The sequence below is a fragment of the Miniopterus natalensis genome, chromosome 2 (assembly GCF_054644295.1).
Source record: "Miniopterus natalensis isolate mMinNat1 chromosome 2, mMinNat1.hap1, whole genome shotgun sequence".
Classification (NCBI taxonomy): Eukaryota; Metazoa; Chordata; class Mammalia; order Chiroptera; family Miniopteridae; genus Miniopterus; species Miniopterus natalensis.
In genome coordinates this window covers 109,080,070-109,368,427 of record NC_142082.1, presented here as the reverse complement: position 1 = coordinate 109,368,427, position 288,358 = coordinate 109,080,070, and the positions used below count along the sequence as shown (strand labels likewise).

Below are 288,358 nucleotides of genomic sequence, written 5' to 3'. Positions count from 1 at the left end.
CTACTGTCCTAGAACGTGATTTTCCTCAGCTCTTGTGAGAGGAAAGATGAAGGGCATGGCCATCTCCCATATTCCTGGGTCCCAAAAGTCTAGGGGAAAGCGATCTGCCCGGCTCCTCCATCCCTGCCCCAGAGCAGAGAAGCCAGGGCTTCGGCTCCCCTTCCTCCTTCTTTGTCCACTGGGAAGTGTCCTCCTTCATGGGGCTGGAGCAAGGACGTTGTGAAAGGGACTTGGTACAGGGAAGTACCAGAGGAAGAGCAGGAGATGTTCATTAAAGGAGAAGGAAGGTGTCTCTCTTCTTTGTCTTCTCAATTCTCTATTCCCCTCCATCCCACGGGTCCCTCCACATCCAACCCACTGCACCCCATGAGAGTGTCTCTGATCATAAATTAAAGAAATCCAAATCAAACCGGGGGGGACTCATTATCCCCCGCATCTGAGAAGCCTGTGGGTAACACAGCTCCAGGTATGTCGGATTCAGGTGCTCAGGAATCCCCCTTCTACCTTGAACTTCTGCTTTTTTCTCTTTTCTTCCTTCTTTGATGGGCCCTCTCCAAATGGTACAGGAGCTGGCTTACATGGTCATTACTACTCATCGTCTCAGAAGGGAAGGGATTGTTTCTCTTGCAGCGCTTACATCAAACCCTAGAAAAACTTTCTTGGGCTGTGCTACTGGACAGACCCCTGTGTCCATGGATCACATGCTCCCCAGAAGAGTGGGTCCTAGAATCACTGGGAGTCTGAGAATCGTACGTGTGTGTGTGTGTGTGTGTGTGTGTGTGTGTGTGTGGCAAACTCTAAAAGGAAGTGATGGTGGTCACTTAGGAGCACACCTTTTGCCCACAAGTGCTTCAGACACACAGCCAAGGGTCCTCCTATAGCTCCCTCATCCCCAAGACAAAAACAAACTCTTTCTGTAACTCGGCAGAAGCCCAGTGCGGAGTCCTTGTCAACCCCAGTATTAGAACATCTGCATTGCAAAGCCAAGAATGTCCAGTTCTGGTTTGGCACACAGAGGGGATTTTTAAGGCTCGGCAATTTCTCAATGCAGGCAACAGAAGAAACCCTCCAGCTCTGTAAAAGTCACTCTCCCTTCCCTCGTCACGCAGAGTGACAGTTCGCCACTGCAGCCATGCATGTGCTGACCCCTTGGACAGAACAGATATGTTTCTGAACATCTAGAAACAAATGGAATCACTTTTCAACCCTACAAATTTAAACCTGAAGACGAGTTCCAGGGAATGAACTACAAGAGGCTCTCAGGTAGTCTCGGGAGGGTGTCTCTTGGGCTTCATACAGACACATACATGATCATCCTACCTACAGGGAGAAAAGTCCAAACTCACTGAGAGTGAAAGGGCGATAGTTGAAATAACAGCTCATCTTTATTATTTGTTGAGTACCAAAGCATTTTTCATAGATTATCTCATTTAATTCTCACAACAGCTCTATAAGGTAATTTCCATTATTACCTATGTAAGAGGCTGAATTATTTGCCAAAGGTCAATATGTAGCAAGCAGTGGCAGAGTAGATTCATGTCTAGGCAGTTTAACTTTAAGCTATGCTGCTAAGACATCCATCCATCCATTCATTCATTCAACAATTATGTGGATTGCCTACTACATGCTGGGAACTATTCAAGGTGCTAAGACACAGCTGTGAGCAATGCAAAGACAAATACATGTTCCCATGAAGCCTACATTCTAGTGGAGGAGAAAGACAGAAAAACAGACCAATAAATAAAATATAAACTAGGTTAGATAGTGATCAGTGTTAAGGAAAACACTACACCAGGGAAGAGAGAGGAGTGTTTGTGGGAGGGTCGTTTCTGAATAGGGTGATCAGGCAAGGTCCCACTAAGAAGGTGACACTGATAAAGAAGCTGACGCAGCCAGGGAGTAAACCATGCAGATATCTGAACGGAAGAACATGATATGTAGAGGAAACAGCATAGATAAAGGCCCTGAGGAAGTTGAAAGAGCAGCATGTTCTAGGAATAGCAAGGAGTCCAGTGTGACCTGCCCAGAGTGATCAAAGAACAGAGCAGGAAGAGATGAGATCAGGGGCAAATGGGACTGGATCTTGTAGGTGGCTTTTAGGATTTGCTAGTGGCACTTAGGATTTTGTCTTTTACTCTGGTGTGATGCAGTCATTTGGGTCAGAGCAGAGGAGGGACATGACATGACTTAGTTTAAACAGGATCACTGTCACTGCTCTGTCAGGAGAGTCTGTGAGGGGTACATGGATGCCAGGAAGGCAGCTGCAGCAGTAAGTCAGGCAGAAATAGGGTGGCTTGGACTGGTGCGTAGTCATGTGGCAAGTGCTTCAATTCTGGGTATATCGTGAAGTTAGTCAAAAGATTGGCTGAGAGGCGAGGCATGTAACAAAGAGCCATCAAGGATGACTCTAAGGTTTTTAGCCTGAGCAACTGAAGACAGGAATGAACATTTTCAGAGATAGGGGTGATTGAAGGAGGAATGGTTTTTGTTTTTAAGGGGTGCTGTTTTAAGGGGTTATTAGGACTCAGTTTGGGGCATATTAAACTGGAGATGCCTATTCGACATTCAAAAGTGATGCTGAGTGGTGGGTCTGGAGTTCAGGACAGAGGTCCATCAGGACTGGAGTTATAAGCTCTACAAACTACACTCTGTTCCCTTAGAGTAAGTGAAGATGCTGGCCTAGGTGCAATTTTGGGAACATGATGACTATATCAAAAATACTAGAACAGTATTAAGAAAAATCAAAACTTAAAAATTCACCCATATCCTGCCACCCTAAAAAAAGCTGCTTTCATTTCTCCACATTTCCTTCTGGTTTTGCCCACATGCAAACATAATTTTATAATGTTGTAATAGCTTGAAATAGGTACAATTTCATATTTTAATTTTTTCACTTAATATGATCCCATAAACATTTTTGCTAAGAGGTTCCCATATGTGTTCCTTGTGGATTAAAAAGGCCAACAAAGTGCTGGGTTTTGCAGAGAAACATTTCAGAAACAAAAATCAAAAATCCTGCTTTGGTACAGTTTGGTGCTCCTATAGCTAGTGTTGTGTTTATTGTAAACTCTGTGTACAATGACTCTCTGTGGAGGTGACTTTGAACTGGGACCTGAATGATAAGAGCTGGCCATGTGCGCCATCTGGGGAAGGGCGCTCCAGGAAGACAGAACAGCATGTGGAAAAGAGGGGAAAGCATGCGTTAGGAGGCAACAGGAAAGCGCATTAAGAAGGGTTGCTGGCAGATTCATTTCAACTGGCAATTAAATATAAATTTATTTTACCTTAAAAAAATTTTAAATTACCTTTTAATTTAAACTACAGAAGAGTGAGTACACCCTGCCTCTGGGATTCTCTATCGAGGAAGAAGCCATATGGAATAATTTAGAACACAGTGAACCCTAGTAGATGCAGTGGTTCTTAAAGGTTCTGGGTCTGACTGCGCACAACTGCATGGAACCCGATTTGTTCCTTTACCCCAGTTCCTCGCAGGGGACTGAGTCCAGCCTCTTAATTTTATAGAGAAGGCTGAGGGTTTAAAGACAGAAAGCGACCCGTGCAAGTCTGCAGCTACTTTATTTTTAACCCTCACCGAGTTTTCCCATTGCTTTTCAGAGAGTGGAGAGGGGGAGAGGGAGAGATTGGTTGCCTCCTGCACGTACCCCGACTGGGCGGGCGTGGGAGCCGAGTGTGGAATCCAATCCGGGCCTCTTCGGGCGGAGGGCTGACGCTCTAACCGCTGAGCCACCGGGTCGGGCTCTGCCGCTGCTTCATAGGGGGTTTAGCTAGGGTCCAGTTAGCTCTGCCCTGCGCATCAAAGACCCTATAAGAAACAAAACCCGGCTCGGTGCGCACGACTCCATCTTGGAGAAAGCCCTTTGTTAGCTGGAATGCCCCACCCTCCCGGGCTCACCCGCCTACATTTGCATAGTCATTTACTCAAAAGCAGTAATAAACGAGAAAGCCGCCAACGCCGACTCCCGGCGGGGAAGGCGGGGAGCGGGTTCGCGCTTCCTCCCGGAGCCAGCAGGGGGGGCACCAGGCCAGGTTTGGGAGCCGCGCCTCCCCGCGCCTCCTCCCCCTTCCGCGCCCAACTTCACCGCTTCAACTCAAAGTGGTCATTGACCTTTCAAGCTTTTAAGCAGTGATGCAATACAATGGTATTTCAAAGAAAAATGGTTATCGAAATTTTGGATCCGGTTTTCCCGTGAATGTTAATGGTTTTGAAAAGTAGGTCACATTTTGGGGGCGGGCGTGCTGGCGAGGAGAGGAGTTCCAACTGAGGCCAGGTGACCTCCAACCGAGTGGGAGGAGGTGAAGGGTCCCGGAGCGGGGAAGAAGGGACGGGATCTTCCCGAATTCCCGGTCCCAGGGCGCCAGCCCCGCAGGAAATCGCAGAGACACGCGCTCTCCAGACCGCAGGCACCGAGGCCCATCGCCCAGCACCACCCAGGCGCCCGGGTCGGAGGGTCCCGTGGGCGGTCTGCTCAGGTGAGCGGAGGCTGCCAGGCAGCGGGAAAGAGACCGTGGAGCGGAGAGGAGGGGAGGAGCCGGGCGAGCCGGTGCCGCGAACGGCGAGTAGCACGGCGGGTGGGAGGGAACTGAGAGCGGCCAGCACCGCCCCGGGAGGCGCTCTCCGGCCGCTGGCTGCCTTCTAGGACCGGATCCGAGGGCACCGCCTCCGGCCCGCTCCCTCCGGCTGGCGGGCGTGGGCACCCCGGGTAGGGCTGGAAGGGGCCCTCCCCCGCTCTGTTCAAGCGTCTGCGAGCGGGAGGGGCCTTTTCGAGGACCTCGGGTCTCTCTCGGGCGCCGCTCCCAAAATGTGCGGCCTGGAGTGTCGCGTGAAGGGGCGGAGGGGATGGGAAAGAGGAGCCCCCGCCGTGGGCCGAGGATGTCGGTTATTCGCTCGACCCCGGCGCACCCCTGGCGCGGCTAGGGGACAGGCTTAGGTCGCGAAATGGGGACGATGGTGGCCCGGGTGTTTTCCTGCGCGTCTCCGAACAATCGGGAGTGTGGGGGTCAGAGGAGGGCGGGTTCCCAGGCAGCCACCCCGCCCGGCCCGGCCCCCGGGAGCTCAGAGCCCGCCTCCCATGAAGCCTGCGCAGTAGCGCTCCAGCCTTTTTAAAGCAGTAGCCTGGGCCGCGGTCACGTGGGGCGAATTCCTGGAAAGTTCCTGGAAAGCGGCCTCCGCTGCAGTCGGGCGGGGCGCTCTCGGAGCGCGGACCTGGGGGGAGGCGGGGAGCTTGGGAGGCGCGTCGGGCTGGGAAGTCGCTCGCACACTTCGCTCCGAGGACGGACGTTTAACTCTTGCCAAGTCTCGCCGCCGCAGCCGCCGCGGCTCGCGGGCCTTGGGCTTCACGTGAAGCATGAGCATCCTCGCCCGCCGCCACCGGCGCTGCGCGGGCCGCGGACTGTGCGCGCCGGGGCTCCGGGCGCGCCGCCTCAGCATCCTCTGTGCCCGCGGCCGGGGCGCCGGAGGAGCTCGGGCCGAGGCTAGCGGCAGGTACTGGTCCGGGGAGTGCGAAGGCTCCGCCCCAGGAGGGTCGCCGGGGAGGGCACCCGGGCGCCGCCGCGAGCGCGGGGCGGCCTTGGCTTCCGCAGCTTGGAGCCGCCAGGGGAAGAGTCCGAGCCGCGGTTCTGCCCCGCTGCCCGGTGCTGCTGCAGGCTTTCTCCGGTTCCTTCCCGGCGTCGGGAAGTCTCCAGAGTTTTTTTCTCCTAAACTGCCATCCAAATTAATAATCCTAATAACCTGATCTCCCGCTCCTCCCCGCCCTCCTGCCTCCCGCCCTGGCTCCTTACTCCTCCCTCTGTCCTTCCCACCTCCTTGGTCGCAGCCGGAGGGAAACCCAGCAGCTGCCCGGGGTGGGGGAGGGGGTGCGAGCCCCGAAGCGGGTGTTGGCGCCCGGGGGGTTCCAGGCGAATATCCCCCGGGCTTTTGTTTGCCCTCTGCGCTGAGAACTCCGGCCGCCGCGGCGGAGCGCCGGTCTCGTGGCACCCCCAGGCATCCCGTTCCCAAATTAAAAGTCAGCAGGGGAAACTAGGGCCGATACCCCTCCTTTCCGGGCCCCTCGGCTTCCCCGCCCCAGGTCCGCTGGGGCGGCTGCCGGGTGCGGAGACGGCGGTCGAGGCCGAGGTAAGGGCTCCGCTTTGGTTGTGTTGCAGGTCCCGCGGCTCCGCTGCCGCCGGCTCGGCCCCGGCTCGGGCCCGGGCTCCGAATCCCCGCGAAGGCTGCGCGCTCGGTCGATTCCTCGACAGCGCCCGTGGCGGCACCAGCAGCCGCCTGGCGCCAGGAGGGGCCGCCGCGGCTCCCGGCGGCGCCCCCCACCCCTGCCCGACGCTCGGGGAGGGGAGCGAGACCGCCTCCGGGCCGGGGAGACAGCTCTTCGCGCCCCTCGGCGCCCCGGGCTGGTGGCTCCAGCCCCAGGAGCTCCGCGGCGCCATGGGGTGGGGAACCGGGTTTGCGCCCGGCACTTTCTCCCGGGGCTCCCCGGGCTGTGCGGAGTGTGAGATAGGAGTTGCAATTTGGGGCGCTCTCCCTTTCTCGCCTTTAAACAGTTTTTCCACTTGCCCTTGACTAGGGCATATTTTACCACTGTGCCTGCAGCTTACTCTTTGCTCTTCCATTCTGCTAGCTGCGATTTCAGCGAGCTGCCCTGGGCGGGAAGACACCCGGCTCCCCACCCTCATCCTGTCTCTCCCGCCCCACCCCGCGCGCCCCCTCCCTTTCGCCAACTCTGGCGTCTCAGATCCCTGCTCTCTCTATGCTCCTGTCTTTGGAGCTGGGCCTGGGCAGTGACTGGATGCTTGGGGTTAAATGGTGCAGGAGCACAGACGCGCAGGAGTCCCCGGGATTTTCCACGTCGCTGTCTCCCCACCCACACCTCGGCCAGGGGTCTAGTTCGGACTGACCCAACCCCGCACTTTCTCTCTGCAGGCAAACTGTGGGTGACGGCGCCTGCGGGGGACTGTGCCATCTGTCCGCCAGGATCTGGGGAGGAAGAACCAGCAGCTCCCCACCCCCTCCCCCTCCACCACCATTTTGGATACTCCGCAGGGACGCGTTTTGGGGTTCCCACTGACTTCCAGGAAGGACGCGTGCCCCTCTCTGACCCCAGCTCCGGCGGCCACCTGTGTTCGCCGCGGTCACCCTTTGCCCATGACCCTGCGGTGCCTTGAGCCGTCCGGGAATGGCGCGGAAGGGACGCGGAGCCAGTGGGGGACGGCGGGGTCCTCGGAGGAGTCGTCCCCGGAGGCAGCGCGCCTGGCGAAGGCCTTGCGGGAGCTCAGTCAAACAGGTAGGGAGCGGAATGGCAGCCGCGCGCGAGGGGGCGCCTGCGCCAAGACGCAGCCGGGAGGTGGGGGCGGGCTAGGAGGCAGAGAATGAGATGGAAAAACGTCCCCTCACTTCCCATCCCCGCCTCAGAGCCGGGACGGCGGGGAGGATGCCCTCACCGGCCTGGATCCTTGGGAATGAGAAAGGAAAGTGGCTCTGGAGAGACTCCGGCCTGGAGGAGGGCCCGAGAAGGGCTCCTCGGAAATTGCCCCTTAGGGTGCTGGAACCTTTAACTGTTCTCCGCGCTCTCAGGGGTGGGCGCTCGGGCTCGAACCCTAGCTGGAGAAAGTGCCTGGTGCCTTACTCTCCGCGGGGTGCAAGGCGGCGAGTGGGCGCAGCGCTGCGGCAGCTTCTGCTGCATCCGGCTCCCGGGTGGAGCCGCCACCGCCGCCCGGGATCTTGGCGGCCAAGGCCAGGGACCGACAGATTGCCGCCCGGGCGGCTGCCGAGGAACCTGGAGGAGCGCGGTCCCCGAACCCGCGCCGCGCTCCACCTGCAGGGGGTCTTTCCAGCGCCGCCCTGCGCCTTGCGCGGCTGGCAGTTGTCTCTCGGCTTCTGGAGAAAGGAGTGAAAAACGATTCTGGCGAACCATGCAGGATTATCTCTCTGGATCCCAAAAGCTCACGTTTGGGGCAAAGTTTAAGTTTTGGTAGCTCTAGGAAGAGGGGACTGTTTCCTCACTTTAGGTTGTGGTCTTTACGTGCGGGCCATGGGCTTTTCCCCTCAGCTTGGAGAGACTGACTTAGGGGATCCGAGCAACTTTTTTAGGGGGCCATATTGTTCACACTTCTAAAATTCAGAATGTCTCTAGGTCATTTTTGCAAACGGGATGAGCCGGGGAGATGGTGCACAAGGCAGACCAAATCGAGAATGCTGGGAGACCCATGGACGGTTGGGATTGGATTTGAGTTAGGGCAAAGTCCAAAATATTGCAATCTTGAAGTACTAATTATTCATTGGGGTTTCCCTCATTTCTCAGTGACTGATAAGGTAGTTGTAATTGAGGAGGTAAACAGAAGCTATTGTACCTAGAACTGCGTTTTTAAAGCAAGTAAATAGCAGTGCTTTCTAGGGCTTTGAACAGAGATGCAGCCACTGACAGATTTGGGGGAGAGTAGGGGGACACCAACCATCCAAAAAGTTGCTTCTGTTTTTTCTCTATTGGAATTACTGGAGTTCAGTTTTACACATTTTTAAGGGCATGAATTTTATTTTTAACTTCTCATTTATTTCTAATTTACTTTAAATCTTGAGTGGTGCTGGAAGCACCGTGCTTTGTCAGCCAGCGTGTCATATTGTAAATATTCTTTTGTTTCATTAGGAGAAAATCTAGATACTTTAAAGAATAGCTACAGAAAATTACTTTTAAAAAAAACTGCCTCACACCTTGTGTTCATAAAATAACATGGACCTACATTTTCATTAAATTTCTATTGAAAGTATTTGTGGTAGTCTCTAGTAAACTTTCACTCACACAGTTCTTTTTAGAGCTAGAAAAAAAATGTTGTCAAGTACTTGCCCCATTTAAAAAATTCTTTATAATAACAATTTTACCCTCTTTTCTTTTTCTTTTTGAACAAAACCCCAGGTTGGTACTGGGGAAGTATGACTGTTAATGAAGCCAAAGAGAAATTAAAAGAGGCACCAGAAGGAACTTTCTTGATTAGAGATAGTTCGCATTCAGACTACCTACTAACAATATCTGTTAAAACATCAGCTGGACCAACTAATCTCCGAATCGAGTATCAAGATGGGAAATTCAGATTGGACTCTATCATATGTGTCAAGTCCAAGCTTAAACAGTTTGACAGTGTGGTTCATCTGATAGACTACTATGTTCAGATGTGCAAGGATAAGCGGACGGGCCCAGAAGCCCCCCGGAACGGCACTGTTCACCTTTATCTGACCAAACCGCTCTACACATCAGCACCACCTCTGCAGCATCTCTGCAGACTCACCATTAACAAACGCACCGGTGCCATCTGGGGACTGCCTTTGCCAACAAGACTAAAAGATTACTTGGAAGAATATAAATTCCAGGTATAAGTGTTTCTCTTTTTCTAAACATGCCTCATATAGAATATCTCCGAATGCAGCTATGTAAAAGAGAACCAAAACTTGAGTGACTGCTCTGGATAACTACACGGAATTCTAAGAACAGCTGAACCAATCTAACTTACATGTGTGATGAGGTAGCTAGGTCACAATATTTTCACCTGAGTAATGCTTCCCTTCCTAAGGCTAAGACCAGCTGATCCTTTTGAGTCAAAAAGTAAATGTCCCAAGTAAAGGCTGAAGTAACATTTTTGTCAGAGTGCGTTGCCTTTCTGAGGTTCCTTTCTTTTTGGTCGAAGGTCCAAGCACCAGTAGTAGAGAAAGAACTCCACGAAGGAGTCCTGAAGAAGGCGAAGGAAACTGAGACAGGCTTAACTTCCATTTTATATGCCTGGTGATCCGAGTCTATTTTGGACATGTTATATTTTGCATTCTAGTGTACCTAGAGATTTTGTTGGTCAGATATGCTTGTGAGTATTTATCCTTCATTTTATGCAATTAACCAAGTCAACCAAAAAAAGTGACCACGAAATCCTGCATTTGTCTTTTTACTACATGTATGAACTCTCATGTGAATGAGTACTGTAGTAATCCATTTTAAGGGAGCCTTACTTCAGAAATATTTCAAACTGGTGCAAATGGAAAAGACTTTGTCTTTTCCTTTAAGGCTAAAGACAAGAATGTCATGCTATATAGGTGCAACCCAGTCCTGGTTAATAAAACCATGTAGATACAGACATTTTACCCTTTGAAGTAGCTGTGTCCCAACCTGTTGCCATGGATTTTTTTGGAAATGGCTTTAGAAATTTCCAAGTTGTCCTTGAATTGTCTAACTATGGACATCAGCAGTTGTCTCCCTTCTACCATGTAGAAAACTTTGACTTAATTTTCTTCCAGATATAGGGGGATACCTGCCTGTTTTTCAAAGTGTTTATTTACTGCTGTTACTATTTGATTAGAATGTATTAAATAAAAAAAAACCCTGGCTTTTACAAGTTGCGCTTATATTACTTTGAATCATAGAAAACATACACTTTCTTGGTAATAGGAGGTTGCCATAAAAGTTTATGTCAAGTGGAATAAGCCAAATATTCAGCAAGAGGTAGAACATTGCTTGCCCTTCCCTGAAGCTATGGGTCATATTTGTCCTGTGTTTTGGAAAGCATGGTTTAGAAACTACAAGACTTGCCAAGTGGCCCTTTTACGAGTTGAACAGGCATAACACTAATGTCCTTTGTATTTTTGTATTTCCAAAAACATGGTTTAGAAACTACAAAAACTGATATTTCCTAGTTTTTAGAGGTTGAGTAGGCATAATACATAATAAAAAAAGTTTATGGCCATTTATTTTTTTGCTACATAGGCTCATGACTGTTGCAAATATACCATCTCTTGGTGTCCAGACATTATTCATTTGCCATCTTAAAAAAATTCTTCTGCATAGCTACATATAATGGTATTTTATTGGGAAAGCAAACCTAGTGTATCGTGTGTATCCCATCTGAATTATGCTAAGACAGAAACATATAATTTATGCTTATAAATTATAGCAAAAGGTGCTTAAATATTTTCATGAAGTTCTGCTTGTGTATTCAAACAGCAGAGCCAAACATGAAAGATTGCTAGGTGTCCCTTAGGAAGAATTAATTTGTAGCCTAAAAGTTAAAGAACAGCCATACTTTTAGGGTCTGGTCTATGATCGGGAGTTAACCTTTTCATTAAGATGTTCAGGTTCTGTGCATTACTTACCCTTTTTCTCCACCGAAAGCGGTTGTCCGGGATGGGATGTTTGACTTCTCTGGCAAAACTTCCACATGGCCACTGCCAAGGGGCTTTGTGGGATTTCTTTAAGGTCTTTCGCACTTCTGTTCTCATTGTTTCAGACACTCAGTTATTTCTCAGTTATTGAGAGTTGGACACAGTCGTGGGGTGTGAGTACCCGTGGAACTGTGGAAAGTTCTGTACTATTGCTAGCAAGTGACTAATGATGAGAAAACCAGAGGACAGCAAAACATCTTGAGTGTGCTGCGGAACCATTATTGCCTCACATTTCAATCTTCCCTATTTCAAGTACGTTGATAAACATTAGGAGACAATCGCTCTCTTTTTTGTTTTTTTGTTTTATTTTGTCTTGTTTTTTGTTTTTTTTTCCAATTACTAATATTTACTTCTGAGTTTATTGTGTGCCAGGTTCTTACTCAGCACTTGACATGCATTATCTCATTTAATCCTCACTCAGACTAGATGAGCAAAGTGCAGTGATCACAGGAGGTACACCTTCTGATTTGTGAGTGAGGAGGCATTCCAGGAATATCCTAGCCCTTTTTATTCCTGGAGAACTACGAAGAGCAAATTGCTGCTATTTCTACATTGATCCAGACAAACAAGTTAGAGCAGGCTATAAAAGGAACCCTCAGCATTTTTATTGCTGCTTCAACTGGAAAAGTATAGGTACCTTAATTAGTGTTGTGCTCTATGGGATTTCAGTCAGCTGGGCCCAGTGCTTTTCTCCTGGTGTGGGGGTGGGTCAGGAGGGGGTGTCACTGGTTTACTTGGTGGCGGGTACATGATGCTGGTTACGAGTTATTGGTAGCTCCATTTTATAGACCACTGAACAAAAACGTTAAGGTGTATACTTGCCTAAATTATCCTCAACAGAGCCAAGAAAAATACCCAGGGATCTCTTTGTGTGCAGGGCAGTTTCTGACATTAGTGAGGGTTTGTATTGTTGCTGCTATTGAAGAATGTAGGATGCGGGACTTAACATATCCTCTCAAATTTAAAATACTTTGAGTTTCCATTGGGAGCAGAGTTGAGGAAGTGGTTTTTCATTCTATCAAAGTGGGCACTGGGGACTGCTTTTTAGGGAGCTGGGGTTTTCTGTTTTGTTTTTAGGGCTTTGGACAGTGGAGAAAAGGCAGTTCAGCTTATGAGCTGAGAGTTCTTTTCTGGTGTGTCAGTAAAAAATCCTGACTTCATAGTAATTATGTAATCCAAATAGGTAAGAGAATGGTGCAGTTGTTTGGGAGTGTTTATTTTCTTGGGAAGGATTTTCTCTGCTTTTAGAAAATTGTACCCTGGTAGGAGGGTAAGAGACAGAGACGTCATCAAATAATCCACGGGATGGAATGTCCTGAGACCAGGCCGTGTTCTGCTCCGTGTGGGTAGGCACAGGGTGGTGGGGGTGAGTGGCTGTGGTTACATCTAACAGCTGGGCTCAGGCCTCTCTTGTCTCCCAGTGGTCATTTCTAGCTTCTGGAGCAAAAAAGGATTGTCATTCATTCTAGGCCTTTTGTTTACTAATGGGCCTTGTATTTTCCACTTTTCTAATGTAATTTAGTTTTGCATTTTACTGAAGACTGTCAGGCCCAGGGAAGTCAGGAAATTTGCATATATATATATACACACACAAACACACACACACCATACAGCAAATCCATGGTGGCGGTCAGTGAACGCATATTTTAACCGTTTAGTTGTAAGAACTGCACCCTTGTACTCTTTGTTTAAATTGTCAATACTGTATTTCTATACCCTGTAAGCCCTACAATTCTTTTAACATCTCATTTTTCTTCCTCTGAAACTAGACCGGAGGCCTTTGGAATACTATATGAGATAATTCCAATTCTTGGCTCCTTCCACCCCACTTCAAATAATCGGCTTCTGCTGGGTTTCATGATGTCTTGATCCACGTTAGAGTTTTGCATTCATTTTAACTCCTCAACGTTTCTAACCTATTTTCTGTTTTAGTATCTAAACCCTGCCATCCATGCTCTTTTATGATCTCATTTCTGCTTCTGCCAGATGTGACTCACACACAGTCGTGTCCGGGTGACTGCCCACCTCCTGTCCGCACCGGTGGAGTCCATTCTTTTGCCCGCTCATGGGCATAATGGCAGTTAATTCCTGCCTCACTTTCTCCCTTTTGTGTCATTAAGTTGACCTTTTAGCTCCTCTGACATAGCTCCGCTGGCCGTATTACAGTCCAGTGAAAGAGAGTCATTATGTTCTCGAGTTGGGTGATTGAATGATTTAGAATACTTTGAGATTAAATCTGTCTCTTAGTCTCTCTCTTTGATTCCTTTCAGGTTTTCAAACAAGTAGCTAGCCTCAAATACCACACATTTGTTATGTGCATGCTTTAATTTTTTTTTCAAGTATCAGAGTATCAGAGACTCCTTAAGTTGCATTTCATTTTATTGAAATGTAAATGCCCTCCATTCCTTCCTTCTGCTTGTCTATATGGAAGTGATTTTGTGATAGTCTTTTTTTTTTTTTTAAGAATTCAGTCATTTTATTTATTTTTATTTATTTTTTAATCCTCACCCGAGGATATTTTTTCCCCCATTGCTTTTCAGAAAGAGTGGAAGGGGGGAGAGAGAGGGAAACATCGATGTGAGAGAGACACATTGATTGGTTTCCTCCCGCAAGGCTTGAGCCTGCAACCGAGGTACATGCCCTTGGCCAGAATCAAACCTAGGACCCTTCAGTCCAGGCCGACACTCTAACCACTGGGCCAGACCAGCTAGGGCTGTGATAGTCTTGTTTCACTCCTACATAGGCATATACTTTTTTATTCCTGTATTCACATTTTTTCCCCCAGTTTTTTTTCTATGTGGCTTGAGTTCAGGTTACTTAACCTTCTTACCAAAGTAAAGCAACAGCTGTTGCTATGGTTGCTATGGTGGCCTTTAAAAGCCCTGGAGTCCCCAGTGCCTGGATAGTAAGTACGCTGAAATCATGGAGCACAGCTGGATATTCCTTTGTACCCCTCCAGGAGCTTTGTCAACAAGAGGCTGGATCAGACGAGTGCTGTCCCAGAGAATGGGGCTCACGTCAGTAAACATTCAGTGAGCTATAAAAATAAGACTGCTTTTACAGACAGTCTCACTTGGAACTGTATCCTTAACTTATAGGAACTCTGACTTGCCCTGGAGATCAGGCACACATTTTGTGAACTATTACTCATGTCGCACTGCCTCTGTTAGAAACGGGAGGGGAAGGCAAGCCAGGGTCCTAGAGAGAGGGAAGGACATATGGTCAGCTGCCTTCCTCTTCTATCTAAGCAAAAATACCACCCAAGGAGCCCTCCCCTTTCCATGGTGGAGAGAGTGAGACTTCACAGAACTCCATAAAATGTTTCTATATTTTCTTAACCGTGTTAGGAGAAAAATTTATATTTTGCTAAATGGTTTTCCCTTCTGTTAGTTTGGTATGTTTTTTCCTGTTTAGATTTTGGCCCAGAGGGCTGCTGTGATCTTTAACATTCAGAAAAATATTTTCCATGTTATTTCTACCCAGAGAAGTTGTTTGATTTCCCATTTGAACCTCCCCTCTGCCATCGTGATTGATCTTGACCCTTCTTGGGTTTCCAGCTTATTTCTCCTCTTTGCCATTTCCAGGTTGTGGTCATCAATACTATATTTGGTCAGAAAGTGTGTTTGCATTTTGCATATTTGATTAGGACATCTGCTTTTAGTTGTCTGCAGTAATAGGGGCAGAGAGAAGGGGGTAAGTGAAACTCACAAACACATCTAGCTAATACTGGTTTCAACTTTCTCCCCATTCAGTCTCCTTTACTAGAGCCACTGATAGACATTAGCTGCTTCTTTGTTCACTCACTTTATTTTCCTTGTCCATCAGGCAATGAGGATGTTAATAAACAACCAAATGACTAAAAAGATGGCAAGATGAGAAAATTGAGGCTGGAGAATCAGTGGTGTGCTGAGGACTCCTGAGAGGCAATTGTTAAATACAGTACTTAGAGATTATGAACTAAATCACTACGGGTAAAGCATTGGTAGACAGAAATCAGCTATGGTGAGAATATTTACACTACGGAAACTGGCAGGTGCTACAAATTAACGTCTTTAGACCCCTTGGTGAGGAAGGTCTTTCTGCGAAAGGTTGAAGAGGAGGGTAGAGGTGAGCAGGGGCATATCTTACAGGCCTTGCTGAAGAGCTTGGAATTTATCCAGAGTGCCATGGGGGAGTAACTGAACTAGGTTTATATTTTATATCCTCTGGAAGCCCTTTGGAAATGGCTTGGAAAAAAGCAAGTGTGGAATTTAGGAGACTGGTTAGGTGTGAGCTGATAGGTGTGAAGGGCTGGGAAGGGGGCAGTGGTTGGGGAGAAGATTGGGGAGGGGTGCAGACACTGACTCCCCTTGTCTGTAGGCTCATATTTGTGCTGGAGTTTGGAGCTTTGTGTTCCACAGATGCATGCTTCTCTTTGAAGGCCAGCTTCTACACTGTGTGAGTTTAGGTAGTTGGCAGATTCCATTCCCAGGAAAGTAGGAAGTTGTGGCCCAGTGGGCAGAACCTTGAACTAGGAATTGGAAAACTTGGGGTCTGCTTCTGGTTGTTTGACCATGGGCCAAACACTGAATCTCCTAGGGTCTCAGTTATGCCATCTGTAAAATGAGAAGCTTGGCGCCTTCATGCTTTTCAGTTGTTCCAGTGAAGTACCCTATGTGCCCGGATACAGAGCAGTCTCTCTCCCAGTGGGCTGGGAGTGGTCAAAGGAGAGGCAAGCTCTACATTTCTCTGGAGTCTAAGTTTCTACCTAAACTGTAGTGTGGATTTTGTCTCTATGCCTTAATATATTCTCATTTATTTTGAAAAAACAGTAACTTCCTTCTAACTCTGGACTTTTCCACAGCTGGAGTCAATTGACTCCATTGCTTTTCTGGTTAAAAGAATCTTGTGTTTTCTTCTGTCTATGGATCTTTGAGTGCTACCCTATAAGCAAAGAGTAGTTTGGACTTCGGTTTTTAGATCTTGGTTCTGATGGAGACGCAGGATCTGCTGTGTGTTGGTCATTATCACAATAACCCTTCGGGTGAATTTTCATTATCAAGGGACCTGGAGGGCTGTCTTTGCTCTGCTCCCTGAGCCAATATAACAGACGTGATCCCAGACAGTTGTGGGCAAGTGATACATTTTTGCAAGTCATTTATGTAGATCATTCTCATTTCTGATTGATCGAACTTCAATGGATAGGGATGACAGTGAGCTTAATTTTTCTTTTTCTCTGTCAAAGAAGTCAAAGAAAAAAAGAGGGAGGGAGGGAGGGAGAGAAGGAAGGAGAAAGGAAAGAAAAGAAAAGAAAAGAAAAAATTACAAAAAACCTAGAAAGTACTAAGGGAATTATTAGATTCACTTTGGTAAAGTGAAAAGAATCTTGGAGCATAAATGATCCTTCTCTAATCTATTCACCTTGCCTATTTGTATTTTCCTCATCTGTTTTAAAGTGGGGCACCTCTGATCTTGGGGCACACTCTAGGGGGGTGGGTGTATGCAGACCTCATTGGCAGAGGCAGAGGAACATCATTGAGCCTGGCAGTGGCTAAAAGTCCCAAGAGATCCAGGTGGCAGCTACCATGGGATTTATGATGTTCCAGGCACGGCAGTGAGGTGGCCATTCTATAACAAACCAACTCTTGGGCTTCCAGGGAACTGGAAAAAGCTAGAACATTTAGTAATGCCAGGCACTCCACTTGATGCTTTACAAGGATGACCTCACTCAGTGCTCCCAACAAACCTTCCAAATAGATTCTGCTTTTATCTCCACTTTAGAAGGAGATTGACAGGGAAAGATTTAGTGACTTAAAAGAGAGAGCTGAGATTTGAACTCGGGCCAGTCGGACTCCAAACCCATGCTTTTATTCACTCTACTATCCTTTTTCTCAATAAGCTTACACATGCTTTTAAGCTCTGAGGCCTGCAGCCAGCATGTGCCTCAACGATGTATGCTAGGCCATGTACCTTTTAGTCACATGCAGTTAGTAGAGGGCTCTGACTTTGTCTGCCCAATGTGTGATTGTGATATTATTAGGACTTTGATTTCAGAGGTAACACAAGATCTCTCAAAGCCCAGAGCATCCAGCTTGGAAGGATTCCTTCCATCTGAATTTATTCCTCTCCTTCCTCCCTCTAATCCCCTTTGAGGATCTATCTAGTGCAACTATAACCCACCATCTCTTCTCTATCACACCTTTCCTTTCTCTGCAGGTAAATTATATGAATAATGGGTCAGTCATAATAAGCTAGGTTATGCTGCAAAACAAACATCCCCAAACTCTTAGAGGCTTAAAATAACAACGGTTTAATCTTATAACAAAGATTTCTCTACCCATATATGTCTGTCATGTGTCATCAGGGAGGCTCTTTTCTTAGTCATTCAGGAACCCAGACTGACATAGCAGCCACCTCCTTGACCATGACTGGGTTGCTGAACCAGTGGGAAAGGAGAAATCCAGGGATCTCTGTTGGCATTTAAATGCCCTGTCACTTCTACTCCTAACTCATTGGACAGAACTCTGTAAAATGGTGCCACCCAACCACAAGGGGGCCAAGCAGTCCAGTCCTCCCCTGTGCACAAGAGGAGAAAATCAAGTATTTGGTGAGCAGCAGTAATAGCCACCACATATACCATGCCATATATACCTTCTTTCTTCTTTCTTCTCCCTAGTTGGGCTAATTCAACCTCAGGTAAACTTTATAGGATACACATAGCCTCTTTAATCCATTCCTCCTTTCTTTGTTGTCTTCCAAAACTTCTTCAAGTAGTGCAAAATAATATCTCTATTTCCTTTGTATGAGCCATTTGTGAGCCAGAAGGAAAGGTCCTAAGACTTGAAGTGAAATTATACATATTAAAGAGCTAGGGCTACTCACCTCAAAAGCTTCTGAAATAACTAGAGATTCCTTCTGATCTTCACAAATGTCTCCTGGGCTTCCTCACCCTGCTACATTTAAACCTATCTTTCCCCAGTTGTCAATGTTCAAGACGAATAAAGCTCACATTCACTTCTACTGCTTACTGTTTCACTTAATTAGCTGTATTGCAAGAGTATTGAATAGTATTATTTTCTAGCAATTTCAAATTAAACGTAGACCCATTTAGGCACATTATAAATTAGAAGGACTTTTGTGTGATAAGTTGGGTACCTTATCACCAATTTAAATTGGCTTCTGAGGGAAATTGTATTCTAAATTCCAGACAACTGGTTTGCATATCATGTTTTAGAATGCAACCTATTCCTAGGTTGGGGTCTTTTTCTACAGCATATTTATACCAGAATAAGCGCTGTGTTTTAATGGACAATTATCCTCTACTGTATCATGGGTTATTATCTTTGGAAAATTAGCATATGTAAAATTTACTTAATTCAAAATTTTATGAACACAATTTTCCCCTTCATTCTCCATTTCACTTTTTCTACATTAGCCCAGATCAGAAACTGAAGTGTTATTATTATTTTTTAAAATCCTCACCCGAGGATATGTTTATTGATTTTAGAGAAAGACGGGAGGGAGAGAGAGAGAGAGAGAGAGAAACATCAATCAGTTACCTCCCATACACACCCTGACTGGGGATTGAGCCCACAACCTAAGTGTGTTCCCTGACTGGGAATCGAACCCCAAACCTTTTGGTGTACAGGACAGTGCACCAACCAACTGAGCCACCCAGCCAGGGCTACTGTTATTTTTGACTTCTCTTTATATTTATCTCATTTATTTAGTTATTCACTCAATCATTCAACAACTACTTACTGAGTATTTACTTGTGCCATGCACAAGGCAAAGTCCTGGAGAAAGTTAAAAAATACAATCTCTGCCCTTAAGGAGATTCTGGGTAGTGGGGAGACACACATGCCAGCAATTATGGTATAGTTGACTCTTGAACAACATGGGTCTGAACTGTGTGGGTCCACTTATATGGGGATTTTTTTCAATAAATACCATAAATGTATTTTCTCAGTAACATTTTCTCCAGCTTATTTATTGTAAGGATACAGCATATAATATATATAACATACAAAATAGGTGTTAATCAACTGTTTTTGTTATCGGTAAGGTTTCCAGTCAACAATAGGCTGTTAGTAGTTAAGTTTTGGGGGAGTCAAAAGTTGTATGTGGCTTTTCAACTGTGTGGGGTGAGGGAGTCAGTGCCTGTAACCCCCATGTTGTTCAAGGGTGATCTATACAATGAGATAATCAATATAATGTGTGTACAAAGAATAGTGGAAGCAGAGATAAAACACCTGGGCTGCTTGAAGGTGTAGGTGTCAGGAAAGGCATCAGAGTGGAGGCGGCTTTTGACCAGAACTTAAAGAAAAGGAGTTGGCCTGCCAGGCTGGGTGGCTCAGTTGGTTGAGTATCGTCCTGTACACCAAAAAAGAAAAAAGGTTGTGGGTTCGATTCCCAGGTGGGGAGGCAACCTATCGATATTTCTCTCTCTCTCTGTCTCTCAAATCAATAGGAATTTAAATATATATTGGGAAGGAAGGTGAGGAGGAAGAATTTGTGGGAGGTTATAGGGACAGAGTGAACCTGTTGATAGATCTGGGACAGAAAGCAGAGGGAGGAATCCACATGCACCCTTCTTCGAGAGCAGAATTCTTCCTACTGCTTGTCATGCCTGTCCCTCCCTTTCCATTGCTATCGTGACTTAACTCTTAAACTTCTATCATAGTCATACATGTAAGTGTGGTTTAAAAAACCAAGTAGTGTGGAGAGACAATGCAAAACCCTTGCTCCTCGCCTCTCCATCTGCCAATCCTACACTTTTTTTGAACAGTTACAGTGTTATCTTTCTGGCGAGACTGGGAATTCTCTGCAGGAAATGCCTTGTAATCCTCCCTACGTTTTCGTTTTAGGTGTTGAATAAATGACTGATAGATTCCAAGGCACTTCCTGTTTCAAGGTCCTTACGTCCATCAATTGTACCATACTCTAGTTGCAGAATTTATACCAACTGTGACATTCTAGGACATGGTGCTTTTACCTAAAATCCTCAAGTTTTTTGTCATTTGTCTTCACCTAAAATAACACAGAATGTGCAAATAAAAATTCCCTTTACTTGGACTTTCTGGTTGTTTTCGTGTGAGTTTAGTGCGGTGGTGGGTTGAATAGCCCTATGTAATCTAAAACCAGAAATTGAGAAGGTGGATTTGAAATTTCTACCCATTACCTTTTTGGGGTGGGGGGTGCCTGCCCTGTCTCGGGAGCAGTAGTTAATTTTTGCATGGTTGCCCATGTTGAGTTGCAGATGGGGCTGCAGCTGAGACCTTTGATTGGCTGGCTGAAGTTCCCGGCCATGCTTCTTGGGAGGTCCAGGAATGTATAGTTTTGTGGTCTGATGTATTTTTGTGGTTGCCAGATAAAACTCGTGTCTGGCACTTTTTCTAGGAAATACACATTTAGATAGCTCCACGTTGATTTGTAGGAACTTAGTGTTATTACAATTTTGTGGCAGAACTTTTTCTCAAGTGGCAGAAGAAATAAAGGAACTTCAGTTTTGAGGGCTGTTAACAGCACCTTCCATTAGTGCCCAAGCTGAGAAGGTTGACAAAGTACTGGATTTTTAATATGGATTTTGGCAAAAATAAGCAAGTATCTGGACTTTTAAGAGTAACCGATACAGTAAAATACAGTTTTAGCTACCGACACTGGACTAGCCCCCAAACTTTTAGAAAAAGGCACCTTTCCCCTTATTTCCTAAATAACATGTCTCAGTCCAGTAACCAGGGGGACGACTCTGGGGTTAACCTGGGGATTTGATTACTGTTTTCTTGCTGTTTTTTGGAGGGAGGCAGAGCAGGGTTTGGGAGAAACGGACTCTGGAAAGGTTAGCTTCCCAATTTACACATGAAAATCACAGTCCTTTTCTTCATTAATATTATAAATATTTGAAAAGCACATTAGAGATAGTTACTGAAGAAATGAGAGACATTACCTGGTAATACGATGAGTTAACTTTTCTTTAAACTCACTGGCTTCTCCCTTAAAAGAACTGGCTGGGTAGCAAGTCCGGACTCGTTGGCACTGTAGGTAAGCCTCAGAATGCTACTCTTGGAGCAAAAGGACTATTTAAAAAATAAAAATAAAAAATGCTTTCTTGAAATATAATTTTTAGAGGAGAAAAATTTCAGATTTGGAAGAAATATTGAAGCTGCAGACCTTCAAGCCCAACTTCTTCAAAATCATTTAATGGGCAGGGTGACGAAGCACGGGAACAGAGAGCTTTCATGGCTAATAAAGGAGCTAAAACCCCAGACTCCGCGAGAGACAGGAAAGGAGTGACTTTGATTTACACATAAGACCAGGAAAGAAACGGCGGCAGATATTTCTAGGAACCAGTTAAGGGCGAAAGAAAAAGACGAGTCAGGAGAAGAAAGTGCCCGCCTGCGGTCTGCGGCAGGAGGCGCCTCGCGCAGTTTCTGTTCCTCCCGGAGCGTTTTCCAGCCGGGCGGCCACCGGGCGGCCACCGGGCTGCTCGCAGGTCGCAGGTCGCAGGTCGCAGGTCGCAGGTCTCGGACGTGCGGAGCTGCCACGGGGACGGGACGCTGATCGCGGCGCCCCGGGTGATGCAGAAAAAGTTGTTTGTGCGCCGCCCGCTCGCGTGGGGAGCCCGCTGGCCCGCCCGGGCAGCTCCTCCCAGCGCGGCCCAGCGCCCTGGGGCTCCCGGACCCCTGCGGTGCAGACTGGGAAGGAGGGATGTTTAGAAGCTGACCGATGTCGGGGTGTTTGGAATGGAAAGCACCCCAGGCGGGTAGGGGGCTGAGAGCGGACAGCTGCGCTTTCCGTCCTGCCGGGTGGGGACTGGGCTCGCAGCTGCTCCCCGAGCCTGTCACCCGCGTGGCTGGGCAAAGGGGCTTCCACCGACCGGCTCAAAAAAGAGCACCCGTTCTGTTTTTGTTAATGCACGTTTAATGTATCTTTATTATGAGCTGGTTTTCAATGCATCTAAAAGTAATAACATGGTTATTACCATGATTAGAAATCTAATCGGTTCGGAAGGCGATGAAGCAAAAAATAAAATTGCTAACCCCTCTGGTCCCACTCTCCAGAGGTGACTGTTGTTAAAAGTTTCTTTTTTTTTCTTCCAGAATTTTTAAATGCAAGATAGCATATATTTCAATTGATTTTAAAAAGCAGTATTATACATTCTGCTCTGCGATTTGCTTTTTTAATTTAACATTTGAGAATATATCTACCTAGCTTTACAAATCTTTCATGCTGACAGGAAGCTCTACCTCATTCATACACGTGTGCACCATATTCCATGGTATAAAATGCACCGCCGTTCATTGGATCAGTCCCCTACCAGTGGACATTGAGGTTGTCTCCAGCTTTCTGCTATTACAAACAACAATGCAGGAAACATGTCTGTGCTTACGTTGCTGTGTGCTTCTGGGGATATATATGTTGAGTAAATTTCTAGCAGTGAAATTTTAGGGTCAAAGGATATGCACATTAACATTTTTTAAAAATATTTTTTATTTATTAATTTGAGAGAGAGAGAAACATTGATTTCTTCCACTTATTTTTGCATTCATTGATTGATTCTTGTATGTGCCCTGACCTGGGATCGAACCCACAACCTTGGCATACCCAGACAATGCTCTTACTGACTGAGCTACCTGGCCAGGGCTGTGCATTAACATTTTAATAGGTATTTCTAAACCATATTCCAAAAAGGGTGCACCAATTAATATTTCAGTCTTAAATAAGTTACTGTCTTTTAAGTTGTAAGTATAATTGAGGGTTTTCCTTAAAATACTATTAGTTTTTAAATAGCATATTTAGTATTGAGACCAAATAAGCTTGCTCATTTGCTAATTAAGTGACCTGCAAGTTAAATCTCCATTCCAGGAAGAATGTCCCTGGAGTGCTAAGTGCTGGGCCAGCCTTTAGCACCAGCAAGAGGCTGAGCCCAGCAGCCTGGAGAGCCTTAGAGCCGGCACGACCAGAGACATCCAGAGCTAAGGGGCAGGCACATGGCTTCATGCTTTGCTGGTGGCTCCAAATAAAACAATTTACTGTCTTTAGAAATCCTGGGGCAGAATTGAAAAAAAAAAAAACAAACCCAAAATTTAATGTTTAATACTATCATCTTCAATTAGTTCTGTTGAAAAGACATTGATTGAGCACAACCGTGGTAAAAAGTTCCTCCTTCTCTGACTCCCTGTCATCCCCACTCTGACCCCCTCTCCTAGCTTTCTCTCCTCATTCCTTTTGTGCTTCTTTCTTTTCATACATACCAGCCACTCATGGTACCAGAGGGGTAGCCAGTTTTCGGGACAATGGAATTGATTTCCTGCAACTGAAAGGTGGTTCTGGAGAGGGAATTAACTATGCCAGTGGTTATTACCACAGGGAGCCAACTGTGTATCTAGACTCTCCCCTCCTCTGCTTATGACCCCAAATTCTTAGAGCAGTCTCCCTATACAGAAACATTTCATTTCTTATTTTTAAGTTTTTTAGTGTTAACACCTATTGCAGATGAAGCCAAGCTATACCCAGAGGCCAAGACATAAGTCACGTTGCAAAAAACCTGTAGTTCAAGTTGCTATGAAATTGCTTAATAAGCGATCATAGTAGCACTTATAATACCTTTTAAATTATAGCCAACTCTTCGGGAATTACAGAACTTTGACAAGTATTTTATTTCACAAATTACCTGCTTGTTTGGAAAATGGCCCTTTCAGAACTCAGCTCCCTCAGCCTCAAAAGTCCTCTTAAACAAAGACACAGCCACATCAGAATAGGATCTAGATGTCAGCACAAAGGAAACAAACAAACAAAACTCAAACTAAACTGAAATGAAATTTCCATTTAAGGTCTGGATCTCTGTGGCTTTCATACAAAGACTTATGCCTTAAAATAAAGGAACTAAACCAACAGGTATAGAAAGCCTGTTTAATCAAAACTCTTCATTTCAAGCTCCTAATTTCCCTGTAACACACTGGAAGCCAGCAGGAAGAAAGGAAGTGAAATGGCTCGTTCTATGTTGTCCCTAAATAGAACATTCTTTGCAACTGGCAGGAAGCACCTGGGGGATGCCATTAGAAATCTGAAAATAAATTGTTTTTGAAATAAGAAGGGGAACATAAATCGGTTTCTAACTTCAGCTGCTTTTAACATTTTTACATACATACATTTTTATACTCTGAATTCTGATGATCATGAATTCAAATTAAAAATGCATTTACATTTAGGAAAGGATGCAGATAACAAGATAGGAAATTTTAGCTTAACTCTGAATCTCCTTTTCTTTACTTTGACTAAAACTGATCTTCAATATTACAGTACTTTCATTTTTACAGCTCTTTACATATTCTGTAAAAAAGCTTAAAAGTGAAACAAAGATGTCTCTTGACTATTATGATCTCTGCTGCCTAACTCCTCTAACTTTTTAAGTCCATTAAGACTTTAGGAGATATTCTTCCCCAAATCTATCCTTTAATTGACAATTTACTAATGAAATTGATATGATTTTTCCATTTTTATTTTCCATAAGAGATATTCTGGTTCATTTTATTATTCTTATCTTATTTCTTTAGATGTAATTCTTTTCTTTTCTAAGTCATATGAAATTAATTCATTGTAGAGAATCTTGTTGTTCTGCCAGATGCTGATAGGAACACATCCTTACTCACATTGCTAGGAAGAATGTTATATAAGGGAGTTAATGGACGAATATCAGCTCTCGGACACTGAAGTTAAGGGAAAAATTTGTGCTAGTAGATCATTTATCATTTAAAACTTTGTGTTTTAAGTAAAACTTAAAAGAGAATTTCACCATTATATAACCAGCATTTTAAGCAAATTTTACTGCATTCTGTTAATATGTCAAATTGAGTAATCCAACCAGAAACACAGGGTATCGATTCTTTTTGTCAGCAAATACTTTAAAAGTAGGGATTTGTTAAGGGTTCTTTTATTACCTCGATTTCATTATTTTTGCAAAATATGTGATGGGTATTAAACTTGGGTTTACTGGTATACTTAATATCTTGTCAAAATGAAACAAGTACTTTTCGTCAAAAATATTACTGATTTGGGGGATGATTATGCTTTTGGAATCTCACTCATTACTGAAAATAAAATATGCTTTACCTTTTTTTTCTTTTCATAAGACAGATATTTTACTGATTCCAAGTATTTTAGGAATACTTCACATTTTAGCTAATTTTTGTGATTTAGTTTTACAAATAATTTTATTTTAGATTGTTTCCTCTTTTAGATACCTGGTTTATATATTTTGGAAGACATGTCTCACGTGCTGTTATTATAAATTCAATTGAAAGACCAATTCTTTCTACTTTCTTTGTTGTTCTGATTTTAGACTTTCAAATGGGTTTGTTGTCAACTTTAATGTACCTTTTGAGAATAAATTAAGTCTCCAATTTCTTGTATGTGTGTGTGCTTCTGGAGCTGGAATGCTTTTCTTCGGCCAACTGAAAGTGGAGCCTGGTCCTCCTCTCACAGATTAAATCTAGTTTCAGTAGTTTTAAATTTAGTTGGTTCATGACCAAAGAAAAGAAGTGCCCACATTTTTCTGTTCAATTTTAAACTACCACAATCTATAGTCTCTCTGTAGTCTTTGGGAACGTCAAGTATATAGCTAATTTTGGCTTTGTGTCTGGTTAATCTCGTTCTATATTGTTGGACATTGAATTTGTGATTATACCCTATGGTAGTCTACAGGGTTACACGCACAAAATGAGCCATTTTATTTTATATTCTTTTTCTGGTGGAGTATGGTTCTCCCAGCTACTTTCTCTCGCTCTCTTTTTTTAAAAAAAAATTTTTTTTAATTGATTTTAAGAGAGAGAGGAAGGGAGAGGGAGAGAGAAACATCAACGTGAGAGCGAAACATCCATCAGCTGCCTCCTGCACACCCCCTACCAGGGGTCGAACCTGCAACCTGGGCATGTGCCCTGGGGGGCATCAAACAGCAGCCTTTCAGTGCACAGGACGAGGCCCCACCAACTGAGCCACACCAGCCAGGGCGCCCAGCTACTTTCTCATAGCAAATAGAGGACATAGGCAACTGTGGTCATTTTATTTAGTTTGCCTTACCTCTGTCCTCACCCCTACCTCCACTTACCCACAATTTAATACTTCTCAGCAAGAACCTTCAGACTTCACTCAGCACAAAAACTTGGTTGTATCTTGGACAGTGTGATGCATAGTAGGATCCTCGGGACAAATAGATGTATTTGGATTTACTTTACTGGTAATAGGCTATGTTTCTTGACTTTTCATTGCATGCTTACTATGTGCCAAGTTTTATGCCAAGCATTTTACATGTATTATTTGATTTAAACACAAGGTGTGGCACATCATCCCCATTTTGCAGATGAGGAAACTGAGGCTCAAAGAGGTTGAAGTAGATCAATCCCTTACTAAGTGGCAGAGCTGGGATTTTAAGCCAGGTTATACAACTTAAATATCTGATTTAATATTTCATATCTGGGGTCTTCACCTATATCATGCATCCTGAGTTACTCACTGGAAAGTCACTGTGATATCAGAGCCTTAACAAAGGGCTACTAAGGGGTCTAGACCCATGGGTGTGTTCACTTGGTTGTTCAACGAAAACTGGAGGTTTTGCAGGCCTCCCTCCCTTGCCCCATACACCACCTTCTACAAAGTGCTTTCCTTCTTGGGGGCCTCACTTGTCTCATCTGTCAAATAGAAATAATGTTACTTTAGGTGGGCTATGTAGTTATCTTTTTATTTAAAAAAACCTTTTTTATTTTGAAATAATTATAGATTCAGAGGAAGTGACGAAGGTAGTACAGAGAGGGACAGAGAAGACCTGTGTACGCTTCCCCCAGTTTTTCCCAGGGGTTGCGTCTTATGTAACTGTAGCACAAACAGAACCACAAAACTGACATTGTCACAAAGTGTATGTACATATAATTCTGTGCTATTTTGTCATCTGTATATTAGTGTATCCACCACCAACATGAGGATATAGATAGAACTTTTTGTCCACCACTAAGATCTCCCTCCTGCTACCCTCTTATCGTCACCACCCCTCCCCCATTCCTAACAACTAATTTGTTCTCCATCTCTATAATTTTGTCATTTCAAGTCTTTTAAAAACAAAAAATTGTGTTTTTATTATGAAATATCTCAATCAGAAAATTATAAAAAATACTTTAGCAATACTTACATATAACCACCACCCAGATTTAACAAATAAGTACATTTAGTAAACGTTGTATTTCCTTCACAATTAAAAAAAATCACATATTGAGATTAAGGCCTCTTTGTCCTACTCTCTGATCCTGTTGACCATCTAAGGTCCCCAGAGATAAACTCTATCCCAAAGTGATTGTGTATCTTTCCCATTCATGTTTTTATCTTCTTCTACATCCCTAGGTGTCTATAACATTATACAGCATAGTTTTGTGTGTTTTTAAAATTTACATAAATAAATCAACCATATTTATTGAGTGTTTACTCTATGCTGGACACTACTCTAGACCCTGGGAGTATGGTGGAGAATAAAGACCCCTGTCCTAAATATGTAAACGAATGACCACATAGGGTAAGTGCAGGTTCCTGTAACTGCGTGAAGTGGTAAAGAAGATACGGAGGCCCCCTTATCAGAGGGGGATATGCTCTGAGACCTCCTGCGGATGCCTGAAATCGCAGATAGTACGAACCCTATATATAGAAGGTGTTCTCCTATGCATACATACCTATTGCAAAATTTAATTTATAAATCTGGCACAGTAAGAGATGAACGAAGTAACTAATAATAAAATAAAACAATTATAGCAATATACTATAATAAAAGATATGTGAACGTGGTCTCTCTCTCAAAATATTGTACAGTACTCAGCCTTCTTTTTGTCATGCGTTGGTGAAACCATTCCATAGACAAGAGAGCTGTCACCCACGCTCTCTAATTATGCTTCTAGAACACGGGTAGATAATTTTCGGTTTTGTGAGTGTGTGGGTTCTTCACTCTGTACGCTAAACTCAGCTTTGTCATAGGCCTGCAGCATTGCTACGTGGTACCACAGTTAATCTGTCCTGCCTTGCTTTAGGCCCTGGTGCCTCCTTTGTAGTTTTATGAGTATAGGTTCTATTGGGCATATTTTTCCAGGAGGGCCCAGTTTCACCATAATTGAAGACGGGGGGGCTCTGGACAGTATCCTTAATCAACTTTTCAATTCTGCCAGAAATATGGCGGCAGCAGCTTCTTCACTGGCAGATGCAACCTCTCAGTAATTTTCATGTTTTTCAGCCCAGACCTATTCCTGAATCTGCGTGACCATCCCTTACTTGCAGTAAACGGTGTGTCGTCACTCGTTTCAGGGGCTCCCTCGCTGAAGCCTTATAGGCTCAGTGCTTCCTGGTGCAACACGCTGCCTCCAATCAGAACACATTTTCTGTTCTTGTCTTCACCCACAGATTTTGTCTTTTCCATCCTAACTAAGCACTTGTGATGCACTGCGCCCATAATTTCTGCAGTTTGAGGTGCAATAATAAAACTAGCATGAATTTTTTTTTTTTTTCCTTCTCAATTGCACGGATAGAAGATTCGCTCTCAACAACCTCAGCATGATTTCTTTTCCATATTAAGTTGAGAACTTTCACCTTTTCACTTAAAGAAAACACTTAGAGGCTTCTCTTGGGCACATCCGAGCAGCCACACCACTACTCTTGCGCTTTGGGGCCATTATTAAGTAAAATAAGGGTGACTTGAACCCAAAGACTGCGGTCCTGCGACAATCCACCTGATAGCAGAGCCAGCTGCTGAGTAACTAAGGGGCGGAGAGTCTACAGCGGGGAAAGGCGGGCCAGGGGTGATTCTCGCGAGACTGCGTGAGATCTCATCACGCTGCTCGGAACAGCGCGCGAGTTAAAACTCATGAATTGTTTATTTCTGGGATTTTCCATTGAATATTTTCCGACCACGGTTGACTGTGGGTAACTAAAAGTGCGGAAAGCGAAACCCCGGATAAGTGGGAGCCATGTTCCTGTGGTCCAGGCTGGCAGAGAGCTGAGTGCCCGGGGTTGGCAGGGCACTGAGGAAAGGCCTTGCTCAGGACGCTGCCTGAAAACCCTGCCCGAGGTGGTAAGAAACGCGCCCGACAGAAGGAACGGGCGCGGGTGCTGATGCTGCGGCAGAGGGCCGGGCTGGTGCCCACGGGGAAGAACAGCTCATGCCCGGCCTGAGGCTGGAACCGCGGAAACACCGAAAACGCCGGGAGTGGAGCAGGTGAGGTGCGAGGGGGGGGGGAGGGGAGGGGAGGGGGGAGGGGAGGGGGGAGGGAAGGGGTGGGGGAGGATTGCCAAAGGCCAAGGGGACCTTGGTGAGAAGTCTGGACTTCATTAAGGCTTCCATGGGAAGCCATCGAAAGGTATAAGCACAGTTGCTTTGCGGGAGATGACATAAGAAAGGACAAGGGAAGAGATCAGCCGAGGGGCGGTGATGCCTTCTAATAAGATGAAAAGGCTTGGTATCGCCTTTGCCTCTAGGATTCAACATTGTGCTTCAAGATTCACTTATGTTGATAAAGTTAATTCACTTCATTTTAATTGCTGTGTATCTCCCATTCTATGAATATACCGAGTTTTCTTTATTCATTCTCTTATTAAGACTTTGGCCCTAGCCAGTTTGGTTCGGTGGTTAGAGCCTCGGCCCACAGACTGAAGGGTCCCAGGTTCGATTCTGGCCAAGGGCATGTACCTCGGTTGCAGGCTGGATCCTTGGCCTCGGTCAGGGTGCGTGCGGAAGGCAACCCATCGATGTGTCTCTCTCACATCGAAGTTTCTCTCTCTCCCTCTGTCTCTCTCCCCCTTCCACTCTCTCGGAAAAGCAATGGGAAAAATACCTTCTGGTGGGGATTAAAAAAAAAAAGACTTTAAAGATATATATTTTTCTTTTATACACAGTTCTGACCAAAGCATTGTTGTATGTGGATTCTTGTGGCTAGGGCATAATAAGTTTCTCCAAGATACACATCTAGAAATAGAATTGCTGGGGTCTTTAGATATGCTCATTGTCAACTTTGTCAGCTAGTTCAAAATTGTTCTCCAAAGTGGTTGTACCAGTTTATCGTCACTAGCTGAGTATGAGAATTTCCATTTCTCCACATCCTCAACATTTGGGATTGTGCTTTTAGCCCATCGTCAATCTTATGAATATGAAATAAAAGGTCATTGTTATAATTTGCATTTCCTGATTACTAGCTACTATGCTTTTTTTTCTTTATTGACCATATTCTGTATGCTATACTTCACATCCTCGTGACTATTTTGTGAAGACCAATTTGTACTTAATTCCTTCACATTTCTCACCCAGCCCCCAAACCCCTCCCCTCTGGCAACCATCAATCTGATCGCTTTATCTATGAGTCTGTTTCTATTTTAGCTACTATTTTTTTGGAGCTTTGGGTTTCTTTTCTGAAAAGTTTTTGTTCCTACCCTATGGCCACTTTCCTGTTGGGTTGTTGGTTTTTCTCTTATTGATTTGCAGGATTTCTTTATAGATCCTGGATAATAATCCATGATTGGATTTTATGCATTGAAAACATCTTTGTCGGTTTTTTGTTTTTTTAAAATATATCTTTATTGATTTCAGAGAGAGGAAGGGAGAGGGAGAGAGAGACAGAAACATCGATGATGAGAGAGAGTTGTTGATGGGCTGCCTCCTGCATACACCCCACTGGGGATTGAGCCCGAAACCTGGGCATGTGCCCTGACTGGGAACTGAACCGCGATCTCCTGGATCACAGGTCGATGCACAACCACGGAGCCACGCCGGCTGAGCTTTGTTGGGTTTTATACATTAAAATATTTTTTAGTTTTTTGTTTTTTCACTTTCTTAAATGATGGTTTACATTTTAAAATTGACCATGGTCAGATTTACCAGTCTTGTTCTTTATACTTTGTGTTTTCCAACCCTGACATCATAAAAATATTAAAGTTTTGCTTTCCACTTTAATTATTTAATTGACATGGAAATTAATTTGGTGAATGAGGAAAAGTATGGATTAAAAGAAAAATGTTTTCAAAATAGGAAACTAACTGATCGAGCACCATTTATTTAATAGTCTTACCCCTTCACTACTGATTTGTAATTTTATCTCTGTTATGTATCAAGTTTTCCCTTAAGCTTGGTCTATTTATGGGCTCTCTATTCTGTTCTGCTGTTCTATTTTTCTGTCTCTAAACTAATGCCATTCTTTTGAAGTTACTGCAGCTTCATAATAAGCCTTGCTATCTAGTGTGGTGAATTGTCTTTCTTTGTTCTTCTAAGTTATCTGGGACATTATTGGTTCTTTACTCTTATGTTAACTTATGGACCAACTTGTCAAATGCCTCAGGAAAAAGTACTAATTGATTTTAATTGTAATTGCAATAAATTTATAGATTAATTTGGAGAGAACTGCCATCTTTGAGTCTTCCCATCCCATACATGAATGTGGTACATTATTTCACTTATTTGGATATTTTATGTGCCTCAATAAAGCTTTGGAAAAGCTTGCATTGTTTATAAGTATCTCAAGTTTTTGTTGCTATTATTAATGAAATCTTTGTTTGTTTGTTTGCTTTTAAATTATACTTTCTATTAGTTTTCTGTTGGGAGATGAGATCACTATTAAATTTTTAATATTTACTTCTATCCAGCAACCTTTCTAATTCTAGTAGTTAGGAGAATCTTTTGATTTTTTTTTAATGTAGATAGTCATATTGTTTGCAAATAATTATTTTAATAGTTTTTTCAATTAACCAGAATTTAGCTAAATCTCCTTAAGTCCCTTCCAAACTCTAGGATCCATGATTCTATTCAGTGCTTTTGTATCTCTGTGTGGGTAAAAAGTAAGCATGGGCCTCTTTTTTGATATATGATATCTTGACACACTGTACAACAATTTTTCTTTATTCATACCTCCTATTCCCTTCTCTATTGGATTTACTAGGAAACTGTCACCAAAATTTTGATAATAAATAAATAAATATGTTTAAAATGTTTATGAGATTAAACCTCATTGATCACTTGCTGGTGACTATGATACCACTGTAGACTCAGACACATGATGCACATAGAGATTTCAGATGTGGCTGAAGAAGAAATGAGAAAAAGAAAAATATGTCAATCCTCAGTATTTGTGGAACACATACAGATTCTCACTCTCTGCCCCGCCCCACCCCCAAGCACCAAGGGCCCCTCTTTTGCTGTAACTTGTTTTCTGTACCCATTTCTTCTGACGCACACTTCTTCTACTTCTGTGACTTTCTAAATAAACTTTCTCTTATAATTTGAGTTTCGGTTTTGACTTCTCTTAGCCAGAATTCAAGAACTGAGGTTGCTGAACCAAGGTTAACGCCTGGTGCCATTAACACTAGGATCACAGTCAGGCTTGTCCCAGGGTGGGTTGTAGCATAACCTCCCTCCACTGCTCAGCTCCTAGGAAAGGAGAGAACTCTTTTCTGCCTCAGAGCCCTGCATTCGATAATTCACTAGGACATTGGCCCTGACATTACATGGTGTGACGGTGGTGAGATAAAGAACACTGGAGGTTAGTGAACTCATACAGGTTGCCCCCTGGGTCTTCTGCTATCTTTGCAGTGTCCTAGAGGGAACAGAAAGGCAACAGGCCCACTCCTCTTGGAAAGACTTGCAAAGGGCCTGGCCCATAGAAATTTGCTAGGCCTGCTTTTCTGGGTTATCCAAACCTCCCCGGAGTGAGGTCCAGTAAGGATGTGGTGTGAACTGAGAGGCATTTACCAGGACATTTATTCTACCACCGAATCTACTTGGTCAGAGACCAAGTCATAGCTGTTCGCCAGAGCCACTAGAGTAAACACTACCTCCTATTTTTAGTAGTTCAATGCTTGCAAAAATAGCTCAAAATCCAGACCTTTGAGTCTCAGCAGCCTTCAGCTTAACCGGCCATTCCATGATAACAACCACATCAACAACGACAGGAACAGTCACCACCAACAGTTACCCAGGGTTGCTATGCACAGGTGCCGTGCTAAGTGCTCCATATGCATTATCTTATTTCATCCTCATGTGGTGTAGTCATTGCCATCATCGCTGTTTTTCAGATGGGGAAACCGAGATTTAGAAAGGTTAGACCACCTGCCCCAAGTCAACATAGCCCTTCAGAAGCAGAGCCCAATCCTGAACCCAAGTCAGTTCCTCCGGATGCCACAGTCCATGTTTTTGACCACTTTTTATTCCTACCTTTCCACATTCCATACTGGTATCTGTGGTGGGATGTTGATTACATTGGATCTGGTCCAGGTTTCTCAAAGAATTTCAGTTGATAATTGAATTCAAGTTAAATAATCAAGAGATTATGTCCATTCATATGGGAGATATTAAATATCATTTTCTTATTGTTGCATTATTTTATTAAGCCATTGAATTTACAAATAATTACCTTGTTCTTCTCATTATGTTCTCTTTTCACAGAGAAACCCAAGGTAATTTTCCCGACACAGTGGTATTTGGGATGACTGCTTGACTATTTAAAGGGTGCCCAGCAGTTGTGTAGAATACAGTCTTAAAATGGCCAATAAAACCATCAAAGTATGAGCAAGCTCCGGGGTGGAACCAGAAATGTGGCTGCCGGCTCCCTGTTGATTGCTTTAGCAGAAAAATCAAGTTTAGGATCTTGTGTTTTCTGAGATGACTGGCATGATTGTCAGAGTAGCTGCACCTGGAAATTTTCTGACTTAAATCTGTTGATCTCATGTAAATGGCGTATGGGGAAACAATAAGTGATGGTTTGGTTGCCAAATAGAAGTCCAGGGAACACCCACATGGAGACAATATGCTCATTCCTAATTTGACAGCTCTCGGAGAGAAAACATTGTGGTGCGGGCCGTTTCCTGGTGAATCCTCATCGGGTATATGAGTGTATAAAAACTCCCCTAATTATGTGGTGAAGTGGGGCGGCGGGTAGTGACCTCATAGAATGCCTGCACTGGGAGTTAAGAGCCAAGACTCTTTCGTTTGCAAGTAACAGAAACCTACTTCGAACTAGCTTAAGCAAAAATAAATGAATAATAATATTTATATAAACTTGTTGACCCTTGAATAACATGGGTTTGAACTGTGTGGGTCCACTTATATGTGGATTTTTTTTCAGTAAATACATACAGTACTTTAAATGTATTTTCTTTTCCTTATTAATTTCTTAATAACATTTTCTTTTCTCTAGTTTACTTTAATAATATAGTATATAAGATATAGTATATAAGACATATAACATACCAAATATGTGTTAACTGGCTGTTTATATTATCGGTAAGACTTCTAGTCAACCACAGGCTACCAGTAGTTAAGTTTTGAGGGAGTCAAAACTTATACACGAATTTTGAATTTGACTTTTTGAGTAGAAGCTAGACATGCCCCGTCTTCCGCACATTTGTAATTAATAAAAAGGAATTACATGATTGATCATGGGTAGATGTCCTTTGCATGACTATTACAAGAGTCAGAGAATGGAGTAAACAGGGGAAAGGAAAATGTATTTCAAATTGTGTATCCTTAATTTTATTCTAGTTGTCTGATGCTCTTCTAAGGGGTAGTAGAGGTGGAATTCGTAACCATCAACATAATCACCATAGCTGACATTTGTTGCATGCTTTATGATACTTTACATGGAATATTAGTTAAGAAACAGGTTTACCTGCCATAGCAGAAGCCCAAAATAACAATGGCTTAAACAAGATAGAATTTTATTTGTCACTCACATAACCATCTGGACATATGCAGTCCATGGCTGATATGATGGCTTCATGGGGGTTGAGGATCCAAGCTTCTTTTATCTTGTTTCCCTTTCTTTCCTAGGGTTGCCCATATACTCATAGTCTAGGATGGCTCTCGGCTCTCCATCACTAGTTGTTGTTCATATTTCCTTGGCCAGAATTGAACCACCGGAGCACACCTGGCTTCAAGGGAAGCTGGGAAAATAGTCTTTATTCTGCACAGCCATGCAAAGCAGCTATAAAAGTTTGGGTTTTCAAGTCTGTAGAATAAGAGGAGATGGATATGGGGGAAGGGGTGCTGTAAGAAGTCTGTGTCACAAGTGAATAGTTTCTATTTAACTTTACAACAACACTAGGAGTCAAGCCCTAACTGGCCCATTCAATACTGAGAAAAAGAGAGATTAAGTTACTAGCTGAAGGTCACACAGCTAGTACCTTGTGGAGCTGGGCAGGGTTTATTTTTGTTTCTTTTGCATTTGCATCTAGTTTGCTGAGAAGCTCTAATACTAAGATCTGGGCTGGGACTGCCACACCTCAGCAGTGTTTTCTTGATTTCATCACACCATTTAACATAAGCATCCAGGAAGGTACTCTATTTAGTTTGAAAGCAAGCACACATTGACTTTTGTTCAAGGAATTCTATGACATTTATTGAGCAATGGGCAGTACATTTGGGTGTTGCCCAGTCAGAACTGGGAACCTAGACCAAGGAAATATTATTCTTTAGTTTGATTCAGATTATACCTGGATTCTGGTTAGGCTAGAAAATGTGCCTCTAAGACCTCTTTAATAAGAAGGAAATGCTTTAATAAAATATATGTTCTTACATCTTTTGTTTGAGCCCAATAATAAGACTGTGGACTATTTCCAAATTATTAAATAAAAAGTAGCAAATTTTCTAGAAATGATTTTATTTTAAGGGGAAAAAAGTAGCATTGAAACCAGATGTTACTTTTCTACAACGCATCCAACCACCAGCATGTTACATGCAACAAAATTTGGCAGGAGAGTGACCCCTCTCTTTCACCCAGATCACAATTTCTAAGAGTTGGCAAGTGCTGAAAACAAAATTGCAAAAGGGAAACCTGTTTCCTGAAAGTTCACATCTGACATTATTCAAGCTCTTGCTGAATCAAAAGGGTGCACCGTAGGAAAAGGCACACAATCATACCTGTTGTAGATCTTTGCCTTTGGAAATGTTACAAGCTGAAGTCATGGTTCAGGACCAGGGTCAGGATTAGGGTAAGGTGAGCGAGGCACTCACTTTTGGCAGTAAAATTCACAGGGCTGCCAAAAAATGTAGTAATCAAGATAAACATTTTAATGTAAAATTTAAAAAATGAAAATAATAATGAGCAAATATCAAATTTTAAAATAAAGACAGGCTGTTGTTGGTGTTGCCACATTGCATTGCTGAGTGATGGGGACAGCCATTTCCATTCAGCCCCAGATTCCTGCCCCTGCCCCCCAGGTCTTCAAATACCCTGCCAGGCAGATTGGGCAATAGGGGACTTTATATATTGTTATGTATTTACACGTGTCATTTGATTATAGAGCTTTTATTTATTTCTCTCACTTAGTTCAAAATATTGTGGGGATATTTTGATGAGCATTTACAAAAGTGCATATTTTCTGTTCGTCTCAGGCTCCAATCTGGCTCCACAGGGCACTGATTAGGACCTCAGGGAACCTGCTCTTCATGCTGAAGAAGCTTCAGACTCCTGGGAGACCTAAAAGTGATGGTTCCTTCTCTGAGACCATTGGGCTAAAGACATGACTGCTCACCCTTCAGTCACCATGCCCCAAATGCACTAACTCTTTTTGCAAAGATGCAAATCTTTGGGTTTGTCTATCTAGAGTTGCATTAATATTGTCAAACTAGAAACCCCTGGCTCCCTATCTCCCCAGCCTTGCCCTTCATAAATTAGTTTCCTCTTTCTTTTCTCCCTTTTAAAATCGTTATTCTCATTTATAAGTTTGCACACTCATGTTTATTTCACACCTGTCTCCCCTGCTAGCCTGCAGGCTCCATGAGTACAGGGAGCACATCTGGCTGGCTCAAAACAAAATTGCAAAAGGGAAACCTGTTTCCTGAAAGTTCACATCTGACATTATTCACCTGCCCCCAGGACCTAGCAGAGTGTCTACATAGTGTAGAGGGTTCATAGAGATTTTTTAATAAAGAAATTTATAAGTGGCTTATCTGCATTGTCCAATTCTAAGTAAAGCTTCAGGTGCTTAATGAATGTTATTGGTAATGATGCTACAGGATCTTTTAAAAAATGTTTTTATTGATTTTTTAGAGAGGAAGGGAGAGGGAGAGAGAGAAACATGAAAGAGAAACATCAATCAGCTGTTTCGTGCATGCCCCCTACTGGGTATTGAGCCTGTAACCCGGATTTGTGCCTGACCAGGAATCAAACCTGTGACCTCTTAGTGCATGGGGTGATGCTCAACCAACTGAGCCACACCAGCCAGGGCGCTCCAGGATTTTTTTAAAAAAATTAAGACTGCTTTCAAATGTCAAATTTCTTTCTTTTTCTCTTTTCTTAGCTAGGTATTGGTTAAGTAATACTTCTCCTACCCAACAACTTCTGTTACAGTTTAAATAATGTTTTGCAATATCTGGAAGGATAGTAATACAAAGGCAGCTTAGGTTAGTGGAAAGAGCATTGGACTGGAAGTCAGGAGGCCTGAGTGTGAATATAACTCAAACAAAACATGGGCTGCCCTAGGTAGTGTGGGCTGGTTTCCTCGTAACAGCTGAGTGAGCCTCATTCTCATTCTCTTATAGGACCTTGGCCATGGGCAAGTCCGTGAAGTCCAAAGTCCCCTTGGTGCTTTGAGGCCTGCCCTGCGCACCAGCTAAATCTGACCATGAATGCTTACAAGCACAGGCCTCCTCAGAGCTCACCCCATCCACTGCACACCACTCAGTGGCCGGCAAAGCCTCCATATTCAGTGTCTTCCCTATTTACTTTCTCTTTGGTGATTCTGGATATTATCAGGGGAGTCTAGGAGCTCCTTCCTTGAGAACCCAGTAAATGTTCAGCCAACTCAAGTCATGATTTTGCAGTAAGGCACCAGATCAGGTAAGGAGTTCCTGTCTTCCAGGCTGTCTTATCCGTTTGGGAGAGGCAGGAAGGAGACGGAAAGAGCCCCAGCTTTGGAATTAGACTGAGCATTCCCAGGATGGCATTCACTAGAAGACAGTCTCATTTTGAAACTGAGAAAGTACAAATAGAATAATGTTAATAGCCTATCCACACATGACAGATTCTAACTCAAATTAATTTCAATGGGTGTAAATTAACCAGAGGGCCTTATCTAGTTGACCTTCTCTAAGCCCAGGGGAGATGTATAGCTGGATTCTAGTGACACCTGGAACCAGGGTCTGCCACATTGTTAGGGCACTTCTTTCTGTTTTTGTTCTCTGCTTGTTTCTATGTGCATAGATTTTAGTTCCTAAGGATGGCTTCTTTCAGTGGTGGGAAACATAACCTCATATTTCACAGCTTCTCCACCTGCGATCCCATTTGAAAAATCCTAGGAAGGTTCTAATTGGCTTGACTTGGATCACATGCTGAACCTTGGACCAATCAGCTCTAGCAAGGGCAAGCGGTTTAGTGTGATTGAAACTCCAGTAGAAGCACCTATTGCAGTTGGTAGAGGGGTATTCCTTTAAAGAAGGTTGGTTGTTTTTTTTCCCCCAGAAAATGAAGAGATGCCAGGCAGATCAAACAATAGATGTTTACCACACATGTTTACCTTTCAGGGTTGTTTGTGAGAATTACAGATAAGGTATATGAAACACCAGTTGTGAAATAATGAAGATGATGATAACAGGTATTATCTCAGCATCTCTGGATACCTGGGCTCCACATATGGGGCCACTGTATCTTATAAACGGAAGTACACCCTCTCCTTTGTTATTCTCTTGACCTTGGTGCAATCATCATAACAGACTCCTGTGAAGCCCCTTAGTCACAAATGAAGAAAATAAGATTAAAAAGAGTATGTGACTTGCTCAAGGACATATAGCTAGGTAGTAGCACAGTGAGGCCTAGACCAACCCTCAAGGCTTCCAATCTACTTTGCCTTTGGTATACCATGTGTTGATTAAAAGTCCTAGCACAGCCTATCTGTCTTTATAGCTCAGCCTCTCTTACTGAGTAACCTTGTACAAGTATCTTCACCTCTCTCAGCCTCAGAGAGTCCCTTTGCAGGGCTGTTATGAGGATTAAATGAATTAATGTGGGTATATTAGCTATTATGATTATTCTACCCTCAGATATTTCCACTTGGGCCTTCTGCCCTAGAGCTGATCACCTCTTCCAAGTGTATCTGGGGACACGTGAGACATTGCAGTGGGGCCTCAGTGCCTGGCATATAGTAAGGGTTATATAAACATTGGCAATTTTTAGTATTTTTTTAAAAAATTATCTTTATTGTTGAAAGTATTGCAGATGTTCCCTTTTTCCCTCATTGACCCCCTTCACCCCTCACCCACAACCCTCCCCAGGCCTTCACCACACTATTGTCTATGTCCATGGGTTATGCATATATGCATATAAGTTCTTTCATTAATTTCTCCTCACCCACTACACCACCCCCGCCTTCCCTCTGAGGCTTGTCAGTCTGTTCTATGCTTCTACATCTCTGGATCTATTTTGTTCATCCGTTCATTTTGTTCATTAGATTCCGCATATGAGTGAGATCATGTAAAACTGAATCAGGGAGAATCAGAAAACCTGAACAGGCCAACAATAACTAATGAAATCAAAGCAGTAATCAAAAAGCTCCCACCAAACAAAAGCCCTGGTCTGGATAGCTTCACAGGGGAGCTTTACCAAGCATTCTACTTCTTATTACAGCAGACCCTTTAAGATTTCTTGCAATGCTGGTTTGGTGGTGATAAACTCCTTTAGCCTTTTATTGTCTGGGAAGCTCTTTATTTCACCATGTATTTGGAATAATAGCCTTGCTGGATAGAGTAGTCTTGGTTTCAGGTCCTTGTTTTGCATTACCTTGAATATTTCATGCCATTCCTTTCTGGCCTGTAGAGTTTCTGATGAGAAATCACCTGACAGCCTTATAGAGCTCCTTTGTAGGTAATAGATTGCTTTTCTCTTGCTGCCTTTAAGATTCTGTGTCTTGAATTTTGGGCATTTTAATTATGACGTGTCTGGGTGTGGGCCTCTTTAGGTTCTCCTTGCTTGGGACTCTCTGTGCCTCCCGAACTTGTGTGATTTATTCCTTCACCAGGGTAGGGAATTTTCTTCCATTATTTCTTCAAACAGGTTCTCTAACCCTTGCTTACTCTCTTCCCTTTCTGGCACTCCTATGATGCAAATATTGTTACATTTCATGTTGTCCCACAGTTCCCTTAAACTGTCTTCCTGTTTTTAATTGTTGTTTCTTTTTGATCTCTGAGTGATTTTTTTCTACCCTGTCTTCTAATTCAATGAACTGATCCTCAGCTTCCAAAAATCTGCTGTTTTTTCCTTCCAATGCATTCTTTATTTCTACTATGTCACTCTTTTTTTTTTTTTAATGTTTTTTTAAAAAAACATATCTTTATTGATTTCAGAGAGAGGAAAGGAGAGGGAGAGAGAGAGATAGAAACACCAATGATGAGAGAGTCATTGATCGAGCCCACAACCCAGGCATGTGACCTGACCGGGAATTGAACTCTGATCACCTGGATCCTAGGTCGATGCTCAACCACTGAGCCATGCCTGGCCGGGCTCTACTATGTCATTCTTAATTTCCTTCATAATTTCCATTTCTTTTCTCATGCTGTTGGGTATCCTTACAATCATTATTTTGAACTCTCTATCTGATTATTGCCATTTCATTTAGCTCTTCTTCTGGATAATTCTCTTGTTCTTTCATTTGGGGATTGTTTTTTTGTCTCCCCACTTTGGCTGTTTGTTTGGGTTTGCTTCTATGTATTAGGTAGATCTGCTAGGACTTCCAGTCTTTTTGGATGGTCTCTGGTGCAGGCCAATGTCAGATGCTCTTTGTGATCGGTCTTGGGTACCATGTTTGGAGCTATTAATGATCCACAGCTTGTGGCTCCCTCTGTTGAGGCTGGGTGCATTTGGAAAGGACCAAGATGTGCACCAAGGTCTGCTTTTCCAAGCCCTGTGTCCAGAAGCAGATCAGGCAAATACTGGAAGCACCCAAAGGTCAGCTCTGCCTGCAGGCTGATTGTTATTTTTCAGTCTTTTAATGAGCCTCAGGCAGTAGACCACAGCAAAGCAGTAAACTCCACAGGATGGGGCAAGTGGTTTTCCAACAGGTTGGGGCAATTGCTTCCCCCCCCCCCCAGTCAAAGGCTGCCTGGATGGTAAAGGTCTGACTGAGAAATATGTCCTCCTCAGTATGGGGGAATGACTCAGCATAGGAATCCAGATGGCCACCGTCTGAGCTCTATCTCCAGAGCCAGCATCCCCAGACTCTCCTCACACAGCTCTTGTCGACTGTGTTCTCTTTCCACTGGAGCCCAAGGTGAGTGGCAACACACAAAATTTTGCGTGTAGGTCCTCTAAGAGGATACCTGTATTACCAGCTGTTTCTCCCTGGCAGACAGAAATCCTGCTGCTTTTCACAGCCAGATGTTATGTGGGCACTGTTCTCAATTCTGGTGCTCTGGGATGGGGAGCCCAGCTTGGGGTTTAGACTCCAGAGTTCTCAGTGGGAACTCCCACAGCTGAGATCTCCCTCTGGACCTTCAGCTGCTGCCCGTGGGAGCCCAGCCAGCCCTCTCTTGCCTCTGCACTTCCTGCCAGTCTCATTATGGTCTCCACTTTACATCCTTGGTTATAAGGGTTCTCTCCAGCTAGTCTTCAGTTAATTATTCAGGATGGCTTTTCTATATTTTAGTTGTAATTCCAGTTTGGTTCTGGGAGGGTGTCAGTGTAGCTCTGGAAAGTGACATCCCTGAACCCCAAGCCCTTGGTGATCCTATAGGCCCATTTCTAACTTCTTTAAATCTCAGTTTTCTAGGTGAAGGTTAAAACTCCAACCTCCCAGAAAATGCTATAAGACCAAAGAGGTACAATAGAGAGCATATGTCCAAAAGTTTGACCTGTAAAGGATGCTCAGTAAATATTGGTTTATCTTAATGCAGTCATTCATAGATATCCCCTAGGGATTTGTGGAAACCCCTGGTGGAATCTTCAAACATGTTGCTTACTATGTTATATTAATTTAAAAGTATACACACACATGTTAAAGCAGTGGTTTTCAGACTTAAGTCACATAAGTATTACGTAGAGTTAGGGTAAGTAACTCATCTCAGATTACCCTGGACTTTCCAATTTTAGCACTGAAAGTCTTCATCCTGGATGCTCCTCAGTCCCAGACAAACCTTGGTCACTGTGCCTGGCCATCTGTTCAAACCCAGATTCCTGGGCTCCCAAAGCCAGACATTCTGATTCAACAGGTCTGGTCTCCAATGGGGCCTGACAACTTGCATTTCTTACAAAATTCCAGGTGTTGCAACTAGCCTGAGGACCATGGTTTGAGTAGCACTGTCTTCGAGGACTTTATTATACTAATGCCTGTACTTCACGTTTCATTTCTAGAAGTTGAGAGTCACTCAATTTTTGGAACTTCACAGGGGTTCTCGCAGGCCTGTGAGGTTGGTGTTGTTGCTCTATTTTTTAAATAAGAAAACTTAGCAGAGGTTTAGTAATTTGCTTGAAATCACTTCGCTAGAAAGTGATTCAAACCCAGGTCTGACACTAAAACAGGTTTTCTCTACCCTGCCTCCTTAAACAACAGACTTCTGAGGTCATCAGCTCCCTTAGTCTGGGATGAATTCTCTCCAGGGAGGTGCCCCAGTGCCCCAGAGAAATGGGCTTCTGACCAGTCATCACCATAGGTCTGCAGTGGACACAGCAGAGACTCCAGTGGGGACTTTTGCTGTGCAAATTTTGCTTATATTTATATACCTTTTCTTATTAAGAAATAAAGAAATTGTCAAGATGTAATTGTTGCTTTGCAAATTGCATTATTAAAACAAATTTTGTGCCATCAGTTACAGAAACCAGAGCTACATACTGCTTGCCAAAAAGTATTTTAATAATCCTCTTTCATTACAATGTTATTGGCTGCCTTGAGAGTTACTTTATTCTGATTCTGTTTCAGCACATCTTCCTTGGTTGCTGAAGTCCCCCAAATGCAGCATTGCTATATGAATGTAGGAATAAACCAAAATAATTGTAACAAATTTTATTGACTTTGGTTATAATGATCAATGCTATTATATGTAAATGTTACAGAGCTTGCTTTGGTATTCAGTTTACATGGATTGCTTTCCTTTTTCATTTTCCGCAAAGGAGTTCTAGTTTAGCTTGCTTCTCCACTTTCTTACAACTCCTCTCTCTGCTCACAGAATTGGCTAGTTTGACCTTGGCCCCCAATAACTGATCGTACTTTTGACTAAGTGCCCATCAGAGCTGTCATTTCTGGTTTCACACTGCTCTAGTGAATGTTGTTCTTTGATCTCAAGAGATACTGGAAGTTACCTTGGGAGTAATCCCTACCTCAGGGTTGTTGTGAAGTCAAACTAGAGGATGTATCTAAAACTTTGACACTGTACCTAACATGTGGTGAGTGCTCAATACCGTCAGCCCCTTTCATATTCACAGAAGCTCCAAGCTATTTTCCCTCCTGCTCCCTCCCAGCCCAGGGCTTTGCTTCCCCTGCCTGAAATCCATCCCCTACACACAATCTAGGTTGCACTTTCTTTAGGGTACCATGTACCTCTCCTTTGTCGCACCAATCACAGTGCCACTACATATTTTTTCTGTGATGGTTTTATGATTGCCTGCCCCCTATACCAGACTACATGTGCTGTAGGCTCTGATGAGCTCTCAGATCTGCCTTCAGTATTAAAGGCTGTTATTGCTTCAGCTGCCAGAAGTGTGGCCCTTGGCTGCTAGCACCCTTGGTCTTGAGCTGGCCCTATAAGGCCAAATCCCCTTCCAATGACTGATCTACATGGGGGGTATGAATGCCTGGCTTTCTCACTCACCTGGGGACAGCTTTGAAAGCTCAGCCCATCGTTAGGATCTCTCACAGCACTGGCCCAGTCTTCCCTTGAGCCTGTTTCATATTTTGCATCCTCTGCTTATTCCTGCTTACTTCCCTTCCTCCCTTGGGTGTTAATCTTGAGAGCACTCTCTAATAGAATTCATGCACTTTAACCCCTGTCTCAGGGTCAGCTTCCTGGGGAACAGAGCTTGTACTATGGTGCCATCAATAAAGGTACAGACTGTATTGTTTTGGCCAATTGTGAGTATTCTCAGAGCCTATTATAGTCCCTGGTACCAGTAGGATCTCAGTTAATGTTTGTAGAAAGAAAAAATAAATCAATGAATAAATGATAGCGGCATCACTGGTAATTCCTGGTCTATGTTTCACCCCCTCACCTTTATTCAAAGGGAATATAACTTTTACACAGGAGTTTCTTGTTTCTTCCTCCTCATTCCCTTTCCCAGTTCCTTTTCCTCCTACCGCCTTCCTTCCTTCCTTCCTTCCTTCCTTCCTTCCTTCCTTCCTTCCTTCCTTCCTTCCTTCCTTCCTTCCTTCCTTCCTTCCTTCCTTCCTTCTTTTAACATTTATTTATTTATATTTTTTATTTTAGAGAGAAAGAGAAAAATATCAATCAGATGGTCAGGGGTCCACCCTCCCGTCCTGACCTGGGATTGAACCTGCAACCAGGCATGTGCCCTGACTGGGAATCACACCTGTGCCCCTTTGGTGCATGGGGTGGCACTCCAACCAACTGAGCCACACTGGCCAGGGCTCCCTCCTCCCTTCCTAAACTCTCGGCCTATCAATCCCTCTTAGATGGAGCTTAGGAGGGAGGGGAGCCTTGGGAAGCAGCTAGATGAGTCTGGAGGCTGATTCAGTAGCTGTAGCTTCCTTTTTATCAGGAGCTCCTGTGGAGCCCTGTGAGCGAGGGCCATGCCAACACACAGAGGAAATCTATAGCTGAGGGTTCTGCTAATTGTGCGACTGTCAAAAGGTATTTCTCATTTTGAATGAGAAGAAAGGGCCTTTTAAAACAACAAAGCTCTTGTGTAAATAGAAAAAACTGAGAACTCACGTTATGAGTCCACGTGAAAAATGGCCTTTTTGTTAATAATTTCTCACCCTCCTGTAAGGCCAACATGGTCAATGCTTCATTTTCTGCAATCCAGTTGTTTTGTTTTGTTTTGTTTTGGGCTCCATCCACCCCCCCCCCCAGGAAAAAATACTGGATTCAAGTTAGAAGATTGGGTTTGAGACCCAGCTTTGCAGCTTCTGTCTCTGTGAAGTGTCTTGAGCCTCCCTGAATGTAAGGTGGACATTTGCTGAGCAACTCACAGACGTGAGTTTTGAGAAGCTCAAAGGCAACAATGGATAGGAACAAGCTTTGAACATTGCAACAGAGAAATTGTCATTGTCACTGTCATTCCTGCTTAATCTTCAGTGAAACAGCTTAAAGTTAATGCTGGTATATATATAAAAATTTTTTTTTATATTCAGCTTTTATATTCAAAGCTGAATATAAAAGTTTAAAAAAAATTATCCCTCATTTTGCATGATATTTGGCAAAGATCCCTTTTAGCCCACATGATTAAAAATTCACTATTCTTTAGGGAGGGGTCAGGGTTCAATGGGAAAAAAAGAGGGACATCTGTAATACTTTCAACAATAAAGATAATTTTTTAAAAAATGGACTGTCCTTGGAGTGGACTGAGAATGCCAAACTTCTTTGTAAACCAGGAATTTTTTCATTTATCCATTGGTTCATGACAGAGTTGGGAAGCCACCTGTTCTCTAGACCAGGGTTTCAGGTTGATCAGGTAGATGTGATTTTCACAGCTCAATGAGCGCATTTCCTTTTTTCTCTTCTGTTTAAGGCAGCCCTGGTGTTTAGATGCATCACTGCTCTGAGGATTTACGCCATTAGGAATAACCTCCTACCCTCAGGACTGGGTGTGCAGGGATCCATGACTTCCTTTGTGTAAATCAATTTTCTATAACATACAGGACTTTTTCCCTTCTGCAGAAGTCAGACTGATGAAGCTTCTGGAGCAGAGAGCAAAGGGTCCCAGGCCTGCCCACTTTAAAGCCAATGCACTGTTAAATCCTTGCCACATCAGGGGCTGCAGAGATTTTGAGTTGTTTTTTAATCAATTTGAGGTGTGGTCAAATTTTCAGCAGAGGCTCATAGACCACCTGTAAGCATATTTGGAACAGAGATGTGCTTTTTTTTTTTTTTTTTTTAAATATATCTTTATTGATTTCAGAGAGAGGAGAGGGAGAGAGAGAGAGAGAAACATCAATGATGAGAGAGTCATTGATCGGCTGCCTAGCCCACAACCCGAGCATGTGCCCTGACCAGGAATCGAACCCCGATCGCCTGGATCCTAGGTCGACACTCAACTGCTGAGCCACGCCCGGTGGGCAGGGATGTGCTTTTTAAAAATCTTTGTCCCAGAGACAGATTCCAAGATGGTGGTATACCAAGTGGAAGCTACACTGACACTCACCTAAACTGGAATTACAGCTAAATATAGACCCCCCGCCCCAGTAATCATCCGCAACTGAAGAGGAGCTTGAGAGCACGCTCATAACCAAGGAGGAAAAGTAGAGACTGCATAGAGACTGGTAGGAAGTGCAGAGATGCAGGAGGGCTGGCTGGGCTCCCACAGGCAGCAGCTGAAGGTCCAGAGGGATATCTCAGCTGTGGGGGGTTCCCACTGAGAACTCTGGGGTCTAAATCCCAAGCTGGGCTTATCAGCACAGAGCACCAGAACTGAGAAAGGTGCCCACATAACATCTGGCTGTGAAAAGCAGCAGGGTTTCTGTCTTCCAGGGATAAACAGCTGGACATACAGGCACCCTCTTAAAGAGCCAATGCACAAAGTTTAGTGTGCAGACACTCACCTTGGGCTCTGGCAGCTGGAAGACAGAGTGGGCTAGAGCAGTGTGAGGAGAATCCAGGATTTCTGGCAGGGGTAAGAGAGGTCAGAGAGCAGCCATCTACATCCCTGTGCTGTCATTACCCTATCCTGCAGAGGATTCTTGCTCAGGCAGACATTTACCTTCCTAGTAGGTTTGCTGGGGGCGGGGGGGGGGGAGGAGGGGAGGGGGGGAGGAAGCAATTGCCCCACCTTGTTGGAAAATCTCTCATCCCACCCTGTGGAGTTTCTACAGCCTGAGGCTTATTAAGAGACTGAATAACATTCAGCCTCTGGGTGCTTTGAGTCTTTGCCTGATCTGCTTCTGGACCCAGGGCTTGGAGAAGCAAGACCTTAGTGCACATCTTGGTCCTTTCCAAATGCACCCAGCCTCAGCAGAGGGAACCACAAGCTGTGGCCTTCAGAAAGCTTCAAACAGGGTACTCAAGGCCAGTCACAAACAGCATCTGACACTGGCCTGCACCAGAGACCATCCAAAAGACTGGGAATCCTAGCAGATCTACCTAATACATAGGAACAAGTCCAAACAGGCAGACAAAATGGGGAGACAAAAAACAAGCCCCAAATGAAAGAACAAAACAATTCTCCAGAAGGAGAGCTAAGTGAAATGGAGATAAGCAACCTATCAGATATAGAGTTCAGAATACTGATCATAAGGATGCCCAACAGCATGAGAAAAGAAATGGAAAATATGAAGGAAATTAAGAATGACATAGTAGAAATACTTTTTAAAAACATTGGAAGGGATAAACAGCAGATTAGGGGAAGCTGAGAATTGGATCAGCAGATTAGAAGACAGGGTAGGAAAAAATCACTCAGAGTTCAAAAAGAAACAATTAAAACAAAGGAGGACAGACAACAAGATGATGGTGTAGGTACCCAGGGAACCTGCCGCCTCCCACAACCACATCAAAATTACAACTAAAGTACAAAACAACCATCACTCAGAGCCTCCTGAAATCTAGCTGAACAGAAGTCCTACAATGAGGGAACTGAAGAAGCACCGAGACTGGTAGGAGGGGCGAAGATGCGGACAGATCAGGGCTGAATTGCGGAGCTGTTGCTGAGGTCCCACACCAGGTGCAGTGGTTTAAAACCAGGAGAGATATCTCAGTGGTGAAGGTTTCCTGGACGAGCGAGGGGTCCCAGCCCCACAACAGACCCCCTAGACCAGGGTTCCAGGGTCAGGAAGAGAAGTCCCCACAACTTCTGGCTATGAAAACCAGCTGGGACTGGCGCTGAGTGACACAGAGGCTGCGGGAGTCCCAGGCAGCTTCTCTTAAACGGCTGGAGCACAGACTTACTCAGGCACTCCCTCTGAGCTCCAGTGCTGGGCAGCAGCTTGAAAGGAACCTGGGACATTCAGGGAGGAACTAACTTGCCTGAAATCAGGGTGAGAAGTGGAGGGGCAGCTTCCTCCCAGACAGAAGAGCTGGCCGAGGCCATTGCTCTTTTGGCCAGCCCTCTCCCCACAGAGCCAGCAAGCAGGTGCTATAATTGAATCTTCAGCATCTGACTCACACCTTTGACCCCGCCCTGATGATCCCCAGAGACCCCGCCCCTCCCTACTTGCAAGCTCATTTGAAGTGGCTTTTCTATGTAAGTGTCTTTGCTAGCCTCATGCTTGAGACTTTCTTAAAATCTCTCAAACAAGCAGCAGCATGCCCCACACAGCTTGATAAGTGGCCCCAGGCCTGGCACTAGTGACAGCCTCCATTGGTTTATAGCTTGGCCTCTCCTGGACACCTCCAAGCCCAGCAGAAGTAGCAGCCAGCTACAGTTTGCTATGTAACTCATGTTAGGTGGCCCTGGGCAAGGCACAGGCAGAGGCTGACTTTGATCCTCCTGGGAGGCCCCAGAGACAGTGCACCTGGTGGTCATACTTGACCATGTTGGATTACAACCCTACCGCAACTATAAGTGACAAATTCAAGGGGTGCATTCAGTGAACACCAAAGCTCCAGTGAAGCAAGGCCTGCTCCATAGGAGTGTCTCCAGCACAGCAGCTCTTCACCTCTAGCTGCAGCTGATACAGCCTATTGGCCTGGGGGTCAATTCCTCCCAACAACAACAAGGCTCAACTACAACAAGACAGTGCACACAGCTCATACAAGGGAGCACCTAGAAGGCCCAGCTCAGGTGACTGGGGAGACTGAGCCACTGGACCCTACAGGACACCTACTACACAAAGCCACTCTACAATTCTAGGAGACATAGCAGCTCTACCTAATACATAGAAACAAACTCCTGGAAGCAGCCAAAATGTGGAGGCAAAGAAACATGTCACAAAGGGAAGAACAGAAGAAATCTCCAGAAAAAGAAATAAATGAAATAGAGCCAAGCAAGCTACTAGATACAGAGTTCAGAATAATGGTTATAAAGATGCACAAGCATATTAGTAAGGCTATTAAGAAAACTAGTGAGATCATCAATCACATAATAAAGTACCAATCAGAAATGAAGGCTACACAAACTGAAATGAAGAATAATTTACAGGGAATCAACAGTAGAGTAGAGGGTGCTGAGAATCAAATCAACAATTTGGAATATGAGGAAACAAAAAACAACTAACCAGAAAAGCAAAAAGAAAAAATAATCCAGAAATATGAAGATAGTGTAAGGAGTCTCTGGGACAACTTCAAGCAGCCCAATATTCGTATTATTGGGGTGCCAGAAGGTGAGGAAAGAAAGCAAGAAATTGAAAACCTATCTGAAAAAATGACAGAAAACTTCCCCTACCTGATGAAAAGAAATAGACTTACAAGTCCAGGAAGCACAGACGGTCCCAAACAAGAGGAACCCAAAGAGGCCCACACCAAGACACATCATAATTAAAATGTCAAAGGTTAAAGACAAAGAGAGAATCTTAAAAGCAGCTAGAGTAAGTTAGTTACCTACAAGGGAGCACCCATACGACTGTCAGCTGATTTCTCAACAGAAACTTTGCAGGCCAGAAGGGAGTGGCAAGAAATATTCAAAGTGATGAAAAGCAAGAACCTACAAGCAAGATTACTTTACCCAGCAAAGCTATCATTTGGAACTGACGGTCAGAAAAAGAGCTTCACAGATAAGGAAAAGCTAAAGGAGTTCATCACCACCAGACCAGTACTACATGAAATGTTGAAGGGTCTTTAAGAAGAAGTTAATGAACAAAAGAATCTGACACACTAAATATATCCAGAGACATTGATGCATGCAACAGACGGTCATATTTCAGAGGGAGAAGAGAGGAGGGATGGAGGGTGGGAAGACATTAGCCAAATAAGTTATATGCATATATGCATAACCCATAGACACAGACAATAATGGGGTGAAGGTCTGAGAAGGGGGTGGGAGCAAAGTGGAGGAGATCAATGAGGGAAAAAAATGGGACACCTGTAATACTTTCAACAATAAAGATAAATTTAAAAAAATAAAAAAATAAAATAAAAAACAGGAGGACAGTTCAAGGGAGCTGTGGGACAACATGAAATGTAGCAATATTTGCATCATAGAAGTGCCAGAAGGGGAAGAGAGTAACCAAGGGTTAGAGAACCTGTTTGAAGAAATAATGGCAGAAAACTTCCTTAACCTAGCAAAGGAATAAGTTACACAATTTCAGGAGGCACAGAAAGTCCCAAGCAAGAAGAACCTAAAGAAGCCCACACCAAGACATATCATAATTAAAATGCCCAAAATCCAAAGCAAAGAGAGAATCTTAAAGGCAGCAAGAGAAAAGCAATCTATTACCTACAGAGGAGCTCCCATGAGGCTGTCAGCTGATTTCTCATCAGAAGCTCTATAGGCCAGAAAGGAATGGCATGAAGTATTCAAGGTAATGAAAAGCAAGGATCTGAAACCAAGACTACTCTATCCAGTAAGGCTATCATTCAAATAGATGGTGAAATAAAGAGCTTCTCAGACAAAAAAAGGTTAAAGGAGTTTATCACCACCAAACCAGTATTGCAAGAAATGTTGAAGGGACTACTGTAATAAGAAGCTGAAATAGAGAAAGTGAGAAACATAGGCCTAAGTAAATAAAATGGCAATAGATAAGTACCTATCAATACAAATGGATTAAATGCTCCAATCAAAGTACATAGGGTAGCTGAATGGGTAAGAAAACAAGACCCAGGAGGGAAGATAGTGGCATTATGAGAAGCAGAGTGTCCCTGCTCCCAGCCACGGACTCTATTTACTCCTAAAATAGTACGTAACCAGCTTGGAAAAACCAGAGAAACATACCTGAGTGGATATATTGCGAGTAGGGAGCACTGAAGAAACATCATAGAGAGTGGAAAGAGAGGGGCCCATAGAAAGGGGGAGTCCCCCATGAGGCCTGTGCTGGGTTCTGAGCCCCGGGGCTTAGAGGCTGGAAAGCTCTCTCCCCTTGGGACTGTGGACTGGAATGCAAAAGTGGGGATCTCAAACCTGGAGCAGAGAAGAAGGGAAGGAGTGCCCCATGCAGAGGACAGAGGGACCCAGGGGAGCAGTGTGCCCATGAGGAGAGGGCAGTGCCTTCCTAGTGAAACAGTTTCTAATGGCGGCTGTGACGGCGTCCTATGCTCAGGGAGCTGACCATAGAAAAGGCAGTCCCGAAGTGTGTGGCACCCGAGTAGTAAAAGACAAGAGGTCTGCACTGAGCAGCCACGTACAGGAACCCTCTGCCTCCCTGTAAGACATTATGTTGAGCCCCAGAAAGCATTTAATCTGTGTGGTGCCTGTAAGGGGAAGAGAGCCCGCCTGCCCTGAGCTCCCAATGAAGAGTCTAGGATTTTTGACCAGCCCTGGGGGTGCCGTGGTGGCACGCATGGAGCCGCCCCAGCTTTACTGAGACCAGCAGTGCAGGGGTACTGCATGGAACTGACTTTGTGTCCCCTCCTGGGTGCCTTAGCATGGGCTTGGCAAGACCTTGCAGGGCAGATTCTCCGCTTATGTGTTGCTTTGTGTGTTTTTGAGTTTTTGATCACTGAACTGGCTGCCACCTTCCTGGCTTGCACTGGGTGGACAGACCAGCACAAGCTGTGATTTGGATATGCATAGTAGAGTGTTTGAGGTGCCCGCCTGGTGTGACCAGCCAACCAGATCTGGGAAGGAAGGGCCGGCGGAGCACGCCTGCCTCTCCTGCAGTCTATGAGCACCACCCCCAACAGGAAAGGAGCTGGTCCAGCTCACTGAAGCCCCAGACACCCCACAGGGCACAGTCCTGAGGAGGAAGGGAGAGCAGCTCACAGGAGGACATTACAAGAATAAGACTCAACGGGACTATTGTTTGGGAATTGGAGGAAACACTGAAAACCCCTGCTGGGGGCTGGGCAGGCAAAGGGCTCACTGGAGTGTTTTTTAATGGAACACACTGAGCCCAGGCTGCTGAAACTGCCTATACAGAAAAGGCAACAGGCTGAAATCAATCTGAAGCTGCAGCAGGCCAGTGTATGGAGAGCTAGAATCGGAGGATAGGGTAGAGACAGAGGAGCAGGCTGTGGAGCAGAAACTAACTCCCTCACAGTGAGTGCTTGACAGTGAAACCTCTAAGTAAGGGGAGTGACACCCTGAGCTACACTAGCCATCCTGCACCCTAAGGTTGCAAAATAGCTGACAAGAGGAGGTGGTCCACAGAGAGCCTCAGATCAACCAACTACCTAAGGACACCAGAGCCAAACCTAGACAGCTCCTCACATTGGCTGATACACAAGTACCTCCCGGGAGAACGGAAATCAGCACACAACACAGTGAGCCGCAGACAACATAAGCTGCCCAGAAGAAACTCACATGATTTACTTTCTTTTTTCTCCCCCACACACCAACTTAGGAAAGAAAGGAAAGAAAGTTTTTTTTCTCTTTTTAAATTTTATAATATATATATTTTTTAATTAAAAAATTTTTTTAATTTTTTTTTAAAAAATAATTTTGTTTTGCTTAGCTTGTTATTTGTTTTGTTTCTTTGTTTTTGTTTATTTGCTTTGTTTTGTTTTATCTTTGCTTCTACTATCAAGATTTTCTTGATATTCCCTGCTTAATTGCTGGGACTTTAATCATTATAACCAACAAGTTTACTGCTTTTCTCTATAGTTTCCCCCATATCTCTTATTGGATTCCCTCCCTGCCCTGCCTTTATCTCTCTCTTTCTTCTCTTGATCCATTGGCATAACTTTTTTTTCTTCCTTCTCTTCTTCTTCTTCTTCTTCTTCTTCTTCTTCTTCTTCTTCTTCTTCTTCTTCTTCTTCTTCTTCTTCTTCTTCTTCTTGCTTTAGAATTTGTGTTCTTGCTTCACTCTCCCAGTTCTATTTTCACTTGGGTTGTCTTCATTGTGACTGTCAACTTATTTTGTAAGATACCCCTTGTTCCTGGAAGTTTAGTTGTGTATTGTTCTGCCTTGCTAGCCCCCGTACAACAGCTTGCACGATGTGGTTGGGGCTGAGACACACAGTTAGCCAACCTGAGAGGAGAGTCCTCCCAAGGACTGGTCAACAACAATCTAGACCCAATCACAACAGGAGAGCCCAAGGAACCCACAAAAGGGACACCCACAAAAAGGACACGCCTAGAGGAAAGAGCTCAGAAGTATAAGGAAAACACACCTCTGGGCTTCACTGGACTCACACTACAAAATCCCTCCCCATAAGACTGGGAGACAGCAAATATATCTAATATATAGATACAAACACTAAGAGCCACCAAAATGGAGAGACAAAGAAACAACCCCCAAACTAAAGAAAAGGAAAAATCTCCAGAAAAAGACTTCGATGAGACTGAATTAAACAAGTGATCAGAACTAGAGTTCAGAGTAATGGTTATAAAGATGCTCAAAGAAATTAATGAGAACAACAAGGCACTTGATGGTAAGGTCGAGGAACTTAGTGAAAACGTGAAAAAAGAGATACATATAAACAAGAATCAGGCAAAAATAAAGAATACTATATCTGATATCAAGAATACACTGGAAGAAATTAAAAGCAGGCTCTATGAAGCAGAGGATAGAATAAGTGACTTAGAAGGTAAGATAGAAAAAAAATCCCTTAATCAGAGCAACAAAAAGAAAAAACACTTAAAAAGCATGAGGACAGTCTAAGGGAGCTTTGGAACAATATGAAGCAAAACAGCATTCACATTATAGGAATGCCAGAGGGGGAGGAAAGAGAGCAAGGGATAGAGAACTTGGTGGAGTAAATGATGACAGAAAACTTCCCTATGCTGGTGAAGGAGAAAGTTCAGGAAGCACAGAGGGTTCCAAACAAGAGGGACCCAAAGAGACCCACGGACACATCATAATTAAAATGGCAAATGTCAAGGACAGAGAGAATATTAAGGGCTGTAAGAGAGACACAAGTAGTGACCTACAAGGGAACCCCCATAAGGCTGACAGCTGATTTCTCAACAGAAACTCTTTAGGCCAGAAGGGAGTGGCATGAAGTTCTCAAAGTAATGAAAAGCAAGAACATGCAACCAAGATCGCTTTATCCAGCAAGGCTATCATTTAAAATTGTAGGTGAAATAAAGAGCTTCCCGGACAAAAAAAGGGCTAAAGGAGTTCAGTACCACCAAACCAGAATTGCAAGAAATGCTAAAAGGACTGCTCTAAGAAAAAGAAGCAATAGTGAGAGAAAGGTGTATCAGCATAAAGGGGGGAAATGACATTAAAAATATATATATATATCTAGAGTAACCTTAAATGTAAACAGAAACAAAGACAGATTACCTGAATGGATAAGAAAACAGGACCCAAATATATGCTATCTACAAGAGACCCACCTGAGAGCAAAAGATTCACACAGGCTAAAAATGAAGGGATGGAATAAAATATTCCATGCAAATGGAAAGGGAAAAAAAGCTGGAGTAGCAATACTTCTTTCTTTCTTTTTTTTTAAAAAAAACATATCTTTATTGATTTCAGAGAGAGGAATGGAGGGGAAGAGAGAGAGAGATAGAAACATCAATGATGAGAGAGTCATTGATCAACTGCCTAGCCCGAAACCCAGGCATGTGCCCTGACAGGGAATTGAACCCCTATCTCCTGGATCCTAGGTCGATGCTCAACCACTGAGCCATGCCCGACCGGGTGCAATACTCATTTCTGACAAAATAGAATTCAAAACAAAGACCATAACAAGAGACAAAGATGGTCACTACATAATACTAAAGGGATCAATCCAACAGGAGGAAATAACCCTTATAAACATTTATGCACCCAATATAGGAACACATAAATATATAAAAAATCTCTTGGGGGACTTTAAAGGGGAGATTGACAGCAACAAAATCATAGTGGGGGAACTTTAACACCCCACTGTCAGCCTTGGACAGATCATCAAGACAAAAAATCAACAGGGAAACACAGACCTTAAATGACTCACTAGATCTATCTAATGGATTTAATTGATATTTACAGAGTATTTCATCCCAAAGCAGCAGAATACACATTCTTCTCAAGTGCACATGGAACATTCTCAAAAATAGACCACATGTTAGGGCACAAGGCAAGTCTCTAAAATTCAGGAAGATCGAAATCATATCAAGCATCTTCTCGGATCACAGTGCCATGAAACTAGATATCAACCACTATAAAAAAACACAAAAATATTCAAACACATGGAGGTTAAATATCATGTTATTAAACAATGAATGGGTTACCAATGAAATCAAGGAAGAAAGCAAACACTTCATGGAAAAAATCGAAAATGAACAGACAATGACCCAAAAATCTATGGGACACAGCGAAAGCAGTCCTGAGAGGAAAGTTCATAGCATTACAGGCCTATCTCAAGAAACAAGAAAAAGCTCTAAGAACCATCTAACACAACAATTAAAAGAACTAGAACGAGAATAGCAAGAAAAGCCCTGAGGAAGTAGAAGGAAGGGAATAATAAAGATCAGAGCAGAAATTAATGACACAGAGACTAAAAAAACAATACAAAAGATCAATGAAACCAAGAGCTGGTTCCTTGAAAAGATAAAATCTGATGGATGCACCTTTAGCCAGACTCACTAAGAAACAAAGAGAGAGGACCCAAATAAATAAAATCAGAAATGAAAGAGGTGATATAACAACTGACCCAACAGAAATACAAAGGATCATAAGAAAATACTACGAGTGACTATATGCCAATAAACTGGATAACATGGGTGAAATGGACAAATTCCTAGAAGCATACAATCTTGCAAAGCTGAATCAAGAAGAGGCAGAAAACCTGAATAGGCCGATAACAACTAATGAAATTGAAGCACTAATAAAAAAAACTCCCAGCAAACAAAAGTCCTGGACCAGATGGATTTACAGGCGAATTTTACCAAACATTCAAAGAAGAATTAACACCTATTCTACTCAAACTACTCCAGAAAATTCAAGAGGAGGGAAAACTCCCAAACTCTTTTAATGAGGCCAGCATTATCCTAATCCCAAAACCAGATAAAGACACTACAAAGAAAGAAAATTACAGGCCAATATCCCTGATGAACATAGAGGCTAAAATCCTCAACAAAATACTAGCAAATTGGATCCAGCAATACATTAAAAAGATCATACACCACGACCAAGTGGGATTTATTCCGGGGATGCAGGGCTGATATAACACCCGCAAATCAATAAATGTGATACATCACATAAGCAAAATGAAGGACAAAAATCATATGATCATATCAATAGATATAGAAAAAGCATTGGACAAAATCCAGCACCCATTTCTGATAAAAACTCTCAGCAAAGTGGGAATAGAGGGATCATACCTCAATGTAATGAAGGCCATATATGACAAACCTACAGCCAACATCATTCTCAGTGGTGTAAAACTAAAAGCATTTCCCTTTAAAACAAGAACAAGACAGGGTTGTCCACTTTCACCACTCTTATTCAACATAGTACTGAAAGTCCTCGCCATAGCCATCAGACAGGAAGAAAACATAAAAGCTATCCACACTGGAAAGGAGGAAGAAAAACTGTCATTATTTGCAGATGACTTGATATTGTACATAGAAAACCCTAAAGACTCCATCAAAGTACTACTAGATTTGATAAACGAATTTGGCAAGGTAGCTGGATACAAAATCAACATCTGGAAATCAATGGCATTCTTATACACCAACAATGAACTTTCAGAAAGAGAAACTAAAAAAAAACACAAAAAAACCATTTACCATTGCAACTAAAAAAATGAGATACCTAGGAATAAACTTAACCAAGGGTGTAAAAGACCTGTACTTGGAAAACTATGGGACACTGGAAAAAGAAATAGAGAAAGATTTAAACAAGTGGAAGAATGTACCATGCTCATGGATTGGAAGAATTAATATCATTAAAATGTCCATGCTACCCAAAGCAATTCATAGATTCAATGCAATTCTTATTAAAAAACCAACAGCATATTTCATAGATCTAGAATAAACATTTAAAAAATTTTTACGGAACCAAAAAACCCCGAATAGCTCCAGCCATCTTGAGAAAAAAGAACAGAGTGCGAGGGATCACTTTACCAGATATCAAACTGTATGACAAAGCCATTGTAATCAAAACAGCCTGGTATTGGTACAACACCAGATATATAGACCAATGGAACAGAACATAGACCCAAGGCATTATGGTCAGTTAATATTTGACAAAGGAGGTAAGAGCATACAATGGAGAAAAGACAGCCTCTTCAATAAATGGTGCTGGGAAAATTGGACAGGTACATGCAAAAAAATGAAACGAGACCACCATACATCAACTTTGTGTAAGTTTCACCAACTTTGTGTAACTTACACCACCTTTGTGTAAGTTTCACCATACACAAAAATAAACTCAAAATGGATAAAAGACTTAAATGTAAGTCACAAAACTATAAAAATCCTGGAAGAAAACATAGGCAGTAAAGTCACAGACATCCCACGTAGTGGAATTTTCACTGATCCATCTCCTAGGGCAAGAGAAACAAAAGAAAAAATAAACATATGGGACTACATCAAACTAAAAAGTTTCTGCACAGCGAAAGAAAACAGCGTCAAAATACAAAGTAACCCCATGGTTTGGGAAAACATATTTGCCAAGGATGTATCTGATAAGGAGTTAATTTCCAAAGTGTAAAAAGAACTCATACTACTCAGCAAAAGGAAGACAAACAATCCAATTAAAAAATGGGCAAAGGACCTGAATAGACACTTCTCCAAAGAGGACATACAGGTGGCCAAGAGACATGAAAAAATGCTCAGCATTGCTAATCATCAGAGAGATGCAAATTAAAACCACAATGAGGTATCACTTCACACCTGTCATAATGGCTTCCATCAACAAATCAACAAACGACATGTGCTGGCGAGGGTGTAGAGAAAGGGGAACCCTAGTACACTGCTGTGGGAATTCAGACTGGAGCAGCCACTATAGAAAACAGTATGGAGGTTCCTCAAAAAATTAAAAATGGAGCTGCCAGTGATCCCACTTCTATCCTAAGAATCCTAAAACACTAATCAGAAAGAATATATGCACCCCTATGTTCATAGCAGCACAATTTACAATAGCTAAGATCTGGAAACAGCCCAAGTGCCCATCAGTAGATGAGTGGATAAAAAAGCTGTGGGACATTTACACCATGGAATACTATGCAGCTATAAAGAAGAAGGATCTCGTACCATTTGGGACAGTATGGAAAGACCTGGAGAATATTATGCTAAGCAAAATAAGCCAAGCAGAGAAAGACAAACATCACATGATCTCACTTATATGTGGAATCTAAAGAACTTAATAAACTGATGAACAGAAATGATTCAATGACATGGAGGCATGGATCAGACTGACAAATCTCAGAGGGATGGAGGAGGGTGGGTGGGTGGAGGGGGAGAGATTAACCAAAGAACTTATATGCATATATGCACAACCCAAGGACACGGGCAATGGTGTGGAAAGGGAGTAGGGAGAGGGGTGGGATGGGGTGGAATGGGTCATTGGGGGGAAAAAGGGACAGCTGCAATATTTTGAACAAAAATGAAAAAAAACAAAAAAAACAAAAAAGGAAACAAGGCCCAAATATATGCTGTCTACAAGAGACACATCTCAGAACAAAAGACTCACAAAGGCTGAAAAAACAAACAAACAAAAGCTTCTGGAGGACTATAAGGGAGAGATGGACAGCAATAGTTATAGTAGGGGACTTTCACACCTCACTGACTTTACCAAATAGATCTTTCAGATAGAAAATGAACAAGGAAACAGTGACTCTCAATGGCACACTAGATGAGATGGATTTAATTGACGTTTTCAGGACATTTCACCCCAGTGCTGCAGAATATACAATCTCCTCAGGTGCACATGGGACATTCTCAAAGACACACCACATGTTAGGATACAAAGCATGTCTCTCCAAGTTCAAGAAGACTGAAATCATATCAAGCATCTTCTTGGACATTTATACCATGGAATACTATGCAGCTGTAAAAACGAAGGATCCCTTACCCTTTGAGACAGCATGGTGGGACCTGGAGAGTATTATGCTAACTGAAATAAGCCAGTCAAAGAAAGACAAGTATCACATGATCTCACTCATATGTGAAATCTAATGAACAAAATAAACTGATGAACAATGTAGATCCAGAGACATAGAAGCATGGAACAGACTGATGAATCTCAGAGGGAAGGTAGGGGTGGGTGAGTGGGGAGTGATTAACCTAAGAACTTATATGCATATGTGCATAACCAATGGACACAGACAATAGTGTGGTGAAGGCCTGGGGGTTGGCGGTTGGAGGTGCAGGGTGGAGGGGATTAATCAGGGAAAAGGGGGACATTTTTCATTACAAAGTTAAATTAAAACTTAAGAATAAATAAAAAAAAAAAAAAATTAAAGTATTTGTCCCAGATGCAGGTATTTTTCTGAAGAGTGAGTTTTAGATTTCACGTGGAATTAGGTGAAGTATGAATAAACAGGCATACACAACACAAACATTACAGACGCAAACAGACAGATACCGTGCATGAAGTCCTTCCTTTGTCATTAAGATGGTATGATTATAGATTTCTTGAAGACAGCAGTCAGCCTTATGCTCTATGATAAAATTCAGTCATCTTGGTTTGGTACTCAAGGTCCCACTCAGGCCTGGACTTGCCTCTTGCCATTGTCCCACTTAAACTCCAAACAGCAGCCATTTGGGACTGCCTCAGTGAGGGGCATTGTTAATGCTCTTCCTCTGCTTTTCCCACCTGGCTGAATCCTTCTCTTCCTCCTTCCAGGCCCTGTACAGGATCTTCTTAGGGACAATTTCCCTAACTATCCTCCCTTTTCTTCATGCCCTAAACCCCATCTCCCTCTGGGTTAGCTGCCCATCATCTCAGCCTCCTTATCATCTTGCCATAGACCTTGACATTCAGAATCGTTAATCAGCAGCTTACTTGTCTGTCCTACCTCAAGACTATGGTCTTAGAGAACAGGAGCTTTGCCTTCTCATTGTTCATTCCCAGGGCCTAGTTCAGTGCTTGGGGTACTATTGCCCCCCTTATCCACAGGGGATATGTTCCAAGCCCCCCAGTAGATGCCTGAAACTACAGATAGCATCAAACTCTGTATATACAATATTTTTCCCTATACACACATACCTCTTCTCTTAAAGGAAGCACGTGATGACTTCTCTACAGCATATCCGAATTGCCAGCATCACTACTGTTGTGTTTTAGGGCCATTATTAAGTAAAATGGGGGTTACTTGAATATAGGCACTGTGATTCCACGACAGTAGGCTACATATCTGAGCTGGCTACTAAGTGACTAATGGGTAGGGAGTGCAGCAGGGACACGCTGGACGAAGGGATGATTCATGTTTTGGGTGGGATGGGGTAGGAACTCATGAGATTTCATCATGCTACTCAGAGCAGTGTGCAATTTTAAACTTATGAATTGTTTATTTCTGGGATTTTCCGTTTAATATTTTCGGACTATGGCTGACCACAGGTAACTGAAACTGTGGATAAGGAGGACTGCTTTGGAGGAAATGCACACTATTGTTGGTTGAATTCATCAGTAAATAGCTGATTCAGATTCCACTTCTCCCTCTCCATTGGCATCAGCCTCTCTAGATGTTTCTCTATGGGGTCACTGGGCAGAGATCCTACAGAGTGGACGGGGAAGGCCTATAGCTGTGGTGGGACTTGCTCCTCCCAAATGGTTTATTATATAGGTGCTTATGTCTCTACTGGTCCCCATTTTAGTTGGATTAAGGTATAATCCTCTGAATGGTGAAAACACACCATAGCATTCTTACGAGGAGTTAGGTAATGTTAAGGTCAAAGGGATCTTAAAGGTTATAGGGTCTATCCTTCTATTTTGCGGTGAGAAACCAGGCTCAGGAGCGGAAAGATTTGTGAAGCTCTCACGATCAGTTCATGCTTTTGCCTGGCCCGGTCCCTTTGGGGAACCAGCCCTTGCCACTCTGAGTCCTAGCGTTTTGGGTGGTGCTGTCTTCATTCCCAAATCCAAGATGAGCATGTGAACTATGCCTGGCCAGTCAGGGCGTCAGGGCATGTGTTCCTAGGAGGCCAAAGCTAACGACACCTGATTTCAGGATGTTGGAATTGAAAAGTTACTTGCTCTGTTGGGGGTGCTGAGAAGGTAGGACTGTTCTTGTCACCATGGGCAGAGAACCGAGGAAAGCAGTGTCAAGAGATGGAGAGAGTGAGTCCGTCCCAATGTCATCTCTGGAGACACCGATACAGCTGTGTCTGATCCCTCACCCCTGTAGGAACTCATTCATTACTGGATTCTTTTCTGTTTGTTTTTTTTTCTTAAGTCAAATTCTGTCACTTTCAACTAATTAACCTAATTGATATAATGTTAGAACTAGAACCTGGCCTCTTAACTCCCAAATGCAGTGCTCTTTCTACTAAACCACACTGCCATTCCTCTGATTAACCTGATGTCACCAGTTGTCACATAACAGAAAACAGAACTGGAAGAGAATGGAGATAAGAGAGTTATGTTCTGATGGGGAGGGGTATGTGCTTCCAGAGGGGGACTCTGGGGACCAGTGGGAGGCATGAGGTCACTGGGGTAATGGGAGGCTTTAGAAGTGAAGTAAACAAGATAGTACATTAAAGCCAAAATTTGCCTGCTTCCCTGTTTTGAGTCTGGCAGTCTAATGAATAGGGACTGGGGGTGGGCCGGGTGGGGGTGGGGGTGGGCAGTGTACATGAGAAGAGAAGCAGATTCAGCTGGATTTTTCTTCTAGATTAATGAAAACACCTTTTGGTCTGGACCTGGGAAAGTTGCTGGGGTGCAGACTGGAAAAGTGAGAACAAAAGTCAAGACATTTGTTTCTTAAGGTCTCGTGATTCACCTAAGGTGTGGGAAAGTATGCTGCAGAACAGCCACAGCCACACTAAATAAACATTTGGCATTCCCAGTGCTACTCATGCAGCTGTCCATTGATGGGGTCCAGGCAAACAATGGTGTCACCGTGATATGCGCATGAGAGTGCCTCATGCTTTGGGCATAATTTGGTTTCTAGTCTCTGAGATCAGATCTTCATCACAATGCCCAAGAAGCATGAACTGAAACTGAGGCCAGTCCCTAGTGGGAACCCCATTCTGCCCACACATCAGTATGGGATTTTTAGAAGTCAGCTTCCTCTCAGCTCTCCATTCACACTGAGTTCAAAAGCAAGCAAAACTAAACTGTGGTGTAAGAAATCGGGATGACGGTTGCATTTGGGGGTGGGGTAGTGAGTGACTTAGAGAATTTGAGAGGAGTTCCTGGAGTGTTGGATTCTTAAACTGTGTGCTGGTTATGTGGAGATGCTCAGTTTCTGAAAATTTATTGAGCTATGTACTTATGAGTGGTTATGAGTGACATAACACACATATACTCTCCTATATGTGTGTTATGTCAGTAAAAACATTACAGCCCAGCTGGGCGTGGTTCAGTGGTTGAGCATCAACCTGGGATCCAGGGGGTTGCGGTTTGATTCTGGGTCCAAGCACATATTTGGGTTGAGGGCTCGATCCCCAGATGGGACATGGGGGGGCGGCCTATCAATGATGACTCTCTCATCATTAATGTTTCAACTTTCTCTCTCTTTTTCCCCCTTCCTTTCTCTGAGGTCAATAGAGATATATTTTAAAAATATATAAAAAAATAAAAAACATTACCTTATGTGCAATGTCATTGTAGGCAATCATTTGGCACTGTAGAGATCTTAGAAACAACATCAAATGGGGGGGCCACTGAACTTATGTGATCCAGAATATGTTCATATCAATTTTAAAATATGTAATCATCAAAATGAAAATATATTAAAAAATACAGTAGATTGCTCACCATCCTCTAGGGGGTCTAGGACACTGGTTGGAAAAAATGGAAGTATTATGATACCTCAAAATCATAGTGTAAATGGATCTCAAATCCATTCATATCTCTCCACTTTCATTGCCAACACTGGTTCAAGCCACTAGCGACTCTGGCCTGGATCTTGGCAATAACCTCCCACTCTTGCCTAATCTATAGTTCATTGCCCACAAAGTAGAAGACTAGAGCCCTAGCCAGCTTGGCTCAGTAGCTAGAGCATCGGCCTGCGGACTGAAGGGTCCCGGGTTTGATTCCGGCCAAGGGCACATACCTCGGTTGCAGGCTTGATCCCGGGCCCCGGTTGAGGTGCGCGAAGGAGACAACCAATCAATGTGTCTCTCTCACACTGCTGTTTCTCTCTCTCTCTCTCTCTCTCTCCCTTCTATTCTCTCTGAAAGCAATGAAAAAAATATCCTCAGGTGAGGATTAAAAACAAATAGAAGACTAGATTCAAAATATGGCTCAAATTACTCCCCAACCTGAAGCCCTTCAAAGACTTCCTAATATCCTTTGTCCAGATCTCTTTCCATGGCACCACACCCAGCATTAACTGGTCTCTCTCACCTCTGACCATCCCCCTACCACTCTCTCCCCAGCCAACCAACTTCCAGCCCCACTGGACTCTTTTCACTCTTTCAACACCCCATGCTTGTCCTCACCTTAAAGCTTTTACATGTGCACTTCTGCTTGATCTGGGGGTCTCCCAGGTCTTTAGATTGCTGGCTCTCCCTCAGCCTTTAGGTCTCAGTTCAAATGTGATTCCAAGTAGCTTTTCCCAGCCATTCTTGATCACATTATGTTCCTTTCTTCTGTTCATAGTACTCAGGGCTATTTTGTTTATGTAATTGTTTACCAGAATGTAGGCCTCATGATGACAAGGACTTGTCTGCCTTATTCATCATTTATATCAATAAGTGTCCCAGTGAGCAGCTGATGGCATACACAAAGAATTTAACTGAAAGGAATTTAACAATGAATCCATGTACAGAAATGTGGTCAGGGTGAAGAGAATCAATAAGGTGTGGCAAGACCCCAGGGAAAGCCACCCCCTTCCAGGCCTGAAGGGGCAAGAGGAGGGAGCTGTGTCACACACTCAGTGAGAACTATGCTGTGGAGGAAGGGCTGTCCCCCACACCCACGACAAGCCAGGGAAGAAGTGGAGAGGGAGCTAAACCACCCAACTTCTTTCTCCTCCTACCCTCAGATTTCCTGCCAGTGTTTTCTGGCCAAACCCAATTGGAAGCTAGAGAGCAAGGGAGCCTAGGAGATACAGTCCTTGGTTGTCAGCCTCCTGGGGCAGGGCAGGAAAGAGTGTGGAGTAGAACTGAATGGGGACAAACAGACAAGAACCAGTCCATGCCGGGTACATGGTAGGTGCTCAACACATGCTGATTGAATGAACAGATGACTGAGATAATGAGTGAATAAATGGATGAACAAAGAAAGCTGAACAGAACGAGAAAGTGATAGAAAAAGAATGAACATTAAATAAGTCCCCACTATGGGCCGGGCGTCTTAGATAAATGATCTTATTTAAATCCACATAGAAACCCTATGAGACACACTGTTGTCCCCACATACGGTTGAAGAACCTGAGCCCTCAGAGGTTAGTATTTCTCATCAGGAGAAATCATGGAGGCAGGATTCCAACTCAGGCCCTGACTTTTTAACACTGTGTCACATTAAACATACCTTGCATGTTTTCATACCCACATCAGCCCAGACTCTGCATCCCTTCCTACATGGAATGCCCTTTGGTTCAGCTCCCACCCCTCCTCTTCACAGCCTGCCCTGGATCAGCACAGCTAGAGACCATCTTTCTCTCCTCTGAATATTATAGCAACCGTTATAAATCATTCACATACTATCTAATTTCTTTATAATGTAATCATTTGAGAGCATCTCATCCCCTTATAAACTATTTTGAAAGCTCTTGGAAACAGGAACTTTTGTTTGTTTCTTGTCATTACTTTGCTTTTACAGCACTTATTAGGTAATCAATAATTATTTGTTGGTTTGTCTATTTACCTGTATTACATGAGTCATTTTCAATGTTTTCTGTTGTTTAAGAAAAATTTATTTGAATGATGTGTTTTTATATATGCTGTATAAAAACTTGTATTATTTTCTCATTTAATATTAGATCTTAACTGTTTTTCTATTACACAGTTTTTGTAACCAACGTTTTCAGTGGTGATCTAGTAGCAATTCCTATGGATGTACCAAAATACACTTTTCTATTGCTGGATATTTAGGTGTATGGCTTTCCCTTACTCCTTTACCCCACCCCAATATCAGTGTTGTTATGAATATTTTTGGAATTGCATTTCTCTCAATGGAAACCTTTCTGTAGGAGCCCATTTTAGGGACTGTTTAGTTAAGACTGATTAAACACTACAGTTGTTAATTACACTAAATGTATTTGGCTTTGAGTCTCAAGTTTATTTTGTAATACATTTTAGGATTATCTCTAAGGGAAGAGTCAAAATAACAATGTCTCATGCTATATGCAGATGTATGAATAACTTTGGGTAACCAGTCTGTCATCTACCATCCATCCATCCATCCATCCATCCATCCATCCATCCATCCATCCATCCAGTCCACACTGCCCAGGAGTCCTGGTGAAGATTATAGCAGTCACCACAGGAGGTTGGTGACCTTTTCTGAAGATGTAACTTCACCATCTTCAGTGCAGCCCTGTTGTTTGGTGTCCAAGAAGCTGAGCACAGATGTCGTCTACCTTTGAGCCAAAACCATATAGATTCCACTTATTATGATACTGATCACCTACCAGGATAGTACAGCAGCTTTTGACAACTTTCATTAGTATCTAAAGTAGCAAACTGTTCTCTTTAGCATCAGCAATCCCAAGTTCTACTTCTGAAATTGCCTCAAAGCATAGTACAGATGTGAGAAGGGACGTTACATAGACTGAGTATCTATTATTGATGCCATTGTAATAACATGGTTATTATTTAACAGGAAAGGAGTAAATGGGAGACCAGATAATATAGGTATACCATTTATACAGCTTTGCCAAAAGGCGGTTTCGATGCCTGCCCAGTAAGGTCTGAGTGATGTGGGAAGGTGCTTTCCTGTCAGTCACACCTGCGAGTGAGTCCGGGACCAGAATAGGCATGACCACTGCAAGCGCAGGAAATCTGAATATTTAAACTTCTAAACAAAGGAGCAGGCTCTCTCTTCTCTCTCTGGTGCACCAGGTTCCTGGCTCTCCTGTAGCAGAGGGATGCACTCTCCTGTGCCCATGTGACTCATGGCATGTGGGACCCCACACATGGACTAACGGACTTTAATTAGCTTGGATGCTGAACTACACCGGCTGCAACATGGAACGGAAGCTCTGGATACTGGCCTTGCTTTTGGCTCTTCTGGAACCCCAGCTGAGCCTTTCAAGGTTGGCTTAAGGGACAGGGGACTTTACAACCTGAGGAACGCAACTTCAAGCAAATAAAGCCTTTTATGACATCCCATTACCTGAGTCTGTGTTCAAATCCCTGCTCCACTTTGTCATGATTGTGTGACCAGGAAAATTTAACTTCTTTTTTTCTTACTATCTTTATCTGTAAAGTGAAAGTAATAAGTACACCTCCCCATAAGGTTATTGTAAGACCTGGTTGCATACAAGGACTAGATTGGTAAAGCAAGCAGAATGATGCCTGGCACATATTAAGGGCTATGTGAGTCTTTGCTATATTATATTACTGATCCTATTTTAAACTCATTTAATTTAGTTCTCACAACAACCTTCTGAGACAGATTAGGGATTGAAAATTGTCAGCCTATGGGCTGAACTTGGCCTCCAGATGTGTTTTAGCTTGCACGTATTTCTTTAATTTGAGCCAACATTTTAGAACCTGGAGTTCTACATAAAAATCTGGATGCCTGGTTCTTCTTGAAAAACCCTTATCTGGCCGCAAACAGAGGGAGCTGAGCGCTGCTGACTTCTTTAGATGAGGAGCGCACTTGGCAGGGGCCCTGATGCAGCGGGGGACTCGGTGAGTGACAGAAAACCCAACAAAGAGTTGCTTCAGGTAAGGACTGATCACCTCATTTAAGGAGTCCAAGATAGGGTACAGCTCCAGAGTTAAGGCAGTGGCACAAACATGTTGTCAAGGGCGGCTGCTATCCCCTTTCCTCTCTGCCATCAGCCTGTCAGCTGTGAAGTTCCGCCTCATTTCTACCAGTGCCTCCAAAAGGCTCACAAGTCACGTGCAGACAGACATACTCATGTCCAGAAGAGGATACCTTGTCCTCCTGTTGGTCTTTTTTGTTTATAAAGGAAAACTTTTAAAAAAAAATGCCTAGCCCTAGCTGGTTTGCCCAGTGGTTAGAGCGTCGGCCTGCAGACTGAAGGGTCTCCGGTTGGACTCCTCTCAACGGCACGTACCTGGGTCGCAGGCTCGATCCCTGGCCCTGTCCGGTGCTTGCAGGAGGCAATCAATTAATGTATCTCTCTCACTTTGATCTCTCTCTCTCTCTCTCTCTCTCTCTCTCCCCCTTCCATTCTGAAAAGCAATGGAAAAAATATCCTTAGGTGAGGATTAATAATAATAATAATATTAAAAAAATAAAATGTAACCCCTCTTAAAAAAATACCTAGCTGATTTCCTACTGAGCTCACAAGTGTGAGCTCACAAGTGGCTGAAACTGACTCATGTGCCAATACTTGGAGGGAGCCTAGGAAAGTGTGTCCCCCACTGCCTGCTGCTCAGTGGGAAGGCAGGGTCTGCTTACAGGAAAGAAAAGGCAAGGCTGGTGAGCAGGCTCCTGAGAATGCCAGGTACATCTCCCCGAGTAATTTCTTGAGTGGTTACACCCAGCTTCCAACTTATTTAGCTACCCGTGGGCAATCAAGTTGGTGATTTCCCATTTTATAGATAAACTGAAGCTCTTAGAGAAAACAATTTACCCAAAGCGATACAATTAATAAATGCTTAGAATGTCTGCCCCATAGTAAACATTCAACAGATGATAACTACAAATTTTCTGTCTTGTGGGAGATTTGAGGCATGAAAATTTAGGCAGATTTAAAAACAAAAAATCAGTTTGCGTTCTTTAGAAAGAAGCCTCGCATATGTTCAAAGTGGCATGATGACTTTGATGTTTAGAGTTTGAAATTAAATTGGTGTATTTACCTTTTTTTTTTTTTTTTTTTTTAGAGAAGAACATGCCCATTGTGAATGAATGTTGCAGGCATCAAAAACTGTTGGAACTTCTTAATAGTATTTGCATGCCAGTCCATGAACCAAGGGGGAATGCTGTAGTAAGTAGTAGCTGTGTAGGTAAAGCTGTTTCTGACTCCTTACTAAAGATAGAACTCCAAATCAAGCCCCGGAAAGAGGTGTCTTGGTGGAAAGAATCTTGGGTTAGCAATGACAGTGGCTGGTGCTTCTTACTGCTCTTTTTCAACTATAGCATATGAGCTACCTTTAGAACAAGAAGGTTGGAGCCCAGTCCTTTACTTATTCCGAGATAATTTTTAAAAACTGTCAGCAGCAAGTGAAGGCCCCAGTTCTCCCCACCTCTGTGTCTCTTTCGGATCCCTTTACCACTGGCATTTGCTCAGACTGGATATTCCCCATGCTGAATCACTCACTGACTGGCTGTCTCCTGGGGGAGCCAAATAGTTTTAAACATTCTTGGTGACTCATGTATTCTTAACGGTTCTTTAATTTTATTTATTGATTTTAGAAAGAGAGGAAGGGAGAGAGAGAGAGAAAAAAAACACATCAATTTGTTCCACTTATTTATGCATTCATTGGTTGATTTTTGTAAGTAGCTCTGACTGGGGATCAAACTCACAACCTTGGCTTATGGGTTTGAAGCTCTAACCAACTGAGCTACCTGGGTAGGGCCCTTACTAATTTTGTTTTTTTTTAAATCCTCACCTGAGGATATTTTTTCCATTGCTTTTCAGAGAGAGTGGAAGGGAGAGAGAGAGAGAGAGAAACATCAATGTGAGAGAGACACATCGATTGGTTGTCTCCCACACATGCCCTGACTGGGTAGCAAGCCTGCAACCGAGGTACATGCCCTTGGCTGGAGTCAAACCTGGGACCCTTCAGTCTGCGGGCCAATGCTCTAACCACGGAGCCAAAACTGGCAAGGCCTTACCGGTTCTTTTACTTATTCTTTGTCGATCTCTCTCTCATACACACACATGCAAAATGTAGGATGCTAAAAAAGTTTCTACTTAGTTATATAATAGTGAATTACCACTTTCTCAGGGTGTTTTCATTTATAGTTTAGTTTCCTAGTTCATATAGTTAAACAAAAATCTGATTATTTAATCTTTTTAAAAAATATATCTTTATCAATTTCAGAGAGAGAGGAAGGGAGAAGAAGAGAGATATAGAAACATCAATGATGAGAGGGTCATTGATCAGCTGTCTTCTGCATGCCCCACACTGGGGATCGAGCCCACAACCTGAGCATGTGCCCTGACCAGGAATCGAACCTCGATTTTCTGGATGATAGGTCAATGCTCAACTGCTGAGCCATGCCTGGCTGGGCTGATTATTTAATCTTTAACCAAGTCCCAGGTTTTAGCTAAGAGTGTTAAATTCAGGTTTCAGCCCTACAAAGCTTAAGAATGCCTTGATGAAAAAGAATACCGTGTCATTACTACTTGCCCATCAAATCAGTTGCTTTGCTACCTTCAACTACTCTGGCATCAAATCCTTGTCTGAAATCATTCCGTTATGAGACTAACAGAGCCAGTTGTGCAACCCTATTTTATTATTTTAAAAAAGCTCTGAAAACGTAAGGTGCTCAGTAACCAAGAGAAGAAGGCTTGATGAAAGAGACAATAAAAGTGAGAGGTACGAAGGGCGGACACCATGAGGAATAGTTAGCCCAGCTGTCAGCTTGTTCAACCAAAGGCTTGGTTCTTACAGCTTGAGATCATTGCTTCAGTCTTTCTAGGGAGTATTCAAAGTAAAAGGAGCCTCTTTCTGTTTATCCACAGCTGCCATTTTGTCTTAAAAATGTAGTTCTTGAAAGCTTCCTAAGGTAATGTTGACCTCCATTGAATGCAGACACCTTTTGCAGACTGTGCCAGGCCCTGACTCATTAGCATGGCACACCTCTGCGGGCGTATCGTGTTGACTTTCCTCCACCCCCATCCCACCTTCCTACACACCCTGCAATCCGGGCATACCTAACTAATCACACAATTACTAAGCAAGCCCGATGCTTTACGTGTCAGAGCTTCTGAACACACTGTTCTCTTCCTAGAATGCCCTTCTCCACCTCATCTACCGGAAAGCTTTACTTGTCCTTCACCACCCTACTCAAGCATTTTTTTAACCTCTCTGGCCTTCTCACCTTTCCAAATAACTCAGAGCTTTGGATCCATCCCCGTACCTTGTACTCACCTCTGTTACAGCACTCACTCTCTTGACCTTAAAGTCGATCTCCCTTGTCTTTTAAGCCATCCCTGGGCAACCACTTATCTACATATTTCATATAAATGGAATTATACAAAATCCAGTTCTGTGGCCCTCTGCGTCTAGCTTCTTTTACTTAGAATATTTTGAAGATTCATCTATGTTTTATAATAGGTTAGTACTTTATTCCTTTTTATGGCTGAATAATATTCCCTTGTATGAATATACCACATTTTATTTATCTGTTCATTAGTTGATGAACACATTTGGGTTGTTTTCACTTTTTGGCTGTTAGGGATAATACTGCTGTGATATTTGTGTATACCTTTTTGTGTGGACAGACACATTTCATTTCTTTTGAGTATATACCTGTGATAGACAGTTAGATGTGAGCAGAGCAAGGATGATGGCCTGGTTACAGAAAGTCACCGGGGCAGAATTTCCCAGACACCTAGCAATGAAAAAGAACTGGTAGAGCAGATATTGGAGATAAGTATTGTTATCCAGGACCTTGCACCTAAGACCCTCCCTCTCCACCCTAGAATGCTTCGGGTCCTGTAGGTCAGATTCTCCAAATCTTTTCTCCCCTGGCACGTGGTTAGTCCTGTGGTAGACCCCCACCCTTAGAGAACAAGGGAGGAAAGCCCTGTCTAACCTCCATACAAGGACAGAAGACAGGCCCTGATAGGTCAGCTTGAAGAAGAAAGCAGTTAAACTATCTCCAAGGGGTTAAAAGGAGCCCTAGCTCACTCCTCAGGGCGGCTCAAAGAGCCGCCACTCGAAATTTCTCTTGGAGTGTACTTCTCTTTGCTTGCCCAATAAATCTTCTCTAGTGAGTTGGAGTCTTGGCTCTGAATTCTTTTCTTAGCCTGAACCCAAGTACTGAGGTTGCTGAACCCAGGTCTGGTCTGACTGCCAGTCAGACACTTGGTGCCATTCCCGCCGCCTACAACATACCTAGGATTATAATCCCTGGGTTATATGTTAACTCTCTATGTTTAACTTTTTTAGGACGATCTTGGCTTTTTTCCCAAAGTAGCTGCATGATTTTATATTCTTACCAGCAATGTATCAGGGTTCCAAATTTCTCACATCCTTACCTACACTTATTACCTGCCTTTTTTACTGTAGCTGTCTTAATGGGTTTGAAGTGGTATCTCATTGTGGTTTGGGTTTGCATTTCCTTGATGGCTAATATATTTGAGCATCTTTTCATGTGTTTATTGACCATTTACATATCTTCTTTGGAAAAATGCTTATTCTGGCTATTTGTAATTGGTTTATTTGTCTTTTTTATAATTGAGTTTAAAAATTTTTTGTGTATATTTCAGAAATAATTCCTTTATCATATATATGAATTGCAAATATTTTCTCCCGTTCTATGGACTGTTTTTTCCACTTTCTTGTCCTTTGAAGCACAAAAGTTTTCAATTTTGATGAAGTCCAATTTATCTATTTTTTCTTCTGTTGCTGGGCTTTTAATCTATTTTCAATTAATTTTTGCAAATGATGTGAGATAGATGTCCTACCTCATTCACGTGGATATCTAGTTGTTCCAGTGCCATTTGTTGAAGAAATTATTCTTCCTCCATTTAATTATGTGAGTACTCTTGTTGAAAATCAGTTGACTATAAATGCAAAGATTTATTCCTGATTCACAATTCTGTTCTACTGATCTGTAGGTCTGTCCTTGTGCTAACACCACACTGTCTTACTGTAGCTTTGTACTAAGTTTTGTAACTGGGAAGTGTGACATTTCTAACTTCATTCTCTGTTTCAAGATTGTTTTGGCTATTCTGGGTCTCTTGAATTTTTCTATGAATTTTAGGGTCAGTTTCTCAATTTCTGCAACAAGGCCAGCTAGGATTTTGAAAGAGATTGCATTGAGTCTGTGGGTCAGTTGAAAGAATATTGCCACCCTAACAATATTAAGTCTTTCAGTCAATAAATACGGCATGGCTTTCCATTTATTTGGGTCTTAATTTCTTTCAGCAATATTTTGTAACTTTCAGCGTACATGCTTTGCACTTCTTTTGTCAAATTTATTCCTGAGTATTTTATTCCTTTTGATGCTGTTATAAACGAAATAGCTTTCTTAATTTCATTTTCAGATTGCTCATTGCAAGTGTATAGAAATACAATTGTCTTTTATGTATTGATCTTGTGTGTTACAACATTGCTGAACTAATTTTTTAGTGCTAATAATTTTTTAGTGGATTCCTTAGGATTTTCTATATAAAAGATCATGTCATCTGTAAGTAAAGATAGTTTTACTTCTTCCTTTCCCACCTGAATGACTTTTACTTCTTTTCTTGCCTAATTGCCTAACTCACTGTAGTCAAATGTCGAATGCAATGGTCAGAGTAGGCATCCTTGACTGGTTCCTAGTCTTCTCCTTTCTTTTAACCCTTATTGTTGAATCGTTCCTAGTCTTCTGGAGGAAGAATTCAGTCATTCACCGCTGTTAGCTGTTGGTTTTGCATAGATGCCCTTTCATCAAATTGAGAAAGTTCCTTCCTATTCGCTCGTGGGGTGTTTTGTTCTGTTCTTTTACTCATGAAGGGGTGTTGGAGTCTGTCAAATGCTTTTCTGCATTTTGGCATCTATGTTCATAAGGGATATTGGTTTGTAGTTCTCTTTTGTTGTTAATGTCCTTCTCGGGTTTTAGTTTCAGGGTCATTCTGACCTCATAGAATGGGTTGGGAAGTGTTCCCTCCTTTTCTATTTTTTGGAAGAGTTGGTAAAGAATCAGTATTAATTCTTTTAAAAATATCTGTAGAATTCACCAGTGAAGCTATCTGCGTCTAGAGATCTTCTATGGGTAGCTTTTAAATTATTCATCATTTCAAAACATAGGTTTTATTATTATTCAGGTCAGATGAGGCCATTAGATCAAGAGATGATTGCGATCGAGAAGGTAATTTGTTACTCACAGTTCCCAAGTTTCCACACACATGGGGGAATAACACGGTTAGTCAGGAGCCGAAGGGAGCAAGGAAAAATGTTGGCAAGAACCTTTTATTTTTTTCCTGTGGAAGGCAGTGTATACAGGTTTCCAATTGGCTAATTTGAATAATTTCATCAGGCCCTGGGGCACAGGGGTTGTTCCTGGTTGCCTGGTACCTGAAACTGGGGTGGTTAAGTAGGGCAGTGGAATAGTGGCCCAGATTATAAAAGTCAGATAAGGAAGTGGTGAGGTGCGGGCTTTGGATTTGTTAGTTTGCATATGAAAATTTCAATCACAGGTATGTAGTTTTCCATTCTAGGAACTGGCTAACCCTGGAAGGGGCAGTCTCTCCAGGGTCCACAAAGGCTCCAGATGACAAAGCATCAGAAATACAGAAAATGAAAAGTCATGATTAATACACAAATTCAGTCTCTTTACTTGTTATAGGACTATTCAGATTTTCTATTTCTTCTTGAATCACTTTCAGTGATTTGTGTCTGTAGAAATGTGTCCATTTCACCTAAGTTATCTAATTTATTGGCATAATATTTTTAATAATTCTTCTAATGTGGGCAGTAATGTCCCTTTTCACTTCTAATATTGGTAATTTGAGACTTCTCTTTTTTTCTTGGTCAGTCTAGCTAAGTGTTGGTGAATGTTGATGTTCTCTAAGAAACAACTTTTGGTTTTATTGATTTTCTCTATTGTTTTTCTTTTCTCTATTTCATTGATTTCCATTGTGATCTTAATTATGTTCCTGCTTCTGCTTGGTTTGGGTTTAATTTGCTTTTCTTTTTCCAGTGTATTTTTGTTGTTGTTGTCAGTCCTCACCCGAGGATATTTTTCCCCTATTGATTTTTAGAGAGAGTAGAAGGGAGAGAGAGGGAAACATCGATGTGAGAGGGACATCTATCGGTTGCCTCCTGCATTTGCCTTGACCCCAGCTGGGGATCGAACCTGCAACCCATCTATATGCCCTTGACATGAATCAAATCCACAACTCTTTGGAGTGTAGGCCGACACTCTATAAACTGAGCCACACTGGCCAGGTAAGTTGTGTTTATTTTGTTCGTCTTTTCAAATAATCTGTCTTTGGTTTATTAGTCTTCTTTATTTTATTTCTGTCACTACCTTTTTTTTTTCTTTTCCTTATATTTCACTAGGCTTATTCTGCAATAGCCAAGATTCTCTCATGGAAGGAAAGTGCTAAATGTATTAATTTCTAAGGGCTGCTGTAAAAAAAGTACCACAAATGGGGTGGCTTATAAAAACAGATATGTATTCTCTCCCTGTTCTGGAAGCTAGAAGGCTGAAATCAAGTTATGGGCAGGGCCGTGCTCACCCCAGGCTGTAGGGAAGAATCCTTCTTTTTAGCTTCTTGTGGTTGCTGGTAATTCTTGGCTTGTGGTTGCATCACTCCAATCTGCCTTCATCATCACATAGCCATGTTCCCTCTGTGTGTCCAAATTTCCTTCTTAAAAGGACAACTGTCATTGGATTAGGGTCCACCTAATTCAGTATGATTTTATTTTAGCAAAGACCCTATTTCCAAAGGTTACATTCACAGGTTTTGGGTGGGTATGAATTTTGGGGGCAGACGGATGCTATTCAATCTAGTACAGTTGGTCTCTCTCTTTCTATGTCTTTGTGGCTGTTGGGAAGGGGATACATACATATTTTTTTAACTACCGTATTTTTGAACAGATAATTACTATAAAAAGAATGTTGTTTTTGGGTAATAGAAGTGTTAAGACCCCACCAGATTTCTGCTGAGCTCCCCTGTTAGCAGACTTGAAATTCCCACCAGTAGCATCAGTAATAGATAACTATGTATTATTTGAACATATAAATTATTTTCTAGCTTGGCACACCAAAGTGAGTTTCTGGGTTTACCAGAAAATACAAGTAAATTAATTTTAATTTGAGCTAATAAGAGAATGCAGATCAGGTGGAGCTGACCCAGACATTTGGACTTGACACCTCTGGTAGTGAGGGGGGCAAGAGTGGGAAGAGGGATTCTAAGAGAAGAGATTGTCTTATCTCAGTTTTGTAAACGTTCATCTGCCTCCAGGCAGAGAGAGTATCTGGATGAGAGTAGTGATAAAAACACAGGCTTGAATTCTGACACTCGGCTATCAACTTCTGAGTAAGTGTTTTATTGTAGTTGAGCCTCCATGTTCTCATCTGGAAAGTGAGGCCATAATGCTAACCTCAAAATACTGGGTTATTAGAAGTTCATGAGATAATATATTGAGAGTTTCAAGCACCGTGTCTGGCCCATAGCAAGTGTTCAATAAATGTTAGTCCCTTCTCCCAAACACTCCTCAATCATTTCCATTTCCATTGGAAAGTTAAAAACATAGGGCAAGAGAATTGATGCTATAATTTTCAGGGAATGTGAATGTTGTCTTGACATTTTTTATTTACAATTATTTTTCTCCTTGTATTGCAGCTATGTTTCTTTACCTTATTATTGCAAGTCAAGAACACAATTTGCAATTAAATTGGTGCATGGGTGTCTGAAATTCAAAGGCAACCAACCAGTGAAGGAAAACATGCCTCACTCTTTCACCCCTGCTCCTCCGCACTTTAGTCCAAGCCTTTTCCTTTCCCAGGCTGTCTCCTTCTGTCATGTGCTCTGGTCCTAGAGTGTAAGCAGGTCCACGTAGAAGTAGACCCCTTTGTACAGAAACATTTATAGCTTTTACTCCAGGAGTGACATGGTGAATTTTCACTATTTGTCCCTTTTGTTCTTTCACCCTTTTTTTGCGTGTTTGAGAAACAGCTGCTACCGTCAGCTCTCCCAGTACTCTTGTGAATACAGGGATCTGTTCTTTCGTCAAAATCTTTGCAGCTGGTTCCTGGATAGTAATTTGTAATCCATTCTGAAAAATCTAATAGCCCCCCGTTTTTCATGTCTGTAGCATTTTTGTTCTTAGAGATAATTGTGAGTGAGGCCTACACTTGGTTGGACAGTCTACTCCCTTTTATACTTATCTTTAAAAGGAACTGGGAATTCAGATGCCTGAGGCTGACAGAAACCGACTAGTTAAGTCTTTTCTGTTTGGTATTACGACTTTCCTCAAAGGCGCTATTATTTATTCCACTTCTAAGCATTGTTTTGTCCTTGAATTTATATGATCTATCCTTCTAATACATGCGGGTGTTTCCTAAGGTTTTTTTCTTGTTTTATTTCTTTGTGAATTATTCTTAAAGAGTTTCAGACTTTTGAATGGGTACAAGGCTTTTCAGTTTCATGGACCAATAAAAAAGAAAACAAAAAACTTGAGGACGGAAATCACGTTGCCAACATTTTATTTTGCCAGGAAGAAAAAAGAATACCATTTTCTATGATCATTTCAAAAAAGGACACTTTTCACATCAAAGCAAGCAAGGAAGTAATCTTGCAATAAAAGACAGTCCTTTAAGTGGAATGCGTTTAAAAAGAAAAGCTTGCCACATTGTACTTTTTCTTTTTTTTTTTTGCCAGGGACCAGTGAAAATTTCTGCAAAGACGTGAGCAACTGCTGCCTTAAGACCTCTGTCCATACCCTGCTACCAGCTTGCTTTGAGGACTTTCTGTCTTCTTTATTTGTCAAGTTTGTTCCTACCTGGCACTCGTCCCTCCCGCTCAGCAGCGTTCAAAGGCCTTCGCCTCAGCAGAGGCTTCGCTGCCACACGCAGAGCCTTGGTCATCAGTCCTGTTAGGCTGGTGTCAGGAGCTGGTGCTGGAGAGAGCCCAGCAGAGGTGGCAGCTGCTAGCCCCGAGGAAACCGAGCAGCTGTTCGCTGTCATTCCAGAGCTATCTCGTCGTTTATTGTGCACAGAGGTGGCTTTACAGTTGTCCTTCGTCCCTGAGCTCACCCAGGCTGGGAGAGCCCAGTGCCTTTCATCTGGGTGCCATGACTCAAGGTCTTGGCCATGTGTCTTGCTTTCCTTCAGGGCTTTCTATAAGCTTTCGTGTCATAGTCTGGAGCGTGTTCCAATGTCAAACACAAAATGCAGGTGTCCGTAGGACCAGAATTCCTACCCTTTGGGCTTTGATCAGATCTTCTTTCCGAATTCCAAACACAGCCCCTGCAAAATGGGGGAGGAGATGGAGTGGCTGGTGTGCCCGAGCTTTCCTCTCTGCACCCTTTATTTCGTTTCCATCTTCCTCCTCTCCTGAGAGGTGGGGACCTCCTGCTCTCTTTCACTCTTCCTCCAGAGTGCAAAGTAATCTGATAAAACTGCTCACAGGAAGGGGCTACGAGTGTAATTTCCTCCCTCCCTGAGGTTTCTACACACAGTGAAGTAGAAAGAGCTCAGCTTTGGAGTCTGAAGGATTTAATTCCAGCCCTGGCTGTACTCGTTGCTCTGGGACTTAGGCAATTGATATAATTTCTCTGAGACTGTTTCTTCCTCAACAAAATAAGAATGGTAATAATACCTGTCCCACAGGCTTGATGTAAAATGAAATGAGATTGTGAGTGGTCAAAATGCTTTATAATCTGAAAAATGTTTTGATTATTTGCTAGTCTTTTTCTTGAGTTGTAAATAGTAGAAACCTACCTGAGCTAACTTGAGTAGGGATATTGGGTTTAACCAATCAAGTCTCAGATAAGGTGAGATAGAAATGATCTCTTTCTCCACATATAACAGATCCTTCTAGTGTTCACCAGTATCTGGTTCTGTTCCTCCTCACAGACACAGAGTGAAGTTATATTTCCCAGTCCTTCTTGTATCTAGGTGAAACTATGTGACTGAGTTCTGGCCAATAGACCGTGGAAAGAAGTGATATATCCCTCTTCCAGGCCTGGTTACCAATGTCCCATGTGACTTTTCATGTTCTCTCTCTTTAATACTGGGAGGGGATGAGATGCTGTCAGGGGGATCTTGAAACAACATTGTGGAGACACAAGATGAGATGAAAGGTGCATGGCTCCCTGAGTCACACTTGAGAGAGCTGCGCAGGAGAGCTGCCCAACCAAGGACATTAGCGTTGGACTTGGTGTGAGCAAGAAATAAACTTATGTTCTGTTAGGTCACTGAGATCTGGGATTGTTTCTTATAGTAGTTAGACTCCTCTAATACACAATATCGTGATTTCACTTCTCCCTGCCCTCTGCATCATTTATCTTTCTTGCTGCGCACCAGCTTTCTCTACCGTCCTATGCTTCATGGTGGAAAATGGCCACCAGCAACTGCAACCATGCTGACCTCTCCTCCATTCAAGAGAATAGTTCGATTGCAACTAAAAAATGCTCATTTCACATTTTAAATCCCTTTGAGAGAACTGGGTTAAGCCCACCTAGTATTGGGTGCCAATCCCTGAACCAATCAATATGCGATACCTGTGACAATAAGGGGGAGGGACAATTTCCAGAAAAGCTGTCCTTGGCAGCCAACCCAAACATATTTACCACAGGGTTCCACACTTGCTGTTAACATTTTTAAAAATGAACGTGGAAGAGTGGAGATGTACTTTTCTTATATACCTCCAAATGAATGAATCTCTAAGGATGACTTCAGCTTTTTAATCATCAGACAATGACTTACTTCTTGAGGCTGGGGAGCCTTTTCCAATTGCCCTCAAACTACATGGGTTTTATGCAACAACACTGCCCACCCAGCTTTGGGAGCACTGGATTAGGAGCTGCATATCGTGGCCTGTGGGCCATACCAGACATGATGACCACAAGATTATGATTCACGCCCCTGACCTACTGCAGGTACCTGATAATAATATCTATCCCATAGGCTTGACATAAAAATTAACTGAGATCATGAGTGGTCAAAATGCTTTATAAGCTGAGAAGTGCTTTGATTATTTGTTAGTCTTCTTCTTGGCTGTAAATAGTGGAAACCTACCTGAGCAACCTTGAGTAAGGAGAGTGGGTTTGACCAACCAAACATCACATAAGATGAGATTGAAAGATTATCTGCAGAAGGTCGGGGATGGGAATCCTCTTGTGCATTGGTACTTCAACTGTGATATAAGAATGTCCATAAGGTGACATTGGGATGGGGCTGCAATGGGTGGTAGACGAGAATAGGAATTGATTTTCTATTCCTGTCACAAAAGCACTGAAGGAAATCGCAAAACAAAGAGTAGCCACGGAAATGTCTGCTTTTCCGTGTAAAACACTCTCCATATCATTGTTAGATCCTACTGCCTAAAAGGTAAAAATTTAGATTCTGAGCAGGACACCCAGAGAACTTCGTGAGCAGCTCTTCCAGCCCCATCTCCTGGTGGGTCCTCGCGCATGCTCCACCCGCTAACCTCTAACCATATTAAACCGGGAGCATTTTCCTGAAAGGACCATGTTCTCTAAAGCCTCGATTTTTAGTGTCTACTTTCCCTTCAGCCTGGAATATCTCTTTTCTCTCACGAGCAAATAATCCCAGCTGATCTCAGGACTCAGCTCCAGCACCTCTCCTGGGACTAACACACTCACGGTTAGAGTTAGGCTCTCTCCCCTCAGGCTCTACTCTAACACTTAAATATACTGCAGTTTTTTTAAGACCACTTCCCCCTCTAAGTGCAAGATAAATAATGGTAATGCTACAAGCTTCAGAACAGCCAAACAAACACACATACACACCAAAGAAATTGCCCACTATCCCACACTCCAGGAGGAATATATGTACAATACACACACACACATAACACATGTACAAATACATATAATTTCCCAAAACTTTTGGATTTGTAGTTGCTTTTGTCTCTTAACAATGTCATGAAGACTTTCTTATTCATCTACAATATAATTTTTTAAAGTTAAGTTTATTAAGTTTATTGGGGTGACATAGGTTAATAACATTATACAAATTTCAGGCATGCAAATTTATAATTCATCTGTATACTCTGCGTGCCCACCACCCAAAGCCTAGTCTCCTGTCTACTCTCTTTATTCTCTTCATCTTTCCCCCACCCCTTTCCCTTTAGGTAGCCACCATTTTGTTATCTGTATCTATGAGTCTGTTTGTTTTGTTTAGCAGTTACTTTTTGTTTTATATCCTAAATATGAGTGAAATCATACGATTCTTGTCCTTTCCCAGGTGACTTATTTCATCTACTTTCAAGATCCACCCATGTTACATGGAACAGACTGCCAGCTGCCAGAGGGGATGGTGGTTGGGGAATGGATGAAAGAAGGTGAAGGGATTAAGCAAAAAACCATATATATATATAATACATAGACACAGACAACAGGTGGTGATAGCCAGAGGGAAAGGGGGGTGGGGAGTAGGTAGAGGTGGGCAAAGGCAGGGAAATGGGGATGGAAAGAGACTTTGCACGGGGCAATGGGCACACGATCCAACGTGCAGATGATATTTTGTTGAATTGTACACTTGAAACCTGTATGATTTTGTGAACCAAAGTCATCCCAATAAATTCAATTTTTAAAAATCCATCCAAGTTGTTGAAAATGGCAATATTCAATCTTTTTATGGCTGAGTAGTATTCCATTGTATATATGTACCACATCTTCTTTATCCAATCATCTGTTCAAGGACACTTAGGCTGTTTCCATGTCTTGGCATTGTGAGTACTGCTGCAATGAATATTGGATACATATAGCTTTACAAATAAGTGTTTTCAAATTTTGGGGGTAGATACCCAGAAGATGGATTGCTGGATATATATAGTCAGCCCAAAATAAAGTCTTGCAAGATGAGTGAATGCTTGCATATATATATGTGCTTGCACATGGTTTAGTGTGTGTTTTGTAATAACAAGTAAGATTATGTAGGAGAGTGATTTACAGTGAAATTGACCTCTAATGACTGGAAAATTGTGGGGTATAGATTTAAGGTAGCCTGGGTACTGAATAAGAGACTTTTCCATGACAAGTCAGGCAGGTAGTCATGTCCAAAACTCAACTTACAATGTATTTTCCGTTGGCTAGCTTTTAAATCAGTTTTACAGTGATGATTACAGTGCCATCCTTATTTAAGCAGAAAGAGCATTGATGGGCTGTGGAGAAAAAAAATCCATTACCTGGAGGAAAAAAAGCAACCCAGATTTTAATTATAAGATTGTTCACGTTTATAGTGATCCTTATGCTAATGTGTCCTTGTGTAATTCTCACCCAGTTTCATGAGAATGAATTTGAAGTTAGGAGAAGTTGTCATAGTCTCTTAGGGCTAGAGTTAATACAGAACTCTCAAGAGCAATAGCAAGAAATATCAGTCTATTGCTAAAGAACTACTGTGGTGAGTCATTGGTTTATATCCTGAGTTTTATGGGAATTGAATCAGTGTGTGTGTGTGTGTGGGGGGGGGGGGGGAAATTCCTGAAAACTTCTTGGAAATTTGTCTTATGAATCCAGGACCTTAAAGTTCTAAGTAGAAAAGTGTACAGTTTTTTTTGTTTTTTTTTCCACAATTAAAAATAAAAAAGGAATATATATTTTTTAGGGACAAAAGTTAAGACTTGCCTTCTACGAAGCCTAAATAAATGAACCAGGTCTCCTTTTTATGTGGTTAATAATGTCCATCAGGACGATTAGGAATCAGCATCGTCTCCAAGATAATGGACAATTAATTGTGCACCCTTTGGTCCATCAATAACCAACCACCTGCTCATGTCAACATGACCAACCTTCATGTGAAATAGTTATTTAGATTTCTAATGATTGATAATGCTATTGAGTTGATTTTTACGGTAATTTATTTAAGCCTAACAGTTTACGCTTATGGATGGCTTTTTCTTTTTTAGTCATAGGGAATGAATGCACCAAACTTCTCTTTCTTTGCTTTACTGGGAGTTTTCAATAATTAAAATAGAACTGACGTTTGCATGGATAAGATGTGGACCATTCAAGGGCTGTGTAATTGATTATAAAATTCTATAATTGACTGCAAAATCTGTAATCCTCCATCATTTAGACAGGAAAGCAATCAATTACAAGCTGATGAAAATATTGGAGCATGAAGTGTTAAAACTCATTGGCACTGAGGTGTGTGTCAAGAGATTACAGAAACGTGCTGGTAAGAAAAAGGCCATATGATTCTGCCACAGTTGTCTTCTCCCTGCCTCACCTAGTCGTGTCTCTGAGCATGGGTAATAGTCCTCAGAGCCCAAGTCTTGGCGGTCACTTTGTAATAATGTTCGCAGGTAGAGTACTAAGTTTCGTCTGATGTTAGGAACTGAGTGTTTGTGTGTCCCCCATCCCTCACTCCACTTCATATGTTGAAGCCCTAACATCCCATGTGATGGTGTTTAGAGATGCGGCCTTTGGGAGATAATTAGAGTTAAGTTAGGTCATGAAGTGGGGCCCTCATCATGAGATTGGTGTCCTTATAAGAAGAGGAAGAGGCCCTAGAGCTCTGTCTTTGTCATTTGAAGACACAATGGAAAGGCAACCAGGAAGAGAAATTTCAACAGGAATAAAATTGGACAGCACCTTGATCTTGGACTTCCTGACCTCCGGACTTGTGACTGGGTGCCTGTTGTTTAAGGCACCAGTCTCTGGTATTTGTTATGGCAACTTGACCAGACTGAGATCTAGGCCTCTGAGAGTCTGATAAACAAATAAAATTTCTCAGGTGTATTGTCCCATGACTATACCTTTCTTTGTATTAATTTCTTTCCTTGTTTTTATTAACAATCATATAATACTTCATCAGCAATTATGAAATATGCAATTTGGCTTCATTACTTTATTGCATAAGAATTTATTACATATATACTAATGTGGCCACCTTAGCCTTAGCCTTAAACTTTGAATGCCTGGGTTGCGGGGAGTGCACAAGGCAGCTGATTGATGACGACTGTCTCATCATTGATGTTTCTCTCTCTCTCTCTCCCTCTCCCTTCCTCTTTCTGAAATCAATAAAGATATATATATATTTTAAAAAGGTGAATAAGTGCCTGTCACTGCAATTTAGGATCTAACAGTTTACATTTGAGTTGTAAAAAAAATAACTGACAACAGGGCACTGAACTATGTGCCGTGGGAACCCAAGGAGTGAGACTTCCAGAGGATTCCAGGAAGGCTTTCAAGAGGAGTGACATTTAAGTTTTACGACGTAATAAAAATGCATGTGAAAATTAATAATAACACCCTAATGTTACAGACTGTATATTATGAAACATATCAAACGTACACAAAACACAAACAGTATGGCAGACTTCTGTATATCTACTACCCAAATGTAATATGATAAGCTTTGTTTCAGATGTCTCCTCTCACTTGTTTTTTTAATTTTTAGAAGAAAAATACAATAGTTACAGCTTAAGTTCTAGCCTTCACCCTTTATTTTTTCCTATCTAGAAGTAATATCTAACCCAAAACTGATGTGTGTCACCATGCATATTTTGGAATCCTTACTGCATAGTAAGCAAGTACATATAGAATTGTTATATTTACTTTTTAAATACACATCACACTATTCATGATTTTGAGGTTTACTCACATCTAGATAGGTTGTTCCCCCACTTCTTCTGGAGGAGCAATGTAATAAACTTTCTTGTACATACCTCATGTGTACTTGAAACAGTGTTCTCTAGTTTAGATGCCTATAAATGGACCTTTTATTTATTTACTTTTTAAATATGTTTTTATTGATTTCAGAGAGAGGAAGGGAAAGGGAGAGAGAGAGAGAAACATCAATGATGAGAGAGAGTCATTGATCGGCTGCCTCCTGCACACCCCCTACTGGGGATTGAGCCCCAAACCTGGGCATGTGCCCCAGTCAGAAATCGAACCATGACCTTCCCGGTTCATAGGTCGACATTCAACCACTGAGCCACGCTGGCCAGGTAGAAATGGAGCTTTTAGACCGTTTTAAAGAACGTCTCAGACTATATTTTAATCATTTCGAGAAGGCGTTGTTCCAACCTGGCAAATTGCTTTATCACTGGAACAAACTGCAATATGAACCTTACAGTAACAGAGTAAAATAACAGTCACTACTTCCCGGGGCTTCCTCTGTGCCAGGCACTGTTCCACGCACTTTCCACGGATGACTTCTTTCACATTCAGTTTCGCTTGTTCTTTTCTTCTTCATTTCAACTTCATTTATGTGCCAGAAAGCTTTGTCCCCGGTTAAAGAATTTTTCATTTTAATGAAATCCACCATCATTTTTTTCTTTCATGGATCATGCTTTTTAAAAATTATTTTTGTGGTAAAGAACACATAACATAAAATGTACTATCTTAACCATTCTAAAATGCACAACGCTGTAGTATTAACTATGTTCACCTTGTTGTGCAACAAACCTCTAGAACTTTTCATCTCGCGAAACTAAAACTTTGTACCCATTAAACAAGAGCACCCCATTTTCCCTCCTGGTTGCTACATTCTGCTTCAGATGTTCCTATGCATTTGACTAATTTGACTCACGTAAGTGGAATCACTTCGTATTTGTCCTTCTGTGACTGGCTTATTTCACTCAGCATAACACCCCCAGAGTTCATCCGTGTGACAGTATAGGACAGGACCCCCTCTCTGCTCAGGCCGAATAATATAACTGCATGTGAAAGCCCCGCTTCGTTCATCCGTTCATGCCAGCGGGCCTCGGCTGCTTCCCCTGCTTAGCTGTTGTGAACGGTGTGCAATGCACGTGGGTGTGCACGTATCTCTTCAAGATCCTGTTTTCAGCTTTTTGGATCTATACCCAGAAGCGGGCGTGCTGGATCACACGGGGATGCTGCTTTTAATTTTCCAGGCACCTCCACACTGTCTTCCGCAGTGGCTGCCCCACTTCACACCCTCGCCAGTGGTGCACGATGCTTTGAACCTTTCCCCATCCGCACCAGCGCTTGCTAGTTTCTGTTTTTGATTTTGATTTTTGGACGGTTGCCATCCTAATGGGCCTGAGGTGATGTTACATTGTGGTTTTGATCTTCATGATGAGTGACCTTGAGCATTTTTTGCATATGCTTCTTTTTTTTAGTTCTACTTGAGCTTTAGTATTTTATTTTAAATTTTATTTTTTAATTACGGTTTACATTCAATATTATTTCACATTAGTTTCAGGTGTTTAGCATAGTGGTTGGACAATCATACGTACCAAGCGATTCCCTGACAGTCCAGTGCCCGTCGGACCCCATACCCAGTTATTACAGTGGTGTCGACTCCATTCTCTACGGCCCACTGCATATCCCCAGGACTATTTTGTAGCTACCCATTGTACTTCCTGTTGGCCGTTTGCATTTATTATTTGGAGAAATGTCTGTTCAAGCTCTTTGCCCATTTTTTTAATTAAAAATTTTTAATGTTGACACTATTGAAGGTGGCCCCCATTTTCTCCCCCTTTGCCCACCTCCACGCACCCCGCCTCTCCCTCCCTCCCTTGGCCTTCAGCACACGATAGTCCCTGTCCACGGGGTATTCATATTTGTTCTTTAGCCAACCCCTTCACCTTCTTTATCCAGTCACCCCCACCCCCTCCCTTCTGACATTTTTCAGTCTGTTCCATGTATCCATGCTTCTGGTTCCATTTTGTTTGTCAGTTTATTTTGTACATTAGATTCCACATATTAGTGAGATCACATGGTATTTTTCTTTCTGTGCCTGGCTTATTTCACCTAATAAAATGCCCTCCAGGTCCATCCATGTGTCACAGAGAGTAAGAGTTCCTTTTTTTTTTTTTTACAGCTGCATAGTATTCCACTGTGTAAATGTACCACAACTTTTTCTATCCACTCATCTGCTGATGAGCACTTTGCCCATTTAAAAAAAAAAAATCTTTATTGATTTCAGAGAGAGGAAAGGAGAAGGAGAGAGAGATAGAAACACCAATGATGAGAGGGTCATTGATCGGCTGCCTTCTGCAGGCCCCCAACTGGGGATCGAGCCAGCAGCCCAGGCATGTGCCCTGACAGGGAATTGAACCACAGTCTCCTGGATCCTAGGTCGATGCTCAACCGCTGAGCCATGCCGGCCGGATACTTTGCCCATTTTTAAATTGGGCTATTTATTTAGTTGTTGAGTATTAGGAGTTCTTCATATATTCTGGATATTAACCCCTTATCAGATATATGGTGTGCAAATATTTCTCCCATTCTGCAGGCTGCCTTTTTACTCTGTTGATTGTTTCCTTTTTTTTGAATATTAGAAATCCACTGGGTGCATATGAGAGTTCTCATTTCATTGTATCCCAGATAGTACTTGATGGTGTCACATTTTTTCATTCTCGTTTCTCATATTTTATACACTGTGAAAGTCTTGAAACTTGGGCAGAAACAGTTCTAGAACCCAGGATTCCTCATTCCCAGAGCAGGGCTCAGTGGTTAGTGTAAATAATAACCATATATGCTCTTTTACCTCTACTTTTTACAAAACTTTCAGAGATATTTTAAGATAATTGACAAATTGTGGGCACGATGTTCTGCTTTTGCCCTGATAATCTCCCTTACCCCTAGTCTGGAAGTAAAGGGCCACAGTCAGTCTTTCATTTCAAAAGCCTCCTGGAAAACATGACAACTTATCTTGTTGTGTTTTTCTGAGTTTGTTTGGAGAGTGGGGCAGAGTGTTGCAGGTGAAACTAGATACTGTTATTTGGAAAATCTGAGGTACTTTAAGACAGGGCTAGAGATAAAATCCAAGGAATAGTTGAATCAAAAAGGTTCATCAAAATAGGCTGAGGTGATACGGTTATAGTAACCTGGTTATTATTTACAGGAAAGGAGCAAAGGGGAGACTAGATAATACAGGTATGCCATTTACACAGCTTTGCCAGGAAGCTGCAGTTAACATCCTCCAAGCATGTTCCCCGCAGATCGATGGGGGAAGAGACCAGATAATAGACTTATGACCCAGTAAGGTCTGGGTGACGTGGGAAAATGCTCGGTCACACCTGGGAGTGAGTCAGTGGACAGAATAGGTGTGGCCACTGCAGGGGTGTGAAATCTGAGGTGCTTAATTCCTAAACAAAGGGAGTTTGCTCTCGCTCCCTCTCTCTGTTAATCCTTACCTGGGAATATTTTTGCATTGCTTTTCAGAGAGAATGGAAGGGAGAGAGGGAGGGGAAGAGAGAGAGATAAACATCCATGTGAGAGAGACACGCCGATTGGTTGCCTCCTGCACCCACCCCAGCTGGAGGCAGGGAGCGAACTTGCTACCCAGGCACATGCCCTTGACTGGGAGTCAGAACCTGCTGCCCTTCAGTGCTCGGGCCGATGCTCTAATCACCGAGCCACACAGGCCTGGGTCTCTTGGCTCTCTTGGGACTCCTGTGGCAGGGGACCTGCTCCCCTGCATTGACATGGCTCTGAGCCACGTGGACCCACACAATGGACTAATGGACTTTAGCCTGATGCCACATTGGACCCAGCTCCACCATGGAAAGGAAACCCTGGACACTGGCCCGGCTTTTAGCTCCATTGAACCCCTAGCTACACATTACCCAGGACTGGTTTAAGGGCCGTGGGACTTTGCAAACTGAGAAACATAATTGCACGCAAATAAAACCCATTCATTCTCCCATGTAGTCTTAGAAAATTCCTTTTCTGAAGATATGGCAAGAACCCCACTCCCACTAACGACAGAGGAATGCCACCCACCCCTTCCTCTGGCAACGTAAGGAGAATGGTTGCTTGTACAGGGAGGCTGCACAATTCAAACCCGGGAGGTTGATCTGGTTCTGCTATTATGGAAACACAGGGTGTGCTTTTATAGGTCAACATTGTTCTATGCAAATCATTTATCATTCTACAGAACTCATTATTCAAAAATAATATAAAAATAAATCCTACCTGCTTTAGCCTTGTCTCAGAGGATTTCCACTTAGCTGAAAGGGCTGAATGGACAGGTATTCACATAAGTTAATAGGCATGGATTAAAGCTTAGGTCTTTTCCCAGAGGAACATGCAGCCTGGAATTAGGCCCTGAGTTTATGAATAATGCAGAGAGACACCAGGGAAAAGGGTGGGGAGTGTGGGTCTCAAGCCACACTCCAGGAAGCTCTCCTTTACTTAATCCACACCTAGGTTTATTTACTCGAAAACTCATTAACCTTTAAGCCTTGGTGTCCTCATCTGAAAACGAGGGTAATGATAATTCTGACTTTGCAGAACTGTTCTGACAATTATTAGAGATAATGCATTTGAAGTGTTTAGCATATAGAAAGCACTTAATAAATGCCACTACCCTCTCTGAATTCTTAAAAAGGCTTTTGGTGGAGTGCTTTGTAATTTTGTAGCTAATTGCATAGGGTCTTAGGTAGTTTGCTGCAGTTTCTTCTAAATTAATTGTGTCTTTCTTGTGCATCATAGATCTTATGAAGGAGACACTGTCCTAATAATACCTAAACCTGCTTGTTAACAGTGTGCAACTGTGTCCACAGATTTTCTTTTCCATGTCTTTAGAATCTACCACTTGTCCAGCCCACTGTTGAACATAGATGAAGGACTCTACAAGACGTATTAACTGATTGATGGCTCTTTGTCAGAAAGATGAATCCTTTCCAGAAGTGAATTCCAAGATTGTGAATCATAGAGTTTCACTTTGAAGAAATAGAACAGTGCATTTAAAAACATTCTAAAAGAAAGCTTCTCACTTTGAGAATGTTTAGTCTGCTAGATTAAATAAAAATGCGTATGAATCCTTTACCGGAGCATTCGGTAAAGTTAAAAGTACCTGTGACACACTGTCCCCTTTTGAAGAAGAAAACACAATACTGTAATGGTACCCCAAGCCCATCGCTAAGCAACAGGACCAGGTGTGGATTGCACAGGAGTCAGCGCTCTTCTTTGTTCACTATGATGAAGGATTACTGAATGGAAAATGCTTAATAGAATCTTACCTGCAACAACGACACTCATTATTTTCAAAGTACTACTCAGCAGCTGATAACTAATATTCCTGGAAGTCTCTGACAATAGGTCACAGTTCTGTTCTCTGAATGAAAGAGCTCAACAAAAAGCTTTGGATACTCATTTTTGTAGAAGGCGTGGAGCTGGCATCTGGATTAAAAATCACCAACCCCTGTGTTCTAGGTTTAACTTAAGATTATAAAAACCCTTCTCAAGTAACTTCAATACTGGTTAATCTTGATGAAAATGTATTTATCAGCTTTATTTGTTTATTTAAATTTAAAACAATGGACCCCAGACAGCATCACCTGGGAACCTGTCAGAAACACAAATTCCAGAGCCCCAGCCCGGGTCTGCTGAATCAGAACCTCTGGGGGCAGAGCCAGACGCTCAGCTCTCACCACCACTGGTGACTCTGATGCTCTCTGAAGTTTGAGAACTGAAAGGATCAGGGTCACTGTATGAGATACAGAGGTAGACAGGTGAGGAGTTCAGTTCAGTTTGGCACTAGTGGAACATCTTGAACCACTATTGAACTGTTGTGCCATTTTCTTTTGTGCTTTTATTTAAAAAAATCCTCACCTGAGGATATGTTTACTGATTCTTACACACACACACACACACACACACACACACACACACACACACACAGACTCATCAGTGTGGGAAACAATGATTGGCTTCTCTCCCATCCAGGCCCCACCTATCCCACCCTGCATCCGCACACGGCCCGGCTGGGGATCGAACCCGCAATCCAGGCAGGTGCCCCGACGGGGAATCCAGCCAGGAACCTTTTTGGTATACGGGATGCTGCTCCAAACAGCAGAGCCTCCCTGCTGCGGCTGTGGTACCATTTTGATCTCAGTAAGAAGCGTATGTAATGATGTAATGGAGGCGATTCTTCAAGGTGACCTTCACTTCCCACTGGTGCTGGAGCCCTCTACAAACATCTACCCAGTTGCATCCATAACAATTTTTGAAGAGTTCATTTATGAAGACTAGATAGTGGGTGTGTTTTGTGTGTGTGTGTGTGTGTGTGTGTGTGTGTGTGTTTTCTCTCCAGAGACATTAAGGTGAAATGATGTTCATCGATTATCTCATGGGACATTGGTAACCTGAAAAGTTTGTGTTTTTTTTACAGTGTAAAAATTTTATATTTAGAATTAGCCAGCTGGACTCAGTTGAGATGATCCCAATTTTGTTGGCAACATCCAAAGCAGCGTAGTCAGGAGCCCGTTGAACATTTGCCGCCTTCCCTCCATCAGCCTGATCAGGGTTGCCCTTGGCCATGTCAGCGTCCTAGGGCTTCTTCCCAGCCTGTTCGATCCGGGGCGTGTGGGCCTGGACGTGCACCGTGAACTCAGCGTCGCGCTGTCTTCTGTCGTCTGTCTTCTTCATGGCTCACTCGGTCAGGGGGACTTGATGACGGCACGGCGGTCAAGCTGGTTTCTCCTGGGTGCCCTCGGAGCCTCGGCGTCTTCGGCTGTCAGAGGTGGGTGACGTGCAGAGCTGCTGTTTTTTAGGGCTGTGAACGCCTTTCAGCGCTGCTTTCTTTGCCTTCAAAGCCTTTGCTTTGGCTTCAGCTCTGGGAGGGGCAGGGGCTTCCTTCTTTGCTTTCGACACCATCTTCGTAAAGGACCCGAAAAGTTTTAAACAAGGTAAAACATAGTCTAGAAAAAAATATGTGCGCATAAATATCCTAAACTTGGCATCGTTTTGAAAGTTTGAAATCATGTGTATTAACTCAGGCGAAATGACTGAAAAAGCCATTGCTCGGTTACATATTGAGAAATAAATTTGGTACATGATGTAATTTCATTCTACTAGCTACTAGTCCTATTGCCACAAGTCGCTCCCCCCCTCTGTACCTCCATTTTCACTCTTGTGGAATAAGAAGCCATTTCTTAGCTCCTTTCCATTTCCTGAATTCTGTGATTGTATAATAATCCACATTCTGTGAAACAGCTTGTATTCTTTTCAAGGAGATGTCACATGCACTGGCTCACTTGGCCTCTGTGAGAACCCAATCCTTCTGTGCCGTAAAAGAAATGTTTAATTTTGGAGAACTGAACCTTAGAAGGCATGTAATAATCAATGTAATAAGCATTGTACAGCCTATAACCCTTATAAAATTAGCCACAAAAGAATTGATAGGAATTTTTTACTTTCTCAGTTTCTTTTTTTTTTTTAAATCCTCACCTGAGGATATATTTTTATTGATTTTTAGAGAGAGAGGAAAAGAGACAGAGAGGGAAACATGGACATGAGAGAGAAACAACCATCGGTTGCCTCCTGTACGTACCCCGACCAGGGATGGAACCTGCAACGTAGGCGTATGTGTCCTGACGGAATTGAACCCGCAACCTTTTGGTACACGGCTGATGCTCTAACCAACTGAGCTGCCTGGCCAGGGCGGCTTTCTCCTTTCTCAGGTTCTTTAGCATACAGAAATGGGGGGACAAAAAGAAATCTGGTCGTAATACCCTGGTCTTATATACGTTTAATGACCCGTGTTCTTGAGTGTCTACTACAAGGCATCATATTAGGCACTGTGTGTAAAATGAAATCAATAGAACAGTCATGCTATTTATTGGTCAAACATATTTACCGAGCACCTGCTGTGTGCATAGTACGAGGTCATTTGAACATAGACTACAAAAATGAAAACCAATTCCCTGTCCTCAAGAGAAGACAGTCTAAAACTGCCACTCAAAAGGAGAAAAAAACACTCAGAAGCCACAGGGGTGGTGTGTTTCCTATTTCTTCTGCACATCTGGTGTTCTTAGGCCATTAGAAGAAATCTAGGTGGCCCGAATGAATTTGGTGAGGTAGGCCACAGACCATAGCTCGTTTGTCTTTCCCCCTCCCTTATGCTCCTGGTCAACGGGAGAGCTTCTCTGGGTGGAGAGAAACTTATCTCAGCCCATCTCACTCTGCAGGTTGACTGGTGCTCCAAACATCCAGCATTCATGTTCTCATCTGGGAGAAGAGGCATAAAGAATCCACCAGCACTTTTAAAGGTTAAGTTCTTTTCCCTACTAAGTAAAAGTTTCCCCAAGGAGCAGTTCTAATGCTTTAATATTCATATCCACTGTTTGTTCAAAATTCTATACTTCTGGCACAGCTGGTAGGTAGACTGGACGCATTCCCACTTATCAGCACAAATGAGAAGGAAGGGAAGCACCCTTGTTTGCAATAAGGGTTGTATTCGCTTTATCAAAATGAAGCTAAGCCTTTTGGCAGGTTGCTGTCAGAGAGAACAGCCCAGCCTCAGTTACGCTGAAACCAAGATCTAGTAATCATTGTTTAATTATTTAAATGGGCTTCATGAAACGACCTCAGGTAAAAGCTTGGCCCATTAAACTATTTGGTACATTTGCTAAGTCATCCTGGCAGACTCGTGATGATGTAGTGCTGCTTGCAAGGAAACTTTAAGTAAGGTCCACGCGAAGGTTTTTTTGGGGTCACCGACCAGTTGTTAATGGAAATACTCAGGTTTTGGGGGGGGGTGTGTCAAAATAATTTCTTTGTGCTTTATGATGTCATAGTCTGTGGTCTCAGCCAAATACTTGGCCATATGCTTAAACAAGTTCAAACTCTTTTTTTGTTGTTCGTTGAAATACCTTGGCCCCTTTCCCTGAAAACAGCTTGCTTCTTTGTCTCTTGCATTGAACAAGAATGGAAGGAACACTGAGTTACTCATCACAAAAATGTTAAATTAATCTTCCTCATATCTGCTATCCCAAACGTATGGATTTCTCTTCAATCAGTGATATGTGACGTCAGCCCAGTAGATATTCAGCAGAGAACTTAGCTATTAAAATTTGTCATTTAGAATACTTAGGTTCAGTTGTTAACTAGCACTTGAGAGAGTTTAAATGGCATCCATTTACTAGTTTCTTTCAGTCGCTGCATTTAGTCATACCAGTCAGTACCTGGGTTGTATTATCTTGTGCTTTATATTGGATGAATATCAGAAATATACAGTTGAAGAACATTTTTAGTATCTTATGCAAAGTAACACAGGAAAAATCATAGTTTATTGATTTGTCTGATATTTCTTATACAAAGAGTCATATGATGAATTCCTGCTTGAAACAGTGTCAAAGAATTTGAAGCAACTTTTGATGACTCAGTATGTTTTCTTTATTTGAGAGATGGGAACTGTACAACACAAATAGTTTTTCTTTTCATTGTGGATGCCAGGAAACGAAGGACTTATTTTGCATGTCGTAATGTCTTTAGGTGTCCTAACACCTAAATTCTTAACTGGTTTATTATCCATCTTTTAAATGTGTGTAGTACAGTTTTTTTGAAGAAAACTAGGAAAGGTCACCTCCTTGAAAAGGCTTTCTCTGCAGACTCAATTGAAACCCCTTCCCCTCACCCCGACTGGGTTTTCTTATCTAAGCACTCTTCCTTCATTGCATTTATAAAAATTTATAATAATTATTTTTTTGTTTCCTTGTTTATGTTTGTCTCCTCCTCTAGGTTCTAAGATCCCTGAAGATAAATTATCTATCTTTCAGTATGTTAGCCCTAACTGAACCTAGCACATAATAAATGCTCAATAAAAACTTATTGCTGTCAAATTATGAATACATTGCAATAATCCTAGTAGTATCAATCACTAAAATCTTATAGCATAATACTTCAAACATCTAGAAATGTTGGGGCATTAAATTAGTACATGATAATTTGCGTAATAATGTATTTGGTTCTTTTAAAAGGTTTGCAATTTAGATTTTTGTGAACTGTCCCAGGATTTTCACAATAAGAAATTATTAATCTAAGATCAAAATGAGATATTAGAGAACTAAAGGAATCATTAGAATTCATAATTTAGTAAATTAGTAATTAGTTGGTGCACATTATTCAGGTAATATTATCTACAGCATAATACCTTTATCAAGAGTTATATAGAAAGAGGGGACAGCATGGATGCATATTTCAAGTGTAGTTCTAAGGTTTACAGTTACAGGGATGGATGTCTATATTTCCTTGGACAAATTCTATTGTATCTTTTTTGTGGGGGGAGGGGTACAGGGAAGGGAGGCTACATGGGATTCCTGTTGCATGTCAAGAAAATGGCCCAGTGGTGAGAGCGTCGGCCCACAGACTGAAGGGTCTCAGGTTCGATTCCGGCCAAGGGCACATGCCTGGGTTGCAGGCTCCATCCCTGGCCTTGCTAGGGGCGTGTGTGGGAGGCCACCAATAGATGTGTCTCTCTCATAACGATGTTTCTCTCCACCTCCCCCTCTCCCTTCCATTCTCCCTGAAAAGCAATGGAGAAAGTATCCTCAGGTAAGGATTAACAAACCAACAGCAACAAAAAAGGAATTTAGGTCTGGAAGGCCTCATGCCTTCCCGACAATGGCCAAGTCCTTCACCAGGTTCCTTTCCTGCTCTCCTCTCCCTTCCTTCCCGCAGCTTCTCTTCCTTCAGTTGTCAGCTCTCTTTAGTCTCCTTCAGTCTGTGACAGTTTCTCAGTCTTTCCTTGTCTTTCATTGCCTCGACACTTTTGAACGTAATTGTTAGATACCTTCTGGAAAGTCTCTCAATTTGGGTTTGCCTGATGTTTTCTTATGAAAAGATGGAGATTATGAATTTTGGGGCAGAATACCACAGAAGTGATGTGCCCTTCTTGTCATATCATATTAGGGCACACGATATTGACATGACTTATTTCTGGGGATGCTGACCTTGATCATTTGGCTTAGGTGGTATTTGCTAGTTTCTCTGCTATAAAGTTTTTTTCTTTCTATGCTCTATTGGCTAGAAGTGTGTTTTTTGTCCTCAGTTTTATTAAAGTATAATTGACAAATAAAAATTATATATATTTATGGTGTACAGTGTGATGCTTTGATGTATGTATATATTTGTGAAATGATTACTACAATTGAGCTTATTAATATATCCATCGCTTCACAGTTATCTTTTTTTGTGACTAGAACATTTAAGATTTACTCTCAGCAAATTTCAAATATACAATGTAGCATTATTAAGGATGGCCACCCTGCTGAACTTAGGTCTCCAGAACTGATTCATACCCTATAACTTAAACTGTGTACCCTTTGGCCAGCATTTCCCCATTCACCCCACCCCCCAGGCCCTGGCAACCACTGTTATAGTCTCTGCTTCTATGAATTTGACTTGTTTAGGTTTCACATATAAGTGACATCATGCAGTATTTGTCTTTCTGGCTTATTTCACTTGGCATAATGTCTTCCATGTTCATCCATGTTGCAGTGTACGAGAGGATTTTCTTTTTGTGTTGTTTTTTAGTTAAGACATTTTTTTTTTTAAAGAGCAGTTTAAGGTTCATAGCAAAATTGAGGGGACGGTATAGAAATTTCCCATATACCCTTTTCCCCACACATTCATAGCTTCCCCCATTATCAAAATCCCTCACCAGAGTGGTATATTTGTGACAATAATGAATCTACGTTAACACATCGTAATCACCTAAAGTCCATAATTATCCTTAGGGTTCACTCTTAGTGTTGTGTGTTCTGTGGATCTGGAGAAATGTATAATGATAAATATCCGCTGGTACAAAGTATTTTCAGTCTCCTAAAAAATCCTCTGTACCCCCTCCATCTATTCATCCCACCCCCGCCAATCCCTAGGCAATGACTGATCATTTTACTTTCTCCATAGTTTTATTTTTTCCAGAATGTCATATAGTTGGGATCATACAGTATATAGCCTTTTCATATTGACTTCTTTCCCTTAGTAATATTCATTTAAGGTTTATCTATGCCTTTTCATGCTTGATAGCTCATTTATTTTTAGGGGTGAATAATCTTCCACTGTCTGGATGTCCCACAGCATATTCATATATTCATCTCCTGAAGGACATCTTGGTAGCTTCCAAGATTTGGCAATTATGAATAAAGCTGCTATAAACATCATGTTAGGCTTTTGTTTGGGAGTAACTTTTCAACTCCTTTGAGTAAATACCAAAGAGCATGATTGCTGGGTCATAAGATAAGCGTATATTTAGTTTTGTAAGAAACTGCCAAACTGTCTTTCAAAGTGGCTGGACCATTCTGCATTCCCGCCAGCAATGAATGAGAGTTCCTGCTGCTTCTCACCCTCGTCAGCATTTGGTGTTGTCAGAGTTCTGGATTTTGGCCATTCTAATAGGTGTGATTTCCTTTTTTTTTTTTTTTTTTTAAGGCTGAAATATATATAAAATCTATCCATTTGTCCATTGATGGATACTTAGGTTGCAGCTGTTGTGTATAATGCTGCAATGAATATGGGAGTGCAGATATCTCTTTGAGATACCGATTTTATTTTTTTTTGCATCTACACCCTGAAGTGGGATTGCTGGATCATATGATAATTCTATTTTTACTTTTTTTGAGGAATCTCCATACTGTTTTCTGTATGGTGGTACCAATAGAAATATGTATGATTTTTTTTTTTTCCCCCTCAAGAGTTGACTTAGTCTCCAAACTTAAGGGATTTATTGAAGTTTTCTTTTTGTTAAAATTTCCAATTTCGTTGTAAAATTTTAGAGTACATAGATTGTATGCTATGGATTATTTTGGAGTTTATTGAAGTTTCTTTGTGACTTAATTCGTGACCTATTTCTATAACTGTTTCAAGAATGCTTGAAATGAATCTGTTTTTCTCCATGGCTTAATTTCCACATCTGTGAAGCCAGAAAAACCAAAAATATCCAACTCCTTTGGTTTTTGTTTTGAAGGTTGCAAAGCCAAAGACCAAACTGAAAAACAGAAAAATACTACACTTGTTCTTCTAGCTTTTAGACTCTTTCTTCTGCAAACTCACAATGGGCATATCTTGATACAGTCAACATGGTAGGAGAGGGGTAAAAAGGACAGTATCTGTCCTTCCTGAAAATGGATTGGTTACCACTGGGTAACAGGTGCTTGATCCTCTGTTGGGGGCACAGTTCAGCCTACAGAGAGGGACTGGACAGAGTGGAGGAGTAACCATCTGTGATAGTGATTCTGATCTACAGTGGATCCCTTTTGGGCCTGTTGGCCTTAGATATTTATATAAGTGAAGCTGAACCTTTTGTGTGCTGCTCAGAAGTATCACTGTGTACTAGAGGGGGTGGTGGCCCTCCCCCAGGCTGATGGATAGCAGCCTGGCTAATCAATCACAGAAATAGCCTGGAGGCAGCATGGATGCTCATCTAAATTGGCTATAGGAAGAGGATTTTGATGGTCAAGGGCTTCACCTTATGAATTTAATCCAGATCTTTAATGCTAACCTCTCGGGTTGTTCACTGGAAGGACTCCACGCCCCTTAGCTCCTGCACTAATTCTTCTCATGCTGTCTCTCATTCTCTTTTCTTCTGTCCTCTGAATTCTCATGGAGCTCCCTGTGGCTCTTCACCTTCCCCTGGATGTCACCACCAATGTCTCCTTCTTAGTTCCCAGGAGATTGAAAGCCTTTCCAAATACAAGTCAGAAGGAAGTGTTTTAAACTAGGTAGGTCTTCCTTCCTCCCTCCCTCCCTCCCTCCCTCCCTCCCTCCCTCCCTCCCTCCCTCCCTCCCTCCCTCCCTCCCTCCCTCCCTCCCTCCCTCCCTCTCCTCCCTCCCTCCCTCCCCCCCCTCTTTTTTTTTAAAAAAAAAAAAGCTTTTATTGATTTTCTTAGAGAGGGAGGGAGAGGGGGAGAGAGAAACATTGGTTGGCTGTCCCCTGCATGCCCCATACTGGGGCTCGAGCCCCAGACCCAGGCATGTGCCCTGACAGGGAATCAACCAGCAACCTCTTGGTGCACAGGATGGTGAGCCACACCAGCAGGGCTTAACTAGGCAGTTTTTATACGGGTGTTCTTTTTTGTGCTATTTGCTTTAAACTTTACTATGTGTTTGAAAATTATCAAAGTTTACTTTGTAGGTGGGAAAAATACACGTTTTTCCTTCCCAAAAGTCGGTAACCTCAGCTATTGGCAGCATCACAGGATGTCTGCACTTCATCTGGATGAAGACAGAGAATGTTACTAATGCCTGTCCACACACAGAAAGGAAGCCTTGCTCAGGAAAGGACAGCAATTCCAGAACCAAAGAAGAGGAAGAGAGTAAAGGGAGTACCTGGAACTTAAGAGTATCAAGAGTGTAAGGTGGCACTAGAATGATTTGCCAATATTTTGGGCTGTCATCAGAACAACAGACTCTTCACCACGCAGGGCTGTGTGGTGTACTGTGTACTGAAAAGGGCACGAAACCAGAGAGAACTGGCTAGAATTCAGGTTTTGCTATACATTGACTGCGAGATTTTGGCTAAGGCATTTCACGACTTTGATTCCACACTCTTCACATATGTAAAATGCTAGTTAGAAAATTACTACCTGCCACCCATGTAAAAATACTGTCATTACTGGTATAGTAAAATGGTAGCTTGGTATACCAACACTTTAAACTGGAGACAAATACTAGAAGGTTCTGTGGAATGAGATTTAGAATTACTTTCCATTAAGTTCTTACAAAGATATTTTCGTCTTCTACTAAAGGTGTTGGTTGTGAAAACCTCTATGAAAATAACGCTGCTTAAGGTTTTTTTTTTGGTTACTGTTAATTAATTTTTAGCAGTATGTATGACTTTCTGTACATAACATCAATTGATTTAAAAGTGAATCAGTCAATGTATTTATTGAGCCCTGGCCGGTTTGGTTCAGTGCTTAGAGTGTTAGCCCTCCCACCAAAGGGTCACTGGTTTGATTCCCAGTCAAGGGCATATACCTGGGTTGTGGGTTCCTCATCCCGGGTAGGGGTGCACAGGGGAGGCAGCCAGTTGACACTGATGTTTCTCTCTCTCTCTTTCCCCCTCCCTCCCTCCTTCCCACTCTCTCTGGAAAGCAGTGGGGGGAAAAATATCCTCTGGTTACGATTAACAACAACAAAAAAGTATTTATTGACTGACTGCCTCATTTCATGAAGGCATTTGAGGAAGGACCCTCAATGTGACATTCTCGTATTTCTTTGTATTTGGATCATGCATTTGTCTTGGCTTCCAAATGAAAAAATGTGGTGAACTCAGCAGACCTGCCCCCCAGCATCAGCCCCTCTCTCTTTTCAGCATTCCTTTCTGCGCTTCAGTCGCTGGAAACCCGCAAACTACGTGTCCCAGACGCCCTTGCTTGCTAATGTTCTGCGTGCGAATATGTTCTGCATGCGAATTGCTTCGCCGAGTGCGTACATCAAAGTAGCATTTGCAGGCTCCGTGTTGACGCTCTGGGACGTGCCGCGGTGGAGCCGCGGTTTTCCCGCAGCCGCGCCGCGGTTTTCCCGCAGCGGCGGTTCCACTGTCCCGTCCTCACCGTCAGTGCTGAGGCGACTGGGCTGGGGGGCCGCAGTTTCTTGACTCTGTCTTCCTGATTGTGGCCCTGAGCCAGTTGTCAGTGTTTAGGGGGTTATGCTTGGCTGCTGGTCCTTCTCCAGCCTTTCAATGGTCGCGACTGTCCCCAGCTCGCGGGGGTCGGTCCCCTTTCGTCTGGAGGAGCTCGCTGATTACTGCAGCTGAATCCTGACTGATCGACTTGTAAATGCTTTGTGGGCAGGAACCTTGTGATATAAAGAAACGGCCTTGCATTTTATCTGGAGGGAAACAGATGATAAATATAAGATTAAGTAGAAGTTTCAGTAAGATGTCAATAGTGCTACAGATAAAAGTTGGAAAAGGGGGTGGGAGTACAGGAGATGGCTGGTGCAATTTTAAACAGAGTGGTCATGGAAGGCCTCGCTGATAAAATGACTTTTTGAGACCTATTATTTCGACTGTGTACAAGGCCGAGTTACCGTGTTAGACATGCAATTATCCAGTTACTTTTTTCCTTAGATAACCCCTCCAAGCGGCTATATTGTTTACCCGCAGCAAACATGGCGGAAAAGACTTCAGCCCGACACTTGAGCCCCCAATAAAGATGGCTACAGCACTTCCTGTCTCTGCCCTCAACAAAGATGGCGACTACGCGTGCCGGTGCGGGTTTTCTCCTTCAATAAAGATGGTGTTTATGTTACAGTTCCCCTGAAAGCCTGGATTCCGGTTGCAGTTTTATTTATTTACTTTTTAAGATACGTGTTTGCAGACGTAAGTAACAGGAAACCAGAAGCCCCGCATCCCTCTTTTCTCGAGGGCCCCAGGCTGCCGCGCCTGCGGCCTGGGGGCTTGGAGCAGAGTTGGCTCCCCCGCCCTCGTATCCCGCTCCCGGCGACCGCAGCCCGGCCAGTTTGGGTGGCAGTCGGGGAGCCCAGGGTCCCGCTCTCCCCTCGGCCCGCTCTGAGGGTCAGTCCCAGCCCCCTCTTCTTAGCGAGTGAGGTTGCCCCGAAAAACCTCTCGTAGCCCCTCCTGTTCGTGATACCACAGGGTCAGCCGGTGAGGCCGGGAATAAAAAGACGTTGGAGCCGGGCGCTGCCGCAGCGCGCACGCGCCTCCTCACCTGCGGCCGCGCGGCCGGCTCCGGGGGGCGGGGGGCGGGGGCGCCGGGGCTCGGGGGCCGCGGGCCCGGCCGCCTGCCGTGGGTGTCCCCGCCGCTCGCTCACACATGCCCTCCGCTCTCTGGTGCAGTGGTCTTGGCAACAGGCCTTCAGAGCGCGCGTGGCTACAGGCCAGGACCGGCGTGTGGACGTTTTTCTTTTAAAGAAAAAAGAAAATCCCATCGCATGTCCCCTGCGCGGGGAGCCCCCAGGCGGGGTTGCGGTGGCGATTCTGAATTGGCCGAGGGAAGCAGTGGGCTCTCTGACTATATGTCAGTTATACTGTATACACTGGACACACACTCACATTTTTCCTTGAAGGCGGCGGCGTGTCACTAAGCCCTTTCGCCCAGGGTAAGTTGAAGAACCGCGTCGGTGCCAGCGGGTTGCGGCCCCCACGCCCGCGGCGGCCCGGGCTCTGCGGGCGCCCGTGTGCCAGGGCGCGGGCGGGCGCGCCGGCGGCTCCGCAGCGTTAGAGCAGGACCCCCGCTGCTTCTGAGCTGTGTTAAAATGAAAGGTCGCTCTGTAATACTCAGATAAAAGCTGCTTTTTAAGCAGCGACTCTGACCCACTTTCCCCCAAATCTCTTTATGGAACGAGGAATTGAGCTAGGACCCCCGTGTGTAGAAAGCAAAACCGGAAAAGACGATTCACGTTCAGTGTTGTTCACTACGTTCAGAAACACTTGAAATTAATCAGGTTTGGCTTAACAGCCATGTATTAAACACCACGGCCGGACACTCTGGTGAGGGTCAAAGATGTCCATTTCCTTAAGGGCAGTAGCTGTAAGGGCTCATCGTATTCCTGTAATCTGAACCACAACTTTGTCTCTTCCCAGGGGGAGATGGAGGCTAGAGACAAGCAAGTGCTTCGCTCCCTTCGCCTGGAGCTGGGCGCAGAGGTGCTGGTGGAGGGATTGGTTCTTCAGTATCTTTACCAGGAAGGGGTCTTGACGGAAAACCATGTTCAAGAAATCAAAGCGCAAACCACAGGCCTTCGGAAAACAATGATGCTGCTGGATATCCTTCCCTCCAGAGGCCCTAAAGCATTTGATGCATTCCTAGATTCCCTGCAGGAGTTTCCCTGGGTCAGGGAGAAGCTGGAGAAGGCTAGAGAAGAAGCCATACCTGAGCTGCCTGCAGGTAGGCCTCAAAAAGATCGCTTCAAACCAGCTCCAAAATTGTTGAATTATGGCCTTTGGATTTGAAGTTGGGATTTTAGGCTGGGAGGGGATCAGCAGTTCCCGAAAGTGGGTAAGGAGTTTGGACTGAAGGCATATAGCATCATAGGGCTGGGCTGGGCTGGGCTGGGCTGAGAAGGTAGAATTAGGAAGTGAGGGGAAGAAAGGAAGAATGAACACTGACTGAGAAGGTGAGGAGGGAGTTCAGAGAATCTCCTTAGAAATGCTTCCAGGGAAACTTGGCAAGTCGCTTGGGAGGCATGTTCTCATCTGAGAGCCAGGTCATATCCCAGCCCTTGGCATCAGGAGCCATTTGGAAAGTGCAGATGGGAAAGCAGCATTAGGCCTCCTGATAACTGCTTCATGGGGTGCCAGAGCTGCCTGCTGGAAAAGGTCAGATTCGTGTAGGAGGAGACAGCCTCTAGGAAGGCACGCCTTGCACCTGTTCCCTGGGCTGTCCTGCGTGGCCAGTAGGGATTGTTTGGAAGATGGGCTTAGTTTGTTTTTAAAGGTTATTGATTTAAAGTCATCCTTTTTGATTTGTTTTTGTTCATACACCCAGAATATTTAACTTGTAAGGGTAGTAATTTGTGGAGGGGCTCATTTTGATTTTAAGGAAAGTTGGAAGCTATGGAAAAGAGAAATAGTCCAAGTGCCGTTAGTCTGGTTTGTAGCAGGAAGATGTGATGTGAAATACTTACTCCCTCTTAACAGCTCCCATGATTTATACTTTTTACAAAAATTGAGGAGCAGAGAACTGAACTGACCAAAAAAAAAGGAAAGTCAACTTGCAAATTTTTAACAGAGTTAGGAAATCAACATTCTCTAGAGTTTTTGATAGCAGTAATAGAACTTCTACTCAGTGGTCCTTAGACTTTGTTATTGCTGTTTTTAAAATACCAGTTCATCTGGTTAAAAAGCAAATACCGGTAATGAAAGACCACTTTTATTGTTTTTGCCTCATGGACCTCATATTTTGAATGATTTTTCCAGACCACATTTATTAAGTAGTCATGATTAATTCCTCTATTTTTATTAATGACATATGTCTGAATATCTGATCAGCATTAGATAACCAGTTAACTTAGGAAGGCCTAGTAAAATCCCAGTGAAAAAAGAAAAAAACATTTTCATTTCCTCCCATGACCAAATTACAGGCAAATGTATGTTTTATGCTTTTTGAAGTACTGAAAATAGCTGACCTTAGAAGACCACAGGGATTCTTAGGTTGGATTGCCCTTACCAAGTTAAATACTCCAGGTGCATGAACAAAGCCAAATTAAAGTATCTGAAACATTTCTACCACTTTATTGAAAGCAGAATAAATAACATAGAATTGGGGAGATGTTAAAAGAAATGTTAGGGTATCCAATGTCTTTTCCTGGTATTTGACTTAGAGGTTCCTCTTGGCAACACATCGTTGGAAACAACAAAACAGGCAAACTAAAAGCCTGTTCCTACCAAAATATTTATTTTAATTTTATAATCATTTTGGTGATGTAAATAGTACTCTTGTATGTTTTAATAGAGGTATGACCTTATTGTCATTTCTTCAGATTCACTCAGAGAACAAGAAAAAAAGTAAGATTTTTTTTCTACCAAATGGTGAAAGTTACAGAGAAGTTGAGGGAACAAGAGGTGTTTTCTGTTGTTGTTGTTTTTTGTTTTAAAGTAAGCAGAACGAAACAGTATAGAGTGGGGAAAAAATCTAGTGTATCTGTGTTGAAGTTTAGAAAAATAATGTTTGTTTGTTAATTATGTGGAAGTGGTCAAATGTGATGATAGATTGGCGACTGCACAAATTAAGTACTCTTAATTGTTTTCCTGTTGAGTAACACTGCTACTGAAAAAATATTCTGAAGAGAGTTTGATTTACATATGTCTCTATACCTTCTACGATAACAATTACATAAACTCACTTTCTAAATAGTTATTGTTAATTATTGAATATTTTAAATAAGATTACAAAATATAAGTAATATAAGTAAGTTGTGGAGAATAACGGTGCAGTGAACATCTGTTTCCCCATCACTCAGTTAAAAGAAAGTATCACTGCCTTTGAGGACCCTGGTACTACTCCCCAATCCTAGCTCATCCCCCACCCCCACCCCCACTCACTGACAAACCCTAAATTTGGAGTTTTTCATCCCTTTCTTCACTTTGTAGTTTTCCATTCCATAATCACTTTTACAATCTATATACATAATAGAAAATTCACTATGCCATAATTTTATATATATGTAAGGGATGGAGGAAATGTTATTTTAAAGGAGTTAACAGCCTTCTCTTATTTGAAACCTTTAACTGTGTATTTAAATTAATTTGATGGCTGTATTTTAATTCTAAAATTAAATGGGACTTAATTGAAACTTTTTTTTTAAATCTTAGGAAAAAATCAGAATTAAAGTGCCTTCAATTTAATGTCCCTGTAAAAAATGTGAATGGACCCAGAGGCCTATTTCTCAGGACCTCAGTGTTTCTTCAGTGTTGTAATAGAGTAATTTTAATAAGCTTTTAAATAGTCCATTTAAATTTTTGTAAAGACATTTTGAATTTTGAAGAACTAGACTGTAGGAAAATGTGATGCTTGTATATGTATGTATATACATCAACCTTCTCTGATTTTTTACAATAATTTTGGTTGTAATTATTAATTAATTTGTATAGATTTGGGAGGAATGGCTTTCTCTTTGGCCAAGAGGGAGGTCTTTCTCCAAGAAACAGCTGATTTTATTTTATTAAAAAGCTTTCTTGTTTTGGTCTTTTCAGAGATTCTTGGTTTCCTCTTTGTTTGTAAGTTGAATTTTTGTGTTTCTCTTGTAAATTTTGAGCTGCCTCAAAGGCCTTATTTGGTGATTGATCCTAGTTCTTTTTATTTATGTTCTGGATTTAAACCTTTGATTCTCTCAGAATCTGCCTAGGTGACAGGTCTCCCTATCTTTGTTAATAAAACTCTAAGATGTTAATGGAAAATTGATTTTGTGTTTTTTTCACCCTATCAGGATGCTTATGTTTTAAAAGAGGAATTCTGGCAATAAAATGATGTAATTCTGTTTGGCACTGTGGAAGGAACACTTGACAGTGTGTCCCCTACTGACCAGGGTCACGTAGTAGACACTAGATCAGCTGGAAGCTGTCTCTAGGCTCCTGTCAGTCACTTAGGAGATGAGGAAAATGCTGAATAGAGTGAAGGCAGTGTGTGCCTGCCCATCTGCCTTCCCACTATTCATGGGCTCTGTCTGCATTGAGAGGCTCCCTCCAGTGCCTGAGCTAATCTGGATCTAGAAAGGAGGTTCAGGGGCAGCCCCAGTCTCACTATTTGGTAGGATTTACCCTGAGGGATGGTAGGAGTAACTCCTGGGCCCCAGGACTTCCTGTTCCATTGTGTTGGCCCTGGCTGTGGGATTGGGTCTTTGTCATGATTGTAATGTAACAGTCAGCCTAGCAACCCTGCCTTTAATCCCAGTCCTTTAGGTTTGGGAGTTATTTATTTTCCTTCTCTCTAAACTAGATTTCCCGCTACATGTTCTCTTAGCCACTGGCAAGGATATCTTGGAACACAGCTCTGTGCCTCCTCAATTAGCATCAGATGCCTCCGTTCTTTAGCCTACTGGAATGGCTGTCCTGGGCTGACATTTGCTTTAACCTTTCCTGAGCTGGAGCTGTTCCTTGCCATGGACCCTATGCCCTGGGCTCCTTGGCTGCCCTCACTGGAGCAAGATGCAGGGCTGGCCTGTTTCTCCTCTACTCACCAGCTCGAGGGCTCACTCAGCCTGTTCCTTTTAGAGCTGGCATTGCCTGACCATGTATAGCCACATCAGCCACTGTCTCGAGATACACTCTGGCTCTCACATGTATGCTTGGATGAATCTGAAGTTACTGAGCAATAATGGCAAAAATTTTAGGCATTGTATTTGGTTTGTTAGATTTCTAGCCTGGGATTTTCCAGTCATACCATGACTTGACTGTAGTCTGCAGATAAGTTCAGTGTTGATCTCAGTTTATCTAGCTTGTGGTCTATCCAGGCACTTCTGTGGCTGAGTAGAGTTCACTTTGTGGCATCTTGTGTACTAAAAGGGGAATGGTGGGTGAACATCTACAGTAAGACCCCTTCTTATGGTAAGGGTGGGGACTACAGAGAGCCCAGATTTCTGTATATCCCCAACATGATTATCATATCTTCCTGAGGACCAACTAGGGGCCAGGTACTAGGTAATAAAGACATGTGAAGGGCGTTCAGATGAACTGAGGGGATTCATTTGTTCATTCAACAAAATAATGAGTATTTACCATGTGCCAGACATTAGGTGCTAGGGATATTATAGTGAACAAAGCCCCTATTCTTATGAGCTCACTATATTCTATAGTCTGATGGGGACTGACAGCAAGTAAATGAATAAATCATATAGTCATGTGCCACGCAGCAACCTTTTGGTCAGTGACTGATTGCATATACGATGGTGGTTTCATAAGCTTATAAAGGATCTGGAAAATTCCTGTTGCCTAGTGATGTCACAGCCGTCATAAGGTCATAGAGCAACACATTACTCAGGTGTTGGTGGTGATGCTGCTGTAAACAAACCTACTGCACTGCCTATTCTGTAAAAGTATAGCCCATACAATTACGTACAGTACATAATACTTGATAATAAATAACTTTGTTACTGGTTTATGTATTTATCATACTATAATTTTTGTCATTCTTTTAAGGTGTACTCTTTCTACTTATTAAAAAAAAAATGTGCTGTACAACAGTACATGGTGATACACTGTCAGCAGCCTCATCCATGCTGTGTATACCACGTCCCTTGATTCCATCGTTTTCTCGTGCTCTTTTGTACAGTGACATGCTGTAGCCTGGGAGCAGTAGGCTATACTGTACAGCCTAGGTGTGGAGTAGGCTATACCATCCAGGTTTGTGTAAGTGTACCCTATGATGTTCATGACATGACCAAATCACCACAACACATTTCTCAGAACAGATCCCTGTTGTTAAGCAGCTCATGACTGTGTATCAGGTGATGATAGTGCTGTGAAGAAAAACAGCATGTATGGTGGTGAGTAAGGGCTTAGTACATTATTAGGGGCGGTCAGAGAAAGCCTCTCTGATGAGGGGTTATTAAGCAGAGACGTAAATTCTGCGACAGAATGGATACAGGAGGAAGAGCAGTTCAGGTAGTGGGAGCCCCAGGTGACAGTGTGGCTAGAGCCCAGGCCCATCTGGGATAAGAATCTTCCTCATGGAGAGAAGAATCACAGTGCATGTCAGCACAGTTGTAACCATTTGTTGTTGCACATCCCAAAATGTGAGATGTGCAGACAGCTATGATCTTGGGTGGTTCTTAAAATGATTTTCTATGATATGTGGAATGGGATTGAATCATATGGTGAGAGATTTATTTTCTTTTTCTTTCTGTTTCAATACTGATAACCAAGTGAAAGCCTCTGTTTGGTACAAGTATTTCTGAAACATCTTGCTTGATACTTGCCAGTTTTTCTTTTTAACAGACAGAAAAAGGTCCTCATGCTTAAAACCTTCTGTGGACAGTAGTATTTAGCTCGGATTTTGTTGTTTTGCTTTTTTTTCTTGTATCCATTTAACACTTTTCTTCCATTTATGGCAAGTAAACTGTTTTCTATTATGAAGTTCCTTTAAAAAACACATTGCTTTGCCCTGGCTGGTGTGGTTCAGTTGGCTGAGTGTCATCCCTGTGCCCTGAAATGTCGCTGGTTTGATTCCTAGTCAGGGCACATACCCAGGTTGTGGATTCAGTTCCTGGTTGGGGTGTGTATGGGAGGTAGCTGATCGATGTTTCTTCTACTCTCTTCCCCTCTCCCTTCCCCTGTCTACAATAAATAAAAACATATTTTTAAAAAACAACACATTGCTTTTATTTAAGTTAAAATTAGTTAACATAAAGAGAAATACTAAGAAAATAATAATGGTGTGAGGATATGGCCCAAAGCATGAAGGTGCTTTTCATGTATTTTCTCATTTAAAAAGAGAGACTGGAGTTTGGGGCAGGAACTATTGCCTGACTGGCATAGTTGGGGAAGGAAGACTGTAGGTCTACCTCAGATAGAAGAGAGTGCCATATTCAAGTGTTACCTGGGGCTCCCACTGTCTGAGCTGCTCTTCCTCCTGTATCCACTGTTTTGCTCATTCAGTTTATGCATAGTGTCTGGGAACTGGTTAAATTTATTAGTAAAATTGCCAGAATGACTTAATTTGAGGTTGTCTAAATTGTAAACACATTAATTTGCTAATGTAACAAAGTCAGCAAGATGAAGACATATCCTGGTATTCCAGACTTTTAGACTGGGAGGGACTTACAGATCATCTAATTTTTCTGAGAAAATCAAGTCCTAGGGAGATTAAATCAACATTTAGCCATGATCACACGGTTACTTATTTGTTGCCAGGACTGGAATAGAGGCCTCCCAACTCTTGATTTAGGATCTTTTCTCCTGTGCAGTCTTAGCTCTCCATTGGGTTTGAAATGGAATTATATTATGCTGTAGTGTTAATAGTTGAAATTAGCTTTGTAAAAAATTGTACTAATGCTTTTTTTTCACTTCAGGAGGAAAATTTTCAAGAGCTTTTAGAGGTATTTTGGAGTAAGATTTTACTAAAATATTTTATTTTTGTTAATGTTAATTTTAATCATTTAAAAGGAAATTTTGGTAGTTCAGTATTACATTTCATCAGAAGATCCCCCTTACCCCCAAGGCTGACATAAAGGAAGAGCAGAGAATTTTATCTAGTATTTATGGGACTGATGAAATAATGCATCTGTTGGCAGCTAATTGCAGCTCTTTCTAGGAATAGCAAACCATGTGACAGGTCTCTACCCAGCAGGGATGCATCCATCTCACTTTAAAATGTAGATTTATTGTTCTTTTTTCTTAGATATTTTCACTGTGACATTTTTTTTCCTCCCTCCTGTGGCTGTATGGGTCATTTGGCTACATCAGTCACCTTATTGACAGTCAGGGTTGATTTAGCTTTAACTCTGGCTTTTAAAAAACAACTGATCCCCAGATTTCACCCAGGTCAATTCATGCCAAAATCTGTGGAGGTGGGGTCTGGGCAGTGGTATTAAAGATACACACATGCACATGCATATGCACAAATACCCTACTAGGTTATTTTAAAGTAAAGCCAGGGTTGTTTTCTGACCAGGTGATTAGGCTCATGGCTTCTTTCTCACTTACTGCTCCCCAAGCATGGGCCTCCTAAAACTGTGCACTTGATTCAAGAGCTGCTCTTTTTAAAAAAAAAAAAATCTTTATTGATTTGAGAGAGAGGAAGGGAGAGGGAGAGAGATAGAAACATCAGTCATGAGAGAGTCATTGATCAGCTGTCTCCTGCATGCCCCCTGTCAGGGATCGAGTCCGCAACCCGAGCATGTGCCCTGACCAGGAATCGAACCTCAATCTCCTGAATCCTAGGTCGGTGCTTAACCACTGAGCCACACTGGCTGGGCTTGAAGAGCTGTTCTTGTTTTTGCCAGGGAGGAGGTAGAAGGGTGGTAGGAATGGAGATGTAGAAGAATATATAGTTGTGTTTTAAACCTGTAATCACAAATGTTTTTAAATCTCTGAATATTGTGAATATTGCTGCTTAAGAATGTTCCAGAATCTTAGACCCTATATAGGTGTCGCTCTCACATCAACTTTAAAATCCATTAGAACTCTATGGGAATACATAGGCTAGATGTACATAGAACAAATTTGATTGGAAGGTTTTGACTTAACTGGTGAATTTAGATTTGGGAGAATTATTTTCATTGCCTCTTTGAATTGTTTGGTAATTCAAAACCATCCACAATACCCTATGCTCTGTAGATCAATATATGTCCAAGTGGAGACAGAACCTGCCAGTGGAGAATGAGTTGGATGCCGCTCTCAGATACAAAGTGAGCTGAAGATGGCCGGAGGATGAATGTGATGTGGAGAGAGCAAGTGGCCAGTAGGGAAGACTGGGACTGGCTTTAGTCTGTTTGTGGGTAGGTCAGATAATCTGTTTGTAATTAAAAAGGAATTTTAGTCTTTTCTGTGTCTCACAAAGAACCTCAAATAATATCAGTAAAATAATAATCATAATGTTTATCGGGGGCTTACTCTGTGCCAGGCACTGTTCCAGACCCTTAGCGTTTATTAATTTATGTAATCTTGACAGTGACTTGATGAGGCAAGTGGTATTATTACCCTTATTGCACAGATAAGAAAATGGAAGCACAGAGATGTTAAGTCACTTGCTCAAAGTCATATAACACGGTAGAGCCAAATTTGGAATCCAGATACTTAGACTTAAAAGCCTGATAACTCATAGCCTATAAAAACACATTCTCAAATTTTGCTTTTCGCTCCTTCCTAATTCTGATCATCTGTGGCTGCTCCAGAGCCTATCATTTACCAGCCCCTATTCTCCCCTCCCCTACTCCAATCACACAGCACTAGGGACTTTTCCCTATTTCTCTTTCCTGCCTATTGTCAGAAGACTAATTCCTGGTTGGTGTCTCTCTCTCCCTCATCTCTCACTTTATCCATTTTTTGGCTGGTTAAGGTCTAATGTGAGGCCATATGGGGTCGAGGAGCAGAGCTCCTGGGTTGATCCCATCCCACCTTGCTACCTTGAGAGTAAAAAAAAGACTAAATTTTCTTGGCTTTGATCAGGAGACAGTGTGTCGGCTCTCCTGATACTGGAATCAGGTCCCACTTTTGCAGCTCTTAAATCCTGCTATCAGCCGTCAGCAGTTCCAATAACCAGCTTTTCTGGTGGTGCAGCCTCAGAGTTTAACCATACACTTAGCAAGGTAGCTTTCTCTTTTTATGGGTGCAGTTCAGACTTGCAGGCTGCCGTTGTAGCTAGCTGCAGGAATGTTTGCCTTTACTTAATTTTAATAGGCAGCTGTGTTTATACTTGTTCCTTAGTTTGAGCGGTGTATGATTCTTTGGAGGACCTGTGCCCCCAGAGGGAAAAAAGAGTACATTGTACTTTTCCAAACAGTAAATTTTAATTGAGGAGGAAATGTAACCTCTAGAAGAAGTTTGGGGCAGGTTTTAGTCCTAGGCTTTATTTTTGCTAACGTTATAAAGAAATCTTAACTCCTAATGAGAAGTGCCAAGTTGACAATTCCTGGAAATGTTCATGTTCTATTTATGCTCAGCACCATAGCAGAGAGGCTGGCGACCCTGTTACCAAAATAATACCGCTGAGATGTAGTAAGTGGCAAATGGGAGGCTTGTGGCTTTATACCTAAATATAAAGCTTTAAAAACATCTCTCAGTTCCATCATTTGCACGTAAGGTACATGGTGCTGAGTGGTAATGGTGAAGTTGTTATGGAGAATTCCAGAGCAAGCAGAACACATCTGCTGGGACTTGTCCTGTTGTTAGAACTGTAGAAAGTTAGAGCTGAAGGGACCTGAGAGAACCCCACTTTACAGATGTGGAAACTAAGGACTATAAGTCAGTCTACTAGCATGTATATGGACTCTTTGGTTTAAGATAGACTTCTTGCTAACATAAACAAATACAGGAATTTTTCTAATGTGTACTAGGTAGATCGCAACTTTGAAAGAATTCCTAAAATTCTAGGGCTCAGTAAGGGCAGAAATGGGGCAACTCAGGGGCTCTTTGGCCATCAATGACCATCTGCACTTGAGTTTCTCCACTGCTTTCTCTCCAGATTCAGTCTGACTGGCCTATGTTCAGTCACGAGCCCTTTCCTTTAGACACCAGTCACCTGGAGTGGGGAGGAGACAGTTCCAAAAGGAAGAGGTGAAAGCTGATTAAGAGATGTCAGCTATACTCTGTCACTCCCATTCTTCTTATATTGAACAGGTTCCACACTTTCAGGCCTGAAAAGAAATGAAAGCTCTTTAAGGAATAAGAATGTTCTACATCTTAATATAGCAAAGCCCAGGTTGAAGGCCAGAGGTGGTAGGTAAAGTACAGGAGAGCAGTTTTTGGAGCAAGATAGGTTGTCTTAAACTTTTCAAAATGAGAAGATATTGGGGAAAGATGGATTGAGAATGTTAAAGTAGAGAGGAGGTTACAGAGAGAATTTGGATTGGGGTCGGGCTAAAGGCTTTACATACGTAAACTCACTTAATCCTCATAGGTCTTTGAGGTAGGTACTATTATTATCATTTGCACTTCACAAATGAAGGTATTAGCTAAGTTGCCCAAGGTGACACAACTCAGGCAGTAGCATAGCTGAGATCTGAACATGGACAGTCTGGTCCTCCAGGCCATGCTGTTAATCATTAGGCTACCCCATCCCTAACACCAGCTCTTGGTTCTGGTCAGAATCACCTGGGCAAGCTATAGCTTCTTTCTTTTCTGATCCTTTCCTGCCTTAGTTCTCACATTTAGTAAACATTTCCATTGTGTTTTTCTTTTTTTTTTCCTTTTTAAGAGTTCACCAAATGGGCCCTCGCCAGTTTGGTTCAGTGGTTAGAGCATTGGCCCATGGACTGAAAGGCCTTGGGTTCGATTCCGTGCAAGGGCATGTACCTCGGTTGCAGGCTTGGTCCTGGCCCTGGTCCCGGTGTGTGTGGGAGGCAACCAATCCATGTGTCTCTTATCGATGTTTCTCTCTCTCTCCCTCTCTCCCTCCCTTTCTCCCTCCTGTTCTCTTTGAAAAGCAGTGGAAAAAATATCCTCAGGTGAGGTTTAAAAAAATAAATTAATTAATAAAGTTGTTACTTAATAATAATAAAAAAAAGTTAACCAAATGGGAGATTAAAAAAATACCAAAGAAGTTAAATGTTTTCTAAGAAATGTGATTAGACAAGATAAAGATTTTGAATGAGATTGATATGGTAGTTTTTGTTCATTGAGTCTTTAAATGAATCTCTTTTCAGTTTCTATTCATTTTGAGTCAGTTATTTGATGGTGCTGTGGGCAAATGTGCTTTTTCAGGTCTCTCGTGTTTGTTTGAGTCCTTTTATTCCTTCATGTGCCAGTCAGAATCCATCCTGGAGGCAAAAACCACACAGTAATTTAAACGAGAAAAATTTAACGTAATGAATAATTAACTAGCAAAAAGTTAACTATGGTTAACCAACAAAGGGGTAAAAGGGATATCTAGGGAATACAGAAATAGTGAATGGGAGAAGCTGCTTTTCTAGGGCTGAAGGAGAGTAAAGTGTCGAGGCACTAAGAGCTTGCAAGAGGCCCCTCCCCACCCTCAAGGCCTCCTTGAAAATGAAGTGACTGCTTCATGAGCATGTAGCCTGCTGGTGACCAGTAAACTTGCCAGGGAGTACAGGTTGGAGCTTGTCTGAAAGAGAGGCCTACCTGGTTGAGAAACTTGCTAGGGAGTGTAGGTGGACTCGAGCTGATCCTCAGAAAGCTTTCTGCCAAGTGGCAGAGAAATTCCCTGGAGAGAGAGCGCCATTGGGTTTTCCAAATGCCGCTAGCTATGGCTGTCCACTTTAGAGGGCATTACACACCCCCAACCAGAATGAAAAACCTCTGCCTCTGCTATGGCATTGCAGTGTCCATCTATTGATGAAACTTAACACTGAACCATCTGGCAAAACAGAAATGTTTACAGAGTCTAGCTCAGTATCACCAAGTAGGGGAAGAGGGTGAACTTAGAGCTAAGAAGTAATACATTGCTAATTGGAACACCTCATCTGTAAAATAATGATAGTACATAATTCCCAAAGTAGTTCTGAGAACCTCATTCACTCATTCATTCATTCATTCATTCATTCATTCATTCATTCATTCATTCATTCAGCCAACGTTTATTGGTTATCTACCATTGCTGGCTGTTTTGCTAAGGCTCTGAGATTATGGTTGTCATTGTTTATTATTTGTTTGAGTGTAATCTTCTCTAAGGTAGAGACTTTTTGTCTCTGTACCTGTGGAACCTGTTTAGCATAGTGCTAGATAAGTGTTGGTTTTCACATGTTTATTGAAGGAATGACTATAAAGATGAATGTAAAAACAGACTTACCCTCAGAGAGTTTATATTGTACTTGGGGAAAGGTAAAGGCAAATAAATAAAATACAATATGGTATTCTGGTTATCTTTTGTTGTATAACAAGCTACTCCAAAATTTAGTGGCTTCAAATAACAGCCAGGTATTTTACTCATGAATGTGCAATTTGGGCAGGGTTCAGAGGAGACAGCTCATTTCTACTCTTCCTGGTGTCAGTTGAGGTGGCTTAACTAACTGGAGTTGGAAGATCCATTTCCTAGATAGCCACTCACATTTGTGGTAAATTGGTGCTGCTCATTGGTTGTTCTCCATCTAGGCCTTTTGCTTGTGGCTGGGGTTTCCTCACAGTATGATGGTTGAGTTTCAAGAGGCAGAAAGTGAAATGTGCCAGTTTCTTAAGGTTTGGGCCTGGACAATGGCATCTTGTTAACTTTCGCTGTTAAGCTATCCCAAGGTCCAGATTCAAAGAGAGGAGATAGAGTTCTCACATTTCCTAGGGAGGTGTGTCAAATCATTTTGGGGCCTTATAGCACTTATGAGATGCAGTGGTTTAAAAAAATATATTTGTTATCATAAATGGGAAATTGGCTGCCATACATGAAAGTGACTTGAAAATTAATAACAAATGTTTGTTATTAGTTTAATTAAAAATGTTTTTTTAAAAAGTGGAATAGCTCTATTTTTCTGAATGTAAAAGCAACACATATTTATTGTTTAAAAAAAGGCCCTAGAAAGGTATCAAGAAAATGCAAATCACTCATAATTTTATTGCCATGAGATAATCATGGTTTAAAAATAAACGAGTAATGAAATGCAATATTTGGGTTTTTACCATAGGAAATTCTGTTTTTGAAGCTCTCTCTCTTCCAAACTCCAGTCATTTTCAGAAAGTTGTTATTTATTTGAAACTGACACTTAAATATAGAATTTCTTATATGATGCCAAATAAAGAATAAAATTCAGAAGACTATGTATGTGTGCAAAATATGTATATATATTTTTAATTTTAATTTTAATTTTTTCTCCAGAGAGTAAAACTTTCTGAATCAACTTGAAGTTGTCTTTTTAAATTATTACCAAGGCTAGTTGCTATTTCCAAGACTAGTTGCTATTTCAATTTGCAGCAGTTGGGGGTGGGGAGCACTGAACTTAAATGACCTTCTCCAAATGACTCTTAAGGAACTATGAGGAATATTTTTCACTCTGCTGTGTGTTTTTTTCTGTTTATCTTTCTATGAGTATTCTATTTCAAAGTGTTTCACTAGATTATTATGCAACCTGATTTTTCCAGTGTCTCCTATTTGTGTGCTTTTAAATATTACAATTCTAAATCTTTTTTCTTTGTTGTTTTTCCTAAGCAGTTAGATTGTACGTGGTTTAGTCTTTACCTGTGCCATTTTAAAATAAATTTATATCCTTCAAATAGACTATATTGATAAAAATGTAAGTATTCTGGATAGTAGATTAGATTTTTCCCCCTTGCCCTTAGAAAAAGGCATTTCTAATGACCCTTTTCACTTAATCAAAGTGTGTTTCACAGGAACTGTTAGAACCTTTAGTGGAATAATCATATCCCATCCTCCTCACTTCTTTTTTCTTTTTAAATATGTTTTTATTGATTTTTTAGAGAGATATTGATTTTTTAGAGAGAGAGGAAGGAAGAGGAAGAGAGAGAAACATCGATGTGAGAGTGAAACATCCATCAGCTGCCCCCTGCACACACCCTGACTAGGGATTGAACCCGCAACCTGGGCATGTGCCCTGATTGGAACTGAACTGGTGACCTTTTGGTGCATGGGACGACACTCAACCAACTGAGCCACACCATCCAGGGTTCCTCCTTCTTATTACCAGGGTAGATACTGTAAACCATTGTAGGAAGTAGGAGGAGGTAACAGATAAGTCAGTGGAAAGAGCACAGTACGTGAAACTTCAAAACTTTGCTTCCTGCAAGCACTTATTCAATGTGTACTATGTACCAGGAGTTAAATAGGGCAGAAATTAATAAGATATAATTCCTGCCCTGAAAGGTATTCCAAATAAATGAGATGATACATGTGAAGTGCTTACAACAGAGTCTGGCATATATTCAACATTCACTGAATGTTAATTTTCCTTATTATCATTTGATGTGACTGAAGAGTGTGACACAGAGAGGTGAAAGGAACAGTGATGGCTCCACTTGGCCTATGGTAAGACAGTATGGGTAAGGCTTTAAAGAGCATGCATATACCTTTTGTTGAGTGTTTAAGGGTAAGTAGGAGTTCACTAGGAACGCAAAAGTGGAAGGGCATTCTAGGCAGAGGTAACAGAAAGTACCAAGGCATGGAGGTGCTGTGTGCATGGTGGGGTGGGGTGACAGCAGCTAAGCCTGGGGGTTCAGGCCCAGGACTGCTCATTGGGGGCCTTATGTGCCATGGAAAGGTCCAACAGGTAATAGAGCACAACTGATGAATTTTGAGAAAGGGATTGACATGAACAGAGTTGCATTTAGAAAGCTCACTGTGGTGGCATATGGATGGGAGCTGGCCAAAATGAGACAAGGAACCCAGTTAGGAAGCTGTTGGAGTAATTGAGAAGAAACGTTGTGAGGACAAAGCACTGGCACTGAGGACAGAGAAAAGGGGAACAGGATTGAGAGAGATTTTGGAGGAAGGATTAGTATATAAATTCTCAGTGGGGAGACATGGGCCCATGGGGTACATAATTGGTTCAGGTGTTGGTATAAAAAATGTTAGCTATTATGAATGTTTGTGGCCTTCCAAAGGGCTACAGTACATAAACAGATATGTTATGGATTTAAAATTTAATATGAGGGGATGCAATTAGGGAGAAAATGTCTAAAATGTCTTTTTAGGGAGACAGTAATGAAAATAAGGGTGAAAAGCTCTGGGTTTAAAGGACTCATCACCTGGCTGAGCTTTGGGCTGAGGGAGAAGGATTCTAGGCTGATGCTCAGATTTCTGGTTTAGGCAGCTATTCAGATTTACCAAACAGGATACACAGGTTGTATGGTTGGCGTACACGTTGTGCTCTTTGAATTTAAGCTAATAATGACTCACATTTATTGAACACTTATTGGGAGCCAGACCTTTAAGTGCTTTACATTTATTAAGAGTGTGAGATAGATATAATTATTGTTCCCAATTTTCAGATGAGAAAGCTGAGACCCAGCCTAGAGCCACATAGCATTTCTTTCAGTGAAAATGCTTGGTAAGCTTTTGGAGATATAGGTCTAGGGTAAGGATGAAGTTCTGCTTCTACCCTTATCTGTTCTGTGACCTCAGGTGAATTATTTTGTTTTTGTTTTTTTTCTTTAAATTTTGATTTCTTCATTTATAAAGCAGAGCTGCCTCTTGCTTATCTCCAAGAGTAGTTATTAAGGTTAAATGAGAGGATATGTGAATGAATCTTTTAAAACATAAAGTGTGCTGTGTGAATGTAGATAGTATTGTTTTTTAAAATATCTATTTTTATTGATTTCAGAGAGAGGAAAGGAGAGGGAGAGAGAGGGATAGAAACATCAATAATGAGATAGTCATTGATTCAGCCCGCAACCTGGGCATGTGCCCTGACCGGGAATCGAACCCCAATTGCCTGGATCCTAGTTCGATGCTCAACCGCTGAGCCACACCCGGCCGGGCTGAATGTAGGTAGTATTTTTAACATTAGCTGCTACCCCGAAGGTAGTCAAGAAATGCCCTTTTTTTCCTCCCTTGCCTCACCTCTTGCCTTTCCCTTCTGTGTTCAAGCAGCTCCCAGAGAATTGGAAGGACAGAATGAAAGCCTCCCCACTAAGCCCACCATTTTTGTGGCAATTATATCCATGACTTCTGACTGTTCCCCTCTCTTCAATCCCAGAAGATAACTCTCGCAAATTTTATTTCCTTGGGTTTTCATGAGTGCCCTCCTATCTAAACACAGTGATTTACTTCTCAAAATTAAGATTTACTCTTAATTTTTTATCCTTCTATATTTAGATTTGACATCTGCCCCTTACAGCTGTTTTTGCAGAGGTCATCAGTGACCTTTGGTTATGCCCATGGACATTTTTCAGATTGCCCCTTGCTATCTTGGCAGCAACTGACATTGCAGCCACTCTCTCTTGCATTCTTGGTATTGCCTCCTTCCTTGGTCATGTTTTCCTCCTGTCTCTCCTTCTATTGTTTCTCATCTTACTCTGCTTGCCTTTTAACTGTTTATCTTCTCCCAAGTTGTGTTAAATTCTTCTTATCCTCTCATTGGCACCATTCTCCTTGGGCAAAGCCCATCTGCACCCATGGCTTGGTGACCACCTCATTGCTAATTGCCTCTGATCTCTATTTTCAGTGCAAATGGATACCTCCACTCTGGTCCTCTGTACCTTAACTCAGCATGGCCAGAATGAAACACCTCATCTCTCACATCAAACCTCCTCCCCCTCAATTTATTTTCTCCAGCTCAAATAATATATTCCCCTACTCAAATAGTCAGAAGAAACTTACCCCCCTCCCTAAAGTGAGGGTTTTTTTTGTTTTGTTTTAAAGAATTTAGCCCAGACATTGCCTCTTTCTTGGAGCTTTGCATGACCTCTCATGGCTGGCTGAAAAACTCCACTGTTTCTGAAGCAACAAGGACATATTTGTTATGGCACATCCATATTATGGTAGAATTTTGTTCTTAAGTAGATTATGAGTTTGTTTAGGGCAAGAAATTAATTTTTTACCTCTTTTTAAATTTTAAATATATCTTTATTGATTTCAGAGAGAGGAAAGGAGAGGGAGAAAGAGAGATAGAAACATCAATAATGAGAGAGTCATTGATTGAGCCTGCAACCTGGGCATGTGCCCTGACTGGGACTCGAACCCCGATCGCCTGGATCCTAGGTTGATGCTCAACTGCTGAGCCATGCCCTGCCGGGCAATTTTTTATCTTTATATATTTAGGACCTAGCACATTGCCAGATACCCAGTGGGTCCAATAAATGTTGGTTGAATGAATGAATCTGTGGTGACCTTGTTTACTCTCCTCACCTTTCTCTTAATCTCCAAGCACCTTAACTATATTAGTTTGCTAGGGTTGCTATAATAAAGTATAATAAAATAAATAAGACTAGGTGGTTTAAACCACAGCAGTTTATTTTCTCACAGTTCTGGAAGCTGGAAGTTGAAGATCAAAGTGTCATTATGTTTGGTTTCTTGTGAGGCCTCCTTAGCTCGCAGATGGCCACCTTCCTGTTGCTTTTTCACATGGTCATCCCTCTGGGTGTGTGCAGACCTGGTGTCTCTTCATGTGTCCTGATCTCCTTTTATAAGGTGGCCAATCAGATTAGGTTAGGGCTACCCTTATGGCCTTGTTTTAACTTAATTACTTCTTTAAAGACCTCATCTCCAAATACAGCCACATTCCAAGGTACTGGGGGTTAGGGTTCAACATATGAATTTTGGGGAGACACAATTCAGCTCATAACACTATTATCACTACTTTTTAACAACTTTATCTTATTTTTCAGCTTTTTCTGGATAACCAGTAGTTAATAACTAATTAGTTCTTGACCCTCCATGAAAGTGATTTTTTTGGCATTTCTTACTGGTAGCTATTTAGTGTTTGCCGAATGCCAGCCATTAGCCATTCAAATTTAAAACAGTTTGTTCTCATCTCTGTGCAAGGCAACTTGTAACCTGTCTGCCTGGTTACTAATTCATTTTATCAGCATTATTAGTAACTTATAATAATGAAATCTCACATGGGAAGGTGCTTCTTACCTTTCTCATTGCTGAAAATTCTAGTTGTGGAGGTACAGGTTAGGTATAGGAGTGGGTGTACAGCAATCAGAACCCTTAAAACCCAGCTTTGTCTAGGGCCAAATCATTTTAAAGATGAGGTTAAATTGTAAGACTAAAGATTTGAGACTTTCAGGATTGGCCCCTTTGAACTAATAGTCCCAGGAACATTTCCCCAAAGAAAGCAAAATGAAAATCACCCCCTTCAATGTGCACATACCCCAGCAGACTTCTAACTCCAGAACTGTACTTGCCTGCTAAGAGAATAATTTTGTGCACATGGGTAGCCTTGATTCTTAAATTCTGGGCTCTCCCACGAATCTGCATTTTTGGTTTAATCTACATCCCATCCCCTGAGCTATTACCCCATTTACTCCCCACAAATACCCTAAAGACTTGGCCCCCTGCTTCTTTTTTTTGACTCTCACTCCCCAAGCTTTCATCTCTTTTGCTTGGATTTCTCCTCCCTCAGGCTGTACTTTTCTTAATATCTCTTGGACATCCCTTCTTCCTCTTTTATTTACCTTCTTCTTTCTTCTTTTCTTCCCCAACTGCCTTCTCTTTTCAGAAACAAGCTGAATGATTTCTAAGTTATTTCAGCTATTTTGTTGTCACATTGCCTTTGGTGTAAAGAGGGGGTCAATTCCTTGTGGGTCAAATCCAGTCCACTACCTGTTTCTATAGGGTCTGTGAGTTAAAAACAGTTTTTACATTTTTGAAGGGTTGAAACAAAAACATAATGAAAGAGGAATATTTCATGACATGAAAATTATATGAAATTCACATTTCAGTGTTTGTAAATAAAGTTTTATTGGAACACAGTCATGCTTATTTGTTTACATGTTGTCTTTGGTTGCTTTCACACTGTACCAGCAGATTTGAGTAGTTGCAATGGAGACCTTGTGTCCTACAGAGCCTAAAAAATATTTACTGTGTGGCCCTTTACAGAGAAAAGAGAAAATCTGGCCACTCTTCCTATAAAGAGTGAGAAAGGCTGGAAAAAATAGCTTTGCCTGACAGGAATCAGCTTTGTTTACCTTTCTTTTCTTGGTGCTTCACAGAATGCTAGATTAAACCAAAGGCTTAATTCTAAAATTGTTTTGAGAATCAAAACTGGAGAAGCCTTTCTTCAGAGCAGACTTTTCCTGTGAAAGAATGTTGTTATCTTTGCCATTTCTTTTGAATTTAATTTTGCCAGAAAAGATTTATCATACCAGGGCCATCAAACCCTTTCTTTCATTTCTAAAATTGTACATAAGAGACAAAGATTAGGTAAACCAAACAGATGAAATTCCTTTGTACTCTGCACACTCGCAGGAGGATTTAATTACAGTTTCCTCATGGTTTAGTCTCAAGATTTTTAAGTATTGGGGCAATGAGATAATGTTAGCATTTGAGTACTAACCACAAAAAAAGTTAAGCAAGGTTTGTAGTCATGAGTATTTGCTTTTTGTTCCCATCCATTAGGTATTGTGTGCTTTTTACACCCCCTCCTCCCCCACACATCTTATGTTTGTTTTCACCTTTGAAGGAAATCATTTATCATTGAAACTCAAACCTCTTGACAAGTAATGCCAAGCAAGGGTAAGAATTTCTTCCCACTCCCCAAGATAGCCATTGTGCTCTTTCTGTTATTCAGAAGTGTGGCTGTATTGGGTTTCTCAAGCCCCTCAGGAATTTGTTAACAATACCTTTTGAGTGTTTACCAAGTACTGTGGCCTCTAAAAGGTATCAAAAGAATTACATCAGAAATATAAGGTAGAGCCCTTGTCCTTCAAGGAGTTTGTAGTCTGTATGGCAGGAGAGGGTGACATGCATGTGAATTTCCGAACATTTAACAACAGCCTATAAAGAAAAATCAGTGAATGGAGTTCCACCAGAGCATGTAGCACGAGGAATGATCTTAATGGGGAGGTGGGTAAAGTAGGGAGAGCTCCTAGGGTGACTGAGTTTTTGAGGAAGGTAGTCATTGATTACTAGGGAAGAGGCTAGTCCAGACAGAATAGATGCTGAGTACTTTCTACTAGACATCTTCTCAGTTTACCTTGCTGGAATGTTAAAATCATTATTGAAAATGGGATGAATTTTTCCTGCTAAATTCAGGCCCTCCTCCTGTTGTCAGTATTCTCATCAATGTCATTTCGTTTTTCTGAGTTGTGCACCTGTCTCTTACAGAGTAGGTTCTTGACTGAGTGGGTTTCATGAGGGGACAGACAGCAAATAGATTATTTGACTCAAATGAATTATTGTGTTTAAAAAGAGGAGAGAGAGCCCGGCCGGGCATGGATTAGTGGTTGAGCATCTCCTAGGATCCAGGAGATTGTGGTTTGATTCCTGGTCAGGGCACATGTCCGGGTTGCTGGCTTGATCCCCAGTGGGGGGGCATGCAGGAGGCAGCTGATCAATGACTCTCTCATCATTGATGTTTCTATCTCTCTCTCTCACTCTCCCTTCCTCTCTCTGAAATCAATAAGATATATTAAAAAAAAAAAAGACAAGAGGGAGTAAATGAGTTAATAGATGATCTTGATGTCTAGTCATTGGATTTGGGCTTAATAGGTCGGAGAGTGAACCTTGAGTGTGAGGAAATTGGCCTAGGGAGAGAGAAAAACATCACTTGAACTTCTGTCTTCCAGGAGTGACTTCATTAACTGCCCCATATCTTCCAGATTTCTCCAGGTTTTTGTTGAGATAGAGACTTCCATTCCATTTCTTACCTTAACTAAGAAAAGCAATCCTGAATTGGCTTCAGGTTGGTGCTGCTGGTAGGCCTGATAGTAATAGGCATTGGGGAAAACTGAGAATCTTATATCCTAGGTGGTATTTGAGTGTGTCTCTGCGTGACATGAAGATGCTCAACTCTGCAGTTTCCCTTGGGAGAGGGAAATATCTCAGCCTGTTCTTTGACTCCTTTTCAGGGTCTTCCTGCCTCCAGGCTTCTTAGTGCCTTGTTCACACTGTCCCAATGTTAGCAGTGATGTTGGACCTCAGTTCAACAACCTTGGTTCTCGAGTTCAGCAAAGAAAGCTTCAGAGCCAAGAACCCTAGCACAAGAGGAAGTTTATTAGCATGACACTGGAAGAGGAGATTCCAGCAGGCTGCTCAGAGAACTGCCTTGGCCTTCTAGAAAGAAAGTCACAGACGCAGAAGAAGTGAGCCAGTTGGGCTGTGTGGACTCAAGAAACAAGTTACAGAGGTCTTAAGAAGGGCCCTCAGAGCTTAGGAGAAAGAAAGCAAAGATACACACCTGAAGAAGGAAGGCATGGACATGCACTGAGTCCTTTGTCTTAAGTGTTTTTATCTGTTTTCTAAAGGGGGGAATTTTAGGAGAGGTGTGAGGGGAGGTCTGAGGGGAGGATCTCAATAGAATATTCATGAGCTTTCCAGGTGTGTCCTTTAATATGCTGATTCATCAAAATGAGCATATAGGGCCAGAGTCCCCATCTCTGTTGATTAGCTGGTGCTAGGATTGGGGGTTGTTGGTCATTGCATCTGGTCCTCATGTCAGCCATGGCTTCGCTTCGTCTTGTTTTGCTTCTTTTCTAGGCCTGGGAGCTGAAACACAACTGAGACCTAGATGTTATCTATAGTTTGACCAAAACTCTTTCTCAGTGGTCAACAGGCCCGAGGCTTTGTTCCTAAGATTATTTGATGCTGATCAGAACCTCATTGTCCTGAGGGTTAATGATTAAGGGAGTAGAGGTACAAGGGAGAAGGAGGCAGGCGAGTCAGGGTGCTGGATGGGGCCAGTTTGAATCACCTGTCTCAGTTTCCCCGTTCCACTTGCCAAGGAGTTTTCCTGGCTTCTTACTATCCTGCCTCACCATCACCCTGAATCTGTATCACTCATTTCTTCTCTACACCCTAAAAAACAAACAAGCAAACCAAAAAACCCACAACTCTTTTAGGCAAGCGCACCTTATAGGCGCTGTGGTAGGCTTGCAAATGGGAATTGGTCTTTTGACATTACTGATAGCTCTTTGCAGGGTCATGAGAGCAGTTGCCCTGGATAAATAGGATAAAGTCATCCACCTTGAGGCCACTGTTTTTCTACATTCTGGGCCATTCAGATTTGGCAAGCTCCGTTCTGGTTTCTTTCACAAATGGCCCAAATAATTTATGTTGTTTTGTTTCATCCACTCGGGAAATTAAAGGAGACATTTTAACTGTTTTAGAACAGTGTTTCACACCTACTATAGACTCCCAGAGCCAGCAAAATAAAGATTTTTGCTCCAAGGTTGCTGACTACATGCTGACTGTGTTATTGAGGGCAGAGAAGTAATCCAGCCAAAGATTCTTACCACCTTCCAAAGGGACAGAAACACAGGTTCTCTTCATTCACTAAAGAAAAGAGGGGCAAATTAGGGGGTGCTTTTTCTTAAGGTTCTTTTAATGTGAGTAAAATTTGTGATATAGTCAAAAGAACTAGAAATCAGTTGATCTAGGCTCAGATATTGGCTTTTCCCCACTGGTTCTGTGTCCTTGAGCAAATAGTTTTATTTTCAAGTAACTTTTTACTTTCAAATAACTTAAGACAAGGATTTAAAAATATAGTACAGTACCGAGTTCCCAGGTACCTACCTTCACTTAGCTCCCTTCAGTAATAATACCTGACATAACCACAGTACCTTGTCAAAACCAGGAAACTGACATTGATACAATAATAACTCAAATACAGACCTTATTGGGATATTTTATAGATGTACTCTGTGTGTCATATATGTGTGTGTGTATATGTGTATAGTATGAAATTCTATCACATGTGTAGATTTGCTATGCTTTTGATTTTTAATGCATACTTATCTTCAAATTATATTGAGCCTTTGTATGAATTATTAGTAACGGCAAAATAGCAAAACTGCAAATTATTTATTCTGGAAATCTCAATTTAATATTTGTAATTAAAAGATTTATGGATTAGGAAGTTTCTAATTCTAGCTCTCCAGTTGAAGAAGAAATAAGGGTGCTAAACTAAATAGAACAGAAATTTTGATGTCCTATTGTTCCAGCCAAAAATTTAGGAATCATCCTTGCTTTCATTTTTTGCCTCACCAACCCTTCTCCCCAACGTTTATTCCATTAGCAGGCCTGCTAAAATATTCCCCAAATCTGTCTGCTTTTCTCCATCCCTTGCCAGGATTACTGCAATAGCCTCCATGTGTACTCCCTCTACAATCCATTTTCCCACACAGCAGCCAGAACCATTGTTTAAAAACACAAACAAGGTTACATTATTTCTCTGTAAACCCTCCTCTGTTGGCTCTTCCCATTGCACTGAGAATAAAATCAGAACCCCTCATCAGAGCCCACGAGGCCCTTGTAATCTGAAAGCTCCACAGCTGCTCTGGTCACATTTACCTACCTCCCTGTCACTGCTCCAGCCACCCAGGCTCTCTTTGTGTCTGCAGTAAGTGAGGCCTGTTCCTACCTTGTGGCCTTTGTTCTAGCTGTTCCATCTATCTGGTGTGCCCTGCTCCTGGTTTTGCTCTGTAATTAGCTCCCTCTGATAATTAGGTGTCAGGCCTCTTTAGTGAGGTCTACCCAGTCAGTCCAAATTAAATACCTCCCAAGTCCCTTTCTATCATATTATCCTGTTTTATTTCCTCCACTGAATTGAACACTATATGAAACTGTGTCCTCTGCACTTGATTGACCTTGTTTGTTACTTGACCAGGGAGTCACCCTCCTTAGACTTGAGAATTAGGGCTGCCTTAACTGCCTGGGTTAGCCTATATCCTTGGAGCCTAGGACAGTGTCTGCCCCTTAGAAGTATCAATAATTATTTATTGAGCAGATGTATTAATGGACCAGATATTCACAGAGGTTCCTGAAACTGAAATAAATTACTTGATTAAATGAAATAATTTGATGTTTGAAATTATTAAATTCTTTCCATGTTTGGGTCTCTGAGAATATTATGATTAAATTCTTATATGCTACAGATTCCCTTTTATGTATCCATGTATTGATTAAAGGTCTTTTTCTGAAACAGGACTGTTTCACATAGGAAAGGTAAGTCCTCCAGGACCTTGTAACAGTCTCCTATCTGAACATGTTAGACAGACCACTGTAGTGATTTTGAAGAGGTAACTTTGAAAAACACACATCATTTCCCCCATTAACTGTGCTTTCGCTTTGGAGAGGACCATGAGTAGGGTTTAACTTTCTTGCTCATACGAAAGATACAAGAAACTTACTGTCATTGTGGTTTGACATTTAGTCAGACTAGTTTTCATTATTTTCCTAAACATATTTATTTTCTTTTGAATTTGAATTTAACATGTAAACAATGGCTTCTAGATCTGAAAGACATGGAGCTGCTAATGTTCTCACTTAAATGAAAATAACACAATTTATGTCTTCTGCTTCATTTTTTAAATTTCTGTTAACTTTCATTTTATTGATTGTCAGGGCCACATAACCAAATGTTATTATATTTACTTTTGATGGTATTACCAGCTACCTGTGCCTTTTAAGCAGTTTTAGAAATGTGATGCGGTGTAAGAATATCAGTACATCTGATATTAGACACAGGTTTGCTGATTTAATGATTGCTGCTTAAGGAGTGGTTTCTGTGTGAAAGAAATGGCTAATCTTTCAATATTCTCGTCAGAGGTTAATGCATTTCTCTAACTAAATTCTGGAATTTTCTTTTGACAAATACATCTACCCAGTGATGTAAAGTTGACATTTTGGTTTCTTTTGTTATGATTTTGTTGTTATTGCCAATGAATAAATCTTGAAGCAAATAATTTATTTATAAAGCTGGAAGATGATATTTCCCCTTAAAAGTATTTTGCCATTTTTACATTTTATGCCCCTAGCTTTTATGGCATTTTCTTTTAAAATTTATCTTTATTGTTGAAAGTATTACAGATGTCCCCTTTTTTCCTCATTGATCCCCTCTATTTCACATCCACCAGACCTTCCCCATACCAATGTATATATATATTTTGTTTTGTTTTGTGTTTTTTTTTTGTTTTTTGTTTTTGTTTTGAAGAGCCAAACATGACTTGAAGAAGGTAATGGGGAAGAGGGGGAGTAGGAGGGGTATAAACGAGCAAGTTATTTTCCCAGAAACCTTTCACTTGCAGTGTCTGAAATGACTGTTGTGGGGGAGAAGTGATATTTATACTGATGAGGGTAAAAATGCCTGCCCATTTTGGGGAACATTTGTTTTCATAATAGAACTTCTTTGTATAAACAAAAGGATGTTTAAAAGGAGGGGATCATTTACAACTGAGATTTTCATTCTGGTAGCATCTGACTGAGGATAATTTCAGAAATTCCTATTATTGCTTGCAACCATTGTTTAGCAGTTGGATCTTTTTGTCCTTATGACAGAATTGTACATTTTATTTCTGTTTTAAGTTCCATCTATGTTTTCTAAGTAATGTAATTGTTTTCTTGCCTTCAGGGTGACTGGGTGAAAATATGTACAATTTGTCTGGTATAATTCTGTGACCTGTATAATTGAAATGGGTGCTATGGCTTTTGCATTGTATAAATTTCAAGAGACTTTTTTTTTTTAATATACCTTTATTGTTGAAAGTATGACAAGTGCCCCCCTTTCCCCCCATTAAGTCCCTCCCCCCTGCATCCTTCCCCCCAGGCCATCACCACACTATTGTCTGTGCCCATATGTTATACATGTATGCATATAAATTCTTAGGTTAATCTCTCCCCACCCCCCACCCACCCCTGCCTTCTTTCTGAGATTAATCAGTCTGTTCCATGCTTCTATGTCTCTGGATCTATTATGTTCATTGGTTTATTTTGTTCATTGGATTCCACATATGAGTAAGATCATGTGACACTTGTCTTTCTCTGACTGGCTTGTTTTGCTTAGCATAATACTCTCCAGGTCGCACCATGCTGTCTCAAAGGGTAAGGGATCCTTCGTTTTTACAGCTGCATAGTATTCCATGGTATAAATGTCTGAGAAGATGCTTGATATGATTTCAGTCTCCTTGAACTTGTAGAGACTTGTTGTGTCCTAACATGTGGTGTGTCTTTGAGAATGTCCCATGTGCACTTGAGGAGAATGCCTGTTCTGCAGCTTTGGGGTGCAATGTTCTGTAAATGTCAATTAAATCTATCTGATCTAGTGTGTCATTTAGTGTATTATTGCCATTTGATTTCTTTATGCCTATGTTTTCCGCTCTATTTCAACTTCTTATAGTCCCTTTAACATGTCTTGCAATGCTGGTTTGGTGGTGATAAACTCCTTTAGCCTTTTTATTTGTCTGGGAAGCTCTTTATTTCACCATCTATTTGAATGATAGCCTTGCTGGATAGAGTAATCTTGGCTTCAGATCCTTGTTTTGCATTACCTTGAATACTTCATGCCATTCCCTTCTGGCCTGTAGAGTGTCTGGTGATAAATCAGCTGACAGCCTTATGGGAGCTCCTTTGTAGGTAACAGATTGTTTTTCTCTTGCTGCCTTTAAGATTCTCTTTGTCTTGAATGTTTGGCATTTTAATTATGCTGTGTCTGAGTGTGGTCCTCTTTGTGTTCTTCTTGCTTGGGACTCTCTTTGCCTCCTGAACTTGTGTGACTTTTTCCTTGACCAGGTTAGGGAAGCTTTCTGCCATTATATCTTCAAACAGGTTCTCTAACCCTTGCTTACTTTCTACTTCTTTTGGTATATTGTTATGTTTAATGTTTTGCCACAGCTCCCTTCAACAGTCCTGTTTTTTAATTGTTTTTTCTTTTTGGTTCTCTGATTGAGTGACTTTTTCTACCCTGTCTTCTGATTTGCTGATCTGATCCTCAGCTTCCACTAATCTGCCGTTTATCCCTTCCAATATATTCTTTATTTCTATGTCATTCTTAATTTCCTTCATAGTTTCCATTTCTTTTCTTATGCTGTTGAACATCCTTATGCTCAGTATTCTGAACTCTATATCTGATAGATTGCTTATCTCCATATTATTTAGCTCTTCTTCTGGAGAATTGTTTTGTTCTTTCATTTGGGGCTTGTTTTTTTGTCTCCCCATTTTGGCTGCCTGTTTGGATTTGTTTCTGTGTACTAAGTAGATCTACTAGTATTCTCAGTCTTTTGGATGGTTTCTGGTGCAGGCCAATGTCTGATGCTGTGTGTGACTGGCCTTGAGTACTCTCTTTGAAGCTTTCTACAGTTCACAGCTTGTGATTCCCTCTGCTGGGACTGGGTGTGTTTGGACAGACCAAGATGCTTTCCAAAGCCTGGGTCCAGAAGCAAATCAGGCAAAGACTCAAAGCACCCAGAGGCTGTTATTAATTCTCTTAATAAGCCTCAGGTTGTAGAAACTCCACAGGCTGGTGCAAGAGGTTTCCAACAGGGTGGGGCAATTGCCCCCCCCCCCCCCCCCCCGACAAAAGCAGCTAGGAAGGTAAATGTCTGCCTGAGAAAGTGTCCTCTGCAGTATGGAGGAATGACTCAGCACAGGGATCCAGATGGGTGCCCTCTGAGTTCTTTCCCCCCTGCCAGCACTCCTGGAGTCTTCTTACACAGCTCTAGTCCACTCTGCCCTCCTTCTCTCTGAGCCCAAGGTGAGTGGCTGCACCGGAAACTTCATGTGTTGGCCTTTTAAGAGGGTACTTGCATTTCCAGCTGTCTCTCCCTGGCAGACAGAAACCCCGCTGCTTTTTACAACCAGATGTTAGTGGTCACCTTTCTCAATTCTGGTGCTCTAGGCTGTGGAGTGCCTTTTGGGGTTTAGGCCCCAGAGTTCTCAGTGTTAACCTCCCACAGCTGAGATATCCCTCCGGACCTTCAGCTGCTGCCTGTGGGAGCCTGGCCTGCCCTCTTATGCCTCCATCCGTCCTTCCAGTCTCTATGCAGTGTCCAGTTTAAGTCCTTGGTTATGAAGATGCTCTCCAGCTAGTCTTCAGTTGCAGTTGATTATTCAGGATGGTTTTTCTATATTTTACTTGTAATTCTACCAGTTTGGTCCTGGGAGAGTGTCAGTGTAGCTTCCACTCCATCCGTCACCTTCTTGGCATCTCTCTCAGTTTACTCTTCTTGGCCTGCAATTTTATTAGTAAGATTGATTCAGGGTACTCATTCAGAGTTACCTGTCTGTCTTCCTCATGTTCTTTGAATCAAATCTCTAGGCAGAGCAGTCACTGGACATAGGACAAACCATGGACTATGGCTGTCTTTCATTTTTATAAATGATTAGGAGAGAGGTACTCTTGTGAGTTGTGGTGTTGTATGAAGACATTTTTAAAATTAAAAAATCTATTCCTGTATAATAAACTTCCCCCAAACTTGGCATATTAAAACAACTGTTTTATTTTGCTCATGATTTTGTGGGTTAGGAATTCAGAAAAGGCCCAGCTGGGTGGTTTGTCTCTGATCCACATGGTGCCAGTTGAGGCAGTTGGGGCTGGATAATCCACTTCTAAGATTGCTTCTTCACTCATATATCTGGTACTTGGGCTGAGATGGCTGACATTTGGTGCTGACTTTTGGCAAGGTGCTCAGCTGGGCCTGTTGTTCTGTGCACTGACCGGTGATCTCTCCATGTGTGCTTTTGTTATTCACAGCATGGCAGCTAGGTATCTAGAGGGACCATTCCCAAAAGGTGTGGATAGAAACTTTAAGGCTCAAGGCTTCTCATGACATAGTTTCATAAGTCCCAGAACCCTACTTCTCAATAAGTGATCTGATTAACCTATACTCAAGAGGAGGCAAATTATTTTACACCTTTCATTGGGATAAGCAGCAAAGAATTTGACGCTGTCTTTATTGGTTGACAGTGGGATCACATCAGGATAGCATATATTTAATAGCAACTTATGCCTCTCCCAAGGTTCAAGTGACTTAAAGTACAGATACTAATATGTAGTTTCATGTAAGGGGACCCCATTCCAAGTGGCATAACCTTCATTTAAACAAAAACTCTGATGTAATTCATCACAGTCATTTGATGGATAGGAACTCTAAAAGTGGCATGAGTGTAATCTCAAAATATCTAGAAAGATGTCAGTCCTCTGAAGTCATTGTGCAAACTAATTTGTCGAAGAGTTCAAAGGAATCATAGATCTTACAGCTGCACAGGACTCTAAGGGATTACGTCATTATGATCACCTTAAAAAGGATTTATTAAGCACCACTTAGGTGCCAGAACCTGAGAGTGCAAAAGAGGGTCAGAAAGAGTTCTTGCCCTATGTCTTGAGATATAGTTAAGGAAGTAGGACTGACATAAAAGATGAATAGAAATCCATGGAATATAGACTGAGTGGCAAATAAAAGTATAGGTGATGTGTGTACAAGAAGTGATCAGTAGAGGCCGTTGGAGCTGGGTCCAGACTGGGAAAGGGTGTAAGGAGATAGGCTTTTTATTACACTGAAAACATAAAATTCAAGGTATTGGCCATTACCCGTGTGACCTGGATCCTTCCTCTCATCTCCTATTCTATTCCCTTTTCCTCACTTGCTGGCCTCCTTCTTTGAATATGCAGGTATTTCAGGACTTTTGTACTTGTTTCTTCCTCTTCCTGGAATGCTTTTCCCCCAGATATTCTCATGGCTTGCTTTCTCACTTCAGTAGCTGTCTGGTCAAATGTGCCCTTCTCAAGCCTTCTCTGACCAGTCACCCTATCTACTTCCTTCCTCTCATTACTGTTTATCTCCACGAAGGAAGGGCTTTTGTCTGCCTTGTTCATTATTGTATTTTCAGCACCTAGAACAGTGTCTGGCAAATAGATGGTACCCAATAAAAGATGATTGAATAAATGAGTGAATGTAGAACCTCGAAACAGGAGAGGGATTTTGCAAAATGCAGAACACATGATGTTGCTTGCTGTCTGCCTGCAAGGTAGAGTAAAATAGAAGCAAAAGCGTACACGATACATTTCTAGATTATCTGTTTTGACACTCTGGCTTCAGGGCCCTCATTTTACAACTTGGGTCCTTCAAACCACCATCTTTGTAGCTCCATGTGATAAGTATTATAATTGGGCTTATACCAGGAGTGATTCATTCACATCAGAATAGCTGGGTTTTGCCTGGTCCGTGCCTGGCAAGGAGAACTTGCCATTTTTGAAAAATACTCTGTATTATACCACTTCTTTGTCTTTGCTCTTGTTCATATTTCTGTTATAGTCTGCTTTTTGTCTTGACCTATTGAAATTCCACATGAATGTTCCCTTTCCTCCATTGTCCTTAACATTTACATGATTTGATTATCACAGAAACATATTCTTCTTCAACTGGAAGTATTTGTGTACATGTATTTCTTTCCCTTGAATATAAACTCTTAGAGGTCAGAGCCTGAGTTTAGTTTATTTTTTATTTACCCATGTAGTACATAAGAGATTCTTACTAAAAATGTGTTAAATTTAATTGAATATGAGAAAGCAGAGTACTTCAGCTTCTAATGTAAAATAAATACATAGGCCTAGAAATCAGAAGAGGCAATGCTAAATTCCCAAAGAAACTAAACAGTAATCAAGTATCTTCATCAGTGGGTTTTTCTTATTGGTTTGATCTGTTTAGTTTCCTCACAGTGCATTCATGTTTCCAAAGGTCCTGTAGAATCAACAACTCACACATTTTTAAGTTATTTATTGCCGCATAGCATACTATCCCCAAAATTTAGTGGCTTAAAACAATAACAGTTTATTATTTCCCACAATTTTGTGGGTTGGCTAGAATCAACTGAGTGGTTCTTCTGTTCCATGTGGTGTTGACTAGTATCACTAATATAGCAGATGCTTTGAGTTTCAGAGCTTGGCTGGGACTGGAATGTCAAAGAAAGCTTTACTCACATGTCTTATGTTGGCTGTAGTCTGGGGCAGTTTCATTCTCTTATGGAAATAAGGCCTCATTTTCTACATTATCTAGACCAACCTCTTTATAGCATGATGGCTCAGTTCCAAGTGTATGAATATGGAAGATACCACTTCTCTCTAGATTTGGAACTGGCATAGCGTAACTTCTGCATTTTGTTTGTCAGGGGGGAGTCACAAGACCAGGCCATGTTCAAAAGAGAAGTGAACTCGACTTCTTGATGGGATAGGTAGCAGATACATATGCGGATGGGAGGAATTAGTGGCAGCATTTGCAGACAGTCCACCTCAGAATGCTTAGATATTTGTTAGTATAATCTTTTCAGTGAGAAATAAGGCATCCTTTGTCAGAACTCCCAGAACTTCAGGTATTATTTGAACCCTATAGTTTTGAATTGTGAATTGTTTATAGAGAGAAGTGCTGTGTGCAGTTTGGGCTTAATTGAGCAGTAGCTGAAGATGATCACTGACCTTGTTTCCCTCGTTTTCTGCTTTCCTTGCCCTGCTTTCCTTGCCTTTAAATTTTTGTACATGTTCCCCTTGTTTGAGTGGAGGTTGGAATCAGAAGCCAAAGGACCTGAAGAGTTGTCCTGGGCTCTTCTCTGGTTCTGAGTGTAACCTAGAGCAAGTGACTCCTTCAGCAAGGTTAGTTAGCACAGGCCAAGAAGCAAAAGGAAATAAGCCTGTTGCTCTGGGCTGATATTGTAATGTTAACAGATGGCAGAGGGAAGCTAGAACTCCTCAATTGTTGTTAGGCTTCCGTCTTCTCTATCATGTTTTCTCTAATTCCCTTCTTTCCTCCTACAATTCATTTCCCCATAACAACCACAGGGATCTTTTAAAAATGTAAATCAGATCATGCCATTCCACAGCTTAAAATACTCCAATGGATTTTCATTGTACTTATAATAAAATACAGACTCATCATTAGCATAAATTGGCCTCGGCTCTCACCTCTCCAACTGACCTCCTACTGCTATCTCTTCCCTCTTTATGTTTCAGCCACATTTTCTTTCTTTCTGTTCCTAGATAGCCCCCAGAACACCTCTCCACCCCCACAGCCTCCAGTTCATCCTGCTTAGTTCATCCCATCCTAGGGCCTCTCTCTGAAACTCTCTGCTCCTGATCTGTGGAACACTCTGCCCCTAGATCTTATGTGGGTGGCTCTTCATCCAAGGCCCAGCCCGTATGACCTCATAGAGACCTTTTCTGACCTCCTAGACTATACTAGTACACCAGGAACTCACTCTCACAATTTCTCTGTTCTGTTCTGTTCTGTTCTGTTCTGTCTAGCATTCAACTTCTCTGCTTCTCAGTTCTCATGTATAAAATGGGGTTGATATGAAATATATGATATATATTTCATAGAGTTGTTATGAGGATTAAATTATCTAATATTTAGAAGTGTATCTGGCATATGTAATATGCTTTCAAATGTTAGCTGTATTATTATCTCTCTTTACTACCAGAAATTGTCCTGTTTATTTATTAGCTTGTTTGTTGTTTTTCATTCATCACGAGAGTGTCAGCTCTTTGCAAGTAGGACCTGCCTTTGCTTGCCTTATTATATGTTTTATCTGTATTCCTGTTGTGTTGGCATATACAGTAGATCCTCAACAAGTACTTTTAAAATGAGTAAATAAAAGACAGGAATGGGCCCTGCCAGGCATGGCTCAGCGGTTGAGCACTGACCTGGAATCCAAGAGATCATAGTTCAATTCCTGGTCAGGGCATGTGCCTGGGTTGTGGGTTCGATTGCCAGTCAGGGGCGTACAGGAGGCAGCTGATCAATGACTCTCTCATCATTGATGTTTCTCTCTCCCTCTCCCCTCCTCCCTTCCTCTCTTTGAAATCAATAAAGACATATTAAAAAAAACAAAAACAGGAATGGTCATTCTGAACAGGCCAGAAAAAAATCATTGGTGACATGAAATTAAAGCTTGAGAAAGTTGAGTAGATTGTACGAGATTGTTTAGTTGCTCAAAATGAGGTTAAGATTTTTGGTCCAGAAGAATTCTTTTCTAGGACACTAAAAAAAACTTGGAGATCATTTATTAAGTTTTATGAAATTTTGGTGAGTGGAAAAATATTGGAATTATGAAGGTAGGTAAATGCAGTCCTGATTTTCAATAGTGAGGAATACGGTTCAAAAACTATAAACTGGGAGGAGCATTGTCCCACTCGTAGGCAGAATTCTAGAGCAGATTGTTGGAAGGATGGTCTGTGAATGCTTTGAATAATGTTTGGTGAGAAAGTGGAACGTCCTTAGAGAAAAGCGCCCCCTCCTTTTAACTTAATTTGGTGGCAGAATTGAGATGAGAATGAAGACCTGATTCGCTTCAACAGTGTTTTCAAAGTGGGATCTTAGAAGCTCCTCAAATTCTATACAAATAGAATCCTTTTAATAAGTTTTTGTTTTGAGGATAAGCTAAAAAAGAAAAAAAAGCTGCTGTTGAAGACAGTTTCTCAGTTGGGGAACCAATGTTGACCCCTGGAAATTCAAGGGCATAGTCTCAGAAATCCATGAGATGTAATTCCCCCTTGCATTCCTTCAAAATAGGTCTGTGCAGTACTCTAGGTTGAGAAACTCGGCACTATGATATTTTGCCAATTTATCTGATTAAGTAAACACTACCTGTTGTTCCCCTCTGCGGAAAATAACGTATGTTCTTCCTTAGACCTGGGCTATCCAATACATTAGCTTCTAACACATGTGGCTATTGAACAATGAAAATGTGACTATTCCAGATTGATACGTCCTAAAGTGGAAAATGCATAGTGGATTTCAAGGACTTAATACAAAACATGTGAAATATCTCATCATTGTTTATTTTATTTTGAGTGTTTGTTGAACTAATATTTTTCATATATTAGCATACTTAAAATATATTAATTAAATTAATTTCACCTTTTAAAAAATGTAGCCACTACTCCTCTAGAAAATTTAAAATTACATATTTGGCTAGCATTATTGGATGGTATTGTCTCTCTCAGGAGGAAAGGTTGAAGGAATTGGTGAATATCACTGTGCTGATAAGGTGATATGACAGCTGCTTTCAATCATTTGGACAGTCTCATTCATAAAAAAGATTCTTTCTTTTCTGTATTTCCCAGAAGGTAGAGGAAGACAAATAGATAGAAATGTCAGGTTAATATAAGAAAGACCTTTCTAAAATTATTGTCCAAAGATCGTATGGGTTCCATGGAAAGCTAGTGAATTCCTCATCACTATACATAATTCAAGCAGAGGCTGGACAGCTGCCTGTTAGGGTTAGAGAGATCAGGTGTTTAAAATTCCAATTCTAAAATTCTGATCCTGAGATGAAAACAGGCAGCGGGCTGATTTTATAGAACATGAAATAAATGGATTTTGAAGTTTACTTCACTCTTTGTGTTCTTTTCCTCTAAACTTTCATCTGAATATTTTTTAGTTGAAGAGCTTTGTTACATTCTTGGTTTCAGAAAGATGTTTGGTTCTCTAAGCCTAGTGAATCTAATGAGCAGTGTATCTGTTAGGAATGTGCTTGGCAATAGGTGGAAAAAACAAAACACAAAAACTGACAATGGCAAAACGAATAGAGATTTATTCTAACCATATAAGAAGTCTGGAGGTCGGCTGCATCTGGCATTGGTTCATTGGCTCAAACACATCAGGGTGAGTGTCTCTTCTAGTCTCTTGGCTTTTCATTTTCTTGTGATAGCAAGATGGCTGCAGCTACTCACCTGTATCTGAAAGGCTGGAAGATGAGGGGAAAGAGGCTGTCACTTTTATCAGGAAAATCAGTAATCTTCCTAGAAATACCCAGCACACCCTCTCTTGTTTCATTGGCCAAAACTCTCACATGGCCATTCCAAGGGAGACTGCAAAGGGAATGTTTGCTCTTCTGGTATCTAGAGTGGAGACAGTACAGTAGGAGGAGGTTGGAATAGAGGTTGTATTTTGAGTTCTTAGCCCAAAGAACACAGTCTGCCACAGGTAGTCTTAGGTGTGACTGAGCACACTACTCCCAAGTCAAATTCAAATGTTTTGGAGTTAAGAGAGAACATCATCCAATCCACTCTTTTTATTTAAAAAAATTCTTTCACCAACTGGTTTTAACTGCTACTGATGATTGTCTCCTAGGTTGAGTTTTGTTAAACAATACCTTCTTTTTAGAGATGAAAAAACGGAGGACCAGAGAAGTTCATGCCTTTGATTCTTACAAAAATTACTTGTAGGGTAGGAGTAAGATTTTTCACTTTGCCCCCTTTCAAATCTCTAACTTCATTAGCAAGGAGAGCATATTCCTCCAAAATGATAAAGCATGTAGGATATAATTGTTGCTAATCTTGCATCATTTTACAATAGGTTTCGACATTCGTTTTACTACAGAGGAATCCTGAGTATATCAATGTAACATGTATGTTATTTTTATGTTCATGTCTCCATTAGTATGTTGTATTTCCCTATTAGTGTTCCCCGTGACCCATTACTGGCAGTGTTCAGCTGAGTTTCTGGTGTCATCAGCTGCTGCACATACTCCTTAGATATGCAGTTGCATGTCCTGTTTTGAAGAACACATTATTAGTTAATTAAAAAAATAGAAAATTGAACCAGATGCCACTACTACCTTTAAAGACTCCAGGCCCCCACCCCACTGTACCTTGCCGCACTCCTCCTTTGCACATCCCTTGTGAACTACTTTGGGAAATGATGGTGGCAGTGGCATGTTAGTATTCATAAGAGCATGAAAATTGAAAGTCGGAAATGCATAAGAAATTCAAATTTTGCTGAAGAAGAGAATTGACCTATGGAGTACCGTAATGCAAAATGAGTATTTGATATGTTAAACAGCAAGGGTTGAGAAGCTGGGGACATGTATTTTCACCATTTAATGTGCAGATAATTTGGATAGTAAACTAGCTGTGTGGGGTAGTGACTCCTCCGTCTTATCCATTGTTGGGCTTTATAAATACCTGTGTCTCTTAACTCAAAAACCTCTCCCTATGAGGTAGGTATTTTCCTCATTTTGCAGAGGAGGAAGCTCAGTGAGATGAATATTTCCAAGCTCTCAAAGCAAAAACATCATAGTGCTGTAATTCAAACCAAGGACCGATTCTAACACCTGTGATTCTCCTACTGTGTCCATCTGAATGTTTCCAAAGTTTGCAGCTCTAATTGTTTTTGTGGTTAATGTTCTTGAACTGGTAACAAGTATATAGTTTGACTATTTAATGACTCTCAACTTTGTTGGGCTTATTTATTTGAGATCTTGCATTATTTATTTGGGACAATAAATGTAATTTTACACTTAACTGCATATATTTGATTTTTCTCAGGTCTAATTAATACTTTTTGTATTAGAGAACTAGGCTTTACTAGTACTCTTTTTGGAGGGATATGTTCCTTATGAGGCAAAAATCTTATTTGGATAAATATATGCCATGACAACTGAAGCCTAAAGGACTACTGCAAGTTGTTATTTTTTCCTGCTGTGAATCTTATCATATCATGAATCATATCACTGGTAGCAACTTTGTGAATTTTGGCATTTGAGATTAGAATGAGAAACAGGACGGTGTTTTACATCACCCTAGTTAACAGAAAGGAATAGAGTTATTGCCAAAGACATAGGAAGATCTATTGTAACTGAAAGTGTAATCTTTGGTCATCTCAGTTTCACAATAACATGAAGAAGCAGGAACCTTGGAATTGCTCTTCTTTATATGCCTTTCCTGGATAATTACCAACTATACTCAGATTTTGCAAGGTCCTTTTATTTTGTGATTGCATCTTTCAGCAACAACTCTTATTATCCTGTTTTGCAATTTGTCTCATTTATGATGCTCAGGTGGGAAAACTTTTAGCTTCAGCAATTAAGACCACTATCATTGGGCAGTTTGTGGTGCTTTCACTTGTTTTGCTATTGAGCAAGCAGGGTTCATGACAGGTGAATTCTTTCCAGATGTGCTTTTGAATAACTGGACAGATCCCTGGAGTCTCTTCAGGAATAACACAAGTGACTGTGTATTCTCTCCCCTTCCTGCGTGCACAGCTTCCTGTGGTCACTCTGCAAAGGATGCTAGTTGTGAAATGATTCCACAGTTAACACTGAACCAAGGAGGAAGGGTGGATAGTTCATCTAAGCAGGGAATCTCTGGATTTTACTAGGTCTGCTTGTTTGGGTACCAGAACCTGTCACTCTTCAGGAGACACACAGCAGTTTTTTGTGTTGTTGTTTTTTAATTTATAAAATTCACCTGTTTTATTTATTTTTTAATATCCTCACCTGAGGATATTTTTTCCATTGCTTTTTCAGAGTGGAAGGGAGGGAGGGAGAGAGAGAAAGAGAGAGAGAAACATCGATGTGAGAAGACACATTAAGAAACTGAGGCACATGCCCTTGTCTGGCTTGAACCCAGGACCCTTCTATCTGCAGGCCGATACCCTTAACCACTGAGCCACACCGGCTAGGGTGACACACAGCAGTTTTGCTTTCATTTGCGTTGTTACCATTTTAGGCATGAAATGGAACCATTTTCTGCTCCCAAATAATGCCCCTGTGTGGAAATAAGTGATAGCACTTTATGGGATTTAAGGGATCTAAAGCCAGGCCCATTAGTAACTGAAGCTGTAATGACTCCACTTGACCCTGATAGCTTTTCCTGAAGTTATTGAGGAGAGAGGAGTATGGGAAATGCAGTTTTTTGACCTACAGTGCCCAGTCTTCAGCTTCACAATAGGCAGCCAGGATAGTTGAGCCAATGGGAGAAGTTGTCAGATAGAAAGGATTTGCTGCCATACAGACATGAAAGACAGGGTACACTCAGCTCTATATTTATGGAATTAATTAAGTCTGAAGGACTTAATGTAGCTTCTAGATGTACCTGCTCATTGCCAAGGGAGAAACTGGGACCCAACTCAAGGATTCGGGGTCAGTTCTTGAAGTATTTCCTGACAGCCCTTACTCCCAGAGGACAGCTTTGTGTTGTTCTCCTGAGCTCCACTCTAATACAGAACTTACCTTGCTATGTTATGCTTGTCTGTTTCCCTGCTTATTTCCCTCTCTAGATTGTGAAACCTTCAGAATAGGGATAGTGTCTTATCACTATTTGAATACTCAGTGCCTAGTACATATGCGTTCAATAGATGTTTGTTAAGTAAATGAAATAGTGATGCTCAGCTGCTTTCTTCCACATGCTACTCCATCCCTTCCAAGGAAAAAATTATACCAGTTATCCACAATTGGTAATCAGAACGAATGAAACATGGTAGCATAGACATGAATAGAGTTGAAAACTAAAGGAGATTATAACATATGTAGGAATTGGGCAGGGCATATATGCAGAAGACTTCCAAACTTACCCAAGGCACATAAAAGAACACGTGAATAAACAGAGAAACATATCATGTTCATTGATATAGTAAATATATCAATATGACTTTTGTCCACATTAATCTAAAATTTGATGCAATCCAGACAAAAATTGCAGTGGGATAATTGTATGGAATTTGATAAAGTAATTTTAAAGTTCAGAAAAATATTGTTTGTTTGAAATTAGTGGAGAATGAAAAAATGATGAGATTTTATCTCATCAAATATTAAAATATTATAAAATGTAGTAAATTAAAACAAAGGAGCATATAAATTTGGAAAATAGGGGCCAGTATAACCTTGACAGAGACATAAGAAAAAATTATAGAGACTTCATTAACATAGATGCAAAAGTTTTTAACAAAATACTAGCAAGTTTAATTTAGCAAAATAGAAAAAGGATAATACATTATTACCAAGTGGGATTTATTCCAGAAATTTAAGATTGGCTGAGCATTCAAAAGTCAATGTCATTTATTATATTAATTGTATTAGCAGAATAAAAGTAATGAGAATGGCATAGCTAAAATAGGAAGTCTAAAAGCAGGTTTGAGTGTATATATGGAAACCTAGTACAGGTTCACAGCCCCTTATTTGTAACATTTGGGGCCAGCCATGTTTCAGAAGTCAGGTTTTTTTAAGCAACATCTCATAGTCAAATTCATGGTTGTTTCTACAGCAAAACATTAATAATGACACTGAATGGAATAAATAAAGACTGGAAATAGTCTCAAAATTAGCCCAGGTCAGGCTTTGCCACAAACCAGATTTTGGCACCAAGTTTTAAAAAAACACAAGCAAACAAAATATTTTTTGTTTTCAGAGCTTTACGATTTTAGAATTATCAGGTAAGGAATTATAAACATTTTTTATGTTTAGGTGAATCAGTGATAAAAGGATTTCTGAAAGATGTTGGGATAATACAATAGCTTTTAAGAGAGAAAAGATAAAGTTAAATCTTACTTATTAGCAAAATTAGTTTTGATTAAAGATTTTTCTGTTAAAAAATTAAAGGATCTGTAAAAGTAATAGAATAAATTATATTCCCAGACTTTCCTTATAATCTGCAGTAGTGAAGATCTTTGTAAGCATGATATCAATGGCAGAAATTGAAGAGTTTTAAAAAAAAGGAAAGTAAGGGAAAGAATTAACTTCTATATAATAAATAACACCAAAAATAAAGTTAAAAACAAATGCCATCATTGGGAAAGTGTTGGCAACATATATAGCAGCCAAGAGTTATTGCCCATAATTTATATTGAGCTCTTACAGATTAATAAGCAAAAGATGAATTTTCTAGCACAAAATAGACCAAGGATATAAAAAGGTAGTTTATAGGAGTAGAAGTACAAATGGCTGCCAATACTACAATGACTCTGACAACAATTATGACTACTACAATTTGCAGTTTACTGAGTGTTGTTTGTGTGCCACGCCCTAGACTAAGAATTTACATTTACTGCTTAAGAAAATACTGAAACAGGTATCATTATTTGCAATGAAGAGAGTCCATTTTAGGGAGTTAGGGCAGGATGCCCTAGGTCACATATTTAGTAGGGCTTTTGTAACCCAGGACTGCCTCCAAAGCTTTAGCTCTTCAGTGGACACTGACTTACAGCCTCTATCTATCAAAATACTTATGAAAAGAAAGTGCAGATGAAAGCAACCTGAAGTTACTGTTGCTTTGTCTATCAGATTGGCAACAATTTGAAAAGAATACTAATTGCTAGGGAAGGTCAGGGTGTGGAGAAGCCTGCACTCTCTTGGTGGGAGTGTCAATTGGCTGATTTTTCTGGAAGGCAATTTGGCAATATGTATCAAAAGCCATATCCTTTGACATAGTATTTCTACTTCTAGGAATTAGTTTGAAAGGACTAATTTGACAAGCACTCATATATACAAGGATGTTTAATTTAGTATTGTTTATAAAAGCACAAGGTTGAAAGATTGGTTAAATCAATTATGGGGAACTGAACATGTAGAGCTATATTTATTAATTTTTAAATATTGTTCCTGATCTATTATTGAGTGGAAAAATAAAACAAAGGCAGATTGCAAAACAGCACATGTGGCGCAACCCTATTCAATTGAGAAACTCAAAGTGTTTATATACCCGTATATGCCAGGTAAAAAGTCGGGCATGGCGTTGACAGTGGTGTAATTATAAATGATATATGCTCTCCTTTATATTTTTCTGCAGTATTTATTTATTTAATTTTACTGTACACATAAACTCTGATTTTTAAAAAGTATTTAAAAATACACATTATAATTTCCCCATACTGATAGAACAACTTGAAGATTAAGCACAAAATTTGGGATTTCATCCAGGTTTGCATATTTACTTTGCTTTTGTTAGGGAGTATTTAGGTACTTCCTGTACTTCCATTTTAGTCTTTGAGAGTTGACATAGGCGCGAGTTCACACGTACGCATGGTTTCCTACATGTTTTTCCAAGAATTGCCAGGCTTCCTTTTCACTGATTATGTTTAAAGTAATAGTTTGCCAGCTATTTGGTTTACTAACCCAGCCAATGTGAAATTGACATAAGTAAACTTCTCGATAGATATAAGGAAGTCCTATTCCTGCTTTGCCCAATCAGTAGATCAATAAGGTCCGGTTACCTTGTTGGGCCGACACCCTCTTAATGACAAATGGAATATTTAAAAGTAGTCTTAACAAATAAAGCTGAATAGTCCTGCCCAAGGAAACTCCTGGTTTAGAAAAGTATTTCTGATAGGGCGACAGTCATGTTGGGAATATCTTAAAAGCCTTGATATAACCTAGAACTTTTTAATGAAAACTGAAAACTAGTATTTTATATGATATGTGAGCAATTTGCACAGTGACTTTGAACACCTTCCTAACCATTCAACAGTGTTTAATGATGAGAATTGTGGACTATGTAACTTGTGTACATTTTGGGGGTGTCTGAAGGTTTGGATGCAGCGACATGAGTTCCATTTGCTCGAACTGGTAGTTTAAGAAATAGATTTTTAAATTGCTTACCAAATGAAAAAGGAGAACTTTTGTGAAAATGCTGGTTGTAGGTAATTTTAAAGGCCATTTGGGGCAACAGAACAAGGTGCCAAGTGCCAAGAAAGTGGTTAGTAATGGGCTCTTAGAGACAGTGTCTTAATGCAGTAGTTATTATGAATTATCTTTAAAATGGTTTATTGACTCTATTCTTCTGTTTTGACATCCTCTCTCAAAGGCGTGTAAGTTACACTGATAATATTTGAATAGTGAGATTCTTATGCAGCAGTTAAGAGGGTGCATTTTGGAGTCAGGCAGACGTGGGTTAAAATTCAGGCTCCACTACTGAATAGTTTTTTGACCTTTGGAAAGTTACCCAGTCTCTCCAACTTTCAGTTTCTTCATCTCAAAAGCACCAACCTTATAGGGTTGTTGAGAGGATTAAATGAGATAATTTTTGTGAAAAACTTAATAGCATCTGGCACACAGTAAATGCCCCGGTTGCTTCTATTGTCATACAGGGTGGGGCGAAAGTAGGTTTACAGTTGTGAGTATGGAAAAATAATTTTTGTATTTCCAATGTTTGCTCCACTCTGTATTATGGTTTAATCTCTTTTAGAATATTTTTATAATAATATGTGATATAATGGAAAGAATGTATGCAGTATAGTCTAACAGACTCAGATTTGAACCCTGGCTTAATAAGCCACTATACTTTGAGCCTTAATTTTCTCATCCACAGAATGGAGTCAGTAATGTTTACCTTGTCAGATGTGAGGATTAGAGATAACAAGCCAAATGTCAAACTCTGTGTGTGGAAAAAAGTAGGTATTCAACAAGTGGCTACTGTTGTCATTGCTATAAAGCTAATAAATATCAAAGCACACCTTAGGCTTTTTATAGTTTCCTTCTTATCTATTTTACCTTTACTTGCAATTCTTTAAGAAATTGGGTACGCATATCCAAGATGATGCAATGTAAGAAAAGTTTACATAGTTACATAAAACTTGATCATAATAGTACATTTGGGAAACAAAAAGAATAAGACTCTGAGGTATGGATTGTATTGGCAGAGAAGGATGTGTGCACAGGGCCTGGCTTTGGGGTGCTTGTCACACTCTTAGGAGGAAGAAGTGTGAAGGATTTGTCACAATCACCCCCTTACTTACTCCACTGAGGAAGTGGATATCTTGGGCTTCTGATCCTGTGCTGGATGGTGCTGGCCAGTCCTCTAGAAAAAGCTGCTGGAGGTGCACTGGCACTGAGGGAAGGCCAGGCTGGCTGGCATGCACTTGTGATGTTGGGCTATCGAGTTTCCCCATGGAGGCTGCCTTCCTAGGTGGGCCTTTGTCCACACATGCTACATCTTGCTTCATATTTGCACAGTAAGGAGCTTGATGTGTTCCATTTGTCCACCTGTCCCTCCCTTCATCCTTGCCTTCTTTCCATCTCTCCTCTAGGTACTAGGTATAACAGTGAACAAAACAGGTAAAGTCCTTGTCTCAAGGAACTCATATTTTAGGGATTCAAAGCATTTTCAAAGTATTACTTTATTGGCTTTTTATTATGTGAATTTTTAAAATATTTTTATTTGATAGATCAAGAAATGGAGATATTTTGAGATTAAATGACCAAGCCAGGATAATAGTGCTATGAATAGAACTCATTATTTTTCATTTTAAATTTAGTACCATTTCTTCTATGGCACTCTGCTTTCTATTCTAAATGTTTGCCGTCATCAAAATGCTTTTTTACACTTTTTTATTTGTTTGTTTTTGTTAATACATCAGTCACAGGTGGCCGAGGGAATTGGAAAGAATATTAAATGAGTTCAGTAGACCTGCTGCAACCTTTCAGTATATTCCCATTACTTTTTGGGTGAGATTTGAAACCCAAAATGTAGGCTACAATGCCTGACATCATCTGGCTGTGTCACCTTCCTAGCTTCATCTTGGGATAAAGATACATTCTTCCTCTTATTACCTGTCTTCCGGACACTTTGGCCTTCTTTCCTCACCTCAGAAGCATTGTGTTCTTTTCGTCTTCAGGCCTTTGCATATGCTCTTCCCTCTGCTTGGAATGCTCCTCTCTCTTCCCCTTCCTGTCCCTCCACCCCCACCTTCACCAGGCTTCACTCAAGTCATAGATCTCAGCTTTAGTGCCTCTTGTGAGGGGAGGCCTTCCTCACTCCCCAGCCATGATCAGGCCCCTGTTCCTTATGTAATTTATTATAGCACCCTGTGGTTTTCCTTCATAGCATGCTGATCCTAATTCATCTGTTTACTGCCTTCCTCCCCTCTTAGAATGGTTAGAAGATAAGCTCCATGAGGGCAGGAACCCTGGTTATCTCATTCCCACTACTGTTTCCCCAGTCAGCGCTGGGCCTTATATTAGATTTTATTAAAATGAAAATATGTGAATAAATGGATGAATGAACAATTTGGCAGCACAGAACCAAGAGCTGCATGAGCAAATTTAAATGCCATGGTTTGTTTTATTTCACTTCCCTCCAGAAAGTGATTCTAGCAGTAAGGCGGTTTATGAAATTGTGTAGGTTTCTCATGTTTTACTAATGTTTAAATAACGAATGGGAAAGCAACAGCTAAAATTTAGAAAGTTAGTAAAATGGCTGCAAAAAGTAACAAAGGGGGAAAACAAAACCCAGTACAGAACCGGGGGAAAGGAGAATAAACCAAGTTATTTGTTTTTATATCTCTTTCCCATCAAACTGTGAGTAGTTTGAAGTAAAGTACTAGAACTTGTATATAAATCCTCAAAGAGAGCACTATGCCTGGCTCATAGCAGCTGCTGAGTAAATATTGAATGAATGAATGATATACCTCTTACCTTTGAAGCTAACTTCTTGTGTTCTTAATGCTGATAATAGAAATAGGAATAGTATAATTTATGGAAAGGATACTGGATTTACGACCAGAGATACTAGGTTTAAAACAGGATTGAAAATGAGAATAATTATGCCTATTAAGTGGGCTTGTTGGGAGGGTGGTGCACAGATGTATAGAAAGTGCTTTAGCAAGTGCCAGGTACATGTAATAGGTCCTCAGGAGATTTTAGCTCCCTTTTCTGCCTCTCTCCCTTTGGTCTATTCCCAGAAAGACTTTTAAGGAATATGGACCATAAATTGTTAGAGAAAAAGAACCTCAGAGCAGAGTCTTGGCAGTGGAGCTATGATGTGAATCATCAGTACATAGCACTTGTGTTTATCAAAGTGAGCTTGATGGTAGGATGCCTGAAGTAGTGCAGTACATTGTGTAGGAATTGGGGAATAGTGTTCCTGTTATTTTTGTCTGTGGTTACTCTATAACTAAAAAAGAGAGACCAAACTGATTTTTAAAGTTCTTGTTTAAAACTTTGTTTTGACCACCGTCATTTGTTTTTCCCATCTTACAAATGTCACCTAACCCCAGCTCTTCCTTAAATTATTTCTACTAGTTTTGTTCTGTTCTTCACAGTAAATTCTCTTTTATTTCCATCAATGCCAATTCAAATAGTTATGATAGATAGATGGAGGGTGTGTTAAATTTTGATAGATCCACTGATTTCCTTGAGTTCCACACTGATTTCTTTTAGGATGTGACTAGGTAGGCCAGTTATTCTCCAGTCCCCTAGCTGCCACCCCTAATCTAATTATGATACAGAGGACAGAGAAGTATGGCCAGTTTTTCGTTTTCCTCTGAGGCTAGAGAAAGAACAAATGCTTTCAGAATATAGCGTGACAGACTTAGGATCAACCAACAGGATCTACATGAGCCTGTGCCAGGCTTATTATGGTTAAAAGCTAGAAGTCATTTTTACTCACATCAGTTTAGTTCTCTTGTATAGCACCCATTTTGGGGTGAAAAACATGTAAGGCACAGGAGGCACAAAAACAATTAGTTCCTAAAGGAATTTGAGTCCAATAGGGGAGACAGACACACAAACAAACATGGTATTGTATGATAGGGGCGGTATAGGTACAAGCAACAGAGGGGGCAGTGATGACAGGTCTGGGGCAGGGAGGGTGGTGGCGCATATTGAAGAATAAGTTAGAGTTTGCTGTGTGCACAAGGATGGAAAGGGCATTCTAACTGGAGGAATCAGTCCATGGAGACACAGGAAGATGTGGTCTATCATGGCATGTGCAGGGAGCTCCAAGTAATGAGACACTGGTAGATTGTTAAGTACAGAGGCTGTTGTGAAGTCTGCCAAGGTAGGTTATGAAATCTCTTTCTTTAGAGTCTTAAAAATCAAAACAAAGCATTCACACCTGCTTAGTATGGATTGGGTAGTATTTTTGCCGGAGGTAGAGACGTGTACTGTATGTGTCAGATAAAAGTCAATGACTGTTACATAAACATTGAAATTGTATTAATTATTTAAAAGAAAGGATTCCAACTTTGCACTTTTCTATATTTTCTATTCTGGTATATACAGTTTTCAAGTCACCTGACTAGGACAGTCTTTTGTATGGGACTCTGCTCTCTCTTAGTGAAACAAATGCCTTCATAAAAATCAGTACAAATTCAGTGTCACCCTTTCCCCCTGGGAGGGGTGGTTTCTTTTGGAGCAGAAGTAGTTCTTTGGGAATCAATGTAAGAGTCAGAGAAAAATGGAGGGTGGCCTCTCCTTTCTCCACCCTTGGCTGCTTGGGAGTGAAATGGAACCTTGGACATTGTATAACTTTAAATCATCCATGTTGCTTGTTTCACAGCCTTCGCAGGCCAAGGCACTGGGTAGTCAGTTTATAGTTCTAAGAACTGGAGCAGGACTGCTGTGCTTGCAGTTGCATGCTTTTTATGGAACAGGGGATGTTGTTTAGGGAATTTAGGCAGCTGAAACCTGCCGCATTAGCAATTTGGACTAAGGAAGAATTTCGGAGTGAGAAAATAAAGCTGATTATATAATTTCATTTGGGCATTTAGGAGGCTGAGAGGGGAGGGGATGAGTATTATGAAGGCAAGCAGGAGAATTTCATAAACAGCTCCCTCTCTATTCATTTTTACTGTAAGAAGTGGATTTAAATAGGGTGATCACGTGGCCCATTTTGAAAGGGCAGTCATGTTCTTCTGCTGTTTCTTAGCTGTTTTGTCAGTTGGAGCAAAACAACAGCACTGCTCATTTTTTTGCAGGGTTAGAGGAAAAATGAGGGGCTGGCAGAAGAGTGAGGTGGGAAGCTGAAGGAGAGTGGAGAGGCCAAAAGTGTCAGACTGTGGGGGTAAGGACCTGAAGGAGCCCTGCTTGGCCTCAGGGATGGGGCCTGGAACTCTGCCTTTCTGAAGCCTGTTGACAACCTCATCCTAATTTAGCCTTTTGTGGAATCTTCCATGAGATGCAGTTGCCAACTTCAGTCTTCCTAGAGAATAGAGCCTGCCGACTGTTATGAAGTCTACCCGGAAGGGCTGGCAGAGCAGGCCCGTTCTTAGAACTAGGGTAAGCCTGGCACGAAGTGAAAATCCTCTCCTTTAAGGAAACACTGGGTTCCTCACACCTGCCTCACCCACCCTCACTCCCACCTCCCTGCAAAAGAAAACCCCCGCCATCCCCAAAACTAAAAACTGACGTCATTGTAACCTTTGGTTATTCTTTTTTGTCCATAAAGTGTCAACCTCCTGTTTTATCTTCATAAACAACAGAAATCTTGTTTCTTTCCAGAAAAATCACAAAAAATAACAAACAGAGACCAGATTCAAACAGAATAATATCATTAGTAAGTAGAGAGTCTGGCTTAAAAAAAAGAAAAAAGGAAAACAAAAAGAAAAAGAAAAAAGGAAAGAAAGAAAATGTGTACTCTCAATGGCTTTAAAATGTGTCTTAAGGGAAAACTAGGTTACAGGCGGTTTCTTTCTGCATCATACTAACTTCCGTTAGTAAAGTGTGATTTTGAAAGGATACAGGGAGTTTGGGAATAAAGACTTTTATATTTTTTGGTTTTTCCCTGCTTTTCACAGCAGAATACATAGGTATTTGAATGTAGACACTTGAGCTGAGCTATTCTGATTGCCTTGGACAATAAGTCAGGACATAGTGGCAAGTGTGGTGCCACCGGATAGTCAGGTACCCGGATAAAGAACCAGGCTGGCTGTACATACATACTTTCTTTCCATATCTTTCCTACACCCAAATGTGAAGACTTTGAGCAGTGGTAAGTAATATAGCCTCTTCTTTAAAAAATGTGTATCTGCTCATTTCCAACACAGATTTAAGTTTGGTACCCCTAATCTTAACAGGACATGTATATTCAAAGTATATAGCATGTATTATTTAAAATCTAACACAATGTGTTATTTAGGATTTATTAAATTATTCTGTTTTTAGGATATGCCACTGGGTTAAATTTGACTGAACTGCTGAGATTTAGATTATCTAGCTTTTATTGGCAATGAGTATTTATTTTTTTAAAAAAGCTATGAAGATTAAATATCAATATCATATAAATCTTTCTAGGAAAATATAATCGAAAGCATCAAGGCTCTCTCCTACAGTTGATGGTTTCTATTAGCTTGGTTCTGAAAGCTCTGACAGCATCATTGAATTAAAAAAGATAAATAAAAATAAAACTTGTAGTTTTGAAATGGAGAAGGGGAAAGATCCTGGAAATTGTCTTCTGTTTTTAAAATAGTCATTCTCATCTTAAAAATAGAAAAAAACCAGAAAATTATTTTTCATTTATTAAGAAAAGAAACCAAACTTGTACTTTTGAATTAATACAAAGACCAGTATTTTTTAGATATACATTAATAATCATTGTGGAGGCTACTAATTACAGCTGTCTTTTGATTTATTGTAAATATGCCTTCAGTTTCCTTCTTTATTACCTATTACCTTTTTAGTGATTAAAAGGCCTTCATTAAAACATTTTAATAATTTATTTTAAAGCATCTACCTTTAGAAGTTCACTGATTTTTTTTTTTTTAGCATAAAAACATTTTAATTTTAGGATACAGATATAAACAAAAACTTTACCGGGGGAGTTTGGTCAAGGATACAAAAATATATAGAAGGAAAAGTATATTTATGTCTGATTTACTAGAAAGCATGACATGTAAAATAGTGACTAAGGATTATGTGCACATGATACTGTGCACATTTTTACAAGAGTATATGACATTTGGATTCAGAGTTTTAACCTCATCTGCTTAGTAATGATTAAAAAAAAAAATTCTGCCGAGACAGACCAGACGCTTAACTAGATATTTAACTTCGAAAAGCTGAAATTAGATAGTGAAGTAGGAAGATTAGAATAACTTTTTAAAAATCAACATCTAAATATTTCTCCTTTTCTTTAACATTTCAGTTAAGTTTGGAGAAATCACAGAAATGAGATTCCCTTTAGCTGTGTGAAAGGAATGCTGAAGATTAAAGCTATCAACCTCTTTTTATGGCATGAAGACTCTTTTTCAAAAAATTATTTGGAGGGGGATTTTTAAACCTGCTAATCTTCTCTAATGTGTCACTTACCAAAGGTTTTATTTTTAATAAAAGTTTTAAAAAGAAGCTTTCTGATTCAGTTCATTTTTGTTTGTAGATTGTTTGATTGTTACTGTGATTAATACATGAAAATAAGAGAATGGAATACATTTCTATGAAAGCCATATTCTTAACATCAGTACCTACCTAGAAAATATAGGAGTCACACTTGATCTTTCATAATCATTTTGAAATTCATTTCATAATCATTTTAAAATTTTTTGAAAAGCCAACAAATAATATTGGGGAGGGGGGATAGTTATTCTTGTCACAGCAGTTTAGTTATTTTTGTGTAAATATAGTTTTCCACTAATAGTTAGGAATAAGTCCATTTAGGATGTCAAAAAAAGTATATGCATTTGATAATTTTGTTGTATAAAATATTTAATACCTGTTAAAAGCTGACTTTCGGTTTTAAAATAGCTGTGTAGTTTGGTGAGTCCTGCAAAGTTTCTGGCTTTCTCCATGGCCTGCTAGCCAAATAATTTTTGCAGCATTTTTCTTTGCTTTCTTCTAAACACTTAAAAATTTTACTTGCTTTTCTGAAAGTCCAACCATTAAGTTAGAAAGCACTGAAGTTACTATGAAATTGCCCTTTATTTTTTCATATATCAGGGAGGAATGATAGATTTTGTGTATCCTCTGTGAGTTGTTAAAACAAAAATACTTAGGGCTGCTATTCTCATGGTGCTGTATGCTTGCTTTATTACAGATGAAATGATTTTGTCTGACTGCCTTACTTTAAAATGAGTTTTGTTGCCGTCATGCTTAGGCGAAGATATTTAATTTTGCTGAGAATATTTTGTAATATACTTATCCCCATCTCATAGTCCCAAATTTGGGATAAGTATAGAATCCTTTTTTGACTGCAGGTTACTGTCTGATTTACTAGAAAGCATGACATGTAAAATAGTGACTAAGGATTATGGAGTCCTGCCTTAAAAGTTATCAAGAAAATAAGTTAAAATATTAAAAAAGGTGCAACTGCAGTAAAAACTTTATTTCCTCTGTGAGAGCCTGATATGTCATAGGAAGCCTTGGCTCTTAATCTCAGCTATCAAAAATGTTTAAATATGAAAGTAACATGAATGTGTAATACATTCTGTACATAAGGCCCTTTCTCAAGGTGTGTGGTTATTAATCTTGGTTTAAATTTACAAATTATATAGTATGTGATTAATTTGCTGATAGGGTCAATGATAAAATATTACTCAGAGCCTTTTGCTTCTGTTTTTGACTCCCTGGAAATGCTTAGATAGTTTTACTCCTTTGTGTTCTTATGGCTATGGTTAAAGTAAATAGGCTTAGAAATAAAACATATATTATTTTCTCATTTGTAAAAATAAGGGGCCTGGACCGTGCTCTGAGCAATTTCCAGAGACATGAATCTCCGATTCTGAACTCTTACTCCTCTTTTATGCTCCACCTTTCTACTTTCCCGGCCATCTGATTTGCAAGTCAATGTTATGGAAAGTTCTGTATTGTAATGCAAAAAGCTTCAGCTTTGGGTCCTTGTTGATATCTACAACTCAAAGGCGCTGTTTTAACCACCTCTGAAAGAAATATCTTTTTAAAAGATGGCAAACTTTGCCTTCAAGTTAGCCCAAAATGTAGTTCTCGAGTAGCATCTGGCGGTGCTGGGTAATCCAATCTATTTTAATGCAAAGATTTTCCAAGAAGGCAGGAAACAGTCGAGGGGAAAGCTTTCGGGCATCTGCTGTTTCGTTTCCAGATCCCTTGTGTTAATTTAATGTTTCTAGGGAACTGGACTCTTTCTGTTTTCTCAGAATCCCTTCTCTAGGAACTGGTGAGTGCGGTGGCGCTGTGTGAACAGCAGATAAGCACCGAGCTTGGTTCGGGGCGCTTGCCGGTCCTGTGCAGCCTAGTCTGGAGGGCCAAGAGTCACCCCGCTGCCCCAAGGGCAGTTTCCCTTCCCCCCTGCACATTACACAAAGGTGGTGCCCGAGTGACAGAGGTATACTTGAAAGACGTGTTTATTTGCATTTGTCCAATTTGGCCTTAGTGAAAGGTAAATATGAAGTGATTGGCTCATTCTCACTCCACCAAAACCAGGGAAACTCAGCCAATCTCAAGGAAATAAACCAAACATGAACCTGAGTGAAATGTGAATCTTGCATAAACACTTGCATTTGCTTTTAGGAAAGAGAATACTGGGCAAGTTGACATTTCTTACAGTAGCCTGCCGACCATCTTCTGTAAATTAGCAATCACAGGTTGCCTGGAAATTTCTTGTTATCCTGTGATGAGCAAGTTCCCCCGGTTTTGTTTTGAAGGGGCAGTTCATACTAGTCGAGTTCCGTGTCTCTGTGCCACTCAGTATGAACATGTTGTGTTCCGAGTCCCTTCTCATCAGGATGGTTAGCCAGGTCTTTCTCCCCTTCTCATCTTCTACCTCAGAATCCGAAGGGTACATCCCAGCTTCACGGTTGAAAAGGAATTCTGCAGAATCAAAAATAAAAGGCTGCTCTTTAAAATAGTTTTGTTTTTGTGTATTCTTATGTGTTACTCCTGTTTAGAAACTTGGACTGCTCATAATTTGTGTTGATGTGAAAATTGCCCTGCTTATCTAATGTTAAGGTTTAATGAGTTCATGTGGCCTGTAGAATAATAGTAATTTAACTAGTACTCTGATAATGCCAGTGTTCCTGTAGCAGTGTAACTGTGTTACTGAGATTATGGTATCACAATTTTGGAGTTGGAATAGAGTGTGGAGGTCATTTAGGCCACTTTTTCTTGGAGTTGTAAGAATCTCTTTTATAACATTTCTGACTGCTTTTTAAAAAAAATCCTCACTCGAGGATATACCTTTTTTTTATTGAGAAAGAGAGGAAGGGAGAAGGAGAGGGAGAAACATCGATGTGAAAGAGAAACATAAATCGGATGCCTTCCACACACATCCTGACCGGGGATCAAACCCACAACCCAGGTATGTACCCTGACCAGGAATTGGACAATGCTCCAACCAACTGAATCACTCTGGCCAGGGCCTGGCTGCTTTTTAAGGCAGTCCTTTGCATTCTGGAAAGCTCTAATTATTAGACTGTTATTCCTTATATTAACTTGAATTCTCTGTGTAATTATCTTTCTTAAATAATGGTTCTTGCTCTTTCTTAATAAAAACCTAAAATTATTCTTTTAAAAAAACCCTTTTTTAAAAAAATTGAATTTATTGGGGTGACATTGGTTAATAAAATTATGCAGGTTTCAGGTATACAATTCTATAGTACATCATTTGTATATTGTATTGTTTACCATCCCAAGTTAAAATTATTCTTATTCATATATTTTAATGAGTGTGGTGTATACTTGAAGACCATGATAAAATAAGAGATTAGATTCATAGTAATGATAACCACATTTTAGTTTCCAAATTTTTGCTTTATGCCTTATGAACCTTTTTTTGAACTGCTTAAAAATAATGGCAAAATTTCCCATTTCAAGGTACTACTTGAGATTAAGCAATAAAATGTTATATTGACAACATATTTTTTATTTAAAAAATCCCTTTGATGATTTCACACTTATAATTCTAATTTTCTGTTTCTATGTAATGTTCTGTGCTTTAGTTGAAATCATTAAATAAAGATAAATGAGTTTAACAGACTCAGAAGTGCTTATCCTTTCGTTCTTTTTTGCTTTACCTCTGTATTAGTTTTCTATTGCTGCTATAACAAATTACCACAAAGTTAGTGGCTTACAACAACATTTATTTATCATCTCACCATTTCCGTGGTCAGAAGTTTAGACACAATATGGCTCTTCTGTTCTCTGCTCAGGGCCTCATAAGGCCCATGTCAAAGTATCACTAGGCTTGGATTTTATCTGGAGGTCCTGGGGAGAGAATCCATTTCCAGACTCATTGGCAGAATTCAGTCCTATGTGGTTGCAGGACTGAGTTCCTACTTCCCTGCTACTTATCAGCCAGGGGTCTTCCTCAGCTCCACATCCCTTAGCTCATGGCCCTCTTCCATCTTCAAAGCCAACAATGGTGTGTGGAACCCTCATGCTTCCAATATCCCTGCCTTCCCTTTCTGTTTTTTTCTGCTGCTTTTAAAGTACTCATGTGATTATCTTGGGCTCACCTGGACAATCCAGGATAATCTCTTTAAAGTCATCTGGTTAATAACTTCAATTACACAACAAACTCCTTTCTCTTCACAGCAGTACCTAGGTTTAGTGCTCGATTGAATAACTAGGGGTTGAGAATCTTTGGGAGAACATCTTTAGAATTCTGCTTACCACACCTTTCTAGGTACAGCTTTCCTGTGGTGGCAGAAGTCATAATCCATCATTTTAAAGAGATTTGAAGCATCTTAATTCTCAAAACTTTGCAAGGTAAAATTAAAACTAAAGATGCCAGGTAACATCAAATACTACTTACAAAGAAATTTTTAGAACTTTACTAAAACAACATTAATCTATAAGTTGTTTTATTTAAAAACTCAAACTTCTACATTGCAAAATCTTCCCTAATTTTCTTGTTTTGCGTTGATATCATAATAGGATAACATCAGAAGAAGTCAGTTTATACCATACTATATATATTACTAACAATTGCATTTTTAAAACAACGGTTTTCCTCTGCAGTCTCGTTTTAGCTTTGGAGAGTTGGTAGTATATTCAAATGCAATTCTACTGGAGTCCAATTTTGGGTAAGATATCAGGTCACCTGACCTAGCTGCCACTTACTGATACCTAAAATGTTCTTGAATATACAACTTCCTAGTTGTAGGGCACATGTAAACCCCCTCATAGAACTACGTGGTTCTTACAGCTTGGGGCAGGCGGAAGGCAGGCTTACCTTGTGTATCCTAGTTTACTATTTATGAATCTTGATTACCATTTGTTACTTAAATTCTAATTTTTTCCTTTAGAAATTTTAACTAGGAAACTATTCAGAAGTATGGATTATACATGGGGAAATTCTAGTGCTTTGGAACTACTGAAAGGAAAATCAAAGGACAGTCATCAGATGTAGCAGAAGAACAGGAAGTGTTTGGCTTTCAGGGAAGTTTTATGAATACTCTTTGGGACTTCCCCATCTTCTTTCAGTTATTCCAGTGTCTTCCAGTAACTCCAGCAAGTAGGAGGGTCTGGTGCAAGAAGTGGGGATGTCACAATCTCTGACTCAGATGTGGTGTGTCTGAGGAAGTAACTGTTGGAGATGTGGGGCAGAGGGATATAGGCAGCACGTGTGCTGAGATTGGAAACTCGGTCTCCTCCGCCCTCAGGGTAATGTGATGGTCAAATCTTAACCACATATCTTGTGTGACTGTATATATTTGAAACAGAACATAATTAAGGTGCTTCTTTTGCTTTCCCTAACTTATGAGTATTTTCATGAATGATGGTCATGGCCATTTGGTATAAAATTTTAATTATGGTTCAAAATCCATGCACATTTTTATAACTGGAAGTAAATGGATTCATACCAGTACATTATTAAGTATCTAATTATTTATTTATTCATACTCCACTTTATTACAAAAAGATTTTTAGAAAATTTACACATACATACACACCCACTACCACCAATACCACCACCACCACATAAAAAAAAATAGATGAAGAAGTGAGTCAAAAAGAAAATAAGGTCAGGAGAAAAATAACAAGGCCTGTATGGATAGGGTAGTGCAAAGAACATACAGTATAACATTTTAGACAGGTGCTAGAACTCAGCTTTTGGCTCTGGGTTTTCTAGCAGCCAAAACAAAATTGGAGAAAGATAATAAGCTACAAGATTCATCACATTCGTAAAATGATTATAAGAAGATTGGGATTTTCCCTTGAACTCATCTTGTGTTGAAAACATTTGATGCTTTTCTACTGCTAGGAAGGTTAAGTTTGAATTGCAATAAAAGTCATAAAAACAGCCCTAGCCTGTTTGGCTCAGTGGTTAGAGCATCAGCCCTCTGAAGGGCTGCAAGTTCAGTTCTGGCCGAGGGCGTGTACCTCTGTTGCAGGCTTAATCTCTGGCCCTGGTCAGGACGAGTGCGGGAGGCAGCCAGCCGATGTGTCTTTTTCACGTTGATGTTTCCCTCTCTCTGTTTCTCTCCTCCCTTCCACTCTCTGTAAAATCAATGGAAAAATATCCTTGGGTGAGGAGTAACAAAACAAAAAAAGTCATAAAAACATAATTCTGGCAAACATGTAAATGAATAGAATGAGAATGGAAGCAGTTAATAGAATTTCTGGTTACTTCTCTTTAGCTTGGTCCGTGTCCTAACATTCCAGCACTCTCTTCAGTGCACAGAGAGCTCCAAGAAGATTGGCCATTCTTTTCAGAAGCTGAAGATTCTGTGGGAATGGGAAGCAGAATCTGATCATTTATTTTGCGTGATGGAAACCTTTTATCATGAAGAATTTTTCTTTATTTATACTTTTATTAGCTTCCAACCCATGAATTAGTGGTGTTCCCAAAGTTCATTTATAAGTTGCTTGTTTGAAATTAAAATATATTTTCCCAAAGAAATAATGTTGTTTACGTCCTAATTTCAGACTTGCAATGAACCCAAGGTTCAAAGAGGTTAAATCTGAATAAATGCAGATCTACAATTCTGTATTCAAAACATTTAAGGCCAGATTTTGCTGACTTTGGATTTTTTTCTTTTTTGAGAAGGGTAATACTGTGTATATACCAGTTATTACATAGCACTGCAGTGTGGTCTGGAGCAGGATCCTATAATCAAACACATTAATACTTCTGCAGTGAAACTGATGAATATTCACACTCAGTGGGATAAATAAAAACTATAAATAGCCTCATGTCAGTTCAGGTCAAATTTTGTCTCCAAATGAATTCAGGCCAAATGAGTTCAGGTCAGGTCAGGTTTTGCTGCCAAACGAGTTATGAAAAAACTTTTGGTTTTCAGACCATTTTGGGTTCCAGATTAGCAGATCTCTATTATACTTTTCTTTTTTTTCCTTAATAAAAAAGCCACTGGTAATATAAATCCTAACCACAATGTAATGTTATTATTTTATGGAAAAATGTGTTGAATTCCAATTAGGGAGGCCAATAAGGCATCACTGATTTCGACCGTGCAGCAAGAGTGAAGTGTTTCCATCAGGCTCGAGTCATAGTGGAAGTGCCCTCCTGTAACCCAGGAGAGGACTCTTGTCAGACAGGTGCTGGAGAAGGTGCCAGGCCAAGGGCTGGGACTGGTAAGAAGCATGAGATGGGGGAGGTGGGAGAACAGGGGTGGGGACTTTCTTTTCTGTCTCCTTTTATTCATTTCTCTACTCTTTTTTTTTTTTTTTCCTTTTAACTTTTCTTTCCTTCTAATGTTAGGGCAGTGAGCACAATGTCATTGTGGTACTTTCTCTCCCCTCTATTCCCACCCTTTCCTCAAAACTGCTTGTAAAGACATAGATGGTTCCAGAAATAATATAATTTTTAAAGGTAGTTAAACCTAGATCTAGATCTTACCTCTGCTACCCTCTACCTGTGTCACCTCAGGTGGCTTGCTCAACTTGATAAATGGAGAAAAAAAATCAATCTTCTTCCTAGATTTTAGTTTCTGAGGTCAATGTGATGCTACGCCTAAGTGTCTCACACAGAACTGGCCATCAGTGAATGGTAGTATCTATCCTTCAGCATTGTTTCCCCCTCTCATATCTTCTAGTAATTCTTTCCTTCTCCCCTTGAACATAGGCAAGAAGCATGGAGCCAGGCCCCAGGTGGAGATGCAGAGTATCTGTAAGGGGCTGGTGGAAGCTTCTCAGGTGATGAGTTGATAGCTGTGACGGCGAAGTGGTCTGCAAAGCCATGAAGATCCCAAAGTGTGGGTATCTGTATTTGGCCTGACCTCAGGATCTAATCCCCCTTTGGGGCCCAGTCTTCGCTTTGGTAAACCCTAGGACTCAGAAGTTTGTAGAAGAAAGAACAATCTTCAGGCTTTTGTGGGAGTTAGGCTAGAACTAACTACATTTTGGGCTTACCTGAAGCAGTTTGTAGCCATGAAGGCTGATATTGCCCCACTGGCCTGGGCCTACCAGGAGTCACAGTAACCTTTTAAAGAAGCCACTAGAAATTTCACAGCTATTCTAGGGATTTGCGATGGGCTTTGTTTGGTGGCTAGCTAGCTCTTCATATTGACTACATGCATTCTTTATAATGTTAGTGCTTAGAGTATGCCAGACACTGTTCTAAGGATATAATGGTTAATGACATAGACAAGATCTCTATTGTCATGGAAACAAATGAGGGTGCTATATTAGAAAATAATAGGGTGCTGGTGTGGGGTGTGGGTGAGGCTCCTTGAGATAGGGTGGTCAGGAAAAGTCTGTCCAAGGAGATGATATTAAAGATGAGACCTGAAGGATATATTGGAGTAGCCAAGCCAGGAGCATCATAGATAGAGGGCCCAGTAAGTACAAAGGACCTAAGATGGGGAGGAGCTTGGTGTGTCCTAGTACCTGTCGGAAGCTGTTTTGTTGCAGCTTCATGAGCAAAGGGGATAGGATCAGGAGTGGAGGAAAAGGCAGGCTAGGGCTAGATCTTGCTGAGCCTTGTAAGCTCTGGACAGGAGTAGTGTGAATTTCATTCAAAGAACAAGAAGCTCCTGAAGATTTTTAAGCTCAAGGTGGGGGTGGGGGCCATGGTTTGCATAAGAGTCCACTTTTCTTCACAAGTGGACATCATGTAATATTAAAAACAGGCATAGTGCTAGGCTCCTTTGATAATATTCCAGTGTTCCCTTGTTTTCAACTCAAATATAAATGATTTGCAGTCATTTGTCTCTCTTTGTTGTTTAGATTTTTTTTCTTTGAATCCAGTTAACTGTCATCATTAATTTAGCTATTTGGTGAAAGAATACGTGACCAGTCACCTCTGTAATATTGAGCAATTTTCCTATTACCTTTGTTTTTGTTTCCTACTATGGATTTTTTCTGTTTATCTTCGAACACACCCCTTCTTTGCTACCAGCTTGGGCATGCTGCCTCTTCTAATCCTTTCTGTTTTCCTCCCTCAGTTTTGCAGTTGTGATAGATTTTTTGTTTTCATTTTTTAAATGACCTTTGGGGCATTCTCTCTTGGCTATGCAGGTTTCCTTTATAGAACTCAGTTCAATATAACAAACCAAACACAGCTCTTTGTACATAGTAGGTACGCAGTGAAGCTTTTTTATATGAGTCAATAAACCTTTAGGAGGAAGATCTTCTGGGCATTGTGATGAATATCAGGATGAACATGTTATGTTTATGCCCTTAAACAGGCTGTTGTCTAAGCAGGGCTACTTCAGAACCTAAAGTCAACGTTTGGCATAGGACCCTAATAAGGAGGTAAGCACAGTGCGGAAAGGAACTTGGAATATGACTTCGACACCAGATCCTGCTTCTGTACTGGCTTTTTAATTAGGTGCAGTTTTCAGGGAGAGAGATGTATAGTTGTTATGATGGACAATTGGGTGAAAATTTTATTTATATTAAGAAAAGTGATCTGAAATTGGTAATAAGATAACAAAATGAAGGTATAACCTTTCAAAGTCATAATGTAGCATTGTCTAACAAGACCTAAGTGTCATCTGATTATCTAGAAGATGTAACTTTGTCTTACTATTTACTATTAATTAGTACTCATGCTCTGTTAAGGTTAGAAGTTAACTTATAGAAAATTGTTATGAAGCAAGTGATTTCTCTTAGGTAGAAAAGATAACCCCAAACTGTATATTTTATTGCCCATAGAACATTAACTAGTTTTTTATGTAATTTGGCAATCTTGTACCGGAATTTTAAAAAATGCACTATATCAACCCCTTTGCCACCTTGCTGTTTTTATCATGAGTTACATGTCTTTAACATGTGCTCATTATATATTTATATGTGCATTGTATTTTTAACCGTTTAAAATTATGTTTTGACATTCATATTAGGTAAAGTCCTGAGACATGAATGTATATGTCACTATCCAAATTACCTAATTATGTGCTACCATATAATTTCTGAATGGAAACATCATAACTGTCACAATAAGGGGAAGTAAAAATATCACTTAAAGAAAACCTGTACTTTAACTTAAGAGGTTAACTCTGAGGGCGTCTCTCCCTTCAGTATAAACAATCTTAATGAATTTTAGGCCTATCTCAGGGAGAGCTCTCACTGAACTGGGAATAGGCCTGTGTTTACCATACATGGGTGGGAAAAATAAATAAGTAAATAAGTAAGTAAGTAAGTAAACTTGAGAGACAGCCCACAAATGCAAATCTTGCTTCTTTGACTTAAAACAAAAAGCACGAACACAGTTATAGGAGTTGTTTACCATAAACACCAATAGCATAGGAAGTCACTAAGTACAGATCGCAAAAATTTCACCAATCACACTTGAAAGTTCAGTGCTGGATGGTGTTTATTTCCTCAAAGATACTTTACCTACAGTGAGGGCAGGCTGTCACTAGCTGATACCTTATAAAGTTCAATGAAAGTCACTATTAACTGAAACCTACATTAGTATATGTTCTGCCCCATTAAAAATTTAAGGAAAGGAAGATTAATATTGTATTTGAACATATGACACATTAAGAGAAAACCTAAGGAAATAAAACATTAATTTAGGAGTTTTGGGTAAATTATTAATGTCTCAGTGCAACCACTGCTTAAAGGAAACCTAGTACTGACCTCAGGTAGGGTTTTAGTGTAACTTTACGCTCTTGACTCTCTAAACCCTTATCCTTGACTGCTCCTCTCAGGAGAGCTCTGAAATTTGAATCTCCTTTCCAGAGCTTTATTCTCAATTACAACAGTGTTTTTCATACTGTAGTTACGTACAGGTATTTATATACCTGGTTTGCTAGGAACAGCCCTGTTTTTTGCCTGTTTTCTCAATACCATTCTTAATAGGGCTCCTTTTCACTCCCAGAAGTATCCTTGTTTTTATGATAAATTATATGGCCACCCTACTTTACTGTGGCCAGATGGGAGTAAGACTTATTTACCCAATTCTTGTCTGCTTTCTTTGGTTTCTCTGCCCCCTTTCTCCCTCCCAGCATGTGGCATAAGCCCTTTCTCCTCTCCCCCTCCCCAAAGAGCCAATGGCCAAAATAGTGTGTTTTCCTAATCATTTTTAGTGTTATTTTCCCCTTTTATAAAGAATATCCTCATTTATTTATTCATACATTATAATAGAGCATTAATTGAGCACTGTTCATTACTAGGATTAACTCAGTTTTCACAACCACCTTATAAGACAGTACTATTATTACATCCACTTTACAAAATTGTATAGATAACTAACTTGTCTTGGGTCCCACAGTATGGAGCATAGCTTTGCATCCACTTAGTCTGACTTTAGAGTCCATGCTGTTAGATACCAGTTTATATGTATTGTTTATTCAAGTGTATGTACTTGCTGGACCTAGAATGAATTGATAGTTAACATCTAGTGGTATATTTGTCAGCTAGCAACTTAACAATGTAAAGTTTTATATTAGTTATGTATTGCTGCATAACTAAATACACCCAAAACAGTAAGTGTTTATCATCTCACAGTTTCTCTTGGTCAGGGATTTGGAAGTACCTTAGATGAATAGCTCTGTTCTGGGGTTTCTCATGACATTTCAAGATGTTATTTGTGGCTCGAGTTGTCTGAAGGCTAGCAGAGCTGGAGGATCTGCTTCCAAGGTGGTGCACTCATGTAGTGCGAGTGCCTAGAACTAAGATTTCTGATTGTAATCTACGTGGCTGGCATTAAGCTTTTGATTCCCAAAGTATTACATTTCAAAGATATCCATCTTGAATAAATATATTTTTGACTATAGAATGCAGCTACTGGCAAAACAACCAAATAAGGAACCAGGCCATCCTACCCCCGCCCATGAACTTCCCTTTTTAGAAAGACCTGGGTGACCTAGATAACTGACCACCTCCATGACCCTGCTTCTCCCTTCCCATGCCCTAATCCCTGCTCATGTTATTGAAATTCAGCCCATAAAACCCTAGGCAACTCCCCCCCAACACCAGACCCTAATAAAGGCAGAGTCCCAGGTCCTCACTTCCTCTCTCTCTCTCCATGACCTTGCTGTGTGGCCCTCAGGGGTGCCATGTACCCTCCAGGACCTGTGAGTAATAACTGTTCTTCAGAGTTCCCTGATGGTTTGTTGAAGTGCATCCTGTGATCATAATAAGAACCATAAGGGCTAGTCCAGGCACAACTTTAGCGTAAGTTCTGGAAATGTCCTCAGGGGCTCACCAAAATAATACAGGGGCCCAGATGAGTGCCTCAGATATTCCTAGCTGATAGCTTCACCATCAATAGGCTGAGACTGACACAACTCACATGGTGCTGGTTGTTGGCAGGTCTCACTTATTCCCATTTGGGCCTCTCTGTGAGCTGCTTGAGTGTCCTCCTGGCACAAAGGTTGGCTCTCTCCCAGAGTGAACGATCCTAAAGAGCAAAGTGGAAGCCACAATGCCTTTTATGACTTAGTCTTGGAAGTCACACTCCTCTGTCATATCAGTAATATCCTATTGGTTGGTTACACAGGCCACCTTGGGTGGGTAGGTAGGAGGGCTACACAGGGGTGTGCAAGAAACACCAGGTCATTTTGCAGGTTGGCTATATCACAGAAGGGCTCTAATATGTTTTAAAACAAATAATTTTTTAAGGCCTGACATTTTAAAACCTAAAAGTTTGATTCTTTTGCTCACATACTGACAAAGTTTTTCTAAAAGTATATCCATATCTGCTGTTTTGCTCAGTTTCCATTGATAACAGAATATCTTTGTATTTGCTTTAAAAACTACAGTTACAATTTTCAAGTACAGACTGAACTCAGAAGTACTCTCTAAAAATGTATGGCAGTAAAGCAGCAGCTTCTGAATAAACTGATAGCAATGAACAGTGTGTACAGGTGCCTGACTCTGAAGAAGGTAGTGGAGAAACAGAAAGTAGGATGGCTTTGCCTTCTGAGGGTTGAGATGTGGGTAGGCAAGTAACTGCCTGCACTGTACTTGAGGAACCCTTGAAAGCATCTTTACTTGGCAAGGGTGGCCCTGACCATTTTCCTGGGGCTTTATTTCCACTGAACTCTGTTGGAGGGTAAAGCAGGGCTTCTGCTGAAGGTTTCCAGGTAGCATTCCAAAGTGTGGTTATGTACCTAATGCTTCCCACATGCCCGCCTCAAGAGCTTTAGTCCCCAGCAATATATTCTCTCTGGTTACATACAGAAAAATGGATGACTCAGGTTTGTCTAGAATATGAGAGAACTTTAAGGCATGGACTTGGAGATAGCCATGAATCCCCTTTCTCATCCCTTGCATCTCTGGTTCTTCCTAGCAGTGTTCTGGAAGGTTGGGCTCATCAGACATGTGGCGTCAGTGACCTGCACTTTTTCTGTTCCAAATTTTGAAGGTAGGAGAATATCACTACTAAAAATACGCTAACTTGGGAGACCACTTTTCTTAGCCCCATTCTCATCAGAGCTTGAGAAGGAGAAAACAACAATAGAATGCTGTTTATACAACCTCTTTGTTGCTGCAGGAAAGGAAGGTTAAGGAGGAGGAGGGGGAGGGAAAATGTGCACGTGAGTGTGATGGTCTGATAGATAGTTCTGAAGATTCTTCAGGCTTTGGAGTGGAAAATGGATTGTAGCTGATCAAGGAGGGAGCACGGAGGGCAGTCAAGAGGCCATGGTAGTTGTCAAGAGGGATGGTGACTTGGCTGAGAGTGGAAGTGGCGCAGTTAGGAAAGGGTGGTTGGGCTTGGAGTTTGTAATGCAGGCAGAGTCCACAGGGTCAGGTGCTGGGCCTGAGTAGATATTATGGTTCATTGCTCTATTATTAGGGTTTAGTGATGTGTGTTCACATCCTACATTTGATTTTTGCTAAGGAATTAGGCGTATAAGTTTACCCTCGTTGCTACTATTATTACTGTAGTTGAATTTGCTTCAAAAATATATTATTAAATATAGACTGAAAACCAGTCCCCACCCTGTGGGCAAACAATACAAATATTTGAGATTAGAATCTAGATATGGTTCTGAAGTTTTATCAGAACATATATTTAGCAATGAACATGAGACCCCCCCCTTGTTATCCTTATTGTATTATTTATCAGATAATTTTGGGGGCTTGTTATAGAAACTTGACAGTTTTTAGGGAAATACACGAATCTCCAAATCAGTAATTAAATATTTCTCATAGGCTACTAAGAAATATATCTTATAATTTCATTCCTTTCTTTTAGTTAAAATTTTGTGGTTCTTTATAGTTCATAGCAACTTTGAATAAAATAAGATCTCAGTGTTTCCAAGTTTTAAATGTAGTGGAAAGTAATATACTTGGTATTATTAAATTTGTTTGATTTGTTATTAGTTTGATTTACATGGAAATTTTATCATTAATTTTAGATTTGTTCGATTCTAACTTGATACCATTTTATGCCAATTTACATTTGAAGCCTTCATTAAGATCCTGGGGGTGTACAGTTTAACCTCAAAGGCTGAATCTTTTTTATAATAAAGAAAAGTTTGGAACCTTGAGGCTGAAACTGTTCACAGCTGACTCTTATGAAATCAAATAAGTTCTCATAATCACTTTGCAGCCATTATTTTTTGTGTTTTTTCAGCACCTTGTTTCTTCTGAGCTATCCTTACATGTTTCTAGGAATTCAAGGGCTAGGAAACATTGTACTAAGAATTTGAAATACCAAGGAATTTAATTTTGTGGGAATGTAGACTGTTTATTAATTTTTAAGTTTAAGGACCAGAAAAATGAAGAAGTATATTGTATTGCACAACATGTTTTGTTATAAATATGTTTACTTTTATTGCACATGATGTAACCGGAATGGGAAAAAAACCACAGAAACACTAATTGTTGATTTAATTTGCCTCAGAGGGACATGGAGAATGGGGAGTGTGGCATAAGAAGAGAAAAAAAAAATCTGTTACTAATTAGAGTAAAATTACTATAGTTAAAAAGAGTTGCATAGATGAATGAATAGTAATAAAACCTTCACTTAGCTTTCCTGAACATTTATAAACGCCTTCTACCTTTCTTAAATACTTGGTAAAGGAAAAAAGTTTCTCTGGTTCTTTGGATGAGAAACTAATTCCAGTATTTTGCTCTTTGAAGCTCTTCACCTTTCATTTTAATCACCAGAGGATACTCTTTGGCTGTTTTGAAATCATTTCTGTTTTCTACTTGCACTTTGCTGTGTGAGAGCCTTTCCCCATCTCATGCTTCCTTTTCCTTTGCCCCACTGCTCAGTTTACTCCCACCTCTTTTCCTATAGCCAAGGAAGGAACTTGTTAACCAAGACTTTCTCTTTTATGAATAACTGAAAAATCCCTTTGGTATGATATAGTCACAGGCACCCTACCTCATTCTGATCCCAGAAAAACAAACAGGAAGTATAGGAAAACACACAGCTCAACTCAACACAGATAGAAGTGGCTGAAGAAAAATGAGAGAACAACAAAGACTGTTGATTTGATCTCCAGGAATGGAAATTGTCGGTAGTCTACTCTTTTCAAAATAAACTTTGATCTGGAGCTGGCTGCCCTGTTGGTTACTCCTTTCTGTGCTGAGGAGTGGCAGCTACCCTGGTTGGGTTTTCAAGGTCAGTTTGAGAGATTGTAGATATAACAGACTTAACCCATCCCCCAAAGAAGTGGAGAATACTAGTCACTTGTCAATCTGGGTCCTAAGGTAAAAACAACACCACAAGGGTATGGGGAGGATATTCAGTTGAAATTAAAAGAAGGAGGAAAAGAGCATAGGGAAAAATAGAGAGGTGTTGGCCCCCAAATTAGGAGAAAGTCATCACTTTATTAATCTGTATGTTATTAATCAATTATGAAGAAATTTTTTCTAATATTCATGTTCCCTCTAGACTCCCTCCTTCCTTTCTTATCTTACGATTTCTTTCCCATTTCCCCCTGTCCTTTGTTTTTCTTTCCTCTTTCCTTTCTCCTGATCCTCCTTTTTCTGTTGTTCCCTTTTTTTAATCTTCCCCTGAGGATATGCTTTTATTGATTTTGGAGAGAGAGGAAGGGAGAGAGAGAGAAACATTGACTGGTTACCTCTCAAATGTGTCTCGACCAGGGATCAAACCTGCAACCTAGGTATGCACCCTGACTGGGAATCGAACCGGCAACGTTTTTGGTCAGTTGCACAATGCTGCAGCCAACTGAGCCACTTGACCAGGGTGGTTCTTTATTAGAGCTTAATGAGGTATTGTGATCAGAGACGATTAAGAACAAATTTAGCTTGGTTGATGACAAATTCACAAAGAAATAACTGCCGTACAGCACTCCATGAGAATATTACTACAGGTAGAAAACACAGTTCCACTGGGGTTCTGAGAAAAATGACTTCATCTCCTATGGAGACAAAGAATTAGATATGACTTTTAGTGCTCATTCATTCATTCACCCCCATTTGCCAGGCATTCTGTCAGGAACTGAGGAGACAGTGTAATAGTGGTGATAATGCAGGTATGGTCGCCATCTCCCAGGAGCTTGTATGCTAATAGAGAGACAGGAAATAAGCATATAAACAGTAAATAGTTACAGCTTGTGAAGTGTGCAGTTTGTCTCTGGAGTGGCAGAAAGTAAAAAGCGAAGCTGCCTTCCTAGAGCAGGCTGGGAAGCTTCCTTGAGGAGACACCTGAAGTATTAGAGGAAGCCAGTTTTGGGGAGAGCCAAGAGTTGCCTGATCAGAGGGAATGGTAGGAGCAAAAGCCCTGGGCTAAAGAGTAGGCCACTCTGCATAGCTGGCAGGAGGTGGGGATGGATAGAGCTAGCAAGATAGGAGTGTCCAAGATAAGATCCAAAAGGGAGGTGAGCCTGGAACCACAGGATTTGGGATTGTGTTTTAGGTGCAGTGGGAAGCCCTTGAAGGGGAGTGTCTTGCTGGGATTTTAGTTTTAGAAGTCCTACCTTATTGATGTATAGAGAATACATTTTATAGGGCCAGAGTAGAAGCATAGAAATCACAATAAAATCTCTATACTGTAGGGAAAATGGAATATTGGGAAGTTATAGGATTAGGAAGTGTGTTATAAAACGTGGTGACATTTTATCTGGGCTTTTAAGAATGGTTGGAATTTTGACAAGCAGAGATTTGGAGAGGTCATTCTAGAGCAAGAAACAGGATGTCAAAGTATGGACAGTAAGAGGCATGAGGCAAGTTTGGAATGGGCTGTCCTACTTAGTATGACTGGAGAGGAGAGTGATGTAAGGGGAGGGACGTGTACCTTTTTACCTGATAAAACAAGGTCTTGAATGCCAGGACACATTTTGGGAGTTTGGTTAATATATATAGAAAGTTCACTGTTTATTTTATTTAGGATGTTTTATTTGCTATAAGAAGTCTTCCTAGTTCTTGCTTTTGTTTTGTAGAAAAATTAGTTAGATTAGCAGTTTCCATAGTCTTATTTTTAGAAAATAAGATGTCTGAGGTGTTAAACCCTTCATATAATTCACCCTTTCCCATAGTCACTGGCATTTTATATCTCACCACTCACTTTGTACCAACCCAGAGCCTGGATGTATAATGGTGGCTCCTCAGTAGGGGCTTACAATTTAAGGGTTCCAGTCTTCTTTGCTTCCTTCCTTCATTTGAGCACCAGCACTGTTGCAGGCACTGTTTATCCTGGGTGAGTGTGAGGGGCTCTTACTCCCCATGTGTCTCACTGCTTTCTACCAGTTCCTTCAGTGACACTTTAGGGATGCTGTGCACAGTGGGAAACAGCTTTCACCGAGGTCAGGAAAGTCTCCTTGAGAAGTGACATTTGAGCTGAAACCTAAGTGATGATCAAGGGGAAGATTGGTTCAAACGGATGGGCTTACAGCGTAAAGGCTGTAAGGTGGGCATGAGCTTGGGGTATATGAGAAAGGGGGAGAAGGCCGCTGTGGCTGTGGTTGGGTCCCAGTGAACCAGGTGAGAAGTGCTGGGAGATGAGACTGGTAGGTGGCAGTGTTTTCAGCTCTGGCTGCACATTGCAGTTCTCTAGCTGGCTCAGGCCTCACCCCAGAGCAGATGAATCAAGATCTCTGGTGATACCCAGACATCAGCATTTTTATTTATTTGTTTATTGAATTCATTGGTGTGACTGACATAGGTTAATAAGATTATATAGGTTCAGGTGTACCACTCTCTGCTGCATCATCTGTGTGTTGTACTGTGTGTGCGCCGCTCAGGCCAAGTCTCCATCGCTCTTTATCCTCCCCTGTGCTCTCTTCTACCTTCCTCCCTTTCCCTCGGTGGTCACCGTGGCATCAGCATTTTTAAAAACTCCCCAAGTGACTGTCACGTGAATTTGGATTTATTATGATTGTCCTGGGAAGCCTTGGAGGGGAGTGATAAATCAGGTTGTCATTCTTTAAAAGACCCCTTTGAGGCTCTGTGTACTGTGAAGGGTAAGCTGGAGAAAGGTAAAGGGTAAGAAAGGTAAAGGGCAAGATAGGATGGTGGCTTAAACTAGGGTGGCAGTGGATCTGTATTTGTTAGGGTGGTGAATTACAACCCGAGGCTGGTGACAAAGTTCCCATTTAGCAGACGTCTGATAGGCCATTTTTGTTTGTTTTGGGGAGGCTGAGTAGGTCCTGTTAAAGAACATGACCTCTGGGTTTGACTTCCACCTTCCACATACTAGTCATGGGACCTTGAGCAAATTATACCCACAAAATGAGGAAGAGAACAGAATGCCTGTCTCAAAGCTTTAAACGAATTAATGAGCATAAAGCACTTAAAATAGTATATTGTTCAAAGTAAATGTACTCTTGGCTATCGTTATTATTTTTATTAGACCCACCCCATTTTATAGTTTCTTTTCCTACTTTCTTCTTGCCTAGAATATGATTGCAGTGCCTGTGGCTTTCATCTGGGACCTTGAGGGAGAGGCTGAAGGAATAGCAGATGCATTGGCTCAGGACCCTTGAGATCTTCACCAGTGGCTCCTGCTGCTTACTTGTGGCCTCCTTGTTCAATGAGAGAAATAAACCCATTTCTTTAGGTTTCTCTGTCATTCCTACAGCCCAGAAGCAGAGAGCAAGGATGACCTGTTCAGGGAATTTTAAGGATTTCAGAAAGGTTAGGGGGCAGAGTCTGAGGGGCCAGCCAAGGTTGATAGATGACACTGAAGATATTTGCATGGCTCAGATTTGGAAGGATTTAAGATTTAGGATTTTTTTCCTGGTGAGTTATTTTAATCAGGGGATCAGACATGGTCGTGTTTTTGGCTTAAGAACAATCACTCTGGTTGCTCTGTGAATGGTGACTTGGAAGTGACAAGACTGGAAGCAGGGAGACTTGTTTGAAGGTTATTACCGCAACCCCAGTGAGTGGTGATCATGGCAGTGGGGATGAGGAAGGTGAGAGAATTCTGGAAATGTTTAGGGATAGAAGAGAACAGGGGCTGATGTTGAGGAAGAGGAAGATGGAGGACTCACAAGTTCCTTTGGAGTTTCTGGTTCGTATAACTGGTTGGATAGTGGTGTTCTTAGCTGGTAAGTGGCATAGAGAGGAGGCATTTCTTAGTCTTTCTTTTATTAATGGATTTTAATAAAATAAAGTCATTTCAGAGTTTTAAATACCACATATCTTCATACTCTTTCCCTTTTTGTCTTCTGTCTTAATTTTTCATGGGAGGAGGGTTTAAGAAAGAGTCTTGGTTCCTCAGGAAATTCACCTTCTAGCTAGAAAAGAGTCTGTGGTATCCTTAGAACAACTTTCTTCTTAACTGTAGAATACTTTGTGGTATTTAGTAATTATTATTATTATTATTATTGTTATTATCTTCAGGGATTGGGAAGGAGATCATTATACTATGTCAAAATTAATCTTATCTCTCCTAGTAATTTCTTTTTCTCCTAATAATTTTTTGATGCAATTTTATGTGTGAGCAAATTATCTTTATGGAGTTCAACTATGTGTAAATGTGGCAAAGAGGATAGTATCTCATATAAATTAATGGCATCCAAAGAACTAGGAAAAGAAGAAAAAAAGCAACCCAAAGTCAGCAGAAGAAAGGAAATAACAAAAATAGAGCAGAATCAAATGAAATAGAGAACAAAAAAAACTCTACAAAAAATTAATAAAACAAAGAGCTGGTTCTTTGAAAAGATTAATAAAATTGACAAACCCCTGGCTAGACTCACTAAGGAAAAAAGAGAAAAGACCCATATAAACAAAATCAGAAATGAGAGAGAAGTCACCACAGACAGCACATATACAAAGGATCACACTGGAATATTATGAATGATTATATGCCACCAAGTTCAATAACCTAGAAGAAATGGATAAGTTCCTAGAAATATGTAACCTTTCTACACTAAATCATGAAGAAATGGAAAATCTAAATAAACCAATTAGCAGTGAGGAGATTGAAACAACCATCAAAAACATCCCCAAAAATAAAAGTCCAGGACCAGATGGCTTCACTAATGAATTCTACCAAATGTTCAAAGAAGATATAAAACCTGTCCTCAAACTCTTCCAAAATATTGAAGAAGAGGCAATACTTCCTAACACATTTTATGAGGCCATTGTAACCCTGATACCAAAACCTGGCAAGGACAACATACACACACACACAAAAACTACAGACCAATTGATCTCTGATGAATACAGACGCAGAAATCCTAAACAAAATACTAGCAAACTGAATACAATAATACGTAAAAAAAAATAACACATCATGATCAAGTGGGGCTTATTTCAGGGGCACATACATAAATCAATCAATGCAATACACCACATTAACAAAAGAAAGGATAAATATCATATGATTTTATCAATAGATGCAGAAAAAGCATTTGATAAGATACAACATCCATTTATGATCAAAACGCTCAATAAAATAGGAATAGAAAGAAAGTACCTCAACATAATAAAGGCCACATATGATAAGCCCTCAGCTAATACTATACTCAGTGGTGACAAACTGAAAACTTTTCCTCTAAGATTAGGAACAAGAGAAGGATGTCCACTCTCACCACTCTTATTCAACATAGTTCTGGAAGTCCTAACCAGAGCAACAAGGCAAGAGAAAGAAATAAAAAGCATCCAAATAAAGAAGGAAGAAGTAAAACTGTCACTTTTTGTGGACAACATGATTCTGTATATAGAAAACCCTAAAGACTCCACCAAGAAACTATTAGAAACAATAAACAAATACAGTAAGGTTGCAGGATACAAAATCAATGTACAAAAATCTATTGCCTTTCTGTATACTAATAACAAAACTTCAGAAAAAAAATGAAAAAACAATTCCTTTTGCAATTGCAAACAAAAGAATAATATACCTAGGAATATACTTAACAAAGGATGTGTAAGACCTATCCACTGAAAATTACAAAGCATTATTAAAAGAGATTGAAAAAGACAAAACAAAATGGAAAAATATTCTGTGTTCATAGATTGGAAGAATCAACATGGTTAAAATGGCCATATTACCCAAAGCAATATACAGATTTAATGTAATCCCCATCAAAATACCAATGTCATTTTTTAGAGAAATAGAATGAGAAATCATCAGATTTGTATGGAATCACAAAAGACCTCAATTAGCCAAAGAAATTCTGAGAAACAGGAATGAAGCTGGAGGTATCATACTCCCTGACTTCAAATTATACTCCAGAGCTGTGATAATCAAAACAGCATGGTATTGGCACAGAAACAGACACACTGATTAGTGGAACAGAATAGAGAGCCCAGATATAAAACCATATCTATATGGGCAGATAATATTTGACAAAGGAGCCAGAAACACACAATGGAGTAAAGATAAATGGTCCTGGGAAAACTGGAAAGCCACATGCAAATGAATGAAACTGGATTACAGAAATTAATTCAAAATGGATCAAAGACTAAATATAAGATCTGAAACAATAAGTTACAAAGAAGAAAACATAGGTACCAAACTGATGGACCTTGGTCGTAGCGAGCATTTTATGAACTTGACCCCAAAGGCAAGGGAAGTAAAAGCAAAAATAAATTAATGGGACTATACCAAACTAAAAAGCTTCTGCACAGCTACAGAAACTGTCAACAAAACAATGAGGCAGCCAACCAGATGGGAGATGATATTTACAAACAGTAGCTCCAACAAAGATTTAATTTCCAAAATATATAAAGAACTCATAAAACTCAACACCATCAAACAAACAACCCAATCAAAAAGTGGGCAGAGGACCCAAACAGACACCTCTCCCAAGAAGACATACAAATAGCCATTAGGTATATAAAAAGATGTTCATCCTCACTAGCAATTAGGGAAATGCAAATCAAAACTACAATGAGGTACCACCTCATACCTGTTAGAGTGGCTGTTATCAACAAGACAAGCCATAACAAGTGTTGGAGAGGTTGTGAAGAAAAGGGAACCCTCATTCACTGCTGGTGGGAATGTAGACTGGTGTAACCACTATGGAGAGCAGTCTTGCGGTTCCTCAAAAAATTAAGAATAGAGCTACTGTATGATCCAGAAATTCCTCTCCTGGATATACCCCAAAAACTTGAGAACATGTATTTGCAAAGATATATGCACCCCTGTGTTCTTTGCAGCATTATTCATGGTGGCCACGACATGGAAACAACTAGAATGTCCTGGGATAGAGGACTGGATAAAGAAGATGTGGTACATGCACACAATGGAATACTACTCAGCCATAAGAAAGGATGAAACAACATGGATGGACCTTGAGAATATTATGCTACGTGAAATAAGTCAGTTAGAAAAAGCCAAGAACCATATGACTTCACTCATGTGTGGGATATAAAACTGACACTCATGGGCACAAACAGCAATGTGGAGGTTGCCAGAGGGAAGAGGGTGGAGGTGAAGGGAGTCCTAATATATGATGACAGGAGAAGATATGACTTTGGGTGGTGGACGCACAGTGCAGTATACATATCTTGTAACACTGAAACCCACACCTGAGACCTATATGTTCATATTAACCACTGTCACCTCAATAAACTTAAATTAAAAAAAAAAATTAAAAATAAATTAGCAGCATCCACCCAATTTTGAATTATTTGGGAAAGAAATCCCCATGGAGAAATGAACTTAAGGGACCAATAAATTTCCTCAGTTGAGAAATTGAGGTAGGGCTGAATGAATATTTTAAATCTTGATTGTGGTTATAAATTCAAAATGTAAGATGCAGTCTAGGTCCAGTCTAGAGAACAAAAAAGGCTCAATATTTTTGAAATTAGTAATGATTAGATTGTGAGCTTGATGTGCTTGAAGATAAACAGTTTAGCACAAATTTCGTGCTGCTCGGGGAGTAAAGGGCTTTTTTGTACAGTTATTCAAGAGGTCAAGAGGGCATTACTGGTGTTCTTTTTTGTTTTTAATGAAGATTTTAATTAATAATAATGCCTTATATTTGTATAGCCTTTTTTAGTTTACACTGCTGTTTAAAATGCATGATCCATTTAGCCCTTTGTGAAAGAGACGGCAGTGTTATCTCCATTTAGGAATGCAGAAACCGGGATCCAGGAAGTTTACCTCGGGTCATCTGATTCCTGGAACAGTATTTTTTCTTTTTTCTTTTTTGCTAATCCTCACTGGAGGATATTTTTCCCATTGATTTTTAGAGAGAGAGGGAGGGAGGGAGCGAGGGAGGGAAACATTGAGGCGAGAGAGACACATTGGTTGCTTCTCACACTTGCCCCTACCTGTGCTGGGGATCGAACCTGCAACTCAGGTACGTGCCCTTGACCAGGGATTGAACCCACCACCCTTGAATGCAAGGGCTGACTCTCTAACCACTGAGCCATGCCGGCCAGGGCCTGGAACAGTACTTTCTCCAGCATATACCAATGTTCCCTATGCCTTACAGTGGTATCCACAGTGCGGTTGTGTTGTGGAGAGGTGAGCCTCTTTACAGAGGGCGAGGGAGTGAAGGGTCTCCTGGGTGCACTCTCCTAGGATGTTAGAGGTTTGCAATATAAAAAGCACATCTCCGATCACACGTGTGAATGGAAAACAAAAAAGATGTTGGACTAAGCATGATCAGCTATTATTTTTTCCAAGTAAAATTTATTTGTTGTTTGTTCCCTTATCTCCCTCTGGCATTCTTTAGGGAAATCATTAATTAGTGCCATAGGTTTAAGGAAAAAAAAGTGAAAAATACCTTACATTGAGAATGTTGTTATCCTTGGAGGCATAGTTTGAGAACCATTAACAAACATTTTGAAAGCGGTTGAAATGGCATTTTTTGAAAAGGTAATTTATTGCCTTATGAGGAACATTGTGTAGATTTTTATAGTATTCGTACTTGAATTTTCTTAGAGAAAATTCCAAACTTCAGCCTGTTCTGCTTGTCCTCCTCCATTTTCTGACAGCTTAAAGAAGACTTGTTATTAGGTCTCTGGTAATTTTTGACTCTTTTACTCTAAACCTTCCTTAGTGAATTTTAAGATTCTGAGGCCAAGCTTATTGCCAGGCTGCCTCTTATTCTCACCCCTCCCCCATCACAACGATTTAGCCAAAAATGTGCATGGGGTCTGGTTAAAATGCCAGTGTTGCCTTTAACAATATACTTTTTTTGGAGTTGCCCATTGGGCTGTATCATCTGATTTGAATGGTCAGCTGCCTCTGTCCACTCTGGGGCTTTTTTCCTGGCTGCAGTTCTGCAGTTCCTTTATTAAACTGGCAGGGCTCCTAGTGGTCCCTTTAATTCTCATTCTACCTTTGCTCAAGGTTAAAACTAACTCCAATGTGCAGCTGGTGAAGGTGGTGGTCTCGCTCTTTCTTAGGTATTCCCTTTTCTGAGTGACAAATACTTTAAGTGTAAATAGCATCAACTGTCCTTTGCTGGGTGGTGGAGAGTCAAATCTTCTAGAATATAAGCTCCACGAGGGCAATGAACGTGTTTTAGTCATCCCTCTCTTCCTGGTACCCAGAACAGCACCTGGAGCATTGTAGAGGAAGGCTGATGAAAAGAATGAGATATTCCTGTGGGGACTCCCTGAAGACAGCTGGCTCAACTTACAGATCTGTGCATCAGGACTTGTGATTGCAAATCACAGATACAGAATGGGCTTGGGCACATTTCCATGATTCTGTCCCTCTCACTTGTACCCAGCCAGAGACAAGAGCCTTGTCCTTTCTGTCTAGTCCTAGGCAGAAAGCCCATTGCCTATGCTTTCCAAAATATTGAATCTCACATTCACAAAGAAGCTGATTTCTTTGGGTTTATCTATATGTTCCAAGCTCCAGCTATATGCAAAAGATCTCGACCAATATATTATGATTTCTTCATATCTTTTCCCTTCCAGAGATTGGGCAAATGTTAAACTGTTGGATTCTCTTCTTCACTTCCCTTAAGTCCTATCTGGAGCCTCTTCTTCCCTGATTAACCTCATCTCCCTTAGATCCCACATATCTCAGTTTGTGTTTCCTCAGCATATTACCAGAAGACTGTGTTATGTTGCCTCACATTTATTTTGCTTCATCATGCATGCATTGTTCTGTTTCCCATTTTCATTTTTAAATGAATTAATTTACTTTATTCCACAATGTATACATGATAGTCTCAATGTAACAATACTAACACTAACACCAACAAATGATTACTGGGAATAATTTAAGATTGTTAATTTTTAAAATTCTGTTCTCTTTCTTGTCAGAACCCATAACAAATGTTCTGAGCAAATCAAATTTCAATTATACAACACACCATATAACACAGTATTTATCACTATGTTATATATTAGATCCTCAGACCTTATTCATTTTTTAACTGAAAGTTTCTGTTCTATTACCAACTTCTCTGCTTTCCTCCCACCCCCCAGACCCTGGCAACCACCGTTCTACTCTCTGTTTCAATGAGTTTGACTTTTTTCAGATTCCACATGTAAATGATACTATGCAGTATTTGTCTTTCTCTGCCTGAGTTATTTGACTTAGCATAATGTTCTTCAGATTCATCTATGTTGTTATTGCATGACAGGATTTACTTTTGTAAGGCTGAATTATATATACATATATATGTGTGTGTATGTATGCATCTGTGTGTGTATATATATACGTCACATTTTATTCATTCACCCATCAACAAACATTAAGTTGTTCTATACCTTCACTATTGTGATTAGTGCTGCAGTGAACATGGGAGTGCAGGTATCTTTTTTTTTTTTTAATTTATCTTTATTGTTGAAAGTATTACAGATATTCCCCCTTTTTCCCCACTGATCCCCTCCACCCTGCATCCCCCCCACCCCCGCCTTCACCACACCATTGTCTGTATCCATGGGTTTTGCCTGTATACATTAAGTTCTTTGATTAATCTCTCCCCACCCACTCCTCCACCCCCACCTTTCCACTGAATTTCATCAGTCTATTCCATGCTTCTCTGTCTCTGGATCTAGTTTGCTCCTCAGTCTATTTTGTTTATTAGATTCCACATATGAGTGAGATCATGTAAAAGTGAATCAGGAAGAATCAGAAAACCTGAATAGACTAATAATAACTGATGAAATCAAAGTAGTAATAAAAAACTCCCAGCAAACAAAAGTGCTGGTACGGACTGCTTCACAGGGGAGCTTTCTATTTCTTTAAGTTATAGGGTTAGATAGTTCACTAAAAATTTTTCTTGCTTTTTGAGGTAGGCCTGCATTGCGATGAACTTCCCTCTTAGGACTGCTTTTGCTGTGTCCCATAGATTTGGGGTTGTTGAGTTTTAATTTTCATTTGTTTCCAGGAAGTTTTTGATTTCTTTCTTGATCTGATTGGTAACCGATTCATTGTTTAATAATATGCTATTTAGCCTCCATGTGTTTGAGTGTTTTTGAATGTTTTTACTGTAGTTGATTTCTAATTTCATGCCATTGTGACCTGAGGTGATAGATATGATTTCAATCTTCTCGAACTTGTACAGACTGGTTTTGTGTCCTAACATGTGGTCTATCTTTGAGCATGACCCATGTGCACTTGAGAGGAATGTATATTCTGCAGCTTTGGGGTGAAATGTTCTGTAAATATCAGTTAAATCCATCTGATCTAGTGTGCCATTTAGTTACTGTTTCTGTGTTGACTTTTTGTCTGGAAGGTCTATCCAGTGAAGTCAGAGGGGTGTTAAAGTCCACAACTGTGACTGTATTGCTGTTGATCTCTCCCTTAAAGACATTAAGGTTATTATTGATAGGTCCTTATTTATTATTTTAGTTCTTTATGCCTATGTTTCTCTCTCTTATTTCTTCTTCTTATTACAGTAGTCCTTTTAACATTTCTTGCAATGCTGGTTTGGTGGTGATAAACTCCTTTAGCCTTTTTTTTTTGTCTGAGAAGCTCTTTATTTCACCATCTATTTTGAATGATAGCCTTGCTGGATAGAGTAGTCTTGGCTTCAGATCCTTGTTCTGCATTACTTTGAATACTTCATGCCATTCCCTTCTGGCCTGTAGAGTTTCTGATGAGAAGTCAGCTGACAGCCTTATGGGAGCTCCTTTATAGATAACAGATTGCTTTGCTCTAACTGCCTTTAAGATTCTCTCTTTGTCTTGAATTCTTGGCATTTTAATTATGCTGTCTCTGGGCATGGGCCTCTTTGTGTTCTTCTTGCTTGGGACTCTCTGTGTGTCCTGAACTTGTGTGACTTTTTGTTGACCAGGTTAGGGAAGTTTTCTGCCATTATATCTTCAAACAGGTTCTCTAACCCTTGCTTAGTTTCAACCTCTTCGGGCACTCTTATGATACAAATATTGTTACATTTCATGTTGTCTCACCAGTGCCTTAGACTGTCCCTCCTGTTTTTTAATTGTTTTTTATTTTTGGTTCTCTAATTGAGTCATTTTTTCTACCCTGTCTTCCAATTTGCTGATCCAGTCCTCAGCCTCCCCTAATCTGCTGTTAATTCCTTCCAGTGTGTGTGTGTGTTCTTTTAAATTTCTACTGTGCCTTTCTTAATTTCCTTAATAGTTTCCATTTCTTTTTTCATGCTGTTGAGCATCCTTATGATCAGTATTCTGAGCTCTATATCAGATAGACTGCTTCTCTCCATTTTATTTAGCTCTTTTTCTGGAGACTTCTCTTGTTCTTTCACTTGGGGCTTGTTTTTTAGTCTCTCCATTTTGGCTTCCTGTTTGGATTTGTTTCTATGTATTAGGTAGATCTGCTAGTACTCCCAGTCTTTTGGATATTCTCTGGTGCAGGCCAATGTCAGATGTTGTTTGTTACTGGCCTTGAGTACACTGTTTGAACTTTTTCACACTCTACAGCTTCTGGTTTCCTCTGCTAGGGCTGGGTGTGTTTGGACAGGACCAAAATGTGTGCCAAGGTCTGCTTTTCCAAGACCTGGGTCCAGAAACAAATCAGGCAAAGACTCAAAGCACCCAGAGGCTATTATTCAGTCTCTTAAGGAGCTTCAGGCTGTAGAAACTCCACAGGGTGGGGCCAGTGGTTTTCCAGCAGGGTGGGGCAATTGCTCCACCCCCCACTCCCTCCCTAGGCAAAAGCTGCTTAGAAGGTAAATGTCTGCCTGAGATGATGTCCTCTTATAAGGGAATGACTCAGCACTAGGGTCAGATGGGTGACCTCTGTGATCTATTCCCCCATCCAGCCCTTCTGGGTTCTGCTCACATTGCTGTAGTCCACTGTGCCTTCTCTCTGCCAGAGCCCAAGGTGAGTGGCTGCACAGAAAACTTTGTGTGTTGGCCCGTTAAGAGGGTGCCTGCATTTCCAACTGTGTCTCCCTGGCAGACAGAAGCCCTGCTGCGTTTCACAGCCAGATGCTATGTGGGCACCTTTCTCAGTTCTCGTGCTCTGTGCTGGGAACGCCAGTTGTGGTTTAGACCCCAGAGTTCTCAGTTTAGACCCCAGAGTTCTCGGTGGACCCCCACAGCTGAGATATCCTTCCTGACCTTCACGTGCTGCCTGTGGGAACCCAGCCATCCCTCTGGCACCTGCACACTTCCTACCAGTCTCTATATGGTCTCCACTTTAGTTCCTTGGTTATGAGGGTGCTCTTCAGCTAGTATTTAGTTGTGGTTGATTTATCAGGGTGGTTTTTCTATATTTTATTTGTAATTCCAATTTGGTTCTGGGAGTGTCAGTATAGCTTCTACTCAATCTGCTGCCATCTTGGATCTCCCCTTATTTTTAATTTCTTGAGGAACCTCCATATTGTTTTCTATAGTGGCTGGACCAGTTTACATTCCCACCAAACGTGTGCAAGAGCTCTCTTTTATCTACATTCCACCAGCATTTGTAACCTCTTGTCTGTTTGATAATAGGCATCTGAACAGGTGATACTTCATGGTGGTTTTGATTTGCATTTTGCTGATGATTAGTGATGTTGAGCACCTTTTCTTGTACCTTTTGGCCATTTGTATATCTTCACTGGAAAGTTGTCTATAAAGGTTTTTTTGCCTGTTTTTAATTGGGGTATTTGGTTTGTTTTATTATTGAGTTGTATGAGTTTCTGGTACATTTTGGATATTAACTTGTTATTGGATATATGGCTTGGGCAAATATTTTCTCCCATGCGGTAGGTTGCTTTTTCTTTTTGTCAATGGTTTCCTTTTCTGTGCAAAAACTTTTTAGTACAATGTAGTTCCATTTGTTTATATTTGCTTTTATTGCCTTTGCTTCCAGTGTAAAAAAAAAAAAAAATTATTGCCAAATTCAGTGTCAAATAGCTTACCCACTATGTTTTCTTCTAGGAGTTTTGGGTCTTATGTTCAAGTGTTTAATCCATTTTGAACTGATATTTGTGTATGCTCCAACATAGGGGTCCAGTTTCATTCATTGGCATGTGACTATCTAGATTTCCTATCATCATTTATTGATGAGACTATTCTTTCTGCATTGCGTATTGGCTACTTTGTTAAAAATTAATTTACCATTTACGAATGGGTTTATTTCTGGGATCTCTGTTCTGTTCCATTGATCTATGTGTCTGTTTTTATCCCAATACCATATTGCTTTGATTACTATCGTTTTGTAGTATGGCTTGAAATCAGGAAGTGTGATGTCTTCAGCTTTTTTATTCTTTCTCAAGATTGCTTTGGCTAGTCAGGGTCTTTGTGATTCCATACAAATTTTAGGATTGCCTTTTCTATTTCTGTAAAAAATGCCATTGGAATTTTTATAGGGATTGCATTGACTCTGTAGGTTGCTTTGGGTGGTATGAAATTTTCAACAATATTAATTCCTCCAGTCCATGAATGCATAATATCTTTTCATTTATTCGTGCCTTCTTCAATTTATTTCATCAAAGTCTTACAGTTTTCAGATCTTTTACCTCCTTGGTTAAACGTATTCCTATGTATTTTATTCTTTTTGATGCTATTTTAAATGGGATTGTTTTCTAAATTTCTCTTTCCATTAGTCGTTGTATAGAAATGCAACTGATTTTTGTATATTGATTTTTTTATCCTTCAACTTTGCTGAATCATTTATTAGTTCTAACAGGTTTTTTTTGTGTGTGTGTGTGTGTGTGTGGTCTTCAGGTTTTGTATATATAATATCATGTCATCTATAAACAGACAATTTTACTTGTTATTTCCTTATTTGAATGCTTTTTATTTCTTTTTCTTTCCTAATTGCTCTGGCTAGGATTTCTAGTACTATGTTGAGTAAATTTGGAGAGAGTGGATACTCTTGCTTGTTCCTGACCTTAGAGGAAAAGCTTTTAGCTTTTCATTATTGAGTATGATGTTAGCTGTGGACTTATATATAGCATTTATTTTGTTGAGATATATTCCTTCTATACTCAGATTGTTGAGAGTTTTTTTAAAATCATGAAAGGATGTTGAATTTTGTCACATACTTTTTTTGCATCTATTGAGATGCTCCTATAATTTTTATGCTTTATTTTATTAATGTGGTGTATCACATTTATTGATTTGCATATATTGAAATATTATTGCATCTCAGGAATAAATTCCACTTGATCATAGTGTATGATCCTTTTAATATACTGATAAATTATGTTTTCTAATATTTTTTTGAGTTTTTTACATTTATGTTCATCAGGGATGTTGGCCTGTATTGTCTTTTCTTGTAGTGTCCTTGTAGGGCGCTGGTATCAGGATAATGGTTCCCTCATAAAATGAGTTCAGAAGTGTACCCTTCTCTTCTGTTTTTTTGGAAGAGTTTGAGAAGGATGGTATTAATTCTTCTTTAAGTGTTTGGTAGAATTTACTAGTAAAACCATTTGGTACTGGACTTCTCTTTGTTTGAGGGTTTTTTATTCAATCTCTTTACTAGTAATTGATCTGTTTAGTTTTTCTATTTCTTCATGATTCAGTCTTAGTAGGGTGTATGTTCCTAGGAATTTACCCACTGTCCTAAGTAATCTAATTAGGTGGCATATATTTGTCATAGTTGTTTCTTATGATCCTTAGTCTTTTTATGTTATCAGTTGTAATGTCTCCTCTTTCATTTCTGATTTTATTCATTTGAGTCTTCTCTTTCTTCTTAGTTAATCGAGCTAAAAGCTTGCCAATTTTGTTTATCTTTTACAAAACCATTTTTTTCAATTTTCTTTATCTTTCAAATAACAGCTTAGTTTCATTTTTTTGTTTGTTTTTTAGGTTGTTTCTTTAGTCTCTCTTTTATTTATTTCTCCTCTGATCTTTGTTATTTTTTGATTTTTGCATTTGATTTCTTCTTTGATCTATTGTTAAGGAGCATGTTATTTAATCTCCATTTTTGTTCATTTTTGTTTTTTTCTGGTAATTGATTTCTGGTTTCATATCACTGTGGCCAGAAAAGACGATTTATATGATTTCAATCTTCTTAAATTTATTAAGACTTATTTTGTAGCTTAACATATGATTTATTCTAGAGAGTATTCCTGTGCACTTGAGACGAATGTGTATTCTGTTCTGTTGGATTGAATGTTCTTTTATGTTTGTTAGGTCAGTCTGGTCTAATGTGTAGTTTAAGTCCAATGTTTTCTTACTGATATATTGTCTGGATGGTCATGTTGTTGAAAGTGGGCCCAGGCTGGTGTCGCTCAGTAGTTAGAGCATTGGCCCGCACACCAAAGAGTCATGGGTTCAATTCCTGGTGAAGGGCACTTATCTGAGTTGCAGATTTGATCCCTAGCTCCCTTGGCACGCATGCTGGAGGCAACTGATCAATGTGTCTCTCTCACATCGGTGTTTCTCTCTCTCTCTCTCTCTCTCTCTCCCCTCCCTTTCCACTCTTTTTAAAAAATATCAATAGAATAAATATCCTTAGGTAAATATTAACAAAAAAGAAAAAAGAAAAAAAAAGAAAGTGAGGTATTGAAGTCTCCTGCTGTTACTGTATTGCTATCAATTTTTTACTTCAGACTTTGGGTATGTTAATATTTGCTTATATATTTAGGTGCTCTGATGTTGGGTGCAGAAGTATTCACAACTGTCATATGCTTTTGATGAATTGACCCCTTTGTCATTATATGGTGACCTTCGTCTCATAATTTTTGGCTTAAAGTTTATTTTGTCCGATATAATTATAGCTACTCTAGCTGGCATTCTTTTGGTTTCTATTTGCATGAAATATCTTTTCCTATCCCATCACTTATCTATGTGTGTCCTTAAAGCTAAAGCGAGAATCTTACAGGTAATACATGGTTGAGTCTTTTTAAAAAAAAATCCACTTGGCCACTCTGTGTCTTTTGTTTGGATAACTTAGTCAATTTACATTAAAATAATTATAGATAGGTATGGACTGACTTACTGTTGCCATTTTATTAATTATTTTTGGGCTGTTTTATAGGTTTTTTCTCTCTCTCGCTTTCTTCCTTTGTGATTTGATGATTTTCTATTGTGGTATGCTTAGATTTCTTTTTCATTATCTTTTGTGTATCTACTGTAGGCTTTTGCTTTGTGGTTACTCTGAAACTTATGTAAAACATCTTATATTTACAACAGTCTATTTTAACATCTTAACTTCAAATGCATACAAAAGCTCTATATTTCTATACTCTCCTTCCCCCCACATTTTGTTTTTGATGTCATATGTTTTTATATTATATATCCATTAACAAATTATTGTACTTATAGTTACCTTTAATACTTTTGCCTTTTACAGTAGTGTTATAAGTGACTTATCCACCATTACAACATTAGACTATTCTGAATTTAACTATATATTTACCTTTATCAGTGAGTTTTATACTTTTATATGTTTTCCTGTTATTAATTAGCATACTTTTATTTCAGCTTGAAGAACACCCTGTAACATTTTTTTTTAAGACCAGTCTAGTGATGAACTCCTTTAGCTTTTGTTTGTCTGAAGAACTTTTTACTTATTCTTCAATTCCAAAGTATAGCTTTGCTGGGTTGAGTCTTCTTAGCTGGCATTTTTTTCTTTCAGCACTTTGAATATATCATTCCACTCCCTCTGGCCTGCAAGGTTTCTGCTGCTAAATCTGCTCATAGTCTTATGGGGGTTCTCTTGTATGTAACAAGTTGCTTTTCTCTTGCTGCTTTTAAGATTCTTTTTTTGTCTTTAATTTTTGACAATTTGATTATGTGTCTCTGTATAACTCTTTTTAGATTCATCTTATTTGGTATTTTTGAGGTTTCTTGCATCTGGATGTCTATTTTTATCCCCAGATTAGGGAAGAATGCAAGCCCTATTGGCTGTAAAAATTTTGTGATCCAGGGACTGTCCAGCAAGTCAGCCATAAAAGTTGGGGTATTAGATGTGTGGTGAAGTTCCTTTCAGGGAGATTCTAGTGACTTGGTTTTATTGTCGGAACAGCCACAGAGAGAAGGAAGAGGAAGTTCCCACTGGTTCTTTTGGGCTCCAGGGAGAATTGCAGTCAGGCCTTATATGTATACTAATTAAAGCCAAATTCTCAAGCAACAGCTCATAAACCCCTTGCAGTAAAAACTCGGAGATTTGCATTCTTGCCTGCTCTCAATGCACTGAGCCCTGGGGGTATAGTTGCAGTGAGTATTCATTTTGCCTGATAAGAGTTGCTTCTTTGTTTGCTATAGTCCTGTGAGACTCATGAATGCAAGCCCTGTTAGCTATCAGAACTAGGCAATCTAGGGGCCATCTCTCATGTGGCAACCACAAAAGCTGGGGTGCCAGACATGTGTATAAGCTCCTTCTAGGCAGATGCTAGTGACCTGGTTTTGTTGTTGGAGCAGGCCAGAGGGAGAAGATGGGAGAAGTGCCTGCTAGCTCCACAAGGCTCAGGGATGGATTGCAGCCAGCCCTTAAATGCCTGCCATATTAGAATAGACCATCAGGCAGCAGCTTGCAAAATATGCACTCAAAACCCTTCTAGTTTAAGACTGGACGATGTGAGTTTTTGCCTGCTCCCTCTGCACTGAGCCCTTGAGGGATAGCTTTGGTGAGTACGCATGTTAAAAACTGATTCTCTGTTTGCTAGTCCTGTGGGCCTCATGGACACAAGTCCCATTAGCTTTCAGAGCAAGGTTTTTAAGGGCTTGCCCCTTCAGTGGGAGTATTAAAAATTGGGCACTAGATGTGCGGTCCAAACACTTCATTTCTCAGGGAGAAACTGAGGGTTGGGAGTTCCTACCTGATTGCATGGCATAGTACTGGGGATATGGTTTGTGGTGAGAGTGTGTCTCAGCCTTTCCTACCATTTCAATGTGGGTGTTTTCTCATTTGTCCATGTGTAGAGACACTCAGTTTCTAAATTTTTTTTTTCAGAGGGAATTACTCTGGGTGTAGCTGTACACTCAGTGAGTCCATAAGAGGAGGGAAGTTTAGGAGCCTTCTATGTTGCCTTTTTGGTTCCTCCAGTTTTCATTTTTTAAGTTAACACTTATTGAGGCTAACTGTGTGCGAGGTACTGTACTTAAGTTTTTGAGCCTACATTATCACATTAATTCTCATAGCAACTGTTGTAGGTGATATTGCTGCATTTTACAGAAAAAAGAGAGAAGACATGCCCAAGGATGTATGGCTAGTAAATAACAGAGCTTGGGTTTGTATATTGATCTGTTTTATTTAAAAGCCTTAATCACTTTTCACACTCTCTTAGAGGAGGACAGGGTTTATGTCCTTTATGTCCCCTAACTCCCACTATTCTTCAAGAATATGTCTTAAAGTAGTCTTATAACAAGCTACTTATTGACATGAAAAAAATGTATGAGTACAAGTCCTCTGAAGAAATACATACAAGCAAATTGAATTAAACATTACCAGAAACCTCTCCAATCATGATAAATCAATATTAACATTTTGGAGTATATCTTTCCATGTTTCTTGTGCAAAGAATTAAGTATATACATGGCAATGCTCTTAGGATAACTGCATTTTTCCAAGAAGTTTCTCTCTAGTATACCCAAAATCGTGTGCTTACTAAGAGCCATTTGTATTTTTTCTTAGCCCTGTTTATGCCAGTTGAACTTATTATTGCAATTACCTAATCTAATTAAATATTACACAAACCAATGAAATATGAGTATAAAAACAGAGCTGTTTTCTCAACTAAATTTAGGTTGAATGTCTTAGCAAAATGTGATCAAGATAGATCTCTAAAACAGTTGTTCCAGAATTTAGAGTAGGTGAAATACCTGTAAGAGATTAGAAAAGAAATGTTTAAAGTCATGAGGGATTCCACATTCATATTGCTTCACAAATGATTTAATTTTTTTTTCTATGTTAGTAAAACTAAAGCTGAAAATAGAGAAGATGGATTATAGATATGATTTATGCAGGAAAGATGATGTGGAATTCTGTTAAGCAAGTACTCAACTCCTTAGTGTTAAATAATTAGTTAAATGTTTTAGGGAGCATTTGTTATGAATCCTCACTTACACTAGCCTTTGAAATTAAGCAATTAACTTCAGGTTCTAGATGCATTAGATAAGGATGCTTCTATTCTTTATAGCTGAAAAGGAGAATTATATAATTTGCTAACCTACTGTTTTTTTACTTAATACATCATGGACATATTTCCAAGCCAATAAGTACAGATTAACATATTTTATGGCAATATAACATATGTTCAGGAAAGTACACAAATCTTAACCTTGTGACCAGTCACAAGCATACTTGTGTTTCCGTGTCCGAATTTTGCTGACTGGTCATGAGTTAACTCATGTCTGCACTTACATTAATTTAAGTAATTTTAAGGTCTGAAAGCAATGTAGAGTTTTAAAAGAGTGCTCTAGGCTGTTTTCTTAGTTATCTTTGGTTAGGCTCAGATTATAAGAGGTGCGAGATACAAGCCACTTCACTGGTTGGCACTTATTTCGGCTGTCCCTATAAATATAAGATATGACAAAATAAAGTACATTTAAGTTTACTCAGATGCTTTCATTTAATATTCAAATGCAGAAAAGTAGCCAGCTGAAAGGGCGAGTTCTGGCTCGAAATAGCCGGTCAGCAGGGTGTTATGTGTACAGCTTAATGATGATCATAAAGCAAACATGTTCATGTAACCAACACCTATGTCAAGAAAAACATTTCCAGCCCTGGCTGGTGTGGTTCGGTTGAGTGTTGTCCTGTGCACTAAAAGATTACCAGTTCAATTCCCAGTCAGGTCCCATACCCAGGTTGTGGGCTCAGTGCCTGGTGGTCAGGGTGTGTGGGCAAGGCAACTGATCGATGTTTCTCTCTGTCTCTCTCCCTTGAAAAAAAAAAAATCAATAAAAAACATATTAAAAAAGAAAAGAAGCCTGGCTTGTGTGGCTCAGTGTTTGAGCATTGACTTATGATCTAGAAGATTGCAGTTTGATTCCTGGTCAGGGCACGTGCCCAGGCTGTGGGCTCCATCCCAGTGGGGGGCGTGCAGGAGACAGCTGATCAATGACTATTTTATCATTGATGTTGCCATCTCTCTTTTTCTCCCTCTCCCTTTCTCTCTCTGAAATAAAGACATATTTATTTTTGCAATTTATTTTTAAAAATCTTAAATTTATCTTTATTGTTGAAAGTATTACAAATGTCCCCTTTTTTCCTCCATTGACCCCTACCCCCAGGCCTTCATCCCACTATTGTCTGTGTCCATGCATTATGCATATATGCATATAAGTTCTTATGGTAATCTTTCTCCACCCACCCACCTCCGTCTTCCCTCTGAGATTTAGTCCACATATGAGGAAGATCATGTGATACTTGCCTTTCTCTGACTGGCTTATTTTGCTTAGCATAATACTCTCCAGGTCCCACCTTGCTGTCTCCACTCCAGAGCTGCAGAATATACATTCTCCTCAAGTGCACATGGGCATTCTCAAAGACAGACCACATGTTAGGACACAAAGCAAGTCTCTGCAGGTTCAAGAAGATAGAAATCATATCAAGCATCTTCTTGGACATTTACATCATGGAATACTATGCAGCTGTAAAAAAAGAAGGATCCTTTACCCTTTTATCCTTTACCCTTTGAGACAGCATGGTGGGACCTGGAGAGTATTATGCTAAGTGAAATAAAAACATATTTAAAAAAATAAAAAAGAAAAAGAAAAACATTTCCACTACCCTAGAAGCACCCCCTGACCTCTTCCTCATCAGAGAGAACTGCTGTTTTGATTTCTAATACTGTAGCCTATTTTTAAACTTTATGTAAAGGAAAAATACATAGTTTTTAGTTTTTGACTTTTTTACTCAAGATTTGTTTATGAGATTCATCCATGTATTATTTGTTTATTCATTGTCACTGCTGAATATTTTTTCTTTGAAAGAACATGCCAAAATACTTACTTATTGTGTTGTTAATAGCCATAGAGGTTGTTTCTAGTTTTGGGCTATAATGAAAATGCTGCTGTGAACATTCTCGAACATGGCTTTTGGTGTACATAAGCACATTTTAATTTTATATTTGTAAGTTTATATGCCGAGGAATGGAATTGGTTTGTCTTGGATATGTTTGTGTTCAACTTTAGATGATACTACTAAAGTGGTTGCACCAATTTATACCCCATCGTCAAATATATGTGAGTTTATGTTGCTCCACATCTTTGACAATACTTCTTATTGCCAGTTGTGTTGATTTTATTCAATCTGGTAGGTGTGTGGTAGTATCTTATGATCTTCATTTTCATTTTCCCAGTGACTAATGAGAGTGAACACTTTTTCATCTGTTTATTTACCATTGGGGTGTCTTTGGTGGTGGTGTTGTTTGAAGTGATTGTTGAAGTCTCTTGTCCATTTTTCAATAGAATTATCAGACTTTTTCTTATTTGCTTCTACCTTATATTCTAGATATGACTTCCTTTGTTAGTTATATGTGTTAAAAATATCTTCTCCCACTTTTGTTGTGTTACTCTTTTAACAGAAGTTAATGTAAGTTCTTAATTTTAATGTAATTTAACAATTTTCCCTTCATTATTAGTGTTTTTTTGAGTCCTATGTAAGAAATTTTGCTTACTCCCAACCCAAGGACATGAAGATATCCTCCTATGTTATCTTCCATCAACTTTATATTGTTTTATATTTCACAGTTAGGTCTACAGTTCACATGGAATCAGTTTATGTGTCTGGTAAGAAGTTAGGGTTAGTTTCATTTTATCCATGTTGGTATCCAGTTGATCAAGAATATATCAAAAAGACCATCTATTCCTCATTGCTTATCAGTGCCACCTTTTTCATAAATCAAGTATCCATACATGCATAGTTCAGTTCTCTTCCATTGGTATAGTACTTCCCTTGTGCTAACCACCGAGCCAAACCGGCTCAGGCTGAATTGTATCATTTTTAGTTTTCACCTACAGTTATAATAGATTCCACTCTTGCCAACCTAGAGAATTCATGATTTATTTTTAGTATTTTTCAATTTGATGGGAAATAATAACTGTTTTCTTTCAATTTACATTTTTATTACTAGTGAGATTTAGCAAGGTTTCATTTGACTACTTGTAGTTCTTTTATGAACACGTGGCTTTTTCTTCTTTTATTTCAGTGTTTTTATCTTTTCTTATTAATTAGTCAGTGCTCTTCATATATCACAGATAGAAACCCTTTATCACATGTTTACAAAATATAAATCTATATAATAAATGAATTAACCAGTGTTAATTTTTGTTAACTTCTGTTACTAGAGTGGGCCTTTGCAGAAGAGCAGAAATGGAAACCCTGTTTATCCTATTCAAATTGTAGTTATTCCCCAAGTATTTATGTCATTCACATATTTAGTAATATCATAGTAATAATGTTCTTGGTAGCAGGAACTATAAGCAACTTGATAAAATAGAAGAAAGATAATAGAATAGGAAGATCATTGAAATTAGAGCCAGAAGCCTGGGTTCTAGACTTGGCCCCACTTCTCTATGATCTTGGTTAATCCGCATACTCTCTCTGAACCTTAATTTCTTCATTTGTACAGTGGACATATTTATATTCTATATCTCACAATGCTAAGATGAGATCATATTTGAAAAAAAGTATTGCAGGCAGAAGTTAGACAATACAAATTATAATGCTAGTAAGTATAGTATAAGTATAGCAAATTGAATGTATAGTTTATTAAAATTATAATCCTTTGAAGTAACCTAATTTGTAAAATATTCAGCCTAACATCTGAGTCTGGTTTGTGAGCTTGTACTAACTTGCATAACTCCTTTAAAAAGAAATAGTTTGTTGATTAAAAAAAAAGAGGAGCTGATGTTCTTTGTGACAATTCAGTGTGTTTGTAGTATATTGGCTTCTAGGGCACTGAGCTTCTGTCCCCAATATTGACAGCCTTTGTGAGCTCATTAGCTATCATTCTGTAAAAGCCATTTTGGTCTTTGATGAGGGTAGTGCATTAAAAGGGCATTGATGTTGAAAAATCTATATTTTGTTCCTTTTATTAAAATGTACTCTTTACAAAGAGACAATACGAACTTGATTGCAAAGGATAGCTATTTTTTAAAAAAACTCTTAAAATCAGGTAATTTAATGATGTCTCTGCCACAGCCTTTTATCTTCTGCAAAGGAACTGACCTCCTTTTGACACCTCATATTGGAAGCTGGTTTTCTAATCTTCTGAATTAATTAACATGCAAATACTTGTCTCCGTACTTGGGTACCCTGCTTTTTCCATTAGCATTTAAATGTCACTCTTAATGATGTCAGACTGATTCTTAAGGGAAAATAAAATGGTATAGTCACCTCCTGATTATTTTCTAGAGCATGTTATTGGTATTTCTGATTATCTAGTCTTAGTGGGAGCTTTAATCTTGTACTTTTCACAGGCTAATTGAATCAGATCCAAGAACAAACTTGATTGCAGCAAAGCTGGGTTGGTCTTCCTTTGCTGACGATTTCTAGATAGGCCTGTTTGCCAGACCTTGCACTGCTTTTCTGTAATAAGTTTTTGCTGGAGCAGTATCTGCAGGAACTGTTAGCAACAAGTAAAGGTATCCAGGAGCAAGGAGGGGGCTGTAGAAGGGCTTCAGTTGCAATCTTGTGGTAAAGAATAAAAAAGATGGGCCCTGGCTGGGTAGCTCAGTTGGTTAGAGCGTCACCCTGATACACCAAGGTTGTGGGTTTGATCTCCTGTCAGGGCACATACGAGAAGCAGCCAATGAATGCATCAGTAAGTGGAATAACAAATAGATATTTCTCTCTCTCTCCCTCCCTTCCTCTCCCTCTCTAAAATTCAATAAGTAAAAATTTTAAAAAAGAATAAAGATGAACTTTGAAGTTAGATATTCATAAGTTCAAATCTTGCCTGTGTCACTTTGAAGCCGTGTGACTTGAGCAACTTACTTCCCTTCTCTGAGACACAAGGTCTTCATTAGTAAAATATAAATAGTAATATCTACCACTTAGGTTGTTGAGAGCATTAAAGGTGTATGAAGTATTACACAGTCAAAGTAAGCTATCTCCTATAACAAACAACCCCCAAATCCCAGTGTTTTAACTTAGGTTTTTTTCCTCCTGAGGGGAGGGAGGGCTCTGCTCCATGCAGACATTCAGTGACCCAGACATCTTTCAGCCAGTGGCGCTGCCATTCTCTAGGGCCTTGGAACCCTTCATTAGATCATCTGTCTCTGGCTGACAGGCGAGGGAGGAGCAGCATGTGGATTGCACAGGTAGGTAGTGTTATGGGCTGGGCTGGAGATGGTGCACGTCACTTCCACTCACATCCCATTGGCCAGAATGCAGTTCCATAGATGTGCCTACTACTTTCAAGTGAGCCTGGGAAATATATATCTCAGAAGGAAAACAAAATAGGTTTTTTTGGTGAACACATAGTCCTCCACTACTAGCATCCAGTAATATTTGTTGAGTAAATGAAAGAAAGAAAAAATGGTTGGATTCTTTGTTCATTTTCCTTTTCATGGACTCCTAGAATGTTAGAGCTGATAGGGGCCATAGAAGTGGGCAAGTTTTATCCTGTCTTTTTATAGATGAGGAGCTTGAGGGCCCTAGAGAATTTAGTGCCCTATGCAAGATCTTCCAGCTATTAGTAGCAGGACTAGAGAAGCTGAATCTGCTTCTCCCAAATGCTGCTGTTTATTCTGTGTTTAATTGTTTGAAACATTATTCTTTGTTTTGTGCCATAGGGTTGCCCTTGCCTTTTGGCACATGAAGATGAGGAGTTTAAAAATAAGTTATTCTGGTCATTATTGGTAGACTTCAGTTTTCTTTGGAAGGAGGAATTAGGTATTTTATGGCAGTGAGAGCCCCCGAAGGCACCACTGCCTCTCATTTGGGACTGAGAGTGAGAATTCAATTTCACTCACCAACTCATGTGTTTAAGCAACCTTTCCCCAGCCCCCTTCTATTATGTAACAAAGTATATAAGAGGATGTGGATGCAGCAGTAATTAAGACAGGAAATTTACAGACTAAGGAAAGTGTCAAATATTTAAATAATAATTATTACATAAAATGAAAGTGCAGTGGAAGCAATAATGAAGTGAACAGCTGCTGGGGTGCTGAGGGAGAGGGAGTAAAGGAAGCTTTGTGGTGGAAGTAAGTGGGTCTTTGAACTGGATTTTAAAGAATGGGTTAGAATTTATTGGAAATTTGATCTACTCTGAATCATATACACTTGTGTATATATTTGTATATTGTTGTAGATAATCTTGGCTGGTGGTAGCTGTGCATTGAGGAAAAATAAGAGAAGAAAACCAGACAAGAACCCCCACAAAACCATGATTAAGTCTCCTGTGTTAAATTAGCATTTAGCACTCACATTTACCATTCACCTGTCACTTTGTTCAGTTTTTACCAGTCAATAATTACATAAAATAATCTTTTGGATACAGGTCAGTCATCATCAAAAAATATTTTCTTGTGAGCCAGCAAGTTCTTGATGTCATCCTCCTAGGCCCAATGGGCTTTGCATACTTTTTGGTTAGGTACTGACCCTTAAAAAAATTTATAGCGGTGTGGGTGAGATGCATGAAACACCAGGAAACTATGAGTTGGAACAAAGAGGGGCACACACACTGTGGAGGACGCAAGAGCATTTATATGTGTTTGGATTGGGGGGCTTGATTTTCAGAAAATTTTCTCTGAGAGGTACTATTTAGAGCCCGGATTTGTAGAGTTGTTGGAAATGCTTGGGAATTGACATCTCAGGTATCATGTTTGTCTGATGTCTGTCCTCCCATAGTGCCATATTGCTTGGCTGAGAATGCAGGCTGGAGTCAGGTTCCTATGATGCTTTTCACTTGGGAGGTTAGATTAGTGCTGTCCCTGATCATTTAGGAAGCCTGAGTTGTTTGTTTTCAGCACCCCAGGCTCCTTTTTCCTGTGTCTCTTCTCTCCTTGGCATTCATTTTCTCACACCTTCCCATAACATAGTCACAATAGGGTGTCATGAGAATTAGTATTGTTTTAAAATATACATTTTAAATTCTAAAAGCATTCCTTTTTTTTTTTAATCCTCACCTGAGGATATTTTTTTCTATTGCTTTTCAGAGAAAGTGGAAGAGAGAGAGAGAGAATGAGAAACATCGATGTGAGAGGCACATCGATTGGTTGCCTCTTGAGTTCTCCCTGACTGGAGATCGAGCCTGCAACTGAGGTACGTGCCCTTGGTTAGAACTGAACCCGGGACCCTTCAGTCTGCTGGCCAACACTCTAACCATTGTGCCAAACCAGCTAGGGCCTAAAAACATTCTTATAGTAACAACTGAAGTTGTACAAAAAACATATAAAAATGTAAAGTAATTGTCCCTCTTTCCCTAAACCTTTAATACTCTTTTTAAAAAAAGTATATTTGTAGACATTTTATTTGGACTTACATACATACCCCAGATACATCCTTTTTAATAAAAGAGAACTCATTTAATATATGCATTTTTCTGTAAATTGCTTTTTTTGATTAATATGTGGGATAGCTTGTCATACTACTACGTAGTTCTACCTTTTTTTTTATTAATCAACAGAGTAGTTGTCCCTATACTGCTTCTATATGATTCTTATTGAACAATCTTTAAATTTACTTTCTTAATCCTTTGCTATTTATTACATACTCTGCTGCAGAGAACATCCTTGTAGCCATCTGTAAACTTGTGGTGGTATTTGCAGAAACTTGCAGTTGGAGTTCCTAGGTCAAAAAGTACATGTATTTAAAAGTTCGATAGATATTGGTGAATTGTCCTCCAGAAAGACTGTACTTATTTTCATTCTATTCACAGTATATGTGAATTCTGTCCCCCCTCCCAAGTGTTTTTCAATCCTGGACATGGGGCCAAAGAAGAGGAGGCAAAGAGGAGAGAGCCTGCTAAAAATAAGTGGTGACCTAGAGAAATGAATATATTCACCCTAAAACTTTTATATAGCAGCATTATTTATAACAGCCCCAAAGTGAAAACGTCCTAAATGTTCATTGACTATTGAATAGATAAACAAAATGGGATATAAATATATATGTATGTATATGTATATATATGTATAAAGATAAAAGCATGTATTTGAACAAAAGGAGCTGCAGTCAGGGAGACAGAGATTCAGGTAGCAACCTAAATTGTGTTCTACTGAGAAAAAGGGGAGGCTGCCTTTTTTTTTTATTGTTGAAAGTATTACAGGCATCCCATTTTTTCCCCCCAATTGACCCCCTCCCCCTTACTCCCACCCCCTCCCCAGGCCTTCACCCCATTATTGACTGTGTCCATGGGTTATGCATATATGCATATAACTTCTTTGGTTAATCTCTTCTTACCCTCTACCCCCCTTCTCTCTTTCCTCTGAAATATGATTGTCTGTTGCATGCGTCAATGTCTCTGGATCTATTTAGTTCATCAGATTCTTTTGTTCATTAGCTTCTTCTTAAAAAAGACCCTTCAACTTTTCCTGTAGTGCTGGTTTGGTGGTGATGAACTCCTTTAGCTTTTCCTTGTCTGAGAAGCTCTTTATCTGACCTTCAGTTCTAAATGATAGCTTTGCTGGGTAGAGCAGTCTTGGTTATAGTATCACATTTTTCATCACTTTGAATATTTCTTGCCACTCTCTTCTGGCCTGCACAGTTTCTATTGAGAAATCAGCTGACAGTCCATATGGGTGCTCCCTTGTAGATAACTAACTGCTTTACTCTTGCTGCTTTTAAGATTGTCTCTTTGTCTTTAGCCTTTGGCATTTTAATTATGATGTGTCTTGCTGTGGGCCTCTTTGGGTTCCTCTTGTTTGGGACTCTCTGTGCCTCCTGGACTTGTCAGTCTATTTCTTTCCCCAGGTAGAGGAAGTTTCTGTAATTATTTTTTCAAATAGGTTTTCAATTTCTTGCTCTCTTTCCTCACCTTCTGGTACCCCAATAATACAAATGTTGGGCCTCTTGAAGTTGTCCCAGAGGCTGCTTATACTATCTTCACATTTCTGGATTCTTTTTTCTTTTTGCTCTTCTGGTTGGGTATTTTTTGTTTTCTCATGTTCCAAATTGCTGATTTGATTCTCAGTGTTCTCTACTCTACTGTTGATTCCCTGTAAATTATTCTTCATTTCAGTTCCTGTAGCCTTCATTTCAGATTGGTACTTTATTATGTCATGGATTTTCTCAGTTCTTTTCGTAAAACTCTTACTAATATGGTTGAGCATCCTTATAAACAAAATTCTGAACTCTGTATCTGTTAGTTCCTCTTATAGCGGTTTCTTGTGTTCTTTCCTTTGTGACATGTTTGTTTGCCTCCACATTTTGGCTGCTTCCAGGTGTTTGTTTCTATGTATTAGGTAGAGTTGCTATGTCTCCTGGAATTTGTAGAGTAGCTTTGTGTAATAGGTGTCCTGCAGGTTCCAGTGGCTCAGTCTCCCCAGTCACCTGAGCTGGGCCTTCTAGGTGCTCCCTTGTGTGGGCTGTGTGCACTGGCCTGTTGTAGTTGAACCTTGGTTACTGTTGGCGTCACTGGGAGGAATTGACCCCCAGACCAATCAGCTGTGAGGACCAGCTGCAACTATAGCCAAAGAGCTGCTATGCTGGAGACACCCCTATGGAGCAGGCCTTGCTTCAGCGGAGTTGTGGTGTTCACCAAGTGCGCCCCTTGAGTGTGTCACTTATGGATGTGGTAGGGTTGTAATCCAACATAGTCAAGTATGACCACTGGGTGCACTGTCTCTGAGGCCTCCCTGGAGGTGCAAAGTCAGCCTCTGCCAGTGCCTTGCCCAGGGCCACCCAGCATGAGCTACACAGCAAACTGTAGTTGGCTGCTACTTGTGCTGGGCTTGGAGGAGCCCAGGAGAGGCCAAGCTATGGGCCAATGCAGGCTGCCGCTAGTGCCAGGCCTGGGTCCACTTATCAAGACAAAGGGGGCACGCTGCTGCTTGTTGGAGAGATTTTAGGAACGTCCTAAGCATGAGGCTTAAGAGGCCACTTGCACAGAAAAGCCCCTGGAAATGGCCTGGATGAGCTGCAGGTGGGGAGGGGCGGGGCCTCCGGGAATCACGGGGCGGGACCAAAGGTGTGGGTCAGGTGCTGGCAATTCAAATATGGCGCCTGCCTGCCGGCTGTGTGCGGTGAGGACTCCCCGAAGAAGCCATGGCCTCTGCCAGCTCTTCCGCCTGGGAGGAAGCTGCCCCTCCCCCTCTCATCCCAATTTCAGGCAGGTTAGTTCCTCCCCAAGTGTCCCAGGTTCCTTTCAAGCCGCTGCCCAGCGCTGGGGCTCAGAGGGAGGGCGTCCGATTTCGTGTGTTGGCCCTTTAGGAGAAGCTGCCTGGGGCTCCCGTACCCTCCGAGACCCTCAGCGACAGTCCCCGCTGGTTTTCACAGCCTGAAGCTGTGGGAATTTTTCTTCCTGGCCCTGGAGCCCTGGGCTGGGGGCCTGATGTGGGGCTGGGACCCCTTACTCCTCCATGAAACCTCCACAGCCGAGATTTCCTCCTGGGTTTAAACAGTAGCACCGGGTGTGGTCCGGTGGCCGCGTCTCCGCCATTCAGCCCTGTCAGCCTATGTCTCAGCCCCTCCTACTGGTCTCGATGCTCCTTCAGTTCCCTGGTTGTAGGGCTTCTGTTCAGCCAGATTTCAGGAGGCTCTGAGTGATGGTGGTTCTGTGTTTTAGTTGTAATTTTGATGTGGTTGCGGGAGGTGGCGGGTGCAGCTGCTACCTACACCTCCACCTTGCTTCCATCCCCGAGGCTGCCTTTTATAGTGTAAGTTTTTGCCCAGGTTCCGAGTTAGGTCCATTTTATGTTAGTGAAGTACCCAAATTCATATACTTCTGATTGGTCTGAATTGCACAGTTCTGATTGGTTGGCATTATGCATCCTGATTGGTCAAGGAGCCGTTCTGTTTGGACAGGGCATGTCTTAGTCCATTCCTCAAAAGTCAAAACCTGGAACTGCCTCATAGTATAGTGGATTCAGATGGCAGAAATGAGCAAGGCATAGTGGGGAAGCCAAGAGTTCAGTGTGAGGTTCTTCCTGTTGTACAAAGCATGTGAGAAGCCCCTGTCAGCAAATGGCCTCTAGGCTGTTATTATTTATGAAATTTTGGCCCTCAGTTGACCAATGGGAAATCTTTTGCAGCAGATAAATTCCTACTGTGTGTTTACATCAAATGAATTTTCTCTGAATTCACACATACAATGGAATATTATTCAGCAATTAAAGGAATGAAGTACTCATACAAGCTGTAAGATGGATGAACTTTGAAAGCTTTATGTTAAGTGAAAAAGTCCAGTCAGAAATACCACACATATTTATATGAAAAATCCAGAATAGACAAATCCAGAGAGACAGAAAGTATAACAGTGATTGCTTAGGGCTGGGGAGGTGTGGGGGAAGGGGAGATTTTCCAAGTGACTGTTTAATAGGTACAGGGTTTCTTTTTGGGCTAATGAAATCTTCTAAAATTAGATTATGGTGATGGTTGCACAACTCTGTGAATATAATAAAAACCATTGAGTTGAACACTTTAAATGGGTGAATTTTATGGTATATGAATTATGTCAGTAAAGCTGTTGAAAAAATGAAGTAGTTGTGGAAAGCATGGCGTGAAAGACAATGCTATAGTAGTGTTTAAGGGAATTTGGATATGGATGGCGTTCCTCTGGCCTGGTGGCTGATGATAGCCAGCTACAGAGGTGGATGGTGGTGGGCTTTTTCCCTCCCAGCACAATGGAGACAAGAGGCAGTTAATGACATGCCCTAGTCAGGGTGAGGATGGGGGTTAGTGCACTGAATTACCGACTCCTTGTCCTTGCTCAATCCTTGGAATACACAGAAGGTACTGTTCTAGAAGGCAGTAATAGTTTCCTTTGCTGACCTAGAAATGCCTGTTGAGTTCTAGCATTTGGAAAAGGAAGGTCAGACAGGGGAAGCTGAGCTCAGCTGCTGAGTCAAGGAGAAGAGAAGAAAGACCTAGGGTCACAAAGAACAATGAGGCCCTCATTTGTGCATAAGTGCAAGCAGTCAGTTTTAAATTCGGCAATTAAGCTTTTGCACATAGTGGAAGTGACTGTTCTTTTGGAATGTGTGTGCTAGTGAATATCATGATAAGAATTTTTAAAAGGAAGTTATGATTATAAGTGGCCTCTGAGTTGCACTGATTGATAAAGTTTAGCTCAAGGGAAAGAGGGTTAATCTTACAGTAAACAGAAAGCTAAAGGGAAATCAACACAGCTTTTTTCAGAAACCCAGTTTTCTGTGTGATTGTGCCTTTTTGAGCAAACTCTTTACTTCTCATTCCCCACAGTCTGGCTCTGTAGCATAGATCAGATCAAACTATAACATCCAAAACCTTAGTAATGACAGTGTCTCAAAATTATTTCAGGTGCATAATTCTACAAACACATCATCTGTACACTGTATTGTGTGTTCACTCCCCCAAGTTAAGTCACATCTATCACCATTTATTCCTCCCTGTCTTCTCCTTCATTTTCCCCTCCTCCCAGCAATCACCACACTCCAACGGTTTACTTTAGAGGGCAGGCACCGTACATGTGTGGATCTGTTTGACCTAATGGCAAGATTATTTTGTATCAGGTAGAAGTCTTTCTTGGTCACTGTATTTGATTTACTACCCTGAATATGTTTTATTCTCTGAAAACTTCATTTAAGAATATACGATGGGCCCTTGTTCAGTTGATTGGAACACAGTCCTGTACACTGAAAGGTGTCAGTTTCAATCTCCAGTCGGGGCATGTTCGGGAGGCAACCAATTGATATTTCTCTCTCACGTTGATGTTTTTCTCTCTCTCCCTCCCTCTTCCTCTCTCTAAAATCAATTAAAAAAAAGACCCATAAGATAAAAAGAATAAACGATGGATATTAAACTATAAGTCTTTGCGTTGAATAAGATGTAAACAGGAATCTCACCTACTTTTAAACCTAAGAAATAACTTTGCCTCTGATTTTACTTTAACTTGCTAAAGAACTTTTAGCATTGAGAGAAAATTTCGTTGATGATTCAGAGCATGAGGGAAAGGAAGAGAGTAATTCTGGCTCATGCGTACCAGTTGAATAACAACTGGAGGATATTTTTATATTTATTGCTATTCTTAGCCTAAAGCCTGTAGTTAACTAAGGAGTAATTAAACTCAGTTATACTTACCAGACTTAGAGATTTTACTTGGAATATTTCAATATCTAGGCCTTTGGGAAAACTTTGGTATGTTTAGCAGTATGTTTAGCTGAATTCCTCTCTCATGGAATTCCCTCTTATTCAATAAATGAAGAATTAAAATTTAACAAATTAAACTACAAGATTATTAAAATTGTTCTTTATTTCTGGCTATTAACTAAATCTTAACCACTCCACAGAGCCACGCTGGGTTTTTGTTTGTTTTACTTTTTCGGCTCTCTTAAAAACATTTTAAAGGTAATATGTTATCGCCTGTATTAGAATTTCTTTTTGTTTTTCTGTGTTAGAATTTTGAAAGTAGCAATGAATTCACAGGAAGACTCAAGAATGTAAGAGAGTTTATGTCAGTTATTTCTCAATTAAGAAAAAGTTAAAAACCCCAAATAAATAAAACCAAACAAAAAAGAATGTAAGAGTAAGGTGTTTCCACCACTTACTGAGTTGAGAGTATAAAGTGTCATCCTTTGCAGGCCCCCTTAGAAATTGTGACTGAACTGTTATGACTTCACTTCAAAGCACAGCTTGTTCTCTTGGTATTGGAGCCAAAACATTTTCATTATGCTTGAACAACTACTATAGGTTCGTGTGGAAAGTGAGTGTCTTATTTTGCTGGTTGATGATATCGCACATATTTAGAGTCTGCTGAATATCAATATTGCCACAAGCCAAGAGATAGTCATTGATGAGGACTTTAACTTTTTCAATGTCTGATAAGTGTATTTAAATCCATGGAAATCAAGAGGCTACCTGTCATTTTCTTTTGTTTAAACCACAGATTGAGGAAACAATGAGATGGAAATACTGCTCTGAACTTAGTTCTTACCAACTAGAAAAACTGTTTATTGAAGTAGAATTGACTAAACCTTGGGAGTGAGTAACTACAATTGTATTATTTTTATAACTGCAAAAGAAAGGAAAATTGAGCATAAACATATAGTAACAGTGACTTTAGAAAATATATTTTAGAGAAAGGATAGGTATTTTTCAACATCCAGAGACTTGGAAAGAAAAGACAGTACAAGAAGAGAGAAAGGGAGAAAAGGGGAGAGAGAGAGAGAGAGAGAGGGAGGGAGGGAGGGAGGGAGGGAGGGAGGGAGGGAGGGAGGGAGGGAGAGAGGGAGAGAAAGAAAATTCTTACAGCAAAATTACAAGAAGAAAGGTAGAAAGGAGGAAGGAAGGAAGGAAGGAAGGAAGGAAGGAAGGAAGGAAGGAAGGAAGGAAGGAAGGAAGGAAGGAAGGAAGGAAGGAAGGAAGGAAGGAAGGAAGGAGGGAGAAAGGAAGAAAAGAAAATTTTTACAGCAAAATTGTAACTTGTTTTAATTAGGAAGAAAAAAGGGAGGGACCCATTAAGAACAGGAAGTTTTTGATGGGCTTGGATATTAAGAGAACATGTATAGAAGATTGAAAGGCAAGCACATGTTCAAGGACAAGTTCAGAAGAGGGGCATAAAACCAGTAAGGAAATACCTGTAAAGCTCATGTTCAGACTGAGCGGAGGCTGGGAGAATGCTAAAGACAACAGAAAAGGGCTTTTTAAAGCTGTGTTCAAAACAAGAACAAGTAAAGGCTAAGCTCATTGCTTGGGGCAGATGGAATAATATTAACATGATGAAAAGCAGACCTCAACTTTTTGGCTGCTTCTCTCTTTCTCTATCAAAGAGAGTGATCTTCATTCAACCTGGAATGTGTAACAGAAACATGGATAAGGGTAAATTGAAGCACACAAGATTGGCAATGCTAGTAATAGTTGCAACTACAATTTGTTAAGTTTCTACTCAGGACTGAGCACTAGGAAAGAAAATTTAGTTACTTTTTTCCTAGTGCTAACGGCAGCTACGCATGGTAGGCATTATTGCGATCAACCCCATTTTACAGGTGAGAACACTGAGGCTTAGGAAGATTTAATAACAAACCTCAAATGACATAGCCAGTAAGTAATGGGCTAGGACTAAGATCCTGGTCTGACTTGCCTCAAAATCTGACTCTTTTGACTGGACACCCCTACTCCCAGGCCTAGCTATTTTAAACAGGATAGCTTAAGTTATGTTGTAAGACATATAAGCAAACAAAACCCAGGAAATGGTATTGAAGAGCCACAGTGTGTAATCATGGGGAAACAAGGAAAATGGAATATCAAAATGATAAGAAAAACAGACTGTCTTGATTTCTTTTTGAAGGTTCACCTAGGACTATCTAGAGCAAAGAGCTGCTGGTCCTTAGCACATTTGAGATTATGTTATGCAAGTGAATTGTAAATGAAAGTACGTGTCTTTAGGAAGCAGCATAGATTCACAAAGCATCCCAAATTAACTCTTTCTTTCCTGCCTCCCTTCCGTAGTTACTTAACTGGTAACCCTATCATTTGAAGGATGATTCCACACGGCATATAAATAAATTGAATTAATCTAGGTTCAGTTGGATAGATTCATGTTTGGTTGAACTACTTTAGACAGACAAGCTCTATTGAAATTAAAAGACCATGTTTGTTTATGGCATTCCCCCTGTCTGTCCACATAACAACTCTATAAAAAAGGAAATGCAAGTTTTTGGCCTGAATTGTTCCTGGTAAACACCTGGTGGTTCCTGGTATTTATTGCCTTCTCAGTGCTTAGGAATGATCTATGTCAGCATTCCTCAAGCTGTTTTCTGAAGAACTCTAAAGATGCTGGAAAAGTTAATAGCTATCATCTCATGATAGCACAGTTTGGGAAATGCTGATCTGTGTAATAATTTGTTCTTAATCTTTGCCAGGGATCCACATCAAGTTCATTGATCTATGATTTAGGGAATCAAACTCTTCCATTCTTCCTAAAATATGAACAGGATTGTTTGCCTTTTTTTTGATTCCTGTTTATACTCTTTATACAGTACATATCTATCTGTTCCTTCAGTATCCTAGAATATGTATAATTCATGTTGGCTTAGTGACTTGAAGTCCTTTAAAGGAGTTAGACATATCCTTACTTGTTTTGGGCTTTAATCTTTGCTTTACCTTTTGAGACTTGAGGAGGAATTAGACATGGTATGTGTAATGTCTGATAGATTAAAGTGGGAACAGTAGTTTGAAGATACAAATAGAGACATTTCACATCAATATAATGAAGTGCTTTCTAATAATTGAAAAGTTCACATAGAGATTGTATCTGTTCAAGATATAAAGAGGAGATTCATACATTGGATGGGATATTAGAGAAGATGACCTTCTGACTCTAAGATTTTACGATTACAGACATTTCTGTTTCACACATAGTCAGAAATAGGATAGCCCGTGGGTACTTTCAGAGTCTTGGAAATCAAAGACTATTTTGTTGTGGTACTATTATTATCCAAGAAAAAGCTGTGCCATCTCAAGTTCTGAAGAGTAATTGCTGCTTTGGTTATTCAAAGTGGATGGGTGTTTGGACAATGCATCTATTTTAGGGACCCTTTATTTTGTTACAGTGAAATGACTGGTTACCACCACTGCCTGCTCTTATAATAGCACTTTTCTAAGTGGTTTTCTTTTTATTAATCTTCAAAGAAGAAAAACTAAGTTTTAGTTAGGCATCTGTTTGCATATACCCTGACTGTGTTGAGATTAAAACTTTGCTGAAGTTTGAAATAAAATGGAGTTAACCTTGCCGTGTAGGTAGGAAGCAATGCTTGTGAGATTTTTGCCAGGATAAAGAACTGCAGTCAGAATTCACTTTTTCAAAACAAGTTGTGGTACTGTGAAAACAGGCCATTTCTCCACAGTAATGAATAAATACCTAAAGTAATGGGATTAACAGGATTTTATTTTATTGTTGAAACAAAACATTGCCAAGAGCTATAGCTGGTCTTCAAGACCAGACTTTGGGTGAATTCCATGGCAACATCAGCATTTGAAAAATATAATAGGAAATAGTTTTATGATGTTCAGTGCACACTTGGTGCTTAACAATACAAAACAAACAAGGGACTGATGTTGTTTAGTAAACTTTGTGAAGAGTAATATTGGAGTAACTATCAGATGGCCTTCCCCTACTATAAGAATTGTGGGACATTGATCGTGATGGTATAGACAGTTATGAAATCTTTTATAGGATTTTGTCTCTTTTGTGTCCCTTTTCTAAAGCACTTCATAGCAGTGATTAGACTGAGTTGTAAAAATGTATTCATGTGTGTCTTTCCTAATAGATTGAGTGTAAGCTCGGTGAGGGCAATTATGGAGTGTGACTTAGCCATTGTTATACTATACTTACATCCCGGCTGCTGTAGCCACTGGGCTGATGATCACAAAGCTCCATAGACATTATGATGGTCCCCTCCCCCACATCTCCTCATTGGTGCAGATTTCCTAGCCAAGCTCTGTGGCTATAACAAATGTTTGTTGAATGAACAAAAGGAGGAATGAATGAACAGGCAAACTCTTTTTGCTATAGAGTGGAAGATCCTTATGGAGACAGGATTGATCAGTACAGACATTAGTATCCTAGTGTACATGTGGCAAATGGAGCATGCAGGTACCATTCATGGTAGTTGTGATATTGCCGTAGACATGCCTCCCTGTTGTGCCAGTTTGGAAGTCCTTCCTGTCAGTCTCCCCATCCTAAGAAGCAGCAGCTGGCATGTGGTTTTCTTTTATTTTGAGTCTCAATATTTTTGGATTACCTCACATATGCCAAGCACTTTGCTAGCGCTTTGCATGTATTATTTATTTAATAATATATACTGCCTTCAGTTAAAAATTTTATATTTTACTGTTATGGAAACAAAGACACAGAGCTACCTTACACATTGTTACATAGAAATAAATTGGATCGACTCAAGATGGTGGCAGATAAAGTGGAAGCTACACTGACACTCTCCCAGGACCAAACTGGAATTATAACTAAAATATAGAAAAAACACCGTGAGTAATCAATTGCAACTGAAGACTAGCTGGAGAGCACCCACATAACCAAGGACCTAAAGTGGAGACCGCACAGACTAGTAGGAAGTGTGGAAGAGTGAGAGGGCTGGCTGGGCTCCCACGGGCAGCAGCTGAAGGTCCAGAGGGATATCTCAGCTCTATGGGGTTCCCACTGAGAACTCTGGGGTCTAAACCCCACTCTGGGCTTCCTGGCCGAGAGCACCAGAACTGAGAAAGGTGCCCACATAACATCTAGCTGTGAAAAGCAGCAGGGTTTCTGTCTGCCAGGGAGAGACAGCTGGAAATGCAGGCACACTTTTAAAGGACCAACACACAAATTTTTCTATGCAGCCACTCACCTTGGTCTCTGCCATCGGGAAGGCACAGTGGACTAGAGCAGTATGAGGAGAATCCAAGGGGACTGGGCGGGGAATAGATCTCAGAGGGCACCCATCTGGACCTTCCAGACCCCAGTGCTGAGTCATTCCCCCATATGGCAGAGGACATCTTTCTCTGGTAGACATTTACATTCTAAGCAGCTTTTGTCTGAGGTAGAAGAAATTCCTCCACCCTGCTGGAAAACCTCTGGCCCCACCCTGTGGAGTTTCTACAGCCTGAGGCTCCTTAAGAGACTGAATAATAGCCTCTGGGTGCTTTGAGTCTTTGCCTGATTTGCTTCTGGACCCAGGGCTTAGAAAAGCAGGCCTTCGTGCACATCTTGATCCTGTCCAAACACACCCAGCCCCAGCAGAGGAAACCAAAAGCTGTGGAGTGTGGAAAACTTCAAACAGGGTACTAAAAATGAGTCACAAGCAACATCTGACATTGGCCTGTACCAGAGACCATGCAAAAGACTGGGAGTCCTAGCAGATCTACCTAATACATAGAAACAAATCGAAACAGGCAGCCAAAATGGGGAGACAAAAAAACAAGCCCCAAATGAAAGAACAAAACAATTCTCCAGAAGAAGAGCTAAATGAAATGGAGATAAGCAATCTATCAAATATAGAGCTCAGAATACTGATCATAAAGATGCTCAACAGCATGAAAAATGATATAGAAACTATGAAGGAAATTAAGAATGGCATAGTAGAAATAAAAACAAAACGGAAAAGAATAAATAGCAAATTAGGGGAAGCTGAGGATCAGATCAGTGAATTAGAAGACAGGGTAGGAAAAAATGACTCAATCAGAGAACCAGATATAAAAAACAATTAAAAAACAGGAGGACAGTTTAAGGGAGCTGTGGGACAACATGAAATATGGCAATATTTGCATCATAGGAGTGTGCCAGAAGAGGTTGAAAGTAAGCAAGGGTTAGAGAACCTGTTTGAAGACATAATGGCAGAAAATCCTTAACTTGGTCAAGGAAAAAGTCACACAAGTTCAGGAGGCACAGAGTCCCAAGCAAGAAGAACCCAAAGAGGCCCATACCCAGATACATCATAATTAAAATGCCAAAAATTCAAGACACAGAATGTTAAAGGCAGCAAGAGAAAAGCAATCTGTTACCTACAAAGGAGCTCCCATAAGGCTGTCAGGTGATTTCTCATCAGAAACTCTACAGGCCAGAAGGGAATGGCATGAAGTATTCAAGGTAATGCAAAACAAGGATCTGAAACCAAGACTACTCTGTCCAGCAAGGCTGTCATTCAAAATAGATGGTGAAATAGCAAGCTTTCTAGACAAAGAAAGGCTAAAGGAATTTATTACCACCAAACCAGCATTGCAAGAAATGTTAAAGGGACTGTAATAAGAAGTTGAAATAGAGAGGAGAAACATAGGTATAAAGAAATAAAATGGCAGTTGATAAGTACCTATCAATAATAACCTTAAATATAAATCAATTAAATCCTCCAATCCAAGGACATAGGGTAGCTGAATGGATAAGAAAACAAGACCCAAATATATCTTGTTTACAAGAGGCCTACCTCAGAACAAAAGACTCACACAGGCTGGAAAAAACAAAACAAAACAAAACAAATCAACTTCTAAAGGACTTTAAAGGAGAGATAGACAGCAAAACAGTCATAGAAGGGGACTTTAACACCCCACTGACTTTACTGGATAGATATTCCAGACAAAAAATCAACAAGGAAACAGTGATTCTAAATGACACACTAGATTAGGTGGATTTAATTGACATTTACAGAACATTTCAGCTGAAAGCTACAGAACAGGCATTCTCCTCAAGTGCACATGGGACATTCTCAAAGATAGATCACGTTAGGACACAAAACAAGTCTCTCCAAGTTCAAGAAGATTGAAATCATATCAAGCATATTCTTGGACATTTACACAATGGAATATTATGCAGCCGTAAAAACGAAGAATCCTTTACCCTTTGAGACAGTGTGGTGGGACCTGGAGAGTACTATGCTAAGCAAAATAAGCCAGTCAGAGAAAGACAAGAGTCACATGATCTTACTCATATGTGGAATCTGATGAACAAAATAAAATGAAGAATAAAATAGATCCAGAGACATGGAAACATGGAACAGACTGATGAATCTCAGAGGGAAGGGAGGCGTGGGTTGGTGAGTGGGTGGGGAGAGATTAACATAAAAATTTATATGCATGTATACATAGCCCATGGACATAGACAATAGTGGGGTAAGGGCCTGGAGAGAGAGATACAGAGTGGGGGGATCAATGGGGAACAAAGGGGACATTTGTAATATTTTCCACAATAAAGGTAAACTTAAAATAAAAAAACCACCTGAAAGTACCAAGGTTTGACCCAAGTGTCCCTGATTCCAAATCTCGCAGTCCTTCCATTAAACCATGTAGCCTCCCTGGATTGTGCCTCCTCATTGCTCTTTTATTTCTCTCCGTCATCCCTGTCCTTCCTCACCTGCTGTTCTCTTACCCAAAGCACAGATTGGGGTGGATCCTTGGCACACCACTTTTCAAAGAATACTGAAGTTGGGATCGTGTTATCAAATGTCCCCAGTTTTCAGCCCTACTTAACCCTTTAGTCAAAACCAGGCCATTTCCCACTTCACTGATCATAACTTAGTCATGTTTTAAAAAATTTGTCTTTCTTGAAAGTGTTATAGATGCCCCTCTTTTTTTCCCATTGATCCCTTCCACCGTCATAACTTAGTCTCTGTCTCTCCTGTTTCTTCCCAGAGCAGGCCTGAGCATTACAGAAGAGTTCATCTTTTTGCCAGGCGAATTGTGTCATTCTCCTTCAGTGTACTCAACGGGAACTCTCTCTCTTTCCTTCCCGAGAGGCAGCAGTGAGAGGTGGTTGAAATCGTGGGCACTAGAGTCAATGCCAGGGTTCAGATACAGACTTTTGCTGCTTCCTAGTTGTGTGACCTTGGATAAGTTACATCTGGGTTTCAGTTCCCTCACCTGAAAAGTGAAGATGAGGAAGAATAGTACCAACATCACAGGATTATTGATGTAATCCACATAAAATCCCTTAAATAGAACATGGTGAAACCCTCAGTAAACGTTAAGTATTATTTTGAATAAAGGCCAAGAGCCTCAATCCTAATTTAAGACTCATCCATAGGTTGGGTTTTCCTGATGATTTCCTTCCCATTCATTCCTCCTTCCCCTCCGGCCTCCCATTTTCTACCTGTTTCTCCAGTCAGTGTCAGCAAATCCCCTGTCCATCCCTGCCTGGGCCTTATCTTCTACCTCCAAGCCACAGTCTGGGCTGGGCGGATCCTCCCTGTCCACCGCTGTCAGTTGGCCTCCTTTACAGAGATGTATGAGCCTTCAAAAATCCCCTTTCCTTCAGGACACCTTTCTTACTAAGAGTGAGAGGTGTGAGTAATTCCCCTGCTTGTATAGTCTCTGAGCATAAAACTTCACCTGACCACAAAACAGTGGTATTGAGGCTTGTTTGTGAAAAGACATCATTCTGTTTCACTCTTTGCTCTGTATCTGAGTGTGCATTTAGAATATCAACATTCACTTAGAAAAGGGTGCTCTTTTATGTTTGTGGCTATTCTGAGCCCACAGCTCATAGATAATAGAGGTTCTGACTTCACAGGCACCGATCCCAGTGTCACCTGGCCGTCTGTGAATAGTAAATTCTTGATGTTCTTGATTCAGAGAAGAGGCGATTTAAATTTAATTATCTCCCCCAACCTAACCCCTAGCATGCATTCTGAAAAATGGATGTTTAATGCTTTACTCAGAGCCAACAGTTGAAAGGTTATCTACAGCTTTTTCATCTTACTAAATTTCTCTGAATCCTCAATAAATGTTGACTAAAGATATTTTCCCCACAGTAGACCTAGGAAGCGTCCATGCTTCCTCCCACCGATCCAGCCATCTCCCCTCTCCTCAAAGCTTTCATATTTACCCCTGCGTATTATCTGGCCACACCTGGTACTTCAAGTCCTATAGTAGAGGAATGACTTTCACAATCAAATGGTAGGGATTGTTCTGGAACCTTAAGAAAAAAAATGCCACCAAACAGTGCACAGTCTTCTATTTTAGAAAGATGACAAAAATTATGGTGGTTTTGCCTGTCATTTAAAAATAAACAGACTCTGAACCTGTCTGGATTTATTGGCTTTACAGAGTCAGACTGAAAGTACACCATGCACCACATTATGGCAGAACAAATTCTTCTTTAGGACATTTATGGTTGGCCTTTCTTTCTTTGTGTATGTCATTACTGGCAATGATTTCTGAAGCATCAGGCATTTTCCACCTTTGTATAAAGTTAATCAAAGGAAGACTCTTAGTGGCACTGAGCTATTTTTTTCTCGCTATGTTGGACCAAATCCTTGTCATGCCTTGTGGTGTCCTAGAGAGAGGTGCCTATTCCTAAAGAGCACTGTGTACTTTGGATTCTGACTGACCCAGTTCTTTCACACGAACCTTCCAAAATGAATCAATGAAGGAATGTAGGCATTTAAGGACAAAAGATAGGCCCTTATTTTTGTTTTTAAGATTGAAGGTAGGAGTAGAATATTTGTTAATGGTGGAGGTGATACTGGTTTAGCAGGTGCCCTTCTATTGCTAGATGTTAACATTTAAATTCTACTTTAGTTTCCAAACTGCTCTCTTATACATAATTGAATTTGAACTTCCTAGCAATCCTGTGATATTGGTAGGGAAGGTATTTATTATCTCTAACATACAAGGAATCTTTCCTAAAGAAACCAGAGCTGATCGATGTCAGTCTTCTGAGTCTAAGTACACTGCTATCCCAACTAGATCAGGGAACCCCTCACTTGACTGTTCAGAAGGCCTAGGGTTGGGATTAGAAATTCACATTTTGTCACACTCCAGGAGACCGACTGTGATGGCAGGCGTGTATGGCATCACACTTAAAAACATACACCCATTCTACACTATATTGTACCTTGGATGTTAACTTCTTTTTAATTAAGTGTAGTGTATTGAAAATATCATTTTTAAGATGGCATATTTAACTTATGAAAGGACTGAAAAGTTCATTTAAATGTGCCAAAAATTCAAAATAATACAGACAAGTTTATTTATTACAACATTGCTTGTAATTGCTGAAGACTGGGAACTTCCCAAATATCCATCAATACAGAAATTGTTAAATAATTATATGGTACATTCATAAAGAGGAATAATACACAATTGTAAGAAAGAATGAGGAAAATCTCTACATTTTGCCATGAAGTAATAATCTTCAGGATCTATTGTTAAGTGATAAAAGTAAAGTAGAATTTTAAAGTATGCTACTTACAGCATAAGAAAGAAAAGAAAATACAAATAAAAGCTTGCGCTTTTATACACACACATTGCCTGTACTTCAGGATATGTTCTTTATAGAGAATTGCAGCTAAGTGCAGAAAAATGCTAGAAGTAGGAAACCACTATTTTGCAACATCTCATGAAATAATGGAGCTAGGCAGCAATCATTAGTGGGTACAAATCATTAGGTGAAATTTGAACTTTATAATGGAGAAACAACCTGACAGCACTTGAACCCACTGATCAGTCTCCACATCACTAACAGTGGGACAATGGAACATTATATTCCTCTTGATCTGATCTGATAGAAAAGGAACAGCTCCACCTGGGAAATCGTCTTGCCCACATCCCCTCCCCACAAATTTGAACCAGAATCTCAGTAGGCTTCCATATTTAATGACCATTTTACGGGAAATACAGAAGATAGGAGTACATGTTAAATACCACCACAAGCGTACAAATCAGCCAGGTCCTGAATGTGGGAAGTTCTATAAAACAAATGAACCAATTCTTGAGCAAGTAACTGTTATGGGGAAAAAGTAAGGAGGGGGCAACTCTTAAAAATTAAAAGACTGGGCTATCCCAAGCCTTAGAGCGCCATGGGTACCTCTTCAGAGACGCTGGTGCGGTTGGGGAGGCGCAGGGGACAGGTGAAGGAAGGCCCGGAAATAAAGAACTCTAAAGAAGATCAAGTTCTCTGTCCACCTCTTCTACCTAGCAAAGTAGATCTCCAGGAGGTCACCATAATTCCACACAATGAGTGGGAAAGGATTCGAGGTAGCCTTGACAGTTTGACAAGAAAAGCAGCAAGCCTTCGTGCAGAAAGAAAGGAAAAGAAAGAAATGCATCTCCGATCCCAAGAAGTGGTAAAACATTGGACTAATACCTATGCAGGGATGAAAGAGCAGAAACTTGAAGCCAAAAAGAAGCGTGATAAAGAACTAGAGGCAGAAAGACAGATCCTTGATATGGAAGAAGCAATACAAAAACAGGGAGAAAGAAAAAAGGCCATTGAGCGTGCAAAGCAATATCAATTTTACCGGACAGAAAGAGTGAAACACTTCCATTCGGGACTTATTCTTAGTAGAGTGATGAAAGAACGTGATGCACAGACTGAAAACCAAAAGAGTAGAATAAAATCAGATAAAAAATGGGAGGAACAATTGAAGCTCAACATTGAAAAAGCTTTTAAGGAAGAACAAGAAAAAGCAGCAAAACGACGCAGAGATAGAGTGGCCCTTGCCAACGATCATTTAAAACAAATAAAGGAACATGAAGAGGAGAAGAAATAAGAAAAAAATGTGAAGAAAAGGATACTGAGGAAATAAAGCGACAGAATTCATGATATGAAATAGAAATGAGAAAAACACTAGAAAAGAAAAAAGAAGAGATAAACGAAAGGAGGAAACTATTTTTTAAACATATGAGTGATAAAAATATCATCAAAGCTGTAGAACAGCAGCAGCAAGAGGAGGAAGATGAAAAGATTAGAAAATTTATCAAAGCAAAAAAGCGACTGACACAAATGAGGAAAGAAAAAGAAGCTGAAACAGGCTGATGGAGGAACGTAGAGAAAGAATAAATAACTTCCTGAGTGGACTAATGAAACAGAAACTCGACAATGAAGATTTGATTATTGCTAGAGATACAGAAGAAGCCGACGCTGAATGGGAAAAAAGGGAAAAAGAAGAATATGAAAAAAACAAAGCAGAATTAAAAGCGATTGAAGAATATAGAGACTTTGTGATGAAAAATAAAGAGGAAGAAGAAAGACAAAGAAAAATAGAGGGTAAAGAACATTTGCTGGCTGTCATGAAGGCAGATAAGGCTTTCTGAGAGCATGAAAAGGAGAAAAAACGCAAAGCTGATAAAGAATGCCTCGAAGTTCAGGATGCCCATATTCAGCAAATGGCCAAAAATAAGTTTAATGCACAGCAAGCAAAACAAGCACAACTAGAGCATTGCAGACTTACTAAAGATCTTGTGGTTGAGGAGGAGAAAGAATTTCAAGATTATGCCAGAGAAGTAATTGAACTTGAGTCTGAATCGACAAGTAAATATGTTTTTCCACTTGTAAAATCTGTACAGGGAGGACCCGGAGGTGGCCATGGACCAGCTTTTACGGACAGAGGTGGATTAAGACCTAACTATCAGGCAAATGATTTCTCTGGAGTCCAGCTCCCTTCTTATAACTCTCAGGGATCAAAATATAATAATTTTCAAAAGTCTAAGGGAAGGCTAGGTTTTACATGGTAGAAAAAAGTTTATTTTTAAGATTGAGAGATTAATTATTTAAAAAAACAAAACAAAAAACTGAAGAGACCAATGAACCAAATGCACTGTATGAACCTTGTTTGGAGCTTGATTTGAACATAAAGAACTTTAAAATTCTCTTCTTTTTTTTTAAACAATAAGAGATAATGAAACATACTCTATTTATTACATGTTATTGAGAAATTATTTTATTGATATTAATAATGGTGATGTGATACTTTTTAAAAGTCCTTACCTATTAGAAGCACTTACTATTTAATTGCTACGACGCCTGAGATTTTCTTTAAAAATTCTGTCAAAAGAAGAAAAGTGTGTTTAGGGAAATTGATGAAATCAGAATGGTAAAAGTGTTGAGGCTTGGTGATGTGGTCCTGGGGGTTGTTTTTAATTTTCTCCCTACTTTATTGAATATGGAAAATTTACATAATAAAAATGAAGTGCTATTTTAGGGTTAGAATCCTAGCAAAAGGCCTGGATTAGAGCCACTATTTGTGTAACTGAGGGAGAGTCATGGCTACTCACTCCCTCTTTTCTTCCCTCCCTTCCTTTTTACATTCCTTTCATTCCTTCCATGTCTTTAAAAATTATTTACCGAGCAACAGTTTGCACCAGGCACGATTCTGGTGCTCCTGGTCTTATAGGATATACTCATATTATTTTCAGATGAGGAAACTGAAGTTTAGAGGGATTAAGTTTCTTGCCCACAAATGCATGTCTACTTGTCACCAGTTCTAAGCTCTTACACATTATTTTGTGCTGCTTCCCAGTATTCATGCTTTCATTTTATAGTGTTTAAAATTTTGTTTATGGATAAATTTTAAACAATGAGTAAATAAGAATAAATTAAGTGGAGTAGCATCTTTATATAACCTTTGTTATGTGTCTGAGAAAGATGCAAAATATCTTTCTTATCATAATTACAAAGACATAATCAAAGGCAAAGCGGCGATGAGAGTGAAATGTGTAGCAATTTTCTTCACATTCATGAAAAGCACAACTCTGTAAATTCTAACTTTAAGTCACAAATAACATTTATTTATGCTTGGTCTTCGACAACATATATTTTTGATCATCTTTTTTTTAGAATTTTTTTTTAAAAGAATAGTTTAAAAAACGATTTTAAACTATTTTAGAGAGAGAGGAAGGCAGAAGAGAGAACCATGTATGTGAGAGTGTAACACTGATTGGCTGCCTCCTGCGCGCCCCCGCTGGGCACTGACGCTGCATCCCGGGCATGTGCCCTGCCGGGAATCAAACCAGCGACCTCGTGCTGCGCGGGCTGATGCTCAACCAACTGAGCCACACTGGCCAGGGCTGATCATCTTTACTCTAAATGGAGGCCAAAGGAAAATGGCTGATTTCATTTCTTCTGTGGTAATAAAATATTTTTAAGACTATTTCAATAAAGAAATTCTTTAAGACCAGCAAAACAAACAAATGAATAAAATACTGAACTTCCCCCCCAGGCCACTATTTCCTTTACTTTCTTGCAAAATTATTTTGGCATTTGCAAAACCCATGTGTGCCCGTGGGCATGTGCAACCATGTCACTGTCATCTGTGATGTGTTTCTCTAGATGGAAGAAATGGCAGTCATCAGTCAGGGACCGATAGCAAGCCCCGTGGCTAAATTACTGCTGCAGGGTAATGAGACATACCCGCTGCTTTACAAGATTTTGTGTGACTTTCCAAAACATCTGCAGTGCAGTACTTCATGGCTGCTCCCACATAATGATGTATGCCCTAAAAATGTCTGACTGGATCTTAAAAAAATTATACTAATGTGCCTGACATTGTTGTTTCCTTCAAGAGTCAAGGCACTAAATCTATTCAAGCTGAATGACAAAATTTTACTCTTCCTCTCGATATGCCAGTGAAGGCGTCAAAATGGACAAATAATAAATGTCGTTAATATTTCCTGAGCGTTACTGTATACCAGGAACTGTGCTCTGCCCTTTAAATACCTAATTACTTATGTTTAACCCTCTCAGCAATCCCATTTTAAAGCTGAGGTGGCTGAAGCACAGAGAGGTAAAGTGACTCGCCCAAGGTTGCATAGTTAGGGAATGGCAGAACTAGTTTCTAAACTTAGGTCTTAGGAGTCTAGAGCTTTGCTCTCTAACCACTGTGTAGTCTCGGAGCGCTGGCTGAAAGATGTACATACCCAGTAAACCACACTGCCGTGACTTGTCCCTCTGCGGTCTTTCAGAGCACCTTAAAAACCTTTGCTATGTGTCTGGGCTCCTTTCTCCAGTTTTACAAATGTCTGGAGCCAAGGTGAAGGAGAAGAAGGGGTTGCTACACACATGGCGCAAATCTGTGGTATTTGATATCAGATACACAGAGTTGATAGTAGAGCACAAAGTCCCAGAGTGATCGCCTAGTGGGGAAGCCAGTTGACTTGGTTATCTTGCAAGACAGTTAAAGGACTTAAGAATGGAAGATATTCATTGAAGACAATTGCAAAGAAATTAGGTCAGAAATGAAATGAAAACAGATGGCAAAGAAATATCACTTTGGTATAAATAAAAACTCTGTCTTGCTTAATAAAGGAGATGTCTATTCCTTTTAACTTTTTCAGAAAAGCATGCCACCTACTTCCTTTGAAATCCTAAAACTTCCTCAGGCCCAACTCATTATTAATGTGGTTTCCTTTCCTTAAAAGAATGACATTTTCACAAATGCTGTTTCTGGCTTCAGTCACATATAGAAACATTGGAATGCGTACATGGTATTTCCTTTTTTTTTTTTTTTTTAAAAAGGAACTGAAGTATATTTGATAATGCCTGTGCTACAAACACTTCTAAAAATAATTTGGAATTGGCAAGCCGTTTCTTTAGTTTCTTTCCCTGATTTAGGAAAGTTTTAAAATTTAAATTTGATAAACCTTCCTGTGGGAGTAAGGAGGAAAAACTGCTAGTTTATATGATTGAAATAAGCATTAGTGTTTATGTAATATTTGAGAATGATTCAAACCGATTTTCTCTGGCTAACATCAGAATTAAAAATAAAAATGGTGTCTCCTCCAGAGGGTAGTAGGCTTGAGTCACCCACTGGTATATGTGACCCGTGAGTCACCCACTGGTGTATCATCTTTATCATCTTCCTGATCCCTGACCTTTGGGTTAGAAGTTAATGGGGCTCCTTTGGGGCTTTCTTCATAGCTTCTTTTACCCTTCCGTGTTCAACCACAGCTGCTGCTGGCAGCTCCTGGCAAAACAAGAAGGAGAGGTCAAGAAGTGGATCTGTAAAAACTGATTTTTCATGGGTGACCTTTTGGTGAATGAAAGAAAGTAGAATTGAAGTCTTGGTAGTACTACCAATGTTTATTAGAAAGGCAAGCTCATGACAGTCATTTCAAAGGGAATTTTGGAGGAATAGCAATATCTCATTTCACAAGTCATTAACTCAGACACGTTTCGGTACCAGTGAGAAGCTGGGTAGCAGAGCAGGCAAGAATATGATCACTTGAGATCTAGCCCTGTAGCTTGTGACCACAAAACAGTCTCTCAACATTTTGGCCTTAGATTTTATTTAAAGGGCTTATACTTAATCTCAGTGAATATTTTCTACTTCATTAAAATAGCATGATTCTAAGTTCTGAAGGATATCCAGATAAGATGTGACAAGTGGAACATTAGTTTTTTTGTTTTGTTGATGTTGTCTGCCTTTAAAGAAAGCATTGAGGGGGCAGCAGGGGATAGCAGTAGTTACAGACCCAAATGCATTATCTGCCTGCTCTGTGTAGACATATGAGTGAAGTGAGTTTGGTACGGGGAGTTTCAAAACTGTATTTCATGGAAAACCCCGTATTTTTAAACATTGGCAAGTCATTTTATTTTTATCAAATCACTGTTGTAGGCCACACACATGGGCCTTCTGCTTTAGAGTTCTGCCATACACTCCATGTTTTAGAGGTAAAGGACAGGAGTTTGGATTTTGACAAACCTGAGTCTGAACCTTAGCTCTGCCCTCTAATAAATATGTAAGATTAAACATCTATATTCAACTTCTCAAAGTTTCAAGTTTCTGTATCTGTAGAAATAATGATAGTACCTCTTTTGTTGGATTTCCTAAAGAGTACACATAACATGGTACTTAATACATAGTAGGCACATTCTAAATGATAACATCATTACCTTTGCCATGGTGACAGGTCTTCTATAATTTTTTTCATTTTAATCTTGATGGCAAATTGCTCAAAATTTAAAAAGAATAGTAGATGCCATTGGTTTTTCATAGATTCTGAAATCTCTTTAAGTTACATTTCAGTTGTTTAAAAATAAAGATTTTATCTTTAAGAGATTTGGAGGGATAAATTTTCTATTTGCCAGTGGATATAGGAGGCAGTAAAATCAAATAGATTAGTTACTGTCAAAAACCACCTTTGACAATAAGGAAACACAAGACTAAAGGTAAAAAGTCTAGTGGTTAACAGCCCTGTGATGGTCATTTCACAGTTTGATTATCCCCAAGGGAAATCTCTTTTGCAAAGCATTTTGCCACATGCCCTACTATGTGTAGGGAGCTATGCCAGGGATGTAATATAAAGACAACTAAGACATAATGGAGTTGTTATGTGCAAGACTGACTCACCTCTTTAGAGTTCTACAGTTTGTGCAGAATTATGTATGAGTTCACCTTGAGAGCTGCACACATTTTCCAATAATGTTGCTGTTGTTCAAGATATCTTTGACATCTCTCTTTGGAATTTGCCTTGAGAGCCCTTGGCACATTTTGCTGAATATTTTTTACGCTTCTGGTATTCATTCTTAGAATATGGATTTGATTTGGGGGACTGGCCAAGAGCTCTTCACCACTAAGTCTGCCACATAGGTGGTGATCAAATTGGCTAGCGTAATTTTTGGTTAAAAACAAGCCAGGACCGTAAGGAATATAACAGGTTTCCTTGATTGTAGAGATAAAGGCAATTTCAAAAGAGTCATTCTGCAAGTTTTTTGTTCGAAACCAGTATCACTGGGTATATTTGAAGCTTCCCAGCAGGGTTGCTTTGAAAGGGGTGGCACTCATCCCTCCATGGGTTGTAGTAGGTCTGCTTAAAGAGCCTTGCATTTGCCTCCTGGTGAACCTAGTTGTTTGTGTTTTCTTTGAAATGTTATGGCATTCTACCTAGCTCAGTGATAGATTTCCTCCAAGAAAATGAAACAAATTACATCCACTCTCAGAATGGATTAGATCCACTCTCAGAAGATTTTAATGGGAAGAAATAAATGATCATACCAAGTTCTTTAAAACTATCTGGACTGGAAAGGATTGCCTCATTGTTGACTGTGATTATTCTACTGTAATATAGGGACAAATAAATTTTCCATCAGAATGTTTAACACTAGAATTAAAGAGTTTTGTGGTGTGGCCTGTTGCCCTCATTCATCCATCCCACAAATAGCTGTTGAGGACTACTGTGTGCCAGGCATTATCAGGCACTGTGATGACACATGCTTCACCTCAAGGAAGCCTGATAAATAAGAATGCAAACTTACTGAACAAGTTACCTGCGTGTAATTAATAGTAGTGTTGTCAATGATCCTACTCTTTCCTTAAAAGATTACTTGGAGTTCCATGCAGTGGCAAGCCTCTCTAGTGCATTTGAAATATGGTTCCTCATGTGATCATTGGAATGTGTATACACCTTTGAGGAAACACATCTCTGCTACGGTGCCTGGTCATCGTGTGTGTATCCTCGAGGTCCAAGAATAGATCTCAGAGCACCTCTTTACCACATGCGTTACTGAGCCCTTGTTAGAGTGACATTTTAATTATAGAAGGAGGTTCTGAGGTTGTCACATTCCATCACTTCTTGAGGATCCTGTCTGGGGAAGAAGAAATAGCAGTGGCCCTGGAATCAGAAGACACTTTGCAGTCTTAGCTCCGCTCTCCTTTTGACCATTTGATCTGTGTAAGCTGCGATTGCCTCACCTTCCAAGGGAGAGCAGCAACACTGTTTTGTCCCAGCATTGTGGGGCATGCAGGAGATGGGTATTGGAAAGCATTTTGGGAACAGTGGATGGTAGTCCTTGCCTTCACTGACCTTCCGATGACGAAGCCTCGGCTGCACTGAGGGAAGCATCCCTCTTTCCCCTGGCCTTCCTTAGCACTTCCTTTCACAGCCCTTAGCTCTTCCCCTTCTGTGGGTTATTTGTATACCTTATCTTCAGCAGTCAAACTTCCCAAGTTCAGAGACTGTGGTGGTGGGGTTCTCCCCCCTACTCCATCCCAGGTCTTTCTCTTTCCCACTTCCTGCGTTGACTCACAGAATCTTATTTCCCAGAGTTGCCAGAGGTTTTCTCTGAGAGGCTAGATTTGTGCTTTCCCCCAAGCAGAGGCTAAGAAGTGCCTGACACAGTCATTTATTTTCAGGATGTGACTAGTTTATCCCTGAAGATTACCCAGCTGGCTGAGGCTTCAGGGAAAGGTGGTCGCTCCGTGTCTCCTGAGTGGGCTGCGCATGCTGCCTTGATACGGCCGGCTCTGCGAGAACGTGAAGGAACCAAGAGATACAGTATTCGACTTCAATAGTGTATAATTTTAGGGAGAACATAGAACATAGGCTGATTGGTTAGTGAGAAGTAAAACGTCACTCTCTCTTTTTCTAGTCATACAAATGGATAATCCCATTCCTCTTCCCCCTTTTCTCCCCTACCTTCACTCAAGCATTGGCGTCTCTGATATCACAGGAATTACAGGAGAAAAAATTAGATTAAACAAAATACTACATTGTTTCACAGTAGAGAGGGGGAAAAAGTCCCATGAAAATGGTGCTAATGGATTTTTATCTGATGGCCAGCTTCCAGAAAAGGTTCTGCAGTGGCCCAGACTGCTTGAAGTTTTTACTTAGCTTTGTTACTCTGCCTAAATTTCCAGCAATTAGATATTTTGATAAGAATTTTCTTTTAAGAGTAGATATACTTCTGAGACCCTTACGGTGTTAATAGCCATATCTAATTAATTGTAAAATTTTAAAAAGCATTTTTTCTCCTCACACATAGCTGGGGGTAGAAGGCCCTAGAGAAAGAATTCTTTTTGATGAAGAGAGTACTTTAGGAGAGAGTTGGCCTGGTAAATATTACAGTAAAGGACTCAGGACACAATAAGGGTATTTGGGGGCTTAGAAAGCATGGAGTGACAAAGTAGGACAGGCTTGCAGAAAGGTGGTGAGGATGCAGACCCTCCTCCATCTATTTTACAATGTTATCTAAGGCTGGCCCTGTGTTCACGAAAGGATTCACATCTTCTCACTGCTTTCTTCACCAGAGAGTTCCAGATCCTGAATTCAGGCTAGTAGGATTAGTGAATAATTTACTTATATTGTGGGTTAAATAAGTTTTGCCCTAAAGCTAGCCACCATTTATATTACATCTACCGCTTACGTGGATTTCAGATTATACTTCACTGATTTTCAAAGTGTCCTTGCTTAGAACCCTGGTGTAGTAGGCGTAATAGTCATGTTTTCTGTGGAAATATATAGACCTTAATATATGCTGCATAGTGTTCCAGTTATGGATATTCACTCATTTAAAGATATGAGGCAGGTACTATTGTTGTCCCCACTTTACATATGATGAAATTGAAGAACAGAAAAGTAACTTAATTTCCCAAGGTCACACAGCTACTAAGTATCTTGAGATCCAGAATTTGTCTTAACTGCTGGATCAAGATTTTCCTCAGCTAAAATAAAATGGAAAGCCCCTCTTAATTCACAGAAGTTAATAATACAGAGAATTCTCTAGGTTTTAAGCTTTTTGACTCAAATCTATGTACCCAGAAACAGATTACCAGTGAATGAACAGATGACAAATAACTATTGATGATACAAATATACATCCTTATATGCTGAGGGATTAGCCACATGACCCACAATAAATTGTTTCTAATAAAGATAAGTTATTTGTAGTAAAAAAGCAAGGATAGAAGAATAGCAAACCATAAGCAACTCAAGATATGTGTGGGCAATTAGGCATTATTCCTCCTATGTACAGAAATTCCAACTATCTGATATGTATTCTGCAACAGTACCAGGCATTGTGTGGCAGTCAGACTTCTTAGACTACTTAATAAGTTATGCTACTTATTCATGTACAAAACCAAAAAAAAGGCAAACAGAAGACCATGAACTTGAACTTCCTCCATTCATTAGAACTGAGGGAAGGAACTTGGGTTTTGCCATCAGCTTGCTGCTCACCTGGAAGCCCCACACAGCCCATCAGTGGGCTGTGGGCCATAGTTTCAGAATCTCTAGGAAAAATAAAGTTTATACCTTTAGTTGGAGTCAGTCTGTTAAAGTAGTGGAGCTAAAATTTTCTCAATGAAAGCATTATATAACAGGACTTTGTCGGTTTTTGTTTTTTTTTAAAAAATAAATATTTCTCACTTAAAAGCAAAACAAAATAAAAACAATCTTTCCTTGAAATAATGTCTGGTATTTGCTTCAAAATAATCCTGTGGGTGGGGATTTGGGAGTAAGCAGGGGAATAGATGAAAGAAGTGTGACGAGTTGATAAATGTCAAAGCCGCGTGACACGTGGGATTCATTATACTGTTCTCTACTTTTCTATATCTTTGAAAATTAAAAATTGGCAAAAACAGCAAAAATCATTCGTTGACTCCTATCACACTTCATTTCTCTGTTCTCCTTTCATTGGAGAGCTTCCAGAAAGAACTCTCCGTGTACCCCACTTCTACGTCCTCATCCTGCGCTGTCTGTTCAGCCTCCTTCAGTTGGCTTTCAGCCCCACCAGGCCACTGAAGCACAGGGGTCCCTCGGTTTCCGAATGTACTTCGTTCTGGAGACCGTTCGAGTCTGAAACATTCGAAAACCAAGGGATCCACAGCCGACAGCTAGGCCTCAGGATCTTGCCCTCAGCGGGAGCCATGTGGCGTGTTCGACTTCCGAGGCGTGTTCGAAAACCGAAGCATTTACAGCTGGGTTTATGGCGTTTGTAACCGAAATGTTCGCCAACGGAGACCTTTGAAAACCGAGGCGCCACTGTACTTCTGTCAAGGGCTCTGCTGACCTGCATTTTGCCATATACAGTGGTTAATTGTTTTTTTTCTCATGTTATTTGACTTTCAACAACATTCGATATGATAGGTTACTTTTTACTTTCTTGAAATAGTTTCTTGGTGATGTCATCCACACTTTCTTGTCTTTTTCTGCACCTCACTGGTTATTCATTCTCCTCTTTACCTCTGGCTATTAGGAAGCTTCCAAGACTTGATCCTTAGACATTGCTACATTTTTTCCTCTGGGTAATCTCAGTGAGTTCTGTTGTTTTACATATCTTCTCTTTGCCCACTTAAATCTTAACCCTGACTTCCAGACCTGAATGTCTGAAAGGCTTCTTAAGTTTAATGTACCCAAATCAGAGCTCTTAATCTCACTCCTACTTTCTCCATCAGACCTGTCCTTCCCTGTATCCCCATCTCAGTAAATAACCCCAGTATGCATCCAATTGCTTGATCCCCAAACCTAAGCATCACCATGATTGCTTCCTACCCCCTCACTGCCCACATCCAGTATATCAGTATGACCTATTAAAGTATCTCCAAATTTACCCAAATCCATTTGTTTTTCTCATTTCCTGTGCTACCACCCCGGTCCAAACCTCTGACATCTCTCACTGGACTTTCATATCGCGGCCTAACCTGCTTCTTTGCTTGCCCCTGCAGCCTGCCAGAGAGAGCAGCCAGAGAAGTCCTTTAAAACACCAACGTCACTCACCTACTTAAAATCCTCCGTTGGTTTCCTATTAGAAGAGAATTCAAGCTCCTTTATGATGTAGCTCCTGCCTTCATCTGTCCCTATGTCCCACCACTCTCCCATGGCTCACTATTATAGTCACACTGGTCCCCTTTCTGTTCTTAATATACTAAGCTGTGTTTGCAGTTCTCTCTCACTGGAATATAGGTCACTCTATAAGACTGGCTTCCTCTCATTGTTTAGGTCTCAGCTCGAGTCACCTCCCCAGAGAGTTCTCCCCTGAGCACCCCATCTAAAGTACCCACATGACCCCAGGTCACACTCTAGCCCCTAACATGTTTTTGTTGTTGTTGTTAATCCTCATGTGAGGATATTTTTTGCATTAATTTTTTAGAGAGAGTGGAGGGGAGGGGGAGACACAGAGAGAGAGAAACATTGATGAGAGGGAGATGCATGGATTGGTAGCCTCCCACAAGCAGGGTGCCAGGGAATGAACCTGCAAACCAGGTACGTGCACTTAACTGGGAATTGAACTCACTACCTTTTGGTGCGCAGGCTGATGCTCTACCATTGAGCTATACTGGCCAGGGCAGTCTCCTAATATCTAAGAGAGACAGTAATATTTTGTGGCTGCTGGCATTTCCTCGTCCCCAGCAGCGTTTGAACTTCACACCATTCCTGTGCAGAGCTAGGACCCTTCCCAGTCTGAGCAAAGAGCAACAGAGATCCACCAGCTCCATCACTTTGACCTAAGACACACTTGTTTCTTCTTATCTGTCTCTGCCTATTTTTAGTTACCAAGTTGCTCCTTCCTTTCCCTTCTGTTTTTCTTTTCATGTCATAAACAACTCATAAATTTCTAGTTTAGTGAGACCCACTGCTAGAAAGGCCCTTTTCCGGGCTTATTTGTATAACTAAATCTATACTCAAATTTTAATTTTAACGTAATAATTAAGTAGCCTTCTGTAAAATAGGGCAAGTGCAAGGTTATCGATTTGACTGTCAGCCTGAGACAGGCTAGGACTAACCCAGGGATTTGAACAAATTCTAGTCTTCTGGGAGGCAGAAGGAAATTCCTGACCTAAGTGAAATCCTTTGTCATATCCCAGAGTAGATTAATACTTCAAGAATCTTCTAGACTGGATATAAGTTGGAATCACCTAATTTTATCCATTGATCTAATAGGCGCAATAATAGCTACCTGTGTCTACCTGATAGAGTGGTTGGGGGAATTTTTTTTAAAAGAACTTTTGGGCTCTTTCTCAGAGAATTATATCTTAAAGAAAAACTATATAAACCTAAGCCATTGGTATTTTTTTTCCTGCCACAGCTAACAGTTTTGTTAATGACATTCTTTTGCATATAGATGGAAATCTGTTCTTATATCAAGATCATTCTTTATGAAGTACCATATAAAAGTCACCTGAATAGAACTTATTCCTTATAAGCATTAAGTATTTACTTTTGGATCAGTGAAAACATTTCTATGGGGCTAGACCTTTCCTTGACAAGGATATAATTTTTCTTAGGAGTTTTTACTTGAAGCTCCTGTTTCCTAAGGCCCTAGGGTTAATTGGGCCTCCTTGTCATTATTTTTATTTCACTTTAGTTCTTAACTCCCCCTCTGCTCTATTAGAACTCTAGCCTTTTGCAAAGCTTTCTTTCCCCCTTGGCGTGTCTAATGTGCTTGTGAGCAGCTTAGGCCTAAGGTCACATGACACACCCTGGTACCACCTCTGCTGCTTGCGCTGGCCACTGCCACATCTGCTTGGCACAGCTGCTGCTTCCACTGGGATCACCTCTTCCTCTTACATATAAATGTTAGGAGCTGGGGAAGAAGGAAATATGATTATCCAAACATCTGGTATCAGAATTTGCTTTATGAAGGAAATAATCTTGGGAAAAACACCTTGATGAGTGCTTGAGGAAGGATACGAGGCCCCAAAGGCCTGGATGTTGGCAAAGCTACTTTAAGCTTTTATTGTTTGTTCAGAGAGTGAGGAGAATACATGCAAGAACAGAAGAGAGGGGAGGGTGGAGGAAGGATCTTGCAGCTGTTTTTTGTGGTTCCTCCACTACTCTGTGAAGCCTACCCTGCTAGTGCTTGCCTGGCAGAGAGTGGATTTCAGAGGGCGAGCTTGGAGATACAGACATTTACACCTTAGTCGATGCAGTGTATTGTGGAGACAACACTCATGTGATCAGGAGTCCAGGCAGTGAAGGGGAACAGAATCTCACCAATACATCGAGAAGGGCTTTGGGTTTCCAGAGGCTGTAGTGTTGGTGGGGGATTGAGCCATAATCTTCAGTTAGAAAGATCAGAGCATTTAATGGTGAGCAGGTCTAGGGTGCTCTTTTCTTTTGCAGTGAAATTTTTCAATGAAAGCTATTTTGCAGAGTAAATATTTAGTTTCTTAAGTTATTTAATAAGTTGAGTCTTTGACTTTGGGTCATGAGAAAAGTTAAAGGTATGAAATAATGACTAACTTTCATTCTGGAATACTGAGAAAAATACATGGGTGGTATAATTTATTTAAGTTTGTGAATTGGAATTACATATCACACCAAGAAAAAGGCTAAGTCAGAGTCTCTTTGCGGTAGGAACAGAGGTTTTGCAGCAGGTCGATTAACAGCTGCATCAAAACCGCCTGTGCTCGGTGCCGTATTTGTGTACTTTGTGAGCAGGTGAAGAGCGTGGATCCACCTTTGAATACACCAGCGTACAACCAGTAATCAATAGAAAATACTGTAACAAGATGATGATTCTTCTTTCATTAAACTTGAAATCTTTATTTATTTTGGGATACACTGTTAAAATGGGTGGATCATTTATCTTGTATAATTTTACACATTCTGGATTTAGGTGCTTTTATTCTTATGATATTTAGTATGTTTTTCTGTTTCCTGTATGTCCTGAAGTTAGTAGTTGGATCTATAGGCTTGATTAGATTCAGGCTAAATATTTCAGAATACTAGCTGGTGCTGTATGTTCTCAAATGCATCCCATGAAATGGTGCATAAAGCTTGGCAGTCCCATTTGTAATGCATGGAGGAGGCCCACCTCTCCAGTCTGTTCTGCCCAGTACTGTTTGTGAGCAAGAAAAGAAATATCTACTATATTTGAACCTACCTTAACAGATACCATTTCCATCTTAAAGCCATTTCACATCCACCTTTTGGCAGTAAGCATCTAAAACCATCTGAAAAACTGTAAGTGCCTTTCTTTGCCAATGAGCTGTTAGCAAGTCTTAACTCAGGAGATGTGTCTTTCCAGGCATTCTGAGAAGAAGAAATCTCAAATTACTTCCAGTTGAGATGGAAAATAAATGAAACAAACCAGGAACTCATTGTGGCAGGCAGAATGATGTCCCACCCCCCAAAGAAGTTGTACATGTTTTAATCTCCAGCACCTGAGAATGTGTTACATTATCAAAAGGGACTTTACAGATGTGATTAGGGAACGATTTCGAGATGAAGAGATTATCCTGCACCCAGTATAATAACTAGAAACATGGAAAAGGGAGGCAAAAGAGTGAGTCAGAGAGATGTGATGTGAAGATTTGATCCACCGTTGCTATCTTTGAGGATGCAGGAAGGAAGGGGCCATGAGCCAAGGAATGCAGGCAGTCTCTAGAAATTGGAAAAGGCAAAGGAACAGAATTCTTACTAGAGCTTGCAAAAAGGAACAAAGCCTCAGCGATGCCTTGATTTTTGCTCTGTGAGATCCGTGCCTGATTTCTGACCTACATAACTATAAGATCAGAAACCATAAGATAAGTAAATGTTGTCTTAAATTATTGTTTGTGTTCATTTGCTACGACATCAACAAAATTCCACAAAAACCACTGAAACTAAATATACAGGAGTGGGCAAACGTAGGTTTACAGTTGTGAGTACGTGAAAATAGAGTTTATTCTTGTATCATTATTTATTAATTATTGTATTCATTTGTATTACAACTGTAAACCTGCGTTTGCCCACCTGTGTTGTGTGTATATGTGTGTGTGTGTGTATTTGCACAATAGGCACATTTAAAGGTCCTTAATGCCTGGAATCGATCTCTGGAAACTTATGTATTTAATTAATGCATTTAAGAAGAGTGATGTCAATGAGGATGTTTCTCAGTAGCTGAAATATATCCAGGCTGTTGAAATGATGCCAGACATACAAGGGAAAAATGTAAACATTTAGTCAGTCATTTGTGTGATTCCAAGTATCTGAATATTAGAATTATACAGCCAGGTTTAGACCAGATACATATATGTTATATGACTAAAGTAACAAGAAATGGGAAATCATTACAGTGTAAAAATACTTTGAAGGGGTATATACAGTCTATATCTTTTAAAAAAATTTTAATGAATTATTTTAATAAATTTATATTTATTAAAAAGATTTTATATTACTTTATAGTCAATTTCTCTTTTTTTCTGAGCTAGTCCTCAGAGCCTGTTTGCCTTTTTCTCCTATCCAGTACATTGAGTCTTTCAGTAAAAAAACAACAAAACAAAAAATCCCCATATTATTGTGTGTGTGTGTGTGTGTGTAAAGCCCAGCTAACTGGGTTATATAAGAACCCTTCCCAAACACAAATTCTCTGAAGAAATATATGTTAGCAAGATTGCTAGAAATTCACATTTGTTCTATGAAATTAGAACATTAAAACCAGTTCCCACTGCTTGCTGCCTCCACCTTGTATCTGGGCAACAGTCTGTTTCTTGGTCATGGAACAGTGTTTAGCAAGAGTGGAACAGGGAGCCCTTTAGGAGGCCAAGCCTTCCAGGTGCAGGATGAAGATGGTTTGGACCAGGTGCCGATAGTGGAGGTGGTGAGAAGTGATTGGATTCTGGATATATTTTGAAGGTAAAACCAGAAGTGATTGGATTCTGGATGTATTTTGAAGGTAAAGCCAGCATGATCTCTTGTCATACTGAATGGGATGTGGGAGGAAGAGAAGAGACAAATATGAGTCCAAGGTTGTGGCCTGAGTAATTGGAAGGTGGGATTGCATCACTTGAGATGGGAAGGCTGTAAGTGGAGCAGGTTTTGGATTGAAGATTGGGGGAAAGCATTCTAGGCAGAAGGAAGATTTTTTTTTTCTTTTATTTGTACTTTAAAAAGTGAATTTTATACACTTAAAACAATACCTGGAGCTTAAATTGTACATGATTTTCAAAAGGGAGAAGTAGCAGAAATGGGGTAAAAAGAGGCAAAGGAGATAGAAAGAAAGAAGGCAATCCACAGATTCTGTTTTGCCTAGTAGAATGAATAACTGTACTCTAGCTATGTATTGAAAGTTCTAATTTAAATTTATCAGTGGAATAAAAACAGAATACGTAACTTTCAAAGGAGTGAAAAAATATGTTAAACTTAATTATTTCACTAAAAATAAGGAAGGGAAAGAAAAAAGTGACAAGAGAATATGGTGTGTAAAAAACTTTGAGGAGTGAGCAAGAACATGTGGATGAATGGAATTAATTCCCCCTTTACAAGATGGAGGCTCTCTAATTGGAGATTCCCCCTCATCCCCAATAAAATTGCTTCAGTTTACAAGAGAACTACCTAAAACAAAATGACAAAGAAAGGTTAAAAAGTAAAATATTGCTCTATACAGAAACCTGCACACAGATGTTTTATAGCAGCTTTATTCATAGTTGCCAAATATTGGAAGCAACCAGGATGTCCTGCAGTAGATGAATGAGTAAACCGTGGTACTTCCAGACACTGGAATATGATTTAGTGCTAAAAAGAAATGAGCTATCAAACGATGAAACGACATTAAGGAAACTTAAATGCATAGTACTAAGTGAAAGAAGCCAATTTGAAAAGGCTGCACACTGTATAACTCCAACCATATGACATCTGGAAAAGGCAAATTATGGAGACGATAAAAAGATCATTGGCTGCTAGGGAGGGTGGGGTAGAGAGATGACTAGACAGAACACAGAGGATTTTTAGGGCAATGAAAATACTCTATATATGGTATTATAATGATGGATATGTATTATTTTTTTGTCCAAACCCATAGAATATAAACCACCAAGAGTGAACCCTAAGGTGTAATATGAACTTTGCGTGATTGTGATGTGTCAGTGTATGTTCATCCTTGGTAAAACATGTATAATTTTGGTGAGTGATGTTGATAATGGGGAGGCTGTGGAGGCTGTGCATGTGTGAGGGAAGGGAGTATATGAGAATTCCTTGTACCTTACTCTCAATTTTGTTGTAAACCTAAAATTGCTATAAAATTAAGCAAAAATTAATAGTAATAATAATAAACAATGGGAAGAAATAGGCAGTGAGTAAAACAATATTAGGAAAAGACAAAACAGAGTTCAAGGTGAAAGTATCAAAAATAACAGTGATATTTCCTATTGATAAAATAAATACGCAGTATAGCCCGGCCGTGAGTGGTTCAGCGGTTGAGCATTGACCTAGGATCCAGGAGATCGCAGTTCGATTCCCAGTCAGGGCACATCCCAGGTTTCGAGCCTGATCCCCAGTCTGGGATGTGCAGGAGGCAGCCCATCAATGACTCTCTCATCATTGATGTTTCAATCTCAATCTCTCTCTCTCTCTCTTTTTCTCTTTCTCTCTCTCTCTCTCTCTCTCTCTCTCTCCCTTCACTCTGAAATCAATAAAAATAATAAAAAAGTATGTATATACACTATAGATAGAAATGCTAAGAGATACATTGTGAACATAGTAATACTGCATCAAAATACAAAGAGACAATAAAGGCATACAGATAGGGGAGAAACTGTTATATTTCCATTTGCCTAGTAAACCACTTTGGGAATTGAGGGCTTAATTTCACAACCTGATGACAAAGAAAACCATAACCAGTTTCTAAAATAGAAATCATACAGGCCAGATGTCTAATTACAATACAGAATTAATTAAATTTTTTAAATTACTAGAGGAGAGCTAAAATGTGCAAAAATAAAACCTGAAATTACAGAACAACAATAAGAGAACTATATATTAAACCCTGAGGGGCTTCAGCCACTCAAGTTAGTACAGAGAGAAAAATTTACAACCTTAATACAATTACTTAGAAAAGAGGACAAATAGAACATAAATGAACTTAGTATTTAATTCAGGAGGCTAGGAAAAGCCAAAACAAAAGGCCCAAGAGAATAAATCTTAAAGTAGTAAATGCAAGAGAATTAAAAACAACTATAAGCAGAAAGTAATCGAGTAGGTTCAAAAAAGTCAGTAAACTTGGTCAGTAAACCCAAAAGCTAGTTCTTAAAAAGGACAAATAAAACAGGCAAGCCTTTGGCAAGTTTTATCATTAAAAGAAGCAAGAACAAAAATAAGGAATTTTAGGAATGAAAAATGAGATATAGTGAGAGACAGTTTTTTACTCTTTACTACCCTTTTATGTATAGCTTTATTCAAAGAATTTGAAAACCTAGATGAAATAGATAGTAATACTAGGAAAATATCAGTTGCCAAAGTTGACTAGAGAAAGAAATTTGAACAGCCCAACCTTTAATGTTATATCCTTAAAAAATTCTAGAAGGATCAAAGACGAAATGAAACCTTAATTAAAGAACTAAGAAGAAAATGTAAATGAATATATTTATAGTTTTGGTAAGGGAAAGGTCTTTATAAGCATGATACAAAACCAAGAAGCCATAAAAGGAAAAATTAATTCAGTTATATAAATATCTAAAGCTTCTTTTCAATAAAACAACTTTAAGCAAAGTACAAAATAAACAAATTAGGAAGAAATATTTGTAAAACAAATAACAAAGGCCAAATGTCCTTAACGTAAGTGCTAATATAACAATATCCTGAAGAATTTGCTATTTCAAATTAGGGTAGTATATCATAGATTGTGAGATATAGTTGGATCACTGTATGCATTTTGGTAGTAGATCCAATGGGTCTTTTTGATTGATTAGAAATGAGGGGAAATGAGGAATCAAAGAAGTCTTAGCCTGCGAAAATGGGTGAGGGGCACCACCATTTACCCACATGCTGAAGGCTGGGCAGGGGAGTGTGTGTTAAGAAATAAATTTGGGGTGAAGAGTAGGGAGAGAGAAATAAATCAGATTTGGTTATTTTAAATTTGGGATTTTTATTTTTCATTTCAGTGAGAGTGTCAAATACATAGCTAAATACATGAAGCTCAGGTAACAGATCTTTTCTGGAGATTTAAATTTGAGTCATTAGCAAATGAGTGACATCTGAAGCCATGGGTATGGATGATCATAATTATGATGATATGGTGATGATGATGATGATGATGATGATAACAACAATACCAGCTTATATTTGTTGAATGCTTAATAAAAGTCAAAACTTTGGGGAAGTTGATCTCGCATGCTGTGAGAGGTCTTGTAGACTGGCAATTTGATATCTTGATACTGCTGGTCTTGCTCTTGTGAAGAGGGAGGTAGAGGCTGGTGCTCATGATGATTACAGAGATCAGGGCAGACTGTCTCCAATGAGTACTGAGGTGTTTAGGAAGAGAGAGCTCAGTACTTGATGGGACTCTTCATCTGAAGACTCATGACTTTCAAGTCAGAGAATTTTAAAAATAGTATCCCTTTGACTATTTTCTGCCTTCCATTTTTCCCTTCCTCTTCCAACTTCTGTTAGATGGTTATTAGAACTTATGAATCTGTTCTCCACGTTTCTTAACTTTCCTTTCATACTGACCGTCTTTGTCATTTTGAACTGCGTTGTACCAGAATGAAAGGATAATCCTTTGGCATTCCTCCAGCTCTCAAAATTTCTGCTTCAACTGTGATATTTGTTTTATTTCAATAATCATATTTTTTTATTGTCAAGATTTCTGATTGGTTTATAATTTTTATGAATTTGATTTTCTCGAGTCTCTTATAACCTTTTATGCTTATTTTAACTTAGAGGTACTAAGTATACTAAACATATCAAACATTTTAATTTTTTTAAAAGGCTATTTAAGCCATAAATTTAAAAGCTATGAGGACCACATTATGGTGACAAGATTTAAAGGCAGGTAGCAGAAATACTATTACGGAATTTGATTCAGACTTTATGGTAGTGTTATTTGTAGAATTCAGGAAGAAATGCTAAAAGAGGTGTCTCTTTATTTCCTAGACTGGATTAAATATAGCAAAATTCCATTTTCTTAGCTCTGTCAACAAGAATAAAATTGAAAATCAAGTTACACCAAAGAGTTCTGACAAACACAGGAAAACATGACATGAGATTAAGTCATGATATAACAAGTAGATGACCTGAAAAATGTTTTGCCCTTAGGAAAGTAGGTGTTTAAACTAACTGATAATGGCCACACTTATTTTTTCCATCTGAGTTTGATATTCCAAGAAGCCAGTGGCTAAATTTTACAGTAGTATTGTTTTTCCCCTACTGATTTTAGTAACTTTAATGTTTAGAAGTTTAGAAACTTTAATGTTTTTCTGAAATAGTTTATTGGAGTCATTAAAGTTGGACTTTGTAACTTTAATTTTTACCATAAAATATTTCGGCATAAATTTGATGCTCCCCATCATCTTAAAAATATTAGTAACCATTGATTAAAGCAATAAAAATGATTTAATGTGCTCTTTGATTTGTGTCAGTATGGAAGAAATGTAATTTCTGAGGCCTGCATTCTTCCTTGGGAGAAACTGGATAGAGTTAGTTGGGTCTTAGCGGCCAGAGTGATACATACAAGCCATTCAAAACAGCCTGGAGCCCAAAGAACCACAGGTTTGGACATAGCCATAGTCTTTTAGAGGACACAGGAGGTCAAGATTGGGAAACCAAGATCATTCAAAAGCACAAAGATCAGAAGCCCGGAGTCTGGATGTGGTGAAAACTGGAATAGAATAGGCAGACATGGAGCCAGGGAAAGTAAGGGCTGGAGGCAGGTGGTTCAGGGCAGGCCTCTCTCTGAAGTGCAGATTGCATGAGAGGCCCCTATTTAGAAATGGATGCTAGGCTCCGTTTATAAATTTGAGCCCAGTTAGCCACCAGGAGCCCTTCTTGGTAAAGGTATCTTCATTCTCAGGGTTGACAACTATCTCCTCGTTACAGTAAGGGTTTTTGATTATTGAATGAATAAAGAATGAGTGGGCATTTTGGCATAGTTGATTTACACATTCCTATTTCCCTTTCCTACAAAGATGGAAATATGAATTTAATATGAACTAAATCCGGGGCCTCCCCTTGGCAAATAAAGACATGAGCATGAGATTTCCATTAATTAACCTGTTTTTATATTCAGCATTCTCATCCCTTCCCCTCAGCCTGTGTCCTTCCTGATAGAAATCTAGCCACTTCTACAAGTGGGAGCCAAAGAAATATTCTCCTATAACCTCAACCAACAGCTAAAAACTTGTATAAACTTTTTAAAAAAGTGACTGTCTATAAAGGGTGGTGCTTCTATGCCAATTTCTGTGAAAAGCAAATTTATTTTCCATGAGAACAAGCAATCATGCTTCTTCTTAAGCTTTTTAAGCTATTTCTCCAGGCTCTACCTTAGAAACACAACTTGTGTTTCCTCTTGAAGTAGGACATTCTGTACCCTGTTTGAAAGCTAGTTTAACTAATGTAGCTGGAATTGTTGAAAGGAGAAGAGAGAAAGAACTGATATGCTTTAAGAATAGGGAATTTCACAAGACCCTTTGCAGGATACAGTATATCTGATAAGTATATTATTATGTGGCAAATATCCCCACCTTCCAGATGGTGGAATGGTTTCCAGATCATGTCTCAAGGTCATACTAAGTGACAGGGCTGGACCTCAAACCCATTCCTAACAGTGAATCATGTCCCCTGCTCCTTCCAACCATCCCTGCCTGTCACTCCTCCCTAAAACCTGTGCTTTATGTTGTGATGGTTAGTTAACTGAGGTACAAGTGTATTTGGATTTCTGCCCTGGCTGATAATGAGGACTATCTCAGATCACCCCTCAGAAGTACAATACAAAACTCCTCTGTCTGGAGCTAAAAATCTAGAAACATTTTAAGTGACTGAATCCCTTAGTTAGCTTCCATATTTGAGTCTATGATAGTTATCTTAAATAGTTCCTAATAAAACAACTTACAAGTGACATCCAGTGACCAATGCTGGGGCTTTTGGTCACTATAGTATTTGCATTACTGAAAGGGCCTTTTGGGGATGGTAATGCCAAGTTTAATGTTAGCAAACGACAGCTAGAGTTGTATTGAGGCATATACCTCTGATGCCTGTCCTCTGCCATGTTCTGGGCCTTGTAGCCCTCCCTGGAGCTGCGGCCCAGCAGGAGGGGAGAGTGATTCTGTGGTTCAGGGAAAGCCAGAAAGTTATAAGGCTTTTACAACAGATCATTTCCTGATGCCTGGCTTTAGACTTAGGTCAGGGACTTAATACATACAGTGGAGGTTGGCTACATACACATGCAGCCTTGAAGGACCCTGCCCAGCTAAGTGCTGGTTTGCTCAGGGACACAGAGTAGTTTAGCAGAAAGATCACTAGCTCTAAAGCCAGACCAACCCAAGTTGTAGTTCCAGCATTAGCTCTTACTTTGGTGTGTGACTTTGCACAAGTTATTTAACCTCTTGGAGCCTCAGTTTTCTCATCTGAGTAACAGATGTAAAATATACATTGAAGGGCTATTAAAAGATTAAGAAATGATAATACAACTAGTACAGCCACTTTGGGAGATAGTGGGCACTTTCTTAAAAAGCTAAACATAATCTTACCATATGATCCAGAAGTCCTGCTTCTAGGTAATGAGTTGAAAAAACTTAAGTCCTACAAAAACCTGTACATGGATGTTTCTAGCAGCTTTATTCATAATTGCCAAAAGTTGGAAGCAATCAAGATGCCCTTCAAAAGTTGAATGGATAAATAAACTGTGGCACATCTATGTGATGAAATATTACTCAGCAATAAAAAGAAATGAGTCATTAGGTCATGAGAAGACATGGAGGAATATTGCTAAGTAAGGGAAGCCAGTCTGAAAAGGCTACATGCTGTATGATTCCAGCTGTATGGCACACTGGAAAAGGCAAAACTATGGAGACACTAAAAAGATCAGTGATTGCCAGGGTTTTCAGGTGGGGGTGTGTGTGAAGATTGGGTATTAAAACACGGAATTTTTAGGGCACTGAAACTATTTTGTATGATACTGGAATGATGGACATATGGCATTATGCATTAATCAAAATCCACAAAATATATAATACAAAGAGTTATGCCTAATATAAACTATGAACTTTAATAAATAAAATTTTCTCAAAAAATGAAATAGGATGATGTACATGAACTATCTAATCAACTAACCAGTTCATGCTGGGCTCTAAGAAATGATAGATATTATTTTTATTCTTACTCTAAGTTCCAATGTTATTCAGACATAGTTTCTGTTTCAGTTAGATGTATCAATTTCAATTAAAAATTATATTATTATTTTTAAATGTAGCTGGTTACCAAATGAGAATTAGCTATCCTTTATGACCATAAATTGGTTCAAATAAATGTAATATTTTTCTCCCTTGCTGTCTATCCTATGTAAAGTTAATAATAATTTGTTGCTAAATTCAAGGAAAAAAAACTCTGGCTCAAGCATGAGTTTCACTGAGTTTTATTTCAGTCCATGATTTACAGTTGTAAAATTTGGGTCTGGACTTTGTTAGTTGCAATATACAGCATCTTGAACTGATTTTTGCCATATCCTGTATTATTACGTAAAATGCTAACTATAATAAAGAATTACCCAAATATAACCTCCTATTTGTCCTGCATGAAGTTTCTCCTCTTTTGTATAAGTACTTTTTGGTATGGTTCAAATTAGTGTGGGAAGAAAAATCAGGAAATAGAAATTTAAGTGACATGTTAAATTGTAAAAGCCTTGCATAACAAAGTGTTAAAATGGTACACAAAACACTTTGCCAACATCTGATAGACTAAAAGGGACTGTATCTTTAAATAAGAGCTAACACCTATTCTATAACCGGAAATTGAGTGTGTCAGAATTCCTTCCCCTTTTTCACTAAATGCTAAGAATGTAGTCTTGCAAAAATGTCCAGAGTGGCCAGATCCCATGAACTGGAACCTAGCACGACAGTGCGGAAGTTGCTGGGAACGTGGTCTTTGGGCTTCTGCAGAGCACTGCATACTAAACGGCACATTCCTGTTTTTTATACTCTGCCTCTAGCTTGACAGCTTTTCTTGGCTTATTTCAGAGACATGGAATTACAAGTAATCAGGGGAAGTTGGAATAGAAACTTCTCTCTTTCCTTTCTTGTCCTTCATATGTATGTGCCTATCTACCTTCTCTCACATTCACATTATCCATGCCTGCTGGGGAATTAATGAGCAGCATAGTTGGTTTCTTTTGTCCCACCTCTATAACATTTTAGATTGAGGTCTCTGGCTCATGTACTGGGTTCTGTCTGACAGATTATCTCAAGGCCAAGAGGACCTTGGTGGTTCAAGTGCCAGCAACAAGGGGCAGTTTCTGGCTTGATGCCAGCCTGGCCTGGGTTCTGTGAACATGAGGCATCCCCTGGCCTGAGGAAGGGTGGAGAGCTGAGCCAGAGAAGGGGGCAGGATGAGCTTAGAGTTGCCTAGAAAAAGGAAAGAATGTAAGTTGGGGGAAAAAAGAAAAAGGTTTCTAAGGTGTTTGTGAGGAATCTGGAAGCAGATAGGAGTCCAGAACCACCCTTTACCCTTTCTGCTGAGGGCATCACAGAAAAGAAGTTGTGTTGGAGCCAGAGAAAATTGCCCTCTAGACCAAATGCTTAAATTGAGGGGTACAGACAGGTAAGGGATAGCAAGGGCAATAGTCAACTTGGTTGTCAGAGCCTGGTGGTCATGTGAGGTTTCTCAGCTGCCCGCCGATTCTCTGCTGAGGCAATGCCAGCCACAGAGCACAAACCATGCTTTGGTACTGGCTGTAGACATATTGTTTTCCCATAACTACTGCCATTCAAATGGGATCTAGTTTCCTGGCATGAGCAGAGTGTTCCCAGTGAGTGCACACACTCTGTTGTGGGCTAGGCAAGGCAAATCTTCTGAAGAACTAGATGGATTCCCCATTCTGAGATACGTAGTTTGGGGTGGGGTTGTAGTCGAGGAGCTGACTTCACCTTCTGTTTATGCAGGTTTGGAATGAACTGAATAGGGTCCACATTTCCCCAAAGTAAAAAAGGTTCAAATGGGATTAACCAATAGGAATCCAGTCCAACTGTGATTTAAGTGGTTTGAGGGATTTAAATATTTAACCTACCCTCATCATGAATCCTAGAATCATAAGTAAGTAGTAACGACCGAAAGTAAACACTGCAGTTGGAATCAGAAGTGTTGCAACTAGTACAACTGCTGTGACGTCCTAGAAACTTTTGAGTGCGCCAGAGGAAACAAGCCTAAAAACATGGAACTGGCAGCCTGAAGGCCTGGGTCCTCCAGCTTAGCCCAAGCGCCAACTCCCCAAGCCTCTAGGCCTCATTTGTCAATTAAGGGCACAGGCAAAGGCTCTCAGGGGACAAGTCATTTTTATAATTTGAAACATGACAGAACCAGCAGGGATGCATGAAATCAGCCACATAAATTGTGAAACCTAAGTTCATGATTCCATTCATTTTGTGATAGTGTATATATGTACAAAACTTTTTCTTCAAAATATAAAATAAAAACTTACTATATCTAATATCTGTGTCCTCTCCCCCACATTTTATTTAAATTACACCAGTGATGAAAATGTTTGGCTTGTCTAGGGTTCTCTACAGAGGTTAGAATCACCCCCTTGGGTGCTTTTTAGCCATCTGTGGGGGTGCTTTTTAGATGTCACAATGATTGGGGGTGCAGTGCTGGTGACATCTCAATGGGCATGGGCAGAGCTACTAAATAACCTGGATAATTCCTCAAAGAATTGCCCCACAACCTGCATGGATTTTATGTCCTGCCAGATATTCAAAGAATCCAACTTTGCTTTACATATAAACATAATAGTTTTCACACATTTAAAAATATACACTGAATTGTCTAGGTATATGTATAAATCTAGGTAAGATTATACTTTGTTCAGAACATTACCAAGAGTTATTCATTGTTTTGGAAAAATCATATCACCAGTAGCAAACACTAATGATGTTTGAGTCACCAAAACAACACACGTGTACAATAGTGATCACACTAATGGCTAGTCTATAGGTGTGTGAATCCGAGTCGTCATTGCCCTTTAGAATGGTTGTGCAGGGTATTTATATATTGAAATACATGTTATTTTATAGAAGTTCTTTTCATTTCTCCTTTGTATTACAATTTATACTTTATGTTAATTTAAAAAATTTGTGTATAGGTAGGTTATATTACTTTATATCAGATTAGTAAATATAGTATTGTGAAATGTTATAAAAATGCATTGTATATGATTGGATTGAAAATAACTGGACCAGAGGATCTTAGAGCCCCTTTTAACTTTAAAATTCTATAAGCCTGTGAGACTATTTAGTCTAATGTCTTCACAGGTGAGTAAACTGAAGTCCACTAAGTCTTTCATGGGCTGCATTCAACAAATATTTATTGACTCTGTCCTAAGGATGTGAGTGCATAGCTGGGTACCGTGGACAAAAATATGATCCCTGTCTTCAAGGAGCCTCCAGTCTGGTAGCCAATGTGAGATATATGCCACGAAATAAAAAATAGAAAACCCCATTGCTGATTAGTAGCTCAGCTGTATCTAGAACCCACCATAGCCCTGAGCACTGGTTTTCTGTACCTGATGTAAAGTATTATCATTGCAACATGAAAAGAATAGCCAATGATTTATTAATGAGGTATTTTACACATTTTTTCATACTAGGTTCAGAATCTGCTGTGGACTTCACACTTATAGCAATTTCAGTTCATATGAGGCTAGTGGCCACCATAATGGCTTTCAGCGCTTTTTCTCTCTCTACCCTGTAGGCTCTCGCATCCATTACTTCTCTCATTACATGCAGTGGTTCCCACTCCAGAAGATACCCCCATCCCTGTGAAATGACACTGGTTGGGGATGCGGGTGCAACAGGTGCGTTTACCGTCACCCGCCCACTCCCTGCAGTAGAGTTGAAGGCTTTAAAACATAGGAGAGCTCCTGCTGTGTCTTACACAGCTTAGTGTGCTCAGGTGTCAGCCTCAGAAGGGGGACTGATGACCTGGAATGAGAGGTCTGGATTTGGAGAAGTGACTGAGCGCCAGGAACGCAAGGCCTCAGTACTATAGAACTTCACTACAGAATTTCACAAATTTACTATTGTTTAAATCCGTTTTTCTTCTCATCTCATCCTCGTCTTCTCACTTAGCTCATTTATGGAATGCATATACAAGGGGACTTGGACCAGGTGACTTTCTAAGGTTCCTCCTGGTCCTTGTTACTGCCTCCTAATTTGGAAGGAGGTTGGTCCATCAGAGCCTTGGGATACAAATTCTGGCCAGGTCTCCCCACAGTGGCTCTGAGGTATTGGAAACATGTTTTCAAAATGCCAAGAGCTGTGTTCAGGGGTGTGTGTGTGTGTGTGTATGTGTGTGTGGTGTGGAGGGTGGGCGGGGGCAGGGAATGTGTAAAGTGCTTTACATATATTGCCCTACTGAATCAGAACAACTATTTGAGGTAGATGCCATAGTCGTTCTCATTTTCCACAAAAGGAAATGGAGGTAAAAGCGGGCCCGGTAGCTATCATATTCCATCTCTGCTTGTGCGCGCAATTCTTTTTCTTGGCAGAAGCCTGCCCGCCCCTTCTTATTCATCCTTATTTTTCAGGAACATCTTCGGCTTCCCTCACCGCTTCATCACAAACGTGCTTCAATTCAGTGAGGAGCAGCACACCATAAAACAAGTTGGCAGCCTCTAACCCACTCTGTGGCCCCCAGACTTCTAAATTTGTTTTCCATTTGATGGCTCAGATCCCTTCCTCTGGGAGCTCAGGCAGGGAGTGTGGGATTCATCTTTATGTTGTACAGCCAGTCAGGGATCCAGTTTGTCTGTTATCCCCTGGGGATCCAGAATGGGGAGCTGCTGCAGCCTTAGCCTTTCATGGGAAGAAAAGCTGCTTCCCAAGACCAGAAGGGGGCTGTCTGGCCACTGAGGCAGGGCCTTGCAGATGGCCAGTGTCTTGCCAGGATCCCTCCTCTCCAGGTCTGCTCCTCAGCTTTGTAGTTCAAGGGATTCTCAGACCCAGAGCAGAGGAGGCTGGGAGAGGACATGGGAGAAACTGATTCATGCTAACCAATTTTATAAGAGACTGATGTATAAATTAGAATGCCTGTTCATTAATGTGTTGAAAGAAAAATTCCTCCTAAGAGGTGTTAACCTAAAAATAAAAGGCCAAAGTGAGAGGCAACAAGCATTTATTTGAGATAAAAATAATAATTATTCTGGATGCACTGATTCAGGCAGAAGCCCAAATAGTGTTCCCATTAGGAGACAAAGGCAAGGAGTATTTATGAGAAAGGGAAGAGTAACAATCACATCAATGCAGGTACAGATAAGCTAGCATAAGGACACTAATTCTAAACAATGTTTTAAACTTTCAGTCCAGTAGTCATCAGTCCAGTAGACATCATATCTGCTTTCTTGTTATCGTTTCAAACAGTTCTTTGGGACACAATGTTGCTTTAGGCCCAATCCAACGGGAGATATGTGCAAGGCAGTTCCTCTGGGTCGGAGAAAGCTCCAGAGGCAGCTCTAACCCCATTTTAAAGTGGCTCTATTGATATTATTTTTTACAGAGGACAGAGATATTTATGTGTGCAAGGCAGCATATTTTTCTCCACACAGAAAACCTTGTGTGAGGGGCCAGACTTCTATAAGAAGGTCGTTTAACACACTCGGAATCAGCTTTAGGGGAGTTAGATTATTGTTGAAATAATAACTATTTATAGTTGGAGAGGATGTTATTACAAGGCACCTAGTGAAGAAGGCCAGCCTCCCTTCTAGGCCTTCCCCAGCACCTTGCTTTTCAGCCCCTTCCCCAGAGGTAACCCTTATTACCAACTTCTTCCACAAGGTAGATTGTCTGAAGCTTCCATCTCCTGCACCTGCCACGTAGGCCAGGTAACTATATCTTCTGGTTAGGCTCCTTTCCTAGACCAATGTTTTCTTGGCTCATTAGGGGACAGGAAGTGGGGACAAACAGTGGGAATGACAGAGGCCAGTTGTGAGAAGAGGCATGACGGGGACTGCTGAGTGGGAAAGACATGTGCTCTCCAGAGGGGGGATGTGCAGAGGGAGGGGGTTAAACTAGGAGCTACCTAGTGACAGCTGAAAGGAGCGTTCCCAGGTCCCCTGGCAGGGAGCAGATGGTGGGTATTCTCTGACCCCTCTCAGGTCCTGGGGAACAGGGCAGGAAGGAAAAACCACCCAGGGAGGACGGGAGGGAAGCTCTGTTCCACTGGCTTGAAGGGGCAACAGCCCTGCCCCCAAAAGATACCCTAATGAGACAAAGCAGGATCAATACACTGTTGAGGTGTGGTCCGGCGCCAGAGCAACCATGTCATATACGGGGTCAGTTGTAGCTTATAATGTGACCAGGTAAGGTGCCTTCTAGCTTCAGGGCTGGGACCTGGACACAGTGCTGGAGAAGGTCTGCAGCAAGAAGGAAGAATTAGCCAGTTCATTATGCTTTCATTTGTGCCATCAGATAAGGCCTTTTCCCTTAATTAGGGCTGTCACAGATAAAAGGATGCTCCCAGCTGACTCCTGTTACCCGTGTGGGCAGACCTATTATCCCGACTGAGTCTGGCCTGTGTGTGAGGGCTCGCTCTGTGTGTGCCTTCTTGGAAGTTTTGTAAAGGATTCAGAAGGAAGAAACGCAGGGCCCGATTCCTGCCCTTCATCTCAAAGAGAAGACTTATTCATACACCTGGTCCAAGCCAGCAAACTTTGGTTGTTCAACAGCAGGAAAATAAAGCTTGTGGGGGTGGGGTGTCCAGAAACCGGTTCGTGTGAGGAAAATAAAACTAATGAGGGATCAAGAAGCTAGTTCAAGTTAGGAACCAGGTACTGAGTGTGGAAGAGGGAGGACCAAAAGAAGCTGTGGACACCATCTCCAACATTTGGGGAGGCAGCAGAACTTAGTGTGTGGTAGTGAGAAGACAGATCGCCTGAGTTCAGGTTCTGGCTGAGGCACTTATGACCTATGTGGACTTGGACAGGTTATTTCACCTCTCCATGCCTCAGTGTCCTCATTTAAGAAATTGAGGATGATGCTTATCTCATAGGGCTGTTGTGAGAATTGAGCAGGTTAATACATGGTAAATGCTTGTGATAGGTGACTGACAGGGTAGGCACTAAATATGTATTTGCTACTATGCATAAGAAGGTAGGGAGCAGATAGTAGGTTCCACCAAATAACCAAAGTAGCATCAGTGAAGAATCTACCTCAATAAATAGATTAGCTTCTTTTAATTTTAAAGTTACCCAACAGGAGACCTCAAAAAGCAATGAGCAAAGAAAGTTAGGGTTTGAATGGATTTATTTTGTAACCCAGACCCATTTGAATTCTGCGTATCTAGTCGTCTACTTGATATTTCCACTTGGATATCTCCCAGGCATCTCACACTTGACATGTTCAATACTCATCTCTGGTTCCTGCTTCTTCCTGCTCTTCCTTCAGCCTTCTCCATTTCAGTTTCAGCCACCCAGTCACACAAGGGAGGAACTTGACAGTCATCTCTGATGCCTTCTTCTAGCTTGTCCTCATATTTAATCAATCATCAACAGATGTCCACTCCACCTCTTTAATATCTTTGGAGCTATCTACTTTTCTGCATAGCCACTGCTTCTGTTCCAGTTTAAGTAATCATCATCTCTCCCCTCTAGTAAGTTTCTTACTGGCCTTCCTGTTATACCTCTGTCTCAAGGCTAGAAAGCCTATAGGGCACCTAGGTGTAGAAAAAGTACACTGCCCTTATGGGAGGATGCAGCTGGGGCCAGGCCTCCATGAGCAGACCGAGGTCAGATTTCACCCCTCACTTGCTCACTTGGCTGGCGCCCTCATACTTCAACACCTGCTCAACCATATGCACTGGCTCTTCTTTCCAGTTCCTTCTTCCAGCAGCAGTCAGAGTGATTTTATTAAAATGTAAATTGGATCATGCCACACTTCTTTCCAACATCACTCTACCCCCAGCCTTTTATGGCTTCTTGTTGCCCTTGAGCTCCAAATCAAATTTGAGTTTCATCTACAGTGATATATTAATATCCATCATGTTAGTTATATTAATAGCCATTAATAAGGTAGGAGATTTTGCTATAAAAACTAGACCCAAGGTAGAACATAGAACATTAGTCTTATGGAGAACTGAGGGACACTTTGCCTGGAGCAGAGGCCATAGACTGAACACCTAAGTGCTATAGACAGCCTGCAGGTACATTTTGTTTGGCTCACATAGCATTTAAAATATTTCAAATTAGTTGACACTATTTAAAATCAAGATTTCACCTAAAACATAGATTTTTTTGGAAAAAATATGTTTTTATTGATTTTTTTTAGAGAGAGGGAGAGAGAGGAATAGAGAAATAGAAACATCAATGACAGAGAAACATCATAAATCGGCTGCCTCCTGCACGCCCCCTTCTGGGGATCGAGGCTGCAACCCGAGCATGTGCTCTAACAGGGAATGGAACCGGGGACCTCTTGCTTTCTAGGTTGATGCTCAACCACTGAGCCACAGCGGCTGGGCTAAAATATAGATTCTTGGTTTCTCCTCAAAAAAGATGTGGAGATGTTGGGCCATCTTCCTCCCAGGGCAACAGTTGGCAGGTGCTGAGCTGCAGCTGCTCCCCTTAGCTGGAGCATGCGCACTTGTTCCCCCAGCCCCCACACTTCAGATTTACACCCATTTATGTTCCCCATCAGACAAGCAGATATTTGCATTGGCTGACATTTGCATTTGCGGCCCTTAAGCTTGGTCACCCCCTTAATTTTATAAGAGAGGAAGTGGAGGCTAGAAAGGTGGATCATGAACCATCTCCTGGCTTCTGCCATCTCCACTGAATCACAGCTGCCTCTCAGTTGAAGACTGAAAGGAAACTCATTGTGCAACTTAGCTAATTATTCTTCCTGCTGTGATTGCTAGCCAGTGTGCCCTTTGGTGGTTTTGCTTATATCTGTGGCCGCATGAAAATTAGAACATACGGTTTGGAGGACCAAGATGGTGTTCTATGAATATCACCTACTCTGCTTGAGACTCTAACCCAAATAAGAAAAATAGAGAAATAAGATTGAAACTGACATGGAAAATAAACCTTATTGTGTTGCAACAAGGTGGGGAGTCAGCTGGGTTGTCACCTTTTCAGGGATGTAGAAATTGAGATGTAGATAGCAGTGAGTCAGTGGCAGGAAAAGGACTGAAGAGCATTTGGGCTTGGTGACCTGTAGCATGCTATCACACCCTGGAAATTACTGTGTGTAGATCAATCAGTGCAAAGGGAAATTTGCAATTTACCTTGGCAAACAATGGCTTCGACTAAACAAGAGAAACTGGAATGAAACGCAGCCTCAGAGCCTTGAGTCAGAAGGAAAAAGCCTTCTTGTGTTCTTTAGAGAAGGAGGCCACATCAGGCCACAGGGAAATTAGGCTCGACAGCTACCAGCTCCTCCCGGATACTCCAACCTCTTTGTACCACAGTGTATCGCTGCTATGCAGATGGGAGACAGGACTGCTCTGAGTCACCAATCGGGACTCTAGACCTCGTCCTCATGGCAACTCTGGGCTGCTTCTTTATTAGCTGTAGAAAGTCAGGCTGTTTATGAGGGAAAAGAGTGACAGGACAGGTTCCCAAATGCGAGCCACGGAGCGAGCTTGGTGTTACATGCATTCACCTTTCGGGCTTTGTCTCTATTGTATTGTTCTCTTTTTTGTTTCCCACTGGAATCTAAAAATGTTTAATGATGCCTAATAGTACTTCTTTTATCTGTATTCAAGAACTTCTGCATACATTAACACTCTTATGAGTAAGTCAGTGTAATTTGAATCTTTTATCAGTAAGAGAAATATTCCTCTAGATATATATGTTGCAATCAAATTCTGTCTTTCAAATCACTAAGTCATTTCTCAACAATGGAAATCAGGTTTATGATTTCACAGATTATCATCTTATAATGGCAGACTAATGAATATGGTGATTTATACAAATAAATCAAGGCTCACATTGTTGATTTTATTTCTAGAATCCCTGGGACTTGTATCTGTTTTGCCCCCTTAAAGAATATGCCAAAAAAGTAAATAATGGATCAGTAGCTAATACCTTCTTCCTCCATTCCCTTTTCCCTTAGAAAAAAGTAATTTTCAAAAGTAATTTTCAAAAGTAATTTTAAAATTCCACTGATGATGTATTTTCATTAATTGGTTGGATCAACAGGAATAGGAAGCTTTTTTCTTTTTCTTTTAAGAATTCTCTGCCACCAAGTTCTTTCAGCTAAAAAATGTTCCTTCATTACAATAGTTCAGGCATTCACTTTATTCATTTAAAGTGCGAATTCATTGCTATTCTGGTCTCTGTCAAACTTTGTCTTTAAAAGTGAGGTCATGATCTAGGAGATCTCGGTTCGCTTCCCGGTCAGGGCACACGCCCGGTTGCAGGCTCGATCCCCAGTGGGGGGTGTGCAGGAGGTGGCCTATCAACTACTGTCTCATCATTGATGTTTCAACTCTCTCTCTCTCCCTCCCCCTTCCTCTCTCTGAAATCAATAAAGACGTTAGATAAATTAAATAAAAGTGAGGTCTTTTTGCCCTGGCCGGGTAGCTCAGTTAGTTGGAGCATTGTCCTGATATACCAAGGTTGCAGGTTTGATTCCCAATCAGGGCACGTACAAGAATCAGTCAATGAATAAATAAATAAGTGGAACAACAGGTACATGATTCTCTCTCTCTCTCCCCTCCTTCCTCTCTCTCTCTCAAATCAATAAATTAAAAAAATTTAAAAGTGAGGTCTTTTTCCTTGCCTGTAGCTCATGCAGAAGTGGAGATAAATATTTCATGGAGAATGCAGGGAGAGTCTACATGTAGGTAATGGACGTGGGGTATAGGGTAGGAAATTGTCAGAGGAGAAAGAAGGAGGGCTATTGGATTGGAGTGGTCCAAAGAGACCATGCTCTAAAGAGCTCCCATCATAAAACCCGGTTGCACAAGTCTGGGAAATTGTCCAAGAGCAGAGTCCACCATCCAAGCAGCTTGGAAGCAAATTGCTCTCTGCAGTGAACATGCTCAGTTGTGGCGAACACAAGGATCTATGCTGACAAAATAATGAAGTAGATGGCATTCTCCAGTGAATGGAAATTTGCTTTTACCATGTTCCAAAACACTGGCTCCAGTTTGGTATGTGTTGTGTTTTTATCTGTGATGCCCTGCCCTGATGGTTCCTGGAAGCTCTCCTGTGAGTCTGGGTTTTGGTGCAAGCTCTATGGCAGCATTACTTCCACACCAGGTCACTGTTATGACACAGCCCAGGTTTCATTTTCAGTGTCTCGGCATACTTTCCAGTGCTTCCAGTAATTGATTGTGCAAAACACAAAACCAAAAGCAGATGGGACATGTGTAGATAAGCTGTTTTGTTTTTCATCCCTATAATTTCCTGGGTTTGATAGCTCTTCAATTTTCTAACCATAAAAGCTGCTTCTATGCTCTTTGGAACACACACACACAAAATGCTGCCAGTAAGTAGGCTGAAAGAATATTACATGCGGTTTTCTGTTGTTTGGGGTTTTTTCTTCTTAGTGCTGGAGAAGGAAATTCAAAAGAATTACTTTGAATATATTTGTCAGAGTTCAGATTACTTATGGAACAATTGTGTTAACACTGAATAATACTTTAAAATGACATATCATAGCTGCAACTAAAACCCTAGCCTTTTGCTGAAGGTGCTCACTCTGGGAAGTCACAGGATTCAATTACCAAATTTTAGATGCTGGTTGTGGTGCCTGCATCTCCTGCAGAGTGGGGGCTGGGGGGATGATGGTTGTTCTGTCCACCGAATGTCACTGATCGTCAGGAAGTAAAAGCTGCCTGTAGACAAAGGAGAGCATGCTGGTGGGAGGTGGGAGCACATTATAGGAGGTGCCCCTTTGAATCCACCCATCTTTTTGTCAGTTAAATTGGTCGCATTATCTTTTCAGTCAGGTAAACTTCACCGGCATGCACTTACAAGGGGCCTGCTTCTAACCTATCATGAAAATAAGGTTTTGCTGTTTTTGTTGTTGGTATTATTTATTAAAGTCACCTAATCTCAAACTGTTTGACTAGAGCTATTTCATTCCAGGATCCTCAGGCTGTACAATGAATAAATTCTTCTTTGCAGGCATTCTCTTTCCATATTGGCTCCAGCTCAACCACCTCTGGGTATGTGCAGTTTAGGAACTATATTTGAACCAGAATGAAATCACTGTCCAGTAATCCTTCCCCCCACTCTCTCTTTCTTTCCCCCACCCCAAGGGATTTGTCAGTGCTCATCTAATCATTTAGAGACTCAGACAATCTAATCGTGTATGAGAATAAAGACTCGTCAGAAAAGCATAGACTGGAGACAGACTCACCTGGGTTCAAAACCGGGCAGCTGTCACTCCTTAGGCTGAGTGATTGGGGGCAAGTCATTCAACTTCTATTATTAATGCCCTCTTTCATAGTGATGGCTTTGGGAATAAAAGTATTGAGTTTGTCTTCCCTTCTGCTTGTTTTAAAGTGATACAAGGAGGGAATACACATATGAGAACTCTCTGAAACCAGACGGGGCTGTTTGAAGGGCATTTGTCATTTTCAGACATACAGTAGAGAAGGAAGTGACTTATCATGCTTCTCTTCTCTGATTTCCACCCGGTAGCTAAGAGGAGAAATATAGGGGCTGGCTAAGGCTAGGATGAGGAACAACAGTAGGAGGCCAAGAGAACCCCTTCTGTGTAGCCCCTTCTCTGCCCCTTCCTCGTAAAGAGCCTGGGACAAACAGGATGTCTCGTGCATTTCTCCCTGACCGTTCATTGCCTGGTACCCCACCTGCACCAGAGGGTGGGCATGTCAGCAATATGACATGTTCTTTCTCTCCCTCCTCCTCAAATCTGCTGGATGGCATTGCTTTCCCATTAAAAATACTGTTCCTTTTAAATGAACAAAAAGTGAGGCAAATACATCCCCAGAATCCAACTAGTATTTTTGGTGCTCTTTGCTTTTATTTTCTGTTCTGCCTATAAAGTGCATAAATGGGAGGCTAAAGTGTCTTCAGGAAAATCTAAAAGCCAGGAACTTAGTAACAGGCTTGACACCTGCCTCTATGAGGAACTTCTGAAGCCAGAGATGTTCTTTGTAACTGAGGCCCATCTGTTGCACAGATTTTTAATTCAGATATTCCCCCTTCTCAAGCCAAACTGAGCGAGCAGCCAATTTTGTGGAAAGATCTCTTTAATAAGAAATGAATAAAACTATCAATGCTAAATAAAATAGACCACTGTGAAACTTGGGTTAAGTCCCATAGGGAAGAGTATGTGAGATTAACTGCATTATATAACAAGACTGCCTGTAATAGCTGGCATGCTTCTTTTTGTTGTTCTAAGGGAGAAGCAGCCAAGGCAGGGGGCCAGAGCACATGATATTTTAAAGTACTGCAGCCTCTGGAATTTTTCCTCAGAGAGATGTCCAGAATCAGAGTTTTACTTTGATTTATGGTTGCTTTAAATGTTGAACACTTTTTGCATTTTCAAAGCTACATCCTCTGCTTCTAGCAGCCTAGGGCTGTGTTTCTGTTGCTTTAAAAGATCCTTTTTACATGTAAAGTGTTAAGATTATGCAAAAGGATTTTACAGTGCAGGGTTCTTGTGTAATTTTAAGTGGAAAAAGGGGATGAGCCTGTAAAGGCAGAGCCCCAGAGCCTTTTTCTGAGATGCTTGTGATGACCCAGCAAAGAGTGGGTAGCTAGAGAGAAAAGGATTTTCAAAGTGGTTGCACATTCACTCAGCAAACATCATTGGGCCAGACCCTTCTCGGACCTCGGAGAGCGCACTGTCAGGTACAGTAGACAAGCGTTTAGGTTGAGCCATGTGAATCTGCCATTTTTAATATCAGAATTGGTACAACATTGGCAGTTTCGTATGACTCAGCTTAATAATTAAATGAAGCCTATACTACATTACAAGTATACTGCAATGGGGCCAGCATGCAGCGCTATGGGAAAGTCTAGGAGAGAGGACCTAACACAGTGATGTGGGGTCAGGGGGCAAGAAGGGACAGCACAGCCGAGTGTTGTTATTTTTGTTTTGTTGTTGGTTTTGTTTTAAAAAACACTTTATTGAGCTATAATTGGCATGCAGTAAATTGCACATATTTTTAGAGTACAATTTGATAAGTTTTGACATATGTGTACACCATGAAGCCATCACTACAATCAAATAATGAACTTATCTGTCGTCCCTCAAAGTTTCTCATTCCCCTTTGTAATTTCTTCTCATCACCCCATCTCAGGCAAACATTGGCCTGCTTTCTGTCATTATACATCAATGTCATTCCCTAGAATTTTATAGAGACAGTTATACGGTGCTATTTTTTTGTCTGGCTGCTTTTACTCTGCGTATTTATTTTTATATTGATTCATGTTGAAGTGTGTATCGATATTTCATTCCTTTTCATTACAGAACAGTATCTCATTATACAGATACACCACAATTTGTTTTTCCATCCACCTGTTGATGAACAACTGTGTTGTTGGCTATTACAAATAAAGGTACTGTGAACATTCATGTACAAGTCTTTGTATGGTCACAGGCTTTCTTTTCTCTTTGGAGTACAAGTAGGAGTGGAATGACTGGATTGTATGGTAGGTGTATGTTTAACTTCTTAAGAGATTGCCATTTTTTATTTGGGTCTGTTTTCCAAAATGGTTGTCCCATTTTATTTTCCCACCAACAGTGTTTGAGAGTTCCAGTTTCTCCACATCCTTGCCAGCACTGTATACGTCTTTTTATTTTTACAGTTCTAATAGGCATATAGTGGTATCTCTTTGTGGTTTTAATTTGTGTTTAAATCTCTATTGACTAATGCTGTTGGGCATCTTTTCATATGTTCAGTTGCCTTGTGCATATCTTCTTAATTGAAATGTCTATTCAAATCTTTGCCCATTTTTAATTTGAGTTTTATTAAGCTTTGATAATTTTTGTATATACTGTATATAAGTCCTTTATATGATACACGATTTGCAAATATTTTCTTGTAGTCTGTAGTTTGTCTTTTCTCTTAACATTGACTTTCTAAGAGCAGAAGTTTTACATTTTGATGACTTCAGTTTGTCAATTTGTTCTTTTGTGGACTATGCTTTTGGTATTATTTCTAAGAAAACTTTGCCTGAGGTTGCAAATGTTTTTGCCCTGTTTTTTTTTTTTTTTTTTTAGAAGTTTTGTAGTTTTGAGTATTTGATTTGGGTCTGCAATCCATTTTGAGTTAAGTTTGGTATGTGGTATGAGGTATGGATTGAACTCTTTTTTGTGTGTGCATATGGATAGCCAATTTTTTTAGCATCGTTTGTTGGAAAGACTATTCTTTCTCCACTGAATTGCCTATGCACCTTGGTCGAAAATTAGTTTTCTGTTTTGTTGTAGATCTATTTCTGGACTTTATTTCTGTTCCATTGATGTGTTTGTCTGTCATTTCACTAATATCATTTCTTTAGCTTTAGAATAAGTCTTGAAATTAGGTAGTATAATTTCCCCAACTTTGTTTTTTTCCCCAAAATGATTTTGGCTCTTCTAGTTCCTTCACATCTCCTTATAAATTTTAGGATTAGCTTGTCAATTTATATTTTAAAATATGCTGGCATTTTGATTGAGAGTGATTTTGATTAAAAGTTTTGGGGATTTCATTAGGATGTGTTCATGGGAGGAAGGTATTCAAACATCACTTTTATATCTGAACAGCTGGAATTTTTGAGACCAATACAGCATTTAAAATATTTTCCACAGCCTTGATTCCAAGTTTATTAAAAACCCACCTGTGCAAAATGGTGTTATTCAATGCCAAAGGATACAGGAAAAATAAAATGTTCTAATGCTGGTCCTTATTTCTTATGATTCTACACCCACCTTTTCCCACCATCTCCTCCCAGAGAGAGAAAGAGAGTAAAGACAGTTCTCTCAGGCAGACTTTCACCTTGGGGAAAAGATCGAGGCTACCTGGGAGGGTCTCTGCTTTCTGGAGTAAGAAGGGTCCTTTTTGTTGTGTTTTCTTCCTCCCTCCTAGATGGCTGGAGACTCAGTCACCAAGTATTAAACTATTATACTATACACAGTTTTTTCCTGTTGCTTGTTATGGACTCACAAATGAAACACCTGTAGGGCCGGAGAGGTCCTGGACATGGGAAAGCAGCCCAGCAGCTGGGCTTTCGGTTGCTTTCACGTGCATTGTGGGAGAGAGTGGATGTTGGGGGTAACCAGCATGAGGATGACTCTAGTGAGCTAACGTTGGAGCAAAGCCACAAATAAGGAGATTTGTGAAACCTCCTAATTATATATATATGTATATATATGTATATGTGTATATGTGTGTGTGTCTATGTATGTGTATGTATACATATATATATATACATATATACACACATACACACACACACACACTGGGGGGAGATTGATATGAGAGAGAAACATTGATCCGTTGCGTCCTGCATGCCCCCTGACCGGGATTGAACCTGCAACCCGAGTATGTGCCCTGACTGAGAATAGAACCTGCCACATTTTGGTGTACAGGACAGTGCTCCAACCAACCGAGCCACACCAGCCAGGGTGAAATCTCCCAATTTTCAAATGCTATCTTGGTAGTTTTTTTAACTGCACAGTCCAAAGGAAACACATCTGTGGGTCAAATTCAGTCCACTAGTATCAGTGTGTCTCTGATGGATGGGTTTTTTCATTTGTTTTTAGGGTTAGCTCTTGCATCAGTTCCTTAAAGGATTTATTTCAACAATTGCTTGTTGAGATTCAGTGTGTGATGGGTTGGGGATGAGGGTTGGGAAGACCTTCTGTGCCCCTGTGCTCCAGGGACTCCTGCTCTAATGGGGGCTTAGGAGTGACATAGAGAATCATTGCAGTGGTGCCTGCAATTCTCTCCTGGATCTGCTCCTTCTCTGAATCTTCACTGTCACTGACTTCAGGCTTTAAAAAAGGTCATGGTTGCTTATACTTGGAGGGGTCCTGGAAGGCTTCTCTGAGGAGGTAGCATGTGAGCTAATTATTGAATAGAGTAGTAATTAGCCAGCCGAATGTACACTAGATGGAACAGTGTTCATCAGACTTCTGGTTGCTACTTGGTAGTGGAACATGAAGCCAATTTAGTGGTTCCTAAATGCTGTATAAAATAAGATAGCGTATAGTAAAGGTAAGTTTTTTGTTTTCTTAAACTTTCCTTTCAGTTTCTCACACACATACACATGCATGTGCTTCTGATACATGTATATTTTTAAAAGAAATGTTTGGTTAAAAAACAGAAAAACATAGTCTGGAAAAATTTTCATTTTTAAGAATGTTTACAAGGAGATTAACAGAATATTTATTAATGATGATCCTATGTTATTTATGAGATCCTTTCATAAATGTGCCTCCAAATTGTTAACTTTAGCTGCTTACTTGCAACTAGAAGTGGGCACTGAATACCTGCGAGGACAGGCCTCTGCAGATCGCTGCCTTTCAAGCTCCATTGCCAATTAATTGTGAGAGTGAACAAGTGACTTTAATTCCTTTGATTTTATTCCCTTCATTGGTAATCTAAATGAATTGATTTAGACAGAGAGCTTTCAAACCCTCAATTCCATGGAGGTGCTTTGGAAAAACTGAAAACAATTTACTATAAATAGCTGAATTTGCCCACTGCTATATCATTAGCACTAAAAACTACCTGGCAACATAGTAGGTCTCAATATTTGCTGAATTAATGTATCTATCCTCAGAGTGCCAGCGCATTTTATGTGAAATTAGGCATATTTGAATTAGTTGAAAAAATTTATCACTGAAGTCTCATTTTAGGCACAACATTTGAAATAATGCAAATCCTAGAAAATTAAAATTTTGCCAAGAATTATAAAATTCTAAAGCCAAGTGGAATTCTCCACTGAGCTTAGCTCTTGCTCCATGGCAGTGCTGCTGTGCTTTGCTCCGTTAGTCTCGCATTGTGTGGGACCTTCTGAATGCACTCCCTGCAGAAAATGCAACTGCTCCATACTTCTTAAACGGAAGTCTTAAAAGATATTTCTTAGGAACTGTGATGTACCAGGCATGTGCTAGGTCCTTGCTATGAACAAGACAGACACAGTCTCCGCCCTGCTAGAGCTCATAGTTCACCGTGGTAGATGCCAGATGCTTTCGTACTGAGTTCATAAGTGCTTGCAGGTCAGCATCTTTGGGCAGACCCTGCATTCAGGCTTTCCCTGCCTCTGTCCATGTAATGTGCAAATCCAGTCATTGATTTGGAAGGGATTTCTCTGACTAATGTGAATTCTGTGAGACTGTCATCTCCCTTATTTCTGAATCCAAACTTAGGTATTTGGGACTAAGATTACACTCAGGGGTTTTTTGAGTTCGTTTGTTTTTTTTCCATATTACAATCAATTAAAACATATGTACCTTTTCTCCTAAAGTGCATTTAAGGCAAGTGGAAAATAGTCTGTATCTTCATGATTGATTTTTAAGCGTGGTAGGATGTCACTTTTATTCCAAAACAAATTAAATCTTGTTAATATCACTTCATCAATCTATCCACATTTTTATTCCTGATTACGTGCATCTCCACATTCATTTTCCCTTCCAGTTGTGGGAAGGCAGCAAATTAAAAAGCCTCTCTCCCTAGGTTGCTGATAAGAGGTCTACAAGTTTTATTTTTAAGATGACTGTGGTGTCATAGCTCTGAAAGATTTTGCTTGGCAAATTTACGTGACCTTCTTCCTTTTTTATTTCTTTGGTCTTATTGCCAAGCCATTTAACCCAGCTGAACTCCATCAAAGGAATGCACTTTTGATGCCTGTAAGCACTCCTTAATGATAGCCATATCCTTCTCGTAAGCAGGTTTAGGACTTATAAAACTTCAATCAATCAGAGTTCTTTTATAATTTTAATATGCAATTGAAGTTTCTTAAACAAATTCTCTCTTCACTGCCCAGGAACCAGCAGCAAAGAAAGTATCAAGGGAACACAGGCCCAGCTTGTTTTCTTTAATTGTGCGTCAGTTTAAAAATTTATGTATTTAATCTTGAAGACTAAAATAAAGTTACAATTTTTTTTTATTTTGAAAATTGGAGAACAACCATTTGTGGGAAATAATGTCATTAAAGAGTTCTTGTTCCTATTTAGCAAAGGGGAAAAGTCAAAACTTTATATCTGTATAGTATATCTAACATGTCAAGGAATCTGTAATGTTTACTGATAGCCAGTGGAAAAACAGTCGTCATTTATGCTGGGAATTTACATAAGTCATCAGTGCACTCTGAGTAACTGGCAACGCCCTTTGGAATTTTATCTACCCATAACTACACTGATTTTCATTTCAAAAGGTGGTTTTTAAGTACATGTTTCAACTAACTAATTTTTGCCACCTGGCAATGAATTTGTGACTTAAAAATATTAGAAACAGAGCCACATTATAACTTTTATGGGCTGGAGGCACCTGTGCCTTTGTGGGTCCATTTCTCCATTAAAAAATACTAAAAATTGCAGCTTATGACTGAGTTGGTGTGAAGATGAATATATGTTATGTATTCAAACATTTTCTTTGATATAAGATTCATTTATCTTCTGATATTAAAAAAAATTAAAATATTTTCTTGGGCTGCGAAAAGTATTGTGGGCTCTCAGCACTGTCCCCACTTGCCTAATGGATGTCGACTCTGATTAGAAGTTACTATTTTTTCCTCTTCAATTTATTAATTGTATCTTTGTATTTAATGCTCATATTTTTAAATGGGAAAAGCCAATTCTATTTCCCTAGAGCACCTCTATTAAACTCCATAAACAACTGCGTATTTGGTTTGGTAGGAATGACCTCTGTCAGCCCTCACCTATATGAAGAACTATTCTGAATAAGATATAAATGACTTTTTAAAAATTGGTAAAAATGGAAATGTATGTCCTTTATACAGTTGATTCAAACCAGCTGCATGGCTTGGGGCTATCAGCACTTACCCGCTTTGTATTTTCAAACCGTGGATAATACTCAGGAAATATCACCCTTTTTCCTCTTTTAATCCCCCTTCTTGTCCTATAGCAGTGTAAAAACTTGTTTCTTTCTTTTTTACCATCCAGTGCTTTTAAGGCTCAATAATACAAGGTCAAGTATTATTTCCAACTCATTCATATTCTAATAATTACTGTGTTTATGAAAATGATACATCTCATTATAGAGAACCCAAGGAATACAGAAAAGAAGAAAAAAAAGATTACAAGTTATCTCATTTAGAAATAAGTCTCATTAAGTGAATCTTGTTGGACATCTCTCTAAGCATATTTGTAGATGTTCTGGATGGATGGATGGATGGATGGATGGATGGATGGATGGATGGATGATGGGTAGATGGATAGAATCACTTTCATAAATGTTGAATCATGATACATGCTAACTTTTAAATTTAAAAATCATTACATTTAATTTTATTTGAATTTAACTAGGGAAAAAGAAAGTGACAAGAAATTACTGAATTTTGAATAAACATTTTTTTTTTTCACAGAAATGTTACTTGATTTTTCCTTCTGAGGTTAAGAAAGAGGTAATAACAAGAACTTGATGTTTTTGGTTTTGGTTTTTCTTTTTCTCCAACTGTATTTCTTAGTAGACATTATTGCTGGCCACCCAGTTCTGTCTCCCTTCTGGGATATAGGAGAATTTATCTCCTCATTCCCTTCAAGTGAGGTGTGACCTTGTGACTTGCTTTAGCCCCAAAATGCAAGCGGAAGTAACCAATGTCACTTATGGCTGAATGGAATTGCCAGGTCTCCTATCTCTTACCCTTTCTTTTCCTGTCTTGGTGAGTGAGCATGGATGCTCATGTCATTGTGGAGGAGCATAACATCTGGCATAAAATGCAGAACCAAGCCAGGCCAGTGTGGCTCAGTTGGTTGGGCTTTGTCCCATACACCAAGAGGTTGCTGGTTTGAGTTCCAGTCAGGACACATGCCCTGGTTGCGGGCTCAATCTCCAGTAGGGGGCGTGCAGGAGGCAGCTAATTGTTTCTCTTTCTTCGATGTTTCTGTCTCTTCTTCCCTCTCCCTTCCTCTCTCTCTCAAAAAAAATCAATTAAAACATATTTAAAAAAAAAAAAGCAGAACCAACTCATGGAGGTGCTTCCCTGAAGAGCCATGTGGGTCTGCAGTGGAGGGCATGTGAGTAAGAGATGAACTCTTGTTCTGTTAAGTCATTGAGATTTAGGGCTTGTTTCCTACCATCGATTACTTAGCTTATCCTGATTGCTGCCATCTCCATTTTAGACAGTATTGATTTCTTCCCTGCCATGATTAATGAGATTGTAGGCATTCTCTCTTTCCTTTCTTCCCTCTAGATTTTGGTTAGTTACATTGTTATTTTCACACAGTCAAGATAGATAATATTTACTCTCTGTTCTATAATCTAACCTTGATTTTGAGTAGTTATGTTATTATTTTCATATAATCAAGATAGATAACGTTATGTTTAGTTGTTTAAAATTAGTTTTATATTAAAAAATTTAATATCCAGTAATGATCTTTTTACAGTGGCTTTCCTACTAAATCATAAATCAGGTCAAGGGGCTTAGGGGATTCTGTTTGGTGGGGGAGCATTCCACCCCAGAAAGGAGAAATATTAGATGATTTGCAATTCTTAAAATTGTTGGTACATGGTGATAGGAAAAGCAGACTGGTTTTTAGTGGTTTTATTTACTTTTTTAAAATTCTCCACCAACAATGAATCCTTTATTGCCTGCACCTGAAGCAAACCATTTTCCCCCTACCCACCCTGGGTATGTCACTGATAATTTTTGATTTTATTCATTGCACTGACTAGATTGTGAAGACCTTTAAAGGAGAGTGAATTCTTGAGTTCTTTTCATGTTCAAGAGTATCTACCAATTGCTTTTGTGTTTGAAATTCACCTTGGCTAGGAATAATATTCAGAGACTATACGTTATTCACCGTAGAATCTTGGAGGAATTGCTTCATTATCTTGCATGTAAAGTACTGTTGAAAAATTTGGCTGACTTTCTCCTACTTGTAGGCTTAAAGAATTACTTTTTGGAGCTGGAAATTCAATTATTTAGCCAGAATATGTCTCACAGTTAATAATTATGTATCAATTTTTCCTAAAACAGAGTGTGCTCTTTCAACTTGGAGATTCAAATGCTTATTCATTTTAGGCATATTTTCTTGTATTAGATCTTTGAATACTTTGGGCTGGGTTTTCTATTTCAAGGATGCCCATTACTAACCTTTTAATGGACTCTATTTATCTCTTTCTATCTATAATTTTTCTCGAATTGCTTTAAATTCTGCCTTCTGTCTCTGATTACCTCAAGCCTTTAAAAGTAATTTTGAGTCATGTTGTTTCTTGGTGTTTCTAATTTATTTATTTCATAATGCTTTCTTAGCCATAAATTTATCATTGTAGTATGACAAGCATTAATTGATTATCTCATTGTTAAACTCTTGTTATACTGTATTCATGTTTCTGTTATGCTTTTAAGTTGTTCTACAACAAAATACTTTCCCTTAATCCTTGGGGATTGTGGATTTTTTGTCAGTGTTTTTCCACATAATGCTCCCTTTTCAAATCTGTTATTACTGGTGACTTAGAAAGTGCCATGCATTTCATTTCATCTTGCTCATGTTTGGGCGCTGGTGTTCAGCCTTTGGGTTGATTTCTGCTTGAGACCCTCCTGACCCCGTTTGTGGCCCCTTGAAGACTGGGTATTTCCTGTCTGTCCACTTTCTTCAGCCTAAAGGGCACGTGTCAGTGGAGTAGTCAGGGAGAGGAGTGAGCCCTGTTGAATTGCTCATGTGTGGGCCACGTTGTAACACCTGTGCCCTGTAGTCTCCTGAGACCATGTGAAAGGTCTCACCACTTCTGCCAGGGAGTGTCCATTCTCTTTGCTCACATTTCTGATCTCCCCGTCTCTCCATGTAGCAACCACCAGCCCAATTTACTCAAGTAAGAAGAGAAAAAGTAATAAGAAAACCACTTGATTAATTATTCCTCTCAAGATTTGGGGGTATCAGAGTAGAATTTTATTGACTGTTGGCTTCTTTTTATTACTTTCTCTTCATTTCCTTAGGTGTTGGGGGAATGGAGTGTCTTGGATCAGGCCTCACTCTGCCATATTTACCCAAAAGCCATCTTGGGGTCTTTCTGTGTTTCTCTCTTCAAATTAAACATGAATATGGGAGGAGTTCATTGTTGCCCAGTTCAGCATTGAAAGAAAGTGGGTAGCTACCTACTCTTAACCTTGACAGTATTTGGCTGTTATGGAGTTGCCCCCCGCCTTTTCCATCCATTCCCAGATTTGCATATAATTTCTTTGTTTTTTAAGTGCTAAATAAACTAAAAGTGGGAGCACCTGGTAACACTGTGGCACTAGGGAGCAGAGCTAAATGAACATGTAATTGTAATGGATCATTCCTTTTAATTTGTTTATTTATCCAACAGTATCCATACATGTAGTGAGTGCCGACTATGTGGTAGGCACTATCCTGGTGCCTGGGATACATCATTGAACAAAACTGACAAAACTCCCTTGCCTGTGAGTAGCTTATATTCTTGTAGAAATGAGATGATGTGTGGGGTGAGGACAGTTGGCAACAACAAATTGTAGCACACCCATAAAATATATAATATGTTAGAAGGTGATATGTGGATAAGGGGCAGTCACAGAGTGGAGTGGGAGCTGGTTGTGAATAGGGCAGTCAGGGTGGGCTCCACTGAGAAGTCACACTTACTGGAGGGAGTCAGCAGAACGGAGTTCTAGGGAGAGGGACCAGCTAGTACAAGGCCATAACCTTCCAGGCTGGCTGGTATATTCAAGCAGCAGGATGAATGACAAATTGATGGAGTTCGGTCAGGTTTGTAAGAGTATGTGAGAAAAATGAGTGGCCCAGCAACTTGAACTTTAAAAATTTTTAGACTGTCTTGAAAATTTTTACTGTGCCAATTACTCACTTCACAGTTTTTGACTATGGAAGGATAAGTTTCCATGAGAGATCTTTGAAAAGAAGAAACAAAGAAGCAAAAACCCCACATTACAAAAACCACCCAAAGTCTTGATTTTATCTTAGAATACATGTAGGAAAAAGTGATGTAACAATAAATGAATAATTGTTGATTAATGAGAAGTCAAAAAACATAAGATCTGCAGAAAATAAAATTGCATTTGAAAAAGATAGTATAACATGTTATATCTAAACGAGGCTTTGGAAGTCACCTGGCTTTACCTTTTAGAATTGAGAAAACAATCTAAGAGAGGCTAAATAACATATCCTAAGTTACATGTCTAGCTGGTGGCAGGTTCAAATTTAGATAGTGCCCAGGCCTGCTAATTCTCAGCCCAGAGCTGTGTCCACCCTACCTCCTACCTTTTAATTTAGTGAGAACTCAATTATTGCTAACATTTTTGTTGTTGACCTTCCATGAACTTGATAGTCAAATCAAGTTTTCCATTACAGTAAGTATGATTTACTTGTATTTTGCAACACGGCCTTGTTATTTGGAGTAGGCTGTCACTTCATCATCCTGGAAATCGGTTTTAAAAACACCAAACAGTTTATTTCTCCACCTCTCTGAGAGGCCCAGATTGTTCTCTGTGATTATCTACCAGAACAAGGGGTTCTAATTAGTTTTCTTTTTAAGGTGCTTTTCTTTCATTTCCCGGCAGCCAGTTCCTGAGCCAAAGGGATTTCTCTGCCAACCACTGCACTCAGGGATCAAGGTTAACGTGTGGGCCTGGGTAGGTGGCAGATCAGATTAGTTTTCTCAGCCTGGCAGCCACTCCACCACCCATTCCCTTTCTTCCCATAACCAACTATTCTGTCTAATAGATATTCTTTTATTTGTGTGTTTTTGTAAATGGTGTTGTTTTGAACATATTTAAAATTTTTCATTGCTGTAGATTTTACTCTTCTTACACTTTTGATTTAGCCAATCCTTTGTCTAAGTCTGCCTGCTATTCCCTATGTGCTCCTTCCTATTATTTATCTATCTGTTCCCCTGATAGTAAGCTCTTAGATTGTTTCCAGCTCCTTTCTTCCTACATTGTTATCTGATATAAACAACCTCATACATGACCCCTCATGGATCTGTATGAGAAATTTTCTGGGATATACAAACCCCAAACAGGACTGCTGAGTTATAAGGTACATGTATATTTGCTAACACAAATAATGTAACTGCACAGACAACCTTATATGTGTCTTTTATGGGTATTTTTCAGAATTTTTCTTGGGTACATATACCCGGGATCGAGATGGTAAACTATATTCAGTTTTACCCTCACTGCGAGCTTGCTCTCTAGAATGGCTGTCCAGTCCTCATTCCCACCAGCAGTGAATAAACTTCCATACATCTCCACATTTCAGCCAAAACTTGGTATTGTCTAGATTTCTGTGCACATCAAGTAATTTCTCATTGTTTTCATTTTGATTAGATTTCTACATGAGCATCTTTTCATATGCTTGCTTTTGCATTTTCTCTCAGTTTAATCACCTAGCAATGCCCTTGTCCTTCTTCCTGTGGAAGTTCTTATCTTTTCCTGTTGGTTTCAGGATTATCTTATCAGTCCCAATAGTACTAACAGATATCTTTTCCAATTCTGCACTGTCAGCTTGGATCATGGTTTCCTTGGCTGAGCAGAAATCTTTAATTTTAATGTTAAAAAATTTATCTTTTGGGTATTAATTTTAAAAAGTCTTCTCATTGCATGTCATAAAGATACTCCTACATTGTTTTCCATTCACTTTATAGTCTTATTTTTTATACTTGGGCCTTTACCCAAATTTTCACTGTTTATGGTGTGATGTAAAAGATCAGTTTTATTTTTCGCTATATAATTAGCTAGTTTTCCCCAGTTTGGAGAAAGTCTCCACTTTCCCCATTATGAAATTTTAATTGTCAGTACAAGAATTGTCATCTTTAGGTTATAATAATATCATCCCACCCTACTATAAAATGTAACTACAAATCAGTACTTTAAAAAATATATATATCTTTATTGATTTCAGAGAGAGGAAGGGAGAGGGAAAGAGAGAGATAGAAATATCAATAGTGAGAGCGTCATTGATTGGCTGCCACCTACACCCCCCATACTGGGGATCGAGCCCTAAGCTGGGCATGTGCCCTGTCTAGGAATAGAACTGGGGACTTCTTGGTTTCTGGGTCGACACTCAACCACTGAGCCACAGAGGCTGGCCACCACATTTTCTTTATCCATTCATCTATTGATTGTCACTTAGGTTGCTTCCATATCTTGGCTATTGTAAATAATGCTGCAGTGAACACAAGTTGCACATGTCTTTTTGAGTTAGTGTTTTGGGTTTCTTCATATAAATACCCAGAAGTGGAATTGCTGGGTCATTCTTTGTCTCTTGTTATAGCCTTTGTTTTAAAATCTATTTTGTCTAAGTATTGCTACCCCAGATTTTTTGGTTTCCATTTTTGTGAAATATTTTTTCCATTACTTTCAGTCTGTGTGTATCTTCCAATCTCAAGTGAGTCTCTGATAGACAGTATATGTGAGGGTCTTGTTTTTTTATCCATTCAGCCAACATATGTCTTTTGATTGAAGCATTTAATCCATTTACTTTTAAAGTAAATTATTGATACATATGTAGTTATTGCCATTTTATTATTCATATTTTTTATCTGTCTTTCTCTTCTTCTTAAAGAAGTTCCTTTAACATTTCTTGTAATACTGGTTTGGTGGTGATGAACTTGATTAGCTTTTTCTTGTCTTGGAAGCTCTTTATCTGTCCTTTGATTCTAAATGATAGCTTTGCTGGGTAGAGTTATCTTGGTTGTAGGTCCTTGATTTTTATCACTTTGAGTATTTCATGCCAGTCCCTTCTGACCTGGTAAGTTTCTGTGTTGAGAAATCAGCTGACAGTCTTAGGGGAGCTCTGTTGTAGGTAACTAACTGGTTTTCTCTTGCTGCTTTTAAAATTTTCTCTTTATCTTTAACTCTTGGCATTTTGATTATGATGTATCTTGGTGTGGGCCTCTTTGGGTTCATCTTGTTTTGGACTCTCTGTACTTCCTGGGCTTGTTTGTGTATTTCTTTTGTCAAGTTAGGGAATTTTTCTGTCATTATTTCTTCAAAGAGGTTTTCAATTTCTTGCTCTTTCTCTTCTCCTTCTAGTACCCTTGTGATGCGAATGTTGGTATCCTTCTTGTCCCAGTAATCCCTTAAAGTATCCTCATATTTAAAAATTTTTTTTTCCTTTTTGCTATACTGATTGGGTGTTTTCTATTACCATGTCTTTCAAATCACTTACATGATTAAACTCTTTGTTGAAGTTCTCACTGAGATCATGAACATGCTTATAACCAGTGTTTTAAACTCTGTAACTGATAGATTGCGTGTCTCCATTAAGTTTAGTTCTTTTTCTGGAGTTCTGTTCTGTCCTTTCATTTGGGACATGTTTCTTTGTCTCCTCATTGTGGCCTTCTCCCTGTGTTTGTTTCTATGTATTTGATAGAGCTGCTATGTCCATAGTCTTTGTAGAGTGGCCTTATGTAGTATGTGTCCTATGGGGCCCAGTGGTGCAGACTTTCTAGTCACCTAAGCTGGGTGTTCCAAGTGTATTTTTCATGTGGATTTTGTATGTCCTTCTGTTGTAGTTGAGCCTTGATTGCTGTTGGCACATCAGTGGGAGGGATTGCCCGGGCTGGTTGGTTGTGAGAACTGGCTGTGACTACAGTGGAGGAGCTGTTGTTCAGGGGCTCACTGTACAGACCAGGATTTGCTTTAATAGGGCTCTGGTGTCTGCTCAGCCTGCCCTTTGAGTATGTCATTTGTGAGATGGTTGGTGGTTCTCTGGTGTGGTCTGAGGCTGGTCACCAGATGTATTGGTTCTGGGGCCTCTTGGGAAGTGCAGGCCAAGGTCAGCCTCTGCCTGTACACTACCCAGTGTCACATGGTATGAACTACAAAGTGATCTACAGATGGTTGCCACTTGTGCTGAGATTGGAGGTTCCTGGAAGAGGCTAAGATGTGAACTGAGTCAGCTGCTGGTAGTGCTGGGCTTGGAGCTGCTTAACAAGAAGTATGGGCACACTGAGGCCAGATGCTACTTATTTGGGGTTTGTGAACCTTTGAGAGATTCATGAAAGTTCACAGTACTAGGCAAGATAAGCTGTTTGTATGGAAAAGCCCTGGAAGGGGCTTGGGTGGGCCTGCAATTGGATGTGGTGAGGACTCAAGAAATCACTAGGGTGGGGCTACCAGTGTTAGCCAGGTTGTTGGAGACTTAGATGTGATGCCCCCTGTGCCTACAGGAGGAGGTCTCAGCAAAGGAACAATGGCTTCTGCAAGCACTTCTGTCTGGGAGAAAGCTGCCCCTCCTGCCCTTCCTTGAAGCTAGACAGTTCAGTTCCTCAGTCTTTCAAGCTCTTGCCCCAGAGTCTGTAGCGAATAAGTCTGTTCATGGGCCCTTTAAGAGGAACATCTGGGACTCCAGCAGCACTTGGCTTCCTCAGCCACAATCTCCCCTGGTTTCACAGCTAGAAGTTATGGGGATTTCTCTTCTTCGCATTGGAACCCTGGGCTGAAGAGCCCAGTGTGGGGCTGGGACCTTTGCTGCTCAGTGGGGACCTCTTCAGCCAAGATATCCCTCCCAATTTTTAACCACCACACATGGATTTGGGACCAGCCTTTTTGAGTCTCCTTCCCTCCTACCAGTCTCATTGTGGCTTCTTCTGTAATCCTTGGTTATAAGACTTCTCTTCAGCTAGTCTTTAGTTGATTATTCAGGTTGCTTGCTCTGTATTTTAGCTATAATTTCAGTTTGCTGTTGGGAAGAAGTGAGTGTAACATCCACCTACTCTGCCACCACCTTGGATCCTCCTCTTTTTCTTTCTTTATAACATTGGTCAGGATATCCCTTCACTACTGTATTCAGCAGTAATGGTGATGGTGGGTATCCTTGTCTTGTTTCCAAATGCTTTTTGAAGGCTTTTACCATCTTTGCCAAGTTAAAAAAGTCCCTTATAGTCCTAATTATTAAAGACTTTTAAAAAATAATAAACGCTGTCAGATTTTATCAAATGCTTTTTTTTTTGCATCTATTAAGATAATAATGACTTTTGTCTTTAGATCATTGATATCTTGAATTAATTGATAAATTTTTATGATGTTGAAATTATTGTTATCTTGGAATAAATTCTATTAGTTCATGATCTATTATTTTTAAAAGTTTTTTTTACTCAGTTACTTAATATTTAGCATTTTTGCATCAAAAATCATAACCAAAATGAGCCTGTAATTTTTCTTTTTTATATTCTCCTTATCCTGTTTGGAATAAAAAGTACAGTAGCTTAATAAAATGGGATATATAGCTTTTCTTTCTGGAAAAACTTATATAAAATTGGAAGTTTAATATCTCATGAACGTTTGTAGAGCTCACCTGTAAAACAATCTGGGCCTAGGGCTCTTTTAGCAAGGGAGGATTTTGATTGCCATTTCAATGTATTTAATACTTTGGTCTATTCAATTTTCTATTTTTTCCTGCACCAATTTTGACATCTTATATATTCCCAGTAATGTATCACTTCACCTAGATTTTTAAAATTTATTAGTATACTTGTGAGTGCTTATAGATTATTGCTTAGCAAATTTTCACTCCTCTCACCCTGTGAGAAGATTTAATTGTCTATCCTATTGGTCTTGGACTTGGCCATGTCTTGCTTTGGTCAATGGAACATTACCATTCACCTGAGCAGAAGCCTTAAATGTTCTCAAGCAGAAGTTAGCCTTTTACTTCCAAAATGTGACTGTGCTAGAAAGGGAAAATATCCCTTAGCTCAACTGGTTTTTTGGGGGGAGGGTTTGGCCCAGTAAACCTGAAGCATATGACACTTCCATCAGTGACAGTGGCTCACTGCAGCAGTGAGTTGGGGAGGGTATTATATTACCAGGCTCTCCAAAAGGAATGTATGTAGTTTTTAAAAGTGCTACCCCATGTCCAACTGAGTCACTCTTATAAAGAATTCATATATGCTTACAGCATCTCTAGTTATATCACAAAAAGACTGAAGTAAAAGGAGTTTTATGGTAAAAAAAACTTTGTTTTTCTAGATCCGTGACTGCAGATTTATCTGACTTTTCTAGCAGCTGTTTACATGTCTGATGAGTCTCTTTTACTCCATGGTCTTCAGGTCTTTGAACTGTGCTCTTGAACCCTGTATAGTTCCACTTCTCAGGTCACTGCTAAGCCACATATCATAGGATACAGGGTAAAAGAGGGAGGTCTACAGGATGCTGGGCCCGTGGACTCTTCTTCACTGGAGAACCTATACCCAGCCAAGATGGACCATGGAGTGCTATCCACATAGAGAGTGGACAACTCGACTTGAAGTAACTTTTTGTTTTAAAAATATCAATTGCTGAAAAAGTATACATTGTGTTCTATTTTGTGTTTAGCAAGGAGCTAAAGGTTGAAAAGGAGAGTACAGAAGTAGAAGCCTCTGCCCATAAGGAGCTTGGGGGACAGCAATGTCATTTAAGAAACAGGAAAGTTGTATGGATCTTTTAGACCTGACTCTAAATACAGTAGGAATTGGAAAGGAGACTTTTAGGTTTGAGGCCAGAGCAGCTATTGAGTGAGGGAGGAAGAGATAGTTGGAGAAAGAGAGGGGAACACTATGCTGCTTTCATTCATGTGGTGACCAAAAAGAAGGGGGAGGTAGAGGTGACGGAGTAAATGAGGAGATGGGGGATATGGGAGTGGGAGTGTTCCTCCCTTCAGATGGCTCTCTGGCTTCATTGTGGTAGGTAGGTTTGTCAGAGAATGTTGATCCTTTTGAAACAGGTGAATTTTAACTTCATTGAGAATATGATTAAAGGGTTGGATGAAACATTTATGACCTATATAAGGGAGAACATTTTGTCAGTATAAAAGGATTTAACTCCTTGCTTAGAATTTAAAAAACTAGTTGAATATTCTTATGTCACAGTGTCTGGTGGTTCTTAACCAGGCGTAATACTGCCTCACCCCAGGGTATGTAGACATGTGTGCTCAGGCTGAGCTGGGGGATGTTACTGGCACTTAGTAGGTGCAGGTCAGCAATGCTAAAGACCCTGCTATGCACGGGGGACAGCCCTGCACAATGGAGTGTCCTGCCTAAAATGCCAGTGGTGCAATTGTTGAGAAACACTAGACTTCCCAAACTTTAATCTTTTGGGTTCTACTTGTACAATTTTTGCCATATCTTTATGCCGCTAATTTAATCCTTTTTAAATTTACTTTTTATTTTTTAAATTTACTTTCCTTTTTGTTTACTTTTTGTCATTCTGTATTTGATTTTTTATTTACTTAATCCTTGCAATCATGAGTTTGAAATGCTATTTATACTTTTCTTATAGTGTTAAAAATAGATGCATCACTGTTCTAATACAGAATGTTCACCCACGTACCACCTGACATCAGCTTGCATACCACTAGTGATATGCACATTGAGCTTTGAGAAATAGTTGTAGCCAGATGGTCACAGTGGATTAATTTATAGCTTGACCTGATTTTATGTAGTATATCCTTGGGAGTTGACACTAAAGCCTTAGGACTTTCATTTTTAAGTAAGCTGGTATTCAGCAGAACTCACAAGCTAGAAGGGCCTCATGAGGATACATTTCCAGATAGAGGTCAGACTGCACAAACAGCTGTTACTGTCTCTTTATGTGTATAAGCTCTCCTTGGAGGACCTGATTTGCTCTTGGCTGGGTGTGTTTATGTGCCAGTTATCTTTGCTCCAGTCTGTGTCCACAGACTACTAGTCATCTCCCAGTCATGTGGAAGTTTTCATAAGGAATATGTAACCCTGAAAGTGCAGAGGAGTGAGAGCAAATACTGTCCTTACTTCCAATTAATTGGCTCAAAGCATATGTCGCATTAATAGTTGACCAGGAGTCAGAATGATGACAGAGTGCAGCAGAATCACAGATGCTCCCTCCCCAACACCCAATAAGCTGAACCAAAAAGCAGTTAAAACAAAAACATTCACCAGCAGCAGTCAACCAACCAAACAAGCAAACAAACAAACAAAAAAACAATCACAGCTTTGTGACAGTCTTATATACTTTGAAAAGTGGGAGGCAATGAAGGAAACACCCCACCCTAACCCCTCAGAAGGAATACTGGGAAAGGAAGGCGAGGGTTCCTGCAAATACAGATCAATTTGGAAAGAATTTGACTAAAGAGGTGAGTAGACAGCCTCCATAAATGTCAGGAATCACCCTCAGCAGAGGCAGGAAGGCAACCCAGAGCAGGCTATCTCTTAGTCTCTGTGCTGAGTTACAGCCATAGGAGGGAGTGCACCCCGGCTAGGCAGAGCGAGATCTGGTATGATATTTAATTAGCTTCCATAAGAGGGCAGTGCGTAGGTCCCCCAACAAAGCAGGCGTAGTGAGTCCTAGCTCTCCTTTATGGCAAAACACTGCACAGAAAGCAACAGCCAACATCAAATTGTGGCTCAGGGGAGAACGACAACAGGTCCTCTATAAAGTGAACAGAGTGTGAAGGATATGTCAACTTACTATAAGAGAGCAAACAGAAGTTTTCGATGGAGATACTTAAGTATGCACAAGATGAAGAAGATAAGTGTCATCACAACTATGAAAATGCTACAGCAGAGGAATGAAAGAAAGGAACATGACTTGCAAAAAATAAACATAACTAACCTGGTCTGAGAGGAAACCCAATTCAAGAAAACTCAACCTCACAAGTATTTCATACTATAGAAGAGCTCAGTATCAATTCAGTAGAAATAAAAACTCAGTGTAGTTATGATAAAACAATGAGATTCTTTTTAAATTTTTATCTTTAATTGTGGTAAAATATACATAGCATAAAATGTACCTTCTTTTCTATTTTAAAGTATATAGCTCAGGAATGTTAAGTACATTTACACTGTTGTACAACCAGCCTCCAGAACCCCTTTCGTCTTGTAAACTGAAACTCTGTACTTATGAAACCAATGCCCCATGTCTCCCTCACCCAGTCCCTGGCAACCATTATTCTTTCTGTCTCAATGAATTTGACTATTCTAGTGCCTCATATGAATGGAATCAGAAAGTATTTGTCCTTTTGTGACTGGCTTGTTTCATAATACCAAGGTTCATGCACATTGCAGCATGGGTCAGAATTTTTTTCCATTTTATGGCTGTACAATATTCTAATGTATAATATACCATGTTTTGCTTATCCATTCATCCCTTATAGACACTTGAGTTGCTTTCACGTCCTGGCTATTGTGAACAATGCTGCTATGAAAATAGATATACAAATAGTTCTTTGAGACATTGCTTTCAGTTCTTTTAGATATATAACCCAGAAGTAGAATTGCTGGATTGTATGGTAATTCCAGTTTTTTAAATTCTCACCTGAGGATATTTTTCCATCAATTTTCAGAGAGAGTTGGAGAGAGAGAGAGAGAGAGAGAGAGAGACATTGATGTGAGAGAGACACATTGATATGTTGCCTCCAGCATACTCCCCAACTGGGGCTGGGGATCGAGCCTGCAACTGAGGTACGTGCCCTTGTCTAGAATCAAACCCAAGACCCATCAGTCTGAGGGCCAACATTCTAACTGCTGAGCCGAACTGGCTAGGGTAGTAATTTCATTTTTAATTTAACCACCATACTGTTTTCCATAGCAGCTGTACCATTTTACATTTCCACTAATAGTGCACAAGTGTTCCAGTTTCTCCAGATCTTCACAACACTTGTTACTTTCTGTTTGTTTTTTGTAAATAATTACTTTAATTTTTAAATTACAGTTGACATGCAATATTATATTACTTTCAGATGTACAACATACTGACTAGACATTTATATAACTTATAAGGTGATCACCCCAATAAGTCTAGTACCCATCTGACACCATTCAGAGTTTTTACAATATTATTGACCTCATTTCCCATGCTGTACTTTATATCTCTGTGACTGTTTTTATAACTGGCAATTTGTACATCTTAATCCCTTTCCCTTTTACACCCATCTCCCCAACCCCTTTCCCATCTGGCAACTATCAAAATGTTCTCTGTATCTATGAGTTTGTTTCTGTTTTGTTTGTTTATTTGGGGGTTTTTTAGATTCCACATATAAGTGAAATTATACGGTATTTGTCTTTTTCTGTCTGACTTCCTTCACTTAGCATAATACCTTCTAAGTCCATCCATGTTGTTGGAAACAGCAAAATTTTGTTCTTTTTATGGCAAAGTAATATTCCGTTGTGTATATGTACCACATCTTTATCTGTTTGTCTGTTGATGGACACTTAGGTTGCTTCTGTATCTTGGCTATTGTAAATAATGCTGCAGTGAACATAAGGATGCATATGTTTTTTAAATTAGTCTTTTGGGTTTATTTGAATAAGTACTCGGAAGGAAAATCACTAGGTCATTCTTTATCTCTTGTTATAGCCTTTGTTTTAAAGTCTATTTTGTCTAAGTATTTCTACCCCAAATTTTTTTGGTTTGTTTCTTTTCATGAAATATCTTTCTCCAACCCTTTACTTTCAGTCTCTGTGTGTTTTTTTATCTCAAGTGAGTCTCTTGTAAATAGCATATGTAAGGGTCTTGTTTACTTATCCATTTAGCCACTGTATGTCTTTTGAGTGAAACATTTAATCCATTTACATTTAGAGTAATTGTTGATATATATGTAGTCATTGCCATTTTATTATTCATATTTTGATCTTTTTTTTCTCTTTTTAAAGAAGTTTCTTTAACATTTCTTATAATACTGGCTTGGTGGTGATGAACTCGATTAGCTTCTTCTTGCCTTGGAAGCTCTTTATCTGTCCTTTGATTCTAAATGATAGCTTTGCTGGGTAGAGTTATCTTGGTTGTAGGTCCTTGATTTTTATCACTTTGAATATTTCATGCCAGTCCCTTCTGACCTGGTAAGTTTCTGTATTGAGAAATCAGCTGACAGTCTTAGGGGAGCTCTGTTGTAGCTAACTAACTGGTTTTCTCTTGCTGCTTTTAAGATTTTCTCTTTGTCTTTAACTCTTGGCATTTTAATTATGATGTGTCTTGGTGTGGGCCTCTTTGGGTTCATTTTGATTGGTACTCTCTATACTTCTTGGGCTTGTATATTTATTTCCTTTGTCAGGTTAGAGAAGTTTTCCATCATTATTTCTTTTTTAAAATTTAATTTGATTTAATTTTATTTTTTAGTTTATTGATTTTTAGAGAGAGAGGAAGAGAGAGGGAGAGAGAGAGAAACATTAGTGTGAGAGCACAACATCTATTGGCTGTCTCCTGCATACCCCCCACCAGGAATCAAGCCCACAACCTGGGCATGAGCCCTTGACTGGGAATCAAACTGGCAACCTTTTGGTCCACAGTATAATGCCCAACCAACTGAGCCAGACTGGCCAGGGTTTAAACTTTATTTTTAATTATAGTTCATATTCAATATTACTTTATATCTGTTTCAGGTATACAGCATAATGGTTAGACAACCATATACTTTACAAAGTGATCCCCCTATACTGTCATTATTTCTTCAAATAGATTTTCAATCTCTTGTTCTCTTTCTATTCTCCTTCTGGTATCTCTATGATGCAAGCGTTGGTACACTTGATGTTGTCCCAGTGATCCCTTAAACTATCCTCATTTAAAAAAAAATTTTTTTTTCCCCCACTGTTCTGTTTAGGTGTTTTCTGTTACTCTGTCTTCCAAATTGCTGATTCAGTCCTCTGCTTCATCTACTGTGCTATTGATTCCCTCTATAATATTCCTTATTTCAATTATTGTATTTTTCATTTCTTACTGGTTATTTTATGTTTTCTACCTTCATTTTTATGTTTTATATCTCTTTGTTAAAATTCTCAGAGTTCGTCTTCTCTTCCCCTAAGTTTTTTGAGCATCCTTATAACCAATGTTTTGACTTCTGCATTTGGTCAATTGCTTGTATCCATTTATTTAATTCTTTTTCTGAAGTTTTGTCCTGTTCTTTTATTTGGGACATGTTTCTTGGTCTCATTTTGGTTTATTTCCTATGTTTGTTTTTCTGTATTAGGTAGATTTGCTCTGTCTTCCATCTTGGCAGATTGATTGATCTTATGTAGTAGATGTCCTGTGGAGCCCAGTAGCGCAGTCTCCCTGGTCACCTGAGCCAGGTGCTTCAAGGGTGTCTCTTGTGTGGGTTGTGTGTGCCCTCCTGTTGTAGTTGAGCCTTAATTGCTATTGGCTCATTAGTGGAAGGGATTGATCCTCAGATTGGCTTGCTGCAAGGAATGGCAGTCACTATATCAGATGAGCTGTTGTGTAGGGGCTAACCCTATGGAGCCCGATTCATTTTAGTGGGGCTGCAGTGCCTGCTGAGTCTCCTCTTTGGGTGTCTTTGTGGAGCTAATTAGGTGGTATTCTGGTGTGGTCTGAAGCCAGCCACTGGGTATGTTGGTTCTGGACCTCTTGGGAGGGGCTTTGGTGCAGGCTACGTCAACCACTGCCTGTGCCTAGCCTGGGACTACCTGGTTGGAGCTACAAAATTACCTGCAGATGGCTGTCACTTGTGGTGGGCCTAGACATGCTTGGGAGAGGCTAACTGCAAACCAAGACCAGCTGCCATTGGTGGTAGGTTTGGAGTCACTTAGAAAGAGGTACAGGGCACACTGAGGCCAGACACTGCTTCTTTGGGATTTTTTAACCTTTGAAAGATTTTAGGAAAGTCCATAGCTTACACTGAGACTGGCCATTTGTATGGAAAAGCTACTTGGAGGAGCTTGGGTGGGCCTATGAGTTGGGTGGGACAGGGTCTCAGGGAATCACCAGGGTGGGACAAATGGTGTTAGCCACATTGATGGAGATTCAGACCTGTTGCCCACCTGTGCCTGCAGACTGTTGTGGGAGAACTCAACACAGGAACAATGGCATCTTCTAGCATTTCTGTTGGGGAGAAAGCTGCCCCTCCAGCCCTCACCTTGAAGCCAGACAATTTGTGTCCTTGGTGTCTTTCCAGCTGCTGCCCCAGTGCTGGAGCTCAGAGCTAGTTAGTCCGTGTGCAGGCCTTTCTAGAGGAACACCTGGGACTCCAGCAGCCCTCTGTCCCACTCGGCTGAAATCCTCTCTGGTTTTCACAGCCAGAAGTTATGGGAACTTCTCTTCCCAGCACTGGAACCCTGGGTTGGAGAGCCTTGTGTGGGGTTGGTACCCCTTCGTTTTGTTATGGGGAGATCTTCTTCGCCAAGATATTCCTCCTGTTTCTTTACCTCTACACTGTGGTTGTGGGACCAGCTCATTTGCATCTCCAACCACTCCTACTAGTCTCAACATGGCTTCTTCTCTATATCCTTAGTTGTAGGACTTCTGCTTAGTTAGTCTTTGGCTGGTTGCCAAGGATGGTGGTTCTGTAATTTAGTTGTAATTTTGATGTGATTGTGGGAGGAAGCCAGCACAGCATTTACCAACTCTGCCATCTTCTGGTTTTTGATAGTAGCTATCTAATGGGTGTGAGGTGAAATGGGATTTGTAAAAGACTAATTGAAGAGCCAAGAGAATAAATTGAGAACAAAAATACAAGATTTGAACAAGAAAAAAAAGAACAGACATTGTGGAAAATCAAATGAGTGATATGGGGAAAGGCAGGAGCTCATCGCAGGGAGTTAAAGCAGTAAGAGGAAAAATGATAGCTGTGGAGGATAGGCAAAGCCATACAGCATATGAAGCAGAAAAAGAATGAAAAGATATAACACAAGAAGATTTTTCTGAAAGGGAGAAAGAACTAAATCTTTGGTCACAAGATCATGCTACATGCCTGGCAAAGCAGAGAGAAAATTACCAATCTATACATACCTGGTCTAGAGCTTCAGTACTATAGACTGCAGACAGAAAAAGCAAGTTATATAAAACGGGGATATCAAGTTGGTATTATAATTCTCCACATCGACATTCTCTACCATGAAATAGGAGCAAGGTCTACAAACTTGTAAGAGGAATAAAATTATTAAAATTATATTTATAATTCAGAAGTATAACATTTAAATAATATAATACAACAATTTTAAGTGTATATTAAGTTATTATTTAGCAGTGAAGGCAATAGCAGACAGTCTTGATTTGAAAGAACTAAAAGAAAACACTAACAATGAGCATTTCCTGAGAAAAACTACCCTATGATGAAATTAACCCAAAGACTCAAATCAAAATAACAGACTCAGGAGTAGAAATTCTATGATTAAAAAAGCAGTAACAACAAAAAACAGACCGGTGAACATTCAAACCATTATACTGTAGTTTTAGGACTAAACAACTGGGGAGGTGGGTATTATTGTTACAGAAGCATATAAATGTTATGCACCTGGCAAAATAAAAATGATGTAAGCAACAAAAATCAAGAAGTGTGAGGAAAGGGAGAGGAAATATAAAGTGTTCATTATAGAGCATTAATGTTAAAACATGCAATATATCACTTAAATTTTCATACATTTTTTTCTCAGCATTGATTCTTGTATGTGTGTGTGTGTTTTAAATATTTTAACTGCAGATCAGAAAGCCATTTAGTTTCTCTTCTTTTTCTTCTGTTATATTAAAACAAAATTAAATAACTCTTAGGAAAAAAGCTGTTATATTATTCTTCTAACAATGTATGTCCAAAATTATGTTTAACAACTGTAAGTACAATGGTGGGATATTGGGTGATTTGTTTTCTTTTTCATACTTTTTTTGTGTTGCTTGAATTTTTTTAATGAGCCCATATTTTTTATAAAAGCCATAAAATTATTACTGTTAATATAAAATATTGGTCAGTAGTATCATTGTTCTAACTGCTCCTTAGTCATTTTTTTAAAAGTTACAATCTCGATAAACACCGGAAAGAGTCTTTAACAATAATTTTACAACTCATGCCTAACCTATTGGTAACTGCCAAAGGCATGTGAGTGGAAACATAAGATACCTTTTGTCTTCTTACTGAATTCATAAATCAGGACAGTGAGCTAGTGAGTGTGAAGTGGGATTGACCTGTGATGCTGGTGACAGAAAGTGTCTGAACCAGGAATATGAAGACCTCACTTCTAGTCCCGGCCTAACCAGGAACCAGCACCATAATTTAGGATATTTGGAGTCCTCAATCTCTGCACTTTGCCACAGTAAACTTCTTTCACTTTCTTGAATGTGCCATGTTCTGCTGCCTCAGGGCTTTTGCATATGCAGTTCATTCTGCACAGGGTACATACACTCCTTTCCCTTCACTGGGCTCCTTCCCATGTTCAGGACTTAGCTTTAACTGCCTTCCTCTGAAGGCCTTCTGTGTAACCGATGGCACTTCTCATTGGATATGCTGGGAACATATAGTCACTCACTAAAGGTCAGACTTCCTCAGCAGACTGGCCTCCAAGATACTGGAATCCAGTTTAGGACGGCAAGGTCAGGTCCTCAGCACATACTTTCTTTTCCTCCTCTCAGTTCTGCCAGGATGGTAACCCTCCTCCTTGGCCTGTGCTGGAACCGTGAACTTGGCTCTTCTCTCTACCTGCTACCTCATGGCCTCGAAGTCTTATTTTTTCTCAGCAGCCTTCTTGGCTCCTGCTTCTGGTAGAAGCTGCAACTTTTCTTGGTAATGTTCAGGTTTGTCCGGAGAGAGTAGCTGTTCTGTTTAGTATGTTACCCTCTAGCCAGTCCTGCGGGAGACAGTGTCACCCCTGCTCCCACTGGCCAGTGCTAGAGAGAACTGGGGCCCATGCAGGCATCCTCACGGTCCCCCAGAACTCCCTGCTTGGCCTCTCTGGTGAGAGAGATGTGCAAACAGCGTGTTACAAAGCAGTATGTGCGATGTAATCCTAAATGTATGTTTTTGTAGAGAGAGGACTGAAAGGAAATAGATCCAGTTATTATCAATTGATTTCTCTGGTGGGATTTCTAGTTATTTTTATTTTCTTGTTTTCAAATTTTCGGTAATAAATGCTGACTTTTCATAGATGCTGAATGGTATTTCCTAAGCCCCTATCTATGGCTTTATACTGAGGAGCCCCCAAGAAGACTGAAAAATTGGCCCCTGACATTTGGTAGTCTATGCCATTCTCCCCACATTTTTCCTTTTTGCCCCCTTTTGATGTGTTTGCCTGCTCTTTTCACCTTGGTGTCTTTCTCCTCCCCAGATGACCGGATAACTGGCATTCCTCCGCACATCCTCAACAGCTCCCCATCAGACCGGCAGATTAACCAGCTGGCCCAGAGACTGGGCCCTGAGTGGGAGCCCATGGTGCTGTCTCTGGGACTGTCCCAGGCAGATATCTACCGCTGTAAGGCCAACCACCCCCACAACGTGCAGTCGCAGATGGTGGAGGCCTTCGTCCGCTGGAGGCAGCGCTACGGGAAGCAGGCCACCTTCCAGAGCTTGCAAAGGGGCCTCCAGGCCGTGGAGGGGGACCCCTCAGTACTCCAGCACATGTTGGAATGATGGTGCCTCCATCAACTCTCTAGGGAGTGCATCCCCAAGTCACATATGCTCAGGCAGGTAGTTTTGTGTGTGTGTGTGTGTAATTTCTTTTTAATGATCCTTAGATGAAAGGAGAAAATAGGATTTCCACTTGACATTACCTGAAAGGCTGGGTTACTCATATCTCCCACATTGACTTGATAATTCATTGTTTTTAATCGCTTGAAGGTTTCATTGTCTTAATTGTTAAGGTTTTAATTGTATGGGTTACCTTTTGGTAGCCTGGTAAAGCATAGTGGCTCAAAACTATACTTTGTTATCACATTACATGCAGGTGTCCTATGCATAAAACATCCACTTTTACGTTGCCTGGGAACTGAACTGTGGACTTTGCTATTAATGATGATGATGATAATAAAAAGTGAATTACTATATATAATGTGGCCCTTTCATGAGAAAGTGTTATTTGTTTTTTCCTCATTCTTATATGCATAGATTAAGGGTGTAAATTTACAGTTATCATTTCTTTGGAACAGAATTGATAGCAACAAGAAAATGGTTACTTTCTTCAGTCAAGATAAATAGCTTCGGCAGGGTGTCTGCATTAAATTTTAGACACTAAAGCTCCCTGCAAGACCAGTTCAAGTACCAGCATGTATACATGAGCCCTTCATCTTTAAAAGATTGCTTAAGAAATCCTGTACCATTTATTTAAAGGATTTAGTCCCTGGACAGAAGGGGCTCTGGTCTTTCCATTGAAGCCCTAATGATTGAAGTGTTATGCTCTTAAGCAGTATGATTTAGCTTTCTGTCCTTTTATTAATAATACGTGTTATTTGTCAGTGCTTTACTGTTTTCAAGGCTTTTCACATATGGGATCTCATTTGTACCTCACAAAAATCCTATGAAGTAGTTGGGCAAGAGGGGTGAGCCTCCGTCTACAGGGAGATTAGTGGTTGGCCTGGGCGAATGAGCTGGATTGTGTGCTTTGGAGCGCTGTTCCTGGGTGCCCTTTGCAACTTCTCGTGTGGCTTCTCCTTTCCCATACGTGCTCATTGAAGAAGCTGAGACCTGCTCTCTGCCTGCTGGCAGCATCACCTTGAATAAGTTACTTCACTTCTCTGAGCCTCTCAGTGTCCTCATTTTTAAAATAAGGAAATGATTGTCTTCACCTCCAAGATATTTGGAATGATGTCTGCCAAGGGCTCATCTAATGGCTGTCTGGTCCACAGTCACCTCGCAGGAAATGGTAGCTGTTAACCTGCTGCTGTGGCTGAACCTGGACGCAGTTCACAGACGAAGCTGCGAAGTGGCTAAAGCTGAGCACACTGTAGGAAGATGCGTCACTACCCGGTTTCTTGCTAAGCTTTAAAATGTGATGTGATTTTATTAACTCTACAGTGGGTCCAATCAAGAGAGGGACAGGTGAACATCCCCAGTTTATGATTTGACCTTCTGAGTAATCAGAGAATCTACTTCTTAATCCTAACCTAACTCAGGATGTTTCAAAGGGGGGAAAATTATACCTTTTTCTCTCTTCGTTCTGAGGTCAGGTGTATAGAGTAGTAGACTTGAGCATGAAGTGGGTACTCAAAAGATGACAGTGGTGTGTTGACAACATCCTTTTGGATGTCTGGCAACCATATTCCCTTTACTAAAAAAGATCAGTAATTTCACGGTTCAACAGACAGTTCAGCAGAATGGTCTACTGTTTCATCAGCTCTAATTTTCCATTTTGTAGCCCAGCCATTAATTTGTTATTTTGTAAAATTCTAATACTTTTGTCCCCATCACTGAATCCAGTGGCAGACTGTACTTCTACGGCATCTTCAATAAACTGCTTGTCATTTTGAACCATGGACTTGTTATGTTACTATTCATGCCCCTGGGTTTGCTAACAGAGAGTTGCTTTGGCTTTTGCTCTCACCACATTTATGGATGAGAGAGTATAGCTGGGCTCTGCTGCGTCTGACTAGATGGCATTTTAGAGGTGGGTTGGATGATTCGTTAGATCATCTTCTTGCCATTTGTAAGGAATCTGTCATGTACAGAGACACTTCTGTGCTCTGTCAACAGTGAAAGACAAGTCATGATGAAGCTCCCATCATGGGCTGCCGGGGCCATTAGAGAGCTCTGACTCGCTGCCCTTAATGAACAGGGTGTCTCCAGTATTGCATGGCAGCCGCACCTGTGTGGGCCTGCTCCCATTCTTGCAGAAGATTTGCAGAATGGAAGAACAGAGCATCCAGATCACTGCCTCATTTCTACCTCTGGCCTCAGAGAGTAACGCTACATGACGTCAGACTACCTCTCGAGAGAGTCAGGTAGGTGTTGTGCTGGCAAGGAGTCCATGTGTATTTGAATGGAAGAGGGCTCTACAATTCCAGAGAGTGCCTGTTCCTATCACTATCCTGAATGAGTGCAATGACGTGGCCGAGCATTTGTAGGCACTGACGAAAAAAAAGTCTTGCTCCAATTTGGTTTCATGTGTGGGTGTGTGGGGGTGGGTGTGCGTGTTTGTACATATTCAAGTATGTGCACATGTATGAGTATGCCCTCACACTTTTTTCCCACTTCATCTAATTCTTTTTTTATTGTTGATACTATTATAGATGTCCCCCACTCTTCCCCAATTTTCCCCCCTCCACCCAACCCCTGCCCACCCCTGGCCTTCATCACATTGTTATCTGTGTTCGTGGGCTCTGCATATAGATGTATATATTCTTTGGCTAATCTCTTCCAGTCCCCCTATTCCCCTCCCCTTTGAGATCTGTCAGTCTGTTCCATGCATCCATGCCTATGGTCCTATTTTGTTCCTCAGTTTATTTTGTTCATTTGATTCCACCTATAAATCAGATCATATTGTATTTGTCTTTCTCTGACTGGCCTATTTTGCTTAGCATAATAATCTCCAGGTCTACCAATGCTGTCACAAAGGATATGAGTTCCTTCTTTTTTATAGCTGTGTGGTATTCCATTGTGTAAATGTATAGCACCTTTTTTATCCACTCATCTACTGATGCGCACTTGGGCTGCTTCCAGGTCTTAGCTATTGGAAATAACGCTGCTAAAACATAGGGGTGCATATATTCTTTCTGAATGGTGTTTTGGGATTCTTAGGATATATTCTCAGAAGTGGGATCACTGGGTCGAATGGTAGTTCCATTTTTTAATGTTTTGAGGAAATTCCATACTTTTTCCCACAGTGGCTGCACCAGTCTGCGTTCCCATCAGCAGTGTACTAGGGTTCCCTTTTCTCCACATCCTCACCAGCACTTGTTAGTTGTTGATTTATTGATGGTAGCTATTCAGCAGGTGTGAGGTGATACCTCATCGTAGTTTAATTTGCATCTCCCTGATGATTAGTGACGTTGAGCATTTTTTCATATGTCTGTTGGCCATTTGTATGCCCTCTTTGGGGAAGTATCTGTTCAAGTCATTTGCCCATTTTTAAATTGGATTGTTTGTCTTCCGGGTGTTGAGTTGTATAAGTTCATTATATATTTTGGAAATTAACCCCTTATCAGGTGTATCATTGATGAATATGTTCTTCCATACAGTAGGTTCCCTTTTCATTTTGTTGATGGTTTCTTTTGCTGTGCAGAAGCTCTCTATTTTGATGTAGTCCCATTTGCTTAGTTTTCCTTTGTTTCCCTTGCCATAGGAGATATTGGCAGCAAAAATAATGCTATGGGAGATGTCTGAAATTTTAATGCCTTTATTTTCTTCTAGAATTTTTATGGTTTTGTGATTTACATTTAAGTCTTTTATCCATTTTTGAGTTTATTCTTATGTATGGTGTAAGTTAGTGGCCTAGTTTCATTTTTTAATTTTATTTTTATTGCATGTACCTGTCCAATTTTCGCAGCACTATTTATTGAAGAGACTGTTTTTACTCCATTGTATGGCCTTGCCTCCTTTGTTAAATATTAATTGGCCAAAATGGTGTGGGCAGATTTCTGGGACCTCTGGTCTGTTCCATTGATCTATATGCCTGTTCATGTGCCAGTACCAGGCTGTTTTGATTACAGTGGCTTTGTAGTATAGTTTGATATCAAATATTATGATCCCTCCAACTTTGTTCTTTTTTCTCAAGATTGCTGAGACTATTTGGGGTCTTTTTGGGTTCCATAGAAATTTTTGGAATATTTGTTCTAGATCTGTGAAATATGCCATTGGTATTTTAATAGGAATTGCATTGAATCTATAGATTGCTTTGGGTAGTATGGACATTTTAATGATGTTCATTCTTCCAATCCATGAACACGGTATGTGCTTCTGCTTGTTTGTATCTTCCTCTATTTATTTCTTCAATGTCCTATAGTTTTCTGAGTACAGGTCTTTTATCTCCTTGGTTAAGTTTATTCCTAGGTACCTTTTTTGTTGTTGTTGTAATAGTAAATGGGATTGTTTTTATAGTTTCTCTTTCTGAGAGTTTATTATTGGAGTATAAAAATGCCACCAATTTCTGGATGTTGGTTTTTGTATCCCGTTACTCTGAATTCATTTATTAAATCTAGTAGTTGTTTTTTTTTAGTCGTTTTTTTTAAAATATATCTTTATTGATTTCAGAGAGAGGAAAGGAGAGGGAGAGAGTTAGAAACACCAATGATGAGAGAGTCATTGATCGAGCCCACAACCCGGGCATGTGCCCTGACCAGGAATCGAACCCCAGTCGCCTGGATCCTAGGTCGATGCTCAACCGCTGAGCCACTCCCGGCTGGGCTAAATCTAGTAGTTTTTTGATGGAGTCTTTAGGGTTTTGTATGTACAATATTCATATCATCTGCAAATAATGACAGTTTTACTTCTTTCCAATTTGGATGCCTTTTATTTCTTCTTGTCTGATTGCTGTGGCTGAGACTTCTAGTACTGTGTTGAACATAGTGGACATCCCTGTCTTATTCCCAATCTTGAAAGGAATTCTTGTAGTCCTTGCCCATTGAGTATGATGTGGGATGTGGGTTTGTCATATATGGCCTTTATTATGTTGAGGTATGATCCCTCTATTCCCACTTTGCTGAGAGTCTTTATCATAAACGGATGCTGGATTTTATCAATGCATTTTCTGCATCTATTGATATGATCATGTGATTTCATCCTTCATTTTGTGATGTATCACATTTATTGATTTGCGAGTATTGTACCAACCTTGCATACCTGGAATAAATTCCACTTGGTCATGGTGTATGATCTGTTTAATATATTGCTGGATCACATTTGCTAATATTTTGATGAAGATTTTAGCATCTATTGTCATAAGAGATATTGCCCTATAATTTTCTTTCTTTGTAGTATGTTTACCTGGTTTTGGAATTAGGATAATGCTGGCCTTATAAAAAGAGCTTGGAAGTCTTCCCTCCTCTTGAATTTTTTGGAGTAGTTTGAGGAGGATAGGTGTTAGTTCTTTGATTGTTTGGTGAAATTGGCCTGTGAGGTCATCCAGTCCAGGACTTTTGTTTTCTTGGAGTTTTTGATTACTACTTCAGTTTTATTAATTGTAGTCTGTCTATTCAGATTTTCTGATTTTTCCTGATTCAGTTTTGGAAGATTGTATGTTCTTATGAATTTGTCCATTTTACCCAAGTTTTCCAATTTGAAATCCTTTGTATTTCTTTGATTTCAGTTGTTACTTCACCTCTCTCATTTTGATTTTATATGAGTCCTCTCTCTGTGTTTCTTGATGAGTCTGGCTAAAGATTCATCAATCTTGTTTATCTTTTCAAGAACCAACACTTGATTTCATTGATCTTTTGTATTGATTTTTTTAGTTTCTATGTCATTTATTTTCACTCTGATATTTATTATTTCCTTTCTTCTATGTACTTTTGACATTTCTTGTTGTACTTTTTCTAGTTTTTTTAGGTGTAAGGTTAGATTGTTTATTTGATATTTTCCTTGCTTCTTGTAGTAGGTATGTAATGCTATGAACTTCCCTCTTAGGACTGCTTTTGCATTGTTTCATAGATTTTGGGTTGTTGTGTGTTCATTTTCATTTGTTTTCAGGTAATTTTTTATTCTTCCTTGAATTCATTAGTAACCCATTCATTGTTTATTAACATGGTGTTTAGCCTCCACGTGTTTGAATGTTTTTGAGTTTTTTATTGTAGTTGATTTCTAGTTTCATGCCATTGTGATCCAAGAAGATGCTTGATATGATTTTAATCTTCTTGAATCTGTTAAGACTTGTTTTGTATCCTAGCATGAGGTCTGTCTTTGAGATGTTCCATGTGCACTTGAGAAGAAAGTATGTTCTGCTGCTTTGGGATGAAATTTTCTGTAAATATCAATTAAATCCATCTTACCTAGTGTGTTATTTAAGGTCACCGTTTCCTTATTGATTTTTTTTGTCTGAAAGATCTATCCAGTAATGTCAGTGGGATGACAAAGTTCCCTACTAGGACTGTATTGCTGTTGATCTCTCCCTTAAAGTCCCCCAAGAATTTTTAAAATATATTTGGGTGCTCCTATGTTGGGTGCATATATGTTTACCAGGGTTATATCCTCTTGTTGAATCAATCCCTTTTGTGTAATGTAGTTTCCTTCTTTGTCTCTTGTTATGACCTTTGCTTTGAAGTCTATTTTGTGAAATATAAGTATTTCTACCAGTTTTTTTTTCCCATTTGCATGGAATATTTTTTTCATTCCTTCACTTTTAGTCTGTGTGAATCTTTTGTTCTGAGTTGGGTCTGTTGAAGACAGCATATATATAGGTCATGCTTTCATATCCATTCAGCTACCCTATGTCTTTTGATTGGACCATTAAATCTATTTACATTTAAGGTTATTATTGATAGGTTCTTATTTATTGCTATTTTTATTCTTTATGCCTATGTTCCTCTCTATTTCTTCTTCCAGCATTCCCTTAACATTTCTTGCAATGTTGGTTTGTGGTAATGAACTCCTTTAGCCTTTTTTTGTCTTGGAAGCTCTTTCTTTCACCTTCAATTTTAAATGATAACCTTGCTGGATAGAATAGTCTTGGTTTCAGATCCTTGTTTGTCATTACTTTGAATACTTCATGCCATTCCCCTCTGGCCTGTAATGTTTCTGTTGGGAAATCAGCTAACAACCTTATGGGAACTCCCCTGTAGATAACTACTTCTCTGTCTATTGCTGCTTTTAAGAGTCTTGCTTTGTCCTTAATGTTTGCCCTTTTGATTATGATGTGCCTTGGTGTGAGTTTCTTTGGGTTTATCTTGATTGGGACTCTCTGTGCTTCTGGAACTTGTGTGACTTTTTTGTTTACCAGGTTAGGGAAGTTTTATGCCATTATGTCTTCAAAAAGGTTCTCTGTTGCTTGTTCACTTTCTTCTTCTTCTGTTATTCCTATGATGTGTACATTATGGTTCATGTTGTCCCAAAGTTCCCTTCAACTATTATCATGCTTTTAAATTCTTTTTTTGGCCTGGCCGGGCATGGCTCAGCAGTTGAGCGTTGACCTAGGGTCCAGGCAATCGGGGTTCGATTCCCGGTCAGGGCACATGCCCGGGTTGCAGGCTCGATCAATGACTCTCTCATCATTGATGTTTCTATCTCTCTCTCTCCCTCTCCCTTCCTCTCTCTGAAATCAATAAAGACATATTTAAAAAATAAATAAATAAATTCTTTTTTTGTTTTCTGTTCTGATTGAGTGATTTTTTTCTACCTTGTCTTTTACTTCACTGATTTCACCCTCTTGTTCATTTAACCTACTATTTATTCCTTATATTGTATTCCTTATTTCATATGTGCTGTTTCATCCAACATACTGCTTATTCCTTTCAGTGTATTCTTTATTTCAGATGTTATTCTTCATTTCTGACCAGCTATTTTTCATGGTTCCTATGTCTCTTTTTATGCTGATGAACATCCTATAACCATTACTTTTAACTCTGTTTCTGATAAATTATTTGCCTTCACTTCATTTAACTCTTTTTCTAAAGATTCCTCCTGTTCTTTCAATTAGGGCCTGTTTCGTTGTCTCCCAATTTTGGTGTCTCTTTGAGTTTGTTTTTATGTAGTAAATAAAACTTCTATGACTCCCAGTCTTCATGGGGTGGCCTTCTCTAGTAGGTGTCCTGTGGGACCCAGTGGCACAGTCTCCTTGATCACCTGTACTGGGTGCTCTAGTAATGTTCTTTGTGTGGGTTGTGTAAGCCCTCCTGTGTAATTGAGTCTTGACTGCTATTGCCCCATTGGTCAGTAGGCTCAACCCTCAGGCTGGCTGACTGTGAGGCTGTACCTCGACCATGTCATGCAAACTGTTGTACAGGTGCTGACAGAACAAAACAAGACAAAACAAAAGAAAAGTGAAAACACAATAAAAACCAAACCAACAACAAAAACACAAAAAGAATAATAAAAGGCAAGAGACAAAAAGAATTTGAGAGGAAAAATAGAAATGAGAAAGAATATGAGAGGGAAGAAGGGAAAGATAAGGGGAAAAAAAAAATATATATATATATATATATATATAAATTTTAAAAAATAGGAAAAGAAACATGGAAAAAAAGAAGAAAAGAGAAAGGAAAAAGAAAAGAAAAAAATGAAGTAGAAAAGAAAAGATTAAAAAAGGGTTCACCTCAGCAGATTTTCTTACCTGCTGTGATCACCCTCTGGATATGCTGTTTGTGCAGCTTGTTGGATCCTGCTCCAATGTTGTCTGAAACTGGCCACTTGGTGTTCTGGTCCCGGGCCTCCCTGGAGGTTCTGTAGTGCAAGCCAATGTCAGATGCTGTCCCCACCTGGCCTTTTACAACCTGTTGGTAACTTGGCAAGGCGGAGCCCCTAGTGGGTGGGGCCTCCAGAATCTAGAGGATGGGTCTGCCTCGGGTCTCACACTTTGAATGTTTCTGCTTTGAGCTGCTCTCCCTTCCCCCATGGAACTATGCTCAGCAGGGGTATCTGGAGCCTCGCAGAGGTGATTCAAACAGTCTCCCATTTGGGGTGGTGCCCACAACCTGTAGGAGGAGGGTAGGCACTTCTTTCCTTCCCAGGGATTCACCGCTGAACTCACTTGGGAGCTCAGGTCTGCTTCCCTGTAATGCAGCAACAGAAACAAGCACTTGCCTGATTCCTGGACAGAAGCCCACCTGGGAGACACAGTCACAAAAACCCAGCTCTATGTGGCTCCCTGGCACCCCCACGCTGCCTAAACAAGCAGTAGGGGATCAAAAAATCTGCCCCACTTGGTACTTTAGTCTCTCCACACGACTGGCCACCACAGGACAGGGCCAAAACTCCCAGCTCCACCTGGTTTCCAAATGGGCCAAATGTCCATCTCCTCCACATCATCAGACTGAGTAGGGCAGGCCGAGATTTCCAGCCCAGCACCATTCCCCTTTGCCTTGGAACACAGCAGGATGGGGTAGACCGAGCAGTTCAGCAGGTGGGCAGAGTGTGCCGCCTGTGCGCTTGAGGTGGGCATGGCTGATCCTCTTTTCCAAACCACACAGTCTAGTCTCCAACCAGCTCTTTGCCCAAAGTCTTTCCAGAGAATAGAGGACCCCTCAAAGTTACTGCTAGGTGTATGGAGCAGACTCCTCCATCAGCCCTGAGCACTGCCACATGGCCCCTCCCCAGCCACAAGCTGGAACTAACTTCCCAGGCTGTTGTTAACAATAGAATCCCTTCCTTGGGCTGGTGAAGCCCCAGTCTTCCAGGTGGACCAAATCCCCACTGATTCTCAGTGCCCGATGCTGTGTGGGCTCCCTTTCCTGTCTGTTGCTCTGGATTGGGGATCCCTGCATGAGGCTGAGGCCCCATGCTCCCAGGGGGAGGGACTCCCCTGCCACAATATCCCTCTGGCTTCCCAGCCGCCACACCTACGCAAGGGTCTCACCCTCTCCATGTCTCCTCCTGCTCTTCCTCCATGCTCCTGTTTATAAAATTTCAGATCAGCTACACTTCAACTGGTTTTTGAAGTTGATTGCTCTGCAGTTTAGCTGCAGTCTGGGGCTGGGAGCAAGCGGATGGAGCTTCCAGCTACTCTGCAGCCACCTTGGAATCAGCCCCTAACCTTTTTAAAAACTTTAACTTTCGTTAAATTTTCTCACTATAGAAATAGTACTATAGCAATTTGAAAAATACCAATAAGCAAGAAGAAAAAAGAATTACCGCTACTCCCATCTTCCAAAGATAACCACTGTTACAGCCCAGTTTTGGTCTCTGTCCTGCAGTTACTTTCTATGCCTGCATATTCTTTTTATGACAAAAATTAGATTGTATTGTACATGCTGTTTTATAATTGGCTTCTTTTAGTTAACATATCTTTTCATGTCAGTGAAGATTTTTCTATACCAGTGATTATCAATGTCCTGTGTGTTTGAAGAATTCTTTTAGTCCTATAAGTTTTGGCAGCATGTTTAAAGAAATTTAAAGATACTAGCTGCTAAGTATAACAGTGGCTTTCACTGTCAAAACATGTTTGCCTGATACCCCTTTATAACCTGTCATCACTTGAGTAGAGCTTTTTACTGCCCCCACTGTGCATTCTTTATCCTCAAAAAGTAAAGTTGAGCACATTCCTGTAAATATTCTGGAAATTTCTGAGCTTTTTATCTCTTCCTTTCAGCAAAATGCCCTCTCTACTGCACTGTGTAATCCACTCAGCTCAGTATTCCTATTCTACAAGAGCATATGTTCTGGGGGACAGTAAAATTGTACCTATCAATCCAGATTTGGTGGCACACCAGTAATAGATGTGTGTGTGGCTGCCATTCTGCCACACTGCTTTTAGTGGCACCTTTCCAGTGTCTATATGTGCCATCACTTGTTTAGCACTTCCCTAGTTCATTACATGGATCTGTAGGAGGTCTCTACTTTTTCACTATTATAAAGTCTGTAAAAGAAGTCCTTGTTAAATCTTTACACTCACCAGAGGTTATAGTGAACTAGATCCCTCTTTTTCAGCTCAAAACATATTTAAATTTTGTTATCAATTAGCTTTTTTTATATAGCAACCACCCCAACATGTATTGTCTTAAAACTTAGCTCACAATTCTGGGAGCTGGCAGGACTGCTGCTCTGCTCTGGGTCGACTCAGCTGAGTGCTCCTGGGCTCTCCTGAGTCTGAGGTGGGCTGGCTGACCTACATGGCCTCACTCATTTGTCTGGCAAGTTGCATGTTGTTGCCTGGGGCAACAAAGGTGTCTAGGTCACACGCTTCTACTCAAAGTTTGCCCCACTTTTTTCACTGCTGCGATGGGAACAAGGGTCCCATGGGCAGCAAGAAGTCAAGCCCTAGTGTGCAAGCACATTTCAAGCCTCTGCTTGCATCCCTTTTTGCTAATATCCTGTTGGCCAAAGTGAGTCTCAAGGCCAACCCAGATTCAGTGTGAGAGGGCTCTACTCAAGGGCTTGGAGAGAGGAAGGGGAATAACTTGGGTCCATTTTTTGCAATCTACCACAGCCAATATTTGAAAACTGAAATTTCTGGGCTTCATTGAAAAACAAAGTTTGGCTAAGCTAGATCCCACTCATCACATTGCAGTAATGGGCAACCCCATTCCAACGTGACAACGTCTAACCATCTGCAGAATGCTCCCCTGCTCCCCTGCCTGCTGCATGTCCTGCTCAGCCCCACACATGTACATCTGTGGCCTCTAGGATGCAGCCTTGAAGACTCTTAGCATAAACTTGAAGTGGAATTGCCCAGTTTAAAGTTATACATATTTTTAAAAACTACCTTGACTTCCTAAAACTTTTAAAAAATTATTTTAAAAACTACTTTTCCTCGAGCAAAATATAGGGGGTTGGTTTTAAATGCCAGTTAGCTCCACCAGACTTCAGTGGCCCACTGTGGGCACACAAACTCAACTGAGGCAGCAGGATGAGCCTGTCTTCATCCCCTCTGGGCAATTGCCCGGAGGAGACTCCCCTCATCCAGTTATTCAGAAGATACTTACTGAGAAGCTACTGTCAGTCAGTCACTCTGCTAAGTGGGAAGGCAAAAAAATGACCAGTAAGTACACAGTCCCGGTCCTCCGGGAACTCGCTGCTTGGCCAAGGAGTCTGACGTGGCTCTCTAATCGCCACATAACGCAGTGAGGTACACCCCTGAGTGCTGAGTAAGTCTATGGGAACACAGAGGAAAAGGATTCATTCTGCCTGCTTCAGAGGTGGGAGGCATATGGGATACTCACATAGCCTCCCTCACTTGGGCGAGTTACCCCATCTTTCTCTCCCAGCTTCCTCATAATGTAAAATGTGTACTCTAACAGCACCCACCTGTGGCTACAGTGAGGCGCTCACAAGATAAAAGCTTAGAACAGAGCTTGGCACAGAAAAATGTTTTGCTACATTGTTGAATTATTTTAGCTGTCAGAATTTCTCTAATAATCTTCCCCGTTCAGGGCCCTGAGAAGTGTGAGGGTCAGAGTCGTCACCTATTCGTGCTGTCAGTTGTAGTATAGCAATATGAAGGGCATATTTCAATTCTTTTACCAGGGCTCTAAAGATAAGGAATATGAACTGGTGGGCATGCTTCAGAGCATCTTCAGAATTGGGATGGGATTCTGATCTAACACTTGACTATCATTTGAGAAAAATCCCTACAGTCATCCAACCAGTTCTTGCTAATTGCAGAACAATCAGTAAGCTACCAATTTGTGTGAACTGCCAGGGATACAACGATAAATAAGACATAGTCTCTGTCTTAAATATGTTTTTTTAATTGATTTTTTAGAGAGAGGAAGGGGGAGGGAGAGAGGAAAATATCAATCAGCTGCCTCCTGCACACTCCTTACTGGGAACTGAGCCTGCAACCCGGGCATATGCTCTGACCTGGAATTGAACCTGCAGCCTTTTGGTGCATAGGACATTGCTCAACTAACTTAGCCACACCAGCCAAGGTGACATAGTCTTTGTCCTATAGGATATCAGCCTATTGGGGAGACAAACATAACAGCCAGCAATTATGATACTGTTTGGCCAGCACAGAGGAGGGAGCAATTAAGTTGACCACAGAGGAGGTGACACTGAGTTTTGTAAATTCTGCCCAAGTTAGTATGTTGGCCCCTTTGGGGAACATTAATGCATATGGACACCAGAAATCCACTTAATTTATTTTACATCCAATTTGACAAATGGTACTTCTTGCTGTTGGTGTATAGTGCCTCCAAAATACTGTCTCAAAGCAATTTAGAAACTCAGAGAATCTTATTGATAGGCTAAGTGGCCAGAATTATCCCATTCTATACGTCAAGACAGCAGTGACACTTAGAAGCATGTGGTTCATTCCTGCATAGTGGAATCAGATCAGGTTTCAGGTTTTAGATATCAGGCATATTTTGGAGTTCTTTGTGCCATCCCTAGCTCTTAGTTCTTCCTCTAATAGCTCCACAGTTGAAATTGGATGTTGTTAGTATACAGGGAATGTTTTTAATGTAATAACTGCCTGTTTATTTTTTGAAACTGTAAACAGAGCTTAAAAGAACAGGGATGTCTATCTTGTTGACATTTACTGTTTATATAGGAAAATTAAGGTCTTACAAAAACACAGTTCAGTGAACTAATTAAGTCTAAACTATTGAACTTATGCAAAATATATGGCAATAATTCTGAAAGCTACTATTCAAAAAAATAAACCATGAAATCCAGATTTGAGTACTTAAAAAGAAAAGAAAAAACCAGGCCCAACATCTTCATAATACTCATGTTTCCATTTCATTTTCAAGTTCCATCTCTAGCCAGTGCTGTTTTTGGTATCAAATTATATTCTTAATGAACAGAGAATATTTGTGGAAAATATCTGCAATGGCCTGAATGTTTGTGTCCTCCCAAAATCATATGTTGAAATCCCAACCCCTCAAGGTGAAGGTATTAGGAGATGAAGCCATTGGGGTGGTCAGGTCAGAAGGGTAGAGCCCTCATGAAGGCCCACAGAGCTCCCTAGCCCCTTCCTCTATGTGAGGACACAGCCAGCAGGCTTCAGCTATGAACCAGAAGAGGGCCTTCACCAGAACGTCACCATGCTGGTGCCTTGACCTTGAGCCAGCCTCCACAACGGTGAACAATACGTTTTTATTGTTTATAAGCTACCCAGTTTGTGGTATTTGGTTATAGCAGCCCAAACGCACTAAGACAATATCATATGGGTTAGATTTGATCAAATAATTACTAGTCTTTCTCTTCGTGGTATATAACCTCCTGCTTGTCAGCTTCTGGGAGATGGGTTGATTTTA

At 40.4% G+C, this 288,358-nt stretch overlaps 2 protein-coding genes and 1 pseudogene across 6 annotated transcripts; all 3 read left to right on the top strand.

The window, feature by feature from the left end:
* Positions 1 to 5,217: 5,217 nt before the first annotated feature.
* On the top strand, positions 5,218 to 10,383 carry SOCS2 (suppressor of cytokine signaling 2). 2 transcript variants are annotated; one of them, XM_087814493.1, is made up of 3 exons: positions 5,218 to 5,503; positions 6,935 to 7,295; positions 8,922 to 10,383. In XM_087814493.1, the coding sequence occupies exons 2-3, from the start codon at positions 7,157 to 7,159 to the stop codon at positions 9,377 to 9,379; spliced, it is 597 nt and encodes a 198-aa protein (XP_087670619.1). In that variant the 5' UTR covers positions 5,218 to 5,503; positions 6,935 to 7,156; the 3' UTR covers positions 9,380 to 10,383. The 2 variants fall into 2 exon arrangements, with proteins under 2 accessions (XP_087670619.1, XP_016070756.1); XM_016215270.2 differs by lacking the exon at positions 5,218 to 5,503 and adding an exon at positions 5,773 to 6,133.
* A 91,225-nt stretch (positions 10,384 to 101,608) lies between these two features.
* CRADD (CARD and death domain containing adaptor protein) lies at positions 101,609 to 276,047 on the top strand. Of its 4 annotated transcripts, none has more exons than XM_087814492.1 (3): positions 101,609 to 101,906; positions 163,546 to 163,617; positions 273,913 to 276,047. In XM_087814492.1, the coding sequence occupies exons 1-3, from the start codon at positions 101,609 to 101,611 to the stop codon at positions 274,212 to 274,214; spliced, it is 672 nt and encodes a 223-aa protein (XP_087670618.1). In that variant the 3' UTR covers positions 274,215 to 276,047. The 4 variants fall into 4 exon arrangements, 3 of the variants coding, with proteins under 3 accessions (XP_087670618.1, XP_087670617.1, XP_016070757.1); XM_087814491.1 differs by having other exon boundaries at positions 163,543 to 163,617; XM_016215271.2 differs by lacking the exon at positions 163,546 to 163,617.
* On the top strand, positions 210,267 to 212,080 carry LOC107538919 (cilia- and flagella- associated protein 210 pseudogene; annotated as a pseudogene).
* Positions 276,048 to 288,358: the final 12,311 nt, after the last annotated feature.

Bases quoted from the DNA above. Each gene is read 5' to 3' on its own strand.
- SOCS2 (XM_087814493.1), top strand. From the start codon at position 7,157: ATGACCCTGCGGTGCCTTGAGCCGTCCGGGAATGGCGCGGAAGGGACG. The intron at 7,296-8,921 runs GTAGGGAGCGGA...ACAAAACCCCAG, and splicing joins GCGGGAGCTCAGTCAAACAG to GTTGGTACTGGGGAAGTATG.
- CRADD (XM_087814491.1), top strand. From the start codon at position 101,609: ATGGAGGCTAGAGACAAGCAAGTGCTTCGCTCCCTTCGCCTGGAGCTG. The intron at 101,907-163,542 runs GTAGGCCTCAAA...GGTTCTTCCTAG, and splicing joins CATACCTGAGCTGCCTGCAG to CAGTGTTCTGGAAGGTTGGG. The intron at 163,618-273,912 runs GTAGGAGAATAT...TCTCCTCCCCAG, and splicing joins TTCTGTTCCAAATTTTGAAG to ATGACCGGATAACTGGCATT.